This window comes from Schistocerca serialis, chromosome 1 (genome assembly GCF_023864345.2).
Source record: "Schistocerca serialis cubense isolate TAMUIC-IGC-003099 chromosome 1, iqSchSeri2.2, whole genome shotgun sequence".
In the NCBI taxonomy this organism is placed as follows: Eukaryota; Metazoa; Arthropoda; class Insecta; order Orthoptera; family Acrididae; genus Schistocerca; species Schistocerca serialis.
The window spans coordinates 581,322,836-581,611,193 of record NC_064638.1 but is presented as its reverse complement, the minus strand read 5'-3'; the positions used below and the strand labels follow the sequence as shown (position 1 = coordinate 581,611,193).

Genomic DNA, 288,358 nt, shown 5'->3' with positions numbered 1-288,358 from the left:
AGCAGACATTTAGTTATCTGTGTACTTCTAATCTATTTTAACTCTGACAAATATGAACACTTAAGGCATTTTTAAAAAAACTAATTTACAATGGTGAATTTAAAGAAATATGGTCAAACAAAGGCTTAAGCTTTAATTAAATACCAACTTCCTCTAATTTTAACAGTTACCAGTCAAGAAAAGCAACATGAAATTTGATAAGTCCCATTCTTAATATTTTAGGATGTCTCACCACACCTATTTTACCAAATTTTCTAATACCACACAAGGCTTCATTGTCTGGCCATTTAAAATCTGTTCTCTGTCAACTTGTGAGCCAGACACATTTATTAAGCCTCTACTAACTTAGCAAAATAGCTTCCTACATTTTCCTGAGAGACAGCATCCTGAGTTCACTTGATGTTCTGGCACATTCGTCGCAATGAGTCACTTCTGTGACATTTGAAAAAGCCTAGGGCAAATTCATATTGTCTTTGAATTTCTTGATAGTGATACCTTTGCTGTCCAGATAAGATTCAATAACGCACTTAAGATGGTAAGTATCTAAGGGATAACCCCAAGCAGAGCATGTTTTAAGGCTGTCCACTAAATACTTTTCTACCTTGGCGCTCAAAATAGTTTGTCCACCTTTAGAAGCCATTTTTTTTAGCAGGACTTTGTGTGCTAGTACATTTAAAGTGCCTCTATGGCACAGTTGTTGGTGTATATTTCTTTGAGCATCTTTCTTTACGATAAACGATTCCCAGTTTCATTTATGACCTTGGAAATAAGATCCCCAGGATATTTTCTATGGATTTTCCCCATCCCATCAGGTTGGTAGATTCTTGGCATGGTATGAATCTGAGGAAAAAATTTAAACGAATATGAACAACTTTAAAATTTACATAAAATAAATTTTTAACCTGCTTTTGTATGTTTCTGTGCCTTCTTAAGTATATTTTTTGAGTATTCTTGTTCGCCCTATTTATTTCATTTTCTGCAAACTACAAAGTTTATGTTGACCACTGTTTTTGACATCACATTTACATAATGTTTTGGTAAGCATTATAAATGTTTTCTCAAACGCATTTATTCACTTATCTTCAAACTTCCAGGATCTGAAAGAAGTTTTGCTTATTTGTTTTCTGCTTAAAACAGCATAATTTTTCAACAATTCAGTACTTCAACATTCAAACAATCTCTGTAACCTCAGAAAACAATGATTTTGGCAGCATATCAGGTCAGGAAACAGTACAGGACACTTTCAAATTAAAAAGGCCCTAAAAAAATTTAAAACTTTTCCTTATAAAATGTTCCTATTCGTCCCGTGTTACTATACACCCCATTTCACTGTATTTTTAATTTTAATCAACATAATAGACATGTATTTTGACTTGCTTACTTTCAAGAAACTTCTTAACAAAAATATTTATGAAGCTTGTGGTTATTCAGTCCATTCCAGCCTGATTGAAGCATGTAATGAATTCTCTGTTGGACGTATTACTGCTTCAGAAATTTTCTACTGATCGTATTTCTTTTACTTCAGCATCTGTGTGGTGGATCTCTTCGATCCATGTTCTCACCAGGCCATTCCATCACTCATGCAATTCATGTCAACAACAACAAAAGCAGACAAAGTAGCAGACGAAAACTTTGTGTACTGCTAGCTCGAAGTGGACAGGATGTGAACTATATTTATTGGTTCGCTGAGGAACCTACAACCAATGGGTCACAAGCAAACACCTACCAATTCGACCCCCAGTCGACCGAATACCATTTGCACATATGCACCCAGCATTTTAGCAGAGAGAATTCTCGTTCACTGTTGCACGTTCACTTAGGTGTGAAGGAGGCCTTTGCAGGCATTAGTAGATTAGTATGAAGTGTTTCTCAGGTTGATAGACCCCAAGTTCCTGTAACCACTATGAGAGTGGAAATGTGGGGGGAACAAGCTGCGCTTTCCTCACACAGTTGTGGCGCTACACATGTGCATATTGGTTTGGTATGGCACAACATGGCAATCGCCTTATAAGGGCTACAGCACATGCTAATACTTTATTGTTAGATCGCCAATGTTGGTAGTGGCAGAACATAAAACCCCCACGGCCCAAAGTGGCCCAGCTTGACAACTCATAACTATGGAGCTCTTGTTCAGCACATTGTAATCAGACTATAGTGTGAACACTCAACCATTTGATGTCACCTGGCATTCCGTTCCATACTGTTGGTGCTTACTGTGAGTCGACTATAAGTCGCCACAGCATGGATAAAAATTTTTAAGATGCAGAAAAAAGCGTCAGGGCGATTTGCGACTTAAAGAAAGTGGAAACATGTTGTCCACACTTCATTCAGCTAAAAAATAGGGAGCCTGCCAAGCCATTACTTATATGAGTGATATAAGTGTATCCTGTTTGCAAATGAAAATCATTTAAACCAAACAAGGGATCTAGGACAAAATAAATATGTCCATAGCCACAGTATCAGAAATGTCGCTAATATTCTCATCTCTCACTCTAGAAATTATATTACAAAAGTGTTTCACAGATAACAGTTAAAAACATTCAAAATCCCCCTAGTGGTTTAAAACAGCAGCGACATAAAAATACCTCTAAATATAATGTTAATCAATTGTTGATGGAACAGTGCTTTTATTCAGTAGGTATTGAATCATATTATTTTTCTTTCTTTTCTTATATTTAGGCTATATGTAAAGTGAATGAGCTATAAACCACAGACACCGCCAAAGGTAAATTAACGATTTGTTTTGTGGCAAGGATAATGTTTCTATACATCGTTAAATATCTGTATGAAACAAAGTAAGATATATGCTCTTAAATTTATTAATTTATCCGTTTTCACCCTTTTGTTTCAGGAAGTCGTGGCGTATGGCTTACACTTGGATTCGTCATACCATCATTGTTAAAAATGTGTATTTCAACTGTTCATTAAAAGTATTATAAAAAATTACTAGAAAAGGAATATTTATTCGCATGGTTACAAGTTCAAATCCTATCTGTTTAATATTTCACTCGCCACCGAGACCCTGCTTCAAGATGTTCAGTGCAAACAAGAATAGTTCACACCGTATCTGGAGGAGTGTTCCTGCATCGACATTGTTACACTTAAGACTAAACACAATAGAATTAATGTAAAAGTTATGACTCAGACATGATAGGCACCTATTGAACTTAGTTTACCTATACTAAAAATATTGTGCTTCATTTAACAGATCGAGAGTTTCAATGGATGTGGTTATTTATTTGGTACCAAACACTGCTGGAAGCAGCAGTATGTAAGGTAAATTAGTTTTATTGACCTAGAATGTAATGATATTAAAGGTCTGTTGATACTGGTATCAGTTAAAGTTCACCCAAGGTCATGCACAGATTCATAAATTACCTTCAAACTTTTTTCGACTGTTCTTTTCAATCAGTTTTTCCAATTATTAAAGCAATTATTAATCCATTTCCACATCCCTATTCAATGGCGACACTTTAAAGGACGGCCCCGAGCGAAAAATTAACATATCTTTCTCTTGTTGAGATAAAAAATTTTGAGATAAATGATTCACATTATTGTTACAAGGAACTAATGAAACTTTCATTGTATTTGTTACATGTCTAAAGAGATTGGGAATGGTAAAAGCATTGAAGGCACAAATTAAATTTAAATTCTGCCTACAAACAAGACGAGTCAGGAATGCTGATTTCAACGGTATAAGTAGGAAGCTGCTACGCTGTATGCTTATTTGGTCGTGCTTGGCGCCTTCTCTCTTTTCGTTCCAATTAATATCCTTTACAGAACGTGCATTTCTACAAAAAAGACGAAAATTTGTAAAAAGTCATCATTAAAGTGCAAGGTAAGTCACTTAAATTCTATAAGACTGTGTAAAATAATAATCAGGATCATTAGTGAATACACAGCTAAACCTGCCTTAATTGAAAAGTATCGATACAGACAAAACTTCGGTTTTGAAATATTTTATTCATAATTTTGTTGAAAACTACTCACAATGGAGTGAAAGGAAATGGCCATTGCTAAGGATTCATTACAAAATGTAATATGTCAAGATGTCGGAAATCTAAGCTTGGCAACAGTTGAAGGTAACGCACCAACTCGTTAACTGGCCGATGGCAACCTAAATAACGAGGTTGGCGTCCCAATATCTATAAATGATGACACTGGTAATATAACTAATCATGATTTCACTTTAATGAAGCTCTATGAGACAATTTCTCAGTTCTCATGGGGAAATTTTTTTTTCAAATAATGAAACTGAAGGGCGCGACAGCGAAAATTTCTTTGATTGGCTGCTCACGACGTCGCGAACGCAAGAAAAGGACACAGTTCATAAAAACAATGTAAATGCTAGCGAGACACATAATTTGACACAACTTGTGCAACAAATAACACAACAGTTTCCAAAACAACAGGAATTTCAGGAAAGTGTAACACAAATGGTTCAAATGGCTCTGAGCGCTATGGGACTTAACATCTGTGGTCATCAGTCCCCTAGAACTTAGAAATACTTAAACCTAACTAACCTAAGGACATCACACACATCCATGCCCGAGGCAGGATTCGAACCTGCGACCGTAGCGGTCACGCGGTTCCAGACTGAAGCGCCTATAACCGCACGGCCACACCGGCCGGCAAAAAGTGTAACACAACTTAAAGGGTGTGACACAGTAGTTCACAAAACATCAGGAAAATATAGAACAACAATTTACACAGCAAAATCAGGTACTTAACGATTTCAAAACTGGCGTTAGTCAACAGTTCAGTGAGGTGAGCAAAACTATGCCCATTGAATTATCTGACGAACTATCTGAGAAGCCGACAGAGCTAGGTAAACAACTAAAACAAGAAATAATTACCGACATATCCCATATATAAATACGTTAAGGGAAAGTAAGGGAAAGAGTATCATCCGTAGACGATAAACAGGAACAACTTGCAGGTGAGCTACAAAACCTTAGTGAAACATATTCTCAAATTCAGGAGACGCAATCCCAAGGGAACGCGAGGTAAAAAAAAAAAAAAAAAAAAAAAAAAAGAGTGACAGAAAAAAATGACAGACGCAGTCGGCGAGCTGCAAGACGTGCGCAAAAACGTAACCTACTGAAGTACAGAAGTTAGGTCTAAGAGCGGACCAGTTGAGTTTAGAGTCAAAACTTTCCAAAAACAGAGAGAACGTGCGGATGTAAAGGAAATAACTGAAAAAGCTGAATCTGGAATGCTGGATAAGGGTAGCACCCTTGCTGAAATCGTAGTGTCAGAGCGCAATATTTATGTAGATACAGTAGAAGAAGCTCTAAAAGAGAAAGAAAGTCAGTTTCTAGCTAAAATAGATTCAAGTTTAAAGGAAGCAGAGGAAAGGTTATGAGGCAACATTGCTAAAACTACTGATATTCCAAAACATTCGACAGAAAACAAACCCATGCTTTTAGAGAAGTTAGATACTTTCACTGGTTACCCACAATACGTGGCTAGCCCGTTGAAAGAAAATAGCAAAGGTTGCAGAATGCAACAACACTTGCCGGCAACTATACCTGTCAAGCAAGCGCTATGCCATGCGCTATGCCACAAGCAAACATGAACACGTCTGTCACTGAGAGCGTGGCATATTTGTCAACATTACTTTCAGGTGAAGGATTACTTAGGCATCGATAACTGCCGGTATTTACCTCTGAAGGAAAAAAAAACCCTTGGTCTTTATCGAGCATGTCGAAATGTTTTACCTCGTACCTGGACCGAAGCTCAGAAAATTAGATTTGTTGTTGGATACACATAGGGCGACCTTCTGCTATGGGCTACGGACATGGCGGAACGTTGCCTACTATGAACAGTTTGAGAGAGCCTCTCTGGATAAACGTTGGTCTGGGCCTTACAAGAGATGCTCAGACGTGAAGCATTCAACCTAGTTCCATTCAATAGCAAACATGGAAGCTTAAGGGGTATTCTGGAAAATATTTGACTAAAAGCAGATACTGGACGAACTCGGTATTTCAAGTAGACGTGCTGAAAATTTTAAAGATTTGTCTACATTCCCCGATTAGGGAAAAACTCATTACCATTCTGGAACACAACAATGAATACTTTTTGTCTGTACTGGAGTCAATAGATTTGATATACAAAGAGAGACCAGTACAACCCAAGCCTGTTAATACACAAATAGCGCCACAGAGATTTATGAACCAACAAGTGAGCAACGGATTCGTAGTACAACATTGATGGCAACCTTACCCACACAGACCTATGGTAACCATAACGGAAATCACAGCGGCAAAGCAAAAGCTGTAAATTCAAGGTCAGATATAGAACAAATGGGCAAAAATTTAACAAAAACAACTGCAACGGGCAAGTAGCGAACGGCCAGGCTGTACAGTATGTACAAACACAAGTTATCAGCAATAATCAGATGATCGCTTGGTAAACACAAACCAATACCAGACAACCGAATAATCCACAGACAGCGGGATTCGGGGAGCAAAGTAAAGCACATATGCCGAATAACACGCAAAGGCAAAGAGAATTTCAGTCGAGACCTCATAGGATACTAACTGGCGTAATCAAACGCCAACAGTCCCTAAAGTAGAAGTTATGCCTAACCCAGAGACAGATGCCACGACGACGCTGGAAAACTTGAACCGGTCATCGTTCTGTGATATGGGAGGAGAGAGGGGGGACGAGCTTGAACGGCACTTGATTCATCAGATACGATGAAAAATGATCTGTATTGTAATAGGATGACCGGAACGGGTGACGTGGTCGGGGTTGTAGGGCGTGGCTGGGTGGAAGAAGGTGGCTGTTTTTAGCAATCTTCCTCTTTATTGTTGGTTCTTCCAATACATTTTCCGGTAGCTCAGCCCCACCGCTCGTGTCGTGGTGGAGACTTGCTGATGCACACAGCCCGGGGAACGCGACGTCGTGCTCAGTCAGCGGCTGCGCAGACGGTAGGAGGTTAGCAGCACGAGAACCAGCCTAGCTCGCCTCCTGCAGACGCTGCAGCTTAAGTCTCCGGTGCTGCAGCGGGCAACGCCCCACGTCGACCGCTCTTCGGAGACAGCGTCACTGATGACGACTACGTGACAACGACCGAACGCCCAGTCGGTCGAACCGAATGCCGACGCCCACCTCTGATGCCTTTAAATAGTGCAGGCCGCTGCTGACTCCGCCGGTTACGCGGCGCCGTGTTTATTATATATGAGCTGTTAACGCAATCGCGCCACACGCGGCCCGTGCCTGCGTAGTTCTGCTAGTGCTACGTTCTGATGGCTGCCGCGCACGTACACACATACCGATGCTCGTTGCACAACTGTCTCACCTGCATAACGCGTCGGCCGGCCTTCGTCCGCCGTTTGCCATGAGGCTGACGCATCGCGCACTGAAACAAACTAAATCACAATTTCGCATCATATTTCCGAAAAATAACCCCTTGTTCTCTACAATTCCTCCCGCGTACGAAAAGTATTCGTCCCCAAATTCAACCAAAAAGTCAAAACAACTACAGTTCACTTCACAAACACCACAAAATGCGATTGATTCACTATTTACACTGCGTTTAGTCACTTCTATCCTCAGTCTAATCTTTGTCCATAAACATTACTCAGTGTTCTGCTGCAGTGCCTCACAACTGTTCAGTGATTTTGCCTGGACCCTTAGGTTAAAGGTTGGAAGGGGCGGGATTTGGGCTACCTTCCTCTTCAGCCGATAGTACACTAATCCTATGACAAAGATAAAAATACAGGTGGCGGTGGTTGATGATCCAATAACTAGTAAGCATTGCTTATGCTCATTACGGTACTCATGCACTCGTTGAAAAAGATTTTCCATAGTTATACGTCCATCCTGAGCTGCTAGCATCCGGTCCAAAGAGGCGAGCAAAGTCGGGTCTAATGTGCTATTCAAAAGAGTGAGATTTTCTTTCGTGACGATTTGTACCGGTTGGTCGGGTACATAGATCAATGTGCGAGTTATGCTCATGATTGTAGCTCCAGTAATCACGGCTGGTAAGCGGAAAGTTAGCCCTGAAATGTCACACTGTGTGCCGTTAATTAACAGTCCCTGACCATGCAATTCTATTCTTTGCGTACTCCCTTGCTTACCCTGCTCGTAACAAACGCAAATAACGATTGTGTTTTCCATTACTGAAAATACCCAGCGTCGACCCACTTGCTGAAAGAACTGCACCGTGCCTTCTATAATGTCCTTAGGGCACTCCGCGACTGGTTCTTGAGAGCGGAATAGAGAATACTCACAAGATTTGGGAACAGTGTGTAACAATTTCGCAGGGCAGATGGTAACTGGACCTGTTCGACAACGCAGCAAGTCTTGTGCAGTGAGGAACACATGAGCTTGTCTGTTACGTGCCACTAACAGTATTTCCCGTATGGTTAATTGTACGAATTTCTGCAAAACTTCCCACTTCACTGGATACGTATGCAAGGCGTAACATTCAAATTTACAATCCTTACATGTTAATGGTATTATGATATGAATCCACAGCGGGGTACCCATCTGCATACTGGTAACAGTGGCCATTTTGTAGTACAGAGATAAGTGTTCGTCTGTTAATGTCGTCAGTAGCTCCAGGTATGTGGGCAATTCCGATTGAACTTTCTGTAATCCTTCCCAAAGTTGTTTCAAAGGCAACAGTGCCGGGGTTAGGTGCCCGCGCATTGTGTGCAAAAGCTGATTGTAGTAGCTGTTATTCCCCCTGTGTGTCATTAAACCTTGACTGATTAGCCACCATGGAATGTACTGCATTAAATGTATCCTCTAATTTACAGATTTCGTCGTCAACCGCCCAAATATTATAGTCAATCCTTAAGGTCCATTGATGTCCGGACATAATTATGTCCCCTTGTCGCGAGAACAAAACACCACTTGATATAGGACGTATCTTCAAGGCTTCAGCTAAGTTGCAACAGCAGAACAGAATAACTATGCTGAGAGATAGTGCACACCTTCCCTCTTCCCTCTTCAGCGCAACCCATGACGCTGGAACTGCTGTTCTTAACAGAACGTCACGCCTCCTGAGAAACAAACGAAAAACAAATCACATTAGCACTTCCTTTTTACGCGTGGCATAATAGCATCTCTGATCACTTCCACAATTAACTTGGTTCTCCTGTTTATCTACTCCTTTCTTATTCTTTTTCTTAGATTCATCTTTCTCTCCACTAGAAGTTACTGCAGACAATGAAGGAAGTTACTCAAAATTCCCCTTGAAAGCTCTAATTCGGCTCACATGCGCAATAGTAAGGCGAGTTGAAAGCTGTAATTTTACATTCACCGGCGATGTCATCTCGATCACCTGGAAAGGACTTTGACAATGGGATACAAATTTTTTCGTTTTGACTTTTGGCACATGCGGATTAGACAGCATCACCCATTGTCCTACATGATATTTGGGTATTGCCGCCTTCCTATTGTGAACTTTGTCCTGTCTCTCTAACGCTTTAGTGTTTATTTTTTTCACCTGCCGCCAGATTGTTTTCAACTTTGTGGATAAATCCTTAACAGCCGAAATATCGGTTTCTGGTGGGGTCTTGAGCAATTCAAACGGAGATGGCATCTTCCGACCGAATAGTTCTTCATACGGAGACAATCCTGTACTTTCATGCATTTTTGAGTTATACACCGCAGTTACAAACGCCAATAGCGTATCCCAATTGTTGTGTTGAGAATTTACATAATAACTTAACATCTTAGCTATTGTACAATGAACTCTCTTGATCCGACCATTAGCCTGCGGGTGTAACGCGCTCGTCCTCAATTTCTTTACATGCAACAACTTGCATAACTGTTTCATCAAATCAGACATAAAGTTTGTCCCTTGATCTGTAACTATAGTTTCAGGTGTTCCGAATTTCAATATCCACTGATGTACCATGGCGTGAACCACTGTTTCGCCTCGCTGGTCCTGAATAGCTGTCATAGACACATAGCGCGAAAATTGATCTATTATTGTTAAAACATAGCGATTACCCACTGGTGTTTGCACAAATGGTCCTAAGACATCTACGTCCAGTAATTGAAAAGATCTATCCATTTCTGGTAGTCGTTGCATCACAATTTTCTGATGACTCAGTTCCACCCGTTGAGCACACTGAATGCAATTCTTTACATACTGATCGACATCTTGCCTACGTGTTGACTTCCAATAACTCTGTGCTACCCTCCTTTCCCTTGCTCTTCGACTCGAATGACCAGAAACATAGAATCATGTGCTTGCCTTAAAATTTCACTTCGCAGTTTTTCTGGTACGACTATGCGTGGACCGTTCCTAGTTTTACGGCACAATATCCCGTCTTCCACGATGAACTGTCACTGCGAGGTAAATCGTTGACAATCTGTGTCGGCGGTTTGTGCCTCCACCCATTTGTTCTCATTTATTCCTGTACATTCCATGGCGCACACTTTACGACGCAGACCATCCGCGTTTCCGTGCGATTTACCCGGTCGTTGAATCATTTCAAAATCTTACTCACTAAGACGCAAAGCCCAATTAGTTAATCTACTCGTTGGGTCTTTAAGCCCTAACAACCACTTAAGTGTTGCATGGTCAGTAATCACCTTGGAACGTCGTCCATACAAATAACACTGGAAATAGGTTATCCCGAAAATTAATGCCAATAACTCCTTCTCGGTTGTTGAGTAATTTTTTTCTGCATTGTTTAGCTGTCTGGAAGCATATGCTATCGGGTGTTCCTGCCCATCTATTTCCTGAGTTAATACAATACTCAAACCAAAATTGCTAGAGTCACAAGATAATGTAAACTGTTTACTAAAATCTGGAAAAGCCAAAACCGGACTAGATGTTAACAATTTTTTTAACTTTTGAAAAGCCTCTTCGCATTCTGCTCACCAGTGAAATTTTGCTCCCTTCTTCAACAACTGCGTGAGGGACCTTGCAATTTCCGCAGATTTTGGAATATACCTCCTGTAAAAATTGGCGAGACCTAAATAGATTGCAACTCTTTTACTTTTGTAGGTCTCGGAAAATTCATTACCGCCTCTACAAGTTTTGAATCCGTGCGGACACCCTCCTGCCCTATAATACGACCTTCTTGCAACAAAAAATGTCATTTTCCGTATGAAGAGTTAATCACGCTGCTTTCAGACGATCGAAAACTTCGCGCAAACGGCGCACATATTCTTACACGTCCTTTGAGAAAACGAATATGTCGTCTAAATATACCATACACTGATTAGGTTTCAGCCCTCGTAACACGTTATCTAGTAACCGTTGGAAGGTTGACGGAGCATTTTTTAGTCCAAAAGGCATTCGCCGATACTAAAAATTACCTGTAGGTGTTGAAAAAGCTGTCTATGGTCGGTCTTCCGTGGCGACCTCCAATTGGTGGTACCCGCTTCGAAGATCCGAGGTCGTGAAGTACCGACACTGACTCAAATTATCCAGAGTTTCAGTGATATTAGGCATTGGGTATGCATCCAATACAGTTTTTTGATTCAGGAAACGATAATCACAAAAAAAAAAAACCATATGCCTTGCCCCCATCAGGTGATTTTTTACCCACTATTACGACAGGAACTGACCAGGGACTACTACTGGTTTCTATTATCCCATCACTAAGCTGTTGATTAATAAATTCTTCCATGACAGACTGTAAACGTTTTGGAACACGATACGGACGTTTATACACCGGTGCTTCATTCCCAGTGAGGATGTAATGCTGAACTTACGGTGTGGCAGGCAGTGGACCATGAGTATTAAATAACTCTTTAAATTCCGTCAAAAGGTTCTCCATGACTTCTCTGTCTTGTCCTAAATGTGCTACTTTACCCCTCAGTGCAGTCCAGCTGACAGACTCTCCTGGCATTGTGTAATCTGCTGCGAAATTTTTATCCAGTTCAACTTCCCCTATTATCTCCACATTCGCTATTACGGTACCCCGTGCTAACTGCACCTCTTCAAGGCCAAAATTATCAATACTGACAGGCACAATCTTTTTTCCTGCTATCTCCCGCATGTCGGACACGCTACGGCGCGTAAAACACCTCATTTTATCCAGCGGCTCATTCTCAGACAAAGGTTCAACGACACACAACGAATTTACCGGCACGCTAGCTCCAACATCTGCCCAGATTATTTTCCCTGTACGCTTCGGTATAGTACACCGTGAGTTAACCCTAAGGGACCTTGTACGCAGTTTAGGTGGCCCACCCGACGTCTGGGCGGCTCCTTGCGACAGTAATGGTTTCCCGCCCGCGGAGCTTAGGCGAAATTCTATTCTGTCCAGTTCTACTGTACGCCATTCCAGGTTAACTTTTGCGTGATGCGCAGCCAGGAAATCCAATCCGAGTATGACATCATAGCTGCTGCCAACAACTGGAAGAACTTCTACCTTCACCTGGAAGTTCCTCATTTACACTCGGAAGTTTAACACCGCTGATCCGAGTGACTTCACCTGTCCCCCACCCACGCCACTTAACGCCCAGCGTGGTGGTTTTAATTCTACTTTACCGAGTACACTTCTACTCGCCACGGATCCCTGAGACCCGGTGTCCGGTACAAACTTGCAAGGTCTGCCCCTCACGAAGCCGGTCAGAAAAAAGTCTGTCATTGATTCTGCTCTAGCATTAATCCTTACCGGGGGTGTTGCACAGTGGACACATCTCCCCCTGCCCCGTTTAGCTGAGGGGAGTGAGGCCCACCTTGCGGTTTCCTATCATGTTTCTGCCAGGACCCATTGCAATTACGCTCCATATGACTCCAACGTCTGCATTTCCTGCACTGCACTTCCTTGGAATCCCATCTAATGTGTCCCATCTGACCATATCTGAAACTTTTTATTTCTGCATTAAACACTGCTTTCCTGTCCCGCGTTTTTGTCACTGCTTCAACTTTCTCTAACGCCACAGTGATTCCAAATGCCTCATTGAGAGTCTTAGAGAATTCTATCCTAATCTTGTGGGTGGTTTCGGGTTGCATTCCCCGCAAAAATGCGTCTAGTGCCATCTCCTCAGCTTCCTGCAGAATGGCTTCATTAACCCTATCAGAATCCGTTAGCTCATAGGTATTAACATTAATTTTTCGAATTCGATCCACAAAAGCTTCTATTGATTCCCCATTCCTTTGATACATTCTATTCAATTGTTCCCGATAATATCTAGACGTATTTTTCCTCCGATATCTTTCCAGCAACCCTTTTTTGAATACTTCAAATGTCCGAGCATCCCATAATTCTTCATGGCATGTAACGTACGCTCTAGCATCCCCAGTTACTTTCAACTTAGCCACATGCAAAAGTGTTTCTGCACCCCAATTTCCCAATTTAGCACCCGTGCTGAGGTTCTCAAAAAAAAAAAAAAAAATTAAAAAAAAAATCATAACATCCTCCCCAGCTTTTCCCGAGAAAGGGGTGACCAAAGACGCAGCATTAGTGTCAAGAATTACTGCATTAACAGGAAACCGTTCTTTGCTCGCTTCTTTAGACCGAGCAAGCTCTGTCTCTAATTCCGGCACTCGCTCAAGTAGCTGCTGAATAGCCACCTCGGATGACACAGACTGCTCCATCACTACCAGCTATCGAATCAAGACTACAGTAAGCCCAGAAAGAAGAACAGGATGGGATGACGGACTAAGCTTCAGTTTCAGACAAACCTCCAAACGAAAAATTGGCACTTACTTGTCATGTTGCAAGAGTTGTTGATCCATTGTTGCCCTTCTCAGGTGCCACATATTCTCATCAATTACCAGCCACAATTTCCTCCAAATCCAGGGAGAAGACCACTAATGTCACCAATTGTAACAGGAGTAGGTGATACGCAGGTTGCCCAATGGACACCACTTGTAACAGGATGACCGGAGTGGGTGATGTGGTCGGGCTTGTAGGGCGTGGCTGGGTAGAAGAAAGTGGCTGTTTTTAGCAATCTTCCTCTTTATTGTTGGTTCTCCCAATACATTTTCCGGTAGCTCAGCGCCACCACCCCATTCGTGTCGTGGTGGAGACGAGCTGACGTACCCGGTCCAGGGAACGCAGCGCAGGCGGTAGGAGGTTAGCGGCACGAGGCGCGGCCCAGCTCGCAGACGCCGCGCCTCGCGACGACGCCGGGAGTCTCCAATGCAGCAACGGGCAACGCCCCCCGCCGACCGGTCCTCAGGGACAGCGTCACTGATGACGACGACATGACAGCGACCGAACGCCCAGTCGGTCGATGCCCTTAAATAGTGCAGGCCGCTGCTGAATCCGCCGGTTACGAGGCGCTGTGTTTATTAGAAGATTCTCGATGAGTTGATTAACGTAACCGCGCCACACGCGGCCCGGGCCTGTGTAACTCTGCTAATGCTGCGTTCTGATGGCTGCCGCGCACGTACACACATACCGATTCTCGTTGCAAAACTGTGTCTTCTCCATAACGCTCTGGCCGGCCTTCGTTCGCCGTTTGCCGTGAGGCTGGCGCATCGCGCTCTGAAACACACTAAATCACTATTTCGCAGCATATTTCCTAAAAATAACCCATTGTCCTCTACAGTATCAAAGCAATGAGGATACATAGGAAAATTTGTCAGAGGGCAAAGTACAAGCTACTATTACAGCCAAAATAATTCACCTTGATGTACCCATTGTGGTTGTCACAGGTCCTACGACTAATTTCATGTCAAAGGGATTCTTTCAAGAACTGAAGAAACGTGGGCGTACACCCACACTTTTGTGGTCCTATTTAATCTGTGAGTAAGCCAGATGGCAAAGTGCGCTTGGTCCTCGACGCTCTTAATATTAATAAGATCATTGTACCAGTACAAACATGTCCAGGCAATTTAGAGGAACAGCTTATGAAATTCCATGATGCTAAATTTCTTACTATAATCGATATGTGGGACTCTTGTTGGCAAATAAAACTACATGAAGAAAGTCGGAAGCACACCGCCTTCATATGTGAGGGCAGGAGCTTCAAATCTGAAGTATTGCCATTTGAATTGAACAGTAAGTGCAGGTGTATTTATCTGTGCTCTGGACAAAGTGCTTGGACTCAGACTTTTGAGTAAGGTAACAGTATATGTTGACAACCTTTTAATCGCCACACTCACTTGGGTAGAACACTAAAGATTAATTGTACACATATTGAACCACTTTCCCGAACATGGAGTAAGAGCAAATCTCAAGAAATCTAATTTTGAACAAGAAAAGGTAAAATTTTTAGGTCACTTTATCTCTTCAGAAGGCTTACTGCCAGATTCCAAGAAACTTGATGCCATCAGGAACTGTCCAGTTCTTCAAAACAAGAGGCAGTTAAATGCATACTTAGGCTTAGTCTCATTTTTCAGGAAATTCATCCCTAACCAACTTATGATGGCTCTGCGCACTATGGGACTTAACATCTATGGTCATCAGTCCCCTAGAACTTAGAACTACTTAAACCTAACTAACCTAAGGACAGCACACAGCACCCAGCCATCACGAGGCAGAGAAAATCCCTGACCCCGCCGGGAATCGAACCCGGGAACCCGGGCGTGGGAAGCGAGAGCCTTATTAAATGCTAGTATTCTATCTCAACCAGACGTGAAGAACGACTTTTACTTATGCACTACCTCGGATTTCCAAGGTCTGGTGCATGCCTTTTTCAAATGGTAGGAGAAGAGGGAAAACTCATTCCTAAAGAAATAAACTTCGCAAGCTGCACCTTATCCGAAGCTGAATGTTCATTTCAGTTATAGAGTTGAAGGGTTTGGCTGTAATTTGGTCCTTCAAAAGGTTTTGATGTTTCAAAAATGGTTCAAATGGCTCTGAGCACTATGGGACTTAACTGCTGTGGTCATCAGTCCCCTCGAACTTAGAGCTACTTAACTAACCTAAGGACATCACACACATCAATGCCCGAGGCAGGATTCGAACCTGCGATCGTAGCAGTCATGCGGCTCCAGACTGTAGCGTCTAGAACCGCACGGCCACTCTGGCCGGCTTTTGATATTTCCTTTGGGGTAAACACACAAAAGTATACTGTGACCATCAGTCCCTATCGTTTTTGTTTACTTGTAAATTGCTACATCAACGAATAGCCAGGTGAACTATGCATCTTCTAGAATTCGGTTTTGAAATAGTGTTCATAAAAGAAAACCAGAACATAATAACTGATGTTCTTTCTCCATTACCACAAGTCTTAGAGGAATTTAAAGATCTTTTAGAGCAGGAATGTGAAATGAGAGCTATGTTGATGGAAGCCAAAACATTCCGACCATACTATGTGCACATGTGTAAACACATGCAGCAATTACAGCAGGAAGACACATGCTGCAGTAAGGTAAGAACTTATGCAAAACGGTGATGAAGAGTTAAAAAGGTTTTTCACTGTTCACAAAGGTGTTCTGTTCCATAGGGATCATCTCGAACAAGAAAAATGGCATGTGTGTTTGCCAGAGAAATATGTGGATGATTTTTATCTTGCACACACACAATCCTTGGGGTCATTATGCCACTGCAAAGTACACTGACATTACAGGTAAATATTGTTATTGCTCCAAACTTAGGCGAAGAGCACTACAGGTGGTAAGAAAGTGCATTGTCTGCCAGAAAACAAAACATTCTAACATCTCCAATAGACTGAACTACATCCCATTGTGGCTAAAAACTCCTTTAGAAAAGGTATCTTTGGATGTGGCTGGACCCTATACCAGGGGTAAGGTTGGCATTTACTATATAGTAGGTCTGTATGATATTTTCACCAAACATATAAAATTGTATGCTGTCCAGAACACTGCAGCCAGTTCAGTTATAAGACGAATCAAAGAGGATCATTTTGCAAGAGCAGACATGTTAACAGATAATACCTCATATTTTATTGGATGTAAATGGAAAGACTTTGTAGATTCCAACCAAATCAAACACATTTTAGCATCCAAATTTCATCCTAAAGCATCCCTCATAGAAAGGATGTTTAAGGAATTCAACAGATTTGTGAGGACCTATATACCTCGTAAACATTCCAAGTGGATTGAATATGTCACTCCCTTCTTAACAGTTGTTAACAGCCTTCTCCATACATCAACTGGATTTGCACGAAATGAGCTGGTGTTCAATTGCAAACAAGTAGACGAGTGGGAGAGACCTTTGCCCAAGATATTGATACAGAAATTATGCCCTGAAGATAAAATACGAGAAGCAGTAATCAACCTTGCAACCTGGGATAAATACAGGAAAGGAATTTATGACAGAAAGTTGAAGCGTACAATACAATTTTATATAGGACAAAAGGTGTTACTTAGAACACATCCCAAATCGACAAAAATTGGAAAACTTAGCTGTAAGTGATAACTATTGTACCACAGACCATAAATAATTACTAAAATTCCCTACCCAGGAGCAAACAGATTAGTACACACAAACACAGGTTAAGACAAGGGCCTTTACCCAAACAAAGACTTGAAAACTTTTATATATCGAAAGAAAGGCAGTATACCCTCTAAGCTGTATATATGTAAAATGATATTACATTTAGGCTGCTGAGAAGTCACATTCCAGAATGTATGTTGTTAGCTAAGGAAATTTTTTGTTTGTGTGTTTTTTTTTCTTATATATCAAATCCTCCCCCCATGAACCATGGACCTTGCCGTTGGTGGGGAGGCTTGCGTGCGTCAGCGATACAGATAGCTGTACCGTAGGTACAACCACAACGGAGGGGTATCTGTTGAGAGGCCAGACAAACGTGTGGTTCCTGAAGAGGGGCAGCAGCCTTTTCAGTAGTTGCAAGGGCAACAGTCTGGATGATTGACTGATCTGGCCTTGTAACAATAACCAAAACGGCCTTGCTGTGCTGGTACTGCGAACGGCTGAAAGCAAGGGGAAACTATGCCCGTAATTTTTCCCGAGGGCATGCAGCTTTTACTGTATGATTAAATGATGATGGCGTCCTCTTGGGTAAAATATTCCGGAGGTAAAATAGTCCCCCATTCGGATCTCCGGGCGGGGACTACTCAAGAGGATGTCGTTATCAGGAGAAAGAAAACTGGCGTTCTACGGATCGGAGCATGGAATGTCAGATCCCTTAATCGGGCAGGTAGGTTAGAAAATTTAAAAAGGGAAATGGATAGGTTAAAGTTAGATATAGTGGGAATTAGTGAAGTTCGGTGGCGGGAGGAACAAGACTTCTGGTCAGGTGACTACAGGGTTATAAACACAAAGTCGAATAGGGGTAATGCAGGAGTAGGTTTACTAATGAAAGGAAAATAGGAATGCGGGTAAGCTACTACAAACAGCATAGTGAACGCATTATTGTGGCCAAGATAGACACGAAGCCCATGCCTACTGCAGTAGTATAAGTTTATATGCCAACTAGCACTGCAGATGACGAAGAAATTGAAGAAATGTATGATGAAATAAAAGAAATTATTCAGATAGTGAAGGGACATGAAAATTTAATAGTCATGGGTGACTGGAATTCGACGGTAGGAAAAGGGAGAGAAGGAAACGTAGTAGGTGAATATGGATTGGGGCTAAGAAATGAAAGAGGAAGCCGCCTGATAGAATTTTGCACAGAGCACAACTTAATCATAGCTAACACTTGGTTCAAGAATCATAAAAGAAGGTTGTATGCACGGAAGAACCCTGGAGATACTGACAGGTTTCAGATAGATTACATAATGGTAAGACAGAGATGTAGGAACCAGGTTTTAAATTGTAAGACATTTCCAGGGGCAGATGTGGACTCTGACCACAATCTATTGGTTATGACCTGTAGATTAAAACTGAAGAAACTGCAAAAAGGTGGGAATTTAAGGAGATGGGATCTGGATAAACTGAAAGAACCAGAGGTTGTACAGAGTTTCAGGGAGAGCATAAGGGAACAATTGACAGGAATGGGGGAAAGAAATACAGTAGAAGAAGAATGGGTAGCTTTGAGGGATGAAGTAGCGAAGGCAGCAGAGGATCAAGTAGGTAAAAAGACGAGGGCTAGTAGAAATCCTTGGGTAACAGAAGAAATATTGAATTTAATTGATGAAAGGAGAAAATATAAAAATGCAGTAAATGAAGCAGGCAAAAAGGAGTACAAACGTCTCAAAAATGAGATCAACAGGAAGTGCAAAATGGCTAAGCAGCGATGGCTAGAGGACAAATGTAAGGATGTAGAGGCTTATCTCACTAGGGGTAAGATAGATACTGCCTACAGGAAAATTAAAGAGACCTTTGGAGATAAGGGAACCACTTGTATGAACATCAAGAGCTCAGATGGAAACCCAGTTCTAAGCAAAGAAGGGAAAGCAGAAAGGTGGAAGGAGTATATAGAGGGTCTATACAAGGGCGATGCACTTGAGGACAATATTATGGAAATGGAAGAGGATGTAGATGAAGATGAAATGGGAGATACGATACTGCGTGAAGAGTTTGACAGAGCACTGAAATACCTGAGTCGAAACAAGGCCCCCGGAGTAGACAACATTCCATTGGAACTACTGAAGGCCTTGGGAGAGCCAGTCCTGACAAAACTCCACCATCTGGTGAGCAAGATGTATGAAACAGGCGAAATACCTTCAGACTTCAAGAAGAATATAATAATTCCAATCCCAAAGAAAGCAGGTGTTGACAGATGTGAAAATTATCGAACAATCAGTTTAATAAGTCACAGCTGCAAAATACTAACTCGAATTCTTTACAGACGAATGGAAAAACTAGTAGAAGCCGACCTTGGGGAAGATCAGTTTGGATTCCGTAGAAATACAGGAACACGTGAGGCAATACTAACCTTACGACTTATCTTAGAAGAAAGATTAAGGAAAGGCAAACCTACGTTTCTAGCATTTGTAGACTTAGAGAAAGCTTTTGACAATGTTGACTGGAATAGTCTCTTTCAAATTCTAAAGGTGGCAGGGGTAAAATACAGGGAGCGAAAGGCTATTTACAATTTGTACAGAAACCAGATGGCAGTTATAAGAGTCGAGGGACAAGAAAGGGAAGCAGTGGTTGGGAAGGGAGTAAGACAGGGTTGTAGCCTCTCCCCGATGTTATTCAATCTGTATATTGAGCAAGCAGTAAAGGAAACAAAAGAAAAATTCGGAGTAGGTATTAAAATCCATGGAGAAGAAATAAAAATGTTGAGGTTCGCCGATGACATTGTAATTCTGTCAGAGACAGCAAAGGATTTGGAAGAGGAGTTGAACGGAATGGGTGGTGTCTTGAAGGGAGGATATAAGATGAACATCAACAAAAGCAAATCGAGGATAATGGAATGTAGTCGAATTAAGTCGGGTGATGTTGAGGGTATTACATTAGAAAAAGAGACACTTAAAGTAGTAAAGGAGTTTTGCTATTTGGGGAGCAAAATAACTGATGATGGTCGAAGTAGAGAGGATATCAAATGTAGACTGGCAATGGCAAGGAAAGCGTTTCTGAAGAAGAAAAATTTGTTAACATCGAGTATAGATTTAAGTGTCAGGAAGTCATTTCTGAAAGTATTTGTATGGAGTGTAGCCATGTATGGAAGTGAAACATGGACGGTAAATAGTTTGGACAAGAAGAGAATAGAAGCTTTCGAAATGTGGTGCTACAGAAGAATGCTGAAGATTAATGGGTAGATCACATAACTAATGAGGAAGTCTTGAATAGGATTGGGGAGAAGAGAAGTTTGTGGCACAACTTGACCAGAAGAAGGGATCGGTTGGTAGGACATGTTCTGAGACATCAAGGGATCACCAATTTAGTATTGGAGGGCAGCGTGGAGGGTAAAAATCGTAGGGGCAGACCAAGAGATGAATAGACTAAGCAGATTCAGAAGGATGTAGGTTGCAGTAGGTACTGGGAGATGAAGAAGCTTGCACAGGATAGAGTAGCATGGAGAGCTGCATCAAACCAGTCTCAGGACTGAAGACCACAACAGCAACAACAATATATCAAATATGTAAACGATGAGTGGTTGTAACAAGGAAGAATTTTAATTTTATGTGTCTATAGACGACGATACTCTAAATACAATGCTTCGTCTTGCAGGTAGCCCAGTTCTAAACAAATAAATGAGCCTGTAAAATGCATGATAGCACGCAATGCAATCCACAACTCGTCGCGACACAAGTGGTATCAGAGCAACGCAGCACATGCACGTTGGGAAGCAAGCTGGCCAACAAACCACAAGCATGTGCACGCCAGACAGGCACAGCTGGAAATGTTGGAGTGCTCAAAACAAACCAACCTGATGAGCTACAGCCCGCACTAGCATTTGTAAAGTTTATTGAATAAACAGACTTAGAAAATTAATTGAGAGTTTGTACTAGAACTGTGACTATCTACACAATACACACATACAAAGATCAGCTAAGAGATCATATACGCAAGGAAAGGGAATTTAAACTAGTAGATACTTACTTAAGCTACGCTACTATCTACAGTTTATCTATATATGGACAATATTTACAAATTTAAGTACTGAAAGTGCACACACTAGTCATACTTGGTAGACGAGAAACGTCTTGCTGGAAGTAAATAACCGAGTACAGTATATGTGGCAAACTGAATAAGAAGTCGCACCATACTTCTAACGAACTTCATCTGCAAAGTGAAGTGTATGAATACATGGTTGAATATATGAATAAAATGTGAGTAGCCGTCTGCAGCTCGTGGTCCTGCTTAGCGTTGCTGCCTCTGGATCACAGAGTCCCAGGTTCGATTCCTGGCCCAGTTGGGGATTTTATCTGCCTGGGGACTGGGTGTTTGTGTTGTCCTCATCATTTCATCATCATCATCAACATTTGTGAAAGAGCCTAGATTGGACTGTCAAAAAAATGGACTGTGTAAAAATTGGGACTTCGTACGGGCACTGATGACCACCCACTTGAGCGCCCCCCAATCATCATCATCATGAGCAGCAATCGAGAAACCATACACTTATCTATGAAGATTTAGTTTTAAGTTAGTATTAAGTGTTTTCTTTTATGTGTAGTGGCACCACCATTTACGATAGGAAAAATTAAATTCGGTGCAATATTTCTGAGTGCACATGTTACAGCCAGGTGTAGGCCTGTTGACAGTAACTTAGGCTTACCAGTGGTTGTGAAGTAGAATGGAGGCCACAGGGCCATAGAACAGCTGAAATGAGTAAACACAGCAGTTTGCATGGAGCAAGTTACAGGCAGAAGGGGCCCACTGGCCCAACCTAGGTGTTATGAGTTCATAACTCAGAGCGTTGCATTTGCAAAACAGAGGCACACAGCGGCATATAAATAGGTGCCGGCTTTCTAGCGAGGGGGATGTCCGCCCCTGGTAGCTGAGTGGTCAGCGTGACGGAATGTTACACCTAACGGCTCGGGTTCGATTCCCGGCTGGATTGGAGATTTTCTCCGCTCAGGGACTGGGTGTTGTGTTGTCCTTATCATCATCATTCCATCCCCATCAATACGCAAGTCGCCGAAATGGCGTCAACTCCAAAGACTTGCACCCGTCAGGAGACCCTAGCCACATGACATTTACATTTATTGAGAGGGGTTCAAGTGTGTCAGCTCTCCTGGACGGCAGGGCGTGTCACATCACAGGCTACATGCAGCATTCCAGTCCACAGCGGGTCGTTGGTTCGACCCTCTGAGCCCAACGCGGGGTCCGTAGCCAGCCAGCGCGTGGCGTAGTGGCGGGGGGGGGGGGGGGGGGGGGCACTCGATGGCTCGCTACCACGGGCAGTCTCGTCGGCTCCCAACACACGCCAGAGGCATCTCGAAGTGAGGGCCGCAGATTTGGCTGTTGGATCACAGGCACTTGTTGTCGCCGTGATCTTAACCACGACGGCGAAGGAGCACGCAGCGGGCGGCCCTGCAGCTCCCAGCGAGCGGCGCTGACGCAACGGTGATGAAGGCCGCTGAGTCGGTTGCCAGCGCATCCTGACATTGTGAAAACACCGTGGTTGTACATGGCCAGCTTGCAGCAGTACATTGCATGGGTCGCTGAGGTAGCCTTCTTCGCCAAGTTGTTTTGCAGACAGCAAAGTGGTGTCCTTGGCATCACGGGACCCTGTGACACAGAGGGGAATGCGGCCTTGTAGCTGGGAATAATAAAATACTTGAAGATGACAGCTGAGTTTTAATACAGCGCATCCTGACAGTTTCCATCCATGTCCACCATTCCTCCCCCACATGCCTACATCTACATTTGGCAGTGATGCCTATATTTGGTGTCAGAACAGCGGGCGTCATCTGTACAGTACAACATTCGAGCCCACCGCCTGCATTACAGTCACAAAATGTGGTGAGTTTTGTACAATTTTTCTTTTTTAGTGTTGGACATTTCCTTTATTTGCGTTGTCAGAGTTAGTGTGTTTAGGGCAGTCACATTTTTTTGTGGCGTTTAATTACTTTTGTATTGGGTTGAGTATGATGTTTTATTTATCTCCTCCTATTACATCATCGCATAAAATGTAAGGCGAGATACTGAGCTGCAGGAAGTCAGTTTATTTTTGTAGTTAAATGTTTTGTTTCTGTGGGACTAACTGGGAATGAAAGCAACACAATGCAAAGTCAGGTCAGGGACGCAAGGTGTGTCGGAACCAGAAGTGGTACGGATTTTGTTGAAAAAGGTAGCACAATTGACAGTATACAATGCGCAGTTGAGAAGTGAATTAACATCTAGGAGTGAATGGGAAATCACATCTGATCAGTCGTTGTTGCCTAGGGTGCCGCAGCAGGAGATTGATCCAGCGACCACGCGTTTGATTATTCTGTTTTCTGGCAAGGCATCTGAGGATGTGCGTTCATTTGTGGAGGACTTGGAAACTTCAGCTGTGATGAATGGTTGGTCTCATGAACAGTTGTTCCATGTAGCCAAGATTAGATTAACAGGTGAAGCGAAGACATATTGTAAGAGGTCCGAGCAGATGTAATTTCGATGTATTGCTCATGCGCTGCCTGCGATATGCAAGGTATAAGAAAATCTCTGACCACAGAGCAGTGTTGACTGCAGTAGGAACTGTGTAGCTGTAGCAGTAAGTTGTTGCTAGTCTGGAGTCTGCTCTGGTCTGGTATGGTGTATCGTGTTGGCTGGCCCGGTCGCGGTGCAGCGATGCCGGAGCCTGAGTATTATTGTACAAGGTAAAAAGCAGCCTCGCGCATATGTAGTAATGTTATATCAAGTCCCATGTAAATGTTTTAAAACTCTCTTAATAATAATCTTCCTCATAAAAAGTAACTTTTAACAACCATTCATTTCAATTTAAAGAATTTACTAATTTCTCTCATCCATGATCATCCCGATTATTGCAATAGAAAAATCAGTTGCTCCCTTTCATATATGAAAGATAGGTCGGCCAGCATTGCACAGAGCTGTGCCGGAAAAATTTATTGTAAGAGCAGATATATCCGGCGACTTCATTGAGGTAAGAATTTTTCCTTTTTTTATTCAGAATGATCTTTCAGGGCCATGACGCAGCACTGCTATCGTCAAAAATTTACCAGGTTAAATTCACAGTGAATTATTGAAAAGTCATAAGTGAGCGACAATTTAATTGAGAGGTTAGTTACATTGTTTTATTACCAGGTTACTGATTTTTTTTTATTGGGATGTTACACTGAATGTGAACGACATAATTATAATTTTTACAGTTGAGAGGTTTAGGAATTTTTCTGTTGTGAGGTTACCCTAAATGTGAATGAATTTTGAGCTTGGGTTAAATCAGAAAGAATTTTGTGTGGAGGTTAATGTGAAAAGAATTTTGTAGGAAGGTTGTAAATGTAAATGAATTTTGTGGGGAGGTTATCATATTCATATTATTTATTTATTTTATTTTATGGGGAGGTTACACTTGGCGACAACCGGCCAGGATCGTATTTCTTTGTGAATCTCTGAGAAGTAGTCATATATCTGCTCTTATTTACTTAAATGTAGTTAGCATCTGGCGCAACGCAATTACTAATTTGTTACTCTTTCTTTCACAGATCATCGGCAATTTATTGCTCTTTGTTGTAATTGTGTTTGTTCTATTTTTGCTTCGTCTTTGTTTCATTTTGTGCTTAATTTTGATTTGTGAAAAATGCCGCGAAAAACTGTTAATAGTACATCGCGATGTGCAGTGAGTGAAAAAGCTGACTCGAATAATTTGGCTGATAATACTACCAACACTCAGTGTCTTAATGATAGTCCTCCATTTACAGACAATCAGTGTGTACCGATCACTAGTAATGATTTTAATTCTAATGATGAGCAAACAAATTCAATTATGTCCACAGTAAATGTAACAATTGATGACGAGGCACGTTCTGATACAATGAACGCTGCCAAGTTTGACATACCCGATTTGCAAAATTTACGTAACGAACAGATACTTGTTTCTAACGAAGGTGAACAATATAGTCAGAATACGTCAGATTTATTTGATTCTGATGTAGTGACCAACAGTGCACGTCCGATTGGCAAACCTATTCGCGAGTCAGACAATGACCAAATGGTTACACAAAACGTGACACATGCAGATACACCCTCACACAGCACAGAGAATACAGCAACTTATTTTGGCTGGGATCAAGTTGTAGCATTATTACAACATCTCAAGAAAGAACAAGACGACCATTTCAAACAACTTAATGAATCGTACAAACAACGTAATGAAAATCTCAAACAACAAATTAATGAAAGTTTCAAACAGCGGAATGAAATACTAGATAACCATTTCAAACAACTTAATGAAAAATACGACAACCATTTCAAACAACTTCATGCATCGTACAAAAAATGTAATGAGAGTTTCAAACAGTCGAATGAAAAACACGACAACCTTAACAAACAGAACAAACAACTTAGTGAACAGATTACAGCCGTTACCGTGCAACGTCATGATACTAAAGAACAATTACGTGAGAAAATTAAGGATTGTGCTAGGAATAGTAGCGAAGAGTTACGTGATACACGTGTAGACACAACGAAATTACTTAGAGATGAAAGTAGTTCAGTCACTAAACAATGTTCTGAAAATGCAGCACAGTTACGCGACGAGATTAAATTAATATCAGCAGAAATTTCAAGCACTTCGGATGCGAAAGTCGATAAGAAATTTGAACAACAGAACAGCCAAATTGACGAACGTTTTAAAGTGACAGAAATGAAAAACGTTTCAGTCACTAACACGTCACAGCATACACCACTCTCCGAACATTTGTCACACTCACACAACCAGTGTAACTTAGGTAATTTACAGAGTGTACGTGACTTAGATTCCGAACAGTCACAGATAAACAGATTATCATACAACCCTGAACCAGTTCACACATTCAGAGACGATAACGTTGATTATAAGCAATTTTTATCCGTGAGAAAATTTAAGGTTTTTAATAATGACAGAACATCGATTCAACCTTTGGACTGGATACGACAATTTGCTTTCGTATTTTTACTAGCTTGGCCTGTAATGCAGAAACTAGAATTGATCTGGATACGACAATTTGCTTTTAAATTTTCACCGGCATTGCCTGTAACACAGAAACCAAATTTTATTTGCAGCGCGTAATGGACCTCAGGGGACTGATTACACTTCGATGAATATGTGCCGCAGCGTGCACAGGGCCCCGAGCCGTAGTAGTGCTATTTCATCTTTAGTTTTCTGCACTGCTGCCTTCTCTTTTACTATCCTTTATATCTATCAAAACAACTCTTCAACTATCGATCTATCTAGAATTAGGAATGAGTAAAGAAAACCTGATATGACAAGTTTTACCGAAAATGACAGTTTTTATTAGACACTCCCGAAATGACAAGAACTACCAGCGTAATTTTAATAACAGACAAAATTTTAATTATCAGTATCGTCAAAATTATCAGCAACAGGAACCACATTTTGGTAACAATAGAGGTTTTCCCAACAACAGCAACAAAACCAGCCGGGTAGCATACCTAACCAACAATGTAATGTGCATGGTCAACCAAGCTTTAATGTTTCGCTGTCTGCACGTATAGCGTCGGCTCCGCCAAATAGTAACGCACAGCAACAAGGAAATCAATACGTACAGAAAACACACCATTTCAACTCCTATCGCAATGCACCGTATAGCAATGACTATCATGACAGACGTAAAAGTAATGAGCCCAATTTTCAGCGTAACAGTCGGTCTTACCAGCAACAGAATCATCCGCAACAACAGATTATCATGAATGAACCAGACAGTTGATATCATCCCGAACGTAATACGTTAGGAAGAAATAACAGAACAGTACAAATAGTTGAAATGCCACAGCATCCTCCGACAAATGATAGCACGTCAGATAGAATTTGACTAGATACAGTACAGGTTGCATCTTCCAGCAACGCAAGCAATACTTTTGACACACAGAATCTTGTTCACGAAAATGTTATTACTTTTGACAACATTCGAGACACTCTTTTGCAGGAAAAACCAGTTATTCAAAAAACCATTTCACACCCTGTCATTGAAGTAAAGATTGGATCATCCAAATTTTCAGCAGTAATCGACTCTGAATCACCTACGTCAGTCATAAATGAAGAAACTTTCAACGAATGTAACAAAGAGAATGCCTATCCTACGTTACCATTAGGCAAAATTAAAGTAAAAGGAGCAATATCTGGTAAAGGTGTAGATGTAAAGTTACAGACACACTTATCATTTTGTATTGCAGGTCATGCGTTTCGCTCAAATATTTGGATTGTTCCCTTATTGACAACAGACGTTATTTTAGGTACGAATTTTCTGGTACAAGATGACGCAATTATTGACTTTCAAAATTCGTATTTAATGTTAAAGGATGAAAATGTACAACTGGCATTAGAATTTCAGCACTCTTTATCTGCAGAAGAACAAATAATTAATCGGACAGAGGTCATTTCTGCATCACGTAACATAGACTGTCGTTCCACATTGTTCACAGATACGTACGTACACAACTATAATTCTCCAGACGAAGGCGACTATGACGTTATACATATGATTTCTGATAAAATTAAACAGAGCAGTGCAAATACAGACGACGAACGTTCAGAGCCACGCAAAATTCTTTTACAGCAAGCTCCAGTTTTTGACAACGTCCCTGGTACTATGTCCAATTTTATGTACGAATTTCAAGTTAAACAGCACGATACATTTAAAGCCAAACATTATCCCATTCCGTATATTCACAGAGAACAAGTTAAGAATGAATTGGAAGCTATGCTTGACCAAGGAATTATTGAACCGGCAGTTAGTCCGTACATACACCCGCTGCATATTGTTAAGAAAAAGAATGGTTCACTTCGCCTCGTACTTGATTCGCGTCACATCAATGACATTATTATTAATGAAACAGATCGCCCACAGACACTAGAAGAACTTCTACAGAAATTTCATGGTACTGCTATTTATTCCACTTTAGATTTGAAATCGGGATTTTGGCAAATTCAGCTCCATCCGAACTGCAGAAAGTACACAGCTTTTCTCTGTTTTGGTGACTGTTATCAATTTTGTAAATTACCGTTCGGTTTAACTATTTCTTCAGCAGCAGTTATTCGCGGGTTGAATACTATACTTCCGACAGAATTAAAAGACAGAATCACAACGTATGTAGACGACATTCTTATTGCAGAAGCTAACTGGTGTGAACACAATTTGATTCTTGAACAACTGTTACAAACCTTTCGTGCACAAGGACTCACAGTTAATCTCACTAAATCGCACATTGGCAAAACTTCTATAAAATTTCTTGGACATGTAATTTCAGCAGAAGGCATTGCGCCTGACCTGGAAAAACTTCAAGCTTTACGTGACATTACTGTTCCTACGACGAAGAAACAACTACGCAGCTTTTTGGGTTTAATTAACTTTTTTCGTAAATTTATTCATTACTCTGCTTTAGACACCCCTAAATTATGTCAATTGACGGGTAAAAACACTATTTGGTCCTGGGATAGCCAAGCACATTCTGAATTTGTCAATCTGAAACAAGCTTTGTTGAATGCACCACTTTTATCACATCCAGGTCTTAATAGAAAATTTTCCATTGCCACCGACAGCTCTAACACCGCTTTAATCGTACACATTTTTCAGGAAATTGAAGAAGATGGTTCAATAGTAATTAAAAACATCGCCTTTGCGAGTCGCATTCTGTCACCTGCTGAACGCAGTTATTCTGTTACAGAACTTGAAACATTATGTGTTGTATGGGCATTTGCGAGATTTCGACATTTTCTTTATGGAAGACACACGACCGTTTACACAGATCATAGAGCGATACAGTTTTTACTTTCCGCTAAATTTACACATGACAGATTAAGCAGATGGAAATTTTATTTACAGGAATTTAATTTTACAATTGTTCACATTTCCGGTGCACAAAATGTTGTAGCAGACGCACTATCCCGTTCTCTCAGCAACAATCAGCAAGACATCGCAAATTTTAGCGTCATGTATATTCAACAATAGTCCGCCATTCGGATCACCGGGGGGGGGGGGGGGGGGGACAACTTGGAAGGAGGCAAAAAATCAAAACGAGAATTGGTACCTGGAATGTCAGAACTCTGCTATAAGCGGGAAAACTAGAAAACCTTAAAAGAGATATGGAAAAGAATCATATGGACCTCGTAGGAGTTGCTGAGGTAAGATGGAATGGACACGGAGAGTTGCAGTCACATGAATATGTATTCTACTACTCAGGAGGAGAAGTAAAAGGAATTAATGGAGTAGGAATGATTATGACAAAGGAACTGGCTAAATGTGTGGAATATGTAGATTATGCAAATGACTGGGTTATTGGTGTAAGGCTGAAAGGAACACAAAAAGATTTACTGATTGTCCAGGTGTGTATGCCAACTTCAGAACATGATGACCAAATTGTAGAGGAAACTTACAATGTAATAGAGAGAATAATGGACGAAAATAAAAAATGCTGCAAAATAGTAATGGGAGACTGGAACGCCATTGTGGGGGAAGGGAAAGAGGGAAACATAGTAGGCAGTCATGGTCTTGGAAAGAGAAATGACAGAGGTGAATGGTTAATTGACTTCTGCAGGGAAAGGCAGCTGATAACGGCAAACACATGGTTCAAGAACCATAAGAGGAGGCCCTACACTTGGAAATCACCAGGGGATAAATATAGAAACCAAATCTATTTTATACTGGTAGAAGAAAGATACAGGAATGGAATCAAGAAGGTGCACACATTACCAGGTGCAGATATTAATAGTGACCACAACGTACTTATGGCAGAAATAGAAATAAGAATGAAAAAACTGAAAAAGGCGACAATGGTGAAGAAGTGGGATCTAGAGAAGATAAGGTCCAACAAAGAACAAATTACAGAAATGCTGTCTCGGGACTTTCTAAACACATTACGAGACAAAGAAGCACCTGATAATGCCAACGTGTACTGGAATATACTGAAAGAAGGAATCATTAAAGCAGGACAGCAAAATATAGGATATGCAAAAGGGAAGAGGTCAAAAAAACCATGGGTCACACAAGAAATGATTTCCAAGATGGAGGAGAGAAGAAAATTGAAAAACAAGAACACTGAAGATGCAAGAAAGATATACCGAAGGTTAAATAACGAACTGCGAAGAGAAACAGAGCAGGCTAGGAAAAAATGGCTAAAAGAGGAATGTGATAAAATTGAAGAACTGGACAGGAAGGGAAGAAACGACTTACCATACAACAGAGTAAAGACTATGACATGGGAACAAAACAGAGCAAGAAGTGCTACTATGGAAATTTTGAGTAAAGACGAAGAGGTAGTGTACAAAGATCGTGACGATGTCCTCCAGAAATGGGAAGAATATATAAAAGAGCTATATGATACAAATAGCAAACCAGAAACTCTGGAACTTGAATCACACAACAGTGTAAGTGATGAAGAGAAAGGACCAACCATCATAATGGAAGAAGTAAAGTCTGCCATTGCTGCAACGAAAAATGGCAAAGCAGTAGGTACAGATACAATACCGGGAGAAATACTAAAATGCTTGAACCACAATGGAATAAGAGAAATATTGAGGTTATGTAATAAAATATATGACAGTGGTGAATGGCCTGAGGACTTTTTTGACAACAGTAATGATTCCATTACCGAAAAAACAAGGAACCAAGAAATGAAGCGAGCACAGGACAATCACCCTCATTTCACATGCAGCCAAAGTGATGTTAAAAATAATTAATAAAAGACTTGAAAAAGTAATAGAGGAGAATCTCGGCGAGGAGCAGTTCGGCTTTAGACGGAATACGGGCACCAGAGATTCAATAGGGCTCCTACAAACCTTGGGAGAAAGGTTTATTGAAAAAGGAAGAGACTTATATATGTGCTTCATCGATTTAGAAAAGGCATTTGACAATCTGGTTTGGGACAAGCTGGCGACTATTATGAGGGAAAAGAGAGTGGACTGGAAAACCAGAAGACTTATAAACTCATTGTACCTTAATCCAAAAGTTTCAGTTATAGTGAGAGGAGAAAGTACAAACTGGATCAGACTAGGGAAAGGAGTAAGACAAGTATGCTGTTTATCACCTACTCTTTTCAACCTGTACTTGGAAAATATGATTGACCAATGCTCATTAGATGACAAAGGAGTAGAAATTAGAGGAAGAAGAGTAGGGTGCTTGAGATTTGCTGATGACATGGTCCTTCTAGCCACAGGGGAAAAAGAATTACAGGATATGGTGGACACCATTGCAACTAACGGAAAAAAATATTGAATGAAAATTAACACAAATAAAACAAAAGTATTGGCAATAGGAGGAAATAAGGAAATAAAAATTGTGTTGAATGGAGAAACACTAGAACAGGTGCAAAATTTTAAGTATCTTGGAAGCCGGATAGACACCGACTGGAAGTGCACCACAGAAATTAAAACAAGGATAGCAATGGCAAAAGAGGCGTTTTATAAGAAAAGGAGAATCTTCTGCAGCGGTCTGGACAGAGAACTCAGAAAGAGACTCATAAAATGTCTTGTATGGAGTGTTCTTCTATATGGCGCAGAAACATGGACTATGAGGAAAAAAGACAGAGAAAGGCTGGAGGCTTTTGAGATCTGGACATGACGGAAGATGGAAAGAATAAGTTGGATGGACAGAGTAAAAAATGAAGAGGTACTGAGAAGAGTGGGAGAGAAAAGGCAGTTACTAGATGTAATAAAGAGAAGAAAAAGAAATTGAATTGGGCATATATTAAGAAAGAATGACAGACTGATAAAAACAGTTTTAGAAGGTTATGTAGAAGGGAAAAGGAAGCGAGGAAAGAAGAGATTCCAGATACTGGATGACATGATGGACGGTACAACATACAGCAGCCTTAAGAAGGAAGCAATGGATCGCAGAAAATGGAGAGGCAAAGGACCTGCTAATATAGCAGATAACTGATGATGATGATGATGATGATGATATTCAACAAGTTGCATTTGAACATTTCATTTCGGCATCATTACAAGACATAGCACAAGAGCAGAGTAAAGACAACGTATGGAAAGAAATTAAACACCTTTGGCAAGATAGGAATAATATTACCATAAAAAACCATTACACTGTACGCAATAATATTCTGTTTCGCCGCTCTCACCCTGACAGCAACAATTGGTTACTATGTATTCCTGACGAGCTTGTTAACAAATTAATTTGGTATACTCATTTAAGTTACGCACATTATGGAGCCAGAAAATGTTTTCTTATACTGAGACAGAACTGTTATTTTGCCAACATGGAGAAACGTATTCGACGAGTTTTAGCGTCATGTAAAATCTGCCAGAAACCTAAGTCAGACACGACTTCACATATTCCTCCGTTACATCCCATTGCACATGTTAAATTGAGACACATGGCCGCTGTAGACATTTTTGGTCCGATTCCCGGATCTAATAGAGGTTTTTGTTACATCTTTGTCGCTGTTGAACTCACTTCGAAATTTGTTACCTTCACTCCGTTACGCAAAGCTACTGCTAAATCTGTTTTGAATGCATTTGTAAAACATTTTCTATTTCATGTAGGGCATGTATTGAAAGTAATTTCCGACAATGGACCACAATTTCGATCTGCTATATTGACACATATGTTACGAGCAAGAAACATTTCTCCGATCTATATGTCCAGGTATCACGCCTCTTCGAAAAGGAAGCGAGGAAGGAAGAGATTCCAGATACTGGATGACATGATGGACGGTACAACATACAGCAGCCTTAAGAAGGAAGCAATGGATCGCAGAAAATGGATAGGCAAAGGACCTGCTAATATAGCAGGTATCACGCTTCTTCGAACCCTTGTGAACGACTAATGAAAGAAATTGGTAAACTATGTGGAATATGCTGCCATAAAAAACATATTGATTGGGATACACACATACTGTCATTCCAGGATGTAATTAACTCGATACCAAATGAATCTACTATGCTATCTCCGACTGTTATACTGAAAAATGTTGAACCACCTAACAAAATTAAAGAATTAGTATCCTTTCCTACATCTCGTCGACTACGACACCATGAAATAATTGACATTGCGCTGAACAACATCAAACGTGCCGCAGAGCGCCGGAGATGACAGCAAAAACAGGTTTGTACACGCTGTGACTTTCACATTGGACAGAAGATATTAGTACGTACACACTATTTATCCAACAGAGGAAAGAGTAGATGCAGTAAATTTGAGCTTCTATACGCAGGTCCATATCGAATTCGCAGCATTCCTCACCTCAATGTAGTACACGTCGAAACTCTGAGAACCAGAAAAAGTAAAGGCAATCACCATGTCTCCAATATTAAACCCTTTATCGAATGAATATACTTTATGATTTATCACACTGTAATACAATTTGCAGATATTTATATGAACACTTACTGATGATTATCATATTTTTTCTTGGCAAGTGCCCGGCAAGGTAAGGTTAGCAGGTCGCTTTTCTTGTTGTTACACATCAGACCGTGCACATTTTTCCAGATAAACTTACATAATTTATGACCAATTATGCAATTCTATCTATGTGACTACTTACTGATGATTATCAAATTTTTTCTTGGCAAGTGCCCGGCAAGGTAAGGTTAGCAGGTCGCTTTTCTTGTCGTTATATATCAGACCGTGCACATTTTCCATTTTTCATGTATGTATGATTGTTTTCCCGTTTTGTTTGTATGCACTACGAAATCTTTAAGATATAACAAACACCAGTTGACTTTAACATTTTTCCTTATGATATCTCAATATATTGACTGTTCTACACTTTTGGCTACTGCATTATGAGAGTGTGTGTACATTTTTGCACTTGAACACTCTTTATGTTTTTGACATAATACATTTTCTGTCATGCTATGCTGTATGCTTAATTATATCACTAGAAACCAGTTTTTATTTAATGGGTATATGATTTAAATGCAAGATATTAATCCTCATTCATCATTTTCAGAAAGCAATAACGTGTAAAAGAAATAAATTAATCAAACCACAGTGGATTACTATGAAATGGGAATTTGACCTTCGGAATGAACGAATGAAAATGGAATACCTTGTGATGAAGAGTAAATGGATCAGAATTAACAAGCATTAACAAGAATATACTATACACATCGTATGATAGCAGTCTTAACTAATTTTTTCTTTCAGAATACGGGGCGATTGATACAGGCTGTCAGACAGAACTACACATCTTAGTTTTAATGATGAAATATGCTAGAAATAAGAAACTCTATACTATAAATAGTTGTGTGAAGTAAATGGTAATACGAATAGTGAAGCTTTTCTTTCCAGATGAGGATATTGATGAAGTTTATATATTTACTGTTAGTTAAGAAATGCTATATAGTTATTTAAGTATTTGTTGCAGTTCGTTTTGACAGTATGTCTTATGTCACATGGTATAATGACTGAATGTTTTGGAAAGGACAGCTAGAGTACATACATATTGAGTACACGTTTCACTACCTGTTAATTCGAAGTTCACTGCTTTTCAGCATAATATGTGTTTCTTCTTTCAGGTCAATAATCCATTTTGTATTTTTTCCAGGAGAAGCTATTCATGAAATTAATGTGCTATAAGCAGTTAGTTATTAAACCTGTTCTAGTACCTGCATTTTTTTTACTCATTTGTGTGTGTCATTCATGAATGTGATCACATATACTCTAATTGTTTCATAACCTTGCTACAGCCGACTGATGACAAATGACATTACTAATCCTTATTTGCAGCAATAAGTCAAAAGCAAATATCTTCATGCCCCAGCAATTAATTATCGATCCCAACACAATGCATTGCTAGCACAAAAAAAATGTATTACCAGTCCCAAATAATGCTACTAGTTTAAGAGATATTTATAGTACTAAATATAATGCAGATTTGTCAGATGTATTGAATCCATGTATTATTGGACCATGGACCTTGAGTAATAGTTGCAGTGTGTTGCATTTTGGATGTGTCCTATGTCACTTGAATGATGAGTTCTGAGTAGTGCTGAATGATGTTTTGTAATAATGCGTAAATGCTATGCCAATAATTTCTGTAAATAATATTTTTGTTATACTCTATAAATGCTATGCCAATAATTAACTCTCATTTTAAATGATGACTTCTGATTAATCCTGAATAATGTTTTATAAAACTATATGAATACTTTGTAACTGGCCAATGAATGCCACTGTTTCTTATATTTTAAATTTGTCTTACGTTACTTACATGATATTATATATAAATACCAGTAGCTTGATGCTACACTCATTAGCTCTTGTTTTGAATGATGACTCTTGAATAATGCATAAAAATGGTTTGTAACTGGCCAATGAGTGCCAACGATTACTATAACTAGATGAATTATGCTAATGCTATGCCATTAATTAACTCTTTCTTTGAATGATGACTTCTGAACAATGCATAAATATGGTTTGTAACTGGCCAATGAGTGCCAATATTTAGTGTAATCAGATGACTTATGAATAATGTTCTGTAATACTCCATACATAGTACAGAAATATTTAGTAACTAGGCAATGAGTGCCAACAATTACTCAAATTGGTTGATAGACTAATGTAATTCTCAATGATGACTATCATAAGACTTAATGTCCTTCACCTTCTGACCTAATTACCAGATATTACTGCAATATCCGTTTGTCCTGTCCATCCTCAGGATCATGGAGCACTATATTTGGATTTTGCACTAATTCTATGTTGGTGAGTATCAATTCTGCAGGAGTGTGGTGTTGACACATCATGCTGTGCACCACCTTGAACGATGGAGATGTTATTATGGTCCCACTGTTTGGTGTACCTAATGTACTACCAAAATGATAACATTGAATATTAATACGACATTTCAGTGTCTTGGCTACACTGATTAATACTTCAGGGAAGAGAACTTCAGATTGTCTCACTTGGTGTTGTGCTTCTGTAGAAAGATATGGACTTTCAGTGCAGCTACGTGCAACCTACTGTGCTACAACCATGATGCAATCCTTCCCTTTCCTTTCCTAGTTCTTATAAAAGGGTATATATATATATATATATATATATATATATATATATATATATATATATATATATATACACAGTGCATGTGCACTTTATGTCATTTATTAATATGTTTTGTACTCATTGCGTATCCTAGTTATTGTAAAATGGTAAAAAATATATATAGTGCGTGTGCACTTTATGTCATTTGTTAATGTGTTTGTACTCATTGCATATACATTTTGTCATTGCTTGATATGTTCTGTACTCAGTGCATGTCCATTCTATTTCATTTTGTGTTCTGCACTTATATATATGTATATACTCTGTGTCTGTAAACTTAGTTAATCAAGTAGATTTTAGAAAAATTTTTTGCTCTTGGCAAGTCCAATTGACTCACCATCGCTGCCAAATTTTTGCCCCCCCCCCAGTGGAGGGTTATGTAAGAGGTCCGAGCAGATGTAATTTTGATGTATTGCTCATGCGCTGCCTGCGATATGCAAGGTATAAGAAAATCTCTGACCAGAGAGCAGTGTTGACTGCAGTAGGAACTGTGTAGCTGTAGCAGTAAGTTGTTGCTAGTCTGGGGTCTGCTCTGGTCTAGTATGGTGTATAGTGTTGGCTGGCCCGGTCGCGGTGCAGCGATGCCGGAGCCTGAGTATTATTGTACAAGGTAAAAAGCAGCCTCGCGCATATGTAGTAATGTTATATCAAGTCCCATGTAAATGTTTTAAAACTCTCTTAATAATAATCTTCCTCATAAAAAGTAACTTTTAACAACCATTCATTTCAATTTAAAGAATTTACTAATTTCACCCATCCATGATCATCCCAATTACTGCAATAGAGAAATCAGTAGCTCCCTTTCATAAATGACAGATAGGTTGGCCAGCATTGCACAGAGCTGTGCCGGAAAAATTTATTGTAAGAGCAGATATATCCGGCGACTTCATTGAGGTAAGAATTTTTCCTTTTTTTATTCAGAATGATCTTTCAGGGCCATGATGCAGCACTGCTGTCGTCAAAAATTTACCAGGTTAAATTCACAGTGAATTATTGAAAAGTCATAAGTGAGCGACAATTTAATTGAGAGGTTAGTTACATTGTTTTATTACCAGGTTACTGAATTTTTTTTTATTGGGATGTTACACTGAATGTGAACGACATAATTATAATTTTTACAGTTGAGAGGTTTAGGAATTTTTCTGTTGTGAGGCTACGCTAAATGTGAATGAATTTTGAGCTTAGATTAAATCAGAAAGAATTTTGTGTGGAGGTTAATGTGAAAAGAATTTTGTAGGGAGGTTATAAATGTAAATGAATTTTGTGGGGAGGCTACACTGCGAAAGAATTTTGTTTTGAGGTTACACTAAATTAGAATCATTGTCATATTATTTGATTATATTTTGTGGGGAGGTTACAATATGTGAGGTGTTCTCAGGCCTTAAGGAAGGCAAGGCAGTTTAAGCAGTTGGAGGAGGGGCTTTTACAGAGGTACAAGAAACAGAATAGCTCTCGGTACTTCAGGAAGAGGTTGAGTGAAATGACGAAGAGGCAGGGGGAGACGGCAGAGAAATTTGCAGACAGAAGAGTACACTTACGTGTTGGGTCAGAGCGATGAAGCGAATGGTGTTCTGTTGCAGGACGCCGAGCAAAGGGTTCTTGATGTATTTTTGAGGGGGTTGCCAGCGCATATGGGACGGAAAGTGCATGAAGGGACTCCGAAAGATTTGTATTCGGCCATTCGTTAAACGGAAGAGGGAGCCCAAGACACACTTAACGGAGTACCCATTTAATTTCAATGCTTCAAATACGTATGCAGAGGTGGAATGTTCAGTGGTAGGATCCATAGGAACCAAAAAGTTTAAGATTTTGTTGGACACAGGGACGCAAGTGTCAGTGGCTACTAAGAGTTTAATGGGACAAAGAAGTTAGACCTACCACGTTATAGGTTGCGTGGAGTGAGGGATAAGGAGGTCACACCTTTGGGGCCAATGACAGTTGACTTTCGCATAGGGAAAGTCCGATTTGATGCATGCGTGGAGATAGTACCATGGGTAAGTGAGGGCTAAGACATGATCCTGGGAGTAGATTTCTTACTTCAACATCAGGCCAAAACTGACCTTGGACAATGAACTGTGGAACTTGGTGGAATGTTATTTCAGCCAGGGGAAACAGTTGTCGATGTAGAGCTGTCGCAAGGGGCGTTCAAAGAATGAACAAACCAGTTGAAGCGCGTACATTAGCATTAAGGCTTAATTCGCATGAGTGTGGCGCTGGGAAGTCGCTTTGGGTAAGTGTAAAGTCAGATGTACCTGTGGGTATGGTATGTTGTACTGAACCATTGGAGGATAATGAATTTTGGGATCCATTAGGCTGCTTTGTGAAACGCAGTATTGTACGCGTCCAAGAGGGGAACGACGGGCGATTAGTCCCGGTGAAATTGGGTAATTTTAGCGCTGTAGACGTGAATTTGGGAAAAGGGGTTTTAGTAGCGATCAGCCACTAACTGCTGATAGAACTGCATTGCGTAACAAAGTTAAGCATTTGAAAGGAGGAGAAAGAGGGCATATGGAGAAATTGTTGTGGGAATTTAAGGAATTGTTTTTTTCGCGAGGGCCATTAACAGCAACTCCATTACTTCAACAAAGCATACCAACAGGGAATGAAGCACCTGTTTACCGTAAATCATACAGAATACTGAGGTATTTGCAGCCGACTGTGGAGGATTTCATAGATCAACAGCTTGCGGACAGTGTTATAGAGAATAGTAATAGTTGCATTGTCGTTGTACCTAAAAATCTATGGATGGAACTAAGAAATACAGGTTCTGTTGTGACTACCGATACCTCAAAAATAAGACAGTAACGGACGCATACCCCATTTCAAACATATTGGAGACTTTGGATCACTTATGACAGTGCCAGTACTTTTCTACGATTACTTTTTGTATACAATTCAGATGAAAAATCTCAATGTTTAATATGTCAAAAATTACAGGCGCTACTCTCACGATGAACTATGCTCTTTTGTCGATAAAGAAAAAAGGTACAAGTGTTGCTTGAACCGCCGAGTTTAAAAAATAGATTTTCACAGCATCCTATAGTGTACGGTTAAAATTAGATAAAGTTCAGAAATGCGCCAGCGACGACTTACTCGTAAAATAATCTGCAATAGAAATGGCAATAGCCGTACATTTTAATACAGCTGCTTTGTCACGTAATACTGTTAATTCATGATATTGTACATAACATGAAAAAGAAACAACAATTTAATTCCAAGTTGTATGTACTATTTTTGTGTGTGTGGAAGAGAGTACTAGTAGAACAGATCTTCGTCAATTATTAATCTTTCTCGCGTGATAAAGGACGACTTTTCCGTACGTGAAGAGTTACTCGCTTTAGTTTCAATGCTCAAGATAAGAGATTTGTATAGTTTAATGCAATTTAAAAGTGCGTTCACAAAATTGGTGGTTTTAAAAAATGCTCTAAAATTTTTACCGATAGTGCACAAGCTGTGGTCGGTAGCGAAAAAAATTTCGTTAGTCAGTTAAGAAGACGGGATAGTTTAATTTTTCACTACATTATTCACCAAAAAGCACCATGTGGGAAAAGTCAGATTGCTGTCCGCAACGAAAGACGTAACGAAAATTGCGAATATAATACGCTGAGGATACTCTCTCTCTCATCGGAAATTTAAATAATATTTGGAAGAAATTAATGCGGTTTGTGGCGACATACTTCTTCATTCCGAAATTCGTCGCCTGTGCGGGAAAATGTTTCACTAGCTTTTTCGCACTAAGAATGTAACTTTTAAAGTTTTTGAATAGAGAAGTAAAATAGGATAGTACGAACTTTGAAGATGAACTGATGATTCACCTTTTTCATCAGAATCAGCATTTCTAACAGACTTTACAAATTATTTACATAATACGAATTTCTGTTCTCAAGGAAAGGAACACACTGTTTGTGATTTGTTTACGGCTTCTGGTGTAAACTTAAGTTGTTCAAATTACAACTAAACAAGGGAAATATGTGTTATTTCCCCAAGTTTCAGTGAACTGTCACAAGAATATTCGAAATTAAAATTTTCGAGATTTACTTCCATTATTGGTGCAGTCTCAATGAGTTTCATAGCTGTTTTTTGTTTTATAGAACTGGATATCATTTTGTTTCATAATTCAATGACAATTAATCTTTATCAAGAATAAGTTTGCAGGTTACAAAATTATGCATTCATGCTATCCAAAACAGAAACGGCATTCGAGTGGGAGGATTCGTGGTGGTCGGACGCTGTGCTGCCTGTCGCTATTCGAGTGCGCTACACTTGCCGTAGCGAAGTAAAAGTCATCCTGTGCGTTGAGTGTACGCAACGCAGCAGAACTTTCTTGTGTGGTAAGACCTAGGCATGGTCCCTCTGTGACGCAGCTGCTGTCGGTCTACTGGCAGCGCGGAGGCTGCTGGGGTCGTGCTGTTTTCGTTTTGAGCATTCGGCCCCTAGCCAGCTCGCTTCGGTGTGTTCCACTACCGGAGATGACATAGAGCTAGTGAGGACACTGTAGTCACCAACATCCCCACCTCCAACAGCTTTTCCCCAGTTCCATCCCCAAAAGCAAATGAAACTGTTGCGAAGAAGGATCAACCCTCCACACTGGGGACCCAGCCTAAACAGTAGAGGGAAAAAATACCCCCCATCATTGCCACAATTCAAAATGGTACTATGAAAATAATCAAAGAGATTGTGCTGATGTTAAAAGGTGGCCTCAACGCCTCATGTAAGGGCTCATTGGTAAAATTTCAGGCGTCTTCACCTCCGGATTACAGGACAATAAAAGATTACTTCCAGAGGAACAACATTCCTCATCACACTTATCCAACATCAGAGCGAGACACATTCAGTGGTGATAAAAGGTTGTAACCTTCCTGTATAAATAAAAAATATAAAATAATGATGTGCAACCTTCCTGAACAGAAAATAAAAATAATTAAATTTGGATAATTAAATTCTGATGTATGAAAACATAAATCTTAACTCGTGAAAAACTGATAAATTTTGATCTAAGCAGCGCTACGCCATGGCCCTGTGAAATCAATCTGAATCTGTCCATGAGAAATATAATGAAGAATTCTCACCTCAAGATGGTGTCACCGGATAACGCTGTCTGTATATCTGCTCGTAAATGGTACAGCTTAGTACAATGCTGGACTGTCTACTAATACTGGATAACATTTGTCTGAGATATGAATTACTAAAAAAACTGACTTTACTTACTTACACAGCTGCACATCTGGTCATCTGATTACTAAAGAGCACATTACTATGATGTGACAAAAATTCTGGAATATTTTAATTTAGATAAATGACTGCAACAGGATGCAATAACTTAAGGGGAAATTATACTTTTATAGTTGACTGGTAAAAAGAATTATTTTCTTAAACTTTTTTACATTATTGATAAAGATCTGCAATCCATTACATGGGAAAATTGAATATATTACGAATCTGAGTCAACTGGTGCTGACGAATCGCAAAAGTAAGATTGAAACAAATTAACATTAACATCAGAGACAAGTGACTTAACTGTGTGTATGCCGATAAAAATAATAAAATTTACCTTACGATAGATGGTTGACTTAATTAGACTGTTGTTTTTTCATTATATTAACAATTATTCATTTGTTCCTCATCATCTCATTCCATGGTATCATTTAGCTCTGTGGCTGAACACAAATTTTATTCAGTTCCATATAATAAAATTTTACAATTTGTTCTGTACTGTGACTTTGAGAACTACTAACTATAAACAGTACTGTACCAGCGACAGACTACAACTACCCTGTAGCAGCGAGCAACTGCAACTGCGACAGAGACTGCTGTGACTTGCAACTCTATTGCAGCTCTATTTTGACACCGGCAAAGATATTTTATGTCTCAAGCAGCGCCTGTGAATTGTCGTTCTAGAAAGTGAGCAATACATCAAGATTACATTTGCTACAGCAGAGTGGTGAACCCCTTACATAACCCTCCACTGGGGGATAAAAATTTGGCATCGATAGTGAGTCAATTGGACTTACCATGAGCAACAAATTTTTCTATTGCAAATTGATATGAAATATTTAGTTTATTAAGTCTACAAAATGAGTTTTGCTAATTAATATACATTTGTTTTACATAATTACATAGTATATATGAAATCATTGACAAATTATATAAGTACTGAACATACAAAGGAAGTTATAAATAATAAGAATCATATAAAATGCACAAGCACTGTCAATTCAAATTATTGTTTAGTATAAGCCTTTAATATCTTTTATACGAAGAAGATGAGGAATGGAAAGAATAGCATCATGGTTGTAGCACAGTGGGTTGCACATGTTGTTGTAGTGGTCTTCAGTCCTGAGACTGGTTTGATGCAGCTCTCCATGCTACTCTATCCTGTGCAAGCTTCTTCATCTCCCAGTACCTACTGCAGCCTACATCCTTCTGAGTCTGCTTAGTGTATTCATCTCTTGGTCTCCCTCTACGATTTTTACCCTCCACACTGCCCTCCAATACTAAACTGGTGATCCCTCGATGTCTCAGAACATGTCCTACCAACCGATCCCTTTTTCTAGTTAAGTTGTACCACAAGCTCCTCTTCTCCCCAGTTCTATTCAATACCTTCTCATTAGATATGTGATCTACCCATCTAATCTTCAGCATTCTTCTGTAGCACCACATTTCGAAAGCTTCTATTCTCTTCTTGTCTAAACTATTTATCATCCACGTTTCACTTCCATACATGGCTACACTCCATACAAATACTTTCAGAAACGACTTCCTGACATTTAAAAAACGATTACCTTGCCATAGCCAGTCCACATTTTATATCCTCTCTACTTCGACCATCATCAGTTATTTTGCTCCCCATATAGTAAAACTCCTTTACTACTTTAAGTGTCTCATTTCCTAATCTAATACCCTCAGCATCACCCGACTTAATTCGATTACATTCCATTATCCTCGTTTTGCGTTTGGTGATGTTCATCTTATACCCTCCTTTCAAGACACTGTCCATTCCGTTCAATTGCTCTTCCAAGTCCTTCGCTGTCTCTGACAGAATTACAATATCATCGCCAAACCTCAAAGTCTTTATTTCTTCTCCATGGATTTTAATAGCTACTCCGAACTTTTCTTTTGTTTCCTTTACTGCTTGCTCAATATACCGATTGAATAACAGTGGGGATGGGCTACAACCCTGTCTCACTCCCTTCCCACCCACTGCTTCTCTGTCATGTCCCTCAACTCTTATAACTGCCATCTACAATTTGTAAATAGCCTTTCGCTCCCTGTATTTTACCCCTGCCACCTTCAGAATTTGAAAGAGAGTATTCCAATCAACATTGTCAAAAGCTTTCTGTAAGTCTACAAATGCTAGAAACGTAGGTTTGCCTTTCCTTAATCTTTATTCTAAGGTAAGTTGTAGGGTTAGTATTGCCTCACGTGTTCCAACATTTCTACGAAATCCATACTGATCTTCCCCGAGTTCGGCCTCTATCAGTTTTTCCATTTGTCTGTAAGGAATTCGAGTTAGTATTTTGCAGCTGTGACTTATTAAACTGATAGTTCGGTAATTTTCACATCTGTCAACACCTGCTTTCTTTGGGATTGGAATTATTGTATTCTTCTTAAAGTCTGAGGGTATTTCGCCTGCCTCATACCTCTTGCTCATCAGATGGTAGAGTTTTGTCAGGACTGGCTCTCCCAAGGCTGTCAGTAGTTATAATGGAATGTTGTCCACTCCAGGGGCCTTGTTTCGACTCAGGACTTTCAGTGCTCTGTCAAACTCTTCACGCAGTATCAAACCTCCCATTTCATCTTCATCTACATCCTCTTCCATCCCCATAATATTGTCCTCAAGTACATCGCCCTTGTATAGACTCTCTACATACTCCTTCCACCTTTCTGCTTTCCCTTTTTTGCATAGAACTGGGTTTCCATTTGCGCTCTTGATATTCATGCAAGTGGTTCTCTTTTCTCCAAAGGTCTCTTTAATTTTCCTGTAGGCAGAATCTATCTTCCCCCTTGTGAGATAAGCCTCTACATCCTTACATTTGTCCTGTAGCCATCCCTGCACTTCCTGTCGATATCATTTTTGAGACTTCTGTATTCCTTTTTACCTGCTTCATTTACTGCATTTTTATATTTTCTCCTTTCATCAGTTGAATTCAATATTTCTTCTGTTATCCAAGGGTTTCTACTAGCCCTCGTCTTTTTAGCTATTTGATCCTCTGCTGCCTTCACTATTACATACCTCAAAGCTACTCATTCTTCTTCTGCTGTATTTCTTTCCCCCATTCCTGTCAATTATTCCCTTATGCTCTCTCTGAAACTCTGTACAACCTCTGCTTCTTTCAGTTTATCCAGGTCCCATCTCCTTGAATTCCCACCTTTTTGCAGTTTCTTCAGTTGTAATCTACAGTTCATAACCAATAGATTGTGGTCAGAGTCCATGTCTGCCCCTGGAAATGTCTTACAATTTAAAACCAGGTTCCTATATCTTTTAGTATCTCCAGGGTTCTTCCATGTATACAAGCTTCTTTCATGATTCTTAAACCAAGTGTTAGCTATGATTAAGTTATACTCTCCACAAAATTCTACCAGGCGACTTCCTCTTTCATTTCTTAGCCCCAATCCATATTCACCTACTACGTTTCCTTCTCTCCGTTTTCCTACTCCTGAATTCCAGTCACCCATGACTATTAAATTTTCGTCTCCCTTCACTACCTGAATAATTTATTTTATCTCATCATACATTTCCTCAATTTGTTCGTCATCTGCAGAGCTAGTTGGCATATAAACTTGTACTATTGTAGTAGGCGTGGGCTTCATGTCTATCTTGGCCAAAATAATACGTTCACTATGTTGTTTGTTGTAGCTTACCCGCACTCCTATTTTTTTATTCATTATTAAACCTACTCCTGCATTACCACTATTTGATTTTGTATTTATAACCTTGTATTCACCTGACCAAAAGTCTTGTTCCTCCTGCCACCAAACTTCACTAATTCTCACTATATCTAACTTTAACCTATCCATTTCCCTTTTTAAATTTTCTAACCTACCTGCCCAATTAAGGGGTCTGCATTCGACGCTCCGATCCGTAGAAAGCCATAGCACATAGCTGCATTGAAAAGTCTGCATCTTTTTACAGAAGCACAACACCAGGTGCGACAATCTGAAGTTCTCTTTTCTGAAGTATTAATCAGTGTAGCCAAGACACTGAAATGTAGTATTAATATTGTATATTGCCCTTTTGGTAGAACATTACGTACACCAAGCAGTAGGTTCATAACAATATCTCCGTTGGTCAGTGTGGTGGACAGCTTGATATGTCAACACCACATTCTTGTAGAATTGTGCATCAACGCAGAATCAGTGCAAAAAATCCAAATAGAGTGCTCCATGACCATGAGGATGGGCAGGATATAGGAAAGTCTCATTAATTGGTGATAATTGGGTTAAAGGTTGAAGGATACATGTAGTCTTATAACATTTTGTGAAAATTACATTATTGACATCAAACCATAGTTATCAAATATAATCTGAGTTTCTGCCCCATAGCATATGTAAGTTAAGCACACATGAGCGTTTCATTGTCGGGTTGACATAGATATATACTCAATTTGACGTAATTAGTAGATGAAGAAAAAATTTTTATGTTACTCATTTATGTAGCTTCTAGGAAGCTTTACATGACAATTTTACAAAATGTTGCAGCGTTCAAAGGCCAAACAGTAAAATTAAAATATTAAATAAGTGTAACATATAAATCATCAGCAGAAATCTTATATATTCTTAGCTGGAGAAGTGTTGGCACTCATTGGCCATTCAAAATTTCATTAACTGATACAAATGATATACAAATTATTATCCAGAAATAGTTGTTATTACATGTAGCATTTAGCTGCTAGTAATTACATATAATATTGTGTAAGTGACGTGAGAGATACCTAAAATGTATGACATTTAATCTAGTGATCAAGATGACTAGCCTAATGATACCTACAGGTAATGGAATATTTACATAATATAAGAACAGAATTTTGGAATATATAGTATGTATATCTTTGTTTTATGGACTAGCTATGTATTCCTTTGTGATTAATGGTTAGTTTCTGGCATGTGAGAATATTTGCTTTTGATTTGTTGCTGGAAATAAAATGATTAATGTGATTTGTCACTCGTCATGAGTTAGTTGCAGCAAGGTTATCAAATAAGTAAAGTATATGTGATCACATTCATGAATGATAGAAAGAAGTTGATAAAATGCAAGTACTGGAACAAGCTTAATAACTAAGTGTCTGTAACATATAACACAAAAAACCATATTTCAAAAATGATTCTGATGACATGAAATGTTATTCCTGGAAAAAATACAAAGTGGGTTATTAAGCTGAAAGAAGAAATGTATGCATATTATGCAGAAAAAGTAATAAACGCCAAATTAACAGGTAATGAAAAATTGTGTCTAATATGAATGTATTCTAGCTGTCCCTCCCAATAATATTCATTCATTATACTATGCAATATATGACATACTGTCAAAAAATTTCAACAGATACTTAAACAACTACATAGCATCTCATAACTAAAGGGAAAACTTCATCATTATCATCATATGCAAAAATAAAGACTTCAGTATTCATAATCATCATTTGTTTGTGTCATCTCAAGGCATGACTTCTCTAATATCATTCTCCTTCATATAAAATTGTTACCTTTATCATTCTCTTTCATATTACATCCTACACTGCACCATTCTCTTTCATATTATTTCATTCTCATCATCATTTCACGAATTATAGAGTTTCTTACATCTAAAATACCTCATCACTAAAATTAACGTATATAGTTTTACTTGATAGCCTGCCATAGTCGTGTCATACTCTGAAAGAAAGATAATTAGTTAAGACTGCTATCAAATGGTGTGTATACTGTAGTCTTGTTAATGTCGGTCCATTTACGTTTCATGGCAAAGTGTTGCATATTCTCTCTTTAGTTCTGATGGTAAAATATCCAAGTCAATTTACAGTAAACACTGTGATTATTTAACTCATCTCTTTTACAGGGTATTTCTTTCTGAAAATGATGAATATGGGTCAATATCTAGCATTTACATTACATACACATTTTGAAAAACTTATTTCTAAAGATATGATCAAATATAACATAGCAATTTTTTTTGTTTTATAACATACATCAAAGTATGTGCATATAGCATACATAATAGACAAATGTAGTAGGTACCAACCCATATACAAGAATATATTTAAGCGCAGAAATGCATACTCAATATCACAATGTAGTGGCCTAAAGAAATATGTAATAAACAAGATAGTGGAATATCATAAGGCAATATGTCAAAGTGAACTGGTGTTTGTTATATCTTAAAAATATACAGTATATACAGGGAATATTCTACTTTCTATAGGAAAACCATCATATATACATTATAAAGTGGAAAATGTGCTAGGTCTGTAATTACAGTAAGTGAACTGACCTGCTAAGTTCAAGTTATTGGGAATTTGCCAAGACAAATTATATTATTTAGAAAACGTGCACAGTCTGATATTACGACAAGAAAAGCGATCTGCTAAGCTCACTTTGCTGGGCATTTGCCAAGAAAAATACAATCATAATCAGTATGTATCGACAAAGATGTAAATGAAACTGGAAATGGCATTATAGTGTGATAAATCATAAAACAAGTTCCTTCTATAAAGGGTTTGACGCTTGAAATGTGGTGGTTACCTTTTGACTTTCTGGTTCGTAAAGTTTTGATACATACTACACTGGAGTGAGGAATGCTGCGGATTCTATACGGACCAGCGTATAGAAGTTCAAATATACTGCAATTATTCTTTCCTCTGTTGGATAGATAATGTGTGCGTACAAATACCATCTGTCCTATCCGAAATTCACGGACTTTACAAAACTGTTTTTGCTGTCTTTTGCGGCGCTGTGCGGCACGCTTGAGATTTTTGAGGGCAATGTCAATTATTTCATGGTGACGTAGTCGATGTGATGTAGGAAAAGTTACCAGTTCATTAATTTTTTTGGGTGGTTCAACGTTCTTTAAAATAACAGTAGGAGATAACATAGTGGATTCATTTGGTATAGAATTAATTACACCTTGGGACGAAAAAATGTGTTTGCCCCAATCAATATATTTCTTATGGCAGTATATTCTACATAATTTACCAGTTTCCTTCGTCCAAGGTTCAGAAAGGTAGGACGAAGCATGATATTTGGATATATAAATTGGAGAAATGTTTCTAGCTTGTAACATACGTGTCCATGTTGCAGATTGAAATTGTGGTCCATTGTTGGAAATTACTTTCAGTACATGACCTACATGAGATAGAAAATGTTTTACGAATGCATTTGGAACAGATTTAGCAGTATCTTTGCGTAGCTGAGTAAAAGTAACAAATGTCGAAGTGAGTTCAACGGCGACAAAGATAAAACAAAAACCTTTATTTGATCTAGGAATCGGTCCAAAGGTTTTTACAGCGGCCATATGCCTTAATTCAATGGGTACAATAGGATATAACGGTGGAATATGTGAAGTAGTGGATGATTTAGCTTTCTGGTAGAGTTTACATTACGCTAAAACTCGTCGAATACGTCTTTCCACGTTGGCAAATTAACAATTCTGTCTTAGAATGAGAAAACATTTTCTGCCTCCATAATGGGCGTAGCATAAATGAGTATTCCAGATTAATTTGTTAACAGGCTCTTCAGGAATGCAGAGTAACCAATTGCTGTAGTCAGGGCGAGAACGGCGAAACCGAATGTTGTTGCATACGGCATAATAGTGAGGACGAAATGAAATTTTCAAACGTAACTTTTTGAATATACATGAGGCTGAAATTTGTTTGGCAGAAGTTGGCTGCGACGTCTTGCTGATTATTGCTGAGAGAACGGGATAGTATGTCTACTACAAGATTTTTCGCGCCGGAAATGTGAACAATTGTAAAATCAAATTTCTGCAAATAAAGTTTCCATCTATTTAATCTCCCATGTGTGAATTTGGCGGAAAGTAAAAACTGTATGGCTCTATAGTCTGTGCAAACGGTAGTATGTCTTCCATAAAGATAATGCCTAAATCTGGTAAATGCCCATACAACACATAATGTTTCAAGGTGTATAACTGAATAATTCCGTTTAGCAGGGGATAGAATGCGACTAGCAAATGCGAAGTTTTTTATTACTGTAGTACCATCTTCTTCGATTTCCTGAGAAATGTGTACGCCTAGAGCGGTGTTAGAACCATCTGTAGCAATGGAAATTTTTTTGGTGGGATATGTGTGTGATAAAAGTGGTTCATTCAACAAGGCATGTTTCAGATTAATAAATTCAGATTGCGCTTGGTTATCCCAGGACCAAATAGTGTTTTTGCCTGTCAACTGGCATAATATAGGGGTGTCCAAAGCAAAGTAATGAATAAATTTACGAAAAAAATTAATTAACCCTAGAAAACTATTGAGTTGTTTCTTAGTCGTTGGAACAGTGATGTCACGTAAAGCTGAAGTTTTTCTGGGTCAAGCGCAATCCCTTGTGCTGAGATTACATGTCCAAGAAATTTTATGGAGGTTTTGCCAAAGTGCGATTTGCTAAAATTAACTGTGAGTCCTTGTGCACGAAAAGTTCGTAACAGTTGTTCAAGAATGAAATTATGTTGAGAGCAGTTAGCTTCTGCTATAAGGATGTCGTCTACTTACGTTGTAATTCTATCTTTAGGTTCTTTCGGAAGTATTGTGTTCATACCACGAATATATGCTACTGAAGAAATTGTTAAACCAAACGGTATTTGCATAATTGATAACAATCACCAAAACAGAGAAAAGCTGTGTACTTTTGCAGTTCGAATGGAGTAGAATCTGCCAAAACCCGGATTTTAAGTCTAAGGTGAAATAGATAGAAGTACCATGATGTTTCTGAAGAAGTTCTTCTAGTGTCTGTGGGCGATCGGTTTCAGTAATGATAACCTCATTAACATGACGAGAATCAAGTACAAAGCGAAGTGAGCCATCTTTCTTCTTAACAATGTGAAGCGGGTTTATACACTCCTGGAAATGGAAAAAAAAAACACATTGACACCGGTGTGTCAGACCCACCATACTTGCTCCGGACACTGCAAGAGGGCTGTACAAGCAATGATCACACGCACGGCACAGCGGACACACCAGGAACCGCGGTGTTGGCCGTCGAATGGCGCTAGCTGCGCAGCATTTGTGCACCGCCGCCGTCAGTGTCAGCCAGTTTGCCGTGGCATACGGAGCTCCATCGCAGTCTTTAACACTGGTAGCATGCCGCGACAGCGTGGACGTGAACCGTATGTGCAGTTGACGGACTTTGAGCGAGGGCGTATAGTGGGCATGCGGGAGGCCGGGTGGACGTACCGCCGAATTGCTCAACACGTGGGGCGTGAGGTCTCCACAGTACATCGATGTTGTCGCCAGTGGTCGGCGGAAGGTGCACGTGCCCATCGACCTGGGACCGGACCGCAGCGACGCACGGATGCACACCAAGACCGTAGGATCCTACGCAGTGCCGTAGGGGACCGCACCGCCACTTCCCAGCAAATTAGGGACACTGTTGCTCCTGGGGTATCGGCGAGGACCATTCGCAACCGTCTCCATGAAGCTGGGCTACGGTCCCGCACACCGTTAGGCCGTCTTCCGCTCACGCCCCAACATCATGCAGCCCGCCTCCAGTGGTGTCGCGACAGGCGTGAATGGAGGGACGAATGGAGACGTGTCGTCTTCAGCGATGAGAGTCGCTTCTGCCTTGGTGCCAATGATGGTCGTATGCGTGTTTGGCGCCGTGCAGGTGAGCGCCACAATCAGGACTGCATACGACCGAGGCACACAGGGCCAACACCGGCATCATGGTGTGGGGAGCGATCTCCTACACTGGCCGTACACCACTGGTGATCGTCGAGGGGACACTGAATAGTGCACGGTACATCCAAACCGTCATCGAACCCATCGTTCTACCATTCCTAGACGGGCAAGGGAACGTGCTGTTCCAACAGGACAATGCACGTCCGCATGTATCCCGTGCCACCCAACGTGCTCTAGAAGGTGTAAGTCAACTACCCTGGCCAGCAAGATCTCCGGATCTGTCCCCCATTGAGCATGTTTGGGACTGGATGAATCGTCGTCTCACGCGGTCTGCACGTCCAGCACGAACGCTGGTCCAACTGAGGTGCCAGGTGGAAATGGCATGGCAAGCCGTTCCACAGGACTACATCCAGCATCTCTATGATCGTCCCCATGGGAGAATAGCAGCCTGCATTGCTGCGAAAGGTGGATATACACTGTACTAGTGCCGACATTGTGCATGCTCTGTTGCCTGTGTCTATGTGCCTGTGGTTCTGTCAGTGTGATAATGTGATGTATCTGACCCCAGGAATGTGTCAATAAAGTTTCCCCTTCCTGGGACAATGAATTCACGGTGTTCTTATTTCAATTTCCAGGAGTGTATATGGACTAACTGCCGATTCGATAATGTCTTGGTCTAGCATAGCTTGTAGTTCTTTCTAGACTTGTTCTCTATGGATATAAGGAATAGGATAACATTTTGGTTTTAAATGTATCGTGCTGTTTAACTTGAAATTCGTACATAAAACCGGACATAGTACAAGGGATGTTGTCAAAAACTGTGGTTTGATGTAAAATAATATTGCATAGGTGACTGCGTTCGTCATCTGTATTTGCGTTGCTGTGTTTTACTTTCTCAGAAATCGTTTGTATCACGTCGTAATTAAATTCGTCTGGTTTATTGTAGTCGTGTCCATATGTATCTGTGAAAAATGTGAAATGCCAGTCTATGTTATGGAATGTACAGATGACTTCTATTCGATTAAGTGCCTGTTCTTCTGCTGATAATATGTGCTGAAATTTCAATGCAAGCTGTTCTTTTCCATTCTTTAACATCAAATAAGTCTTTTTGAAATCGATAATTGCGTTGTGTTGTACCAAAAAATTCGTGCCTAAAATAACGTGTTGTCAATAAAGGTACAATCCTGTAGAGGACAAGGGGTTATTTTTAGGAAATATGGTGCGAAATTGTGATTTAGTGTGTTTCAGGGCGCGATGCGCCAACCTCATAGCAGACGGCGGACGAAGGCTGGCCGGCGCGTTATGCAGGTGACACAGTTTTGCAATGAGCGTCGGTATGTGTGTACATGCGCAGTAGCCATCAACAGCCAGAATGCAGCATTACGAGAAATACGCAGGCGCGGGACATGTGTGGCGCAGTTGCGTTAGCCAACTCATCAAGAACATTCTAATAAACACGGTGCCGCGTAACCAGCGGATTCAGCAGCGATCTGCACTACTTAAGGGCATCAAAGGTGGGCGTCAACATCGGTTCGACGGATTTGGCGTTCGGTCGCTGTTACGTCGTCATCAGTGACGCTGTCCCCAAGGACTGGCCGGCGGAGGGCATTGCCCGCTGCTGCACCGGAGACTCCCGGCGTCCTCACGAGCCACAGCATCTGTTGGAGGCAAGCTCGGCTGGTTCTCGTGCTGCTAACCTCCTACCATCTGCGCAGCCACTGACTGAGCATGGCATCGCGTTCCCCGTGCTGCGTGCATCAGCACATCTCCACCACGACACGAGCGGTGGGGCTGAGCTACCGGAAAATGAATTGGAAGAACAATAAAGAGGAAGATTGCTAAAAACAGCCACCTTCTTCTACCCAGCCACGCCCTACAACCCCGACCACGTAACCTGCTCCGGTCATCCTATTACAATCCAAAAGTTTGTGTGAAACGTATGACCTTTATTAAAAAATGATAAGTGTGTCCGTAATTTTACGTCTACTCCATCACTGGATACTGCACCTTTTACTGTAGTTTTGCCTAGTGGTAGTGTAGGATAATTGTTTTCGTTGTTACATTTGTTGAAAGTCTCTTCATTTACTACCGAAATAGGTGATCCAGAATCGATTACAGCTGAAAATGTGAATGATCCAATTTTTGCTTAAATAACAGGGTGGGAAATAGTTTTTTGTACAACTGGTTTTTCATGTAAAAGGGTATCTCGAATATCGTCAAAAGTAATGACATTTTCGCGAACAAAATCTTGTGTATCGAAAGTGTTGCTCGCGTTGCTGGAAGATGCAACTGGTGCTGTATCTAGTCAAATTCTTTCTGGCGTGCTGTTATTTGCGTGAGGATGCCGTGGCATTTCAAATATATATACAAAAACAAAAGCAAAACGAGGATAATGGAATGTAGTCGAATTAAGTTGGGTGATGCTGAGGGAATTAGATTAGGAAATGGGACACTTAAAGTAGTAAAGGAGTTTTGCTATTTGGGGAGCAAAATAACTGATGATGGTCGTAGTAGAGAGGATATAAAATGTGTACTGCCAATGGCAAGGAAAGCGTTTCTGAAGAAGAAAAATTTGTTAACATCGAGTATAGAATTAAATGTCAGGAAGTCGTTTCTGAAAGTATTTGTATGGAGTGTAGCCATGTATGGAAGTAAAACGTGGATGATAAATAGTTTAGACAAGAAGAGAATAGAAGCTTTCGAAATGTGGTGCTACAGAAGAATGCCGAAGATTAGATGGGTAAATCACATAACTAATGAGGAGGTATTGAATAGAATTGGGGAGAAGAGAAGTTTGTGGCACAACTTGACAAGAAGAAGGGACCGGTTGGTAGGACATGTCCTAAGGAATCAAGGGATCACAAATTTAGCATTGGAGGGCAGTGTGGAGAGTAAACATCGTAGAGGGAGACCAAGAGATGAATACACTAAGCAGATTCAGAAGGATGTAGGCTGCAGTAGATACTGGAAGATGAAGGAGCTTGCACAGGATTGAGTAACATGGAGAGCTGCATCAAACCAGTCTCAGGACTGAAGACCACAACAACAAACTTTATTGTTTTCAAATACAACCTTAATCTTCTTCGAATTACTCTCCATTAGCATTAATACACTTGTCCAAACGTTCATTCCAGTGTTCGAAGCACCTTTTAAATTCGTCCTCTTTGATACCTGCTAGCACTTTGACGACATTGCGTTTTACGTCTTCCACATTCGCAAAACGCTTCACTCTCAAGTCTCTTTTCATTCTTGGGAATAGGAAGAAGTCCGAGGGTGCTAAATCCGGCGAATAGGGCGCGTGGGTCAAGGTAGTCATCTTCGTTGACGCCAAAAACTGGCGAACGCTGAGAGCCGTGTGCGCGGGAGCATTGTCGTAATGCAGAAACCACACTCCAGAATCCCACAAAGCCGGACGTTTTCGTGACAAACTTCAGTGAAGCCGTTTCACAACCTCCAAATAGAATTGTTCGTTTACTGTCTGGTTTTCAGGGACAAATTGAGAGTGTACGATCCCTTTGTTGTTAAAAAAAAAAAAAAAACAGATCAACATCGTTTTCACATTCGGTTTCACTTGTTGAGCTTTTTTTTGGTCGAGGTGAGCCAGGTGGCTTCCATTGTGATGACTGTTCTTTACTTTCTGGATCGTACCCATAGCACCATGACTCATCACCTGTAATGATTTCTTTGAAAAAATGTGGATCATCTTTGAACGCGTCCTTCATTTCGAGAGAGGCTTGAACACGATGATCCCTTCGATCCCCGGTAAGAAACTTCGGCACGAATTTTGCTGCCACTCTTAGCATCCCCAAATCGATGGTCAAGATGCGCTGAATTGAGCTCCAGGACAACCTGGACAAGCTCTCGAGTTGGTCAATTGTCCTGCATTGATCTTCACTGATGATATCACGGATTTTGTCGATGTTGTCTTCACTGCGAGCAGTTGAAGGTCGACTATTTTTTTTTTTCTTTATTGAATTTCGATTCCCCCCCAAGGGGATGGGCTGGCAGCAGCTTAGTATGCCACTCTTCAGCCTAAGAACAGGCGATAAAATCGGAGACTTAAATAGTAACATGGCGAAAAAAATCGTGGAACTTAAAACATAGAACAAAGGGATGATGATGCTAATAAAATACATACGAAGCAGACGGGCAAAATAATATACAGACAATCAAAAAACACAGCGACAGTCTGGTTTCTGTTCACAACACTACAAAGATGAACAACACTGAACAATCACTGGAACACTGCACTAAAAAGTTGGTAAATGTGACATACCACAGCCGAGAGCAGGTGGGCGGGAAACTGTGCAGATGATGGGAAAATAAAAAATGGTGGAAGGAGAGAAAAAGCGAAGGGGGGGGGGGGGGAGAGGTGAAAGAAGCCGACGGAGGATGAGGACCCATAAGGTCGACTGGAAAGGGGGTTGATCTTCAACCACCATTTCTCCCTTTTTAAACCAAGAAAACCATTTGTACACTTGCGTTTTACTAAGAGCATGGTCTTTGTAGGCTGTCTGAATCATAGCAACAGTTTCTGCTGCGTTCTTGCCAAGAAAGAAACAAAACTTCACTGCCACACGTTGTTCGTAAGAACTAGCCATTTACTCGTGTCACGTCTGCACTGTACGCACATTCAAAGAACTGCCACAGAAACCACACTTCTCACTGTTGGGTGACGCCGCGTGGCAGAATGGCTCAGCAGAGCCCCTACTACAACCCTCTGGCGGCGCAACCTGTTACTACAAGTACATGATGTGCAGCATTACGATTCTGGTTACTTTTGGGTCCCCCCTAGTACGTGCAGGCGGCGTAGCATCAAAGTTTGGCTGAACTTAATCAAATAAAATTGTTGGTTAGGTATGCTAACCGGCTGGTTCTATTGCTGTTGTGGGGAAGAGCCTCGATTGTTGCCAGAATATGTCTGCGGCTGCTGATAATTCTGTGGGTCTGATGATTAAAATTCTGTCTGTTATTAAAGTCGTGAGGTAGTTCTTGTCATTTCGGGAACGTCTATCTCCTTTGCTATTAAAATAGCGTGGCTGATCCTAGTTGCCGTATACCTGTTGCCCTTGCTTACGTTGTGTAAAATTTTTATTTATGAATGAACACTCTGACTGCTGGACTTACAAAAGCTGTAATAAATCTCTAATTGCCGAAATGTTTTCTTTCTGTTGTGCTACTATGAGTGATACTCTTATCAATCGTGGTAATTTCGAAGTACATAGCTGGATTAGTGCTGATTCGCTGTATGGTTCGTTTAAAAATTGGTTTTGCTGTACCATATGTTCGAAGAATTGCGTGATAGTGGGGAAACTTGAATTTTTAAAATTCGGTAGGCTGATTAACTGATCCTTGATACCGCGTTGTGTCGTTTTCGACCAATATGCTGAGAGAAAAGCATTTTGCAGTTCTTCGACTGAGTAATATTGTCTTGCGATTGGTCTCATTCGAGTTGCCGGTTTGCCTTCTAAAAAGCTGCATATAAGTTCTAGTGTGTGCGTTACAGGCCAGGTTGGTGGAAATGCAAAAGTAAATTGTTGTGTCCAGTCCAAGGTGTGAATCTGTGTTGTGTCATTCTTAAGTATCTTAAATTTCCTAACAGATAAAAAGTGCTTGTAGTCAAAGTTATCGTCTCAAAAATGTTTGAGCAAGATCAGGGTTGTCTGTTCGGAATCTAAGTCACGTTCTCTCTGTAATCTACCTAAGTTGTGTTGGCTGTGGTAGTGTGACAAATGTTCAGAATGTGGCGTATGCTGGGTGGGGTTAGAAACTGGAACGTTTTTCATTTCTGTGACTTCATGCTGTAAAGATGACATTTTGCGACGCAACATATTTCTGGATGCACCTAGCTGACTGATTGTTTACTACTTATTTTGAAATTCGGGTGTCTGATTGAAGAAAACTGGTGACATATCGTCTGATTTAGTGTCATTATAGTCTCGATAATGTCCACTCTGCTGGCTAATTCATCGAATTTTTCGGTTAGTGCTTTTACCTGATTGTCATTTTTGGGGTCACAAACATCAATCTGTTTTTACATTTTACACGTGGTTTTTGTTAATTTGTTAAAGTCTGCTTTAATGGCATCGGGATCCTGTTCTGTTTCCAGTTTTTCAAGTCTGCTAGTAACTATCTGAAAGTCTTCTGTGTATTTGCTTTCTAAGGTCTGAATACTAGTGTCTGTTTTTGTTTCCAGATCGGTAAGGTCATCCTCTAGTTCTGTGTTTGTACAGAAAGCAGATGTCAGTTATAAGAGTCGAGGGGTATGAAAGGGAAACAGTGGTTGGGAAGGGAGTTCGGAGTAGCTATTAAAATCCATGGAGAAGAAATAAAAGCTTGAGGTTCGCCGATTACATTGTAATTCTGTCAGAGACAGCAGAGGACTTGTAAGAGCAGTTGAACGGAATGGGCAGTGTATTAAAAGGAGGGTATAAGATGAACATCAACAAAAGCAAAACGAGGATAATGGAATGTAGTCGAATTAAGTCAGGTGATGCTGAGGGAATTGGATTAGGAAATGAGACACTTAAAGTAGTAAAGGAGTTTTGCTATTTGGGGAGCAAAATAACTGATGATGGTCAAAGTAGAGAGGATATAAAATGTAGACTGCCAATGGCAAGGAAAGCGTTTCTGAAGAAGAGAAATTTGTTAACGTCGAGTATTGATTTAAGTGTCAGGAAGTCGTTTCTCAAAGTATTTGTATGGAGTGTAGCCATGTATGGAAGTGAAACGTGGACGATAAATAGCTTAGACAAGAAGAGAATAGAAGCTTTCGAAATGTGGTGCTACAGAAGAATGCTGAAGATTAGATGGGTTGATCACATAACTGATGAGGAGGTGTTGAATAGAATTGGGGAGAAGAGGAGCTTGTGGCACAACTTGACTAGAAGAAGGGATTGGTTGGTAGGACATGTTCTGAGACATCGAGGGATCACCAATTTAGTATTGGAGGGCAGCGTGGAGGGTAAAAATCGTAGAGGGAGACCAAGAGATGAATACACTGAGCAGATTCAGGAGGATGTAGGTTGCAGTAGGTACTGGAACATGAAGAAGCTTGCACAGTATAGAATAGCATGGAGAACTGCATCAAACCAGTCTCAGGACTGAAGACCACAACAACAACAACGTTCAAATTTTTCGCATGCAAAGCCCACGAAAGTTCTGCTGATAATGCTTTAATCTCGTCGTGTAAGTGTTGTGCTTTCTGAACATTCTTTGGCGAGTACATTGTTTTCATAAGTATTTTTGTTGTATCTTCGTGTGTGCTGCGTATCTCTTGTGCAACGGATCTGATTTCTTCACTACTATTCCTGGCACAGGCCTCAATTTCCTCATGTAATTGTTTTTTAGTTTCATTGCATTGCTCGGCAAAGGCTGTAATCTGTCCAGTAAGCTGTTCAATAGAGGTGTCAAATTTTTCGTTAATCTGTTTGAAATTTTCATCGGTTTGTTTGATTGACCTGTCGTGTTTTTCATCCGACTCATCAAGGTGTTTGTTAAGTTGTTTATAATTGTTGTCTTGTTTTTCATTTGACTGTTTCAAATTTTCGTTAACTTGTTTGTTCTATTCATTCAGTTGTAGCAATATTGCCATAACATGATTGACATCGACTCTGTTTATTGTGCTGTGTGATGTGTATCTGCATTTGATATGTGTTCTGTAACCATTTGGTCACTGTCTGATTCATGAAAAGGTCTGCTGATTGATTGTGCGCTGTTGGTCACTACATCGGAACCAAATAAATCTGACGTATTTTGAGTAAATTGCACGTTTTCACTAGTAACCTGTAGCTGCTCACTGTGTAAATTCTGCACGTCCGATGTGTGAAACTGGGCAGCGTTCGTTGTAGTGGAATGCGTCAAGTTACATTTGTTGTTACATTTACTGTGGACATAATCAAATCTGTTTGCTCATCGTTTAAATTTGAATTGTTACTGGTGGTTGACACACACTGATTGTCTAAGATTGAAGGATTAGAGCTGTGAGACTGAATGTCTCTAGTATTGTCAGTTAAACTACTGAAATCGGCGTTTTCAATCATTGCACTTTGCGATATACTGTTTGCAGTTTTTCGCGGCATTTTCATAAGTCAAAGGTGGACACAAAATCAAATAAAGACAAATCGGACACAAAGTGGAGCAACTACAATAACAACAAAGATCAATAAATTGCCGATGATCTGTGAAAAAAATATGATAAATTAGAAAATGTGTTGCGCCAAATTCAAACTACACTTAACACCATATAAGTAAAAGCAGATATTTAGCTGACTACTTCTCAGAAAATTCTCAAAAATTACGATCTGCCCGGATATCGCCAAGTGTAACCATCCTGCATAAATAAATTTAAAAAAATGATGTGTAACCTTCCTGAACAGGAAATAAAAATAATTAAATTTGGATAATTAAATTCTGATATATGGAAACTGATAAATCTTAACTCATGAAAAACTGATAAATTTTGACATAAGCAGCACTATGCCATGGCCCTGTGAAATTAATCTGAGTCTGCCCGTGAGAAATAAACTGAAAAATTCTTACCTCGTGATGGTGTCTCCTGATAATGCTGTCTATATATCTGCTTGTAAATGGCACAGCTTAGTGCAATGCTGGACTATCTACTAATACTGGATAACATTTGTCTGAGATATGAATTACTAAAAAAACTGACTTTACTTAGTGACACAGCTCGTTGTCTGATTATTAAAGAGCAGGTGACTATGATCTGACAAAAATTCTGGAATATTTTAATTTAGATGAATGACTGGATCGGGACTGGCAATGACTTAAGGGGAAATTATACTTATATAGTTGACTGGTAAAAACAATTACATTCTGAAAATTTTTTACGTTATTGACAAAGATCTACAATCCATTACACGGGAAAATGGAATATATTACGAATCTGAGTCAACTGGAGGTGACAAATCACAAAAAAAGATTGAAACAAATTAACATTAACATCTCAGACAAGTGTATTAACTATGTGCATGCCGATAAAAATAATAAAATTTAGCTTAGAATAGATGGTTGACTTAATTACACTGTTGTTTATTCATTATATTAACAATTATTCATTTGTTCATCATCATCTCATTCCATAGTATCATTTAGCTCTGTAGCTGGTCACAATTATTCTTCTGTTCCATGTAATAAAATTTTACAATTTATTTTGCACTGTGACTTTAACAACTACTAATTATAAACTGGGATGTAGCAGTGACAGACTACAACTACCCTGTAGCAGCGAGCGAATGCAGCTGCGGCAGAGACTGCTATGACCTGCAACTCTTTTGCACCTCTCTTTTGACAGGGGTAAAGATATTTTATGTCTCAGGCAGCGCCTGTGAATTGTCGTTCTAGCAAGTGAGCAAAACATCGAGATTACATTTACCCCAGCAGGGTGGTGAACCCCTTACAGATCTCCCCCGTGACACTGACCCAGCAAAAATCAAGGCAAACCTCATCTTCCCCAAGTTCGAGATCACAGAGGTCAAACAAGAAACACGCGCCTCTGGCCCGGCAAAACCAGGTAAAGGTCGCAAAAAGCGCGCGTCCTTCAAAGTCATACTTCATCCTGACCAGAAGGACCGCGAACTATACGCGATCAAACACATGTTACATTGCAGCGTAACCATTGAAAAATATCGGCAGCCTGAATGTCCTATACAGTGCCAGCAGCTCTTTCGCAGGGGCGAGAACTGAAACCAACATCCGAAGTGCATGAAATGCGCCGGCCCCCATCTCAGTAACACTTTACCAACAAACGGGACACGCTGGCAAAATGCGCTCTCTGCTGCTACAGCCATCCAGCAAACTACAGCCGCTGCCCTACAAGACTTAAGCTGATGGCGATCCGACTCCACGATCGTCCCCGCGGGCTGCTACTGCAGCCACAGCAACGGCCGCGAGCTCTGCTCTCTCAGCCACAGTCACAGACTAATTCTGCTACCGTCAAAAGCCGCAGAGCGAACGTGCCAGGGCTAGGACCCTATGGAATCGTTAGCAGCAGGATTTCACTGGGAACAGATCCCGCCCAGACAGGCCCCTACATAGCAGGAAACAAGTCCCGTCCTTTCACCATCTCTGCAGCGATTATGTATATTCTTTGGGATCTTCCCACAGAGTGCATAGACTTCAGTCTTCGTAGCGTGTTTTCAGTTGACCCATATGGTTTACTGCATTTGTTTGCACATTACGGTAGCGAACAATGTTTTACCGCTTTGTAGTATTTGTGTCTTTGCAGTATTTGTATTTTTCAATGCATTTCCTTTGACGTCTTAGCAGAGTGCTTGTGCATTGTAGCAGCATTTGCGTTTTTTTCTGCATTTCATTTGTGACTCGTACGGCGTTTGCCTCGCTGTTGTAACACTATTTTGTAACAGTGGTTTGAAATGAGTGCTTTTAAATGTGACATTTGAGGAAACGAGGTGCAATTACCGTATGCCTCTGAAGCAGCATATTTCCTCAGCAAACCCACAGAAGTTGAGCGAAATAATGCCTCCTGTTGAAAATAATGAACGTTCGTCTATCTATCGGTGCTACTTATACGATAAGGATTTTAGGGTCTAGTGAAGCAGGGGATACAACCCGTCGACTTTGACCAATGATGTCAGAATTGGCCAGAGAGCATTTATTACACAGACGAAAGAGCTGACAAGACTGTTCAGAAACTAAGGAATACGAGAGACGAAAAATATAGTTGACATATATCAATGCAAGTAGTATTTTCACGTTAAGGATATCGCGTGATTGTATCGTATTATTTCTGTGGAAAATGAAGGGGAAAAATGGATGAAAATATTGGTAGCATAGAATACCTCACGTCACATATATATGGGTTGTATCTCGAACCTCATTCGAACTGAATTGTTTAACTGAGTACGGGATACAATTTTAACGTATGTCGATTTCTTCGTTTTCGTTAGCATTAATATCCTGTTGTTCAGTTGAACTATATAGGTCAACTGAAGCATGTGTTGTTTCTTTCGTTTCCGCTACCACTAATAATCTGTTCTTACGTAGATAGTAGTACTACCTATGGCAGAAGGAGCTACGTGTGTAATATTTGTATCCCATATTTCAGTTGACCTATGTATATGTACACTGTTAACGAAAACGTGGAAATGGACATACATTACATTTGCAACCTGTACCTCAGTTGAACTACGCGAAAAGGCAATAAGACGACACATATACAATTTGTATCTCGTACTTCACTATGAGGTACAGTTTTTTTTCCGCCTGCGAAGCTAATAGTATCGACTGAAAGTTATAGTTTTCATCACAGCATTGACTATAGTATCCCATTCTTTAGTTGAGCTATAAGGATATCTCAAACACCAACAGTACGTGATTTTCATAACGACTCTCAAGGCGAGCTTAGATTTTTCGAACCACGTCCCTCGTCTAATGGATTGCCACAACCGATCTTTGATGCAGCGCCATATAAGTTAAGTCCTGAGTATGGCGCATGTACACTCGTGAGGCGCATATATTCGCCGCACTCACGACATCGAACATACTCGGCAACGAGACCACACATTTGTAAAAAACAAATTGTGCTCAACATGTCTACGCCCATAGCCTCTTTGAAATCATCTAGGTTCATCGGGACAGATAAAGCCATATCTACAAACGAAAATGAGATACTAAAAATTGTCCTAAAATAGGAAACTAATAGTCCAAATCACCTCAATGTCACTAAGAATGAAATTAAGTACTGAATTAATTGCATATAACCTAACTAATGAGGAAGTATTGAATAGGATTGGGGAGAAGTTTGTGGCACAACTTGACCAGAAGAAGGGATCGGATGGTAGGACATGTTCTGAGGCATCAAGGGATCACCAATTTAGTATTGGAGGGCAGCGTGGAGGGTAAAAATCGTAGAGGGAGACCAAGAGATGAATACACTAAGCAGATTCAAAAGGATGTAAGTTACAGTAGGTACTGGGAGATGAAAAAGCTTGCACAGGATAGAGTAGCATGGAGAGCTACATCAAACCAGTCTCAGGACTGAAGACCACAACAACAACAACAACCAATTATTTAAATAAACGCAGACGAAGAATATTTTGAGCAATTTGTAGCGATCTCTTCTAAAATCACATTCAGTTATTTTAATGTACAATAATAGCGCTTGTCCGGAACCCAGAACTGTTTTATCATCTATGGCTGAAAGTGAAGACTTTATTATCTATGAGTAATGTATGACGTCATTGGTCAAAGTCATAGAGTAAATATCTCTGGAGTGAGCATTCACACGCGCAGAACAGATTTTGTGTTGTCAACATACATTGCCGGCCTGGTCATGTGATCTCGGGACGTCGTGTGTTTGTCCGTATAGCGCCCTATATACACTCCTGGAAATTGAAATAAGAACACCGTTAATTCATTGTCCCAGGAAGGGGAAACTTTATTGACACATTCCTGGGGTCAGATACATCACATGATCACCCTGACAGAACCACAGACACATAGACTCAGGCAACAGAGCATGCACAATGTCGGCACTAGTACAGTGTATATCCACCTTTCGCAGCAATGCAGGCTGCTATTCTCCCATGGGGACGATCGTAGAGATGCTGGATGTAGTCCTGTGGAACGGCTTGCCATGCCATTTCCACCTGGCGCCTCAGTTGGACCACTGTGGAGACCTCACGCCCCACGTGTTGAGCAATTCGGCGGTACGTCCACCCGGCCTCCCGCATGCCCACTATATGCCCTCGCTCAAAGTCCGTCAACTGCACATACGGTTCACGTCCACGATGTCGCGGCATGCTACCAGTGTTAAAGACTGCGATGGAGCTCCGTATGCCACGGCAAACTGGCTGACACTGACGGCGGCGGTGCACAAATGCTGCGCAGCTAGCGCCATTCGACGGCCAACACCGCGGTTCCTGGTGTGTCCGCTGTGCCGTGTGTGTGATCATTGCTTGTACAGCCCTCTCGCAGTGTCCGGAGCAAGTATGGTGGGTCTGACACACCGGTGTCAATGTGTTCTTTTTTCCATTTCCAGGAGTGTATTTAGAATGTCACTACATCCCTTTACAGACGGATTCTTTTCGTACGTGTCGTGGATTATTTATATATGTTGCGCAGACATTTTAACAGTATCCATTTGATACCGGGAATAAACCAGCTACGTAACTTTTAAGGGCAAGATCTTACATTCTGCTTCTTTGCGATAGGTGTCACAGTTCAGATGCACTCGATTTTTGGTAGTTTACGGTATGATACCGCACTTTATAGTATTACAGAGCCTGACGTACATTTTTGCAGTGATAGTCTTGCAAAACGACTTGACAGTACGCTAGTACTTTTGCAAGTGTCCGAAAAACACGGAATTTGCCACACATTAGCGATCATACCCTGCTAATTCGTCTTTTTTTCTTGTATTTCTGCGTATTTATTTTCTCGTTTTTGCGACCTAAAGCACAATTTTTCTTACTGGTGGCACTTTGAGGCATTTATTTAACGCATTTTAAGTACTTGCTCCCAGCTTATTAAATAAGTAGTAGACTGAGTAATGTATATACATAATCGACATGTCACTGATAAATGCATGGAGGATAGTATTTACTGAATCAACTAACCATTCAATTTCCTATTCCACCAGCAAATTTACGAGAAGAAGCGACTGTTTGTAAGCTTTTGTACGAGCCGTAATATCTATTATATAGTCATAAAATCGTAGAAAAATAGGTCTACAGAATCAAGCCTTAATTATAAGGCGTATCGAAATTTTTTGCATATACAGTGTCTCTTGCTAATATGATAACTATAATTAAAGTTACATGGTATGTACCCATGAAAAGTTACTATCCCTCCTTTCACATATTTTTCTTTGCATCCGTAGCAACAAAGTAATTCACCCTCGCTATTACACTATCAGCAAACGGTGAAACACAACAAAAACTCTTGATATTATAAACTTCAAACGCTGCAGAAAGCACACACGCACAGCGAAGTCCCGAAAACACGTGACAATCCTGGTTTAATGTTGACAACATGCGCAGAACGCAATGCTCACTCCAGAGATATTTGCTCTATGGTCAAAGCCGAACGGTTGTATCCCCTGCTTCACTAGACCCCAGCATTTGCGTTTTTTCCATATTTCCTTTGTGACTTTTGCGGCGTTTGCTTCGCTGTTGTAACACTATTTTGTAACAGTGATTTGAAATGAGTGCTTTTAAATGTGACATTTGAGGAAACGAGGTACAATTACCGTAGGCCTCTGAAGCAGCATATTTCCTCAGCAAACCCACAGAAGTTGAGCGAAATAATGCCTCCTGTTGAAAATAACGAACGTTCGTCTACCTATCGGTGCTACTTATGCGATAAGGACTTTACTTAAAGTAGTTTGCAACACCACCAATAAAATATTCGTGGGGAAGGGCAACAGAAACGTTGAAGTGTGCGATGTGTGCACTTGAAACTGATTCTAAAAAGTGCTGGATGGATCCTTTCCAGTCTGAACATGACTTTTGTGTAAAGAATCATTCCATTCATTGCTAAAACCACACTAGTATTTTTCGAAAGTGCACCAATAATGATATTTTACAACAGTAATCATGTATTTGGGGTTTTAACTTATTTAAAACCTTCGAGAAATCGATATTTGGTTAATTCTGTTAGTGATGTGATGAACATACATATTAATGGTTCATTCTATACAAACAACACAAAAGGTATACATTTTAACTGAAACAACTAATTTCTTTTACATTTTCTACATTCAGTGACTGTGGTTTAGAGATGAAAAACTAAAAGTCTGTAGAGGTATGACAACTCTATAGAAAGTTAAAAGTCTGCAAAGTTTGGAAACAAAATAACACATCTCAGGATAATTGACTATCAAATCCATGCACGGCAATGGAACTTCTATTACAGAAAAATAAATTTGCAGGGCCATTTACATGGCCTCACTTCCCCCAGTTTCCCCACATTCTTTTCCCCCCTACTCCAGACCATTACCAGCCAACATCCAAGACGGCCAGGGGTGCAGTGGAACCTCTGTTAATTTCGGTTTGTTGTGCCCTCATTTCCTTTGATATAATAACATGTAAGAGTGTATGACATTTTTTATTTCCATTTTCATCAGTACAGTAAATAATTTCTTTTTCTTCAATTCATTTTCTTAAATACATAAAGGATATATTTACCCATTTGTGTGGTTTCAGTGTTAATTTACAAATGCAATTTAGTACAAAATCTTACTTTGCTATTTTATTGTTTCAGTAAATCATTTAGAGACCTCCAAAGAAATTCAGACTATATTTGGAAAACGCCTCTTTACATTTTAGAAAAAGGAATAAAATAGCTCATTTAACTCATTTACTCCCATAATTTTATATTTAACATAGTGACTGCCAAAGGCCACAGCAGAGCCTGATGCTGTTTGTCCACCAGTGTGGTGTGAAAACCCATCAATGGCTTGCTGCATTCAGTGTTTTGTGAAGGAAACACTATAGTGCTCTCCAGATTAATTCCAGTGAGATTTTTGTTGTTCATCAAGATGAAGTGAGCAGTGTACACTGAAGTAAAGAAAAAATCACTATTTACACAGCAATGGACTACACAGTTACCAGGCCAGTTTCAGTACCCTAGTATCTGATTATCTGCAAGACAAGAAGCTAGGTGTTAGCGCTTTTAATCAGAAAAAATACTCCAGGGAAAAAATTTCGAAGTTGTGGAAGTATTCTGTGTGGAATCAAAGCAACATGTTTGGCAGTGTGTGAGAGTTAATAATGAGAGTTTGTCTGATTGCACATCTTTTGTAAAATGTACAAAATCCCTAACTGAATGTTATTACAACAGAAGTTCTAATGGAGGAGATGACAATGTCATGCTGACAAGGTAAAGATTTATTGTAATAATACCAGATCCCTTCAAACACTCAAGTTCACACTCTCTGCACCATCAGGAAATATACAGTTTAAATAAGATTGTGGTATGGAAATGGCACATTCTACCAGTTCATACCTAATGCGAGCCAGAGCGGTCAGGAGGAAATGCTCAAATTCTTTCATTGCCTGTGGTAGGAGTGAAAATTTTCATTTTTTAATGAACAGTGGGTTATTATTAGACTTTTCTTGGACAAGCTGCCAGGAAACAACGTGAAAAAAATGAGTTGCCAGACAGAGAGGGGAATAAATTTGTATGTGCAGAAAAGGATGATGCAAGTAAATTTGGCAAGAGTCTATCACAGAAACTTGGGAAAGCCTAACTTTTTCTATACGGAACTGAAATGTTTCACACTTAATCTGTTATCTTACTGCTCTTCATTTATTAATAAATGTGACCCTGCACAATGTTTTTAACATTTTTAAGTACATAATTCCAATCCTTCATTGTATGTTAAGTGGAATAGTTATGTCTATGACATTATAATTTACATCTGTAACATCTAACACATTGACTGCCACAAAGCCACCACAGAGCCAGCAGTATGAGTTAATTGCCTTATTTTATATTAACACTTACTTTTAATTTTTTTTAATGGAAAATGAACACAGACAACATCATGAAATTCTGATTGTATGCTGTTCATATTAATGTCCATCTATAGAAAAATTAGTGGCTTTCTGATTTTATTTTTATGTTAATTCCTCACTTTCAGTTTTACAAATGTTATGTCCATATGGATAGAAATTTAAAAATTTTCCACCGAAATCTCCCTCACATCCTGTTGTCAGCACTTGGTCAGTGAAACTAATTTAATATTTAAGTTCTGAAAAATCGAGTGGCAGAACAAACAGCAGCAATGGCTAACATTTTACAACAAAAAAGGAAAATGCTTCTTTTGGTACACTGCAGTGAAATACACATGTACAGTTCAGTAATCTCTTCAATTTGAAAAAAACTGATTTTGGGTCATAATTATGAAATTACAATACGTTTAAAAGTTATGCAAGTGTACAGAGGAATTTTAATACTTTCTGGAGTGAATGTTAAATAAGTATCTCGTTAGCTGGTAAATTTTGCTACAAAATCACAAGACACATTAGTAGGCATCTGCTGAATTAGCCTCAGCTGTACTTGTGCAGGAAATGTAGGTGAATACAGCTTAGCACTGAACTCTTTACTCAGTATCTGGGCAAATATCATATGAAGAAACAAACTCCTCTGTGAGAAAAGTCACCCAAAGCTAAAACCAAAAAACGTACTCACGAAGAATAATTTGAACTTAGAGAAAGTGGAACCACAGCATAGTTAAAACTTATGTTCAAAATTCAGACAGTATGAGTGAAACAAACAACAATTTTGACTGTAATCCCTAAATGCAGCCAAATTGCTTTGTTCTTGTTAGATCGATGCAAGCTGTTTCTGTGTATTATCCACTGAGCAGTTCCACTGAAAAGTTTTAAGTTTGGAAGAAGAACTAATATAGTTTGAAGAACATACATTACAGCCATGAAACGCTGCAGCATTTATTTCCTGCAAGCCCACACTGGGCAAACGTACACATCACCATTATCAAAGAAGAAGCGAAAAAAAAGAACTGGTTTGAATGACACAAAATTACATAAAGCTCTAGGCTGATGACAGACACTACAAATAATAGCAAGAGACTATTTTCTTGAGATGTTTGCAATAGCACGTAGGACACTAACTTATCGCACAGCAACAGCCACAATTTTTTATAGTCCTTAAATTAATTTCATTTATAATGCACAAAGATGGCACTGGAAGAATTAACAAGCTAAATTTCACCCATTACACAAGCAAATAGTAATGAAGTAACTCATATGAGCAAAAATCTTACTGCTTTCATTAGGCACTTCTACTTTATATCATTCTTATATCCTTTAATTTTCATAAGTTAATTTTAGATAGATAAGCTAAACTTCTTTGACTTGTTTGTGTGTAATGTTGATTTTAGACAATCGAATCAATCATCTGCATCCTTTACTTACTACCAATGTAACAGGATCAAGAAGATTCTTTTTTCACATTGTATCACAACATTTACATGCAACACATCTTCCGAAAAACGAATTTCGGAAACCTTTTTTCGCTGTCACGTTTACATGTTAAGATCGAAGCGGACTTGCTAGCCCAGTTAAATATGACACCTGGAAAATAGCTGTTATAGTTTCTGATTTATTCAGCACAATCTGTTTCTCTTCAATTAGACGAGGTGTAAAAAGCTTAAATCCAATATTTCTAATAACCGTTCAGTGTACGAAATGCCACTCTGTCCAGATTAGCCAAAAATTTTTAACAAGACAAAATCTGACAGCCTGAGCACGGTTGCGTTTACATGAGATCGAAAATCGATAGCGTAATTGGAAAACCGCCAACTAGAAATGGATTTCCGGAATCGATTTTGAAGTGTTTACATTACCAACCAAAAGCGGTATTGGGAAAGACGTTTATATAATCCTGTTTTGGGAGACTGCCACAGTCTTCCCCCAGTGCTCAACCGGCAACGTTTCTCGATGGAGAAAGCAACAACAACTACTTTAGGATTCAGCCTCATAACCCTGTTCAACACATTTAAGGATATCTTTTCAAAGCTCTGAGATGCGACTGATGCCCTAACAAAAATTATGATTATTGCTGAAGGAGCAATGACATGCTTTGATGGATCCCCCTAGGTCCAAAAGAATAAAAATAGCAACATGGAACGCCAACAGGGTTAAAACCAAGAAAATCGTTTTGGAAGACTATATAGAACAGCATGCCATCGATATTATGCGTCTAACAGAAACACATCTGAAGCCCGACGACCGATTCGCCGTCAGAAATTCAACGGGACGACCACGTCGACCGCCCAGGTGGAGGGACAGCGGTTTTGTTTAAGGGCAGAAGGTGCTTCCACTCCTTGGAACTTCCGCAGACTCAGACTATCAAGGCTTTGGGTGTAGAAATTAGAATTGGCCAAAACCTTTGGTAAATTATTTCAGCCTACCATCCCCCATCCCGCTTGACGTATCACTACACAAGACCTACAGGCACCCCGCTTGACGTATCACTACACAAGACCTACAGGCACTGTTTAGGGTTGGCAGTGGTGTATTGGTGGGAGGAGACCTAAATTCGAAACATAGAGCCTCTGCCTGCTGTCCCAAGAACGCAAATGGCAGGAATTTGTGGGGGTTCATCTAGGGGCGCGCCACCATTAGTGTCATTGCGCCAGATGAGCCCAAGCACATTTCTGGAAAAGCGGACAGAAATTCATAAATTTTAGATACATTTGTAGTGAAAAACTTGGATCTCGATGCGGCAGCCACAGTGCTCTACGAGCTGGACTCTGACCACAGTCCTGTTGTGCTGTATGTCGCCAGTGTCGAAGACGATGCCGGGAGGATGGCAAATACACATGTATTCACAAACTGGGACAGATATACCTACCTGGTGGGAAAGCAAATGGAGGAAATTCCCCCACTTCAGACGGAAGGAGACGTGGACGAAGCCATTGAGAAATTCACTGGATTCCTCCACGCATGTACTCGTGCTACTAGCGTCAAGATAACCACTGAACCTGACGCCAGGGACCTGCCCCCTGACATCTGGGACCTCCTAGTCGCCAAACACAGGAGGCGTAGGCTGAGGCAACGCCACCGCCTGCTGCAGAGTCTAGAGGACCAGGTGAGACAAGGATTACAAGAGCACAGCAGCCGCTGCTGGGAGGAGAAACTAAGACCCCGCCGAAGTAGACATATCTGGAAAATAACCTGGAAAATAACCTGGCTGTGGAAAGGTCCCACCAGAGAAAACAAGCCACTCCACAGAGAGAACGGTCTTGCAAATGACGAGCAAGAAATCGTGGTATAATGGCAGAATCATTGGAGTCACAATTCCAAACTCATGTCATCCACGATGCCGTTAACGATAGGAAGGAGAGAATAGTTATTGGATGAGTGACTCAGGTAATAAATAAGTGGCAAATGACAGAATTCATGCCCGTTAACGAGCTGACAATATGTGCACTCATCAAGTGGCAGGGTAATCACGAAGGTCCTGGCCCAGACTGCGTCCACTCCCCACTTCTAAAACTCCTTCCCCCTCCCGCCATATCCTACCTAGCAAGCGTTTACAACGCCTGCTTGAAACTACTTACTTTCCCTCAGCGTGAAAACTGCAAGGCCATCACCCTACCCAAACCTAATAAAAACCTGATCCTTCCCAAAAGCTACAGACCTATTTTTCTCCTAACTGGCCTGAGTAAAATCCTCGAATTAATAATCCTTTCACTCCTATGTGTAATGACACATTACAATGCAGAGAGATACAATACTTTAAATTCTGCGCCAAAGATTATATTGAGAGGAATGTAGAAAATAATCTCTGTAATGTCCATATTTGATTCACTTTTGGTTTGTACTCCAAGAAGGAGTAAAACTCTCACTTGTTACCTTGTATGGAATGGACGTAAATTTTGGTGTGTGCTGAAAGGCAGCCATCTTGTTAGTATTTATGATTTGTGCGATGAACATAGCAAATCTTATTGTCTTGTGAATAAAAAGAAACTGAAAAGTATCCAACTTTCATGAGATTTATTTAAAGTGACGTAGCATTGTATTCCTTTGTCTCCACCATCTTCGTGAAGGAAACCGATGCCGACTTAGGAAAATACACAAGGTCAACAAAGAGAAGAACATCGATGGCGACTAATGAATTAGTATCGTGGGAGAAGGACTAATTCTACGTTTACGCTGAGAACCCTGAATAAATCAACAATGATGCAGAATTCAAAAATATTCTTAATCGGAATTGTAAATTATATTAACGGCGAATTTCACGCAACACTGAGTTTGTCTGCATTCAAGCCAGTCAATACAGTCCATAAAAAAGTCTTTAAAAAATTCTAAAGTTAAAGTTCCATATCCCTATTTTTTCCTTTCAAAAACTCAATAAATTAATTTTTTTTGCTTATTTCGCCACATTTATCAGTTCCTGACTGAAAACAATATCCGTATGCTTCAACAGTTTGAATTCGGTGCTGAGCATTCCACTATCCAACAATCCCTACACTTGGTGAAACACATTTGTCTGGTGAGGGCAAGGAGAGAAGCAACAGGAACAGTGTTCCTGGACATAGAAAAAGCATTTGACCACGCTTGGCATGATGGCCTCAGGGCCGGCCTTAGCCATCAAGGTGCCCCGGGCGAGTCGTCCAGTTGGCGCCCTTTATTGTATAAATAGCGAACCTGGCAGTGCTTTGCAACACGGTATTTGACTGTTTTCTAGAAATCGTCTTAAGTGGTTAATGGCGTCATCTTGTGATCATAACATGGTTTTTTCCATCGTAAATTTGAGTATTTTATTTTTTTAAATGGAAATGAAATCCAAATAATCTGAAAGCCCGCTGAGACGCTCCATGTGAGTCTTGTGTAGCCTGTGACATCAGTCCAGCATGCTGCTGTCGCTGCCATAACAGTCAGTATAGCAGTGATATATTGTTTGGGCATTCACGTTTTGGGAAATTGTCTAAAAATATTGCGTAGTACTGCACTGTACATCTACAACAACTCCAGAAAATTGTTTTTGCGTGTTCCAAACAAAGAAAAGATGCGTAAAATGTGGTTGAAACAGGCTCGTATATCCCAAATATTTCTTTTCTTTTCTGAAGTACCCCTGTACTAAAGCGAACAAAACAAAACAAAAATTATTCAAATTGGTCAAGCCATTTCTTTGTTTTGGTGAGACTAACACACAACAATTGATTTTTATATATAGGAGGTAATATGTATAACGAAAAAACACTAATTTTGAATTGGGTACCATATTTTTATTGAATTTAATATAACTGTAAGCCATAAACCTATATTTCCTTCAGTCATCTGAACACAAAACATATTACGCCTAATGAAAAACAATTATAAACGACTAAAATTTTACTTTTCTCGCTTTTCTGTCGGCAAAGTCTCTGATCAGATTAGCAAAGTCCAGGTTTTCTGCAACTTCATTTTCAATGGACAGTGAGGCCAATCTGGTTAGTCTTGTTTGAGACATTGTAGACCGCAAGTACGTTTTTATCAACTTCAGTTTGGAAAAACTGTGTTCGCCGCTTGCGACAGTCACTGGTATTGTTAGCAAAATACGTAACATTATTCAGATGTTGGGATATAACTCTTGAAGATTATGCTTTTTTATGAAGTTTAAGGCTTCAATAGGCATTGCCTGGCTGTCTTCGAGATAGTGTTGCAGGCCTAAAATTTCGTCGCACAGCAAATTTCCATCAATATCTGACTTCATGTTGACAGTTAACTTTTCTTGTAATTTAGAACAGCATTGTGTTAGTTCTTCTTTATTTTGATTTTTTTTAATGTCAAACAAGAAACTCCACGTCGCAGAAAATTCTTGCATCTGTTCAAATCTTTCTTTCATGGATATGTGCACGGTGTCCAACAGTGCATTGAAAAACTCTACTTTAAACTTCTTTTTTGGGTCAGTTATTTGATCATCAACAGCCTCTTCACCCGGCCTGCGTTTAATACGTCTTAATCGCATTTGTGGTTTAAATAATGGCTGCGTATCAAGATCCGAAGCCAGTTCAGTTACTGTTACAATAGCTTGTTCAAAACCTGTTTGTCTATATGTTTCCAAATAAGAGCAACATTTGTCAAGGATTCCCATAAACTCGACAAAGTTGATTGTGGGTGACTGATTTGCTTTACTCACAACGTTAATTTGAAACAGAACATCATACCATGTCACGAGAGAAACAATGAAGCTGAAGTATTTTAATTGTCCTCCTAGTGTTGTCGCTTCGTGTGACACCGCAGCATCGCTTTGTTCAGTAGCATCGGCCAAGGAAGCCAAAGCGTCATGCATTTCGCATAATTGATAACGAACCGCTTTGACGCTATCAATTCGAGCTTCCCAGCGTGTGTCACTTACATTTTTCAGGGTGTATATCTTCAAATGGTCGGTCAAAATTTTCCATCTATTTACCGATCCAGCAAATAGATTAAACATTTTTTGTAACATTCCGAACAGTGTCACGGATTTTACTGATGATTTTGCCGCATCACACAATACCAAATTATAACTATGGCATCCACATGGCACAAAAAAAGCTAGTGGATTTAACTTCTTAATTCTGTTCTGGACGCCTTTATTTTTCCCCTTCATGTTCGCGCCGTTATCGTAGCCCTGTCCTCTGCAGTCATTAATGTTAAGGTCAAGATCACTCAATGTTTTTAAAATGCTTTCTGTGAGGCCTTCACCGGTTGTATCATCTATTTGCAGAAATGAGATGAAATGTTCTTTTACACTTACGCCATCCTCTGTTATGTCGGCGCATCTTAAAGTTATCGAAAGTTGTTCTTTGTGGCTTATATCTGGAGTACAGTCAGCTATGATTGCATAATACTTTGAACCCTTTATGCGGGATACGACCGTAGACATAACGTGTGATGCCATGAGTTCTATTAATTCATTTTGTATATTTTTGCCACAATAATGGTCAGCCAAATCACCATTCAATGCCTGTCTGACGTGCTCTTCCATGATTGGATGAACCTTTGCCAATAACTGTACAAGACCTAAGAATTTTCCATTATTTGGGGTAAATAATTTATCTGATAACCCTCTGAATGCCATATTATTTTCAGCCAAATACAAAGTAATGTACATCAGTCTTTGAAGCACATTGCTCCATCATAAACTTTCTTTAGAAATTAGCTTTTGTTCTTCCTTGTCAATAGTTAATCCAGCTTTAAACCTGATTTCAGCTTCAGTCCATTGAGTAAATGCTTTTTTGTGGTTAGGACTATTTTCATGCAGTTTCAGAGCTTCACTTAAATGTTTCCAATTTCTGAAACCCACAGTGGCAGTCAAATTAGTAGTTGACTTTAAATCAAACAGTCGACAACAAAAGCAAAAGACACTGTCGTTTGATACAGAATAAACTAGCCACCGTCGTCTGATAGTTTCCTCGTTTGATAGTTTTCTTGTGTAATGAGTTGAAGAGAAATGACGCCCATTTTCATCTTTTGGAAAGTTATTTAGACGTACTTGTGAGGGTCCACATATTATAATGCGATCTATATCTCTAGCATTAAGTACTTTTGACCACGTACCTACATCAGAAACATTGTATTCTTTTATTTCAAGAACGTTGATACTTTCATCGACCACAGATGTCATGTGTTGATTTTGACTTGGAGAAATATCAGAGGATTCATGCAAAGATGTACTGCGCTGGTCAATTTGATCACCTTCAATAGGTGATTGTATATTTTTTGTGTATAATTGTTCACAGTCTGAAGAAATATTTGCTGATACATGGACTTTTGATTCAATATCTGAAGTATTTGCCTTAGAATTTCCATTAAGGTACTTATAAATATTCATGTGCTTTTTAGTTTCTTCAAGAACTTTTTCTTTTTCAGCTTTTCTTTTCCGATTTTCTGAACCAGAAAGCTTTTTTTTAATCATTTCCTTCTCTTCTGGCATGATTTAATAATTTGACAAATTATTGCTTGGACACTGCTCTATTTCGCGACCACAATATTCGATCTATAACAAATAAAGAAATTCACCTATCAGTAGACGTAACTAGAAAAAACCCTGAACTGAAAGATAAAAATGTTTCTCGCACCTACCAGAAAATTAAAATGTTGACACAGTCACGACACTCGTTTCACTCACAATTATTCAGCCACGAAAACATGACCGCTGCCTCCGACTCTTACTGACAATTACTGACATGCGGGTGCAAATCGTAGCGCTGCCAACATGTGCAGTCTAACAAACATTGTGTGGCGCTGTATTATTTCAGTAAGTTAGGGGAGAATTCTCTATGAATGCAGTGCACGCATTGCGTGATCTATTAAGTAATGTACATGAGTCATTAAGTCACAAATATTCGATATAAATACATTCATATTAATTAAATCACAATGTAATGTATATTTCACAGTCTGTATTTTCTTTTATTTGGAGCGATCGGTAGTTTCTGTTGTAAACGAGAGATGGTGCGGCTGCATGGGCTCTTCCTTGTTGCAGTTCTTGATACAAATAAGAGAGGCGCTTTGGTAGAGCCCGTGCTAGCCCGCGTCAAACATGGATGGTTGCAGACAATACGAAGATTGCATTCAGCACGATTTCTCTTCTGCTACCCCGAATTCATCGCGCATTCGTGAGATTAGCGACGTATGTTGAATGAGACTGAATAATATTTTAGTTTCGCGAAATGGGTGATTGTAAATTGTAATTTTTTTTTTACATGCGTTTAGTACGTGGCGCCCCCTGGGCCCCGGCGCCCTGGGCGACCGCCCGAGTCGCCCCACCCTAAAGCCGGCGCTGAACACAGCAAAAAAAATTTAGCCGAACTGGTCCAGGCGTTCTCGAGTTTTACGCTTATCAACACATTTGGCAATTAATTTTTATTTATATAGATAAGAAGCCCGAAATATACGCGTAAAGGAAGAATATACAAATAAAACCAATATTTTTTTTACCTGAAATTAATACACATGTATATAATGTTGGGGTTTGTCTTTTGGTGCTCAGGTAAAATAAAAACTTTTGATTAACGTTCATAATACGACAATGACGCGCGCAGACTAAACGGCTGCGTAGCGCAGCTCAGCAGTAATATGGGCAGGCAAGCAAGTTTCCCGCAGCCTGCCCGGGTTGAGTTCTGCTTGGCTTGGCTGGGAGTGAAGCAGCCTGCCCGTTCTGTTGACAACGAGCGGCGGCCTGCCCGCCTGGCCACCGGGCAAGCATGAGCGGGTTAAAAGCGGGACATGTACACCTCTAATTGTAGCCTATCGCGATTGCGGTTTATCGTATCGCGACATTCCTGCTCGCGTTGCTCGAGATCCAATGACTGTTAGCAGAATATGGAATCGGTGGGTTCAGGAGGTAATACGGAACGCCGTGCTGGATCCCAACGGCCTCGTATCACTAGCAGTAGAGATGACAGGCATCTTATCCGCATTGCTGTAACGGATCGTGCAGCCACGTGTCGATCCCTGAGTCAACATATGGGGACGTTTGGAAGACAACAACCATCTGCACGAACAGTTCGACGACGTTTGCAGCAGCATGGGCTATCAGCTCGGAGACCATGGCTGCGGTTAACCTTGATGCTGCATCACAGACAGGAGCTCCTGCGATGGTTCCTACATTTCAGCAGGATAATGCACGACCGCATGTTGCAGGTCCTGTACTGGCCTTTCTGGATACAGAAAATGTTCCACTGCTGCCCTGGGCAGCACATTCTCCAGATCTCTCACTAATTGAAAACGTCTGGTCAATGGTGGTCGAGCAACTGGCTCATGACGATACGTCAGTCACTACTCTTGATGAACTGTGGTATCGTGTTGAAGCTGCATGGGCAGCTGTACCTGTACACACCATCCAAGCTCTGTTTGACTCAATGCCCAGGCGTATCAAGGCCGTTATTACAGCCAGAGGTGGTTGTTCTGGGTACTGATTTCTCAGGATCTATGCACCCAAATTGCGTGAAAATGTAATCACATGTCAGTTCTAGTATAATATATTTGTCCAATGAATACCCGTTTATCATCTGCATTTCTTCTTGGTGTAGCAATTTTAAGGGCCGGTGGTGTATTAGCGGAATACAGTTCACGTCCACTTAAGTTGGCAAAAACTGAAGAGCACTCGTGCGATTTTCGTGTACGTCATTTCACATTTATTTAGTTGTCGTCTGCAAGAAACAGCGTGTCAAACATGAGTGATAAGCGTTCCATATCGCAAAACTTTTCGCTTGAGGACACTTTGAGGCTGTTAGGTACTGTAATTGAGCTCAAGAGTATAGTAAAAAACACGAAAACTGCTGCTGTCTCATTCAATGAAAATATTAATGCAAAACATTTAACTAATTTGATAGGGTGCTTATATGTGTAACGATTTATTTTTAAATTAGTTAATTGATCTGGTATTTGATATTTGACTGTAAGAGATTTTACTAGATTTCCGAATAATGTGAAGGAAAAAAAGATGCAACAGTTTCCATTCACAAACAACTCCACATAAATCGACTGAGCAGCTACAATAGATGTACGATTATTATTTTTCTTAAAGAAACATGAAAATTTAAGCACAGAAAAGGCAGCAGTAGCTACAGATTTGTAGCGCACATGTGGAATGAAGTTCCAAATTGCGTACAATAAAATACGCGATTGACGAAGTTGTCGGCAGGAGGACGCCACAGTCAGTTTGATCCAGATCCAACATTTCTACACTCTAATATTCCATCAAATGTAGCTGCATGGTAGGTGGCGGATTGTAACTAGACACGTAAATAGAAGCAACTATGAAATGCGGTCTGCTTTATGAAATAGTTGGTCTTTTCAGTCTCTCCAAAAAACTGGGAAATTGATTTGACTTAAAATTCTGAGAGGTGTTACTGGCTAATTTGACTTGTCAAATCATCTTTAGCAGCTGTATGTAATCCGGGAGGGGAAGGGGATGGAACTGGAGGTGTGATACCTTCCCTGTGTTCCTCTTCCTCTTCTTGTCATCTCAGCTTAGAAGTGTCAGTTTTGTTTTCAGTATAAAAACAGTTGTTCTCAAATGTGAAAGAATTAGTAGAATTGCAGATTGTGCTTCTTCAAAAGTCCCTTGACAAGAACCAGAGAAGGAAGAAAAAACTGTATTGGTTAAAAAAGATCATAAAGCTCAAAATTGTTTTCAGAATAAATAGAAATTAATCCATACACATGTGGTTCTTTTCTTTTAATTACATCAGCGAACTGAAATAATGAAAAACGTCTCTTGTGCATGTTGTCCAGAGTCATACACATCCTTCTAATAGTCGTGCTGGTTGTCTCCTTGCCAACACCAATTAAGTCTCCAATGGACAGAAAAAAATCGCCAGAAGCAAAATACACTGAAGAGTCAAAGAAACTGGTACACCTGCCTGAAATTGTGTAGGATCCCCGTGAGCATGCAGAAGTGACACAACACGACGTGGCATGCACTCGACTAATGTCTGAAGTAGTGCTGGAGGGAATTGACACCATGAATCCTGCAGGGCTGTTCATGAATCCGTAAGAGTACGAAGGGGTGGAGATCTCGTCTGGAGCTTGGTGGCCAGCGGAAGTGTTTAAGCACAGAAAAGTGTTCCTGGAGCCACTCTGTAGCAATTCTGGATGTATGGGGTGTAGCATTGTCCTGCTGGAATTGCCCAAGTCCGTTGGAATGCACATGGACACGAATGAATACAGGTGATCAGACAGGATGCTTGCATACATTTCACCTGTCAGAATCGTATCTAGATGTATCAGCGGTCCCATATCATTCAAACTGGAGACGCCCCACACCATTACAGAGCCTCCACCAGCTTGAACAGCCCCTTGTTGACATGCAGGGTCCATGGATTCATGATGTCTCCATACCTGTACATGTCCATCTGCTCGACACAATCTGAAATGAGACTCGTCTGACCAGCCAACACTTTTCCAGTCACCAACAGTTCAATGTTGGTGTTGACAGGTCCAGACGAGGCGTAAAGTTTTGTGTCGTGCAGTCACATGAGTGGCTCCGAAAGGCCGTATCAATGATAATTCGTTGAATGATTCACACTCTGACACTTGGCCCAGAATTGAAATCTGCAGCAATTTGCGGAAGAGTTGCACCTCTGTCACACTGAACGATTCTCTTCAATCGCCTTTGGTCTCGTTCTTGCAGGATCTTTTTTCTGGCCGCAGCGATGTCGGAGTTTTGATGTTTTACCAGATCCCTGATATTAATGGTACACTCGTGAAATAGTCGTATGGGAAAATCCCCATTTCATCGCTATCCCAGAGATGCTTTTTCCCACCGCTTGTGCGCCGACTTTAAAAAACACCTCGTTCAAACTCACTTAAATCTTGATAACCTGCCATTAGAGCAGGAGTAACCGATCTAACAACTGCTCCAGACACTTGTTGTCTTATATAGGCGTCGCCGACCACAGTGCCGTATTCCGCCTATCTGCATATCTCTGTATTTGAATACGCGTGCCTATACCAGTTTCTTTCGCACTTCGGTGTATTAGAGTGTCTGTAGTAGCTGGATCATCGCTGGCACAGAGTCGTTTCTGAAAGAAAGAAAAGAATGACATGAAACAATACAAGAAAAATTTAAAAACATCATTTGCCAGCCACTCCTACCACTGTTATGGTTATGTAGATTCAATAACTAAATATTCCTAATAGCTGGATAAAACGTACCAATGTTCTTCTAATACAGAGATAATTACTTTATGATAAATATGGTTGTGGTTACGTGGATAATACTAGTAACTGAAAATACAACAGCTATCTGCTAAGCTTTCTTAAAAAGAATTGTTTTCCTGTTAATTTTACTGTGTTAAGCGTAACATGAGTTAACGCAAATAATTTACATGTTTATTGGAATAATGCTAGATGATGGACAATTTTGTTGCTCTGAAGCATTCACTAAAATATGGAAAGTTATTGTCCCAATAGGAGATAAGAGTGAAAAATATTTTCTGCTACAGATTTGGCTGAGTTAATTTACATTACCTCCAATTGGGTACACTTTGACATAAAGGAGAACCCTGAAACTATCGTGATATTCAAGGAAGTTAAAGACGTCCAGGCACTCCTTCCAGATGCTACAATATACACATTTAATAACTAGATTCCGGTTCTGCTCTTGTAACATAAAAATATAACTATTATTTTATGATAAATATGGGCTAACTTATATGGCTAATACTAATAACTGATAAACTCAGCCTGAGTAAGAACAAGTAGTTCACTGGTTTCAGTGAATAATGTTAGGTGGGAGTCAACGTTCTTGCCTTGAACCATGAATGCACCAATAATTCTAATATTTTCACTAAAAGGCGAAAAGTTGTTCTGATTCTGCTGTGGTATTTACAAAACGGGGCATTCCCAATACAAAACAGAGTGGAACAATATTTTCTGCTATTGATGAAATTGGGACACTACTGTTTCGCAACACGAAAAACCGATTTTTCGTCAAAAACAGAAAAGGTTCTTATTACAAATAGTACACATAACTGATGTTTTCCGATTTGGTTAAGTCTGTTGTGGCAATGTCTGCTAAATAAAACGGAACAGTCCTTTTCGCTACTGCTGCAGTTGTAACAAACGCCAATAAACAAGACTATTTTTGCACGAATCGTGATGTTAATGTGACCGACTTACATAAATAACACGCCTGAGTACTGAAGTCAAATGCATATTTCTACAAATAAACAGTATCATTTAAGGAGGCACAGAAATAGCCTCACCTTTGCGTCATATGTTCCAGATTCTCATGTACAATGTACACAAAATCTGGATATAAATTTGGAATTGGCGTCGTCTCTATTTCTTCTTCTTCATCATTCTCATGGACAGTGCAGGCAAAATTTCGTCTACACTACCTGTTCTGCCACTATTCCTGCCATCTTGAAAAATTATTCCCCGGTTATGTTCGCTAACAGGCCACAAATCGGCGATAAAGTTGTCTCGAATTTTTTCTCTGGTTAGACGTTATTTGGGGGTGCCTACAACGCGTTTCTCGCACTATTCCGAGAATAGAGCTTAACTGGCTGCTTACCCGAGATTGTACAACTGGCCCTTAATTTGATTAAAAATGTCTTGCACTCTACAGTTTTACCTCCGAGATAGTTTTTTTTCACTGTTACAAAGACAGATAGCGCCAGTCGACGAAATTAAACTCTTTGTAAAAATTATCGTTACAACTGCTTCCCTGCACACGGCTGGTAGCTCCGTTGGTAGAGCGGTGGATGATCGAATATTGAAAGACGAAATCCATAGGTCACTTGTTCGAATCTACTCTGCAACAATACTTTAACTTATTTACAAAACAAATCGACAGTCCTTTCAATATGAAAACCAAATCGCAATTACAAAACTTCACCACACCGATTAGTAACAGACTATTATTTTGTTTTCCTTGGCATTTACATGCGCTTGCCCTTGCAATAGCTGTTCACACATGTCATCTTCAAGGAGGTATTTTCTAGTTAATGAAACCACACACTTTTCACTTTATTACAAACAATGGTTTTTTTTTTTATCGGCATGCAAAACTTCATCGTCTTTGTGATAAACCTTTTGTATTTCTTTTATGTTTTCATCTTCTTTAAAGGCAAAGAGAAAAGATGAAGCGTTAGCCCATCATAGAGCCTATGCCTACCGTCAGGTATTTTTGATTTTCAGTTGTTAAAAAACAGAGGAGATTTTCTTGTACCAGTATGAGGAAGGGAGGATTCGCGTTCAGCTAGTGAACGAGTGAGAAGCACGCCATTTTTAGCGAGTAATTGTAGACCGCCATTTTGGGGTCGCTATGAATAAGTGAGGAGTATGTATTTCATATGTGCACCGTTTAGAAAAATACAGTATTGTTTCATTTACAGAAAGGTCGTGTGAGTTGTTATTTCAAATAGTACGATGATTACAAAAACTGAAGCCCACCTGTGTACTTTGGAAAATTACGAAGATCCGATAAGCTTAATGGGAACACGGTCAAGACTTCAAAGGTGAACACGGCGACCAAACGTAGCATTATAAAGAATGATAAGCACAAATCTACAGTGGAGAAAGAAACTACTGCGGCCTGCAAAGTAATATGAACTAATACAAACTTATTTCCAGGGATAGCTCAGCTTATTGTGCTTGTCATTCATGCCGAAAAATTATTCTCATTAATTCAATACATTTTAAAAAGCCACGCATTTCAACATTTTATTATCATCTATTCCATTATTTTATTATATTATAAAGTGGCGACCGTGACAGGACGATACGTAGTGGGCAAAGCTGTGAGTACTAGTATTGTTAGGAAAATGAATATACATGTATGTTAAGAATTTCTTTGTGTTCCATGTACGCTGATGATGTGACGGAGACGGTGATGTGATACTGAAGAAATACTATCAAAAGGAAATAAATAAATTAGAAGGAAGAAGACGACAATACCAAGAGCGCACAACAAAGCACAATAGAGGAAATACCATTTACAAGACAACAATCAGGTAGGACCGCGCAATGCATGTAGAGAATGCGATCCAGTAGATCTATTAGAAAATCCAACTACCTACTTACTAAAATGCAGAACCTAAAGCTTCAGAGATTAACGCTATTGTAGTCAAGTAGAGAAAATGACATTTCTTTATTAGTACGGAAAATATATTGATTGAACAACAATTGAGGCTACAATTGCATACAGCTGTATATGCATTTTTTCGCGTGAGAAGTAGCGCGGAAGTAAAATCTAAAGAGAGAAAATTTTGATTTTTATAACTGCAGTGCCATAAGGATTTCTATAGTGGAGGATCAAAACAATAAGGAAATGTCTTTCGAAAATCAAAATGCCAGTGTAGTGGATGTTGTTTTGCAAAATGCAACAATGAGTGGTTTGGAACCGTCAATCGGTGATTATTTGGATGCTGGGCGCGACATCCCATTGTTGCATTCGACGCCCGTGAATATGGAACATTTAATTACAAGCAATACGTTGATTACAATAGACGTAACTAATGGCACCTCGAGACAAGAGAATATTTTAAGTGAGGTAGTACGCGTAGTACGGACGCAGATGCTGACAGGCGTAGGCCGGAAGTGAATACGGAAGGTATGCAAGCCTTATTTCGAGCCTTAACAGAAACCATACAAACAGACATGAATGTAATGAAGGCAGACATAAATTCAAAAATGTCGGGTTTAGAGACTAAAATGTCAAGTTTAGAAACGATACAAGCAGACATGATCAAAGTAAAGTCCGAGATCGGGAAGGTTTATACAAACATGACACACATTTCAGACGAGGTAAAAAATTTGCGCACAGAACTCAATAGTCTGAATACGAAGTTCACACAGCAGATTTCGCAAATCTCCAAGGAGGTGGATAGGAAAATTAATGAACAAGTACAAATTTCGGTTCACGATATGGGTGAGAAATTAAAAGGTATAATGGGAGAAAAATTTGAAACACTAACACACACATATGGACAGGAGCTATCCGGAATTAGAGAAACCCAAGAGAATTTACAGGCAATGCAAAGGAATACGCAGGTCAACTTAGACAATGTACAATCAGAAGTAGAGAAGCTACATTCTTTCTGTGACGACTTGCCAGAAAATGTAGAAAAAATCACATTGGAGATAGGATTACTCAAGTTAGAACACAAGAGAATCAACTCAGACATTGTGCAGCTTTATGAATCGGTAAAGAGCAATGCAAAGGACGAAAATACAACATCCGCAGAAAAATGCGTACGTGAACAGCGTACTTATGTGGAAGCGGTAAAGGAAATAATGGGGGACAAGGAAGACGGTAATATCATGTCCTCTGGTTTGTGCTTCATTTAAAAAGTGCTTAAGCATATTGTACACATCATGTTTGTGCTTAAGAAAGAAAATTCGACGAAATTTACTGAAATCGTCTTTATGTCTTTATATACATAATATCGAGCACCTCCAAACGACACTGTACTCATTGGTCCATTGACATCTGCGTGAATTAATTTGCCAGTAATTGTGGAGCGGTTTGTTCGTTGTTGGAATGGTATTCTATGCATCTTTCCTAATGCGCAACCGTCACAAAATTCATCATTAGAACCTTCTACACTGATGTTAAGTTTCTTCAGAATGTTCTTGATGTGTTGCTTATTTTGATGACCGCATCCTACAGTCATAACTCTTTTATAATCGAATGTTATACTGTAGCCGTTACCTGCAACTGCTCTGGCAGAGAACAAATGAGCGCTTGCATCGGGCACATACAAAATATTTTCCAACCTGGCCCTATACCATTCATTGTTTCGTCTTATTTCGATGTAAACTGTGCCTTTACCAAGTGCATGCATGTTAGTACCTTGTCTTCCTAATGAAACCACTTCAGGAATATCAAATTCGCTGTGCAAGGCGAAGTATTTTATATTCGGGGTGATATGCTTCGTAGCACCACTATCACAATACCATTTATTTACGTCAATATAATTTATAGTAGCCGAACCCATGGCACGCGAAGTAAACACAGCGTTTTCACTCACCTTCCCTTCTTGCCTCTCGTTATTGCAGCCACGCGGGTTCTGTAGACACTCCGCTGCCCAGTGTCCTAGTTGTTTACATTTGTAACACGGAAATTTTTGTTTTGCTCGCTCTTTTGACACCTTCTTTTTTCGTGAGTTATACGCAACCAATGCAGTTACATCCATTGTACTTTGTTCACGCAGTTCAATAGTACAAAGTTTTTCAATAAGTAAGTTCAAATGCTGGTTTTCAGCCGGTATTGTGTGCCAGGGTAGATAAAATTCGACCATTTAATATTCTTTCAGACAACGTATTCTCTTCATGTTTCGTTAATTCATCGTTTAAATCTACAATTAACTTTTGTAGCATAGCAACATGTGAGCTAATATCTTCTGCTTTGTCACGTTTGACACGGAAGAATTTCTTTAGGATACAGATTTGGCACTTAACTGATAAAACGAACTTCAAGGAAATCCTATATACACAAAATATACTTCATTGAAATACCAAGGAATACTACATTGAACGTTAAAAACATTTTTACGTTTTTACAACAATATATTTATATTTCCCATATATATTTCAAAAATATGTAGCCTTTGTCTGTGTGAAAGTATACTAGGGTACTGTGTAAAAATAGGAAATAAATTGGTCAAGAAAGTCTCAAGATTTACAATGTTTTCCTTTTATGTCCTGTACATGTATTAATGTATCACACATATTTAAACTATATACAGCCATGTCCACCTGAATGTTTATTAGGGTAAGTTATCATTTAAAATTCGAAGTAAATAAGTTAAGAACTTTTTGCTAACAATTTTTCCTCTTTATGTACTACATATGAATTTATATACCACATATATTAATGAAATATGTAGACTATTTCCATCTGAATGTATAATAGAGCATTTGAATTAAACTGGTCAAGAACTGTTCAAGATTTTTGCTGTCTAACGTTTCCCCTTTATGTATTACATATATATTTATATACCGTATACATTTAAAAAGTGTGTAGTGTATGTCGATACAAAGATTATTGGAATTTGCGTAAAAATAGAAAAAAATTTCGTCAAGAACTTTCGAGATATTTATTAACAATGTTTCCACTTTGTGTATTACATAAATATTTATGTACCATATATATTAAAAATATATAGCTTAATTCCACCTCAAATGTATCGGTTGTTGTCGCAATTGGCTCCTTTGAAAGATCCTGCATCTTTGTCCCTTGCTGAAATGTGCTCACTTCTGTCCGTCTATTTTCAAAAGCAAATGCATGTGGTAGCGTCTCGTGTTGCATATTATCGTTGTCAAAAACAACTGAATCAGTCCTATCGTGCTTGGGCTGCTGAACTTCATGGCCTCAGTAGAAAGTGTCAATTTGTTACTGAAGTTCACAAAGAATCCTACGCCGATTCCATGGTACGGGGTGCTATTATCCGATCGGCGCCCGACAAAGAAGTTAGGCAATGTGCCCTTCAGTTGGCAAATCCGACTCTAGATGAAGTCCTATCCATCGCTCAGTCTTTTGAAATTTCTCGCGCCGCTGGAGCGCAAATAGAGGCATGGGGCGACGTCGGGGAAATACAACCTCTGTGCGATGTTGCGATGTTGACGAAGCGTATGGCATGTCCCCGCCGGCCGACATGGCCGCAGTACGCTCCCAAGTGCTGCCGCAGCCTAACCTTAAACAAACCTCTAAGAAACTGCAGCAAAACCCACGCCAACTTCCTTCATGTCCGCGGTGTTTTACAAAACATTCACGAGAAGATTGTCCACAATGTTGGGCCGTGTGTCACAAATGCGAAAAAAAAAGATCATGTGTCATCCGTTTGCAAATCCGACCGCATACATGATGTTCATGAACATGACACTGATTCTGATTCTGTGTTGTCTATCAATTGTACTTCTTCCCTTTCAGGGAAGTTATTCCTCACTGTCCAAATACTTGGTCGAGATGTTCGCATGCAGGTGGATACTGGTTCTGTTGCCACTATCATCAATTCTCAGACGTATCTTCAGTTGGATTCTCCAATCCTGTCACCTGTCACTAGGCAATTACGGACTTACAATAAACAGAAGATTTCTCTCTTGGGACAATTTGATGCTGAGGTATCTTACAAATCTGTCGTTCGCACTGTTCCTATATTTGTGGTCGACCATAATAACGTGGAGAATCTTTTTGGTTTCGATGCCGTTCGTGTTGTTGCCTTCTCCATAGATGACTCCATCAATATCGTGTCTGATGCTATTTCTTATGCTCAATTGGATTTCTTGTCGACGACATTTTTGTCCCTTTTTTCTCCTGGGTTAGGCCGTGCAAACGACTTTGAAACTCATAGCACACTCAAACCCACTGCTCGGCCTAAGTTTTTTCGGGCTCGGCCCATTCCTGTGGCCCTTCGTGATCAGGTCAAATGGGAGATGGATCGTCTCACTGCTTCAGGGGTCTTGCTTCCTGTCACTTCCGATGAGTGGTCCTCTCCTGTCGTTGTCGTTGCTAAGCCAAATGGTCATATTCGTCTCTGTGGTGATTTCAAAGCCATTGTAAATGCTCAATGCCTTATCGACACTTACTCTATGCCTCGACCTGAAGAATTGTTCACCAAACTTGCTGGAGGGCAGTATTTTTCTAAACTTGACCTGTCAGAAGCTTATCATCAACTTCCTCTCGACGCTGCTTCCCAGCAGTTTCTGGTCCTTAACACACCTTTCGGCCTATATCAATACCAAGGATTGACATTCGGGGTTGCCAGCGCCCCTGCTCTCTTTCAGCGATTCTTGGAACAATTATTGCTCACTGTCCCTGGATGTATAAATTACCAGGACGACATTGTTGTCACTGGCTCCACCACTGAAGAACATCTTCAAAATCTCTGCATACTTTTTCATGTCTTACAGACTGCTGGTCTTAGGTGTAATCTTCAGAAATCAAAATTTTTTCAGGCTATCATGTACTTGGGGTTTCTTCTCTCTCTCGGGATGGTATTCGTCCACTTCAGCAAACCGTCGCTGCGATCCATGCCCTTCCTTGTCCTACATCTGTTAAGGTACTGCAGGCCTTCTTGGGGAAAATAGCATACTATCACAAGTTTTTACCATCTGCTGCTTCAGTGGCTCAGCCTTTGCACCGCCTGTTGCATAAAAATGTGACTTTCCACTGGTACACATCATGCAATGCGGCTTTCCAGAAATTGAAGACTATGCTAAAACAGGCCCCGTGCCTGGCTACTTATCGAACTGGCCAACATCTTGTTCTTGCCACGGACGCCTCTCAGTTGCGGGTTGGTGCAGTCCTTGCGCACCGTTTTTCTGACGGTTTTGAACAACCCATTGCTTATGCCTCCAAAACGCTCATGGATGCCCAACGAAAGTATTCTCAAATTGAAAAAGAAGCTTTGGCCATTATTTATGCTCTTCATAAGTTTGGTGTTTTTCTCTACAGATCCAAATTTCATCGTATTGCGGATCACAAACCACTTGTTTCCTTGTTTCATCCATCTGCTTCACTTCCCGACAAGGCTGCACACCACCTCCAGCTTTGGGGTCTTTACTTGTCTCATTTCAATTATGAGATTCATTTCCGGCCAATGGCTCAACATGTGAATGCTGATGCACTGTCTCGCCTTCCCATGGGTCCTAATCTGGCATTCGATAGGGATGAACTTTTGTGTTTCCACCTGGATGTTGCCGAGCAGCGGGTTGTGGACAGGTTCCCCATCATCGGGGACCGGCTGGTGGCTGTTACGGGTTCTGACCCTACCCTCTCCCGGGTTTTACCCTGTATTCAGAAGGGTTGGTCAGATCGTCTGTCTGCTAATACTTCTGATCCATTGTGGAACTACTACGCTTTGTGTTACCACCTGAAGGCTAGGGATGGTGTTATCCTCCTTTCCACCGAAAATACTTTGCCGTGTGTTGTGGTACCTGCATCTTTGCGTGCTTCGGTCTTGCGACTCCTTCACCAAGGGCACTGGGCTGTCTCTCACACAAAATCTCTGGCGTGCTGTCATGTGTACTGGCCTGCGGCCCTTGTACATCACAGGTCGCCGCCCAGAAGTCACCTTTGTCACCATGGCCTTCGCCCGAGAAGCCCTGCGAGCATATTCACGCTGACTTCGTGGAACCTTTTTTAGGTACTTATTGGCTTCTCGTTATTGATGCCTACTCTAACTTTCCTTTCATTGTCCGTTGCACATCGCCTATCTCTGCGGCAACCACAAATGCTGTAACTCGCATTTTCTCTTTGGAAGGGCTTCCCTCTACTCTTGTTACTGATAATGGTGTGCAATTTGCCTCTTCCGATTTTGCGGATTTTTGTGCCCGTCACGGCGTCATGCACGTCACGGCCCCTCCGTTCCATCCACAGTCAAACGGTGAGGCTGAATGACTGGTCCGCACATTTAAGGCTCAGATGAGGAAACTCCTGACTTCTTCTGCTGCTGATGATGTGCTTCCCCAATTTCTGGCTTCTTACCGTTTCATCCCCATGGGCGACCACAGCCCGGCTGAGCTCTTACATGGCCGACAGCCCCGCACACTACTTCATCATCTGTCGCCTTCCACCTCATGGCCGCGGGTGCCTTCGCTTGGCCGGTTCACCGCCGACGACCTTGTATGGGTACGGGTCTGTGGCAGGCGGCCAAAATGGAGTCCTGGCCGCATCTGACGACACCGTGGCCGACGCCTGTATGAAATCAAGACGGACACGGGTGTTGCAGTGCGTGTGCCGGCAACGCCTGTTCCGGATGCCGCTACACCATCTTCGGCTCTACCTGATGCTCGGGATCCTGGAATCTCTCATTACTCACAACACAGTCCTCTCACCATCATATTGGTGCCAGCACAAGAACTGGCGCCACCAGGAGACGTGCCCATGCGGGAACCAGATGACCATCATCTGTCAGAGCAACTCTACTCGCCTCCTTATCCTACGGATGCGGACACATTGCCCATGTCTCCTGTTATAACAACCGGACTTGCCGAAATGGGCAGATTGGTGCACGGGACCCCAGCAGATTCAATCCTCACGTCTCCTGTCATCTCGACCTGTTATCATCGGGGACACTTCTGTCTGTACGGGAAGCCTCCTCCTCAAGACTTTACAGCCAGTCAAACAACACCTATGGACGTAAGCGATCTACAGACCACCTCCATCAAGACATGTGCAAAAATTTCAAAGGGGGTAAAAGTGTTGTGACTCACCGATCTTTTAAAGTGCCGCCGCGCAGTTACGCGCGTCCTCTACATGTGGTGCTGTCTGCCAGCCATGCAGCAGCAGTGCCACCTAAGCGGCCAACCAGCCAGTGGCCGCTAGACTTGGACTCAGTTATGATTTGACTGTTAAAGTGTACACAAGTCTTACTCTGTTTACTTGATCTGTGACTTACATGTATTGCGTCTTCCTTGAAATATATTTGTTCAACTTGAAGTTATTACAGAACCTCCTTGTTATTTGCATTTAATCTTGTAACAAAGACTCATTTATTTTCAATTACGTTGTTTATTTTGGTTTTGTAAACTAGTTTCTATGTTTATTTTTTTCAGAGCAATCAGTTCTTCCTCCATTCTTTAGAATTTTCTGACTGCAATACTTCTTTATAGTTCCTTGGCATCTCGCAAAGAAGCATCATTCTTGGCTGATGTCACATGATGGTTTATTCAGATTTTGTTGTTCACATAAATTGTGGCTTCTTTTATCTTCATTTCTTGCTTTCTAGTTGCTCTCAACTTTTTCTTCAGTATAATACAAATGGTTGGTAACCCTTTCATCACTTACTACAGCACCTTAGATCATACAATGCCATTGACTATCCTGTTCAAAATCAACATTTTCACATTCATTTTCTGTAACATTTTCATTTTTAACTACATCTGATATATCAACAATCCTTTGCATACACACACTTTTTTTTCCTTTACGGAAAATAAACACAGTATCCACAGTTATAACTAGCCACGTATCATCAAATTTCTTCTGTTTTTGTGTAGGAATCCAAGCATAGCATTCCATTCCAAATATCATCAAATTATTAAAATAACGTTTTGTCAAAAATATATCAGTTGGAGTTTTACCTTTAATTTTTGTGACATCAATTTGATTCAAAGTGCATGTTGCAGCCATGACAGCCTCACCTCATAATGCCTTTGGCAGGTATTCAGCAGAGCAGAGCCAATAACATGCCATTCTATTTTCTCGCTTAGCAATTACATTCTGCTGAGGAGTAAATGGCGCAGTAATTGAATGTTTCATTCCAACTGAGTCAGAAAACTTACGTAAATATTTATTACAGAACTCCTTGCCACTGTCTGTATATATTTCTTTCACAGTAGGATAAGCTTAAGTCTTAATCATTTTAATGAAAATGGGTAGTTTTTCTTTAACTTCATTTTTGTGTCCACACAAAAGTGGAAAATCATCCTTAAAAACAGCAAAGTATCGATGACCCTGCAAACTATTTCCTTCCATTCGTTCACAAATATCTGCATAAACTAATAGTGGCTTTCTGTGCTCTTTCATTAAATGCCAGCCAGTGATGTTTACCATAGATGCAGTCCTCACAAAAGCTACTATACCATGAGTCTTCAAAAACTGATGCACATTCTGTTTATTTTTACAGCCCATTTTTCATGGTATCTCTCTAAATTATGATCAGTTCCAGCAACAACACAACTTTTCTTAATTAACAACCTTTACAGCTAAACTATAAAGCTCATTTTCACCATTGGATGTAGCAACAGCAATTGGAATATTGCTTTTGAAAAATATCCATGATTTGACATCATTTTTGATTATTTGAGTGATTCCTTTTTGTGTAGCATTCTTAACAGAAAATAAGTTACTGGATCCATCAGTGCAAAACCAAAAAGCTTCAAAATATCATTCTCTCCATTTCTGTTTACTAAATGCTTCAATTTTCACACCATTCTTGGCACTATCTATCTTCCTTAGAGTATATTGTAGAACCACTGAAGCATATTATTCATCACTCCTTCTTCATATGTACAAGGGACATTCAAATGAAACTCTGTCACTAGTGTAAAGTAATGGTAATGATTTTATTAACTCAAAAATGTAGTTATACACAGTACACATATTTAAAAATAGTTTCCAAAACTGTTGGCACATTTATCTCATTGCAGCACTAGCCAGTTGATTCCATTCTTGAAGAAGCTAGTAGGCTGCTATCAGATCCAGGCCTGGACCCAGTCACACACTTTGTCATCCGTTGCAGATCGATGTCCATGATTAGATTGTTTTAGAGATCCAAACAAATGAAAGTCACACTGTGAGAGGTTGGGACTGTACGGAGGATGTTCCAGCATTTTCCACCGAAACTGCTGCAATGTCGTCTTCAATACATTGGCGGGCATTGTCATGGAAGACATGGAAGCCATTCCCAGCTTCTGTGAAGTGGCTTGATAATGCTGGGCATTGATGGTGGTTCCCTGTTCCAGGAACTCGGCAAGCAGTGGGCCCTTGTGCTCAAAAAAGAAAGACATCATGGCATTACCAGAACTGGTGTGCACAGCCTTTGATTTCTTTGGAGGTGGTGAAGTCACATGTTTTCACTGTTTGCTCTGACATTTGCTTTCTGGTTCAAAATGGTGACACCATGTTTTGTCACCTATGATAACTCGACAGAAAGCCATATTCTTCCTCATGATAATGTTGCAGATGACTCAAAGACAGCACCATTTGAGTATTGCATTGATCAGCGGTCAGTTGGTGGGGAACCCACTGCGCACAGATTTTTCGAAAGTTCAAGTGTTGATGCATTATGGTGAGGTGATGACATGATGAGCTAGTCCAGGATGAGCATCGTCTTCCAGTGACTCTTGCCCCTCTAGGAATCGTTTGCACCATTCCACAACACTTGAACAACTCAGACTATACTCACCACACACAGCGTATATATACAGTATATACCACTTTACAATGGTTGGTAGTTTACATTCATTTTGTTACAAATAACATTTTCCTTTTTTTTTCAAGGTATTAACTATTTCTACTATGGGCATTTCTCTATCTTCCGCCATTACACCACGCGATGAGTGAGAAAAGCTTGGTAAGATTGAATAATCCTGGTAGACAATAGCTTTACTCCTCTATTTAGGTTATGGGCGATGGGAAAAAACCAGATTAAAAAAAAACCACCCAGAGTCTTCAAACAGTTCACACTCCCGCTACTATCAAGTATTGATTGTAAATGATGTTATCATTTGATTACCTTGGTCTGCAGATGATTATTTTTACAATAAACAGTTTTACACAATATTTACAAGTTACATATTTAAATCATTTTATCAGGCATACAATATGAAAATATGCAACTGATGGTTAATTTCACTAAGTTCGTTCACTTTTCTAGTGCATCATCTTTCAATGTACATCCACTTTACATATGTAACATAGTTTTTATGAGATACATGTAGCACAAAAACTTCTTCATTCATGTCTCTCACAGTCAATACTGCAGAATATATCAATAATTTGTGGTTACGGATTTTTACATAATTTTTATAACAAATTATTATGATGCTCATCATCAGCTGACTTTGTTGTTTGATGCCGCTGGAATGATGGGCAGATGATCAGGAACTCCCCTCCCGCCACCGGTCATTGAATGATGGACAGCTGCGCATCGTTGTCATAGGAGTAGGTCCCACCCACCGCAAACCGATCAGTTGTTAGACGGCAGGCTGGCTCCATCGTTCGCCCCACCCCATAGCAAGCATGAAACAAGTCCACCGTGCATCAGCTTTCTTATCATGAAGATATATACACATATAACCTGAAAAGATGTTTCGGTTAGTTCACATTTACTCTTCAGCCACATGTGTCACATTCTTGTTGTTTGTGTATGTACTTTGTTTTAGATGTCACAAGTCCAGCACTTTACAACATTTATGATTAGGCTTCTACTATCTCACTGTTTAATAAATTGCACAGCTCATAGCTTGTCAACACCTCCCGTCACACACGCACTGTATTTCCACTTCCTGGAGCTTCCATACTGTTGTCTTGTTCCGGTAGGATTTTCTGTTGTATGTTTGTCCACCTGTCACTTTTAAGCATTCAGAGGTTCCCTGTTTTCATATTACTCACTGTCGTATGTGGACTCTGCAGTTTGACAGTACATCTAACACTTTTATGCATGTAATATTTTAACAGTTTTGTACACTGCATATAACTACAGGGTTATTACAAATGATTGAAGCGATTTCACAGCTCTACAATAACTTTATTATTTGAGATATTTCCACAATGCTTTGCACACACATACAAAAACTCAAAAAAATTTTTTAGGCATTCACAAATGTTCGATATGTGCCCCTTTAGTGATTCGGCAGACATCAAGCCGATAATCAAGTTCCTCCCACACTCGGCGCAGCATGTCCCCATCAATGAGTTCGAAAGCATCGTTGATGCGAGCTCGCAGCTCTGGCACGTTTCTTGGTAGAGGAGGTTTAAACACTGAATCTTTCACATAACCCCACAGAAAGAAATCGCATGGGGCTAAGTCGGGAGAGCATGGAGGCCATGACATGAATTGCTGATCACGATCTCCACCACGACCGATCCATCGGTTTTCCAATCTCCTGTTTAAGAAATGCCGAACATCATGATGGAAGTGCGGTGGAGCACCATCCTGTTGAAAGATGAAGTCGGCGCTGTCGGTTTCCAGTTGTGGCATGAGCCAATTTTCCAGCATGTCCAGATACACGTGTCCTGCAACGTTTTTTTCGCAGAAGAAAAAGGGGCCGTAAACTTTAAACTGTGAGATTGCACAAAACACGTTAACTTTTGGTGAATTGCGAATTTGCTGCACGAATGCGTGAGGATTCCCTACCTCCCAGATTCACACATTGTGTCTGTTCACTTCACCATTAAGAAAAAATGTTGCTTCATCACTGAAAACAAGTTTCGCACTGAACGCATCCTCTTCCACGAGCTGTTGCAACCGCTCCGAAAATTCAAAGCGTTTGACTTTGTCATCGGGTGTCAGGGCTTGTAGCAATTGTAAATGGTAAGGCTTCTGCTTTAGCCTTTTCCGTAAGATTTTCCAAACCGTCGGCTGTGGTACGTTTAGCTCCCTGCTTGCTTTATTCGTCGACTTCTGCGGGCTACGCGTGAAACTTGCCCGCACGCGTTCAACCATTTCTTCGCTCACTGCAGGCCGACCCGTTGATTTCCTCTTACAGAGGCATCCAGAAGCTTTAAACTGTGCATACCATCGCCGAATGGAGTTAGCAGTTGGTGGATCTTTGTTGAACTTCGTCCTGAAGTGTCGTTGCACTGTTATGACTGACTGATGTGAGTGCATTTCAAGCACGACAAACGCTTTCTCGGCTCCTGTTGCCATTTTGTCTCACTGCGCTCTCGAACGCTCTGGCGGCAGAAACCTGAAGTGCGGCTTCAGCCGAACAATACTTTATGAGTTTTTCTACGTACCTGTAGTGTGTCGTGACCACATGTCAATGAATGGAGCTACAGTGAATTTATGAAATCGCTTCAATCATTTGTAATAGCCCTGTATTTTGTATGTGATTCTTCACATTAATGCTTAAGCATTTCCACATGCTACGGACTTTGGGCATAAATTTACAGATCCACAGTCTTTACTGTGTTTCACAGTTACTCCTTACTATGGTTGTGCCCACAGCTTTTTCCACCTACATAGTTCGTGGATTTGTTTTTTGTTTGTTAAAAGATTTTGACCTTCTACTGTCGCTCCTTCAGTGTCCAGATTATTCGACACTTAAAATGCACTTTTTGCACACAGTTTGTATATTGTCCATGGGAAGAGTCCATTATAAGCACTTTTACTTTTACATTACATAGCACACATTGTACATCCCTTACAATAAAAGTCTTTATGTTTCAGTACAATTTACGTAGCCAGTGTCCCCTCATGCAGAAAGTTCGACCAATTGGTCACCTGGACTATTCAGTTCAGTGTATTTAACCATCATAGTTGCTCTCAACACTGATTCAGTCCCTAATGTTTACTATGCTTTCTGATAACAGGATCTGAGAGCACATTACTACCAAGTATCTAAAGTGTGAAGGATTTATACATTCCACCATGATAGAAATCAAATTTCAATACTTATATTTGACAATTCTGTCATTATGTTTATTCTAAAATCATTTGATATTGATTTATGATTTGCAGGCGCCCATTAATCACCTAGGGACCATGCAAACTGCTGGTATTTCCTTACTCACATTGTGATTTTATGGAATTTACACCAAGTTCACTGTCCTCATTAGTAATTCACTTTTTGTTGCCATTGTTCACAAGCCCTCTCATGTATTCATGCAAACATCCTGCTTTCAACCACAGACACATAAATGTACATATACATAAACATTTAGTCACATATTTGCAATACACACATGAAAAATAAAAGAATGAACGTAAAACTAATGAAATAACCTTACACTATTGTATCTACTTTTGCTTTGTGATCTTCATTTTACGACGAATAATCTTATTCATTCCTTTGACACAAAGGGTTTCAAGTCTTTGTGCAGGTAGAGACCGCGCACCTTTTGTGTCTCAGGATTTTCCAAAACATAACATTCCTCATGTGGTATATTAATAATCCGATGTGGACCTGTATATAACAGTTGCCACTTCTTGTTAACCTTAGGTTGGGTTCTTACAGGCATAACTAATTTGTTAATGTCTCAGGCATCCAGCTCTAACCACGTACTTCCACCTGTTTTCACAACTGTGAGCAGAGGGCTGCTATATGGCAATAATGAATGTGCTATTATCTGCCACTTAAGCATTTGTTGAAACTCTTTAGATACAGTTTGCTTTTTAGCCCATGGCATGGAATACATGGCGTGGCAAAACGTATCATGCGGTTTAATTTGCATATCATAAGTGTATCCACTTATTACACTGGGTTTCTCGGAGAATACCTGACTATACTTGTTTAGCAGGTGAGCCCATTCATTCTTTTGTTTATGGTTGAGGTAACTCGGTTCCGATCCCTTACTTCAATATCTTGTCTTATTTCTTTTGTTTCAGATTCAGATCTTGGACTGCCTTATTGTTGGACTGACCCCAAGTTTAAAGAATATGTAACAAATTACAAAAAAATATATAGAAAAGTAATTACAAAAGCAAAATTACTAAGTAATGATAAATTAATAAGAAAATTGGGCAATAAATCAAAAACTATTTGGGAAATTGTGAAAAGGGAAACAGGTAAGGGACTCAAGGATCAGGAAATAGTACTCAAAAATAGTGAAAATATTGAGTTAAAAGATGAAACTCTGGCAAAATACATTAACAATTACTTTTTAAGTGTACCAGTGTCATTAAGTAAAAACTTTACTAAACATGAGAAATTAACACCCCCAAAAGTAGACAGTAGTATGTTGTTAACTCCCACAAATGATAATGAAATATTAAAGGTGATAAAGAGTCTAAAATCAAAAATGTCTGCAGGTGTGGATAAAGTGCCTGTGTCAATAATAAAAAAAAGTTGCCCAAGAAATTATAAAGCCCCTGGTACATATTGCCAATTTGTCTTTCAGCGAAGGTGTGTTTCCTGAGAGGTTGAAAATCTCTAAAGTTAGACCTCTGTTTAAAAAAGGAGATCCATACAAGATAGAAAATTATAGACCTATATCCCTTCTCCAATCATTTTCAAAAATTCTAGAGAAATTAATGAAAACCAGACTCATAAATTACTTAGATGCTCACAAACTTCTAAACTGCAATCAACATGGCTTTCGCTCGGGCCACAGCACAGAATCAGCTATCCATGCCTATACCAAAGAGATTGTCAGGAGTCTCGACGCTAAAAAATGGGTAGTGGGAATTAACTTAGATTTATCTAAAGCTTTTGATACAGCAAATCACAAAATTCTGTTAAACAAGATGGAGGCAATAGGTGTAAGGGTAGTTGTGAAGCAGTGGTTTGAATCTTACCTTCAAGATAGAACTCAGGTGGTAGAAATCATCGCAGAACATAAAAATCAGAAAATCAAGTGGGTCTCAGACGCAAAGAAATTGGAAATAGGTGTCCCACAGGGCAGTGTTCTTGATCCCTTATTATTCTTGCTTTATATAAATGACATAAAAAATCCTAATATTTCTACCAAAATAATGTTGTTCGCAGATGATACTAGCATAATTATAAGTGATGATAAAAAATTCAACATTGGTTTAATGCTAATTAGTTAACACTTAATCTAAGTGAAACAAATTATATACAGTATGGCAAAGCAACTCAAGATATGGACCTCCAGTTAAAACTAATGAAAAAGAAGATAGAGAGTGTACAATCCACAAAGTTTTTGGGCATGCACATTGATCAAAACTTAAGCTGGAAAGACCATCTCAAGTACTTATCCCACAGGCTCAATTCGGCATGTTTTGCATTGAGGATATTATCTAGAGTATGCAACACAGACTGTACTAGGCTAGTGTATTTTACTTACTTTCAGTCCATCGTGTCTTACGGCATAGTGTTCTGGGGTAAAACTAAATCAAGCTTAACAGATATCTTCAAATTTCAGAAAAGAGCTATACGAATCATAACACATAACTCTCCAAGAACTCATTGTAGGCCCCTTTTCAAAGAACTGCAAATACTCACAATACCATCACTGTATATTTTTAAAAGCATTCTGTGTACAAGAGCACATATGAAAAATCTACGTACAAATGAGGACTGCCATAATTATAATACTAGAACTCGTAAGAATTTGTATGTAGAAAGGACAACACAAACCCAAAATCATGTAAGTTATTTTGGAATAAAACTCTACAATGCTCTGCTAGTGTACATGAAGGCAATAATAGATGAAGTAAAATTTAAGACTGAGCTTAAAAATTACCTTTTAAGCAAAACTTTCTATGACGTAGATGAGTAGATGAGTACTTTGATTGTGTGTAAATTTATTGCCAAAAGTTTTAATTTATATGTCTAAATTTGTACTTTTAAAAAATGCCTTGAAAGTGATATTCCATTATTATGTCTGCAGAACTTGTACTAGTATGATAACTTTGTTGTGACAATTCCTACATCATGTAAATGATATACAGGAAGATAATAAAATGAAATGAATGAAATGAAATGTAAGTCCCCCAGTAGAAGTCATTTTGAACAGAGATATAAACCTGAACCTGCCTACAGTAATTATTGTATGTGGCAGTAGTCTTTATCAGTGCCAGTTCAATAACCATATTGTGGTTTTTCAAGGTGCATGTTGCACGAGAGAGGTCTATCTTTGCATTCCTCTCATGCAGCATATTCAAAACCAGGATACAGGATACCGCTAAGTTCTTAATGACCAAGAATGAATGTTTCACTGCTTCTTTTTCCATGTCTAGGAAGGCCTGTACCTGCCCCCTTACAGTTTTGCGCTAGTAAAATTGGCAGTTTCTTAACCTGGTCTATGCATTTATAATATTTATGATCCATAACTGAAGCACTTGCTCCTGTATCAATAGTGAGAGTTACAGGTCTTTCGTTTATCTGAGCCTTAAAAGCAGCTTGTACTAACTCAACCTTTTGCTGTTGTGTCTGTCTCAGTTCAGCAATTAATTCCTCCCTGAGTTTTACGCCTTCATTATATCTCAGCATGAATGCTTGCACACTTTGCCTGCCTTTGCCCTGTGCCAAACCGACTCTACGTGGAAGGCCTACATAGGTCGGTTGGAGCTTCCCACCCAAAAACATCCGGGTTGCAGCTCTTCAACCTATTCCACAACACATACTGTTTCATTTTGTTTCTGTTGTTGCTGTTTTGGCACATATTATGGTAGTGGTGTCCAATGCTGCTGCAAATGTGGTGGCGGCTTTACTATAACTTTTATGTTATACCAATGGCACATTCTGGTCAGTGGAAGTGTGCTGTGTCTACCAATTTGGAGGGCCAAATTTGTGCCACTGCTCATTTGCCGTTCACATATTTTTGTTAGCAAAGGAGGTGTTAAAACTTCCTTTGTTCCTCCATTTCATATTAAAATTTACGTTTCCGGTTTATTCGGGAATGGTTGTTACTTCCATTGTATTGGTCGCCAGCCAAACCACTGTGACTATTCTGTTTGTTGCTACTGTGGTCGACGTGGTAATCACTTTCTCTATTCTGTTCACCTTTTCTGGGACTGTTTCCATTTGGATTTCTTTGCTTATTGTTACTATTGATCGACCCTTGCCCACCATTGCCAAATTCATTTTGCCTGGCATCTTCTTGTATTAAATCCAATTAATCTACAGTGGCCATAAATTGTTCGAGGTCTGTATCAGGCACATGAACAAGCTTATAAAATGCCTTCTCTGAAAACTAATTAGAACAGATACTTAAGAACCCCACTCATGATGAAAATATATTGGATCTAATGGCAACAAATAGAGCAGATGTCTTTGAGGATGTCCACATCAAAACTGGTATCAGTGACCACGACATGGTTATGGCAACAGTGATTACCAAAATACAAAGGACAACTAAAACAAGCAGAAATATATATATAAAAACAAAGATACTGTAACTTACCAAATGAGAAAGCGCTGGTTGATAGACACAATAAAAAACACACACACAAATTTCAAGCTTTCACAACCCAAGGTTGCTTCATCAGGAAAGAGGGAAGGAGAGGGAAAGACGAAAGGATGTGGATTTTAAGGGAGAGGGTAAGGAGTCATTCCAATCCCGGGAGCGGAAAGACTTACCTTAGGGGGAAAAAAGGGCAGGCATACACTCACGCGCGCGCGCGCGCACACACGCACACGCACACACACACACACACACACACACACACACACACACACATACACACACAGGTTTCCCTCTATTTTTATATATATATAAATCATTACTGTCGTATCTAAGTGAGGAATTTGAAACTTTCAGACAGGGCATGAGCATGTAGAGGAACTAAGGGTCAAGTTTAAAACAATAGTTGACCATGAAGTTCACACATATGTACCCAGTACAACAGTTCGTAATGGTAGGGAACCTCCACGGTATACGGTCACTATGAGGAAACTTCTAAAGAAACAGAGATTGCTACAGAATAAGTGTAAAACAAAGTGTAAGGCTATAGATAGAGAGATGCTGATTGAAATGCGTTTGGCAGTCAAGAGAGCAATGAGTGATGCCTTCAGTAACTCCCACAGCAGAATATTGTCAAATGATCTCTCACAAAACCCAAAGAAATTCTGGTCATATGCAAAGGCTGTTAGTGGCACCAAAGTTAAGTTCCAGTCCCTAGCAAATGAGACAGCAACTGAAACTGGGTGTAGCAAAAACTGAAATGCTTAACTCCATTTCCTTTACAAAGGAAAACCCACGAGAATTGCACATATTTAATCATCATACCACTGAAAATGTAGCAGTAGGTTTAATAATGAATAAAAAAATAGGAATGCGGGTAACCTACTACAAATAGCACAGTGAATGCATTATTGTGGCCAAGATAGATACGAAGCCCACACCTACCACAGTAGTACAAGTTTATATGCTGACTAGATCCACAGATGATGAAGAGATTGATGAAATGTATGATGAGATAAAAGAAATTATTCTGATAGTGAAGGGAGACGAAAATTTAGTAGTTATGGGTGACTCGAATTCAATAGTAGGAAAAGGAAGAGAAGGAAACATAGTAGGTGAATATGGAATGGGGGTAAAGAATGAAAGTGGATGCTGCCTGGTAGAATTTTGCACAGAGCATAACTTAATCATAGCTAACACTTGATTCAAGAATCATAAAAAAAGGTTGTATACATCGAAGAAGCCTGGAGTTACTGACAGGTTTCAGACAGATTATATAATGGTAAGACAGAGATTTAGGAATCAAGTTTTAAATTGTAAGACATTTCCAGGGGCAGATGTGGACTCAATTGATTATGAACTGCAGATTAAAACTAAAGAAATTGCAAAAATGTAGGAATTTAAGGAGATGGGACCTGGATAAACCGACAGAACCAGAGGTAATAGAGAGTTTCAGGAGGAGCATTAGGGAACAATTGACAAGAATGGGGGAAAGAAATACAGTAGAATAAGAATGGGTAGATTTGAGACATGAAATAGTGAAGGCAGCAGAGGATCAAGTAGGTAAAGAGACGAGGGCTAATAGAAATCCTTGGGTAACAGAAGAGATACTGAATCTAATTGATGAAAGGAGAAAATACAAAAATGCAGTAAATGAAGCAGGCAAAAAGGAATACGAACGTCTCAAAAATGAGATCGACAGGAAGTGCAAAATGGCTAAGCAGGGATGGCTAGAGGACAAATGTAAGGATGTAGAGGTGCATATCCTTATGGGTAAGATAGATACTGCCTACAGGAAAATTAAAGAGATCTTTGGAGAAAAGAGAACCAGTTGCTTGAATACCAAGAGCTCAAATGGAAACCCAGTTCTAAGCAATGAAGGGAAAGCAGAAAGGTGGAAGGAGTATATAGAGGGTCTATACAAGGGCGATGTTCTTGAGGACTATATTATGGAAATGGAAGAGGATGTAGATGAAGATGAAATGGGAGATATGATACTGCATGAAGAGTTTGACAGGGCACTGAAAGACCTAAGTCGAAACAAGGCCCCGGGAGTAGACAACATTCCATTAGAATTACTGACAGTCTTGAGAGAGCCAGTCCTGACTAAACTCTACCATCTGGTGAGCAAGATGTATGAGACAGCCGAAATGCCCTCAGGCTTCAAGAAGAATATAATAATTCCAATCCCAAAGAAAGCAGGTGTTGACAGATGTGAAAATTACCGAACTATCAGTTTAATAAGTCACCGCTGCAAAATACTAACGTGAATTCTTTACAGACGAATGGAAAATCTGGTAGAAGCTGACCTTGGAGAAGATCAGTTTCAATTCCATAGAAATATTGGAACACATGAGGCAATACTGACCCTACGACTTATCTTAGAAAATAGATTAAGGAAAGGCAAACCTACGTTTCTAAAATTTTAGACCTAGAGAAAGCTTTTGATAATGTTGACTGGAATACTCTCTTTCAAATTCTGAAGGTGGCAGAGGTAAAATACAGGGAGTGAAATGCTATTTACAATTTGTACAGAAACCAGACGACAGTTATAAGAGTCGAGGGACATGAAAGGGAAGCAGTGGTTGGGAAGGGAGTGAGACAGGGTTCGCCGATGACATTGTAATTCTGTCAGAGACAGTAAAGGCCTTGAGAGCAGTTGAACGAAATGGACAATGTCTTGAAAGGAGGATATAAGATGCACTTCAACAAAAGCCAAACGAGGATAATGAAATGTAGTCGAATTAAGTTGGGTGATGCTGAGGAAATCAGATTAGGAAATGAGATTCTTAAAGCAGTAATGGAGTTTAGCTATTTGGGGAGCAAAATAACTGACGATGGTTGAAATAGAGAGGATATGAAATGTAGACTGGCAATGGCAAGGAAAGCGTTTCTGAAGAAGAGAAATTTGTTAACATCAAATATAGATTTAAGTGTCAGGAAGTCATTTCTGAAAGTATTTGTATGGAGTGTAGCCATGTATGGAAGTGAAACATGGACGATAAATAGTTTGGACAAGAAGAGAATAGAAGCTTCCCAAATGTGGTGCTACAGAAGATCACATATCTAATGAGGAGGTATTGAATAGAATTTGGGAGAAGAGGAGTTTGTGGCCAAACTTGACTAGAAGAAGGTATCGGTTGGTAGGACATGTTCTGAGGCATCAAGGGATCTCCAATTTAGTATTGGAAGGCAGCATGGAGGATAAAACTTTCCCCCATGAACCATGGACCGTGTCGTTGGTCGGGAGGCTTGCGTGCCTCAGCGACACAGACAGCCATACCATAGGTGCAAACATGACAGAGGGGTATCTGATGAGAGGCCAGACAAATGTGTGGTTCCTGAAGAGGGGCAGTAGCCTTTTAAGTAGTTGCAGCGGCAACAGTCTGGATGACTGACTGATCTGGCCTTGTAACATAGTGAACAGTGAAAGCAAGGGGAAACTACAGCCGTAATTTTTCCTGTTGGCATGTATAGTTAAATGATTATGGTGTTCTCTTGGGTGAAATATTCTGGCCAGGTAAAATAGTTCCCCGTTCAGATCTCTGGGTGGGGACTACTCAGGAGGATGTCGTTATCAGGAGAAAGAAAACTGGTGTTCTACGGATCGGAGCATGGAATGTCAGATCCCTTAATCAGGCAGGTAGGTTAAAAAATTTAAAAAGGGAAATGGACAGATTAAAGTCAGATATAGTGGGAATTAGTGAAGTTCAGTGGCAGGAGGAACAAGACTTCTGGTCAGGTGAATACAGGGTTATAAATACGAAATCAAATAGGGGTAGTGCTGGAGTAGGTTTAATCATAAATAAAAAGATAGGACCACAGGTAAGCTACTGTGTGCAGCACAAATCCCACACCTAACACGGTAGTGCCAGTTTATATATCAACTAGCTCCTCAGATGATGAAGAGATTGAAGAAATGCATGATGCGATAAAAGAAATTGTTCAGATAGTGAAGGCAGACAAAAATTTAATAGTCTTAGGGGACTGGAATTCGATAGTAGGAAAAGGAAGAGAAGAAAACATAGTAGGTGAACATGGAATGGGGATACAGGATGACAGAGGAAGCCACCTGGTAAAATTTTGCACAAAGCATAACTTACCATAGCTAACACTTCATTTATGAACCATGAAAGAAGGTTATATACGTGGAAGAGGCCTGGAGACACTGGAAGGTTTCAGGTAGATTATATAATGGTAATACAGATATTTAGGAACCAGGTTTTAAATTGTAAGACATTTCCAGGGGCAGATGTGGACTCTGACCACACTTTATTGATTATGAACTGTAGACTAAAGCTGATGAAACTGCAAAAAGGTGGAAATTTAAGGAGATGGGACCTGGATAAACTGAAAGAACCAGAAGTTGCAAAGAGTTTCAGAGAGAGCATTAGGGAACGATTGACAAGAACAAGGGAAAGAAATACAGTAGAAGAAGAATGGGTAGCTTTGACATATGAAATGGTGAAGGCAGCAGAGAATGATCATGGCTAGTAGAATTCCTTGGGTAACAGAAGAGATATTGAATTTAATTGATGAAAGGAGAAAATATAAAAATGCAGTAAATAAAGCAGGTGAAAAGGAATAAAAACGTCTCAAAACTGAGATCGAAAAGAAGTGCAAAATGGCTAAGCAGGGATGGCTAGAGGACAAATGTAAGGATGTAGAGGCATATATCACTAGAGATAAGATGGATACCACCTACTGGAAACTTAAAGAGACCTTTGGAGAAAAGAGAACCACCTGTATGAATATCAAGAGCTCAAATGAAAAACCAGTTCTAGGCAAAGAAGGAAAAGGAGAAAGGTGGAAGGAGTGTATACAGGGGAGATATATTTGAGGGCAATATTTGAAAATGGTAGAGGACGTTGATGAAGATTAAATGGGAGATATGATAGTGCATGAAGAATTTGAACACTGAAAGACCTAACACGAAACAAGGCCCCAAGAGTAGACAACGTTCCATTAGAACTACTGATAGCCTTGGGAGAGCCGTCGTGAGAAAACTCGACCATCTGGTGAGCAATATGTAAATACCCTCAGACTTAATGAAGAATATAATAATTCCAATCGCAAAGAAAGCAGGTGTTCACAGATGTGAAAACTACCAAACTATCTTTTTAATAAGTCATGGCTGCAAAATACTAACACAAATTCTTTGCAGACGAATGGAAAAACTGGTGGAACCTGATCTTGGGGAAGATCAGTTTGGGTTCTGTAGAAATGTTGGAGCATGCAAGGCTACACTGATGCTACGACTTATCTTAGAAGAAGATTAAGGAAAGGCAAACCTACATTTCTAGCATTTGTAGACTTAGAGAAAGCTTTTGACAATGTTGACTGGAATACTCTCTTTCAAATTCTAAAGGTGGCAGGGGTAAAATACAGGGAGCGAAATGCTATTTACAATTTGTACAGAAACCAGATAGCAGTTATAAAGAGTCGAGAGGAATGAAAGGGAAGCAGCAGTTGGGAAGGGAGTGAGACAGGGTTGTAGCCTCTCCCCGATGTTATTCAATCTGTATATTGAGCAAGCAGTAAAGGAAACAAAAGAAAAATGTGGAGTAGGTATTAAAATCCATGCAGAAGAAATAAAAATGTTGAGGTTCGCCGATGACATTGTAATTCTGTCAGAGACAGCAAAGGACTTGGAAGAGCAGTTGAACGGAATGGACAGTGTCTTGAAAGGAGGATATAAGATGAACATCAACAAAAGCAAAACGAGGATAATGAAATGTAGTCGAATTAAGTTGGGTGATGCTGAGGGAATTAGATTAGAAAATGAGACACTTAAAGTAGTAAATGAGTTTTGCTATTTGGGGAGCAAATTAACTGTGATGGTCAAAGTAGAGAGGATATAAAAGGTAGACTGGCAATGGCAAGGAAAGCGTTTCTGAAGATGAGAAATTTGTTAACATCGAGAATAGATTTAAATGTTAGGAAATCTTTTCTGAAAGTATTTTTATGGAGTGTAGCCATGCATAGAAGTGAAATATGGATGAGAAATAGTTTAGACAAGAAGAGTATGGAAGCTTTTGAAGTGTGGTGCTACAGAAGAATGTTTAAGATTAGATAGGTTGATCACCTAAGTAATGAGGAGGTACTGAATAGAATTGGGGAGAAGAGCAGTTTGTGGCACAACTCGACTAGAAGAAGGCATCGTTTGGTAGGACACATTCTGAGGCATAAAGGGATCACCAATTTAGTACTGGAGGGAAGCGCAAAGGGAAAAAAACCATAGAGGGAGACCAAGGGATGAATGCACTAAGCAGTTCAGAAGGATGTAGGTTGCAGTAGTTACTTGGAGATGAAAAAGCTTGCACAGGATGGAGTAGCATGGAGAGTTGCATCAAACCGGTCTCTGGACTGAAGGTCACAACAACAACAAACAACCACTGAAAAAAGTCAATGAAATAAGTGTTAGTGTCAGTGGGGTTGAGAAACAGCTGAAATAATTAAAATTGAACAAAACTGCAGGACTTGATGGATTGCCTGTTAGATTCTGTATCGAATTTGTGCCAGAGTTAGCCTCTCTTCTAATTGTAATCTGTCATAGATGCCGCAAACAAAAATCTGTGCTCAGTTGTTGGAAAAAAAGCACAGGGCAGACCCGTCTACAAAAGGAGTAGTAGAAGTGATCCACTAAACTACCGTCCAATATCCTTGATATTGTTTTGTTGTAGAACCTTAGAACGTATTCTAAGCTCAAATACAATGAGATATAGCAAACAGTTGACCTCCTCCATGCCAAGCAACATGAATTCCAAAAACATCGATCATGTGAAACGTAACTCACACTTTTCTCACATGACATACTCAAAGCTTTGAATTAAGGCAATCAGGTAGATTATTTATTTCTTGATTTCTGGAAAGCATTTGACTCAGTGCCACATTATTGTCAAAAGTATGATCAAATGGGTCATCAAGTGAAATTTGTGGCTGGATAGAGGGCTTTTTGGCAGGGAGGATGCAGCATGTAATTTAAATCAAGAGTCATCGTCAGATGTAGAAGTAACTTCAGGTGTGTCCCAGGGAAGTGTATTGGAACCCTTGCTGTTCATGTTGCAGAGTATTAATAGTAATCTCAGACCTTTTGTCGGTGATTCAGTTATCTATAATAAAGTACTGACTGGAAGAAGCTGCATAAATATTCAGTCAGATTTTGATAAGATTTCAAAGTGGTGAAATACTGGCAACTTACTTTAAATGTTCAGAAATGTAAAATTATGCACTTCACAAAACGAAAAAATGTAGTATCCTATGACTACAACATCAATGAGTCACTCTTAGAATTGGCCAACTCAAACAAACATATCTGAGTGTAACACTTTGTAGAAATATGAAAGGGAATGATCATACAGGCTCAGTCATGGGTAAAGCAGGTGATAGATTTGGTATTTTGGTAAAATAGTGGGGAAGTGCAATCAGTGCATAAAGGAGATTGCTTACATATCACTCATTTATTTATTTATTTAGCACCTGTATTATCACATTCATGATATTGGACTTGTCAAAGTAAAGAACAGTAAAAACATTACATATTTACATCATGTACAAAATCTTATCATTGGTATCAACACATCTTTATATCAAAAACATTATTTTGCTTACATACATACAGATAGAATAAAAGCTTGCAAAACCCCTTGGTTGATTTTACTAAAACTATTAAATACCAGTACTTTAGTTAACTAGACACAGTAACATATGGCACAAAAGCTAGGTGCATAATTACATACATTCATGGATAAAAGAAGTTGTTTTTATCTAGGAATGGTTGATGATTATGAATTTTTATTTAGATAGTTATGAAGCAGACCTACAAATTTGAGCAAAATTCCAGGTACTCATTAATGCTGTAGAAGCTATTGTTTATTAGTAGATTTTTTAGTTCTTTTTTGAATGTATTACTGTTTGTTTTTTTATGCTATCTGGCAATGGTAAAGTCATGATTTTTAATTCCTTAAAGATACCTCTACGTGATGCTGTGTAAGCAACATCACTAATTAATCTTACAGTTGTCTTTTGGAGCTTAGAAGACTGCTTTGCAAAAGAGGTATTTCCCCAGAACATTGTACCATACTTCAGTAGACTGTGCATGCATGCATAATAAGCACTTAACACTGTTTCAGTATTGCAGCAATCTATAAGCACTCTTAATATGTAACAATACTTGCTTGATTTTTTGTTAAGTGTTTCTACCTGTTTTTCCCATCTTAGATGCTCATCCACCCACAATCCTAAAAGTTTTATGTGATTCTTTTGCTGAATTTCGCTATTCGATAACGTGAATTTTACATTGGTCCTATTTTTGTTCCTTATATGGTTGCAGTTCATCCATACAGTTTTCTTGTCCTTGACAACTAGACAGTTATCTGTAAACCACTTTTCTGCCATTTCTGCTGTTTTGTCGATTTTTTTGCTGCATCTCATAATCATTCTTCAGTTTCATAATGAAGCTGGTATCATCAGCAAATAATATGGTATCAGCTGTTGAAAACTGTTGTGGTAGATCATTAATAAAAATCAAGAATAACAATGGTCCCAATACCAAGCTCTGGGGCACCCCATAATTAACTTTTTTATATTCATAATGGTACACATTTCCATCCTGGGAAATTTGTACTCTTTGTTTCCTATCAGTTAAATATGACTTGAACCGCTCGTAGGAAATACCACAGACACCACTGCAAAAGTGGACTCATCTGTGAAAGAAAATAATGAATTTATAACATGCTGGAACTGTAGTCAGTGCTGCGTTCAGAACTCAGATAACTATCATAAAGCAAAAATTTGTGACTATAGGTGTGAATTATCTGTACTGGTCGGCGATATGGTAAGTGAAATCCAGAGCCTAAAGGTTGAAGTTACTCTCTTAAATAAGAAGGTGTGTGAATTTGAACAACAGCGCCTGATGAACGACTGTAGGCCTAAACTAAAAACCAGGAAAGCTTTCCTGCTGTCATTACTCAAAACAGGTTTCAAATTCTCAACGAAATAGTGGAACAAGAACAAATTCAGTCCGTGAAAACTAGAAGTAATCCTTCAAGCAGCAAAAAAACTGTCAGTGATAAGTTTATAAAACACCAAGTCCCAAACTCATGTGCAAAACGTGAAACTGAACGTAAACAAACCGTCCAAGGAAATGGAATCTGTGAAATTACCTGCAAGAAATCATCCCTAGAGAAAAACAGAAGAAACGAAGACAATCAGGAACACAAGCAGGGCCAGATTCTATTATATGGAGACAGCCATGGATGTGAAATAGCACAAAACATCGCAAATATGCAAGACAACTTTGCAGCTGTAGGCCACATCCAGCCTGGAGCCCTTCTTTCTGCTGTGGTGAAGCCATGCATGCAGGATTGTGACTCCTTCTCATCCAAGGACTGTGTCGTTATTATGGGGGGTTCATATGATGTAGCAAGAAATCAAGCAAATGATGCAATTAGACATATGAAAATGGTACTGGGTAAGTTAAATGACACTAAAACAATTGTTGTCAACATTCTACAGAGGCATGATCTTATGAAACAGTCTATTGTGAACTGGGAAGTTCATAAAACAAATGGCAGGATTAAAGCTCTATGTAGTAAATTTCAGAATGTGTCTCTAGTAGACGTCAGCTATCTAGAAAGGGAGCTGCACACATCTCATGGTCTGCACATGAACAAAAGAGGCAAAAAGATTGTTAGTAGCAAAATTATTGCGAAAGTCAGGCGAAGTTGTTCACAAAGTGATGCAAAGAAGTCCATTGCCATGGGGTGGTACAACTCACCTCAACAAAATCTGCCACAACACCAGCCACCGCTGGCAAGCCAGGGAAACTTGTAAAGCCTGCTGGCCTCATTGCTAGTCCAAAATTATCCTCTAAAGTCCAGCAGGTAAAACTCAGCCTTAAAATCATACACCAGAATCTTGGAAGTCTTAGAAATAAGCATAATGATCTAGATGTAATTTCACGGATTGACAAACCCGATATATTAGTTGTAACTGAACATTGGTACAATGAAGCTCTGATTAGCATTAGTCAACCACTGTGTATGAAATTCTGCACAGCCTTTAGCAGAAAAGACAAGACTGGGGGAGGTGTAGCAATTTTCACTGTAAATGAAAGTAATTGTAATGTTATTGATGTGAGTGCCTTCTGCTTGGAAGGAGTCTCAGAATTTGCTGCAATAAACCTAAAATGGGGTAGAGATAACATAACAGTTATCGGTGTTTACAGGCCACCTGCAGCAAATACAGATACCTTTTTTGTAAATCTTTCTGACTTGCTTGTATATATAGACACAACATTTTCTGGGCCAAATGGTCATGTAAATATTATAGTTACAGGGAATATAAATATAGATTTATTAACAAATGATGTCAGCACCAATAAGTTACATTGTCTGTGTGATGAATTTACCCTGACCCCACTCATTCGGGAACCCACTAGAGAAATTGGCAATAGTAAAACATGTTTTGACAACATAATAATAAACATGACCCACCTATCCCACAGTGCATCAGTTTTAAAACTAGCCATCTCAGATCACCATGCAGTACAGCTTAAATTAGAGCTCCATGAGGCCTCCACTCTCACCACAAAGCAACAGTTTGTAACTAAAAGAATAATGTATAATGACAACATAAATAGACTAAACTGCATGCTAGCACAAATAAAATGGTTTGAAAATAATAGCTTTTCATATGTAGCTTTGCTGCTGACTTCTATTACTACTTTGATACCACATGCCCAGTTGTAATCACAAAAATGAAACAAACAAAAAATATAAACAAAAATATTTGTGTAAATAGTAATGTCACTGAAGTGAGGGAAAAATTAAAACTGCTCCACAGTGCAATGCTGAATAATAGAGAGATTCCTGAGCCAAAGGAAGCCTTCAAAATATATCAAGCACACTATAAGGACTTACTCACACAGACCAGGAGCAACTATGTTGCAAATAAGCTTCAAAACTCACACAACGTAACTGGGCAGTCATAAACAGTTTTAGAACCTGCAATGACAAATCCTGTATGGACTTTACTATTAACCACAATGGCATGCTCATAAAAGACCAACTGGAAATTGCAAATATTTTTAGTGAATATTTTTCTTCTGTAGGGGAAGCCATAAATGACACACATAAAAACATGCACTACAGTTTTAAAGGTAATACATGTGACCATAGTATATATCTAGCCCCCACAAACTGTGCAGAAATAATGGGCATCATTAGCTCTCTAAAACCCTCTAATTCAGCTGGGCATGATGGCCTAAATACCAATGTTTTAAAAGCCTGTAGCCAAAATGTCTCTGTACCTCTGTCTGTAGCAGTCAACAATATAATAGAATCAGGCAGCCTTCCATACAGACTAAAAATAGCACAGGTAACACCCATTTTTAAGAAAGGTGACAACAACAAAATAGAAAACTACAGACCAGTCTCAATCCTTCCTGTCTTTTCCAAAATAGTTAAGTTATATACAACAGGATTATAAACTTTCTTAACAAACACAACCTGATGTTCGAAAATCAAAATGGATTCCTAAAAGGTAAATCAACTAGCACTGCAGCTGCTCAACTAATTGAAGAGGTGTTAGGGGGTATCGAAAGCAAGGAACATGTGGCAGATGTATACCTAGACCTGGAAAAAGCCTTTGATTGTGTGGACGTTGACATCCTATTAGACAAGCTATGGAACATGGGCATTAGAGGCGCTGCTTATGACCTAATAAAGTGTTATATGAGCAATAGAAAACAGTTTGTTCTACTTAAAACAGAAAGTGATGTCTATAAATCAGAGATCACTTGCATAAAATATGGCGTGCCCCAGGGCTCGGTGTTGGGCCCCCTTCTGTTCATGATCTATGTAAATGATATTAAATACTGTAACTGTAAATTGCAAAATTGTTCTGTATGCCGATGACACGTCCATTGTATGTAAAAAGGAATCATGTAATGAACTAGAGGCTGAGTGTAATAATGTGACAAAAGAAATTGTTCAGTTTTTTAATGAAAGCCACTTTGAATAATGAAATTAAATTATACATGGGCAATGAATTGGTAAAGAAAGAGTCTAGTGTAAAATTCCTTGGCTTAACAATCCAAAGCAACCTGAAATGCGACACACACATTGACTCACTAGCAACTAAGTTGTCAAAAAATATATTTGCAATAAGTACTATTAGCAAGTTCTGTAGAGACACCGTAGTCCTAAAGACTGCATACCATGCTCTTTTCTCCTCTCACTCAAACTATGGTATTGAAATTTGGGGGGCAACAACCAAAGCTAATCTAGATAAGCTACTCATTCTTCAAAAAAGGGGTGTGAGAATAACCTGTGGAGCAAAATATAGGGAATCTTGTCGCAACTTGTTTCCAAAAACAGAGGTGTTAACTGTTATAAACACATACATTCTAAAAGCCATATTGCTTGTGAAAAGACTGCACCCAAACACTTATTCAGATTTCTGCCAGTACAATACTAGAAATAAAGAAAGATTTTACATTGGCAGCCACAGAACAGCACTTTACGAAAAGCGGCCTCAGTACACAGGTATAAATTAGCTAATGCACTGCCTAGTGCAGTCATGGCTCTTCCTATAATTAAACTGAAACATCAGCTTAAGAAAGTTTTAGTAAAACACCCTTTCTACACATTAGAAGAGTACCATACTTATATGAAGAACAACAAATGCTTTGTGAAATTAAGTGAATAGAAATCAGTTAACATCTTATTGTAATATTGTTGTAAATTAATGACGTATTCAGAAGAATGTGTCTTGTACAAATAACTTTAATCATTACTGTTTCTTTGTACATGTGCAGTGTATCATTCGATGTTGAGTAAAGCTATTATTATTATTATTATTATTATTATATAACATCAGTAAATTATGGTTTCTAAAATCAAATGCTGTGGGAAGGTCCAAAAACAACCCACAGATCAGTTCCTTGTCATCAATAGCTTTGTAAACAAGTTTTGGAGAAACTTGAGAGTCGTTTGTGTAGATTTGCCTTTTCTGAAATCATTCTGTGCATTTACAAGAATTTTATTTTTGTTTAGGAAGTCTAGCAATCTGTCATACATTATTCTTTCAATTATTTTCGAAAATACAGATAATAATGACAGTGGGCCGAAATTTTTAATGTCAAACTTGTCGCACTTTTATAAACTGGTATTACTGTTGACTGCTTAAGTTTACTTGGAAACTCACCAGTTTCAAAGGAGTCATTGATTATGTCCACAAGTTGAGATAACATCAAATCCGCATGTCATTTTACTCTTTAGTTTGCTGGTAGCCATTTGTACTTCTTTGGGTGTTATTGGAGTTGTTACCTTTGTCTTTAGATTATATTTAGTGGTGATCAGTTTTTGGGCTACATTAATGTAATGACCATTAAATATATTAGAAGTGGATCATCATCAATTTCATTTCTGTGTTTTATGGTGATTAGATTACTTGCATTTCCATGTTTGCCTGTATGATTATTAATAACTTTCCACATAGATTTCATTTTGTTGTTACCCTTTTTCATTCATGAATCATTTTTGCAACAACTATAGCTTTTCTGTGCTTTTTCCAATAACACTTTACATATAGTTTCAAGATAGTATTTTGCTTTGCACACTTATATAGCATTCTAAGACTTTCTAATGACTCTTTGATTTCACTTGTTATCCATGAATTTGATTTTTTGTTTATTTTCATTCTCTTCAGAGGGAATGAAATATAGCAGAATTTATAACTTGACAAGAACTTGTTGAGTTTTATATCTATAGAATTATTGCTTTCCATGTCCCAGTTTACATTTTTTAACATTAGATTAAAGACCTTATACTGTCATCATTAATTAATCTTCTCTCAATATATCTCCTGTTGTAACTTTTCTCATGAGATTTCTCTAAAGTCAATGCTACCCATTCTAGAATATTACTCAAGTGTGTAGGACTCATACCAGATAGACATAATGGGAGATATGGAATGAATACAGAAGAGGGTACCACAAATGGTCACAGGTTTTTTTAATCTGTGGGAGAGTGTCACAGAGATACTGATGGATCTGAATTGGAGATAGACATAAACTATCATGACAAAGTATATTAAGAAGAATACAGAAGAGGGTAGCACAAATGGTCACAGGTTTTTTTAATCTGTGGGAGAGTGTCACAGAGATACTGATGGATCTGAATTGGAGATAGACATAAACTATCATGACAAAGTATATTAAGAAGAATTTGCGTAATGATGGTAAGGAGAGATTGAGGTTAAGAAATTCTGGAACATTAACAGGAAGTGATTTACGGGCAGTGTCGATGAATCATGGTTGAATGGAGGAATGAACTGAGTCAGGCAGGGTTCAGCATGGGTTTTGGGTTGACACTGATGGTAGGGTTGGTGGCGAAAAAGTGTTTCCACTGTAGGACTGGGAGAAATAGAGATGATCTTTGACTAGTCCAGCATGACTGAATTTAGGAGTGAGGCAAAAAGTATGGCCTTTGGAAACAGTTCATACATATGTGGAACTAAGGCTTTTGGAGGAAAGGTTCATGACTGTGTCTGCGAAGCCGGTGAGTTGCATGCAGGGAGCACGCAGCGCTGCTGGGCGGGGCCGCGTTGGCATGGCATGCCGATATTTTTTAGGCCTTCTTTGGCAGCAGGACGGCCTGGATGTTGGGCAGGACACCGCCCTGTGCGATGGTGTTGCCCGACTAGAGCTTGTTAAGCTCCTCGTTGTTGCGGATGGCGAGCTGCAGGTGGCGCGGGATGATGCGCGTCTTCTTGTTTTCACGGGCCGCGTTTCCGGCCAGTTCGAGCACCTCAGCCACGAGGTACTCCATGATGGTGGCGATGAAGGCGGGCGCCCCAGCGCCGACGCGCTCGGCGTAGTTTCCCTTGCGTCCATGTCAAACCTACCAACCACCAGCAACACCTCCACTTTGACAGCTCCACCCATTCCATACCAAGAACACCCTTTCATACAGTCTAGTCACCTGAGGCCATTACATACATGGTAATGAATAGTCCCTCTCCAAATATACCAAGGGTCTCACTGAGGCCTTCACAGAACGAAATTCCACTCCCAGCATTGTACAGAAACAGATCTTCTGTGCCTCATCTCTCGTCACACAACACATCACAAAGTCCCATCATCTCGTCACAAAGGAACATTCCTCTCATGACTCAGTACAACCCAGGATTGGAGCAAGCCTGTCACATTCTCCTTCAGGGTTTCAAGTACCTCTCATCGTCCCTGAAATGAGGAATATCCTACCTCTATCCTTCCCACCCCCTCCACAGTGGTATTTCACTGCACACAGAACCTTATCTATCCCTACTCTACCATTGCTCCCTATCCCTTGGCTCAGAGCTCATGTCCATGTAATAGACCTAGATGCAAAACCTGTTCCATACATCCTCCCACCACCACCACCACCACCTACTCCACTCCAGGCACAAACATTACCCATCCCATCCCTGTGAAAGCAATGATGTGATCTACAAGCTAAGCCACAACCACTGTGCTGCATTTTACATGGGTATGACAGTCAATAACCTGAATGGCCACTGACAAACTGTGGCCAAGAGACAGCTGGATCACCTAGTTGCTGAGCATGCTGCCCAGCACAACATTCTTCACTTCAGTGGCTGCTTCACAGTCTGTGCCATCTGTATCCTTCCTACCAACACCATCTTTTCTGAATTGTGCAGGTGGGAACTCTCCCTGCAATATATTCTACATACCTGCAACCCCCATGTCCTCAACCTTCACCCCTGTCCTTCAACGACCTATCCCATCCCCTATTCTCACCCCAGCATTACACAGACTTCTATTCAGCCAAAGCACCCGCGTCTTTTTTCCCCTCATCTACTTCTCTCCTCTCCCACTCATCCCCTCTCCCTACCACCTAATCTCCCAACTGCAACCTAGCGCCCCTACCATGTCCCCACTACATCCCTGCATGCTCCCACAAGCGGTACTTGATCCCCCACTTCTACCCTGCTATCTGTCTCCCCCCCACCCCAGCATCCTCCTTACCCCCATCACCCAGATTGTTTCCCACATCACGCGAAGCTCGGTGTCCAGAGATAGTCGTCATGTGTTTGTGAGTTATACTTGTGTGTGTGTGTGTTTTGTCTACTTCAGAAGAAGGCCTTTTGGCTGAAAGCTCACACGATTAGCTTCTTTTTGTTATAGTTGTCTGCAAGTCAACATCTCCTCTGTATGGTGAGTGATTAGTGTCACTTACTCAGACCAGTGCCCTGTACACAACGATGTGCTATGGGGCAGGTTTCTGAGTGTTACTGTTGCTTACTGGCACAATATAATTTAATCCTCAGTGTTATCCATGCTTTGACTTTATTTTCATTTAATTTGACTCTTAATTATGTTTCTTCAAAAATGTCCTCCAGGTGTTCTTCTTGTAAGTTGTCTCTTAACAAAGCGACAAAGTCATTGGTTATATTGTGTCTAGAAATCCTGCATACTCGGTTTGCTAGACAAACAATCAAACAACTTGTATTATGAGTTTTATTACAACAAGACAAGCAAAAATACTTAACTCTGATCTGGGAATTCTTGTAGTTCTTTATACATGATCACAACAAGTGCAATTACACAGATGTGTTGCAAGCAAAGGGCGACATACAAAATAATCTGTCTTCTTCAGAACAGACAAGCACAAGTAACACTTCTGGTCCTAGTGACCACTTCTAACAAAAGTCTGTCATGTAAAGGCTACGATGTATCGGCTAACGAAGTGGTTAATGTTGAAGCTGCTATCGAAGTGGGCTGCCACCAGTCGGAAGCTTATGCCGTCTTCACTTAGGGGCCGCTGCTGTCGCGTTGTCATCCTGGAGGGAGGTTGGTCAGCATGTGGTTGGCTGATATCTTCTCACGGCCTTCTCTTCTCTGTTGTTCCCAACTGGAGCGCTGACACTCGCTTTATGCCATAACATCCCCCCCCCCCCCCCCAAAGCAATGGGCCATCATTGTATATGGAGCATGACAATGGGGGGGGGGGGGGGGGGGGAGAAGTGTGGATGCTCTGTTGGACCGGAAGCTGTGGCTACAGGGGACATCAGACTACCGGGCGTACCCCGCCATCCAGCCTTTGCTGTGGTGGAAATGTCCATGCAAAACACCCAGAAGGGTACGCATTGACTTCCTGAGGCCTATACCAAGATGTAGAAGGTGTCGGCTGCTACAGTGTGGGTGGGTTCAGCTCCATCGGTAGGATGATGGGTCCAGCTCCATCGCTAGGATGAGAGGAGGCAGAGGAGGTGAAGGCTCCATCTCCATGTGGTCATCCTGCTGTGTCATGACGACACCCTCTGGTGGCTGCTGTGGCTGCGCTGTCCTCAGGATCCATGAATCCGGGGGAAGAGATGCAGAAGGATCACCATGGACATGACAGTGGCGGATTTGATGGTGATGTCCATGCAACAATCCATCTGGGCCTGAAATAAGATACAGGCATACACCAAGTCAACGAAGCATCTCACCTCACACCCACCGTCTGCTGCTGCTAAAAGCCCAGAAAAACACAATATCATGCAGCGCGAAGTGATACTTGAGGCCTTCCTTCAGCGCCAGATGCTGAGGAGGTTGAAGCAGGTGGAACAATGTCCAATGGTGGCAGCCGTGAAGCAATTCTGCCAGTGATGGTCCATCTTGTGGATGAAAACGATAGGAGGTGAGAAGCAGTTGCAATGCTTGATCCCTGGTGGGTGTGATGCGACATTTGGCCATCTGCTGCTTGAAGGTTCTGACAAAACGTTCCACTTTGCCATTTGACTGGGAATGGAATGGTGCACTAGTTAGATGCCATATGCCATTGCATTCACAGAATGTTTCAGATTTATTTGACGTGAATTGAGGGCCATTGTCCGACACTATGGCTTCAGGCAAATCTTCGAGACAAAAAATAGAGAACAATGCCTGAACTGTGCTACGTGACATTGCCGAGTTCATTGGCACAGCAATAGGAAACTTGCTATAAGAGTCTACCACAATCAACCAACGAATGTTCCACAAAGGACCCGCAAAGTCTGTGTGCACATGTTGCCATGATGATAGTGACTTAGGCCAAGCAGAGAATTTTTTGGTGGAGTGGACTGATTTCCTGCACATGTATGACACTGTGATGTCATATATTCTATTTGTGTGACCGTATCCTGCCAAGTACAGTGTCCCCCTTTCCGGGGGGTACCACCTTGAAGTAGCATTGTCCGTGCGGGTGGTGATGCTTGTGTTCGCATGCAGCAGAGGGCTATACCGGCTGTGGGAACCTATGGTGAGTAAGGTCTTGGCCAACGGAACAGACTAAGTGTGCCCCACAATGACCTGTCATTCCACATCCACTCCTTATCCTTTCCCAACTCCTCAATACCCTGCACAAGGTGTGATGCGATCTGTGCCGAGGGTTGTGTGGCATGTGGGAAGATGTGTCATGAATGGAGCCTCAGGAATACTGGGTGACCTCCCTGAGTAATTAGCCTTGCACCGTGTGGGGTTCTGTGGTGTGGACCGATTAGATCCCCAACATTCATAGGACCAAACTGCACATGAAAGAAAATAGAAGCACTGAGTGGCAAGTTGAGAGCTCAGACACCCAAACATTGGGACTGGAACTAATAGAAAACATCCCCTCAGCTGAACAGGGGTACATATCTGTTCAAGAAGTGGGAATGGTTACTAAGAAGTTGGACCAGATTAAGATCAAAGACTTGTCTGGGGCTCAGAGAATGAAACTTCCTAGAGAACAAAAGCTAAAGGAAGGAAAAGTGTGGCTTCCTAAACAAAAGTGGAGGGAACTAAAAGGGCCTGGGCCCAAGACCTCCAAGAAAAGACTGTCCTAGGGCAAATGGGGCATACAAACCTCTTCTACATTGAGGGCAGGCATTAAGAGAACTAGGGAGGAATCTAAGACTCCCACTTCTCAGGATAAGCATATCCAGAAAAAGCCAAGGCAAGAAATAGGGAAACAGACCTATAGCACTGCAGTCTTGGTTTTTCACCTCGCAGCAGGAGGAGCTAGTGCAGATGGCTCTCTTTGAGAAGACAGAGGGGGGGATGCTGGTTCAGGACCCAAATTCAGGAGTGTCTATCTGGATCATGGTGCTTTTATCTCTTGTCTGCAAGGGTGTAGCTACAGTGGACTGGCTTAAGGAAAAGATGACCCTAATATCATCCTGGGAGGATGCTGAGCTGCTGGTAAAGACAGTGGCTGAGCTCTTCAAGACTGCAAAGATATTAATCTGGGTGCCAAAACTCTTTAAGGATACCTCTCTAGAGACTCTGATTGAGAAAATAGGATCCCAAAACTCAAAAGTCTTGACAGAGGATTGGAAGGTAATCAACTGGAAGGTTGCACCAAACAACCAAACCCTTGTACGAGGTGCATTCAAGTTCTAAGGCCTCCGATTTTTTTTCTAATTAACTACTCACCCGAAATCGATGAAACTGGCGTTACTTCTCGACGTAATCGCCCTGCAGACGTACAAAATTTTTCACAACGCTGCCGCCATGATTCCACGGCAGCGGTGAAGGCTTCTTTAGGAGTCTGTTTTGACCACTGGAAAATCACTGAGGCAATAGCAGCACGGCTGGTGAACGTGCGGCCACGGAGAGTCTCTTTCATTGTTGGAAAAAGCCAAAAGTCACTAGGAGCCAGGTCAGGTGAGTAGGGAGCATGAGGAATCACTTCAAAGTTGTTATCATGAAGAAACTGTTGCGTAACGTTAGCTCGATGTGCGGGTGCGTTGTCTTGGTGAAACAGCACATGCGCAGCCCTTCCCGGACGTTTTTGTTGCAGTGCAGGAAGGAATTTGTTCTTCAAAACATTTTCATAGGATGCACCTGTTACCGTAGTGCCCTTTGGAACGCAATGGGTAAGGATTACGCCCTTGCTGTCCCAGGACATGGACACCATCATTTTTTCAGCACTGGCGGTTACCCGAAATTTTTTTGGTGGCGGTGAATCTGTGTGCTTCCATTGAGCTGACTGGCGCTTTGTTTCTGGATTGAAAAATGGCATCCACGTCTCATCCATTGTAACAACCGATGAAAAGAAAGTCCCATTTATGCTGTCGTTGCGCGTCAACATTGCTTGGCAACATGCCACACGGGCAGCCGTGTGGTCGTCCGTCAGCATTCGCGGCACCCACCTGCGTCAGCATTCGCGGCACCCACCTGGATGACACTTTTCGCATTTTCAGGTCGTCATGCAGGATTGTGTGCACAGAACCCATAGAAATGCCAACTCTGGAGGCGATCTGTTCAACAGTCATTCGGCGATCCCCCAAAACAATTCTCTCCACTTTCTCGATCATGTCGTCAGACCGGCTTGTGCAAGCCCGAGGTTGTTTCGGTTTGTTGTCACACGATATTCTGCCTTCATTAAACTGTCGCACCCACGAACGCACTTTGGACACATCCATAACTCCATCACCACATGTCTCCTTCAACTGTCGATGAATTTCAATTGGTTTCACACCACGCAAATTCAGAAAACGAATGATTGCATGCTGTTCAAGTAAGGAAAACGTCACCATTTTAAGTATTTAAAACAGTTCTCATTCTCGCTGCTGGCGGTAAAATTCCATCTGCCATACGGTGCTGCCATCTCTGGGTCGTATTGACAATGAACACAGCCTCATTTTAAAACAATGCACATGTTTCTATCTCTTTCCAGTCTGGAGAAAAAAAATCAGAGGTCTTAGAACTTGAATGCACCTCGTAGTGGAAGTCAGATAGAAGTCCCTGAAGGCAATATAGAAACAGAACCTGAGACTATTCTTGGGGTTCTCACAGGTTGCCATCAGGATAATCAAAGACATCAGAAGTGACAATGGTGGCAAGATTGGAGACTGAATGTGCTGCAGATAAATCTGCAACACAGTAAAGAATGCTGCCCTGAGTCGTCTTCTGGGAAGACAAGAAGTGGTTGTGGCTCTGATTCAACCCTATTTGTATAAAAAGGGTGTATCGGGCCTCGGTGGCACTGGAGATAAGCTGGTTTATGCTAGAAATATAAGAAACTGCAGAAGGTGCATGTATGTAAAAAATTGAATCCCCTTCATGCTGGTGGTGGACTTTTGTTATAGGGACTTAGTGACCATCAGGATGCGGCAGTATGAGGAAGGTATCATGAGGGAGTTTGTAATGGCCTCGGCATACCTTCCTTACAAGGACAGTGCTCCTCCTCCTCAGGAGGTTCGGAGACTGATGGAAGCCTGTGCACAACAGGGCGACCAACTATTGGTTGGATGCGATGCTAATGCTCATAACTTTGTGTGGGGCAGCACCGACACCAACAGGAGGTGAGTACCTTCTACAATTTCTTTTAGCTAAAAACTTAGAGATCCTCAATAGGGGCAAGGAACCTTCATTTAGGAATATAAGGGAAGAGGTAATTGATATAATCTTCGGTTCCACTTTGATGTGTAGTTATGTCAAACAATGGCATGTGGCTTTAGAGCCATCCTCATCAAACAAAATGTATATTAAGTCTGAGGTTGAAATGGGCATTAAACAGATCATGTCCTACAGGAATCCCAGGAAAATGGACTCGGAGGCACATAGGAGGGACCTCGACTCAAGCCTATCGGAAGTCAGTACTTTGATAAGGAATCCAGTAGCATTTGGGGAGGTGGCAGAGGCAGTGACCTCTGCCATCATGACCTCATACCATGACAACTGCTCAATCACCAAGAAGTGCACAAATACAAATGTATCTTGGTTGAACAACAACCTGGAATCACAGAGGAAACAGGTACAAAGACTGTTTAACCTTGCGAGAAGGAAAAGACAATGGGCAGAATATCAGGGGGCCCTTGTCTAATACAATCTTACAATTAAGCAAGCAAAATAGGCGTCCTGGGAGGTGTTCTGTGAGGAGATAGAGGTTATGGTTGTTCAGGCCAGACTTCACAAAATCCTCACTAGGATACCAACTAACCCAGGAGGAACTTCAAGGAAAGAGAATGGGGAGTATACTACGACAACACATGAAACACTGGAACTACTCCTCAAGACTTGTTTTCCTCAATGTACTCTGACAGGCAACATAGACCAGGACGAGATCTCTGTGAGATATTGGTTTTCAGGTATTCAAAGGGAGAACTGGGAATCGCCCAGGGAATGTGTTGACCATAGTAAAATGCAATGGGTAGTGGGAACATTCCAACCGTTCCAAGACACCTGCTCCAGATGGAATTTTTACAGTGCTCTTGCAACAAGCAGGAGGGAACTTAATAAGATTCCTACGCAGGTTATGTAGGTTAGCCTAGCATTAGGAATCATTTCCAACCTCTGGAGGGCAGTGAAGGTTGTCTTCATTCCAAAGCCAGGGAGAATTCATTATACCAAGACCAAGGATATGAGACCAATCAGTCTGTCCTCCTGTCTTCTTAAAACATTAGAAAAACTGGTCAACGTGCATGTTAGGGAGAGGACGTTAACCAGGGCCCCTCCACAAATAAACCAACATGCATACCAACCAGGAAAATTGTGTGAAACTGCACTGCATCAACTTGTTGGGAAGGCGGAGCAAGCACTACACTTTCAGGAAATAGCCCTCTGCATCTTCTTGGACAACGAAGGGGCTTTTAGCAACGCGACTTTCGAATCCATGGTTAAGGCAGCAGAGGTGCATGGCTTGGAGACCACCATTTTCAGGTGGATTAGAGCCATGCTTAGTGGTAGAAAGGTAGACATGACTATGATGCAAGAAAAAATGGTAATCAATACCACCAGAGGCTTTCCACAAAGAGGGGTCCTGTCCCTTCTACTGTGGAACCTTGTGGTAAATGAACTCATTGCAGAATTAAATTCTAGACAATACTTTTGCCGAGGATATGCAGATGATCTTGTCATAGTAATACTAGGCAAATTTTCAAGTACAGTCAGAGGTATGGCACAAGGAGTATTGAACATTGTGCAAAACTTGTGCAGGAAACAGGATCTAAGGCTCAGACCTAAGAAGACTGTTGTAGTACAATTTACGAGGAAGCAGATCCAGCACATATATTGGAATCTCAAGCTCTTCGATGAAACTCTACCAGTGAAGGGAATAGTGAAATATCCATGGGTAACCCCGAATGAGAAACTATTGTGGACCCTTCACGTAAGGAGCACTTTTCCAAGGTAAAAGTTCCTCTAATAAGTACCAGGAGAGCTTGTGGTAAAAAATGGGGCCTAAACCCCAAGAATATGTACTGGATATCCACCACAGTAGTAAGACCTATAATCATTTATGGGGCTATAGTGTGGTGGAAAAAGGTAGAACAGCGGGTAACTGCTAAGGAGCTTGCTAAGGTGCAGAGATTGACCTGCTTTGCCATTAAAGGCGGAATTAATAGCACACCCCCTCCTGGGATGGAAACCATGCTGAACATGCCCCCATTACACCTATGGATAAAGAAAGAGGCAGCAGCTGGAGCACACAGGTTAAAGACTGGCAAAAACTGGAACTCGCTGGGGTATCCAGGATCTCACACTAAAATACTGAGTGAGGTAGACATAGATATGGTTGGGGAAATGCCAGAGAACTATATAATAACTACCAGCTGCTTCAACAAGTCTTTCAATGTAGTAACTGGGAGAACAAATTTTGACACTATACTGGGGACATAGTCTGGTTCACTGACATTCAAAAACAGACCAAGGTGTTGGGGCCAGGGTATGCAGGGTGCAGCCAAGGTTGGAGAGTGCAATCTCCCTAGGGAAGATGGCCACTGTGTTTCAAGCAGAAATATCTCCTATCAGGTTGTGTGTGGAGGAGAATTTGCAGAGCTGCTACAGAGGTCGTAGCATTTTCCTTTATTTAGACAGCCAAGCAGCCCTGAAAGCACTGGCAGCCTCTGCAACAAGATCAAACATTGTGGCAGAATGCCACAAAGTCCTTGTGGAGCTAGGGGAAAGCAATAGGGTAAACCTACTGTGGGTCCTTGGTCACTCAGGAATTAGTGGTAATGAGTAAGCTGATAGGTTGGCCAGGACAGGGACGATGACACCATTTACTGGACTGGAACCTGTCCTGACAATTATCAAGGCGATGATCAAAATAAAACTACAAGACTGGACTAGGAGACAGCATGCAGAATATTGGGCTAAGGTCCAAAAACAAAAACATGGCAAAGTATTGATGCCGAAGCCATGTTCTAAGAGAAGTCTCTCCATCCTGGGCTTGAACAGGAAAGAAATGAAAGTCAGGGTTGGACTATTAACAGGCCATGGGAATTTCAAAAAACATCTACATACAATGGGGATAATAGAAGAAGACCCCAAATGTAGGATGTGTGGTATGAGCGAGGAAACTGCATCACACTTGATCTTCGAATGCAAGGCATTGGAGATTAAAAGACACAGAATATTCAGGCACTGTTCAAGGGCATTGGTTGGCTTCACTGGAGACACAGGGAATGATACTGGACAATAAACCCTGTCTTGGCACAGCATGCAGAATATTGGGCTAAGGTCCAAAAACAAAAACATGGCAAAGTATTGATGTATCACGACACTGCACTGAGCAGATATTTGAATGTTGTGCAGCGGTAGTTGAATTTAGTGAAACTAAACTTCTAATTGTTGTTGTTTATAGGTCCCCTAACTCTGACTTCAGAGCATTTCTGCTCAAGCTAGAGAGGGTTCTTGATTCACTTTGTAGGAAGTACCAGAAACTAGTTATAAGTGGTGACTTCAATATAAATTTTGTATATGATGGTGCAAGAAAAAGGATGTTGGTAGATCTCCTAAATTCATATGATCTGATGCAAACTGTGTTTTTTCTAACTAGGGTGCAGGGGAACAGTAACACAGCCATACACAATATTTTTATTCATTCTTCATTACTAGATGGGCATTCTGTTAGTAAAAGCGTGAATGGCCTTTCAGACCTTGATGCACAAATTTTAACACCAAAAGGCTTTTGTACTCAAACCAAGGTCATATTTAATTGCAAACTATGTAGGAAAGTTAATCCAACAGCAATAGAGAGTTTTTTAAACCTTGTCAAGGAACAAGAGTGGCAGGATGTTTATAGTACTGATAACATCAATGATAAATACAATGCTTTCATTAACACATTTCTCATGCTCTTTGAGAATTGCTTTCCATTAGAACATTCTAAATGGGGTACTAGTAGTAATGGGCAGCCCGGGTGGCTGACTAGTGGGATAAGGATATCATGTAGAACAAAGTGGGAATTACCGTATATCAAAATGTTAGAAGTAGTCACAATCAAGCTAAAGTAGCCCATTACAAACAGTATTGTAAGGTGCTTAAAACTGTTATCAGGAAGGCAAAGAGTATGTGGTATGCAAATAGAATAGCTAATTCACAGGATAAAATTAAAACCATATGGTATGTTGTGAAGCAAGTGTCTGGTGAGCAGCACAAGGTCGACGATATAAAGTCAGTTCGCAGTAAAAATATTTCTGTTACTGATAAATCAGATATATGTACAGTATTTAACAATCATTTTCTGAGCATTGCTGGTGAATTAAATAAAAATTTAGTTTCTACAGGAAATCATATAACTTTCTTGGCAAATGCCTTTCCGAGATTTATGTCTGAAATACTCCTCTGTGATACAGACAAGAGGGAGATTGAGTCAATAATTAAATCGCTGAAGACCAAGGACTCTCTTGGTTATGATGGAGTGTCTAGCAGAATAATAAACTACTGTGCTGCACATATTAGCCCTGTATTTAGCCATATTTGTAATTTTTCCTTTAGGAATGGTCAGTTTCCTGAGCGATTAAAGTACTCAGTAGTAAATGCTGCAGGTGTTGAAAAAGTCTTCAGAATACAAAAACGAGCAGTGAGGCTAATATGTAGGGTCCCTAATGGGACATCTTGCAGAGGTCTCTTCAAATCTCTCAGGATACTTACCATCACAGGTCAGTATATATACTCACTGATGTTATTTGTAGCCAATAACAGGGAACTGTTTCAGAAAAATTGTGACATCCACAACTATAACACAAGACAGGTGAAAAATTTTCATCAAGGCTCTGCATCTCTCACTAAAGTACATAGGGGAGTTACTGAGTCAGGTATAAAGGTCTTCAATAAGCTCTCCATCAATATAAAAAAGGAAATAAATAATGTACAGGTTTTCAAAAGGAAACTAAAATTATTTCTCATTGAACAAACTTTCTATAAAATGAATGAATACTTAGAGTTATGATGTACAAGAGTGGGGGAAACTGCCTATGAAAAGCACTCCCTTAAAGATAAAGTGTGATGTTGTTACTTGTAGTTTAACTGAAATTGTGGTGATAAAATGTAAATTTATCTGTTTCATTATGAGAAAATGTGAACTCCGATGTATCCCACTCTCTTGACCATTCACTTAAACCTCTTCTTAAGGAATGCAGTTAAAACTTGTATTCATTCAAACCATGACCATGAAGAAAATTTACTTCCATATTTTTGTGGCGGTGTTCGTAGCGACAAGCAATTCGCTGTAGAAACGGCTTACGAAGTCACCGCCACACTTTTAATAGCGGGCCGACCGGTCCGCTGGAACAGTGAACAGAAAGATGAAAACCCAAACACTCTGATTAAATAAAAGTCGGTACTTATCTTTATTAACGAAGATACAGAAACACAGTAGTGAACTCGGTGTCTACAGAAATCTCTCTAGTTCGAGTCGGAGCGGCTAGGTCAGCGTCGGCTGACGACAAACAACAACTCTGCTGCGATGAACACACAACTGACTAGCAAGTACACAATTCGGTGGCGAGTATACAACTGAGCGGCGAATACAGAACTGTCCTAGCGCTCGCGACTCCAGCGCTCGCGACTCCAGCGCTTAAGAAACCAGAAGCCAGCGGTGGCGCGCGCAGACTTGCGGCGATTTCCTGTCTCGCTGGCGCTGCTTATGCGGACGGCGTCCGGACTTTGATGCTGCCAACCTTTTGGCAGCGGGCTCGGGTGGCATTACTGGCTAGGATATAACACTTATATATGTCAGTAGCATAAAAATATGCACTGTCACTATTTTAAACAATCACTTAAACTGTTTTTGGCATAATGCAGACTTTAATACTGCATGCAAGTAATTGTTCTTGTAAAATAAACCAATGTCTGGGAAATGTGATGTATAAATGTTAATGTACTACTGTAATTGCATCAATTGTCTTGTCCTATATTACTTGTACACTGGCTGTATAATATGTAATCAACAGGACCAAATAAATAAATAAAATAAAATAAAAAAATAAAGCCAATTTATAAAAAGGGAGGAAGGGATAATGTAGATAATTTTAGACCTATTTCTATGCCATCAGTGTTTGCAAACGTTATTGAAAAGGCTATTAAGTAAGGATAATTGATCATTTTGTATCACACGATTTGCTATCAAATGTACAGTTCAGCTTTAGAAGTCATTTAACAACTGAAAATGCTATATTCTCTTTTCTCTGTGAGGTACTGGATGGGTTAAACAAAAGGTTTCAAATGCTTGGCATATTTTTTGATTTAACTAAGGCATTTGATTGTGTTGATCACAAAATATTGCTCCAGAAGTTGGGCCATTACGGAATACGGGGCGTAGCTCACAATTGGTTCACCTCTTACTTCAGCAACAGGCAGCAAAAGGTCACTATTCACAATGTTGATAGTGGCTGTGATGTGGGGTCTGAGTGGGGTACTGTCAAGTGGGAGGTGTCCCAGGGATCAGTGTTTGGGCCACTCCTGTTCCTTATTTATATAAATGATATGTCCTCTAGTATTACGGGTAACTCTGAAATATTTCTGTTTGCTGATGACACTAGCTTGGTAGTAAAGGATGTTGTGTGCAACATTGGCTCGGTTTCAAACAGTGCAGTACATGACCTCAGTTCATGGCTTGTAGAAAATAAACTAACACTAAATCACAGTAAGACTCAGTTTTTACAGTTTCTAACACACAATTCAACAAAACATGACATTTTAATTTCACAGAATGGGCATATGAATAGTGAAACTGAACAGTTCAAATTTCTAGATGTTCAGATAGATAGTAAGCTGCCATGGAAAGCCCACGTTCAGGTCTTGTTCAAAGACTTAATACTGGCATTTTTGCTATTCAAACTGTATTTGAAGTGAGTGATCGTTCGACATGAAAATTAATCTACTTTTGCTTATTTTCATTCGCTATTGTCATATGGTATTATATTTTGGGGTAACTCTTCCCATTCTAAAAGGATATTTTTGGCTCAGAAATGGGCGGTTCGTGCAAAGTGGTGTTAGTTCATGAACCTCTTGTCGACCTCTGTTCACGAGTTTGGGTATTTTGACACTGGCCTCTCAATACGTATATTCCTTATTGTCGTTTCTTGTTACTAATATTAGTTTATTCCCAAGAATAAGCAACTTTCACTCGGCAGAAATCAAACCTGCATTTGGATCGGACTTCCTTAACTCTTGTGCAAAAAAGTGTGCAGTTTACGGCTGCATCCATTTTCAATAAGCTGCCACTCGAATTCAAAAATCTTAGCAGTAATACATGCGCTTTCAAATCGAAACTGAAGAGTTTCCTCATGGGCCACTCCTTCTATTCTGTCGAGGAGTTCCTTGAAAAATTAAGCTGATTTTTAGTGTATTGCTGATAGCGTTTACTTAAACTTACGAACTGTCTTTTTTAACGTTCATGAAAATTTATTTTTAACTGTTATTATGTTTATGTTGTAATTTCATGTACTGACACGTTCCATGACCTTGGAGATTCGCTCCTCAATTTGGTCCTATGGAACTTGACAAGTAAATAAATAAATAAAAAAAAAATACACAATCTCATAATGGTATTAAGATAACAACAAAGCCCATCATTGCAATTTTTGGGCAGTTTGTACAGGAACCAGTTTCATCAGATGAAACAAGGACTGTGGCTTGTGATCCATTGCTAAGCAGAACTTTCTGTCATACAAATAGTGGTGGAATTTGGCGTCACCATACACAATAACCAATGCCTCTTTCTCTATTTGTGAATAGTTACACTGTGCTTTGGACAACACTTCTGATGTGAAAGCAGTAGGCCTGTCTTTATCACTAAATCTGTGCAAAAGCACTGCACCAATTTCGTAAGAGGAAGCATCAACTTGCAACACAACTGACTTGACAGGATCAAACGGAACCAAGCATCGATCACTGAGCAATGCATCTTTAAGTTTTGGAAAAGCTTCTTGGCACTCATCTGTCCAAAAAAAGGGGACGTTACTGTGACACAAGTGATGCAGTGGAGCTGCGATTTGTGAAGCATTTGGTATGAACCGAATATAATAGTTCATTTTCCCTAAGATTGACTGCAATTCTGTGACATTGTGAGGAACTAGCAGGTCATGTATGGCTAACAAATGTAACTGAAGAGGATGTACACCTTAATTGTTTATGACATGACCAAGATACTGCAACTCAGGTTTAAAAAAATTACACTTGTCCAGTCTACACTTTAGTCCTCCATCAGATAACACACGAAACAAAGCACACAAATTTGCAATGTGTTCTTCAGGTTTAAGACCTGCTATGACAATATCGTCAAAATACTTTGAACAATTTGGTACTTGAGCAGTGAGCTGTTCCAAATACCATTGGAAAATGGTGAGTGAGGAAGCACTGTCAAAAAGGCAAATGAAAATATTTAAACTCAAATGAGTATTCACACCACACACAGTTCATCTAGTGGTATTTGAAGATATGTGTCACGCAAATCAATTTTTGAAAAGTAGCGACCAGTGCCTAATTTATCCATGAGATCCTCTGGGTTTGGCAATTGATAAGTATCAATCACAGTTTGTGAGTTGATTGTAGACTTAAATTCAACACAGAGGCGAATGCAACCTGAAGATTTGGGGAGCAAAACCAGTGGACTTGCCCATTGACAAGCTTGTATGGGTGCAATGGCTCCACTATCTTGCAATTCTTAAAGTTCAGCAGCCAAATTGTGCTGTAATGCAATGGGAACAGTTCTGGCCCGGCAAAATTTCAGTTGAGCACTGTCTTTCATAGCAATATGTGCAACAAAATTGTTAGCCTTGCCTAAACCTTCGGAAAAGAGTTAAAGGAATTCTTTCAGCAAGTGAGCTACACTGTCTTTGGCATTGAATGCACTTCACTGACAACACATTGTCCTGAATTTGAAAGCCAAACAAATCAAATGAAGCAAGGCCGAATATGTTCTCACAGTTGCATGATTGTAGCACTGTGAAAGTCACAGTACGTGTCTGCAAGTGATATATGTCAGGCAAAGTACATTTTCTGAGAATGGGAATGTCTTGTTCATTATCAGATGTGTGCTAGTTTTAAGTAGGTGCAAGGAGCCTAACAGTTCATATCTGTTTGACAATGTAACTGAGGCACCCATGTCCAACTGAAATTTCACACCTTTTTCCACTAAGATGCAATTGAACAAAAAGTTTGTTGGACTGGTGTAGCACTGAAGAAACTGTTTGCTTGCTAGTTTTAGTAATGCCTGCAGCAGGCTTTGAATACACTGCATTGATAACATGGGCCTAGTGACTAGATTTTTGTTAGTGGGCAGAATTCTTATGTTTTTTCCATTGCATACATATGGATTGTATGTGACCTTTTTTGCCACAAGCGCAACACTGTGCTTGTCTGGATGGGCAATCTTGGCGTTTGTGCCATGAATAGCACTGAGGGCATGACTTAATTCTGTTCATTGATGTAGCTGCCTGTTTAGAGAACTGTTTACGTTGCTTGGCATGTGCATGCTGTTGCTACCTGCTGGGCTGATCGTGAGCAAGGGATGACTCAACCTGACAAATTGGTGGCTGTTCAAATTTATCGGTTGCTACAGCACATGGATCATACTGATCTAGAATTTGCACTATGTGATGAAATGATGGATCTGATTGTTTCAAAAGCTGTTCTCTAAGTTTGATATCAGTGACACTATACATGATCACATCATACAACATAACATCTGAGTATAAAGCACCACAAGCACATCTGAATTTGCATTTACTTGTCATACCCTGCAAACCTGTTACCCACTCACAATAAGTTTGTTCCGACCTTTTCTTGTGAAGAAAGAATTGGTACCTAGCTGCCACCACATTCACTTGTTGGTCATAATACACTCCTGGAAATTGAAATAAGAACACCGTGAATTCATTGTCCCAGGAAGGGGAAACTTTATTGACACATTCCTGGGGTCAGATACATCACATGATCACACTGACAGAACCACAGGCACATAGACACAGGCAACAGAGCATGCACAATGTCGGCACTAGTACAGTGTATATCCACCTTTCGCAGCAATGCAGGCTGCTATTCTCCCATGGAGACGATCGTAGAGATGCTGGATGTAGTCCTGTGGAACGGCTTGCCATGCCATTTCCACCTGGCACCTCAGTTGGACCAGCGTTCGTGCTGGACGTGCAGACCACGTGAGACGACGCTTCATCCAGTCCCAAACATGCTCAATGGGGGACAGATCCGGAGATCTTGCTGGCCAGGGTATTTGACTTACACCTTCTAGAGCACGTTGGGTGGCACGGGATACATGCGGATGTGCATTGTCCTGTTGGAACAGCAAGTTCCCTTGCCGGTCTAGGAATGGTAGAACGATGGGTTCGATGACGGTTTGGATGTACCGTGGACTATTCAGTGTCCCCTCGACGATCACCAGTGGTGTACGGCCAGTGTAGGAGATCGCTCCCCACACCATGATGCCGGGTGTTGGCCCTGTGTGCCTCGGTCGTATGCAGTCCTGATTGTGGCGCTCACCTGCACGGCGCCAAACATGCATACGACCATCATTGGCACCAAGGCAGAAGCGACTCTCATCGCTGAAGACGACACGTCTCCATTCGTCCCTCCATTCACGCCTGTTGCGACACCACTGGAGGCGGGCTGCACGATGTTGGGGCGCGAGCGGAAGACGGCCTAACGGTGTGCGGGACCGTAGCCCAGCTTCATGGAGACGGTTGCGAATGGTCCTCGCCGATACCCCAGGAGCAACAGTGTCCCTAATTTGCTGGGAAGTGGCTGTGCGGTCCCCTACAGCACTGCGTAGGATCCTACGGTCTTGGCGTGCATCCGTGCGTCGCTGCGGTCCGGTCCCTGGTCGACGGGCACGTGCACCTTCCGCCGACCACTGGCGACAACATCGATGTACTGTGGAGACCTCACGCCCCACGTGTTGAGCAATTCGGCGGTACGTCCACCCGGCCTCCCGCATGCCCACTATACGCCCTCGCTCAAAGTCCGTCAACTGCACATACGGTTCACGTCCACGCTGTCGCGGCATGCTACCAGTGTTAAACACTGCGATGGAGCTCCGTATGTCACGGCAAACTGGCTGACACTGACGGCGGCGGTGCACAAATGCTGCGCAGCTAGCGCCATTCGACGGCCAACACCGCGGTTCCTGGTGTGTCCGCTGTGCCGTGCGTGTGATCTTTGCTTGTACAGCCCTCTCGCAGTGTCCCGAGCAAGTATGGTGGGTCTGACACACCGGTGTCAATGTGTTCTTTTTTCCATTTCCAGGAGTGTAGTTAGTTAGAGAACCTACAATCTGATGACAGGAAAGACCACTTGGAGTGGCACTGGGAAACAATTCCTGAATGAGGCAAAAGACTGCACCTCCTATGTTGACAAAAAGTAATGTAGTTTCACAGTATCTGATACTTTGAAAGCAATGATATGGGCTTCATACTGTTGTACCCACTTGAGCCGTTCCTCTTCTTTTTCGTTAAATTAGTGAAAAGGCAATGTGGCACTTGGAGCTACAGTTGTTGCATGTTGGTCGGGTGGTGATGCTGCATTTGTTGCTTGCTGTACTGTGTTTAGAAGAGTTGCATTCAGCTGTGTCTGAAACTGAAACATCTATGTTAGATGTGTTGCATCTATCACTTGCAGCTGAGGTGCTGAGAAGGGGGTGGGAGAGCTGGGTTGCTCATTTTGGAACAGGCAAATGCAATAAACAGACAATGCAAGCAAGAAAAATTAGCACACCAGCAAAGAAAGTTTCTGCAATGCCCACCTGAAAACACTGAATAGAAAAAACACTATAAGAGACACTGGTAAAAAGTAAACACACCCCCGCAAAGAAAAGACAAGATAGAATTAAGGTGCCAGCAAAACACAAAAGCCTACAACAAAACAAAACAGAGACAAGCTGTGGAAGCTGGTGGCTCTGGGTTTGAATCATTAACAGGTTGTTACTATGTTATTGCTCCTATATCATCAGTACCATGTTATTCGTACATTTCATTGCCATGTTGTTGTGTCTACGAATTTTGCATACTTGGTTCGCTAGACAAACAATCAAACAACTCATATGATTGAGTTTTATTACAACAAGACAAGTACAAATACTTAACTTTGATCTGAGAATTTTTGTAGTTCTTTATATACGATCACCCAAAAGTGCAATTACACTGAAGTGTCGCAAGCAAATGGCGACCTACAAAATAATCAGTCTTCTTCAGAATAGACAAGCCCAAGTAACACTTCTGGTCCTAGTGACCACAACTGAACTGCAGTGACTGCTGGTCTCTAACTGAGCTGCAAAGAGATTGCTAATAAAGAGGCCATGATGCATCAGCTAATGAAGTGGCTAATGTTGAAGCTGCTATCGAAGTGGGCTGCCACCAGTTGGGAGCGGCACTTATGTCGTCTTCACCTAGGTGCTGATGCTGTTGTGTTGTCATCCTGGAGGGATGTCGGTCAGCGTGTGAGTGGCTGACCTCTTCTCACAGCCTTCTCTTCTCTGTTGTTCCCAACTGGCGTGTGGTTGCTGACTTTATTCCATAACACTTAGGATCCTGTAATACAATGTTTTACTTTTATAACCTAACTGATCTACACATTTTATTGTTAACATTTTCACACATATAAACTGCTTAATGCAGCTGGTGGTTGAAACAAGCTGAGGAGCCAGATGAAGTGTGTCCCACAACATAGGGCAGGGAGGGCTCTAGAGACAAAGTGAAGCCAGCTTCTCTAGAGGAGTAAACCTAGCACAAATCTTGGGCCTCCAGGTTGGAGGTTGGGAATGGGGCTAATAACAACACACTGTAAAAAAAAGAATGTTACGGAAATTCAGCAGAAGCCTCGGAAACTGGATGGAAAATAAGTATCATTACCCCAGCAAAGGAAAAGAATGAAGGATCTGACAGTAGCATGATGGAGTGTGAGGACATTGCTTCAGCCTGGAAAAATGAAAGAAATAGCCAATGAAATTTTGAAATTTAAATATGATGTCGTTCAGCTACAGGAAATATGACGGCAAGGGAATGGGCAGAGAATAAACTGGAGTAGTCATTGGTGTATAGTGAACCAGAAGAGCAAACAGGCCAACTTGGAACAGGATTTATAACAATTAGGGAAATTAGAAAAGCCTATTAGAATTTGAACCCATAAATGAAAGGATGTACAGACTCAGACTAAGAGGGAGATTTAAGAATATATCAATAGTGAATGCACACACACCAACAGAGGAAAAAGAGGATATAATTAAAGAACTGTTCTATGAAGACTTGAAAAAAGTATGCTGTGCAGTACCTAAATATGATCTGATGCTATTAATAGATTATAACACAAAAATAGGGAGGAATGAACATCCATATGGAGTTCCTGGAAAATATTCACTATATGAAGAAAACAACAAGAATGGAGACTTACTATGCCAGTTCACAGCAAGAAATAATATGATTATTAAAAGTACCTGATTCCCACACAAAAGAATCCATCTGGGTACTTGGAAGTCTGCAGTTAATGGAGTAGTCAATCAGACTGACCATATTTTAGTGATTGCACGTCACTCCATGTCAGTTATGGATGCACAGAGATGCAGAAGACCAAACTGTGACTAAGACCACTTTGTGATAAAATCAATCTTGAGAGAGAAACTGTGACAAATAGATGGCAACAGAATAGGACAGATGTTGAATTGGAACACTGACAAAATGAAATTCCCTGGTGAAGTAAAAAAATACCAAGTAACACTTAGCAGAAAGCTGAGCAATGAAGAGACCGCAGTAGGAGTAGACAAAAGGTGGAGCACGATTGAAAAAGCCATGAAAGATGCTGCAGAAGAAATAATGCTGTGAGAAGTGCCGCCGCGCAGTTACACACGTCCTCTACATGTGGTGCTGTCTGCCAGCCATGCAGCAGCAGCGCCACCTAAGCGGCCAGCCAGCCAGCCAGCCAGCGGCCGCTAGACTTGGACTCAGTTCTGATTTGACTGCTTAAGTGTACACACGTCTTACTTTGTTTACTTGATCTGTGACTTACGTGTATTGTGTCGTCCTTGAAATATATTAGTTCAACTTGAAGTTATAACAATTGGCGACGAGGTAGTGAATTTTTCTTTTTCATCGTTGACCCACAGGTTTCCATGGCTACTTTAGAGAAACTGTTGCAAGGTCTCATTGAACAGCAAACACTTCTCACAAATGCGATTTGTGATTTCGTCGCGGCATCCAACGCGGGGCATTTCTCGTCGTTGTCTCTCCCTCCTTTTCCTCCTTACGACGAGATGGCGGAAGACTGGTCTGATTACGAAAAACGTCTTCGACAGCACTTCTTGGCATTTCATGTCGCGGATGACCAAACATGTAAGTCTCTGTTCCTTTCATGGATTTCACCTCAAATGTATCGGTTGTTGTCGCAATTGGCTCCTTTGAAAGATCCTGTGTCTTTGTCCTTTGCTGAAATGTGCTCACTTCTGTCCGTATATTTTCAAAAGCATACGCATGTGGTAGCAAATGGAGGCATGGGGTGACGTCGGGCACGTACAACCTCTGTGCGCTGTTGATAAAGCGTGCGGCATGTCCCCGCCAGCCGACGTGGCCGCAGTATGCTCCCAAGCGCAGCCTCAGCCTAACCGTAAACAAACCCCTAAGAAACTGCAGCAAAACCCACGGCGACTTCCTTCATGTCCGTGGTGTTTTACGAAACATTCACGAAAGGATTGCCCCCAACATTGGGCCGTGTGTCACAAATGCAAAAAGAAGGGTCATGTGTAATCCGTTTGCAAATCCGACCGCATACCTGATGTTCATGAACATGATGCTGATTCTGCTTCTGTGTTGTCTGTCAATTGTACTTCTTCCCTTTCAGGGAAGTTATTCCTCACTGTCCAAATACTTGGTCGGGATGTTCGCATGCACGTGGATACTGGTTCCGCTGCCACTATTATCAATTCTCAGATGTATCTTCAGTTGGGTTCTCCAATCCTGTCACCTGTCACTAGGCAATTACGGACTTACAATAAACAGAAGATTTCTCTCTTGGGACAATTTGATGCTGAGGTATCTTACAAATCTGTTGTTCACACTGTTCCCATATTTGTGGTCGACCATAGTAACGCGGAGAATCTTTTTGGTTTCGATGCCTTTCGCGTTTTTAGGTTCTCCATAGATGACTCTGTCAATCTCGTCTCTGATGCTATTCCTTATGCTCAATTGGATTCCTTGTTGACATTTGCGTCCCTTTTTTCTCCTGGGTTAGGCCATGCAAATGACTTTGAAGCTCATATCATGCTCAAACCCACTGCTTGGGTTTCACTGCTTCAGGGGTCTTACACCCTGTCACTTCCAGTGAGTGGTCCTCTCCTGTCGTTGTTGCTAAGCCAAATGGTCATATTCGTCTCTGTGGCGATTTCAAAGCCACTGTAAATGCTCACTGCCTCATCGACACTTACCTTATGCCTCAACCTGAAGAATTGTTCACTAAACTTGCTGGAGGCCAGTATTTTTCTAAACTTGACCTGTCAGAAGCTTATCATCAACTTCCTCTCGGCGCTGCTTCCCAGCAGTTTCTGGTCCTTAACACACCTTTCGGCCTCTATCAATACCAAAGATTGCCATTCGGGGTTGCCATGCCCCTGCTCTCTTTCAGCGATTCTTGGAACAATTATTGCTCACTGTCCTTGAGTGTATAAATTACATGGACGACATTGTTGTCACTGGCTCCACCACTGAAGAACATCTTCAGAATCTCCGCACACTTTTTCATGTCTTAAGGTCGGGACACATATGTTCGGACCGTGTCCGTGCCGAGACACGTCCGAGTATCGGCTGTCACCCTAACAATGAAATACATCATTAAAACAAATGTAGTGGGCCCCACTTGACCGGGCCGTGCACGGGGAATGTCAATGGGCCGGGGCCGGGCCGGGTGGGATTCGCCGTGTTTAATTTTTCACGTGACAGACATGGCCTGACGGTAGAATTGTCTTGTGAGCTGTGCAATTGCGCAAGACTGTTCTGTGTACAAAGCATGGATGTGGAACGACTAATAGAAGAAGTTCGCAAGTTTCCTATTCTTTACGATCAGGGAAGTGAAAACTACAGGAATATCGAGTACGAAGACAGAGTTTGGAAGACAATTGCAACAGATCTACAAGCCAAAGGTAAGATAAAAACTATACGAGTTTTAATACCCGAAAGATATTTATTTACTTTTTATTTTACAAAGAGATGTTTGGTTTATGTCATCGTTATATCGCCAAGGCAACATGTTCTTGCCATTCCACAGTCCCTTGTGGAGAATTCAGGAATTTTTTGAGTTGTTCTCGTACAGCAAATGCAGCATCTGTTGATCTCCCACAAATTCGAGGTAGTTTTCGAAATTTGATGATCTTCCGGATCCCTGCTTTTGATCCATCCTCTGTTCGGGCACCCTATAACCTTCCATGTTTCGAATAAAGTTGTACAGTACACACGCGGCCGTCACAATCATTGTGAGGTTATTAGGATCTCCCTGAAGGATTCTTCTAAATATTCAAAATTTCTGTTGCAATATACCGAATGCATTTTCGGATATACTTCTTGCCCGACTCAAACGATAATTAAATATAGCCTTGTCATTTGTTGAGTTCTTGCCAGAATATGGTCGCATCAAGTATGTTTTGAGAGGAAAAGCTTCATCGCCTACAATTACCATTGGAAGTTCAACATCAGTTCCGGGTAAAGTTTTACTCTTTGGGACACTAAGCATATTGTTTTCCAAGGTTTGAATTTACTAGAATGCCTCCATCAGAGTTTTTTCCGTACGCTCCCACATCTATTGCAATAAAATTATAACATGGGTCAACCAGAGCAAGAAGCACAATGTAATATGTTTTTTTGTAATTCCAATAGAGACTTCCTGAGTTGTTTGGAGCCTGTATTGTTACGTGCTTTGCATCTAAAGATCCAATGCAGTTTGGAAACTGCCATTTTGTCCAAAACTCCTCAGATATAGCATTCCATTTTTCTTCATTCAGCACAGGCATCACCTCTTCTAACAATAAATCTATAACTGCTATAGAAGTGTCATGGACGATAGCTCCAACTGTGGATTTTCCCAACCTGTAGCTGAAGGAAATAGTTTTAAAGGAATCTCCTGTAGCAAGGAACCTGAAAAAAATTGAACTGTATGAGATGAGAAATACTGCATAATCTATAAAATATTTGCAGCATTTAAACCTTGTAATATAAATACGCGATTTAAATATTTTTGCTACAGGTGGAATAGGGGATCGCAAAAAAAAAAGGGCATTCGTGATCAACTAAGGAGGACCCTGCAGAAAAGGAAAACTGTTTCAGGACAAGCTGCTCATAAATATAAGTATGAAGATCTCTTAAAGTTCCTGCTACCTTACATGGTAGAACGAGAAACAGTTTCCAATGTTCCTTACATGCACAATAATGAGCATAAACAAGAATCAAATACAGATTCCCAAGAGGAACAGTCTATTGTTGAAAACGAAAAAGAGTCTACACAAGAAGACATTGCAGATGAAGAATCGATCATTAAAACCCAGGGTAGTGAAACAGAGAATTTGATAGAGCGCACTCAGCATTCCCAGACGTCCTCAGCTCATTTGTCCGTCACTTCCAATAAGAACACGTTTATGAAACCACCACTGAAATGGAAATTTCAGCGTGGGGTTAAACCACAAGAATCAGTATCAAGCCAGCTCATGGCTTACATTTTGGCAGAAAAAAAGCTGAAAAACAGAGAGAAATACAAAACCCAGTTGATGCTTTTTTGGCTGGTATAGCACCAGCCCTAAAATCGTTGCATTCACTACTTTTTCATCAAGCTAAAAGTAGGATTTTTTCAATTGTACAAGACTTTGAACTGAAGCACTCATGAATGATGTATCAGTCCATCAATTCACTCCATCATCCTCCAATTCCTCAGCAAAATCTGTTTCAACACCATATCCTTCACCTGTGGAAAACGTGTCAACCGAACCTACACAGCAGCTTTTGGATCTGCAAAGGAATTCCCACAATTCGTATATAAATAACCAAAGCCATCATCCTCCAAGTTCCCGTGCATCCTCATCAGCTTGAGAAACTAATTCACTGAATAGTCCTCATTTGTTTTTCTTAGGGTAGTAGAAATTTAACTGTATTATTTTCTAACTTATGTATTTATCTTTCAATTACTAAAGTAATAAAATAAAAATGCTGTCCTTAAAACTTCTTATTTATTTGTGTTCTGTGTACTTTTCTTTAACCTACCTTTAAAAAACAGCCAGTCGTTCTTTGGGTGAAACTGATACTCTCCAGAAAGTGTCGTTTTTTCTCAGTCTTGGTTCTAGTTTCTTTAAAAGTTCACAGAAGGTGTACTGCGTCATCCTAAAATATTCATAAAACTTAGTCTCATCATCTATGACAGGCTGTTTCAACCAAGCTCCAGGGAGCCGGAGCACTCACTGCGGCAGCTCGGAGCTCGCGTGGAGGGGGAAAGCGAACTCACTGCCCCCTGGCCGCATGCACCCGTAATAATCCGTGCTCAATGACAGCTATGACTAGCCGCGGGAGCTCTGTACCTCTATTGGAGGATACCTTTCTATTCATTGAGAGGGATGGTCGACCGCAGTGTTTTGTATGTCATAAAGTATTTAATTCTGCGAAGAGGTACAATATACAGAATTAAATACAGTCAGGTAGAAGGCGTTGCACGCAGAGAACTGGCAGCCAGGCTTAAGAACGACATACCAGTAGACATATGTTTAAAAACGGATTCGTAATACGGAGGGTATCAAAACGTGCAACATAGTTCGTGTTCTGTAATGCACCAAGAGGCACTGTGTGCTGAAACAGTAGAGCTAGGTGGCGTAATGAAAGATGTCGTGAAGTGTGTGAATTTTGTGCGTCTTCAAAGGATTCCTGAAAGATGTGGAAGCGGAGTATGGGGATATATCTTACCACAGTACAGTTCGTTGGCTGAGTCGGGGAAAAGTTCTTGATGTTTTCTTTGCCATTAGTGAGGAAATACCCATTTCGAAATGAAAGGGGGAGAAATGCGTTGTCTGAAAGATATAAAATGGATATCAGACCTGGCGTTCCTAGCTGACATAACTATGCATCTGAATAATTTAAATCTGTCATTGCAGGGCAAAGGGCAGCTAATTGTTGACATGCACGTGACCAGATCAAAGTGTTCATGGAAAAGTTACGTTTATTTGAGAGACAGATGAGTAATGGACATCTAACGTTCTTCAATCATCTTGCTTCTTTAAAACTACCTGAAGGTACTACTTTCAGCAATTACCAAGCAAACTTAAAGCAGCTCATCACGTCGTTTGAAACACGTTTCCGCGACCTCACTAGTTTGGAAATGGAACTTAAGGTGTTCAGCACTCCTTTTTCAGTTTCCACCAATGACTTGTCATCGTCACTTCAATTGGAGATTATTGATTTGCAGAATTCAACTTTGTTGAACGAGAGGTACTACAACACGTTGTATTTGTCACGATGGTAGTGTTCATTACAGAAAAAACATTTCCCAAACTTCACAACAATGCCGCTCAGATCATGTGCATGTTTGGATCTACGTTTTGATGTGAGCAGCTTTTCTGAGCAATGAAAACAGTTATAAAGTAAGGAACGATCGCTTCTGCAGGATGCAACAATGAAGGCCATCCTCCGCATTAACGCTGCGAACACTTTGACGCCTGATATTTCCGATCTTGCAATGAAAAGAAAATTTCAAACTACAGAGGCCCAATAAATTAAGTATGCAATTTCTTGTAAAACATTTGTTTCTTATTTATTTCCTGATGATCGTATTTCCTGGTGTAGCACGTCACCACGTCTTAGCAGCTAAGAGTGTGAGGTTGTCGATCTTGTAAGACGCAGCTGGCAGATCAAAACCCTTGCCTTGCCGCCTGCCTCAGCCAGCCGTGCCGACGTGCCGGCCCACTTGACTGGTCACAGCGAGCGACGTGGCTCCCTGGAGCAGGGAGCGCTCCGCGGCTCACAACGGAGCCCACGAGCTGGGACAGCCTGATCTATGAGATGAGAAAATAATGTTCGAAACTCTCCCTGTACTGGTCTTGTTTTCCAGGCACTGTGGATCCATAATTTTCTTCTTCTTGTTTGCCTTCGTTCTTTTTCCTCTTTGTCCAAAGCAAGTGCTACAAGTCCTAATTCACTATTACGAAAATTAGTGAACATGTTTTACAGCTTTCACAAACAGAAACACAGATCACCGCGTCCGAGTCACTACAAGGAACAACAAAGACACGGACGTGTCCCGGTCATGTGTGGCCCCTGCAGGAACGGACCAGAGCATGGCCGTCACTCGTCCGACGCTCGGCCCTGACATGGCCCGGACGTGTGTGTCCCGACCTTTACAGACTGCCGGTCTTAAGTGTAATCTTCAGAAATCAAAATTTTTTCAGGCATCTATCACGTACTTGGGGTTTCAACTCTCTCGGGATGATATTTGTCCGCTTTAGCAAACCATCGATGCCCTTCCTCGCGCTACCTCTGTTAAGGAACTGCAGGCCTTCTTGGGGAAAATAACCTACCACCACAGGTTTTTACTGTCTGCTGCTTCAGTGGCTCAGCCGTTGCATCGCCTGTTGCATAAAAACGTGCCTTTTCACTGGTTCGCGTCATGCGATGCGGCTTTCCAGAAATTTAAGACTATGCTAAAACAGGCCCCGTACCTGGCTACTTATCGACCTGGCCAACATCTTGTTCTTGCCGCGGACGCCTCTCAGTACGGGTTTGGTGCAGTCCTTGCGCACCGTTTTCTGATGGTTCTGAACAACCCATTGCTTATGCCTCCAAAACGCTCACGGATGCCCAACGAAAGTATTCTCAAATTGAAAAAGAAGCTTTGGCCATTACTTATGCTCTTCATAAGTTTGGTGTTTTTCTCTATGGATCCAAATTTCATCTTGTTACGGATCACAAACCACTTGTTTCCTTGTTTCATCCATCTACGTCACTTCCCGACAAGGCTGCACACCGCCTCCAGCGTTGGGCTCTTTACTTGTCTCGTTTCAATTATGAGACTCATTTCCGGCTGACAGCTCAACATGCAAATGCTGATGCACTGTCTCGCCTTCCCATGGGTCCTGATCTGGCATTCGATAGGGACGAACTTTTGTGTTTCCACCTGGATGTTGTCGAGCAGCGGGTTGTGGACGGGTTCCCCATCACCGGGGACTGGCCGGCGGCTGCTATGGGCTCTGGCCCTACCCTCTCCCGGATATTCAGAAGGATTGGCCAGATCGTCCGTCCGCTAGACATCTGATCCGTTGCGGAACTACTACACTTTGTGTTACCATCTCAAGGCTAGGGATGGTGTTATCCTCCTTTCCACCGAAAATACTTTGCCGCGTGTTGTGGTACCTGCATCTTTGCGTGGTTTGCTCTTGCGCCTCCTTCACCAAGGGAACTGGGGTGTCCCTCGCACAAAATCTCTGGCACGCCGTCATGTGTACTGGCCTGGCATCGACTCTGAAATCGCACACATGGTCACTGCCTGCGGCCCTTGTGCGTCACAGGCCGCTGCCCCACAGTCATCTTTGTCACCGTGGCCTTTGCCTGAGAAGCCCTGGGAGCGTATTCATGCTGACTTCGCGGGACCTTTTTTAGGCAATTATTGGATTCTCGTTATTGACGCCTACTCTAACTTTCCTTTCATTGTCCGCTGCACGTTGCCTACCACCATGGCAACCACAAATGCTCTAGCTCACATTTTCTCTTTGGAAGGGCTTCCCTCTACTCTTGTTACTGATAATGGTCCGCAATTTGCCTCTTCCGATTTTGTGGATTTTTGTGCCCATCACGGCGTCATGCATGTCACGGCCCCTCCGTTCCATCCACACTCAAACGGTGAGGCTGAACATCTGGTCCACACATTTAAGGCTCAGATGAGGAAACTCCTGACTTCTTCTGCTGCTGAGGATGCGCTTCTCCAATTTCTGGCTTCTTACCGTTTCACCCCCATGGGGGACCACAGCCCGGCTGAGCTCTTACATGGCTGACAGCCCCGCATGCTACTTCATCTTCTGGGGCCTTCTACCTCGCGGCCGCGGGTGCCTTCGCTTGGCCGGTTCACCGCCGGTGACCTCGTATGGGTACGGGGATATGGCAGGCAGCCAAAATGGAGTCCTGGCTGCATCTTACGACACTGTGGCCGATGCCTGTATGAAATCCAGACGGACACGGGTGTTGCAGAGTGTCATTCGGACCAGCTTCGGCCTCCTGTGCTGGCAAAGCCTGTTCCAGATGCCGCTATGCCACCTTCGGCTCTACCTGAAGCTCGGGATCCTGGAATCTCTCATTACTCACAACGCAGTTCTCTCACCATCATCTCGGTGCCAGCACAAGAACCAACGCCAACAGGAGACGTGCCCATGCAGGAACCAGATGACCACCATCTGTCGGAACAACTCTACTCGCCTCCTTCTCCTACGGACGTGGTCACATCGCCCATGTCTCCTGTTATAACACATTTTGACCCGTTATCATCGTGGACACTTCCGTCCGTACAGGAAGCCTCCTCCTCGAGACTTTATGGCCAGTCAAACAACACCTAAGGACGTTAGCCATCTACAGGCCACCTCCATCAAGACATGTGCAAAAACTTCAAAGGGGGGAAAAGTGTTGTGACTCGCCGATCTTTCAAAGTGCCGCTCGCGCAGTTACGAGCATCCTCTACATGCGGTGCTGTCTGCCAGCCATGCAGCAGCAGTGCCACCTAAGCGGCCAGCAAGCCAGCGGCCGCTAGACTTGGACTCAGTTCTGATTTTACTGTTTAAGTGTACACACACCTTACTTTGTTTACTTGATCTGTGACTTACATGTATCGTGTCATCCTTGAAATACATTATTTCAACTTGAAGTTATAACACAAATAAAATCAACAAAAGAGGCATCATATTTATGAAAACTAGCCAGATATGTGCATATGCTGATGACATTGCTAGAGTAGGAAGAAATATCACTACATTCCAAGAAACATACTGGGCAATGGAAACAGGAGCCTTAAAAATTGGCCTCATAGTAAATGAAAACAAAACAAAATATATGGTAATGTCACACTCTGAGGCCAGACGAACCCCTAAAGACCTAAACATCAATGGGAAATGCTTCAAAGGAGTGTCCTCTTTTAACTACTTGGGAGCCCTAATAACAAATGATAACAGTATTGGAAAGGCTATAACAGAAAGAATACAACTAGGAAACAGAGCTTACTTTGCAAATATGCAATTTTTCAGGAGTAGCCTTGAAACAAGAAACAGAAAACTGCTAATATGTAACTCCCTAGTCTGCCCAAGTTATCACATATGGGACAGAGATATGGATGTTGACAGAACATGACAAAAATGCACTAAGAACCTTTGAGCAGAAAATACTACACAAAATCTATGGTCCAATATGGGAGGAAGAAGGCTGGAGATTATGTTACAATGCCGAATTACAAATATTAATACAAGGTAGACACATAGTAAAATTTGTGAAATCACAGCAAATACAATGGCTAGGACACATGGAGGGAATGGCAGAGGATAGAATTCCAAAGAAAATCATGAAAGGTGTGATCCTTTCAGCTAGGCGAAAAGGGAGAGCCAGAAGAAAATGGATTGATGACATAATAGTGGATCTCACCAGTATGGGGGTCCACTGGTGTAAAAGAGCAGCAAACAACCGAGAAACGTGGAGGAAGATCATTAGACAAGCCAAGGCTCACCAAGGGCTGTACTGCTACTGAAGAAGAAGAAGAAGTGTTACCACTACGTCTAAATTGCTTAATGCCGTTGGCTGTTGAAACAAGGTGGCCACGGCTACTATGTTATGACCTTCTAACTGGGAACATGATTGTGAGAATGAAGAACGTATATTCTATTTAAGATAGTTCCTGCTGGTGACTTGTAAAAATTCAGTACTATAATCTTGTGTGTTTGTAAACCTGATGCTGTGGAGTAGCATGTAAAGAGTTGTTCAACACAATATTCCTGATCTGTAACTTCTGCGACTTAACTTCAGTTTTTTGTATATAAGTTAGTGTCTCTTTTTTTTCACTGATTCTATAATGGCATTCTATTAGGTCTTGTCCATCCATAAATAACTGTTCAATTTCAGTTATTTCCAAGTGATGTTCAGAGTATACAGTACCTGTTAATATCCTCTTTGCACTAATATTTCTTGTATTTGTATTAGAAGTTCATCCTTTTTGTTTAAGAATACTTCTTAAGTTTTGATGAAAAATACTAAATTAGATTCTTTCTGATCCACAATTTCATCTTACTGTAGGACAAGTGGCTGTTTTAACTCTGACTACATTTATTTTGCAGTTCGTCTGTCAGAAAAATTTATCTCAAAAACACAGAGTGAAAACAACTGAAATTTCTGGGATATGATGGCTAGCACTTTGATCAGACCAGACGCTTCTGGCAACTGGGCAACAAACAGACTCTTACAAGAATCATTCAGATACAGTCTATGCTACATGAGATGTGACCAAATGAGGGGAGAAGAATCAGTCTCCCTGTGTCCGAACACCCCTCCCTTACAAAGGCTTCACAAAAGGAATTGGAGGTTCCTGTTAGCTACATGGCAAGTAGCAAAGTTAAATGTAAATTGGCCTGTGTTGTTATAAGTGTAGCTAACTATTCTTCCATGGTAAACATAAGTGTGGTGGTGTAGACATTTACACCTATGGGGTGGGTGCAATGAAAGTATCTATTCTTAATACTTTTCTCCTTGTAAAATGGTGTAGGCATAAACTCAGTTTTTTGCACACATATAGTTTATTATATGTCATTATCATTCCAAAAGTTACAACTCAATATATGCTTCAGTATTTTCTAGACACTATCTTAAACGAACAGGTACATTTACTACTACCTTCCTAATTCCTCTTGCAGCTTGCCTTATTGATTTTGAAGAGTTTTGCTTGAACTTTCACCTCATTGTGGCCACCTTCTCCTCTGATACCAAAGTTGAGGACATCCCTAATCTTTTCATGTCCACAACACTTCTGGTAGTCATTAATTTTCTGTGGAAATTTTTAACTGAAATTTTGGCTCTCTCCTCAAGGCTTAATCATCCTGACATCTCTGAGGCTTCAAAAGAGCATCAAAAGCTTCACAGGATCTAAGAAAAATGCGAAAAAATGGCATATTTTAATCTCTAAAACAAGATAACTTTCATCACTATCTACAAATAGCTCATAAATGGAAATTCAAAATAGGGAACTACATTCTGTCAACTCTGTATATCTACATTCTATAAGCCACCTTATGCCATGTGGTGGAGGGTACTTTGTGTATCACTGTCACTTCCCCCTTTCCTGTACAAGTCGCAAAAAGTTTGTGAAAAACTTTGTTGGTAAACCTCCACAAGAACTTAAATTTCTCTAATTTTACATTCATGGCCTTTTCATGACATACATGTAGGAGGAACCAATATACTGATTGACTTTTCTAGTACCTAATTTATGGAAAAACTGCACCAGATGCTAAAAAGTTCTTTATTTTAGTTCACAGCTGAGTTTGACTTTTGTATTGAAGCTATTTTCTAGTGGATCTGAAAACTGTGCTATGGTAATGCAATAATAAATAATTCTCCAAACATGGAGAAATTAATAATCTTCTAGAAACATATGCTTTTGGAATTTTAATTGTAAACCACAACATGATGCAGAACACTTCTCTTTTAGTATCTGTGACTGGAGTTGGTTGACCATCTCCATAACACTTTTGCAGTTACTAAATGATCCTGCAATGAAAAATGCTGGTCTTCTTTGGATCTTCAGTCTCAGACTGATGAGCAGTGTCAAGTTTTGGTCTAATAAGCTTTTTTAACCTACCTCCTTTGGGGTACACTATCTGAGAACTCTTACATAAATCTGTCTGGCATCTGCCTTACCCACAATCCTTCCCACCCCTCCCACAGTGGTATTCTGCCATCCACCGAACCTACACAATATATTCATCCTTCCTTACACAATCCCTGCTCCCCATCCCTTACTTCATGGCTCATACCCTTGTAATCGACCTAGATGATACATCTTCCCACCCCCACCTACTCCAGTCCAGTCACTGACATCACCTATCTCATCAAAGGCAGGGCTACCTGTGAAACCAGTCATGTGGTCTACAAGCTAAGCTGCAACCAATGTGCTGCATTCTATGTAAGCATGACAACCAACAAGTTGTCTGTCCACATTCAATGTGCTGCGTTCTATGTAAGCATGACAACCAACAAGCTGTCTGTCCACATGAATGGCTACTGCCAAACTGTGGCCAAGAAACAAGTGGACCAGCCTGTTGCTAAACATGCTGCCAAACATGATAGCCTTCATTTCAATGACTGCTTCACAGCCCGTGCCATATGGATTCTTCCCACCAACATCAGCTTTTCTGAATTGCATAGGTGGGAACTTCTCCTGCAATACATCCTACATTCCCGTAACTTCCTGTCCTCTCCCATCCAGCCTGTTCCCTGCTCCCATTCCAGCACTACACAGCCATCATTCCACCACCACACCCAGTACTTTTTATTTCTTTCTTTCTATTGATCTCCTTTTCCACTACTTCCTCCCCCCCTCCCCTGCACACTGCCCAACCTGCAGCACTTCACTGTCTGCCAATCCCACCATACTCTCTCTCCCCTCCCCGCCCCAGCCTCCTCCTTTCCTTCACCCAGTCGCCATTCGCATCATGCACTGGTGCTGCTGCTCGCAGTGTGGTTTCAGTTGCCTGAGACTGCAGTTGTATGTGTGAGTTGCATTTGCACGAGTGTGTGTGTGTGTGTGTGTGTGTGTGTGTGTCTATTGTTGACAAAGGCCATTGGCCGAAAGCTTTAAGTGCGAAAATCTTTTTGTTGTGCCTATCTGCAACTCAGCATCTCTGCTATATGATAAGTAGCAATTTTCCTTCTCTAATATTGTTTCATTACATCCTGGATTTTCCATTGATTTATTTTTACCTGCAAATAGTTTCATGTGGTTGCTCCACTTTAAATTGCTTCATACATATAATCCTAGATATTTTGTAGATGTGATTATTCTGCTGCCATGTAATACAATAAAGGGTCTTTCTACCTATTTATGCACCATACATTAAATTTACTTACGTTGAGAGTCAACTCTCAGTCCCTACACCAAGTGCTGATCCTTTGCAGGTCTTTCTGGATTTCAGTACAATTTTGTAGTGATGACTTCTAAACAACAGCATCAGACATGCAACATCTCACAGAACTACCAATGTTATTCACTAGGTCATTTTTATATACTGTGACCAGTGCTGACTTACATCAGGTTAACCAGAAGTTACTTCTACGACTGGAACTTATTCTCTGTTAAGACTGACATGCTGTGTTATATTTACTATAAATTCTTCAATCCAGTCACATTCTGTCTATTCATATTTTGTTCCTTAGGTGGCAGTGTGGAACTGTATCAAAAGCCTTCTGGAAGGATAAGAACACTACATCTACCTGGGTTTTGCTATCTATTGCTTCCTGGATCTCTTGGATGAGCTGGGTTTCAAATGACCATTCCTTGTGAAATTCATGTTTATTTCTATATAGGAGATTTTTGGTTTCCAGAAATTTCATAATATTTGAGTATAAAACGTTCCAAAATTATATAGTACACTAACATCAATATTATAGGCATATCATTTTGTGCGTCTGACGACCCTTCTTGAAAAAGAGAATGACTTGCACTTTTTTCCAATCACTAGGAACAATTTGCCCTTCCAGCTACCTACAAAACACTGCTACCAAAAGAGGAGCAACTCCCTTTGCATACACTATGCAGAATCATACAAGTATCCCATCACCCACAGTCTTTTCTCCATTGAGTGAGGTCACTTCAATTTCTTTCCGTAGTCACTTAGTTAGATATATGTCATTTTGAGGTTTGTGCAATGATTTAGAGGAGGAAATGCAGTACAATGTTCTTCCTTGAAACAGTTTTGGGAAAAGGAGTTCAGTATTTTGGTCTTCTGTCAATCTTACACCATTTCAATGCCATTATGGCCACAGAGTGTCTGGATATGTGACTTTGATCTGTTTACTTATTTAACATAATATCAAAATGTCTTAGGTTTTTCTGTCAGTAGACAGAATTTTACTTTCAAATTCACTGAACACTTCATGCATGGCTCTCCTTATGTTAATTTTGGCTTCATTCAGTTTTTATTTGTTTATGGGGCTTTGGCTGTGTTTAAATCTCTTTGCTTTCGGAGCAGCTCTGTAATGCTGTCGAACCATTTTGGATGCCTCCCAAGCATAATTAGTAGGAGTAAGTGGTGTTGCAGGTAATTTGCCACAGTCATATCTCCAAGACAGAAAACAAAGAGTTGTCTTGAATAGCTCAGGTGGAGTATGTGATGTTTCTGCACTTTCTTACAGAGTTCCATTACATGTGGAGTACCTCAGGGCTCAATTCTTGGGCAGCTATTATTCTTGATTATTATAAATGATCTACCATCATGTACAAGCCTGCCATGTAAATTTATTTTATTTGCTTACAACACCACAATTTTTATGAGCAGTAGAACAAATAGTAATCTTGAGGGATCCATTACTCACATACTCTCGGATGTGGTTAATTGGTTCAAGGTGAACGGTCTCTCATTAAATTCCAATAAGGCCAATTTTATTCATTTCTGTACACGGTCTCTCATTAAATTCCAGTAAGACCAATTTTATTCATGTCTGTACGAACACAGAAAAAGATAGAAAACTAAGTGTAACCTGTGGTAATCAGCTAATAGAAAGAATGGAAACAACAAAATTTCTTGAAGCGCACATTGACAAGAAAATGAACTGGTCTTGCATATTATAGATCTCTGTAAGAGGCTTAGCTCTGCTACGTAGGCTTTATGGGTTGTCATTACATGTGTTGAACCTAACACTGCAAAGGTGGCATACTATGGCTACTTTTACTCACTCGTTGATAACAGCATTATTTTTGGGGGTAACCAGCAATTAGCAAGGAAAGTATTCATTTCTCAGAAGTGAGCTTTAAGAGTTATATGTGGACTGTGCTTAAGAGACTCATATAGAAATAGCTTCCGAAAACTTAAAACATGCACAACTACATGCCAAAATATTTTTTCTCTTATTTGTTTTATCTATAAAAATATAGATATGTTCCAACCAAACAGTAATTATCATGAAAAGAATGACATACACAGCGTGCCTAGAAATCTGAGCTTGGTGGAAAAGGGTGTCCACTACACTGGAACAAAACTCTTCAGTGCTCTTCCTCCTGAAATAAAGACAGAGATTTATAATAACAGTAAGTTTAAGAAAGCATTAAAAATATTTCTGCTAGAAAAAGCTTTTTACAGTATACATGAATTTTTAAATAAATTAATTGTAAGATTTTAATATTATATAATACAAGTTGAAATGATGCCACTAAGAATGTTATTTAACTTGAGCTCTATATCCGCTTGCGCCCTGTATCTGCTTTTCTGTTGTGCTTTAATGATTATACGAAAATATATATCTTCTTTTATCTGTATTGCTGCCCAAAGAAATTGCTGTGTAAATTTTTATATAATTAATATAATGGAAGGAAACATTCCACGTGGGAAAAATTATATATAAAAACAAAGATGAGGTGACTTACCGAACAAAAGCGCTGGCAGGTCGATAGATACACAAACAAACACAAACACACACACAAAATTCAAGCTTTCGCAACAAACTGTTGCCTCATCAGGAAAGAGGGAAGGAGAGGGGAAGACGAAAGGAAGTGGGTTTTAAGGGAGAGGGTAAGGAGTCATTCCAATCCCGGGAGCGGAAAGACTTACCTTAGGGGGAAAAAAGGACAGGTATACACTCGCACACACGCACATATCCATCCACACATACAGACACAAGCAGACATATTTAAAGACCAAATATGTCTGCTTGTGTCTGTATGTGTGGATGGATATGTGCGTGTGTGCGAGTGTATACCTGTCCTTTTTTCCCCCTAAGGTAAGTCTTTCCGCTCCCGGGATTGGAATGACTCCTTACCCTCTCCCTTAAAACCCACTTCCTTTCGTCTTCCCCTCTCCTTCCCTCTTTCCTGATGAGGCAACAGTTTGTTGCGAAAGCTTGAATTTTGTGTGTGTGTTTGTGTTTGTTTGTGTATCTATCGACCTGCCAGCGCTTTTGTTCGGTAAGTCACCTCATCTTTGTTTTTATATATAATTTTTATATAATTATGTACTCAAATGTCTGTATATGTTATAAGATCATAATTTTGTATATGTAAAAAACTGACTCAGTTGGACCTATGGAACACAAAATAAAATAAAATCAAAGTCAAATCAAATCATAACTTTGATCGGCACATTGTATAGCACTCATGAACTCTGCCAACTTATCGTATTTTCAGTGCCAGAGATGAATGTTTTCTGTTAACTATTCAGGTAATCTGTGTCTTTTTTTGTCACAATTGCTAAGCAAAAATATCTTCCTACCTTTCTTGACATTCTTATTTACAGTTGCATTCAGTGATACAGTAATGACTTTATAATCACTGGTTCTGTGTTCTACAATGAGTCAAAATGTTCAGGCCTACTGGTAAACAGAGATCTAAGAAGTCACTTACTTGAGTTGGTTCTCTGGTTAATTATTTAAGGTAATTTTCTGAAAGCAATTTCACATGATTCCCAGTACCTCCTACCTGCCAGATGACTCTACAAGTCTATACCTGATAAGTTGAACTCTCCCCTTAATACCATAACATGACCAGGATATTTATGTGCAACTTTCTTCAAGTTTCCTGTGAAATGTTTGCCATTTTTGATTCCCTTTAAGATTTACCTTTACCCGTACTACTTCACATTCAAAATCTGTACTACGTTCACTAGATATTTGCACACTATTTTCATGCTATATACACACCTCTGCAAATGGTGTCCAACCCATCTTTGCCTTACATGTTCCAACCAGAATTTAGAATTCCATTGCTATCAACTTCTGGTTTCAGCCAGGCCTTCCACCCTTGGTATTATGCAAGTATTATTACCATTTCCCAGTGTGATTAGTTCTGAGACATTTCATGGACACTCCTGCAGTTAGCTAATATAATATTAACACTTTCTTTCTCCAATCTGCCATGAAGAACGTTACTCTCTGCAGTTAATGAGGCTGATATTCTACCCTGTCTGAAAGGCAATGGAGGGATTTCTCTAACCTAAGAAAAACCACAAAGTCATGCCATGCATACTCCATTATCCTAGTAACTACTTCATGTGTGTTGTGCATGCCTGACCTATTAGGAGGGTTCTACAATTCTCTATCTGAGAGCAGAGGCCAAGAAATCCACAACCAAGATTGCCTCTGGTTTAAGCCTATCACTTAGCTCCAAACCAGGACCATGCTCAGTTCTAGGAATGACGTTGCAAAATACTAGTTCTGCTTCCATGCCACAGCCAATGTTAACTGTCTTCATCAATGCAACCAGCCATCTACACAAACAGTGTATAGGCTTTGAATCCTGGCAGCAGGTGCCATTCGTGCCAGCATTAGTCACGATTTACTGCTGGGTGCACTCAGCACGTATTACCAGCAGGGCCTCCTCCATGTCTTGAACAATACGGCTCCCCTCCCCCCCCCCCCCTCCAACACGGAAATGTAAACAGTGGCCTTCCTTCCCGACGTGTCCACTAATACCCTAAGGGGCTCAATCACCTGCCTCAAAAGACATGGTGTCCTGTGCTGGCTCAGATGTACTTCAAGCATTAGGCAATATCTCGAACTTGTTTTTAAGGCGGAAGGGGTCACCTGTGTAGCCAGTACTTATTTTGATCTTCTGCCCAAAGATTTGCAATCCCATCACTGTTTGCCATTCACAGTGACTGTGGATCTACCAGGATGAGTACATGGGAACGAAGACCAGTCTAAATGCTGAGTATAAACAGTAACTGTGGCTGCCGCTCGCATGTCCACTTGATTCCACAGCTCCATTACACAGACTGTAACAAATAAGCAACAGCTTTTTAAAGTAACTGAAAAAGCAGCAGCTTTTTTTTCAAAGTAACAGCTTTCCTGTTACTTTTGTCATGTTATGTTTAGTCTCCTTAAGTAGAAATAATTTACATCAGTTTAATGACAGTTGATCATTGTTACAGTTCCTCGCAATAGCTTTTTCTTATTAAGATACAACTTAACCCATTCCACATTTTTGGAGGCACTCCTTCAAAATCTAGATCTAGAGCAGACGATGAGTCAGTGACATTGTTAAACTTTTATGTAAACATAAAATGTAATTTATTTCATAAATTTTAACACTTGGCAACCATTTGAAGCAGAGAGATTTCCATTGCTACGCTTTGCACAGTGAAGATGAAAAAGCAACACATCAATTTGATTATATTACTCTTGCTACTTCAAAATGTATTCACTACCAATGTTTATGTTTCCCCCCATCCTCAAAAAAGAAGGGTCACTCTCATGTTGTGTAAAGAGCAGCCTTCCTTATTTTTAAAATTTTCCCCAGTCTATCACTCTTTGCTTCCTGAGGAAAGAGCTAATAGTTCCAAAGCACCGAGGATAAAATTACGTTTTTTCACTTGTAAATGTTCTAAGTAGACTACCTATTCTGTTTCTTTGTAAGTTTCTCGAGTATATTTTTCCTTTGATACAATGTGGTGTTGAGTATGTTATAAAACTGTTTGCAGAAGAGGGCAAAATTATGAGAACTACCATTTCATTTTAGACATGCTACACACCACTGACTGACTTAGGCCTTCAATTTGTGCATGTGACATGGTAGGGTAGCTTAATTGGTACCGCTCTTCCTCTGGGAGGCAGTTATCCACATCTATGAGTTTCAGGTTAGCACACAACATAAAAGTAGGCCCTCTCTCACTGTGAAAACAGTCTGAACACGTATTAATGATCTTCACAAGAGGTAATTTAAATAATGCATTTCCTGTTCAGAGAATGATTGATGAGGATGTCCACTGAACTGTTAACAACATAGTTATTCTTCTCACTCTGAATACATTAAAGGACTGGGAAGAAACTTTAATATGTGGTACACTGGCAAGTATCCGCTGTCATGCAATTCACTGTACCTTGCCAAAAATGGATTTAGCAGGGCCTACACATTCTAGAGCCACACTTTATTCCTCTACTTCCAAAGAAGACGGCTTCTTGTAATTTTGCAAGGCCAACGTGAAACAGTAGGAGTCCTTCCTGGAGTTCTTATCATGCCAGTCTTTTCAGCATTTGTTACAACCGACGTCCAACAAGTTGTGGTAATATTGTCTTACTGTCTCATCGACATTTGGATCGCAAACCGTCATACCTGAGCACTTTCTCATTTACCATCAGGTCATCGACGAAAATCTTCGGATTGCAAATAATTTCATGTGCCAAGTTCCGAAGTAATTGCTGTGCAGAAAAACGCCAAAAACATAATCGTTTCGCTGGTTCCTCCATCAGAATCCCCGCTCCTACCTTATGAAGAGGTCTTTCTCACACGACAATATTTCCTTTTTACTACATGGTGCTTTACTGCTCCTGTAATATAATTGACACCAGGCAGCCGCTCATAGTATTATTTCTCGAATCAATCAGCAATATATTGTTACTGGTGTTGTGATAAAAATTCGGGTACCTCTACTCCAAATCACCCTTTCTTAGTTTCTTTTAATCCAGCTTTGAGCTTAGCGTTTGGGAAGCAGACATCTTGTGAAGACAGAGACTTTAATTCCTACAAACGCATATTTACTTTATTTTGTTCTCAGGATATAATCATTCTAGAATTTATTCTAAAACAGAAAAATAATTATTTTCTTCCTAATATTTGTCTATTCTTTAATTTTAACTTTAGTAATCGATAATGTTATATTATGGCAATCGATACGAGATCTCGTTATTTGCCGGTTAACATTGACCCGCCCAAATTTTGAAACTGGCGCCCGTGTTTGTCAACGTAGACGCCATCTTGTTTAGTTTGTTTACGAATCAAGTGAGTGTGATACTGTGATGCAACGAGAATGATGCGAAGCAGCTGAAGTGCAAGTTTTCGGTATTTTTCTTGTAAGTTTGCTTTATCTCAAATGTAGTGAGGTGGCGTAATCACTGTTGTAAATCCATGTCTACTTCAATTACATAAACGATAACTGTATTTTGTGTAACAATTAGGCGCCAAATACGTGTTCACCAAAGTGTACGAAAGATTCCAGGTGTGTATTTAGGATAAAATTATGTCGTGGTTTTATCTGTATTCTGGAATTAGTATTGGCAGCTGAAGTGAATGTGTTAAGTGGTATGTACAAGTTTATAATGTGGCAGTTGTAAGTAGGAAAATGATGTTACATTTTTGATCACCCTGATCAGCGTTACATTTTAATAAAGTATTATTTTAGTATATATCTCTTTACTAGATCGTGTAATATTCGCAGGAAGATAAATTTACAGCCCTATTAAAAATTTCGACGGTTAACATGTTCAGTTTTGATAGGACATTGTATATTCTGTTAGTGTTGGAACGAGGAAGTGCCCGCAAGCTATGAAATAATTCTTGTTTACTTGCTGTAGCTACGATCAGTGAATAATTTGAGCGCCCTACAGGAAACATAAGTGATGAATTTCAGTGTCAAGCCAGGTGTGTTGCTTCTATGGCAATTGTTCAGTCAAGTCGTGGTTTTCCAGCAAAACGTTATAAATCTTTTGTAGCTCATTTAGAATTATTTACAAATAAAAAACGTTGTCGCTATTTGTTTCTGGTTATTATAAATTTTAGTTGTTGGTTGTTAACTATAATTGTTCCAAAATACTTAATGTGTTGACAAAGCTCTTAGTTCCATGCTTCTCCCCAGTAATCCCCCTTCTACAGATTTGATTTAACAGCATGGTGCATGTAATTAATGTACATGTAGCTTAACTGCATGTAATGCGTGTGATGAGTTACCAGTGTAAACTGTACACAGGTAATTGCTATCCGTGATAGATTCCTCAAATATTTTCTTCAAATAGGCCTTATTATGTTATTTTTTATGCCGAGGGAGAGCATTTATGCAGAACATTTACATAAATGTGTTGCTAATTTTTATTGTGTTTTGTTTCAGTGTGAGAGACTTAAGTGGCAGCCAGATATTTTGTTGTCATGTTTTACGCTCATTTTGTTTTGGCCAAGAAGGGCCCATTGGCCCGCATATGGCTGGCAGCGCACTGGGACAAAAAGTTGACAAAAGCTCATGTATTTGAAACTAATATTGAGAAATCAGTTGATGGAATTCTACAGCCAAAGGTATGCTATTTGATAGGGGAACGGAATGTAGTGTTGTTTATCTGTGTTTATTTTCTGAATTAATGCCAGTGTTACAAACTTCAGCAGAGTCCCCCTAATCCGAATCCCGGCAATCTGAACATGAAAATTGCTACTCTGGTTATGGAAAACTGTGATGTAAACTGTTTTAATTTGAAGTGTACAGTGAACATGTATTAGAAAAATTGGTAAGAAAACATTACGTTCCAACAATGCAAGAAAAGCTGTCAAACTAAAATACAGTGGGCATTTTATCCCTACTTTTTAGATGACAAAAGCTTATTGTTTTTTTGCGTAATGAAGACAGTCTGTTGTATGACACATAGTTGTGCCATCATCTCATAAACATCAAATCAGCAGGTGTTGCAATGCGCTGTCGCTCCAAATAACGTAGCGTAAGGTCAAGGGCTTCTGCTGTGTCACTGTATGGCACCAGCTCTCCTGTGTCACTTTCAGCCTCATTGTCACTTCCGTCACAGCAGTCCACTTCTTCCTGGTCTTGAACCACAGCAGCAACTATATCAGCATCATTAAGATTCTCCACACATGCCCCATCCACTCATGTACGTCTCCTTCACTAGCTTCTTCACATCCAGGGATTATCTGTATCATATTCAAGAGATGTCCACAGTTTCCTCCACGATTTTCTCGAGTGTTTTCTGAAATATTCAGCCATGCTTCAGTGGCCCAATAAACAACATCTTTCACATTGGTCTTTTTTTATTTTGTCCACTAAAGGAATGCTGTCATCTTGGATCAGCATTCTTAAAAATTGTTTTCTGTAAATTAGTTTTAATGTTTGCAGTACACCCTGGTCCATCGGCTGTAGAAGTAGTGTAACATTTGGTGGCAAAAACATCGGCACAATTTCTCATCACATAATTTGTCAGTGCTGGGGTGAGATGGCACGTTATCAGTCAAAAGGATTGCACGGGGAGACAAATGATTTTCCTTAGAAAACCATCAAACAGAGAGAACAAACTGGCCGTGAAACCATTCTTTGAACAGCTTACAATCCCTCCATGTTCTTTTCTGGTTGCAATAATGTACAGGCATGGACTTCCATGTTGCAGTTTTTAAAAGCAGATTTGCCAATCAGCACGCTAATAAAGTCACACAATCTTTGCACATTTTAAAACCAGGAGCATGGTCTACTGCTTTTGGTGCCAGGCTTTTTGTTGGCAATGCCCTAAAATTAAGGCCAGTCTTGTCAGCGTTACAAATTTGTTGGGGGAATACTTTCCCTCTCTTATCATTTTTTCAAACTCACCCAAGTATTCCTTCGCTGCATCACGGACAGAAGAAAGCGTCTCTCCAGTAATTGTTAGCTGATGGATTCCGTGACGTTTTTTGAATCTGTCCAACCAACTTGTACTCTCACTAAAAGACTCGTCACCATTCATTAACTTATTCAGGTAAACAGTCTTCTCCTGAACCAGTGCTCCATTCAAAGGAGGTCCCCTTTCCCTTTCCTGCGTAAACCACAGGAAAAGAGCTTCATCCACTTTATCGTACTGGGACTGTTTCAGAGTCTGCCGAATTTCGAGTGTTTTTCCCGGAGACATTGTACAAGACTGTTAAAGCTTCACTCGGTTCTTCTTCCAATCACAAATGGTTGCACTACCAGCTCCCAGTTCCTCAAAGCAATCAGTTTTTCTTTGCAAGTTAACGTTGTATGTTTCCGTTTACTCATGATGAAAATATGTACACCACTACACCTGAACGAATACAATACAACTGTTATATGCCAGCGATTGATAAGTAACATAACCAAGCACTTTGCGAGCCAACTGGCAGTCCAGTGACCTCAGACACTACAAAGGTCTCAACAATGCACAACATCAAGGGCAGGGAGTGAGAGGGAGCCATTGTTCCTACACTTGTTCCCATTTGTTACCATGGTGTACCTACTTATCTGCTTGGTATATTTGATTCTAGAAACTTGTCACCGTAATTCCGGCTAATCCGAACACGGTCCGGTCCCAATTAGTTCAGATTAATGGGATTGTACTGTACAGATCAAATTATAATTTCATATCTTATTCTTCTTTTGTGATTATGATCTGCATTGGTAAGAAAAGAGTAATTGAATTTTATTTGTGGTATGTTTTGCTGTTTTGTGTCATGGATTTACAAGGAACACACATTATTGTATTTTGTTTGAGCAGTGTGCTTTTCCAATGTGTATCTGGTTGAGACTGTTTTTTAGTTCCAACTGCTCTCAGTCAGTTGTACACAGTCAGTTCTCTGTTTACATCCTTAGTCTGCAAGTGACTAATGCACATTTCAGAGAAATTAATTTGTTTTTGGGTAGGTTTCACCTTGAGGAAATACAATTTTTTCTTCTTTTCACCCTGACCATGTTTCACAGAGGTTGCAGAATCTTAAGTTCTCGTAACCACATGTCTGAGAGTAGTGCCATTACATTCTCAGTTAATACTGTACCAGTACCAGCAAAACATTGCACTTGAAAGTTCGCATTATGTCACTTTAGGTTGGCTGTACTGCAATATCAATGTTGCAACAGGAGCCTCTGTATACATAGCAGACAATATGATTTTATGTTCCATCTCCTAAATGTAAGCTATTGAGCAATGACGGTATATGTAAGATTTATTTTTTGACTTGCTACGATAATGACAGCAAATAAATAATGGAATAATTAGTAGATACAATAATAGTGAAACACATGCTTTTGATAATGGAGGAAAGAAATACAGAAAATAAACATTTGATAATGACCGATATATTGAAAACAATACGGTAAATAGTTTGCAAAATAAACACTAACTGAGATTGTAACTTCTCGCTCTATGTTTTATAGTGACAATGCCACAATAAATAACTGATATTCATAGGTTTCCACTCACCACTATATGACGACGATGGTGCAATCCCATCTAACTCCTCATTGTCATTGTAATAGGAATCAGTGCCAAAACCGCCTTTATAGTCGTTATCACAAACACAAATCGAATTGATGTGTTTGGGAGCAATTTTGTGCAAGAATTTGCTTTGAGCCTTAACAATATTAGACATATCCAACAGGACTTTGAATTTCTCTAGCACTTTGTAATATAGATCTGTACTTCTCACCATACTGTTTGGTGATGTTTTCCTGCCCCTGAAAAGTTCGTTACCATAGGTACTCTTTCCTGCTGTAGTAAGCATAAATATGCCTGCAAACTGCACCAGTCTTAAAAGAATCTTAAGTGGGTGACAGTATCATATCCACCCGGCTCAGAATCTCAACGGTTCACATCCACATCTTTCAACTTTTGAAATAACACTCCATTGCTTACTACTGTTTTTGTTCCAATTTCAAGAGCCTTTGATGTTCGTTCCACAACATTATCGGCAGGAACTGATGGCTGTCCATGAATACTTGCGTAATCTTTCTCCTTCTCTGAAAACTCGCGAGTTCTCTGTGGTAACTTCAATGCATCGCTTTCTAGCGGCATACCTTGACGCAAAAGATTGTCAGGTATGCAAACGAAGTTTTTCTTGAGTATCAGAATTTCTAAACCACAGCGAAACATATCGCAGTCAACACAAGCACACAGTAGACGCCATGCTTAATGCATGTTGTTTTTGTTCACATAAAACAAAGCCGGCAACATGGGAGCTTTGACATTACGACTGGCAGCGATTACCACACTGGGATTGGTGCATGCCCCACACCCAGTGCCTCGTTCATCACTTGTTTAGCTGTTAAGCTGCCAACTTGAAACGCATATGTCAATTGCAAAGTTTCAGTGGCCTGGGTATGGTTCTTGAATTTCCTTGACACAATCCCTGAGTCAAACAAACCAGGGACAAATGTGCTGCCCTTTGTATAGGTTCAGTGTCTCGTGTTGATATTATTTGGTATGGGTCCCAACGCTTCAGCAATATTCTAGGATGAGTTGCACAAGTGTTTTGCAAGTAATTGCCTTTGTAGGCTGACTGCATCGTCCTAGTAGAAGTCTGCCACTTGCTTTACCTAAGTTTAGCCTATGTGATCATTCAATTTGTTATACCCAAAAAAGTTATAGCCAGATATGTCTCTGATTTAATGCGTTTCCAGTTTCAGTCATTGGTACTATAGTCACAGGGTACTAGTATTCTGCAACTGGGTAAGTGCACAGTGGTAGGTTTCTGTGCTTATAAAGCAAGTTGCCAGTTTTCATACAACTTTGAAATCGTTGCTAGATCTAGCTAAATATTTCTAGAGCCTAATTCAAATAGTACTTAATTTTAGATAACTGCATCATCTCCATAAAGTTCGAGGTTACTGTTAGTGTAACCTGCGAGGTCATTAATGTACAACGGGGACAGCAAGGGCAGCAATACACTTCCCTGTGAGACACTTGTTACTTTTACATCTGTTCATTACTCTCCATCGAAAGTTACTTGCTGTTTTCTCAGTGTCAGGAAATCTTCAATCCAGTTACAAACTTTGTTTCATACTCCATTGATTGCACTTTCTTTCTGAGTGATGTACTTTTTTTGAAGCCAAGTAATACTGCATTTCCTTGATCCTCATGTTCTGTAAGACAGTGCACACTCATGATTGTTAATGAGCACCCATACAGTTTTCTTATTATTGCCATGTTAGTTGTAGAGGAAGCATCAGTCATCATTATGACTGCTAAAATTACTAGTTTTTTCTGGGTTTGCTAAGTTAATTTTGTTTTCAAATATTGAGTACTTAGAACATGAATTTTTTTCTAGATTAAAACAGTTTTCTTTGTGTATTTACTGTTATCTGTTACTTTCATTTATTTCTTAATTTTGTCATTTACATCTTAGATCTATGGACTGGTTTTCTTTTGTAGAGGATGTGATTCATTACTATAACTCTCTCCCCTGTTTCGTTGTGTGTGGTATCTTGTGTGGCTACTATTGTCACTTTTTTTGTTGCAACTTTATCCCCTTTCCTTTTTTTTTACAATATTTGTTAGTAAAGAAGTGAGAGAGCCACAAGACAATGCATTTAGTTTACATCTAACAACTTTCTTGGCTTATGCTGCTGACAAAACTTTCTGAGGCTTCCATCCAAGTGACTGTGTTGAAATTCTGCAGCATTTTAATGAGCGTGACTTGCGACATCTCGCAGCATTTTGATGAGTGCCATAAAATCAGATTAACAGTAAAATATACAAAATGCGACAATAACATAAAGAAATCAATGCAACAGTTTCAAAAAACACACAGTAAGAGGAAAACACTGTAACTGGTATCGTAACATTGGTTGAGCTATACTGTTCAACTTGAAAGACCAATACTAGTGGAAAAACTCTTAAAACAGATTGCACTACAAAGTGCCATGTGACAAACATGGAGGGAAAAAAAAGATGTGCCTACATATTCAGTTGACCCAAATAGCTCAATTTAAAAATAGTGTTACCCGTACAGGAACCCTAAAATATGTAGCACAGCAACAAGCCAAAAGGTGAGGCCAATACACATAATGAGCCAAACGGTGAGAGCAATACACATAATGAAAGCACGAAAATTAACAGAAAGCAGTATCAAAAACATCAGTTAACTTGTCTACAATACCATGGAACCAAAACTTGCTCATATAACTAATATCGAAAAGCTAACTTTGCTGTTGTGGGTAAAGCAACTCCTTGATACCTAACAATCACAATCCAAAGTAATTATCAGAAATGTAACCCAAAATTTCATTTAAAAAATTAAATGAACACTTGTTTCAGTACACAAGAAACACAAAGTTAGGCGTATAAAGATACATACCATACATACACAGTAAGAAATTACAACCACAAATATATACTTACTAACCAGTGCCAGCCAACACATCAATCTAATGATAGCAAAAATAATGTGTCATCAACACAGTCTCTCAAATAGCAAGCCTAGACTTCTCAAAACAGGAATTCCTCCAGATAGAACTCCACACATTCTCTTACCAGCAACACCACACACTCTGGCCCAAGGTCTGTGGTGCAACTTTGGTCAATCCCATACCTTCTCCTCAAAAGTACCACTTCACGAACTTGGCAATTAAATTCCGTATAGCTATAGGAATTTAATTGTCCTCAATATCTCATCCCCATATGTGGCATGCAGCAACATACTCGTGAACTTCGTTGTGATATCCTTGATTAAGAAAAAATGATATGTGAAATTAAATATCCGACCATAAGCAATTCACCACACTAATATTCCAAATGGTAAAATGAGTCTAATGTCCACAACTGTCAACATCAAAGTAACTCACTAAAAATCTGCCACAAACACTTCCACTATAATTATCACAAAGAGGATTCAAGGCGTCTGGTATCACTAAAAACACACTCAAACAGTTTAGAAAGACAAATGTCGTACACTAGAGAGTGCTGCTGCATACATGAGCCATTTCAAATACATATGCCACTTCGATGTCACACAATGTAGTTACACTATGGGTCAAAGCAAATGAGTGTTATTGATCAATCGAGTTGACACTATTGTTTCTCCTGTGAATGAAGAGTAACTTCTGTGTCGATGATTAATGTTACATGTTGTCTGCTAACAATGGGGAAACAAGCCAAAATTTCCTGTGGTGCAAAGATGTACAAGCAGTTCAAACTGCTGTGCATTCGCACCAGAACTAAATTACAGATTATCACATTCTGTGAAATGTCCGCAAATTTTTTTAACTCTACAGGTACCTTTTCCTAAAGTGATTGGCTGTTATTTCTCTTACATTGGCTGTTGCCTTATAACTGTATGATTTGTTTCATTTTTCTATTTAACTGTAGGCCTGTTTGGTTTGTCAACTGATCATTTTTGTGCAGAAAGTGGAAGCTTTGGTCTCAAACACTCAAAATATTACTGTTTTTATCAGTTGTACTTAATCTTTTTTGCTCATATGTGATACAAGCATAAAAGCTTTCACAGAATGAAAAACTCTATCAGAGGAGTTAGCTGTGGGGATTAAGGATTTAATGTTGTAATGCGAGATATTGTTTGTAATTATTATGCTGTGTGTTATGCATGCTGAGAGTTTCAGTGCAAGTACCTTATTTTAAAATAATGAAACCATTGTTTTACACCATCAGTGCTGTGTATGTCGGTGCCTTCAATATTTCAACTGTTATTTAATTTTCTTGTTCCCTTCATCAGTATTATTTCATTGAGCTAATCCAGATGTAAATCATTGGTTGTATTTGTATGAATGTCACCCCCCCCCCCCCCCCACACACACACACACAAATTTAAAAAAAAAATTTAAAAATCAGAAATTACACTGTAAAAGTTAAAACTCTGTTTCACAGGTAAAAATGGCGTTGCGAACTTCTGGTCACTTGCTTCTTGGAGTAGTTCGAATTTATTCACGCAAGGCAAAATATTTGCTTGCTGACTGCAATGAAGCTTTTGTGAAAATAAAGATGGCATTCCGCCCTGGGATGGTGGATCTACCTGAAGAACATCGCGAGGCTGCTGTGAATGCCATTACATTACCTGAAGTTTTCCATGACTTTGACACTGCAATGCCTGAGTTGAAGTAAGTTTTGTATTGCATAATTCTCTTTACAATTTCTTGTTATTTTTTCCTTTTTTAATGTTATTTACTTATTTTAAGTTAGTGGTGCCATATCTAGATATTACTGACTGAGAATTATTTATAATTTGAGTTCGTCCTTTTAGATGGTATAGCTTTCATTTTTGTGTATGTTGGTGAGTTGTGATATTTCTTCTCTACTGTCATAATGATATTAGACAGCAACATGAGGCAAGCACAGTTGTACATAGGTGTGTAGCTGTCTAGATAGCATTTGAAAATTGGTCAGTACTTCCAGCTGCTGAAAGTCTTTTGAATACTTATGACCGGGAGCCTCTGTATAAACCAAGGAGGTTAAAATAAAGGGAGATGGTGTTACCTATGTTTTTAAGACCAAGACAAGAGTTCCTTCATTGAAACCCTATGTGAAACTTGCCCTCTCTACTTAGAGCCTAGTTCTTCTTATGCAGGGTCATTATCACGATTCAAATGAATATTTTGCTGATTGAGGCGAGTTTGGCTGCTTAAGAAGCTTGATTTTTTCCCCCTTTATTGCATGTGTGCTTCACACACGCTATACAACTTTTTCTTGATATGAATACCATGCCCGCGAAGTGGTGTCTCTCGATTGAGGCAAACATCTTTTGGCAATGATAGAAAATAAACAGATGTATAAAATAACAAAATTAGCAGTTTATATCAAGTTTGTGATACACAGAAATTACTACTACTTTCTGGAACAGCAGTTCCCAAAAGTAAAGAAAAGTCTTCCAACATAATTAGCACAGAACAGGATAATCATGTATGAATGAAAAAGAGCTGTAAACATTAAAATCAAATATACAAGATGTGGACAGCTGCTGTGACACCAGCTGCCAACAGCAAAGGAAAATAAGTTCAACATCAAATTCTGCCAAATAAATAGGTATCATACACTGAAACATTAAAATCATTTATTATAAATCAAAGTGCAAATAGCATTCTGTATGTACGAGACAAACAGTGAAAAAATGCAAGTTTCTGATGCGAACACATGATATGAAAGTTCAATCAAATTGAGCTTCACAGGAATGCTCTCAGCATATTGCTACATTTGATGGGTGTGCTGTATTTCATCACAATGCTTTTATGCACCAGCTTTTCCTTGCACAGTCCTTCGTGAACCTACATATTATATGGAACCGGGGACCTAAAAACGACGGAGAGGCTTCGTCCCTGCTGTAGCCTCAGTGGTTCACAACCCCGCAACAGGCTACAGCAGTCCACTCACCCAACCACTGTCCCACACTAATCCCAGGTTTATTGTGCAGTTCGGCCCCCAGTGGAGCCCCCCCTCCACCTCCCACAGGAACATCTCACACCATACGAGTGTAACCCCAATGTTTGCGTGGTAGAGTAATTACGGTGTATGCATACGTCAAGAAAGTGTTTGCGCAGCAATCACTGACATAGTGTAAATGTGGCAGAATAAGGGGAACCAGACCACATTCGCCGAGACAGATGGAAACTCTTAAAACCAACCAAAGACTGGCCGGCACACTGGACCTCTACACTAATCCGCCAGGTGGCTTCGTGCCGGGGACTGGCACGCCTTCCTGCCCAGAAAGCAGTGTGTTAAACCGCACGGCTAACCGGGCGGACAACCTACACATCTTTAAGCATCAAAGTTTTTGAAGTCAGTTGTTGAAAACATTGAAGTGAGTAGTCCATATTTGAACCGAAAGTATTATTTTAGCTAAAGCATTTACTGGTAGAAAGTAACAGCAGGCATTTCGCTTCCGTTTGTGCATCCTTAGATAAAGCAAGTAATCATTTCTACACAGATTTACATTTTTATTTCAGTGAATGACACTATACAATATGTGTGTGCTACTCACAGTGTTTTGGTCTCCACAGTATGATGGAGTGCAGGGCTTTATGTTAATGGGACTAGAACAGCCCGTATATTCTAACCTTCTTGGTGTAAACTTAAAAGTTGATGGGTGTCTCTTTGCTGGGACACTGAGAGCAACTTGCTAAAATACATTTTGACCATAAACTGATGATTTGCCACCAGCAGAAAGTATGTTTGTTGTGTTGCAGTGTTTTACCTGAGTTTCTAGTACACTGTACGCCTCCGTAGCGTTTCCGCCTATCACGCAGGGGGCCCGGGTTTGATTCCCGGCAGGAGACTGGGTGTTGTGTGTGTGTCATTTTCATCATCATTGACCCGCAAGTCGCCAAAGTGGCGTCAGCTAAAAAGGACTTGTGACATGGCTGCCGAACTCCTCCGCATGAGGCCTCCCGGTCAACAATGCCATACGCTCATTATTTCAGTACACTGAAATAATCTATATCTACATAATACCCCACCAGCCAATGTATGGTGTATTTTGGAGGGTATCTCATATCATTGCTTGTGATTTCCTTTCCTCTTCCACTTGCAAAATGAGCAAGGGAAAGGCAACTGTTTATACGCATCTGAAGGAGCCCTAATTTCTCTTATCTTCGTGGACCTTTTGTGAAATGTTTCTCGACAGCAGGAGAATCATTCGCAGTGTTTCAAATGCCACTTCTCTGAATTTTCTCAGTAACATTTCATGAAAAAAATATTGTATTCACTTCAGGGATTACCATTTGAGTTCACAAAGCGTATCCACGATACATGCATGTTGACTGAACCTACCTGTAACAAATCTTCCAACACACCTCTGAAACTGAAACTATACTCAAGAATGGGTTGCACTAGTGTCCTATAAACAGGCTCTGAATTGCTTTGAGAGTTTCCTTTAATCTGACCTGGTGGGAATCCCAGGCACTCAAACTAACTCAAGAATGGGTTGCACTAGTGTCCTATAAACAGTTTCTATTGTAGATGAGCTGCACTTCCGTAAAATTCACCCTATAAATTGAAGCCGACCAAGTGCCTTCCATGCTACCATCCTCAAAGTGCTCATCCCATTCACATTGCTTCACAAAGTTACACCTAGGTATGTGACTGAGTTGACTGTGTCAAGCAGCACCCTAGTAATGCTGTATTTGGACATTATGGGATTGTTCTTCCTACCCATAAGCCTTAATTAAATTTTTCTGCATTTAGAGTGAGCTGTTATTCATAACGCCAACTAGAAGTCATTTCATATTCTTCTCCTGTCATTTTAAATGATAACACTTTCCCTAGCACCATAGTGTCATCAGAAAATAGCCACAGATTGCTGCTCACCCTCTTTCAAGTCATTTACGTGTCTAGAGAATGAAAGCGGTCCTACCACGTGTCCCTGGGTCACTACTGATGATATACATATCTCTGGGCACTTGCTGCTGAGGAAAACATACTGAATTTTGTTACTTAAGAAGTCTTCAAGCTACCCCCATTTCTGGGAACCTAATCCATATGCTCTGAGACCTTCGCTAACAGCCTGCAGTATGGCACCGTGTCAAACACTTTCCAGAAATCTAGGAATATCAAATCTGCCTCCTGCCCTTCACCCATAGTTTGCAGTACGTCATGTGAGAAGGGGCAAGCTGAGTTTCACACTGGTGGTGCTTTCCAAAGCCATTCTTATTTTGTGGACAGAAGCTTTTCCATCTCAATGTAATTTATTATATGCAAACTCAGATATGTTCAACAATTCTACAGCAAACCGATGTTAAGGATTTTGGTATGTAATTTTTTGGGTCCATTCTTTTACCCTTCCTATATAAGTACACTTTTTCCACTCCCTTGGAACTTTGCACTGGGTGAGGGATTCGCGATAAATGCAAGCTAAGTAAGGGGCCAATGACGTAGAATACTCTTTTGTAAAACTGAATTGGGATTCTATCTGGACCTGCCAACTTCGCTGTTTTCAACTTTTACAGTTGGTTCTCAAATCTGGGGCACCTATTATTATGCCCACCATATTATGCTTGTGTGGGGGTCAAGCAACAGTATGTTGTATGATCCTCCTTGGTGAATGATTTCTTAAATGTGACATTTAAAACTTGTAACCACCTCCCCCCAGTCTTCTGTTGCTACACCACACTGGTCAATGGGTGACTGTATAGCAGCCTAAGACCCACTTAGCAATTTTGCATAGAAACAAAATTTTCTGTGGTTCTAGGCAAGATCTTTTGCTAAGGTATGATTGTGGAAGATGTTGTATGCATCACACATTGATCTTTTAATCTGCTTCTCCTCAATACTTCTCCGGAGTGTGAGTTACAGTCAATTTAAACTTTGCCTATAATTCCTCTACGCCCCTTATGTAGGACTAACTGTTGTACATTAACCCAGATAGTCCTGAATTATTATTTTTTTTTTCTTTTCAAAATTGATTTGTATCTTATCTACATTCATTCACAAGTTTGTAAGGAAGAAGTAAAAACAATTTTGAGTATTTATTTTTATTTAGTATTTCCAAAAATGAGCATCCTTCCGGAAGGACGTCAGGACAATAAGGGAACATGTTTTTAAAGCATATGACATTGCACAATCAACTTGTTTCGGTTTTCATACTTTCAAATAAACATAAATAAATTTGAATTATAGGCTAAAACAGCTAATAAATACAAAAAACAAAGAAAATAACCTATACACATATTTTATGCACTAGTATGATAAGACAAAAAGCAACAAACATGAAGTGGTTCGTCACATTTTATGCGCATAGTAGTAGTTTTTTTGTGGCAACTTTGACATTTCAGCTGCTTCTTTTTTTTTTGTTACCTCATCCGTTGGTAATACAGCAACATAATGTTCTCTTCCATCAAATCTAGGATCTAGTTTTGCCCTCTTATTAGGATGTCCTCTGCTGGTAGTGACTCTTTTGTGACTTTCAAGAATTGCAGTGCCAATTCGACGACGAAATGTCAGATGATCTATGGGTTCTTCGTTGTGCTTGTAAAGATCCCAGGCACTTTGCTCTGCAATGTCTATAAAATGTTCAATGATCGGGAAATACCACTTTTTCCCTCTTATAGAGCATCTATATAGGGATACATTTTGGTCAGCTCGATCTATGCCTCCCATATGAGTATTGTAGGAGTGTAATAAGTTAGGTTGAGGCACGCTAATCCTTTTCTTTTGTTCCCTGGAAAGTCTTGCTACAGAGCGTAGTGGTTGCACTCTGTCAAAGTTGGTGGCTACAGTAACAAAATTGTTATCATTCCAACGTACAATGGAAATCCCGCATGCTGAGTCAGAACAAACTTCATATGATCCTCTATTTTCTTTTATCATTTTTTCTACAGGTGATAGAGTACAATTCTTAACTCTGTTTCCTCTTATTGTTCCTGTTGCTTCCACGCCCCCCTCTTTTAGGTCATGTAGTAGTTCAATGCTGGTGAAGAGGTTATCAAAGTGTATTCGATATGGAACATGTGGAAGTAACTGGTCAACATAAGTCATTACCACACCGTGCCCCATACCTTTCATTTCATAATCCTTACTACACGTGCCAGCTCCTTGGTAGGGTTCGAGCCAAATAATATATCCAGCACTTGTGCCTCCACACCAAAATTTGAACCCGTATCGGATTGGTTTCCCTTTTATGAATTGTTTGCACCCGTGACTTCCGAAGTATGGGACCATCGATTCATCGACAGAATGATGCCGCACGTGAGGTGCAGATTGTTTGAATCTATCATTCAGCATACACAGTAATGGGCGGATTTTCCCAAAACAGTCTGATTTATCTAAATTGTCATTGTTGCATACATGCAAGTTGGAAAAGATGAAGTCAAATCGCTCTCTGGACATGGCATTTGTTACGAGGTCGTTGTGACTGCCTTTATCTGATTGCCAGTACATCTTTCTGCGTGACACTGTTACATATCCACTTAGCAGAAGTATTGCAATAAACACCAACATCTCATCTTCTGAACAATCACCTAGTCTATTTCTCTTGGCTGTGTACTGATTTGTGTAAGTGACCATCATGAGAAGCACTTCGTTATCAAAAAACTTGGAAATATTCAAGTGGTGTTTGCCCTTTCTTCATTCCAACTGTGAACATTAGAGGCCATACAGGTGTTGGATTAACTATTTCACCACTTTTCCAGTCATATTTCTTGAGGTTTAGAACTTTATTCTTCAATAGCCTTGCTGGTTTGTTTGTGGTTGTTGTTGTTACTGTTGCTGTTTTTGTACTGCTCGAGGGTCATGGAACAACATCAGAGGTGAAGGATTGTTTCCTTGTTGCATTCACAGCATTACCATTGGTAAAAATGGCCATATCACAAAGCACAGTAGCATTGAGCTGACTTGCTGGTAATTTATCTACACTTGTGTTTTCTTCAGCACCCGAATCTTCATCTGTTATGTCATCAGTTGAATTTAGAGGAGGGTGTAATGTTACATTCACATCAGTGTTAGGTATTTCCTCATCTTTTGTTTCTAACATGTCCAAAAGTTCCATCAGTGTACATCGTTTTCTGTGAATACAAAATGACGACATATTACCCTGACGTCCTTCTGGAAGGACAGTTGAAAACATTATTGAATTACAACTGACGAAAACTTTCAATCGTAATATGAACCCATAAATAATATAGGTTAATTCTTTAAGATATTATATGACAAGTTTCAGAATTATTGACGCAATATGAAAGAAAATATACATACCCATCGATGACAAGGTCAGTCAGTTCGTCCATGGTAAAATCAGCCTTATTTTCAAGACACAGTTTCTCACTTACTATGAATGACACCATCAAACTGACTGTCGCAGCGTGCAACTGACTCTGCCTACTTCATATAACAATGCGTCACAGTCTGTTGCAACAGTGCGTTATTCGCAAAAATAAATAATTTCAACAGTGAGTGACATCGTCCTTCCAGAAGGACGTCAGGGTTATCTGGGTTAATTGTCTTAAATGGGATGCTAACAACTGCTTATCTGCTCTAACAAATATACCCTTCTAGCCTTGTTGGTGTTTTTTTAAGTGACCATCGTTGCTGTCTCGTAATCATCACTAATCTGTTTCTCAGTATTGACATAGTCTATAAGATGAGGCCTGCTTGTAACTAAAATGTCTGAAATATTTCCTTGCATATGGGCATATTGTGCTAGCTCCTCAAGACTGTTTTTGGAAAACATGTTCAAAGCTACTTCACAAGACTGTATGTGCCACAAGCATTGAACTTGTACTTGTCCCAATCTCGAATCGCTAGGTTAAAGTCACCACCATCTAATATTGCATGATCTGTATATTTCCATGTTACTGAGTGTAGGCTCACTTTGAATTATTCTAAAACCGTCACTGTGAAATTGGCTGGCCCATAGAAATATCCGCTTGGTCACTTGTGTTCAAGGAATATTCTTCACTGCCATATATGCACTGCAAATCAGAAAAAGTTCTCTTAATCACCTTAAGCTGGCCTCTCCACAAATCAGACTTGTGTGAGCTGGCTTGTACTCATGTGTCAGCAGTTAGCAACCAGCACCTGCTCGCAATAACTAATGGTGGAGGGAGGGATTGAAGCGTGGTAGTTCAGCAAGAGAAACTGTTTCCAATGTGAGCCCAATTCTACAGTCACTAATGGAATTCTCTGGGGAGATGTATGACTCCACAGTGGCTCATTAATGCATTTCATGGCAAATTTATTTTCCAATGACGTGAAACTTACATCTCTCTTAATATTCCTATGAAGTGAAGAACTTTGGGCAGCTAAGTACAAAATATGATATTGCCTACAACCGATGCCGTCTGATGTTGATTGCCTTTTTCGAAAGAAATTTAAATTGACAACTAGTATTTCATTACAAATATTATTCAAACATAAAAACACAGGAAACCAATGAATACTGCTTATTTGTATTTTTGCTAAAACATCAATGTCTGTTGCCACTTTCTGAGCACTGCTAATTCAAAGATAGTCTTAAAGTTGATTTATGTCAGTGAACTTCTGTGGCAGATTCCTTTCTCTTCAGTTTGGAAAAAGGTGGTCACACAAGTATGTAGATCCCAACATTACATAATCATAGCTGCAAAAAGTCATGGAAATTTGTGTTGAGGAAAAGTCTTATAAAATTCTAACAGATTTCGTTGTTGTGAAACTTACCATGCTGCTGCTTGTCGCATTATAAGCTCCAAGTGTCACTTAAGTTTCCACATTCTCAACATCAACTGAAAAGGGAAATGAAAATACATGAAAGTTGTCATTTAACTTCTAAAAATCCTAGAAACAGAATTCATATTTGTGGAAAAGATCGATGAGCATATTTTAATTCTGCTCCCGTTGTTAAAGATGACATCTTAGAGAAATGATTAGTCCCATTTCCTAGCTGCCCATTCCACAAAGAAAGTTGCGTCTTGAATCCTTGGATGCAATCATACTCCTGTCTTTTAATGTGTTTTTACTATGCAATGATAAATTCAAGACATTCATGCAATTCGTGTTGTCATGGGGGAAGAGTAAATCTGCTATCCAAAGTTCATTTTTCAGGTCTGTGACAGGCTTACCAAGTCATACCCATAATTTTACCTATTTCGCCCCAAAGCTCAAAAAATCTCTCATACTTTGAATCAACCAGTGTATTTCACTGTGATGTGGCACATCACCACAACTACTTTCTATATCTTCCAATAGGGCTTTGAGCTGCCGATGTACGAGTCACCACAAATGTCAGTTCTCTTTTGTTCATACTCTTACTGCATAAATTCTTTATATATTTCAAAAATCCCTTGTGGAATGGGTAACTATTTTAGTGTTTCCCGTAAATGTGTCAAGAATCAGTCCTTAAGCAAAATGGTGCTATGCTTTGATAGTCTGAAAAGCAAGTTGCTCGAATTGGACATACATTTGTTGAATGTTCATCCTAGGTGGAGGAAATAATTTCATAGTGAAAATATTGTGGAAAATTATTCAGACATATTTGTCTCTCTCACATGATTATGAATACTTTGGTCGCATCGTCTATGTTTTCTTTAGTTTTTGCACCTCTGATGCTTGCTCTTTGCCTTCCAGATGTTGATAATGTTGTACATGGATGGTATTGTAATGTTGTTTTAAACTGACTTTTTTTTGTTGTATTTAGAACCTTGAAGCACTGGCATTCCAAGACATCATTTCATACCATAAACATATAGGCATCCTGCTCCGCCACATTGTAAAATGCTGTTGGCATGTCTGACGTTCACTTTGAAGTTCCTAATCTGCTCATCCTCCTACTTTTCACCAATTTAAAAACAATTATTCTCTGCTTCAGGCATTACACCTTACACATTTGCATCTAAGGCTATGCGAAATGTAACAATGGTGAATCCTCAGAAAACAACACTTTGTTTGCACTTAACACCTTATCATGGTGTCTGACCACCCTATTTCATTATGAGTGTTCAATTCCCAGGCGACGAGCAAAGTACAGCCCTCTTGCTTGCCTAGCCATTCCGTAAACAAGTCTGACATACACGTTCATGGATGTACGTTGATGTTGGAGAATTATATATTCACTTAAATGTTAATAATTTTGTAGCATATTACCTACAAGTGTACATTTTTACAGACTGAAATAAAGGTCTTCATGTTTCACTACAGCTGTGTTGTGCATCACCAAGAGGGTTTTAGTTGTAATAACTCTTAAAGCTCAATGTATTCTCATATGGTGTGAACAAACTGAGTGTATTTTATTAACTCACATACAGAATTGTTTAAGCTTTTATATAGTAACTACAGGTACCACAGGAAAACAAATAATGAACTAAAGTCACGTAATGAGGTTTCCTCAGTGGTGAAATAGTTTCACACATAGGAATTTGTAGATTCGAATCTCGCCAGGCGCAGCGATGTTTTTTGTTTTTGAATCTTTATTTTTATTCAGTTAATTGATTTAAATGTATTTTTTTATTTCAATTCCTTTGGCACATAATTTTAATCATAATATCAACTTCTTCATTTACTCTCATTTTTGTTCCTATCATCTTTTTTTCCATCTTTATTCATATATTTTTAATTAATTTTATGCATTAATTTAACTTCTTCCTCGTCTCTCTCTCTCTCTCTCTCCCTCCTCCTCCTCCCCCTCCCCCCCCCCCCCCCCCCCACACACACATTATTATTATTATTGTGCTCATTATATCTATTTTTCATTTTGTTTGAATTTTGTTTTACGCAAAAACCCTTCTTTCATTTAAATCATCATCTGCATTATTTTGTCCATAATTCAGTAGGCATTTGGGTTATGTTTTAAATGTTTATGTGATCATTACCATGAAAAAAAAAATTGCACAAATGTAAAATACAGTTTTCATACCACTGCACAGTCAGTATAAATAGATTATGTGGTCTTTTGTTTTTTAACTGATAGGTAGGAATTTTCAAATAATTGAATATTATAATAGGTAAATGTAATTAAATTCCAATTGGAAAAAGAATGGTATGGACAAAAAATGGAAAAAGTTTGTATGATGATTAAAATAATGTGACAAAGGAATAGAAAGAAATGAAACGTTATATTAAAACCAATTAACTGAATAAAGATGATCAGTCATTTCGATAAAGATTTAAAAATAAAAAGAATTACTGCACCTGATAAAGTTCGAACCCCACAATCTCTTACATGTGAAGCTACTGTCCTATCCATTAAACCACACAACCAGACTATTTGATGAAACTTTTATAACACTATTGACTGCCACACAAATCCATTCCCCTCTCCTGTCGGTAACTTGCAAATGTGGGCCAACCAGAGTGACTGGCAGCAGTGTGTGATACCTGGGATCTTAACCTACATAACCGTGTAAATGGTATCGAAAAGTTGATCCATCTGCTTCTTAGATGAGGTGTTGTAATAGTGGGCTGCCTCACAGATATAGCTTGAAAGAAAGAAATCAGTTAAGCAACAACATGAGACAGTTGGAAACAAAGATGATTTTATGTTTTGGAATTGAATGATGTGTAAAAGGAAGAAAGAAAGTAATACAACTTGTAAAAAGACAAAATATTCATAATCTGCTAGCCGGTACTTTTATTGAGTACTTGCTTTCCTACTACTGTAGGCACTCTTTCATATGATAGTTTCTGATTTACATGTCATGGTTGTTGCATATGTATTAATTTCTTTAACTTCTGTTTCTTACATTGTTAATTTAAATATATTAAAAAATTTTTATGTACTATACAGCTTTAGCCAGTATGTGCAGAGCAAAGTTGTGTTGATGAGAAAGACTCGTGTTGGAAAGTTGCTCCTAAAGGACAGATAATTTGAGGTCGGTACCAAAGGCGGCCAAGTCCGATCAACCCCCTCCCAACCTGACAGCGATATGTTCTTATAGCATTTTTTGCGCTGAGTCAGACAGTAGCCTCACAGAGTGTCAAAAATTCAAAAAATTGCTTTAGAAAGCTGTTAGAAAGCGCAGCTTTGCTTCAAAAGTGGCCAATTCCTAGCAAGTATTTGAAAAGTGGCCCATTTCATCAGTAGCAAATCATAACTTAAGACTTTGTATGTGGCACCCATCTTGTTCTCTTTGCTTGCATACTGTGTGTGTGCTTTTGTTAAATCTTGAATTGGTTTTTTCTTCCGAAAATGGAAATTAATGCATCAGATGTTCTTCCAAACAAGACACACGAAAGAAATGTAAATGTATGCAACTTATTAAGTATGTCTTTTTCATTCAAGTGCAACCAGTAGTAAGATTCATGTTAATGCAATGTTTTTCCTTCCTGTATTTTGTTTTTATTTTATATTGACTGTCAATAGGGTCATTCTTAAAACAAAAGCACATGAGACATAAATTGTTAACTATTTACTTAAAAATTATAGCAAAAACTAATGTAAGAAGTATGTGGATACAGTCTGGTTTAGATTCAGAAGGGGTCAGATCCAGTAGTTAGGTTCAAAACTGGGCAAGTCCAGCTTTTAACCCATTTTCATAAGGCAACTATTGATTTTTGCCCCGTTTTCGAATGGGCCTATTTTGGACCACGCTTGTCCGAAGGAACAGACACCATATCCATTTAAGTACATAGTTCTGGCAATACCGCCCATGACCTTCCTCTTCTGTGTGGATGCACACGTATTACCCGAAGTCTTACAGGACTTGGTAAGAATGTCTTCCACGAGTAATGAGTGTGTTGGGTAGGGACACTACGAATGTAGTGTGTGGACATATAAGGTGAGAATATGGGTCTCACGGGAGGCGGGTGCAAGGTAGTCCCTGCAGTCGCACTGCCCTCGGTGGCTGAGATGGATAGAGCGTTTGCCATGTAAGCAGGAGATCTTGGGTTCGAGTCCCTGTCGGGGCACACATTTTCACTCGTCCCCATTGATATGTATCAACACCTGTCAGCAGCTGAAGTTGTTAATATATAATTCTAATTTAGTTCTAGACAGCTGCAGGTCATCAATGGTGTCTGTTCTTTTAGACATGTCCGAAAGGACGGACACTATATCTATATAAGTATATAATTATGAAGGTGGTTGGCTGATATTTATAGAGTATTGCTCCTAGGGTGCAGATGATAGAGAAAAATATAGAAGAGTCAAAGGTCAGCACATTTTATCCAGGGGTCATTTAAGTAAGTGTGAAAAGTTGATGGAAATGCTCATCAAATTCCAGTGGAATATGCTACACAGAAAAATGTTGTTCATTATCATGTGGTTTACTTTTAAGATTGAAAGAAAAAGTGTTTGTAGAAAAATTATCCAGCATATTTATTCCTCCAATATATATCTCGTGGAAAAACCATGAAGGTAAAGGTAGTGAAAATACTCTAAAAGGATTTTTGTACACATTCTGCTGCGACAAATTTATGTTCTGATCAAGTTGTTTCCATTTGTTAGTAAGGTGGATATGTACTAGATTTATGTACAGTTGTGTATGTAGGTGTTAATTCATAGCCTTTACTGTTATATCAGTGTTCCATTAGAAGCAGTAATTTATTTATTTATTGCAGTGATGTTGACATAGAGGCTCAGTTTAGTTTGAATCAGTCACGAGCTGAGGAGATCACCATGCGAGAAGATTATGGGAGTATTACCTTGGTGGCCAGTGATGAAGGATTTGGTGACATGGGATTTGACGCTGAACCACCAGAGTTAATGAGAAACGTTCCTAGTCTCGAACCATCTCTGGATCAGGTCTGTGGCAATGGAAGAAACAGCCATTTACATAAAATAATAGCATTATTTTTGAGATTTTAAATTGCCCATTCATTTGTTAATCAGTAAATTCAGAATGATAAGTCCACTCAGCCATTAACTTCTGCTTTTATGCGTAATTGTTCAACAAAATGCAAAATGTTTTGTTATACTACCTACATTTAGTTTAGTGAAGATACCATGAAATGAATTTTTTTGTGTCATCCACCTTCTCACAGGAACCACATTAGACAGTTAATTGAATGGGCTTTCTCACAAAGTAAAGTAAAACTGCAACAACTTTATGGTTGATTTAATCACCACTGGCCTGGTCCTGTTGTAGATGATATGCCCTTGCCTTCCTCCAACCTTTGTGCTGTCGTACCCAGCCACTTATAGTAGGAGCCATGGTTTATTGCAGACTCCAAAACACAATGCAGTTTACTGTTTTTCACATTTTCAAATGTTGCCAAAGGCAAAAGATGTAATAAGCGACAAATAAAGAAATCCCAGAAGTGACCAGGGATTGAACCAATGAGCTTTGGATCCATAGTCTGGCACTTTACCACTGATTGAGCCACCAAGACAAAAATAAAAAGAATTTTGTAGACTGAGTAAAATGTTCATATAATACACCATGTCTAAGGGATCAATTCAGAATGAAGTGCAATTTTGGCAAATGGTGAAACACTTAACTTTACCCCCCCCCCCCCCCCCCCTCACCCTGCCTTTTCCCATGTGAGGTGGAGTTAGCTTTGATAGTATCAACATCATTAGCCAAAACTAATAGAGATAATGACGAAATATAATCTCATAGAAGGCACACAGACTGGGGGAAATCCATTGTCCATTTGAGGATTATCTTTACGACCTCAGATAATTTCAGAGAAAATGTAAACACATTGGAGAAAATACAAGTCACTTACCTTAATTCTTTAACTATATTGCATTCTTAATGTCAGCAGAGAAGTAATGGATACTTGTCTTAAACTTTAAAGCCTTTAATCTGGCGGTTCACTCGTCAAGCTGTTAGTAAGCATTATATTTAGCAGTGTGTTATTTTTGAAACTTGTTTCTTATTTAATATGCTGACGCTGGCAATTACAATTAGTGTAAATACTTTTAAAAGAATTTACTGCTTGAGTCTATTTTTATTGATAAGTTGTTATACTTTTTGCAGTTTGACAGCTTTTGTTGTCAGGGTAATTGTTGACATGGAGATATTTACTGTAGTAGTATTTTTAGCTAAACATTTAAATCACAGCTTTTGTGATCTGTCTTTATTGAACAGAAATAGTTTTCATAATATATAAGCATCTCTTGGTAGATCAAGCACAAGGGGCATAAATGAAAAGGCTGGGGATTTCTTTCTGTGTCACAAAGTAATAGTGTAGGAATCTTTGTTTGTTCAAGCTCACGGTGATCAATAATGTTTTGATGTAAGCTTATGTGTTACATCTGTACAACAATGTTACAGTCTGTGATAATTTCCCAATGCTTGTGTATCATCTTTTGTACATTGCCCATAACAGTTGCGATTATATTTTCAGGCAAATTTGTTGTTCAGTGATGGTCCTCCAGTGGAACATTTACCAATGGAAAAAGAAAAAGAACCACAACCTTCAACATCAGCTGGCCAGATTGAAGCCCCAATTAGAGATGACGGTTTTGGCAGAGATCTTGGGCAAGATATAATTGGTATAGTTTCATTTATTTTTACCATGTGTATTAGTTATGTAATTTGCTTAATGTTTGTGAGAAGTGAATGCTGAAAATGAAGATATTGAAATTTTGGTTTTCTGTTGTAAACAATTTAGCTGATTAGTTACGAAAAAAGTATGTTTAATCTTAGGAAAAGAGAGAATCTTTGATTCATCACATCTTATTGAGACTACAGATTCTTCAGAATTATTCAAAATTTTTGTGTTTCAGATCATAAACCATTTTTAGGCACAAGTTATTTTGTGTTATTCAGTAGTATTAGTATCACTCAAGTTCATCAGTGTTGCACGTTGTTGTGCATTGAATTGTGTTGGCTCTTCCAAGCATTAAGTTCACGATGCAATCATTCAATCAATCTTAATCCATATACAAGAAGCAATGGGTGACTGATAAACATACATACAAGATGCTAATGATTAGAGCTTAGTGCTTGATCTTGGGATTGTCTGAGCAATTACTTCTGAAGAAAAATAACAGCTGCAATCATGTCTTGTATATGTGTACAGTGACTGATTGTTAAGTCATATCACATATTGTATTTTATCCAGGCTTTTACATTATTGCATTACCACAGTTAAATGCAAGCCAGAACAAAAACCAATATATTATCACAGTTATACTTTCCAAGGTAGCACAGGAGCCATTCAGTATCAGTACTATCCACTAGTTTGTAAGATGCATTTGTTCATTACAGTTTTCAGAAAATGTTTGTCTGTAATGAGTGGTAAGACCCCTTAGTCACATTTGTGAGGACAGTGGTTCGAATCACTGTTTGACCTTCCATATTTCTGTATTCTTTGATTCCCCTAAATTGGTTTGCCAAATAGTGGGATGGTTCCAAGGAAAGTGACAAGCCAATTTCTGTCCCCAGTCTGAGTGCGCTCTTATCTAAGGCTTTAGCCTACAACTGGGTATTATCCGCTATTATTTATGACACGACTTTAAACTTTTTAGTGAAATGAAGCATGTGATTTGTTTTTTTGCTTTGCTGCAGCTGGTGGGCTTTTTGAAGGAGGCCTGTTTGATGAGGCACCCATGCCTGCAGAAGTCCCTGCAGTTGAGACAAGTTCATTGCAGCCACCGGAAGAGCCTCCGAAGCCACCAGAGGTTGCTGCGCCTCAAGATAGTGATGACGACATGGGTGACCACTTTGGAGGACCCCCTTCAGTGGGTGGCCGCAGGTAAGACCTTAATTATATCCTGAAGTTCTCTTATTGAACATTCTTGTTATTTTGGTGTAAAATCATTGTACCACAAGCTGAAAGTAATTATTGCAGTCTTGGAAACTCTGTGCACACACGGCAGCATCATAGTGATAATCACGAAGCAGTACTTGATTGGAAGCCATCCAGTATGCACGTAGACAGAAGAAAGCAGGCATTGTTTGCTTATTTTTTTTATGAACACATTAAGAAGTGCAACAGGAAGTTTTGGATTCACCCAATGTTAAGTTCACAGCTGATGAAAAGAACATTTGTGACACTGTCTATAGATTTAATAGAAGATTACACTACAGTCCTTATTTTGAGCCAGCCGGAGTGGCCGTGCGGTTCTGGGCGCTACAGTCTGGAGCCGAGCGACCGCTACGGTCGCAGGTTCGAATCCTGCCTCGGGCATGGATGTGTGTGATGTCCTTAGGTTAGTTAGGTTTAATTAGTTCTAAGTTCTAGGTGACTAATGACCTCAGAAGTTGAGTCACATAGTGCTCAGAGCCATTTGAACCTTATTTTGAAATAATGTACAATCTTTTATGAATTAACAGTAAAGCAACAGCAGTAATGCTGACAGTTCTTCTTTCCTAATTATCTGAGTAGTGGCTGTACACAGATTGATCTGTATTAACCCTCCGGGGGGGGGGGGGGCCACAGGTCTTTTTGTGGGTATGTGTGTCGCACACACGGGGCCCTGCGTTATTGCCACCGCTCTTCCTTTCCAGGCTGTTTTCTCATCCTCATATCCCCCCCTTCCCATCCTAGCTGCTCCCACTCTGCCTCCTCTTTCTCCCTTGGTCTCTCCCTTTATGACAAGCCTGGCTATTCCCTCAGTACTGCTGTGTATGATCTTATCTTGCTTTTTCCATTCTCCCTGTTTTTTAAAAAATCTTTTTCTGATCACCCTTGGGAGTTTGGCCTCCCTTTCAAAATTGTTTCCATAGTGTGAGCCATTTGGGGAAGAACTCCCAGCCTAGCATCTTTGGCATAGGTTCCTCTCCTGTCCCCTTCTTCCTCACCTTAGCTCCGACCCCCCCCCCCCTCCCCCCCCTTTTCCCCTGCCCCGGCCACCTGCTAGGTCACCAGCATGGTACACAATAGCTAGCCCATGTGGTGGGGCTGTTATGTAGCCTTCTGACAACACAGGGATCACACTTCTTGTACCTGAGCTGTCACTGTCCCGTGTATGCCTAGAAGTCTTTTTTTGTAGAAGACATTGAAGATAAGTTTGGGGAAGTAGCCTCCCTTAGTAAGAAGTGATCTGGTTCCCGGCTGATCAGAACCTCTTCTGCCAGTCAGTAAGCTTCTTTGTGGTTGTGAGCACTTAGGAGACATCAAGGTGAGCATTATTCCTCACGATTCCTTAAATATGACACAGGCCTTTGTTTTCCAGAAGGACCTCCTCTTCCAATCTGATGCGGAATTTCGAACTAATCAGGCACGGTGCAGCATTTATTTCGTCCAGTGAATCCAGATAGGTCCTAAAGACAATTGTATTGGTACCGGTACTTTCATCCTAGCTTTTGAGGGGGGTACCCTTCCGGAAAAAGTCAACGTTTTGGTTTACTATTGCGATATGAATCCCTATATCCCACCTCCCATGTGCTGTTGCTGGTGTCTCTGTTTTAGTCTCATATCTTCATGAATGAGGTGACTCCTATTTGCGGCAGCTGCAGCCACTCTCATTGTGGGGAGTCCTTGCACACCACCGCCCAAGTGTGTGAACTGTTGCAGTCCATATTCTCCTCGCCCACCAGATTGCCCAATCTATAAAAAGGAAAAGAAGATTGAGGAGGCCTGACAGAGGTTTGACCATCTCCACCTGGTATCTTCGAATGTCTGCCTTTGCTTCTGTTGCACACTTTCCTCCTCCTTCTTCAACTTACCTCCATCCTGTCTCCCTTCCTTTACTCCTCCCTGGTAGTTCCTGCACCCTTTCACGGAACTGTTCCTTGCTCTTGGCTGGAGAAGAAAGCTTCTTCTTTGCCGGGGACAAGAAGCTTGTTACTTTAAGTCGGATGCAGGACTCATGCTCTGTGGGCTTCACAGCCACTTATTCCCTTTCAGATCCCAATATTGCTGTGAACACACTCTCTCTCTTCCCAACCACACCTCCTCACACCCTCCAAAGGAGAAGAAGATGATGCATACGCCTCGGGATAAGCCACCCCTACCCTCCTCTCCTCCTAACATCTTAGTGGGTGTCGACCCCTCCATATCAATGAGAGTCTGGTCTCTTCCATTCGTGCATGTCACTACACCCTTACCGGTGATGGATACTGACTTAGCACAGTAATTGATTCTGGCCTGTTCAATGTCAATTTTTACTCTAGTACTGCTCTCCTTCAAAGGAACTGTAATCGTTACTATTGTCATCTTCCAAAATTGCAATCCCTTCTTTCTGTCTACTTTGTGCCTTGTGTTGTATTCCAGCAATCTTATTTCATGGATACCCATTTGCGAATCTTCGTGTTTTCCAAGTCTCTTGCCATAACCGGGTCGGCCCTTTGTGAGCCTCCAGTGGTTTCTATATGTTGGTCTGCAGGGAAATTGTTAGTTTGTGGGTTCGTTTTCAAACCACACTGGAACTGGTGGCCGTTGAGATCTGTTTAGACTCTGAGGTAACAGATGCAATCTTTATCTGCCTCCAGATTGGCCTCCTGTGCTTCATGCTCTTCTTGCCCTCCTTACACAGCTGCCACGTCCCTTCCTTCTCCTTGGAGATTTTAATGCCCATAATCGTATGTGGGCTGGTACTGTGATCACTGACTGGGGTTGGATCGTTGAATACCTGCTGGCAAGGTTTGATCTCTGCCTCCACAACACTGGACCTCCCACACACTGTAGTGTGAGAATACATTGTTGAAGACCTGCTGGCAGGGCTTGATCTCTTCCTCCACAACACTGGACCTCCCACACACTTTAGTGTGGGACACAGCACTTTCTCAACCATTTATATTTCCATCTGTAGCCCTAGATTCCTCTGAATGGGGAGTTCAGAATTCAACAGCTGCTTCAGTGATTCCCACTTCCTTAGGTTCTCCCAGACTGAAGACTGTCCCTCGTGGATCCCAGAAATTTCTGTGGCTATTAAAGACTGCTGTTGTGCCCTCTAACTCCCTCCTTGCCTTTTAACGTCTTTGTGCCTGGGCCCGTTATCTTATTAAATGCCAAAAACAGAATTATTGGAAACAATATGTCACTGCCATCGGGCCGCATACTTCCTCTTTGCAGGTATGAGAAAAGATCAGACACATTTTTGGGTGCTATCCTCCTACAAGTATCTTGGGAATTTCCCTGAATAGTGTTATCCTCACCCACCCAGACTCGTATCGCTGAGCATTTTGCTCAGGCCTCAGCTTTGGTCCAATATCTGCCTGCGCTCAGTCTTCACAAACACTGTCTGGAACAACTCCCTTTATCTTTCATTTCTCACTGCCCAGAGTCTTATAACACCCTGTTTAGAGAGTGTGAATTCACCAATACTCTTGCTCTTTGTCCTGAAACAGGCCGGGTGCTCAACCAAATGCTTCAACACTTTTCAGTGGCTAGCCAATGGCATATACTTGCCTTTTTTAACTGTTCCTAGAGCAAGGGGCACTTCCCTTCCCACTGGTGGGAAAGAAATGTTATTTCATTTTTGAAATAGGGTCAACATTCTCTTCAGGCAGACAGCTTTGTCCAATCAGTTAACCAGTGCCTTCTGCAAATTACTTGAATGTGTGGTGAGTCAAAGGCTATATTGGTCCTTAAATCCCAGGACATTTTGGATTCGACCCAGGGTGGTTTTTTGCTCAGACCTTTCTACTGCAGATAATTTAATACACTTGAAATCTGCAATCCAAACAGTGTTTGCCTGTTGTCAATGCCTTATTGCAGTCTTTTTTTTGATCTGCATAAAGCTTAAAATACTACATGGCACCACAACATGTTGACAACATGAGTGGAACCTTGGTGGCGTGCTCCCTGTTTTTATCCAGAACTTTTTCTCGTGTTGCACTTATCAGCTACAGGCTGATGCCTATCCAGAACTTTCTTCATGTTGCACTTTTCAGGTACAGGTTGGTGCCTCCTGTAGCACTTCCCATCTGCAAGAGAATGGCATTCCTCAAGGGTCTGTTTTAAGTGTCATTCAAATTTAGTTGCTATGAGTCGTCTGGTGGCAGCAGTGGAACCTATGTTCTCTCTCCTTGTTGTATACTGATGACTTTTTTTTTTTTCATTACCGATGGGTGTTGCTGAACACAAGCTGCAGGAAGCCATACAATGAGCACAAGCTCTCACTCATGGTTTTCAGTTTTCGGCTGCCAAGACCTGTGTTATGTATTTCTGTCACTGTCATATAGGGCATCCCCATGCGGGTCTGTGCCTTGATGACCAGATCCTGAATGTGGTGGACTCTCATTGTTTTTTAGGGGTGGTCTTGGTGCCCAGTTGACATAGCTTTCCCATCTTCGTCAACTAAAGCAAACATGTTGGTAGTGAAGCACACATGTTGGTCACACCTCAACACTCATCAGTGCCTCAGCAATACCAGCTGAGGTGTGGGCCACCCTACTCTAATCTACTTTGCTCTGACTGTACAAAACATTGGTCCAGTCATGTCCAGATTATGAGAGTCTTGCATATGACTCAGCATCACCTTCAACGTTATATGTACTGGACCCAATACACCATTGTGGAGGACGACTAGCAACTGACGTGTTTCGGACTAGCCCCGTAATCAGCTTGCTAGCAGAGGTTGGGGTTCCACAGTTGTGGATTCTACACCAATAACAGTTGATCACTTACGTGTTACACACCAGCTGCTCCCTGGAGCACCCAAACTACCGTATCCTGTTCTCAGATACAGAGGCCTGCTTCCCGCAATGACAGACCAGGTCTGGGGTTACAGTCGCAGACGCCGTCTTCATCCAGTCCCTTTTTTCAGATCTCCTGGTTTCCCCCACTACCATCTCTTCTTCTCTCGTACACCACCCTGATACATCCCCTGTCCACAACTCTGTCTTGATCTCTTACAAGGTCCGAAAGACCTCCGCTGCCAATTCTTCTCCATTCTCTGCGCATTTTGGGGTTCAGAAGTAGTGTACAATTATAGTTCAGTGGTTGCCAGTCATAGTTCAGTGGTTGCCAGTCACATTGGCTTCGCTTGCGTTCATGCAGGATGTAATAAACTCCACTCCTTGGCAGATGGCTGCAGTTTTTTCATTGTGGAGTTGGTAGTGATCTCTCGTGCTTTTGACCTTATCCGTTGCTGTACAGATGAGTCCTTCCTTATCAGTAACGACTTCTTGAGTAGTTTACAAGGTCTTGACCAGTGTTACCCTCATGATCCCTTGCTTCTGACTATCTAGGATTTCCTTTTTTGCCCTCAAAACAGTGTGGCTGCTCGGTGGTCTATGTCTGGAGGGGTCACATTGGGATCCCAGAGAATTAACTCGCTCACAGGCTGCCCAAATTGGCTACTGGCAAGCCACTTCTTGAGATGAGTATTCCAGAACTTGACCTTCAGTTTGTTATATCATGAAGTTATAAGGATTTGGAGTATGAAATGGCATGTTCTGATTTCGCCGAACAAACTATGGGCGATAAACAAGATCACGTAATTGTGTAGGTGCTTCATGCAGGCCTCTCGCAAGGACTTCATCGTCCTTTGCTAGTTTGGCATTGGCCATACTAGGCTGACTCATGGTCATTTCCTCTGTCGCAATTATCCGCCTCACTATCAGTGTAGTGCACGTTTGATAGTAGCCCACACTTTTCAAGCCGCTCTGCAGCGCATTCGTAATATTCCTGATTCGATACCACTGGTGTTAGTGAGTGATGGCTCAGCGGCTGACTTGGTTTTATGGTTTATTCCTGTAGAGTGTTTTTACCACTGTGTAAGGGAATGTGCCTCAGCCTTGTCAGCCCATTGAGGGGCTTGCAGGATGTTCTGTTGCCTCCTGTGTCCCAACCAGGTAATGGCTGGCTGGGCTTGGTGGTGTGCTCCAGCCTTGCCCTACCCTTTATTTTGCTCTTCTTCGCCCTTCTTGCATGTTGTGTTTTTACTTGTTCTTTCTGTGTTTTCCGGTGCTTCTCTCACCCTGTCCATGTCGCTAGTCTTTTCTGTGTATCGTTGGATGGTACCTCTTTTAAGTGGTTGGCGATGAGTCTCCCCATTACATTTTCTGCCTTTGAGGGCCTCCGGTAGACATCAGGGTTTTCTTTCCCTAGATTTCGCACACCTTTTCTGTGTAGTTTTGGTGACTTCCCTGCTCAGATAGGAGGATATGATGACCTCATAGTTTGGTCCTTTAAATTGTTGAACCAGGCAATCATCTGATTTAACACTACAGAATCAGCCACACCACAGTTTATAAAACAGTAAGGGAAGTTGGTAAAGCTGTGTAGAAAGTTTTGCACTAAGAGTCCATACTGAAATTCACAGAGGAAAGGTGGTTGAAAAATGCCAAGGGATTTGAGAAGCACACTGTGTAATCTGAACAATGAAATCCCATCAACCCAAGAGGGGAGTTCTCTTAAAAGTAGAGTAAATGTACTGATTACTTTATAGACATAGCTGACAAATTACCATTGCAAGACAAATGTATCTAAATCTGTTTCATAACAATCTTAGTGAATACTAGATCGATTTATCCCCAAACATGGAAGATGTGTTTTGTGGTTGTAGTACAGTAAAGCATTGATTACATTGAATGAGCCACGGTAAAATAATTTACTTTACACTGTAATTGTTAATTGAATATTTGTTCACCAAGCTGAAGGTTTGTTCACCTGAGAGCAAAACATTTGCTGCTTAGTGCTGTTTTAAGTTTTAAATAGCCACATTCAATAAAAAAACACCACCACTAGAACACAGACACAAAATAGTTTACCTACAGTATATCGTTTCTCTCCTGATTTGGTTTCACAACAAAGCCTTCACAAAACTTGCATCTCTATTCTTAACCTTATCCTGATACTCCTCACGAGCTGTGTCCCATGTTGTAGGGTATGTTTTCACCCCTTCAGTGAAAAATTTAATATCCGAACCAGTTGTATCCATGGCAGGTTGCTATCACACATGCACTGCCACATTCACCAACAACAGATGATTCATGGCAGTCGGCGAGATCGCTGCAATGCAGCGATGGCTGGTGAGCACAATCCTCTCACTGAGTTACTGCCGTGGTATGTGTGGCTCCATTGTTGCGCCAACACTGCTGTAACTTGAGAAAATGACATGAGCTCTCAGTAACATATTGTTTGTGTGGATGGAGCTTATGATGACTATGCACATAGTTGTAAAGTACCCACTGAAATGTAACTTGCTGTTGAATCGCCCATACAGCGTCGGATCACGTTATGATTACCACCTAAATAATCTTGCAACTAAAGTATGTCATTTGCTGCACTGGTGAATTAATAGTAAACAGTGTGTACATATTGCTCACAGCTGTCTTTAAATAATAACCTCTTTGTCAGAAAAGTTCCTGGACAGGTTTTCCTTATTTCTGAGTTTGCAGTACTAAGAAGGAATAAATGTTTTCATGTTACATGGTATATGTGCATCCTTGAAATTACCTTGGCCATGTTTCCACACACACACACACACACACACACACACACACACACACACGGAAGGTGACAGGGGTGTGCTTATCAACACACCGTTTGGGTTCGTGACACATTAGTTACGGTGACACAGTGGATGCTAATTGTGAGCAATGAGTGAGCATTAAGCTCAGGAAAACCCCTAGCGAAACATGGACAATGATTAAGCAAGCATGTGCTGGTGTGGAAGTTTGAATAAGTTGTATTTTTGAATGGCCCAAAAGGTTTTGTGAATTCAGAGATTCAGTGCAAGACAATCCCAGAGCTGGTCACCTGTTTACATTACACACCGATGCAAAAGTGGTGCATGTAAGGCAGTTATTGCAAAAGAACCATCCTGTAACTGTCCATGCAATATCAGAAGAAATTAATTTGAACCACGATGTATGTCATAAAATTTTACACAAAGATTTAAGGAAGCAGAAATTTAATGCAAAACTTGTTCCTCAAAGACGAACAGAAGAGGAAAGGCGAAGAAGTTCTGCTGGACTACTGGATAGAGCCAGGTGTGATCCCACATTTCTGTTGAAGATTATTGCTTGGTATGAAAGTTAGTGCTACCACTATGACCCTCAAACGAAGCTGCAGAGTGGTGAATGACGGAATTCGTGGATCACCAGCCTCAAAAAAAAAAAGGTCAAACGACAACCTTCAAGAACAGAGAATACATTGATAGCATTCTTTGATGGGAGAGGGTTAGTATGTTCCTCTAGGTCAGACAGCGAACTGAACTCTTTACATTGAAGTCTTGTGACAAGGAGTTTGTTGTCTCCACCATGGTTTGTGCCACACTCAGGACTGGTTCTTACTGCATTACAATGCAAGGCGTCATACTGCTTTATCTGTTACCAAGTATCTGGCCAGACATTCTGTTATTGCCATCCCGTATTCACCCAACCCCTCGCCCTGCAAGTTTTTTATGTTTCCGGGAGTGAAAAGTAGAGTGAGAGGAAAGCTTCATCAGGATATCACAGATATACAATGGCCTGTGACAAATGAGCTTACAAGTTTTGCAGTTGAAAATTTCACTGCTTGCTTCCAAGACCTAGAAATGTTGTCAAGTGTGTATAGATAGCCAAGGGGACTACTTTGATAGAAGCTAGGATCATTATTTGATAAATGCAATTTTTTTAACTCACCTGGAACTCTTCGGACAACGGGAATATGATCATTGGCATGTGGGCCATAAGCTTATATATGTATCGGAGCCAGATGAAAATAACTGTAGGAGTTTGAAATCAGCAATAATCAATAAAATTTACTATCATATCAGTTTTTTGTGTGGCAGCTGTTCCAAAAACTTGATCGTAGCAGGCTACCATGGTCTCCATGTGTGCAGTTTACGGAACAGCTTTGGACTACCATGTACTTCATTGCACTGGTCTCCAAATTTCATACATCTTTATCCAGCTTGACATTTGTAGAATATCCTTGATCAATGTTTTTTTTTCCTGTGTGAATCCTTCATCACATAACCTTCAACAGCCGTGGGAAGCACTACAGACGGCTTGACTCCAGATAGATGTGGACACATATGAAAACATGATTGTGAATTGCAGCGTATCAAGTGGTTCAAGCTGTTATTACTTTGGATAGTAACTGGCAACCCTAAAATGTGACTCAAGAGTATACAGTTAATGCAGCATCATTGTAGATTGAAAATATGGCTTTTATTATTTAGATACTCATTGAATGGTTTCGCTGTAGCTCTGTATTTATGTCCCTGCAAAAGCTAAACAAGTAGTTTTTTTACTGCAACATTTTGTGATTTTATAAATGCATATTACGTGTATTTTGATAACCTACACTACCGACACTTGAGGTACACTTAATGAAAAGTAAATTGACAGTATTTTTATTATTTTTAATTCATTTTCTATGGTGGTGTTTGATTCTTATGTGTGTACATTTACTTTCGTTATTGCTATTGTAGTAGTATTGGTGGGGAATCAAGGCCAGCAACACCTGTCCCTGGCCAAGTCCCAGAAAGGCCTGCATCTGCGGAGCCTATGATGCAGCCACCACCTGTACCTGAACCATCAGTTTTCCAGCAGGAAGCTGGATTGGAAGACGTTGCTGGTCAGCAGCAAGATCAAACAACTCTCCTGCATAACGAAGAAGAGAGCTTTGCATTAGCACCTGTTGATGCTTCTGCATTAAAAGGCAAGACTTTTGTGTAATTGCAGAATAATTAGTAGTTGTGGAATTTTGTGTGATTGGGGAGGGGGGGTTGAGCTCAAACTATTCCTTATCCATGGTGTTTTGTATGGCCAACATACTGAAATGTGGACATTCTTGATTCATTACAGGTTTTACTAAGACAAAGCGGAAACGGAAGCTGATTGTGGATGAAATTAAGAATATTTCTGGAGAAGAAATGAAAGCTCAGCTTTCAGATACAAGTGACATAGTCACTACATTAGATCTTGCCCCACCAACTAAGAGATTGATGCACTGGAAGGAAACTGGTGGAGTGGAGAAGTTGTTTGCCTTACCAGGGCGCCCCATTCCAGCACGTGTTTTGTTTAAGGTAGTGTTTGAATGTTGTATGTTATTAATTGTTTCCAGGTTTGACTTCTGTTAAAGTTCATTTACTTTGTGTTCACAGATGTTGTTTTAGAGTATATGTATCTCTTTTGTGGTACATAACTTATTTTCTGGACTTGAGAGTACATAGATGCATTTTCCCACAAGTCTCATCAAATTTATGTACTTCTAGAGATCAAGTACGTGTTGTGGAGGGCAGAATTCTAATACTTCATGTGAATGCAGGCTTTCGTGGCGAATTGTGCTGATGAATTCGTTTAGGGAAGTAAGTCAAGTAATATGTTTGTTTTAGATGTACAGATATGTCAAAATGTCCCTCCCAAACTGAAGGTATTACTTGGCTTATTTTCTAGGAATTCATCAGTTGAATACTTCAGCTTCATATGTTTGCCAAGATTACTACTTTTAGATGATACAGGCCTTATTTAAGTTGTTGTTGTTGTTGTGGTCTTCAGTCCTGAGACTGGTTTGATGCAGCTCTCCATGCTACTCTATCCTGTGCAAGCTTCTTCATCTCCCAGTACCTACTGCAACCTACATCCTTCTGAATCTGCTTAGTGTATTGATCTCTTGGTCTCCCTCTACGATTTTTACCCTCCACGCTGCCCTCCAATGCTAAATTTGTGATCCCTTGATGCCTCAAAACATGTCCTACCAACCGATCCCTTCTTCTAGTCAAGTTGTGCCACAAACTTCTCTTCTCCCCAATCCTATTCAATACCTCCTCATTAGTTACGTGATCTACCCACCTTATCTTCAGCATTCTTCTGTAGCACCACATTTCGAAAGCTTCTATTCTCTTCTTGTCCAAACTGGTTATCGTCCATGTTTCACTTCCATACATGGCTACACTCCATACAAATACTTTCAGAAACGACTTCCTGACACTTAAATCTATACTCGATGTTAACAAATTTCTCTTCTTCAGAAACGATTTCCTTGCCATTGCCAGTCTACATTTTATATCCTCTCTACTTCGACCATCATCAGTTATTTTACTCCCTAAATAGCAAAACTCCTTTACTACTTTAAGTGTCTCATTTCCTAATCTAATCCCCTCAGCATCACCCGATTTAATTTGACTACATTCCATTATCCTCGTTTTGCTTTTGTTGATGTTCATCTTATATCCTCCTTTCAAGACACTGTCCATTCCGTTCAACTGCTCTTCCAAGCCTTTGCTGTCTCTGACAGAATTACAATGTCATAGGCAAACCTCAAAGTTTTTACTTCTTCTCCATGAATTTTAATACCTACTCCGAATTTTTCTTTTGTTTCCTTTACTGCTTGCTCAATATACAGATTGAAGAACATCGGGGAGAGGCTATAACCCTGTCTCACTCCTTTCCCAACCACTGCTTCCCTTTCATGCCCCTCGACTCTTATAACTGCCATCTGGTTTCTGTACAAATTGTAAATAGCCTTTTGCTCCCTGTATTTTATCCCTGCCACCTTCATTCCAACCTTTCTACGGAATCTAAACTGATCCTCCCCGAGGTCCGCTTCTACCAGTTTTTCCATTCGTCTGTAAAGGATTCGCGTTAGTATTTTGCAGCTGTGACTTATTAAACTGATAGTTCTGTAACTTTCACATCTGTCAACACCTGCTTTCTTTGGGATTGGAATTATTATATTCTTCTTGAAGTCTGTGGGTATTTCGCCTGTCTCATACATCTTGCTCACCAGATGGTAGAGTTTTGTCATGACTGGCTCTCCCAAGGCCATCAGTAGTTCTAATGGAATGTTGTCTACTCCCGGGGCCTTGTTTCGACTCAGGTCTTTCAGTGCTCTGTCAAACTCTTCACGCAGTATCTTATCTCCCATTTCATCTTCATCTACATCCTCTTCCATTTCCATAATATTGTCTTCAAGTACATCGCCCTTGTATAAACCCTCTATATACTCCTTCCACCTTTCTGCCTTCCTTTCTTTGCTTAGAACTGGGTTGCCATCTGAGCTCTTGATATTCATACAAGTGGTTCTCTTCTCTCCAAAGGCCTCTTTAATTTTCCTGTAGGCAGTATCTATCTTACCCCTAGTGAGACAAGCCTCTACATCCTTACATTTGTACTCTAGCCATCCCTGCTTAGCCATTTTGCACTTCCTGTCAATCTCATTTTTGAGTCGTTTGTATTCCTGTTTGCCTGCTTCATTTACTGCATTTTTATATTTTCTCCTTTCATCAATTAAATTCAATATTTCTTCTGTTACCTAAGGATTCCTATTAGCCCTCGTCTTTTTACCTACTTGATCCTCTGCTGCCTTCACTACTTCATCCCTCAGAGCTACCCATTCTTCTTCTACTGTATTTCTTTCCCCCATTCCTGTCAATTGTTCCCTTATGCTCTCCCTGAAACTCTCTACGACCTCTGGTTCTTTCAGTTTATCCAAGTCCCATCTCCTTAAATTCCCGCCTTTTTGCAGTTTCAATCTGCAGTTCATAACCAATAGATTGTGGTCAGAATCCACATCTGCCCCTGGAAATGTCTTGCAGTTTAAAACCTCGTTCCTAAATCTCTGTCTTATTTAAGTTATGTGGACATAAATGAAGAATTTATTTATCAGTAGATAAACAATTGTCTAATGACGTGCAATTTGGCAGTAAATAGGTAAACGCTACATTGTTGATAGGTTGATTTTCGTGTGTGTGTGTGTGTGTGTGTGTGTGTGTGTGTGTGTGTGGAGGGGGGGGGGGGGGGAGCTGTGTCTAGAATTTTTCAGTGAGTTAATCCAGCTGGTTTCATTTCTGCACAGTTTAATGTTATTGTATGAATTATTCTGTACACTTAAAAAGTTTCTACTTTTGACACAAATTTTGCAACTTTCTGCTCTTCATATACCTTTAAATACCATGAGCTTCGAAACTTTAAAAACAAATTGCTTGTCATTACAGAAATACATACACCGAAACACATCGGCAGCTGTATCTATTCACCTTCTACATTGCCATACCTTATTCATTCACCAGCTGCATCCCCTTATCCCTTCCTCACCCATCCTTCTGGTTCCCCTGGAGCCACTCCTACAACCCAGTATAAGAAGATGCTGTAGAAGTACCCACATCAGAACCATTGTTGATATGTCTTGTAAGAATTTATGTTCTGTTGATATGTCTTACTATTCAGTCTCACATCAAGACCAAGTCAAGCTTGTTGCTTGTCACTTCTGATCACTATATTTAAGGAATTAGTATGTTCATTTCACATGTACCATATAAATTACTTTGGTTGCAGAAAAAAATATGTTGTTGTTGTTGTTGTTGTTGTTGTGGTGGTCTTCAGTCCAGAGACTGGTTTGATGCAGCTCTTCATGCTGCTCTATTCTGTGCAAGCTTCTGCATCTCCTGATACCTACTGCAACCTACATCCTTCTGAATCTGTTTAGTGTAGTCATCTCTTGGTCTCCCTCTACGATTTTTACCCTCCGCGCTGCCCTCCAATACTAAACTGGTGATCCCTTGATGCCTCAGAATATGTCCTACCAACCGATCCCTTCTTCTAGTCAGGTTGTGCCACAAATTCCTCTTCTCCCCAATGCTATTCAATACCTCCTCATTAGTTATATGATCTACCCATCTAATTTCCAGCATTCTTCTGTAGCACCACATTTCGAAAGCTTCTATTCTCTTCTTGTCTAAACTATTTATCATCCACGTTTCACTTCCATACAAGGCAACACTCCAGACAAATACTTTCAGAAAAGATTTCCTGACACTTAAATCAATACTCGATGTTAACAAATTTCTCTTCTTCAGAAACAGTTTCCTTGCCATTGCCAGTCTACATTTGATATCCTCTCTACTTCGACCATCATCAGTTATTTTACTCCCCAGATAGCAAAACTCATTTACTACTTTAAGCATCTCATTTCCTAATCTAATACCCTCAGCATCACCCGATTTAATTTGACTACACTCCATTATCCTCATTTTGCTTTTGTTGATGTTCATCTTATATCCTCCTTTCAATACACTGTCCATTCCGTTCAGCTGCTCTTCCAGGTCCTTTGCTGCTTCTGACAGAATTACAATGTCATCGACGAACCTTAAAGTTTTTATTTCTTCTCCATTAATTTTAATACCTACTCCGAATTTTTCTTTTGTTTCCTTTACTGCTTGCTCAATATACAGATTGAGTAACATCGGGGACAGGCTACAACCCTGTCTCACTCCCTTCCCAACCACTGCTTCCCTTTCAAGTCCCTCAACTCTTATAACTGCCATCTGGTTTCTGCACAAAATGTAAATAGCCTTTCGCTACCTGTATTTTACCCCTGCCACCTTCAGAATTTGAAAGAGAGTATTCCAGTCAACATTGCCAAAGCTTTCTCTGAGTCTACAAATGCTAGAAACGTAGGTTTGCCTTTCCTTAATCTATTTTCAAGTCGTAGGGTCAGTATTGCCTCACATGTTCCAACATTTCTACGGAATCCACACTTGTTTCCCCAAGGTTGGCTTCTACCAGTTTTTCCATTCGTGTTGCCGGCCGGTGTGGCCATGCGGTTCTAAGCGTGTCAGTTTGGAACCGCGTGACCGCTACGGTCGCAGGTTCGAATCCTGCCTCGGGCATGGATGTGTGTGATGTCCTTAGGTTAGTTAGGTTTAAGTAATTCTAAGTTATAGGGGACTGATGACCTCAGTAGTTAAGTCCCATAGTGCTCAGAGCCATTTGAACCATTTTTCCATTCGTGTTAGTATCTTGCAGCTGTGGCTTATTAAACTGATAGTTCGGTAATTTTCACATCTGTCAACACCTGCTTTCTTTGGGATTGGGATTATTATATTCTTCTTGAAGTCTGGGGGTATTTCACCTGTCTCATACATCTTGCTCACCAGATGGTAGAGTTTTGTCAGGACTGGCTCTCCCAAGGCTATCAGTAATTCTAATGGAATGTTGTCTACTCCCAGGGCCTTGTTTCCACTTATGTCTTTCAGTGCTCTGTCAAACTCTTCACGCAGTATCATATCTCCCATTTCATCTTCATCTACATCCTCTTCCATTTCCATAATATTGTCTACAAGTACATCGCCCTTGTACAGACCTTCTATACACTCCTTCCACCTTTCTACTTTCCCTTCTTTGCTTAGAACTGGGTTTCCATCTGAGCTCTTGATATTCATGCAAGTGGTTCTCTTATGTCCAAAGGTCTGTTTAATTTTCCTGTAGGCAGTATCTATCTTACCGCTAGTGAGATAAGCCTCTACATCCTTAAATTTGTCCTGTAGCCATCCCTGCTTAGCCATTTTGCACTTCCTGTCGATCTCATTTTTGAGAAGTTTGTATTCCTTTATGCCTGCTTCATTTACTCCTTTTTTGTATTTTCTCCTTTCATCAATTAAATTCAATATCTCTTCTGTTACCCAAGGATTTCTGTTAGCCCTCGTCTTTTTACCTACTTGATCCTTTGCTGCCTTCACTATTTCATTTTTCAATCTACCCATTCTTCTTCTACTGTATTTCTTTCCCCCATTCTTGTCAATTGTTCCCTAATGCTCCTCCTGAAACTCTGTACAACCTCTGGTTTAGTCAGTTTATCCAGGTCCCATCTCCTTAAATTCCCACCTTTTTGCAATTTCTTTAGTTTTAATCTACAGTTCATAACCAATAGATTGTGGTCAGAGTCCACATCTGCCCCTGGGAATGTCTTACTATTGAAAACCTGGTTCCTTAGTGTCTGTCTTACCATTGTATAATCTATCTGAAACCTTCTAGTATCTCCAGGGTTCTTCCATGTATACGACCTTATTTTATGATTCTTGAACCAAGTGTTAGCTATGATTAAGTTATGCTCTGTGCAAAATTCTACCAGGCGGCTTCCTCTTTCATTTCTTAGCCCCAATGCATATTCACCTACTACGTTTCCAGCTCTTCCTTTTCCTACTATCGAATTCCAGTCACTCATGACTATTAAATTTTCGTCTCTCTTCACTATCAGAACAATTTCTTTTATCTCATCATACATTTCATCAATCTCTTCGTCATCTGCGGAGGTAGTCGGCTTATAAACTTGTACTACTGTGGTAGGTGTGGGCTTCGTATCTATCTTGGCAACAATAATATTTTCTTTAAATTTAACTGCTAGTCAAATGCATCTTGTATGGAGCAGGATCTCAAAGAACTTTTGTCATAAATTTAAGCTTGTATTTGTCAGCTTTATGGTGAGGTAACTTTTCGAATATTCATACTTCAATGTCACACTGTTACTTGATTTAGTGTCATCCTTTCTTCATTTGTTTTATAAATGGCAAAGATAGGGTCTGATGTCACATAAATGTGCAAACAAATAACACATTCTTGAAACTACTTTTGCTTACATTAAATATAGGTATGTCTGATTCTTCTTGTAATGTTGCCATTCAGAACTACCAAAGACACCTCACAAGTCGCCCAGCTGAGAATTATGACTTCGGCTTGGGCGTTGATGAAGGGGAAGAAGATATGGCTCTTGAACAGGTCCGTGAAGGGGAAGCAGAGCTTGTCCAACAAGATCCCCGTCGGTCAACTCGCAAAAGAAAACTGGTTGAACCTGAAGAGTATCAGGTAAATAGAACAGAACATCTTGTTCAGGGTAAGGGTAACATGCAATATTATTTCTGACTAGTTGCTGTGATGTAATGTTTTGTGTGTGTGTGTGCGCGCGCGCGCGCTCATTTTCTCTGTATCATGAAACAGTCCACTGTTACAACGTTTGATTGCTAAGTGGCGATGTATCCAGATCATATATTTTCTTAATTATTATTTGATTCTATGGAAGAAACTTTTTACAGTTGGTGTACTTATGAGTTAGGTGTTATCATTACATATACATGATCAAACTTATTACACGTACAGTGAAACCTCTGTGTAATGTTTCTCCATATAATGTTTTCCTCCATGTTATGTCCATCTTCTCGGTTCCGACCAGAAGCCCATACACACAATGCTAAAGTTATCTCTTTAGTGCGTTTCCTTTACACAATGATTTCCTCAGTGCAGTGCAATTTTTGGAAACTTAATCAATTATTTCCCTCTTTATAGTGTTTAAGCCACTGGTGTAGATGCTTGGTTTTCCTTTCTGTGGATTTGCGCAGGCTCCAAAAAGCCGTGCTCAGCTTGAGTCAACATCAGCTTCAGTGCCCAAGTAACGTGAGATGTGACGCCCATCATGCTCGTCATTTGTCTCGTTGGCACTATTCTTTTGTATCTCGTGTGCGCAAATGGTGAACATCCGAACAGTGTTTTTAACACTGTGCCCCTATTACACAATACACCTAAGGGGTGCCCCAGGTGTACATGCTTGGAACTGGAGACTGGTTCACATCGACCGATTACACGATACACGCAGGATATTCCTAGTGCAAATCTGCACTAGCGCATTAGACAGAATAACGCTTGAAAATGGGAGGGAAATGAGTGATTTTTTGTAAAGTCATTCGTTTGAATTAAAAATTTCTGAAAGTGAGAGCTCAAGGCTCCTATTTTATTAGGTGATTGTTGTTCTCTTATGTAGCTGTCACAGAATTATGTTGCTACTGTTCCGAATTATGGCTCAACTGTTTGTTTTGTACAATGACACTTGGTTGCTCAAGGATATTGCATGTAAATTTGTAACAATAATGAAAATTCTGGGATGGAGCAATTCATAAAATAAGGGAAAGGCAACTACTCACCTACTGTAAAACGGATCGGTGTGGAGAGCATAGAAAAACTTAAAAGAAACAGCAGTAGTGTACACAGACCCTAAATTTACATTTATACAGCAGTTTGCATATGGTGGACCTAAACCCCCCCCCCACCCCTCCCCCCCCTGGCAGTGTCGGTAACCATTAGGATTAGGGCAGGATGAAGATGACAACAAAAAGACATGTTTTTGCGTTCAGCCCTGGCTGAGAAAAATGGATGAAGGAATTCGAGTCCCGAAGATCAAAAATTCCTGGGTATGTGATGTTAAAGTTGTGCCAATCCAAAAAATTTTGTGGAAATTTGACTGAGGTTGTATTTTACTAATTCATTATTAAAATAATTATTTCTAGCTAATTCTTTTTTAATTTTTACCATTTACAGTATTTTTCTATATATTCTCAGTAAAATTTAACTACTTTTGTGATTACCAATATAGAGGTTTCACTGTATGTGATCAAACTTATATGATCAAACTTATATTTTTTCATACATATGCCTTGATAAAAAAAAAAAACATCAGTGGATCAATTTTGTTGTAGTTAATTTTTATTTTTAAGTTTTTCTCGTTCTTATTACACTGTTGGCAAAACTGATTGTTTAAAAATTTGTGTTACATTCAGTTGGTTGTTAACAAGCTTCACACATCAGCAGACATGTACTTAGTGAAAATGGCTTCCTATGAAAAAAAAGTATGAAAGCCATAAATAAAATGTTACAAGAAGTACTAAATGCAAATTTAGATGATGACTATGGTACGGATATCTTTGCAGTGATAATGATAATAACAACAATCTACTGAGTGAACATTCAGATGTAGCAGAAGTGAATCCTGTATCTGACAATGAAGACAATTCTGATGAAAATGGTGAATCTGGTGACAAAGAAATGGGAAAAAATTACATAGGAAAAAATGGTAATTTATGGAAAAGTTACCTCCTCCTTAAAGTCACAGCAGACAGCATAACATTGTTATAGGTAAGCCTGAGTTGTCGGCTTACTGTGAAAACTTTTCAAAATTATGTGAAATTATCAAACTTGTTTTACTGATTGAGTTGTTGAATGAAATTTGCCTTCACACTAATTTGAGGGTGTTTCTAAAATTCTGTATTGATGGAACAATGTTATTGCAGAAGAAATGCTAGCATTTATTGGACGGTGTATTCTTGCATGTGTTATGAGTTTGAAGAAAGAATTGGTTGTAAATTTATGGTCCAAAACCCTGCATTTTCTGGGATAGAATTTACTGCAACAATGGGAAGAGACGGATTTGTTCAAATTTTGCTTGTCCATAGTTTTGGCGATAAAGTGATAAGATGTGAATCTATAATGTCAGACAAATTAGCACCAATCAGAAGAATTTTAGACGGTGTAATCAGCAGATATCAAATGGCTTATACACCAAATCATTACGCTACAGTAGACGAACAGTTGACTGGATTTAGGGGAAGATGGTCGTTTCTTGTGTTCATGAATCTGGAATGAAAGTTTGGGTTGCAGCAGACGGCCAAACTTTCTGCACAAAAGTTTGTGCAAGCATATACTGAAAGAGAAACGAAGCAGGGTCTCCATTTAGTCGAGGATCTGGTCAATAATTTGTGTGGAACAGCCAGGAGCGCCACTATTGACAACTATCTTTATTTGTTTTTTTACTAGCTGTAAGCTAGCAGAGTTCCTTTTAACAAAGAATACAACATTGGTAGGCACAATGTGACATAATATGAGAGCGCATCCAGAATTATTTTTGAAAAATAAACAAAGAACGATACACTCTTCCTCTTCGGTTTTACCAGTGAACCAATGTTGGCGTCTTATGAGCCAGCAAAGAAGCTAGCAGAGTTCCTTTTAACAAAGAATACGACATTGGTAGGCACGATGTGACATAATATGAGAGCGCTACCAGAATTATTTTTGAAAAATAAACAAAGAACGATACACTCTTCCTCTTCGGTTTTACCAGTGAACCAATGTTGGCATCTTATGAGCCAGCAAAGAACAGAGCGCTAATACTACTCTCATCCCAACATCATGGTGATCCATAAACTAGCAAAGTAAATGGCTTCAAGCTGGAAATTATCATGTGTTACAATGCTACCAGCAGTGGTGTTGAACGAATTAGTGAGGGAATATACATGCTCAAGACCTGGACAATGGCCTATGAAACTCTCCTTCAATTTGATTGGTGTTGCCTGTGTGAAGGCTTTCGTTCTCTGGATGACAAAAAATCCAACTGGGCAGCAAAAGAAGAAATATCACCGGCATCTGTTCATGTTTGCTTTGGGAGGAGAAATTGTGAGACCTCACATTGAACAAAAAGCAAAAAATGAAAATAAATTGATCAGACATGTCCTCAGTGTAAGAAATTTGATGGGTGTATCTACAAACACCCAACATTCCCAAACAGTAGAAACAACTCAAGGTGGCCAACATGGTAGATGTGTCTTACGTGAATTAAGAGAAGGCAGGAAGACAGTCTGGAAATGTGAAGAATGTAATGAATGGTTTTGAAAGGATCACTGTGATACAGTAATCTGTGTAGCTTGCAAAATTGTTTCAACTCGTGTCACTGTTCTCGATTAAAATTCCTCTTTGGTAACAAAAGAAGTAGACTAATGTCACATTTTAATATTTAAATCAAATTTTATTTTTAAAATACTATAATGAGAATAAATCTGAATAAAAATTGAACTTAATGTCTCTTTAAGTGCTTTTCTCAGTAACCCACATCTGATCTACAACAGAATGTATCTTGTAATGATAATAAAGTTTAGGTAATAATTTACAGTATAAAATATGGCTCAAACTTTGAAACAAAGTACCTACTCAATAACAGCTGAAAATGTTTTAACTCAGTGGCTCAAAGATTAATTATAAATGTTTGGTGATTTTAGCCATCAAAAAAAGTTGACCTGGCACAAGAAGAGGAGGTACCTGATGTTGGTCAGTACTTACCACAACCTTCAGTGGCCCCTACTGTCACTGATGCACTGACTGCGACAAGTACAGCTGCAGAAATTGCTGTGGGTGTTGTTCCTATGGACACAGTTGCCCATATGCCACCTCATACTCCTGCCCCAGAGGTTTCAGATGTTCAGCAGCTACCTGTTGTGCCTCAGCCACCTGCAACACCACTACAAGTTCCTGTTGACTCAGATATGCCTCATCTACCACCAGAGCAGGTATATGTAATTGATTACTTGTTCTCACATACATTATTTAACTTGTGTAGCTTCATAACAACAGGATTGCCAACTTTGCAATACAGTCTCCATTCAAATCCCCCCTGTCCTCATTTAAACGTATTTGATCGGATCATTTGTGAACTAGAGTAAATATTAAATATACTCATGCTCTGTAACAAAAAATTGACCATGTGCAGAGTGAAACTTGCATGAAATGCCATTCTCAAGCAGAATAACAGCTATATTGTGTTTTAATAACTCAAGTCGTTTCAACCCCATCGGATGATTACTGCACTAAATCTGTTATGGGATAATTTCATGTTATCAAACTTTGTAAATTGTTTTGGGGTGTTGGGCATCTCTGGCACTCTATCAACAGAATACACTCATTTTTGTTATTTCAAGGAATTCAAATTTGTTTGAGAATTTGGGCATGAAGTTTCCACAAGCCTCCATTTCTTACATATTATGTAAAGAGGTTTCTGAGTATCATGATTCTTAGAGCAGTTACTGGTGTACCTTGTAGCTATGATATGTTGTGATTTAGTGTGTAAATAAATAAAGAAAATTAGAGGGGATAAGTTATCATGCAGAATGTGATGTGAGTTGCAATATTAAAACTGATTTTGTTCCATCCATATTTGTGAGATACGGAGCTCTTACACACCATCTTACATCAACATTTTCTTTATTATTCTGTGTAGATCAAAGAAAGCTTTTTAGAACATATTTAGGGTATTTTACATGTGAGGAAAAGATACTCTGAATTATCTATAGTAGAAAAATAGCTAATTAAAAGCCAAATTGTGTACCTAAGAGCAAAATGAAAAGTTTTCAACCTAGTAGCTAATGGACAAAAGTCACGATCACTTCGTTCACGTTGTGTAAACGTAACTTCTACAAGCAAACTCTAGAGAGAGGGAAAAAAATCAGTTTCAGCAGTAAAAGCAAACTAGTTTCTTGCTATCATTGGTTACATGAAACTAACCTCACACAGGCTACACGATTTACTGCATAACCAACCAATTAGCTGCCCTGGTTGGCAATTGGTTGCAGATTACAGGCGACACAGGCAGATTTCCAACAAAATAAGAATGATGGAAAAAAATAAGATCAAATAAAGAGAGTCATTACAATTATGAAAATGACACGGCAAACTATTGGAAGTAAGAAATTATATTTAAGCCAGTTAATTGAATGAAAATAATAATCAAACTCTTTTGGTAAGATTTAGAAATATAAAAAAAAATTCGCTACGTGTGGTGAGATTTGAACCTTTGACCATCACGTCAGGTGTGCTATGCCAGACTGCTGAGTTAAACAGACATAACCATGGTGCCCAATCAGAACAATGAATTGCAGGTTTTAAATATTTGGCTTCATGCAATGTTGTGTGAAGCTTATGTAATGTAAGCTGATCTGTGATTAAACTGTATATGTGATGCTGAATCACGTCTTATGTGGAACTATCCAATAATGCATGGTTCGTAACGCATATGAAAAGTGTGTATTTCAGTACCATCAGTTTGTGTGTGTGTGTGTGTGTGTGTGTGTGTGTGTGTGAGAGAGAGAGAGAGAGAGAGAGAGAGAGAGATAAAATACGAAATAATAATGCCAGACCTAGGATTTGGGATCCAAGAAAGCAATCTGGACAAGGAACTATTACAAGACATTTGGCCAACTGTTGTGGCAGTTTGGCAGCAGCGAATGGTTAGGGGGTGACATTGAGTACTCTGAGTGGAAAAAATAACTATAATTTTAATCAGACTATAATACTGCATTTGTTTCATGGTATGCATTAACAAGGACAGTAAAATATGAAGAATAACCAGTACTCCAGCAGTGACAACGCTGCCCAGGCCTACTCAGACTGCTGCAACGGTGCAGCAACTCTGCTCAGTCACTGCTGTAGTACTGGTTATTTGCATTTCACTATCTATTTTAATATGTATCAATAAAATGAATATCACACTAGACTAATTTGAGACCACTCTGTTGAATGACCACACTAAATTCTGCTTTAAAAATAACTTTGTTTGTAGTGGGAAATGGATCTTAATTTATCTGCTGAAATACCAGAGACAGCTCTTATTAGAGACATCTTGTGTGTGTGTGTGTGTGTGTGTGTGTGTGTGTGTGTGTGTGTTTTTGCTGACTCAAAATTGACTTCTGTTTCATCAATTTTTTGTTGAATTGTGGTTCAGAAGAAATTTCTGTGCTTGGCACTACACCAGTTTCAAAATTTGTTGAAGATGAGTAAACATTGTCAGTAGTCTGCTTGGTTGTGAAACCGTTTGTGTAAAAATAACAATATTATGATAAGGATAGATTGCTGATCACTGTATAGTGGAGATGTTGAGTTCCAAACAGGTACAACAGAAGATATCTAAACAAGAAAACTTTTGACCAGAAGGCCTTCTTGTCAATTAGACAACAAACACACACATTCACATAGATGCAACTCTCTCGCGTGCGCGCGCGCGCACACACACACACACACACACACACACACACACACACACACATACTGTCTCTTTGAGTCCGGCCTCAGCAGCCAGAGACAGTGGTCTTTGTGTGTGTGTGTGTGTGTGTGTGTGTGTGTGTGTGTGTGTTTTCTAATTGATAAGGAGGCCTTTTGGCCAAAAGCTTACTTGTTTAGCAGTCTTTTGTTGTGCCTGTCTATAACTCAGCATCACCACTTTATGGTGAGTAGCAATCTATACTTTCAATAATATTGTCATTTTCCAACCTGGATTTTCCATTGTTTCCTTTGTGTAAAAAGGTATTTCTATTACAAAAAAAATGCCACACTGAGGCTTTCGGCATATGTAAAGGTATATCGCATTGTTTTAAATGCTGAGCTTGAACCTGTTGTCTTCTGTATGTGTCAGTTTGGAGTAAGTTCTGTGCCTTCACTGAAAATAGTGTACATATTTAAAAGCACTTTTAATTTAAGATTATCAGTACAACAGCCTTATAAAATGTGTAATTTGTTCCCGAGCACTGTGCTTGCTTGTTGACTAGCAGTGTAAAAGTGTGAATGTGAATGATTAACCAAAATTATTAGTAGACCTATGTTGGATTCAGTTGTCCCCTAAATTATTGTGTTTTCACTATAAACTTGATGTATGAACATTTTTCTTATCGGTAACAATGATACCCGTTCATGGATGCAAGTGATTAAACTGGGGTGGTGAGAGTTATTGCTTACATAATTTTGCCTTAAATAAATTAATTTTTGTTCATTTAATTAGTGTTATGCCTGATTAATAACTGTGTGTATTTAATAAAATAGAGTGTCATAATTGTCTACACTTTCAGGTGCATTCTTTATTGGTGCAGCATGAGCATAACCTGGTTAACCCATTAACACCCGGAGTTCCATCAGTAGCAGCTCCCATGACCCCGGGGCCACCACCAATGACGCCAGGACCACCACCGATGACACCTGGACCACCACCGATGACGCCAGTGCCAGCACCGATGACACCAGTGCCAGCACCGATGACGCCAGTGCCACCTGCAATGATGCCAGTGCCACCTGCAATGATGCCAGTGCAACCTCCAATGACGCCAGTGCAACCTCCAATGACGCCAGTGCCGCCTCCGATGACGCCAGTGCCCCCTCCGATGACACCAGTGCCGCCTTCAATGACACCAGTGCCTCCTCCCATGACACCTGGTGCTCCACCAATGACTCCAGTGCCTCCCCCAATGACCCCAGGGCCCCCACCTATGACACCAGTACCTCCGCCGATGACACCCATGATACCACCATTGACACCGGCCCCTCAGGTTCCCATGGAACAGGAGGAAGCAGTCACAGCTCATATATCTGCTGCTGTTTCTGTACCTACACCAGCTCCAGTCCCTGAACATTTGTCAACAGAAGCACCAGGGGAAGTGTTACAGCCGACTGAACAGCATTTGCCAACAATGGAAAACATGGGTTATGACCATGTAAGTAAATTCTGTGCTTACAAGATAATTGTTACATTTGTATTAATATCAAAATGAATGTGTACATGTAAAGTTTGAGCCACATTCATTTAACTATTAATTATTACTTTTATATTTCATGAGACTTGTCATAAAAGTATTAACTGGAGCATTGTTATGGAAGTGTTAATTATAAGAAAAAGAAAATTCAAAAGATAAAAATGTAAAATTAGGATTATGAATATAATAGAGGGAAACATTCCATATGGGAAAAATATATCTAAAAACAAAGATGATGAGACTTACCAAACAAAAGCGCTGGCGGGTCGATAGAAACACAAACACACACACACACACAAAATTCTAGCTTTCGCAACCAACAGTTGCTTCATCAGGAAAGAGGGAAGGAGAGGGAAAGACGAAAGGATGTGGGTTTGTGCGGCTATGTGAGTGTGTGCGAGTGTATACCTGTCCTTTTTTTCCCCCTAAGGTAAGTCTTTCCGCTCCCGGGATTGTAATGACTCCTTACCCTCTCCCTTAAAACCCACATCCTTTCGTCTTTCCCTCTCCTTCCCTCTTTCCTGATGAAGCAACTGTTGGTCGCGAAAGCTAGAATTTTGTGTGTGTGTTTGTGTTTGTTTGTGTGTCTATCGACCCGCCAGTGCTTTTGTTTGGTAGGTCTCATCATCTTTGTTTTTAGATATAAAATTAGAATTAGACAGATAGGATAGACAGTACTTACCCTAAGGACATGCAATTTCTTATACTGTCAGTAGACAGATCAAAAGTAGAAAAAAGGAACAGTACTAGAGATTTTGAAAGTGAAAGTTCCTTCATTATGGAGGAAAGGGTGGAAATTTGGGTAGGAGGGATAGGTCACCCCAGCCCTATTTAAGAAGGAACCTCCATTGAGAAAGTGAGGAGAGAAAATGATCAAAATTCAGCTTTTTTCTGCAGTGGACCTCTGACTTGATACCAGATATTTCTACCTTATTCCTAATAAGTTAGTTTAATATTATTTTGCATTGATGTTCCTTACTCCATTGTTAAATGCAAACAACATTCATCAGTTCTCTATAATGTGATAGAAGGGAATCGTAGGTAGAATAGAGCTAATGGAGGGAGTGAAAATCCCTCAGAACAATTGCCAACATAAACACCAGAGAAACAAAATCGTGCGTAGTGGAAAGGCATGTGAATAGGAAATTTAATTTGTAACTTATTTAAGTGGGCTTGACAGGACATATTGGAAGAATTTAGAGGCACACTATGGATTGTAACAACTCAGTGTAATGCATATGCAGAGATTCTCATATGACACAAGCAGGTGCCATTTAATGAGAAAGGTGACATTGTCATGAAACTTATTTGGATGAGCTTAGAGAAATGGTCTGACAGAGAATTAGAAAACCGTTCTACAGCCACTGTCAGAAATCTTATATAGGTCTCTGGATAATAGAGCAGGGTTGTTCCAACACTACTGGAGAAGGGAGCTTTTGGGTGCACTTTCTCACCCACACAGGCAGGTGCAAGCAATATAGGCTACCTGCAAGATGGCCCGATTGCATGCATTCTGCACATACTTGAGCTGCTTGTCCACATCTGCCCCTGTGCTCTCGGTGTGACCTGGCTGCAACACTGCCCAGGTTTCTACTGTATGCCCATCTATGTCCGTGCCCACCCAGCTGCCTCGGATGAGCACAAGAGCTGGAACGGCCTATAATAGAGGTTAGGAAGCAAGTGTAGGCATCCATGTGGCCATTTTTCATTTCAATCCATATGCAAATTATGTATGACAGCAAGAAGCTAATATTTACAGAAACTACACTACCATGCATTGTCCAATAACTTGTGGAGTATGTATGTAAGATGTAGAAGGAAATGTGGAAGTATTGAGGCATAGGTCTGAGTGATGGCCAAGGAAAGGAAGCGGAAGTGGAGAGAAGAGATTAGACGCAAGTCAGCGAAGCTCAGTATAGCATATTAATAGTGGACTGGAGGGTTAGGATAAGAGTAGAGGCAAGTGCAGGATGGACACTGGTGAAGGTTGAGTTTAGGAGTATTGCGGTACAAAAGAATATTGGAAAGACAGTTTGAGAATATTCTGCTGGAAGGGTGATACAGATACAGTGGATTGTCGATGTCATTCACATGCAGCTGCCTTCTAAGACCTTTGTGATTTCTGGACAATGGAAATTAATATTGCATCTGATCATTCACCCAGTCAGGTCCACGTAGGCCTAAATTAGTTTTTCCACTCTCCATTTACAAATAAAATAAATGATAAATAATTACACAGAAACACTTCACCATGTACTGTTCTATGCAGTGTTACGAAGAAAAGTAACTCACCAGTTTTGGAGTTAGGAAGCCTCCAATGGGCAGAGGAATTCCTTTTACACATGAAGGCTGCTTATCCATTAAATTGGCAGAATTAACACTCTGCAAGTATACGTCCGCTCTCGTTGAAGGTCAGCAGCTCGTGGCCTAGTGGTTAGCGTTGCTGCCTCTGGATCACAGGGTACCGGGGTTCGATTCCTGGCTGGGTTGGGGATTTTCTCTGCCCCGGGACTGGGTGTTTGTGTTGTCCTTCTCTTTTCATCATCATTCGTGACAGTGGCTAAATTGGATTGAGTAAAAAATTGGGACTTTGTACGGGCGCTGATGACCTCACAGTTGAGTGCCCCACAAACCAATCATCATCTTATTGAAGGGTAGTCGGGGTGATATTTAAGACTGAGAACGTACATCTGCATTTCCCTGACACTTCCTATTTGAATAGCAAAGCGTAAGATGGAAATTATTGTTGGTAGTGTGATGATAGTAACTGGTTTTGAGCCTGTACCTTGATCGGCTCATTGTTAGATTTTGTTTCACGTAATGCATTTCTATTTATTATGTTTTAAAACTAGGCGCATAATTTATATCAGCTATTTCAGAACTTAGATAAAAAAATGCCATTCTTCCAGTCCTTGTAACTAAGTGTGAGCAGCTTAGTCTCTTGTATGCAGTATAACAGAATTTTAGTGGCAGTTTGAAAATCTGTTTTACATATGTGTGTAATTTTGGATTGTGAAGTAAAACCGTTTATGTTGTTGTGGTCTTCAGTCCAAAAACTGGTTTGGTGTAGCTCTGCATGCTTGTGTATACTGTGCAAGCCTCTTCATCTCTCCAATAACTAATGCAACCTGATTACTGTATTCAAACCTTGGTATCCCTCAACAATCCCCCCTCCCCGGCCTTCTTCCATTACCAAAATGGCAATACCTTGATGTGCCTCAGGATTTATCCTGTCAACTGATCCCTTCTTTTAGTCAGTTGTAGAATAATTATTTTATTTTATTTTATTTATATATATATATTTTTTATTTATTTATTTATTTATTTTTTTTCCCCCCCAGTTCAGCACTTTTCATTTGTTATTTGATTACCCAGAACTGCTTATCATCCGTGGTTCACTTCCACACAAGGCTACACTCTATACAAATACCTTCATAAAAAAAACTTTGTAAATTTGTATTAGATGCCAACAAATGCCTCTTTTTGAGAAATGCTTTTCTTGGTATTGCCAGTCTGCATTTTACATTCTCTATTCTAGGGCTGTCACCAGTTACTTTACTGCCTAAATAGCAAAACTCATCTACTACCTTTAGTTTCTCATTTCCTAAGCTAATTCCCTCAGCATCACCTGATTTAATTCAATTACACTTCATTACCCTTATTTTACTTTGATGATGTCCATCTTATAATCTCTGTGGTCTGTGACACAATTGTGGTGTCATTCGCAAAACACAAATTTCCCCCCACCCCCACCCTTCCTGAACTTTAACTTGCTTTACAAATTTCTGTGTGGTTTTATTTGCTGCTTGCTCAGTGTACAGATTAAGTAACATTTGTGTGTGTGTGCGTGCGTGCATGCGTGTTCTATCTCTGATAGAGGCCTTGTTGGCCGAAAGCTAATTTTCTGACAGTCTTTTTGTTGTGCCTATCTGTGACTCATCATCTTTGCCATATGATAACAACTATCCTTTTCATAATATTGGTATTAAACTAATGGCTTAATAGTGTTCGTACCTGTCAGCACCTGACTTTTTGGGAGTTGGAACTATTACGTTCTTCTTGGAGTCTTAAGGTTAATTCACCTGCCTCATATGTCTTGCACCTAGGTGGAATGGTTTTGTCATGGCTGGCTCTTCAAAGGATCTCTGTAATTTTCTGAGGATGTCATCCACTCTGGGTTCCTTGCTTCCACTTAGGTCTTTCAGTGCTCTGTCGATACTTCTCGCCGTATTGTATTTCCCATTTCATCTTCAATTCTTCTCTTTCCAAAAAATAGTTCTCAAGTGCCACATTGCCTGATTCTCTTTCTAGAACTCTCAACAATCTCTAGTTCCTTCAATTTATCCAGGCCTCATCTGCTTTGTTTCCTATCTTTTTGCAGCTTTGTTCAGTCTGAAGTTCGTAGCCGATAAATTGTGGTTAGAGTCCACATCTGCCCCTGGAGATTTTATAGTTCAAAATCTGGTTTCAAATTCTCTTATCTTACTGTTATGTAATCATTCTGAAACCTCCCAATGTTTCCAGGTCTGTTCTGTGTATACAGCCTTCCTTCATCATTCTTAAACCAACTGTAATTGATCATTAAATTATGCTCTGTGCAAAAATCTACCAGGTGGTGTCCTCTGTTATCCCTTTCCCCAGTCATCCTCCTATTTTTTCTTCTATCAAATTCCAGGCAGCCATCACAATTTAATTTTTATCTCCTTTAACTGTCTGAATAATTTCCTTTATTTCAGCATACATTCTTTCAATTTCATTACCATTTGTGCAGCTTGTTGGCCTATGAACTTGTACTACTATGGTTAGTGTTGGCATTCTGTCTTTCTTGCCTATGGTAATGCATTCAGTATTAGGCCTGCTTCTGCATTATCCGTATGTGTAGGTAACCCTGTACTCACCGAACCAGAAGTCCTGTTATACTTACCATCAAACTTCAGTTATTCCTACTGTATCTGATTTCAAACTATCTATTTAACTTTTTTAATTTTCTAATGTACCTACTCAATAATAATCCATACTCTGACCCATAGAATGCCAGTCTTATTTTTTCTGAGTATACATCCTCCTGAATAGTCCCATCTTTGGAGCCATATGGGGGGACTATTTTGCATCCGAAATATTTTATAGAAGAGAATGCCGTCATTAAGCCATGCAGTTGACCTGCCTGCCCTCAGGGGAAATGATGGACGGGGGAGGGGGGGGGGGGATTTACAGCTGTAGTTTCCCCTAGCTTTCAACCAGAGTACCAGAACAGTAACGCCTTGTTAACCAGTGTTACAGGGCCAGATCAGTCAATCATCCAGAATATTTCCCCTGTAACTACCCAAAAGGCTGCTGCCTCTTTAAGGGGAAGTGGAAGTGATGCCTTCACAATGTAAAATTGTATGTAGTATAAGATATATTTTTTTCAGGCTCAGGCTTAATTAGATTGCTAATTTTTTACAGGATATGCTCACATGTATTGTCAGCATTGAAACAGCAATATTGCAATGTCTTGTTTGTTCATTTCACCTGTTTTGGGGAAACCTGCTTTGTACTGTGTCAAGAGGAGGCAAACTTGAAAGTATAGATGTCTATCAATCTTTGAAAATTCAAATGTACGGTGATTAATGATAACCTTCAGGTAAATGGCGATAAGGGACAGGAAGGAACACTGAGTGCATTCATTGCATATGCCCGGGGGCCTCATTCAATGTGTTTAAGAAGCTATTCCAGTGGCCATGAGGGAACAGGCTGCAGCCAGTGGATTTAACAATAGTACAAAAAGTGGTTTAGGAATTCAATATATTATGAAACAATTTCCACTAGCAGTGACTTGATAGTTCTAGTGAGTGTTCTACCTGTGTGTTATAGCTATGAAATGCAATTTGAAAAATGCAAAATGTTTATTACTTACCGCTTTATCGGGGAAACCATAAAAATCAACTTAGTTTCAAGGTTAAATTTTAATTGTTTATTAAGACATTTGAAGAGTAGTATTTAGTCAAGAATCTGTCTTTCTAATTGTGTGTATGCATAGTTTTTTACAAAAAAAAAAAAAAAAAAAAAAAAAAAAAAAAAAAAAAAAAAAGCAGGTAATTATATCTTACATTTTTTTGAGGAACAAAACTTAGAATGAACCTTAATTTTACTGTGTGATAACTGTATCTACCTCCTTAAGGAACCATGGATTAGTCTGGCCCCTCCACAGATATGCCTCAATTTTGGTTGCATCTAAAGTATTGAATCTGTATCACTAACCGTCTCACATCAGCGAGATCCTTGGTTCGTGGGGGAAGGAACAATGTTTGTATGTACATAAATTGTAGCAGATAAATATCTTTACATATGTATCTATTTTCGTTCCAGAATATTCCTCAGATGGCAAATATGGGCTATGATGAGCAACACCCACCAGCGCAAACTCCAGGAGCCCATTCTGAGAGAGGTGTCTTAACGCCTTGGAATGGTGAAGAATATGAGTTTCCTCAATCTGTTGGACCAGTAAGAAATATTTCATCACTTTGTAGTTCAGTATTACACACAATATTTTACTGGTGTCCCCTTTTTGTGCAGAATGCATTAAATACATGATGTAACTATTTTCTAAATGGAAGCACTCGATATAAAAAATTATAATGTGTGAGAAGTTACTCATTAAGCTTAAACTAATGATTTCAGTTTTCTGAGTACTGTGTTGAACTTGAGTGTACTTGTTATGGAATGGACATCCATGAACAGACAGGTTTAGGTTTTCATAAATTACTTGGTAGAGAAATGCTGGGATGAGTGCTCAAAAAGGTCAAGTTTGTGCACATCTCTTGTGGTCTGTGGGAGAGTCCTTTTTGAGTTACAGGAATGAATATGTTTTGAAATGAAGGTGACTAAAATGGAGAAATTTGAGCTCATAGAAAGGCCTGTAGTCAGATTTACAAATGAGGGCAGTCCGCCAAGATTGAGGCACAGATAAGAATTCTAGCGTTGCAGGTTCCAAGCAGCAGTTAGTGTAGGCGCATGTGAGTGCTCTGCACTTGAAGAAAGCTTGAATCATATAAATTGTCTTTCTTGTTTATGTAGAATTTGTCACCATCTTAAGCCATGTCTTCTTGCAATAAATCGAATAAAAATTCATTGAATAACTCATTACGATCATGTTTAATGCTTGCAGTGGCTATGATATTCAAAGCAGATGACTTGGAGCACTCAGTGCTCATTGGCTGACAGATAAGTGTGATACCAGATGTGCAGAAAGAATGCAGACTTATCAATCCATTCCAGCCATAGGAACAATCACACATCATTCATATGTGGAACAGAAAAGACTGAAATGATGATGATACACCAAGTGTGCACCACCACCTGCTGTAGATTATAAATATAAAATGCGGGTTAAAGAATTTATTTAGAAAGATTGTTTTGACTTCTGACATGAGATTTAGCTTATATGCACCATGCAAAAAATAATTAAAGGAAATGTCTTTATTAAGGCCCAGTGGATATGTATGATCGATTCACAGACATTGTGATTTTGTTTCTGTTCATAATGATCCAGAAAGATGTGTTGATTAACTCAGCTGTACACAGCCTACCATAAGGCACTTATTTTTCTCTCCATGTCCATCTAAGAACAGCATTTTGACAATGTTTTACACTTGTCATCACTTCTTTTTTTTTTTTTTAACAGCAAGAAGAACAGCAGGTTGATGAGACATATGAGCAATTTGAGGAACGAGTGCTGAATAAACGTGCTGCTCATATGTACCACATTGTGAGGAGTAAACTGGAACGATGTGACAAGCTTTATTTTTCAGATATGGTGCATCGAAATAACAGAAAACAGGTAAATGTGTTTTTTATCGAATTTGCTTTAGCTTGTATGTGGAAAATTGTTGTAGCCAAGAGTTTATATGTGCCAAAGTAGTAACACAAGTGCCTCAATATTGCATTATATCTTTTAGGCTTGCCTACAAAAAGGTCAAACATGTGTGTACAACATATCATGGAGCAGTTGTCAAGCTGTTGGGCTTTCATACAAATCAGCTGCACAATGATTGGGATTCGCGATATCCAGTTTTATGGCACTATACGATTAGCTCTTTGATTCGAAAAAGCATATGGGGCCTGAAGACGGCAAAATGAATTGCCGAAACTGGTTGCTTTCGAAATAAAATAAAATATCTTAAAGTGTACGGCTCTTGGTAAAGTTTATTGAAGGGCATTCAAATAATGAATCTAAACTATTTTCGTGCTTTCTGTTGACTTTACTAAACAGCAAATGACGATGTCATGTGTAAACAATAGAAGAGAGCCACTCAGATTATCTACTGAATCATTTTTATTGATTGAGAATAGAAAATGGGTCTATAACAGTTTCTTTGGGAAAACACATGTAATATCAGCTTCACTTGATTTTCCACCAATTACTACATACATTTCTGACAGACATGATAGTTTAGACCAGTAGTGTTTCAAGATTGCTGCAAGGGGACAGGTGCCTATCAAGTAGTCTGCAGGTAGTATTGGCTGCCCAGTTGCATTGTATTCACACCTTAGTCTGTTGCTTGAGTGAATCATTTGCCCGTTCTTGCCTGTAGGTGCTCGCCCGAGCTGTATAGTTGTGTAAGCTATGGCCCAACTGTCTGCAAATGGATGCTTGAACTGGAACAGCCTGGCTTAGAGGGTTGGGTTGTTTAGGGGAGGAGACCAAACAGCGAGGTCATTGGTCTCCAGCCTGGCCTAGCCTGCATATCATAGGCATGCCAGAGGATTAGAAGCTGCTTGTAAGGGACACTGTCCAAACCCTAATGGAAATTTAGAAATGTGGAATCAATTTGACAGCTCGTGTCGATATCTCATTATTTCGTGCAAATAGAGAGCCAGTTGGGTTTCACAAGAACAGTATTTTTTCTGAATCTCTTACGTGCCAGTAGACCATTTTCCTCAAGCTATCTGGCAATGAAGAGTGGTATGCCGACCACTTGCCCATCCATATATGCATCCAGTGACATTTATTGGCTGAAGATGACACTGTGGTCAGTCAGTACCATTGGGCCTTCGAAGGCATGGTTAGGTGTGTGTGTGTGTGTGTGTGTGTGTGTGTGTGTGTGTGTGTGTTTTCAGTATTTCTGCTATAAATTTATGTATGCAACATGGATATATATTGCATCATCGTTGGTGATAGATGTTTGGAACGCCTTATTCAGGAACCCAGCTTCAGTGATGCTGTAATCTGTAACACTGCCATATAGTAATCCTACTTCAGTGATGCTGTAGTCTATTGTTATCATTCAGTGAAGTTACTGATACACTCATACAGTTAATCTACAACAAGAATTGCTTTCCTGCTATATTTCGAAACAGGGTTTTATTTTGAAAACTCTTAAAGGCCTGAGACTGTAATTCCATAAACTGGTTAAGAGAACTGCTCACAAAGAGTAGGAAATCTGTTTTTTTAGAGTTTGTCTGGCACAAATTATCATTGTTGTTGTTCTTGTTCATTTTCAACTTTTTGTGGCATAATGAATAGTCCAATAAATTTCGGGGATGCAGCCGCGCAAATAAAATTTCTTCCACTTATTTTTTGGTTGGGTATCTTCCGAAATTTAATGGGCTATAGTTGTTGTGTTTTGATGCAGCTCTTCATGCTACTCTATCTTGTGCAAGCCTCTTCCTCTCTGAGTAACTACTGCAACCTACATTTGTCTGAATCTGCTGAGCGTATTCATCTCTTGGCATCCATCTACAATTTTTACCATCCACACTTCTTCCAGTATTAAATTGGCATTGACTTGATGCCTCAGATTGTGTCCTACCAATCTATGCTCCATACAGATACTTTCAGAAAAGACTTCCTGACACTTAAATCTATACTCAATGTTAACAAATTTCTCATCTTCAGAAACGCTTTCCTTGCCATCACTAGCCTACATTTTATATCCTATCTGCTTTGACCATCATCAGTTATTTTGCTGCTCAAGTAGCAAAACTCTTCTACTAATTAAAGTGTCATTTCCTAATCAAATTATCTCAGAATCACGTGATTTAATTCGACTACAGTACATTCCATGATCCTCATTTTGATCTTATATCCTCCTTTCTAGACGCTTCCATTTCATTCAGCTGTTCTTCCAAGTCCTTTGCTGACTGACAAAATTACAATGTCTTCCGCAAACCTCAAGGTTTTTATTTCTTGTCTCTGGACTCCAAATTTTTCTTTATGTTTCCTTTGCTGTTTGTTCAGTATACAGTTTGAATAACATCGGGGGTAGGCTACAACCCTGTCTCACTCCCTTCTCAACCAGTGCTTCCCTTTCTTGCCCCTCGACTCTTGTAACTGCCATGTGGTTTCTGTACAAATTGTAAATAACCTTTTGCTCCCTCTATTTTATCCCTGCCACGTTCCGAATTTGAAAGAGAGTGTTCCAGTCAACATAGTCAAAAGCTTTTTCTAAGTCTACAAATGATATAAATGTAGGTTTGCCTTTCCATAGCCTATCTTCTAACTAATTATCTTTAGTCACAATGTATTCAAAGAGAAGTAAGAATAAAACCAAGCCCACCTGTGTAACCAGACATACTGCAATTGTAAATTGTTCACCAGTTTAAAAAAAGAAATGTTTTTATCTTCTTCGTAGAATTATAATTACTGCAATAGGAGAGATGTGGCAGTGTAAACAAACCAAGTAAAATCTTCTTTAGTGGAAAGTTTATTTATTATATGAAGTTTTTTGTATGAATAATCTGGCAAAGCGAGAAATGAAATTGATCAATGTTAGATAAAGTGCTGTCATATAATTTTGAAGATTTCTTGGATGGCTCAGTAACTAATATGTGATGCTGGAAAGAGTCAGTGAAAAACTATGCCTTAAGAAAGGTGTAGCTACATGTAAAAGATATTAAGAGGTCTTGTATTACTATCTACCATTTTAGAAGACGGAAATGCTAAGGAACAACTAATGCAGGAATGTGTCAACAATTTGTAGAAGGTTTAGGGTTTTCACTGAAAAACGTCTTCATATGAAGAACTGTTGAAAACCAATTTCTGGATTGATTACTAAGAAGAAGGACCAAATCGGTTTTTTTGGGGGGGGGGGGGGGGGGGGGGGAACTGATAGAACTCTTCATTATGTTGAGGTAAGTACATAGTAGGCTTCAAAAAATAAAAAAAAGTGAGTTAATCTTGGACTCCTTTGAATCTGTTATTTGTGCAAATACTGGTGTACAGGTGTCATTTAGGATCACTTGAAGGGGCCAACCTGTTGTGTCTACAAGGTGAGACATACTTGATAATCTGTGATGTCACTGCATAGATGCAATGAACAGTGTGAAGTGGGAACCAGCAGGAGGTAATTGAAGTGACTTTTGAGTGCAGGAAGGCTGGCAGTCACCCACAAAGTGCAGTGTTATTGTACAAGAGCTTCATCCAAAAGGTATTGGATGCTACACTGTAAGGAAAGTGCGTGCACAGAACTTGTGCGAATGGGTAATTGTTGTAGTGACTTACAAGCCCCAACAGGGCGCTTAAAGCAGGATAGGCAGTGATCTATGGTAGATGTGACAATAGATTGCAATGCTGGTGCAGGCACAAGTATTTTGAAGCACACCGTTCAGCTCATATTGTGGAACTCAATGCTTGCCAGGCGATGCCCTATATGTTCCCACATTGTCTCACTGACATCATCAGTTAGGATTGCAGTGGGCACTACCATTGACTTTGGACCATAGACCAATGGAAATTGTCAGCAGTTGGATGAATTACATTGCTTGTTGTACTGAGTTGATGGTTGTTTTCAGATATGCCATCATCCAGTCGAACAGCTCTTCGAAACCACATCATGGCCGAAGGTTTTTGGGGAGGGGGTTGGGCAGTATCATGCTATGGGGACATTCACCTGTGCTTCAGTGGGACCAGTTGTAATAATTAAACTCACTATGACAGCTGTAGACTATGTGAATATTACTGCAGACTGCCTGCATCTATTCATGCTTGATTCCTACCCCAGCAGCAATGGCATCTTCCAGTGGAACAACTGTTTTTGTCACAAGGTCAGAATTGTGCTACAATGGTTTTTAGGAGTATGATATTGAACTCGTGTTGATGCCTTTGCCACAAAATTCGCCTGATCTGGACCCAATGGAGAACACTTGGAATGCTATTAGGCACCACCTCCACGCCCATAAACCACCAGCTTGTAATTTACAAGAATAATGTGACCTGTGCATAGATACATGGTGCCACACACCCATACCAAGAACTTGTCACAGACATGCACACAGAATCACTGGGGTACTGCATTCTAGAGGTGGACCAACACGCTGTTAAGCAGATCATCTGAATGTTTTGTGTATGATGGTGTATATTGAAGTAAATATAAACAGTTTGGGTGATGAACTGAGAATACTGTGTGGTATTCCCACTCTGCTAGTGGTGTACATTTAAATGTGACTCTTTTTCATTCCATTCTAGTTGACTATGTTTGCAATTGTAGGTTTTGTTATAAATGAGAGTTTTGAATTTGGACATCATAGTTTTACCATGATTTTCTGGTGTCCAACTTTGTGAAGCAGTCCAAATTACCATGAAGAACTCACAAGGTAATTGAAGTACTTTTAAACATCCTGGCACATTTTAATGTTTTTTTCCTTTTCTACTTTGTATTGTTTTATTTGAGATTATTGTGCTTTATCTCATTGAATTGTGCTCTGTCAAAACAGCAAGGAAACATTGTACATACATAAAACTACTATATTATACTTTAATATAATTATCTGTCACAGACGAACACAAGCATTATTTTATTGAACACAGAATGAAAGGAGCATATCATGCTGCTCATTGAGAAAAGACTGATGTGAAAAAAAAGTCAGTAGAGATCTTGTGAACATGTAACTTGTTCTGGTTTCCTGTTCAATCATTTGCATGCTATAGAGTATGTACTGTATGTAACTCTGTGGACATAGTCTCCTGCTTATAAATGGTTTGGTGTGGTCTTATTGACGGATTTCAAGTTCTAATTCCATAGCCTCCTTTTTTAAAAATAATAATAATAATAATGCTCTTGTGATAACTGAGAGCTGAATATACTACTTGTAGTAGTTTGTGGGTAATCCTCTTTTCATGCTGTTGAGGTGCTTGTCTTGTGTATTTCATTTATTATTTTTAAAAAGAAAAAAAAAAAATTCATGTGTATTGACCAAGAAAAATGTTACATAATCAATTACGATCTTACATAATTGTGACTTACATTGGCACTTGTTTTGGACCAGTAGTCTCAGTGCATTAATTGTGTAATTGCTTGCTCTTTTTACTTATTATCCATAATAATTAATTCTGTCCTGTTTCCCTATTCTAGGTGGCACAAAAGTTTTACACCCTTCTTGTTTTAAAGAAGCATACCGTGTTGGAACTGACGCAGGAGTCATCATATGAGAACATACACATTACGAGAGGCAACAAATTTGAAAATCCATCCTTATGAGCTGAAGAGTGACTTGAAGTCAAGTGTTGTGTCAAAGACAGAAAAGCAAAAACTGTGTCGTGTATATAGACCTATTGTTGAGCACCAAACATTTTATACTGTGAATTTGCCGTGTTCTTTTCAACTTAATATTTTTCGAAAAGGCAATGTTTTGCTGTAGTTATATCACAGGCATTGTATATATACACATTGGAGAAAGGCAGAGTAAAGGTGTGCATCATAAATTACATTATCTCATTTTGCAGGTACTAATTTGTAAAGTTGACTGATGAGAGGCAGTGCAAATATAAATTTTAAGAACAAGTTGAGGCTGTGCAGTATCACAAAATAGTGAAATTTTTAAAAATTTTATCAACATATAAAGTTTACTGCTATAAGTTGAAAAGAAAGCATTTTATCATTAAAATAGTGTTTTTATGAGTGTAAATGCAGAAATGAATTTTGTATATATTGTTAGTAAGTTATTCATTTGAAATGGTGAATGTAATTTATAAGTATGAGGTCAGCTTGTTAGCAAATTGTTGGTTTATTAGACACAATCACAGATCGTTGTTCTTGTTAAGTGCATATGCTGCAACAGTCTGTTGACATTCTAGTTATTTGGTGATATATTTTGTGCTCATTTTTTATTGGACCAATGCTCCACTTACATGACCTGTCAAAAATAAGGATATGCAGATACGTTTGTGAAGTGGGCCATTTTACTCCATAATGAAGTGGGAAAAAACCAACTTGTCTGGTATAGAATTTTTACACATTTTCAGTCTGTAGTTAAGTGATTCTGTGTCTCTCAAGTTAATATTCAGTTTTTTATTGCACCCATTTTTTTCCAAGAAAATTTGGAAGATCATGCTTCATTGCATTTTTAATACCTTTTTATGTGCCCATGGCAGATTATAATATAATCATTGGAATTTTTTCTTGATATTTCCTCCCTTGTATTTTTACTTTCTTTTATCTGTATTTGAAGGTTTTTACTTGTCTTTTAGCATTATTATTTAGAGATTTACAGCAAAATTCTAAATAAAAGCATAATGGGTAGAGCAACATGCCAACCTGTTTACTACAGCATGACCACTTGAGATTTTTGTTGCTGCCAGATGGACCAAGTAAAAATGAGCCCTTTTGATCCAAAGATATATATACACACCAACATTTGCTTATATTGTGACTTTCCATGTATGTTGTCTGTTACAAGGAAAAGTGCTATATCAAACTGACTTTTTTAGTCATGCTGTTCAGACAGCTTTTTCAGTCTCATTATTTTATTGACTAGATTTGACATGTCTTGGCACAAAATATTTCTCTAATTTTCACTTTTTGTATATTTTACACGTCACATCATGTAAAGGGCATGTCACAAATAAGCTCATTACTTATACAATTGTATTTGATTTTTTATTGCTGTATAACTGATTTTCTTTTTGTGGAGCTTTGTTCACATATTTGCATGTATAATAATTTGGATTAAAATATAAAGGGTGTTATAAAACATTTTAATTTCATATCTGTGTTTGTAACCAGTCAGTGCCAGTAGTTGTATGCTTTACATCCTTTGTACTATGTTGTATTACATCTTGAGAAGGAGAGATTCAGGACAATAACAATACTTACATTCCAGTCACTTAATTTCTTTTTCTTGTACTCACCAACCACCAGTTTTAGCATTTGCTGCATACAGAAGTGTAATTTCTTACAAATCCTTGGAAACAGATTTTCACACTATTGTAAGTTTCCTCATTCATGTTGTGCAATGTAAGTGAAAACTATTGAAAGTACATCTTTTGGAGTCATATAACACAACATTGGGCAGCATTGACAAACCTGATCAATCTGTGATTGTGAAATGAACAAGGTAATAAGTCATTTGTGAAATCACAAAGTATTTTATTGTCTTGGCGGACACAGACTTTTGTCGCCATTGTCATTTGTTGTTTCCAAAACAAGTCAAATGGTTGATAAGAGTGTTTTGTGAATAACATTGATGAGATTTTCTGTGGCATAGCTCATAAATTCTGTAGAAGATAGCATAAATTTTTGTTTATTTTGTCCTTATTAGAAGTCATTAATGGCTAGTATACTGCTGTGAAAATGTTCACAACTCTTGTACCTGGTCTAAAACGAATGTTTATGGTTGCAGCTCTAAATAAAGTAGTAGGTTCCATTCCTCTTCGCCCCTACCCTTACCTACCCATTCTTACTTTGCCTGTGCTTCATGTGTTTATGACCAGGTAAATCGCATAGACACGGGTTTAAGTTGCTGACATCTATTTGGATATGTGAGTAATGTAATCTTTGTGGTGTGGATTGAGTCTTGTATGTGATAATTTATTTATTAGTTAAATTGCTATCACATGGACTTTTCTTATTGTGTTGATAAAGAGTATGTTGCACTAGGGATACATGGATATGGCCAATAACACTTGACAAGGCATATTCAGTAACACATTACATACATAATTTGTGTATTTAATCCTTGAGAAATGATGTACATATCTGCTGTCCAAAACAAGTTTAGTTCCTTTTATTCATCTAAGTTTAACATACTGTAATTGTTTTGATTTTATCTGTCTGTTCTTCTGTGATCTACTGTCTGAGATTCTTCCATTGTCGTTTTGATGCATGACTAATTGAGTCAGTTTTCTCTCTCTCTCTCTCTCTCTCTCTCTCTCTCTCTCTCTCTCTCTCTCTCTCTTAGTCTATTTACATATTTTGATCTTTGTTTCTTAGTGGTGTTGTCTCTTTTTGCTGTTTTATTTGTGTACTTCTTTATCAGCTTATTGTCTTCATTTGTGTATATTATTTAGTATGTACTCTATCAGTATTTACAACATAATTGTTTTCTTACTAGAGCAAGATTGGCAAATGCAAACAGAAAATGTAGATGTATAATTTTTAAAGACATTGTGTCACATCAAAATGATGTTATGACATTTCCGCAACTAAAGGTATTCCAAACCCTATGTTCAAAATTATACAAATGGTAGTGGTTCCTACATTAAGTAATTTGAACTCTTAGAGCTAATGGTTGGAAATGGATATTTGGTTTTTATTGGTACAAACAACTCGCACGTATTGACAACAACTTGAACTTGTAGCACCTGTTACAAGTGACAGTCAAGTTTGTCAATTTGTGCATTACAGTAGTGTATAAGATTTACTGCAGTCTCTGAAACATCCCTCTTGCACAATGAGGACAGCCAGGGAGAACCCTAACAGTTAGTTCATCAGTTTTTACTGGGGTTTCATTTACCAACTGTTCCATGTAACACCATTGCAGTGTGATTCAGTGATTGTGCTGGATATGATGTTGGACCTCGTCTTCGAATCCAATGATAATGATATCTCTTGGTAAGGTGCTCATGGACATTAATATCAAAGCGGAATGTTACACTATCTTGTTGAAAGCATCCTCTTGGAGACAAGAAGAAGAACCACCTTCAAATGTGATAGCATGTCTTTAATGAACATCAGGAATCTGCATCATTCAAAGTGGGTTACAACAGATAAGGTCTACAATAGATCTTTTTTTCAGTTCCAGTGTATTTCTTTTGAAGGGATTATTCTTGATAATGGTAGCAGATGTTGAACTTCCTCATTCAACTTTCCAGTTTTCTTATATTTGTCTACATTTATTTTCAGTCATACGATGTAAATAATTCTACTTTTACTACTACTGATGCAATGTAAATAACCAGTGTGACCTCAAGAACTGAAAATGGAAAATACCTTGTCTGTGATGCTGCCAGCAGATCAGAATTGAAATCTGGACACTGTAATTTTGTGGTCATGCTCTGCCTTAATTATCCAGCCACGCCTTATTGTTTAATTCACCAGTACTTTCCAGAGCAACAAAGTTCTGTAACAGTGTGTATTTCACTATAGTGTAAAATATTCCTCTGTGATACTCTTTAAGACATCGTTGCCTTTGTGTAAACTAATTATTATTCTTTCTTTCAGACACGATCCACTTAACTAACTCTATTACATCATTTTCTGCAAATTACACATATCGTTGGCTGCTAATGCAGCAAACAGTGATCCATGCAGTGGACTGTAAAAACAAATGTCAATGTGTAACTATTTCTTCAATTTAATATGTATGAAAAGTTGGCAAAGCACAACTGTTTGTGCGGAAAATGGCTAATTCTCACATGGTCATTCTCGGCATGTACAGCCACACCACAATTTGTGGCAACACTTTCGCTCCATTAATGGCCATGTTGCGTTATAGCAGCAATGTATCATACCATTGAGATGTAGTGTACACCACACTGGAAATTAATGCCTGTTAAACATTGTGCACAGAAGTGTAGGATATCGACAGCAGTCACAAAATGTTTAGCAATTTGAATGAGAGCACTAGATGTGATCTGAAGGAGGTCTTAGTGTTGCCAGCAGTTGTTGAATCAGAGTTCAATTCCACCATCTGGTCAATATATTTTTTTAGTTCTGTTGTGGTAGGTGACAGCCTCTCTGTGTTTGCTTCTCTTCTCTTAATGAGTACCACATGCACAAATAATCAAAACACAAAATTTAAGTAAATTCAACCCAGTTATTTTAAAGACATTCATTATGTAGGAATGAGAGAATATTATTATGCTGAGGAGTACGTGATTTTTAGATCAATCAGACTTCTACCAAAGTTTTGTCTTGTACGAAGCTCTTATTTCAGATGTAGGAGAGAGTAAGTAATCAAATAACTATTCAGTTCTATGGCGCAAATGAAACTGGTAATTCCCTTTTATTCAGGAACACTAAAATTCACTATCGCTATCAATTTTGAAAACAGTGAGGTCCAAATTAAGTTGGCAAACAGAAAGCTTTGTCTGTATGCATAAAACTCCTCATGGAAGTAGCAGATAAGATGAAATTGAGTAAGAGAGAATGAATGTTTAACGATGAGTCCATAAACTGCTAAATTACAACTATGCTGGGATAAATAAGTTCACCTATTCAACGTAATGGATCTGAATAAGATGTTTAAATTCTGTCTGACAATATCTGTTAAAATCTGGTTGGATGTGTACAATAATCCGAAAGTGACAAGCAGGTACAAAATTTAATGACCTTCCAATTGAAAGGAGAAGCGTAAAATTTGGTTTTTCGATGAAAAATAAAGCACTGATAATGTCAGTGGCCTATGGGTATGAAACTGCAGACACCGCATTATGGGATGCACATCTCTGCCTTATTGCAATGAGAATTTAACTGGAGAGAACGACTGTTCTGATTTGACACTGGTTGTAATTCACCCAAGAGATACTGGCATTACCTAAAATGATTTTGAATGTTAAAAGTGTCACACTGTATGTTGTTTTGAGTGTATGTGCTTGTAGGGCGGCTTCAGTATCTGAGCTTGAGTAGCTGTTTCAACAGTATTCATATGATTATATTCTTCACAACATACTCTTTAATTCACTATAATGAACTGTCCATCAAACTGATAAGCATAACTACGAGGTTAGGTTTCCAGTTAAGATTGATATACCTAATACACAGTATCCCAATATCATATATTAGGACACAGTATCTCATATTAGGCTAACTTCATCATGCCACACAAGTAGCTGGATTCAGACTCGTATTTTTATGAAGTACTTTGACGATTTTGTGGAGCTGTTTGTTGATCCTGTTGTGCTAATACTAAATGGACATCATGTGACATTTGCATGATAGACAAAGCAAGAGAAGACAATGTCCACATCATCTGTTTATCACCCCATTCCACATATAAAATACAGCCTCTTGTGTGGACTTCATGGACCCATTTAAAACGTATTATCCCAAAAAAATAGAGACCTGGTGCAAAAATAATCCAGATCAAGTAGTAACCTCATTTTGGATTATGAGGCTATCTGCTGCGGTTTACTTGAGAGCAGTAAGAATGTGACACTATAAAACAGCCACTGGAAAATGGGACACTTTGTACGTAACAGGCATATACTTAGAGGCAATTACTTTTACAACACACCAGCAGTTTGACATACAAGATGCAAACAACAGAGAAAATAGGAGTCCAACTGATATCTGGACAGCTGTCAAAATCAAAAGCCACCGGGTCTAGTAAGTCCTGAATCTGTTAAGTAGCTAACATCGTTTTCATACAGGTGAGAGGGCATATGCTCTCCCTCCCCGCCCCCAGACAGTTCAAGAAACAGTCAATCTTGGCATAACCACAAGTTTTACTTTCGGGTAGCATGTAACGGAAAGTTCAAAAATGCCGAAAGCCTGGAATTAATGGTATGTAAGTGTGAGTTGTGTTATGCATATTTGTTCCTTTTTTTGTCAGAATTTACTATAAATGTACAATAAAACATGGTGTCACTTATTGTTTCGTGATTGCATGGCAGATAAACGAGCTATTGTGTATGTTTTACTTGCTGTGCAAGTAAAGTTAAACCTTATACTTTGTGAAAAATTTGTCAATTTGTAGGGCTGCGTTCGAGCTCACACTTTCAGATATTTTCAGGAAATATTTGTTTTCTCTGGACTCTTTTTCCCAGTTAGTAAGAAACAGTATATCCACATTTCGATTTTGCATCATTGTCAGGTTTCTTACAGTCAGTACATTTGTTGTTCTATGTGCCTTGATATTTTGCCAAAGTCCTCTTGTTGGCAAATAGTACCATGTGTCCTGTTTGGCATTTTTATCAGGAACCAGCATATTTCAGTCATGATATAGCATTCCATTTCTTGCTGAAAGGTACAGTGAGTAATCCATAAGGTACCAATATTGTAAATGTGAAAGTAACAGTGATTGTCACCTTTTCACAGCAGAACCACCAAATCAAATTTGATGAAGTTTGGTGTGGAGAACCCTGAGGAAAAACATGGCTACTTTAAAAAAAGTAGATCAGTTGGCAGGTGTGATAATAGTGAATCAAGGGAGCAAAAGTCTTTGTTGGCAATGTACTCTTTTATGATATGTTGCACAGGTAATAAAGAGTTATGTCAAATTGGAAGGTACAAACCTATAGATCCCAAAAGATCTACATGAAAATCCACAAGAGCATTTGCTTAGCATTTATGGTTCATCCACAATAATTTTTGTCTTTTAATTGCATCTGGTGCAACAAATCTGAAAGACACAAAAATGGTGATTGTGGGTGGACCATAAAAGTTAACATATGTTCTTGTGGAATTTTGTGGACAGCTTGTTGTCAAATTATGTATCATATACTGATTAGGCAGTACGTTGCTGCCGGAAAACTATTTACTTTATATAGCAGATTACCTTCAAGCAGCTGAAAAACACAGAAAGGCTGTCACATACCACAACAGAACTAAAAAAATATATTGACCAGATGGTGGAATTGAACAGACCCAATTTTCAAACAGTCTGTAGACAAGTATAACCATCTGTTGGTGTTCATACCCATCCTCAGTCACTTGTTAAATGAAATGTCATTAAGACAATCCACAAATCAGCTACAGGGACTCGGACTGCTATCCCAAAACTTTACGTGATAAAGATATAGTGCCTGTTTTGCAAAGTGTTAAACCACACGAAGACGATCTGCTTTGTTGTTTAGCGTTGAAGGGGGAGTCACAATTTGGCAACAAATGGAGAAAAATATCAAAGTCTTCAGTAGGGACCTATAAAAATACTAGAGCTGTGGCAACAAATGGAGATAAATATCAAAGTCTTCAGTAGGGACCTATAAAAATACTAGAGCTGTGGGACTCTGATACGTAGTGATAGCAAATGGTAGGTGACACAGTGGTTCAGAGTACACAACACACTTTATTTCATAGATAATTGATACATATAAGGATACATGACATAAGACACCTGATTCACAGAGCGAACTAAACTGCTACTGTCAACCATCAGAGATAAGACTACAAGTCGTATTCTGTAGCCAGCGATGCTAACATTCCAACAGAGTTCCCTCAACTCCCATCTCTGTTGGTGGCTGAAGTGCTGGTGGTGACAGTGGTCTGCTGCAGAGTGTAGGGATAATAGTCACAGAAATGGACTGCTGCATGCATGGCATGGCCCGCGTGAGAGCATGGGAGGGGGAAGTGTGTGAACTTCGGTTGAGTCTGTGAGGAGCTCACTGTCCAGTGTGGGGGGGGGGGGGGGGGCAAATTGTGGGGATGGGCAGGCACCCATGATTGGTGAAATGTGTGGGCTGTTGCAGTTGTTCAGGAGGGAATGGATGTTGTGCAGATGGCTTGTATGTAACAAGTTGCCCACTAGACGGTGGTGGAACTGTGGTATGCTGCTGGAACATTTTGTTCAGTGCAGTAACATTGTCCCGCAGGCGGAGCAAATGCTGCAATATGACATCGTTGAATGTGTTGTGTCAATAGGTGGTTGCCTTGGGTAGCATCTGCAACTCGGTGTGCACAGTGCGGATTGCACGACGCGGTGGCAAATTGTGCACGGCTATCAGCACTTGCATGTTGAAGAGCCGAAACAACATTGGAATCAGCATAGATGTGTGGCACCTAGTGAGAGATTGGTGTCCACTGCACAAGTTGTTTTGCTGTCCGGCAGTTGCTGTAGGGAAGTGTCATCCCCTCGTGAGGCAGTGAATGGACCTGCTGTTTGTCTTACCAAAACCTACCTTGGCCAGCGAGGTGGCCAGATGCCTCCCCAATTAACCCTCCTCTTACCAAGCTTTTACACACTTCTATTTTATCAAGCGGGGTATTTGGACTACCCCAACAGAGTTTTGTGTTTTATTGTAATATTTGTTCTCAGATTTCGTTATTTCCATCGAATGGGTTTATTTAGTACTGAAAACAGGTCTTCAGGTTATTAGAAGTACAAAAAAATTTTATATCTTTCACTATATTCAGTACTCAACGAACAGAAAATTAATAATCTATGTACCTCAACAGTCACTGCAGTAAAAATAACAAGACTTTTTTCAACTTTTCAGTCAAGTACATTTTTGAACTGCATGCACTTCACAGTAACAGTTTCTTCTCTGTGTATATTACAAACAGGTTTCTTGCACGTTACACAACAGAATCTTGTTTTCCAATCTTCGTTTCTCTTGCAATCTTGACATCGTTGTGGCTTTGGTAACTTGGAACACTGGGTCTGGACCACTGCTGTAGGAATTGCAACACCACAGGCTTTCAATGCATCTTGTACATCTTTATGAAGACCGTTGATATTTTTGGCTCTTTCTTCCATGTTGCCCCTGCTGAGTCCAAATGCCAGTTCAGTTGTGAAGAATTTACGTCAGCTTCGATTATTCTTCTGCCATTCAGGAAATCTTTGAGTGTAAGGAATATATGCATTCAGTGCTGCAATATCTATCATTTCCATGAAGATCCTTAGTGATCACTGCCTCGTTCCTCTAATACACTGTATTCTCTTGTCATTTTGTCCCCATTATCTACAGCATCTTTGGTTTTGTTGTAGTGCAGAATGATTTCTGGTTTGTGTTCACTTTCTTCACCACTCAGTTGTCTCTCATTATGCTGAGTAGAGAGTAGTATTACTGCCTTTTCCTTCTTTGGAACGTAGGAAACTAGGGTCAAGTCATTTGTGAAACCAAACATTGAAGAGTGAACTTCTCTCTTTCTGTTTGGCAAGAATTCCTATGGAATCTTTCATATTGGAATGCAAGATACCAACCTATGTCATGTTTCATTTTAGTAGTCCAGCAGCCAATGGAAAACTGGTGAAAAAATTATCAGTTGTTACACCATGACCATTATTCAGAAATCGTTCCATCAGATCCAAAACAACTCTCTGTCCTTGATTCACTTCATGGGTATTGTCCACCATTCCTGTTTAAATTTGGACCCGTAATAAGTAAGATGTGTTCACATCAGCACAAACCCAAATTTTAATGCCGTACTTGCCAGGCTTGCTCTTCATATAAACCCCAAAAAGGCAGTTTCCTCGGTATGTTGCTAATCCTTCATCAATAGTCACGTATTCATAAGGATAGAAGTTCTTGCACAAGTTAGATTAAAATTTGTCGAACACTACCCTGATGGTTTGTAGCTTGTCCTTAGTTTCTTCAAGTCTCTGTGCTCTTGTGTCTCTGTTGTCAAATAGCAAGAATTTCAGTATAGACAAAAATCGGTTTCTTGACATGGCAGCTGAAAAGAATGGTTGCCAAAAGGCAACATTACCTCCCCACAGATCGGAAGCACTTGTGCGATGTCCATCAGTTCAACCAGCTCCTATTAGAACTGCTAATGCAGCGTACACTTCAGTTGCATTTATATCTCTCCATGTCGTTTTGTTCGAAGAATGAGCTGCTTTCCACGAAGAAATTACTCGTTTGGCTTCCCTGTTCATTTCTTCTACATTGATGCACATGATTTCCGGTGAGATAAATAATAAAAATGACTCTGTTATTGTTTTGATCGTTTTTCCATCATTCACTGGGCCAGGTGTTACGTTCAAAATGTTGCGACGTCGACACCGCCCACCTTTTGGTGGTTCACTAGAAAATTGTAGTCTACTTCTAGAAACAAACAAATCTCCAGCGTCTTAGTCTTTTTCTTCTTCATCTTCATCCTCTTCTTCTTCTACTACTTGTTCACGTGAATGTGTAGTATCTTCTGATATTTCACCATCAGCTTCATCTGATGCTATGATATGGTCTTTGTCAAGAGGTTCCATATATTCATTCAGTTCATTATCAATGTCCCACCCATTTTCATCATCACTGACATCAGAATTGTATAGAATTTCTATGATCTCTTTGCTAGACATCCTTACTTGCAGATGAAATACTGACTCGTGTAATGTCAGCTCAACAGTGAATGTTAAATTCAACTCAACAATAGTAACCAGAAACAATAACAAACACTGGATATATGGCAAAATTCAACAAAGAAGATGATTGACAAATATATTTCCCAAAATCTTGTTGTTCTACAAATAAGAAAATAAAACATTTCATACCAAGCGGGGTAGTCTCACAATCCCACCAATAAGTAACTTGACTAACAGTGATGAAGCGAAAAAAATTAGACAGTCACGAGTGTGAATTCAACGTCAATCATTTTAGTACAAAGTCATGAAACCACAGGCATGTGGCCCTTCAGATAACATTATTATAGGGAAAAAATCAACCTGTGGTAGTCAGAATACTCTGCTTGGTAATCCGAGGGTTAAGAATGTTTGGAGCATTATGGGCAGGGCCTTCCAACCAGCTTGGGATTTTGAGGATCTAACTTGTCAATTGCGCAGGATTTGGCATGATATTTCTCAGGAAGACATCCAATAACTCCATCAATCAGTGGCAAGCCGAACAACTGCTTGCAAAAGGGCCAGAGATGGACCGATATGTTATTGACTTGCTCAATTTCTGAAGCTCTTTCTCTTGAATAAATCATCCAGTTTTTCTGAAATTTTAATCATTTGTTTGTCTGCACATGTACATTACATCTACAAATTTCTGTCCCATATGGGTTATTACTTTGTGGTGTAGTTTTTTGTCATAGAGTGTATTTCTTACACTGAACAGTGAAAAGTTTTCTATCTCATTAGTCTGACTGGTTATCACCTCTTTTAATTCTGTAAGATCCTCCCAGTTGTAAACAGTTTTGCTTAGGGCTATACATGACTTTGGTTTTTTACTTTCCCCACAAATTCTATAAGCGAAAAAAATTAGACAGTCACGAGTGTGAATTCAACGTCAATCATGTTAGTACAAAGTCATGAAACCACAGGCATGTGGCCCTTCAGATAACATTATTATAGGGAAAAAATCAACCTGTGGTAGTCAGAATACTCTGCTTGGTAATCCGAGGGTTAAGAATGTTTGGAGCATTATGGGCAGGGCCTTCCAACCAGCTTGGGATTTTGAGGATCTAACTTGTCAATTGCGCAGGATTTGGCATGATATTTCTCAGGAAGACATCCAATAACTCCATCAATCAGTGGCAAGCCGAACAACTGCTTGCAAAAGGGCCAGAGATGGACCGATATGTTATTGACTTGCTCAATTTCTGAAGCTCTTTCTCTTGAATAAATCATCCAGTTTTTCTGAAATTTTAATCATTTGTTTGTCTGCACATGTACATTACATCTACAAATTTCTGTCCCATATGGGTTATTACTTTGTGGTGTAGTTTTTTGTCATAGAGTGTATTTCTTACACTGAACAGTGAAAAGTTTTCTATCTCATTAGTCTGACTGGTTATCACCTCTTTTAATTCTGTAAGATCCTCCCAGTTGTAAACAGTTTTGCTTAGGGCTATACATGACTTTGGTTTTTTACTTTCCCCACAAATTCTATCTAGATTAGCATTATTTGTGGCTTGTTTACTTTTATTTACAAGTGGCTCTTTTTTTATGTCTTGCCCAAATGCTACCCCCAGCCGGAACAATCCTCAGTTTCCATGGTTGGGTCTGTGATCATTACTTCCCATACTCAATGGAATTTGTACAATAATTTCTGTTTCCAGTGGACCAATCAATACCCAACTATCCCTGGGACATACATTGTATCTCCCAGAATCTGTCCTCCTCACACTATTCATCTGGTAATCTTTTTTTGGTTGATTTCTAGCATCAAAATTCCTCACATGTCTTCTACTGTGGGTCTGGCTCTTTCCACTTTTCCCACATTGTTCAAAAAATCGACAACATTACTCCTGAGGCAATCTAAAACAATTCTCTAACTTTCTGTGAAAATGTGTTTTCCAGCCCCCTGATTCACTGCCCAGCTCCCTGTGCAACTACTATTGATAAAAACCTTTAACACTACCCCTTCTTGAGTCATATCTGTCACCATCCCAAAATTGACTCATAATTCTTTGCTTCTACTCTTTAGTCCAATACTTCTTCATAAATGATTTCTTAAATTATTTCTGTGAATTATAAGATTCCACCTCTTCTGCTGCCCACCCTTAATTTTATTTATTTCATGCCACAGTGATCTATGTTGTAGATATATCACAAGATATAGAATGTGTCAGTTTTACAAATTTGTTTCAGTATAATGCAAATAGTACTAATCACTTTAATATATTAAAGTATCTGCAGCTTAGGTTGTATTACAGAAAAATAAATTTTGCAGTTAAATAAGTATCACAGAAAATATATCATTGACAAAGAAATATTTTAGACTAATTATTTAATTGTATGGATAAAAAATTACTCACAAGCGGTGGCAGAACACACACATAAAGGACTGTTGTGATTGGCAAGATTTCGGAGCCAGTGGCTCCTTCTTAGGCAGAATGGTTGAAGGGGAAGAAAGAAGGTTGAAGGAAAAGGACTGTAGAGATCTAGGAAAAGGGGTAGATTTCAGGAAAGTCACCTAGAACAGCAGGTCGGGGGAAACTTACTAATTGGGATGAGAAGGAAAGACTTATTCAGTATTTCCTTCTCATCCCGTACCTAAAGACTGATTTAGTCTTCCCTTCTCATCCCATATGGTAAGTCACCCGCAGTTTTGGGTGACTGCTGAAATATATTCCTTTTCCTAGACCTCTCCAGTCCTCTTCCTTCACCCTTCTTCCCCTTCAACCCTTCTGCGTGAAGAAGGAGCCTTTGGCTCCGAAAGCTTGCCATTGACAAGTCTTTTATGTGTGTATTCTGCCGCCTCTTGGTGAGTAGATTTTCTATCTATCTAATTAAATAATTTATCTAGAAACAAAGATGATGTGACTTACCAAACGAAAGCGCTGGCAGGTCGATAGACACACAAACATACACACAAAATTCAAGCTTTCGCAACCACGGTTGCTTCGTCAGAAAAGAGGGAAGGAGAGGGAAAGACGAAAGGATGTGGGTTTTAAGGGAGAGGGTAAGGAGTCATTTTAATCCTGGGAGCTGAAAGACTTACCTTAGGGGAAAAAAAGGACATGGGTTTACACTCGCACACACACACATATACAGACACAAGAGTGTCTGTATATGTATGGATGGATATGTGTGTGTGTGCGAGTGTATAGCCGTCCTTTTTTTCCCCTAAGGTAAGTCTTTCCGCTCCTGGGATTGGAATGACTCCTTACCCTCTCCCTTAAAACCCACATCCTTTCGTCTTTCCCTCTCCTTCCCTCTTTCCTGACGAAGCAACCGTTGGTTGCGAAAGCTTGAATTTTGTGTGTATGTTTGTATTTTTTGTGTGTCTATCGACCTGCCAGCGCTTTCGTTTGGAAGTCACATCATCTTTGTTTCTAGATATATTTTTCCCACGTGGAATGTTTCCTTATATTGATATAATTAAATAATTTTATCAATGATTGATTGTTTTTGTTGTTATATTGTAGAGTAATGAACAGATAGGTTCACAAATAAAAATCTAGTTGTGTGGCTGAGGGCTAAGGTACACAGATACTATTCATTGTGGTTCAGGAACTTTTTTATAGTGTAAAATGATCTTTACAATAGGAACTGCCTTAAATTTTTTAAACTAATTTATTAATTTATTTTATTTTTTATATGTGCTCATAATCCACTAAACACTTAATTTGTGAATGGGGCATTAAAAATCTTACAGCCACTAAAGCCCTTCTGCACCATACTCAGTATCATGACTTGTAGTATCATGACTACGATACCCATTATCAGGTTTGAAAAGCAGCTTTCTTTTCCTTATGAAACACATCAGGAAGAGTATCTATCATGCAGTGGATGAGAAGGTTTCAAGTTCCGTAAAAAGATTTCTGTATGTGGCTCTAGGGTGGACCTCCACTCATCCTTCTTATGACTCTTTTTGATGCACGTGGTGCTTTTCTATCTAGTGGCTGATTTCCCCAAAATGTAATTCCATATACCATAATGGCATGAAAATAACTATAATAAGCTGATTTATCTATAAGAGTATAAGATGCAGAATTCAGTCTATTGCACAGATCCAGGATGTGGTTTGACCAATTTAGTTTGCTTCCAAAAAGTAAGACAAAGTATTTTGAAATATCCACCTCAGCTATCTTCTGTTTGTTCATCTTTAGAGGTTGTGTGAAAATGGATATAGTTTGATTTACTGTAATTAACAGAAACACCATTTATATTAAAGCAGTTCACAGTATCCCTAAAAACCTTGTTAACTGACATCTCAAGCTTGTCTACTGAATTATAAATAACCAGTGTAGTGTCATCAGCAGAGATAGCAAATTTAAAATATTCTGTACAGAGAGGTAGATCATTAATAAAAATAGCAAAAAGTAGGGGGCCCAGAATGGAACCTGAGGCACTCCACATGCGATAGTACCCCATCCTGATAGTGTTGAGATGCCTACTCAACTATCCACTGCAACTTTCTGTTTTCTGTTTAGAACATACCAATCTAGCCACTTCCATGCTGCATTACTTATACCTACATACGTACCTTTGTGTAAAGGTATTAGGTGAATGACATTCAACTGCTTTTGATGGAATCCTAAACATTGGCAGCCAATGAAAATATTATGGTATATCTTATGTTGATAACCCTTCTGAAATCCAAACTTACTTTTGCTGATTATATTACACTCGCTGAGGTGCTTGACAATTGTGGCATGCACTAGTTTCTCAAACCTCGAAAAAACTTGTCAATAGTGAGACTGGCTGATAGTTTGCAGTATTTGTGTTGTCTCTCTTCTCATACAGAGGTTTCACAACTGCACACACAAGCTTTTCAGGAACCATTCCTTACTTAAGTGATGCATCAAAAATGTGGCAAACACATTTTAATTATATGGTTGCAGCAGTATTTTAAAAGTTTGCTAGATATATCTTCAACTCCATTAGAGTTTTTGCTTTTCAGAGATTTAATGACTCTTTCAATTTCTGCATTAGTGACTGTTGTCACTACAATCTGTGATACTGTGTTAGGTCAAGTTGTGTGCAGAAAATTCATGGCTTCATTTATGGAGCTTTGTGATCCCATTTGTTCTGTTACTGTTAAAAAACGTTTTTTGAATGTATCAGTAACTGTTTTTGGATCACTAACAAGACGATGCTCATTTTTTATTTGGACAGATAAAAATCTGCTCACCAAATTGCTGGCACGGGAACACACATACAAAATAAGATTTAAGTTTCACAAGCTTTTGGAGCCAGTGGCTCCTTCTTCTGGTGGAAGAGTGGAAGGGACTGGAAGAGGGGTGAAAGAGAAGGACTGGAGAGGTTTAGGGAAAGGGGTACACTTTAGAAAAGTCACCCAGAATCCCAGGTCAGGGGAGACTTACCAAATGGGATGAGAAGGAAAGAGGGGTGAAGGAAAAGGACTGGAGAGGTTTAGGGAAAGGGGTACAGTTTAGAAAATTCACCCAGAACCCCTGGTCATGGGAGACTTACCAGACGGAATGAGAAGGAAAGATCTCTTTTCTAAACTGTACCTCTTTTCCTAAACCTCTCCAGTCCTTTTCCTTCACCCCTTTTCCTTTCCCTTCAACTCTTCCACCAGAAGAAGGAGCCATTGGCTCCTAAAGCTTATGAAAGTTGAATGCTTTTGTGTGTGTGTTCCCCTGCCACTGCCTGATGAGTAGATTTTTTTCTCTATTCATTTACATTATTGTATAAATAATTGATTATTTTTGTTATTATTTTTTATTTGGTTATTTTCACTGTGAACCATACTTTCCCCTGTTTTCTTCTGTATAAAATTTCACATAGTTTTTACATTAGTGCTTGACACATAAATTTCTGTGTTCAAGAACATGTTCTTTGATGCCTGTATGGTCTTGTTAAGAATTTTGTTGTTTGCAATGCTTGATTGTAACATTATCCTTTTTACCTGTGCCAGTATGTCATCAGGAGTTGCGCATACATTGATTCTGTCTGAAAGTGATGAAAAGGGCCACACAAAATTTACAGTTCAAATAATGTAACAGCACTTTCTTTGTTGAATCACCTATGGTTTATAACCCGATCAAGTCTCAAATATTGTAGTTTATGCAGAGATAAATGGTTAGTCACATTCTACACTCGGTTGATGTCCTATAACAATGATGCTTGTTCGAGTGCAGTAACTTAACACAGACGTACTGATTCACAATAATTAATGAGTGACAAGTAAATCATTAATGTAATCATATCAAAACAAACATACTATGCACAGTAATTATAATTTGGAAATAATACTGTTTACAGTTGAGTACTATTGTCAGAGTTTGTAGAATGCGTTATTGCAGATTAACAGTTCCCGAGATTAACTGCAAGTTCACAGTCAGTCATTAAAAACAGTCATTACAAAACAATCTCCTGGATACAAAATTTAGATAAAACTTGCACATTGTATGAGTTATAATTTGTGCCTCTCTTTTACAAGATTGCAATAATAAAAACTACATTTTTCGATTGTTGTTTGCTGGTATTTTAAGAGCTGCAATTAAAAATTTACACACCTGATTAACTGAATAGTGGAGAGAGATTCTTCTGAATGCAAACTTTTAAATTCAACAACTGTTGCTACTGAATTATGCTGCCTAGTTTCCCAAAATATGGGATACAACTTCAGTAACAATAAGACTTATTTACATATATTTTTAATTATCTGAAAGCTAGTAATGGGATATATGTTCACATAAGGTAATGAAATCTAAAATTGCTGGTGTTGGTAATTAGCACAGCTTTAAGTATACTAGTCATGCCAGCAGATTCTAATTAATTAAATGAATGTACAAGTTAGCTAAGCCCTAAGTTAATATTCAAGATTTTGCTTACCATGCACATGCCATATAAATAACACTAGTGTCAAGGCCTGTGACCTGATTTAAACAGGTTTCCCCTCACAAAAGATTTAGGAAATATTTCTTCAAACAGAATTGTAACCTCATTGATAAAAATATAAAATTTGGATTTTACGTCAACAGCATCTGTAGTTGATGTTAAAAGTTTCTCATGGCATGTCTGTTTAAAATTCTATTTTTTTTCCCAAATGAAATTTACTTTTCTTTGTACATTTATTTGGTTTATGGTGAGGAACTGCCATCATGATCAGAGAGGCCATTTATAATATTTTTCCCAGTTAAATCATTATATGCATCTTCATCGATAAATATGTTACCTACTGAAGTACTAGAACTTGCTGTTACTCTAACTGGGCTATCACTGGTTCTAAGTTGTAAGAGCACATCAGGTGTTGTAGATCTGTTTTTTTTTTTTCCTCCTATTTTCTGTTAAAAAGTCACCCTTGCCGTACTAGATCTACAATAATGAGCAGCTAAACAAAAGTTTTCAGTCTGTAACATGTGGATTCTGGTCATGAAAAGATGTTCAGAGAAAAACATTATGTGAAGTTCACTTTCATATTCTTCATCTGTTATGTATATTAGTAGTTGGTCTATATTATTCTTCAGACCTATTGGGAACAGGGCAAACAGTTGTGGTATTAATAACCCGATCACCACTTTATACGAAACTCAGTATTTATCACGAACACAGTATACAATACATCATCATATGCCAAGTGCCAGAATAAGATTATGGAACAAACTGCAATGACGGTGCAAGTTTGAAAAGCCAAAGATATTGGTTAGTTCAAAGGTAGCATGTTTTGTGGACACTTGATGACTGCCACAGAGCCCATGCCCCTGTTCCCTCCCTAGTGCAGAGCATGGGAGAGGTGGTTGTGTAGGTTGGCATGGTGCTCGGTCAGATATTGTTACTAAAGATGTCTCTGTGCGGGAAGAGTACCCACGGGTGTAGATTCCGTTAATGACGAAGGTTCATTGCCATATCATTGGACGGAGCAGGTGGCTGAAATGGGAAACCGGCATCAAGCAGCCTGGTGATTTGGGGGTGTGGTGTCCAGTGAGTGGCATGTGAATAGAGAGACAGCGATGGTCATCAATTGAACCAATGATGGCTCACATGGAGAAGAGTGACCTTGGCGACTGAATTGTCCAGTGTGCGTGGAGGGGCATATGAAGGACAAACAGTGTGCTGTTGCATAGCTGCAGAGAGAGAGGCCCTCGATGGGAAAGGATGACATGTTGACATGGAAGACAGCAATGCAGGCGGCTGGTCATGGAATCACTAGGTTGGGGGAAGGCGAGTGGAATCCTTCACACACAACCTTTGAGCTGAATGGAGGACATGAATCACTTGCACCACATGCACTATCAGAGCCGGAAGGAGAGATTAGGAGCAATGGGAGTGAGGGGTCACACGGAAGCAGGATCAGGGGGGGAGGAGTCACCCTCTGAATCTGCATCTTCATCGAGCCACCAAGCTGGCTTGAGATGTGAGAAGGACACTGTTTGTCTTATACTGGGGAGCAGAAAGTCAGAGGTCTGTGGTGAGTGGCATAATACTTTATGTGGGCCCAGGTAGGATGTGTGCAATGCAGGTCGCACCATGTCGTTGTGCAACATTGTGTAGTCACAAACATGTAGGTCTTTGTGCATGAAGGCGCGAGGGACTGTATGTGCCCTTGGTGGCAGTGGGCATAAATGTGCGGTGAAGTGTTGGACTTGCTCAACTAACACCAGAAGTTTGCACTGCACAGAGAGGGGGGTGGGGCGGGGGTCCACCAGAAGGACGAGAGGTTCCCCGTACAATAAGTCAACTAGGGAGGCTTGTAGATCCTCTTTGTAGACCTTACAGATACCAAGCAGGGCCCAGGGGAGATCCGCTGACCAAGATGGATCGTGGCACATCAGCACGGCTTTTAAAATGCGTTGCCAGTACTCAACCAACCTGTTGCTCTACAAGCGGTAGGCTATTGTATGTGATTTGTTTGCACCGCACAGGTCACACAGCTTGGAGTAAAGAACAGCCTCAAATTGTTGTCCCTGGGCTGTCATGACCCAAGTTGGGCAGCCAAACTGTGCAATTCAGGAGGTGATAAAGGCCCATGTGACAAGAGTTGGCTGTTATATCCGTGATCGGAATGGCCTCAACCCACCAACTAAAATGGTCAGTGATAGACAAGTTGTATTGAAAACCCTCTGAAGGAGGGAGTGGGCCAACAAGATCGAGATGTACATGACGGAACCTGCCTTTGAGTGGGCCTATGTCAAATGAGCCCAACGATGGGTATGCATGGTGGCCAACCTTGGAGCATTGGCAGGGTATGCACACACGGGTCCAGTTTCTGCAGTCTGCCCTAACCCTTGTCCATACGAATTGCTCTGTTATTAGATGTATGGTGGTCTGAATACTAGGATACAAGAGGTCATGGCTAGCAGCAAATATCATACAGTGCAAGCTGGCTGGAACTAGGGGGTGGGTTGTGCGTGTGGAAATGTTGCAGAGGACCGGTAGAAAAGAACCCATAATTTGATGAGGCTCAATTGAGAGGGGGAGAGACTCACTGTGTAGTAACTGCTGTATGTCTTAATCTGTCTAATGCTGGACAGCTAGAGAATGAGATCATACCAACTTGTGACGTATAGTCAGCGATGATGTTGTCTGCATCCTTGATGTAACGGACAACGGTTGTGAATTGACATATTAAATTTATGTGTTGGAAGCTTCGGGGAGGGAAGCCGACTGTGGGGTTACACACTGCATTGGCCAGCAGCTTATGGTTCCTATATATAGTCACTGACCTTACCTCGATGTCCCCGCAGAAATGTTGAACTGCTTTGTAAATAGCAAAAAGTTCTCAGTTGAAAGTGGACCGTTTACGCCGGGAGGTGGATAACTTTTGTGGGAAGAAATGAAGTAGTTGCACACAATCCTCGATCTGCTGAAGAAGCATGGCACCAATAGCTGTGTCACTCACGTCCACCGTAATCGATATTGGAGCATCAGAGACCGGGTATGTGAGAGTGACATGTTCGTGACTGCAATTTATTGTTGTTGATCATGACCCCATTCTCGGCAAGTACACTATGTGTTCAAAAGTATCTGGACACCCCCAAAAACATTTGTTTCTCATATTAAGTGCATTGCACTGCCACCTACTGCCAGGAACTCCATATCAGCGACCTCAGAGAGCAGAACAGGGCACTCTGCGGAACTCACGGAGTTGCAATGTGGTCAGGTGATTGGGTGAAGTGGGAACGTGAAGGGACACGTACAGCACAAAAGCATACAGGCCCACCTTGTCTGTTGACTGATAGAGACTGCTGACACTTGAAGAGGGTCGTAATGTGTAACAGGCAGACATCTATCCAGACCATCACACAGGAATTCCAAACTGCATCAGGATCAGCTGAAAGTGCTATGACAGTTTGGCAGGAGGTGAGAAAACTTGAATTTCATGAACGAGTGGCTGCTCATAACCCACACATCACACCAGTAAATGCCAAACGACACCTTGCTTGGTGTAAAGAGTGTAAACATTGGACGATTGAACAGTGGAAAACACTGTGTGGAGTGACAAATCATGCTACACAATGTGAAGATCCGATGGCAGAGTGTAGGTATGGCGAACACCTGGTGAATGTCATCTGCCAGCGTGTGTAGTGCCAACAGTAAATTTCGAAGGCGGTGGTGTTATGGTGTGATCATGTTTTTCATGGAGGGGGCTAGCACTATTTGTTGTTTTGCATGGCACTATCACAGCACAGGCCTACAGTGATGTTTTAAGCACCTTCTTGCTTCCCACTGTTGAAGAACAATTCAGGGATGGCAGTTGCGTCTTTCAACATGATCGAGCACCTGTTCATAATGCACAGCCTCTGGCGGAGTGGTTACACAACAATAACACCCATGTAATGGACTGGCCTGCACAGAGTCATGACCTGAATCCTATAGAACACCTTTGGGATGTTTTGGAATGCCGGCTTCATGCCAGGCCTCACCGACCAACATCGATATCTCTCTTCAGTGCAGCACTCTGTGAAGAATGGGCTGCCATTCCCCAAGAAACCTTCCAGCAACTGATTGAATGTATGCCTGCGAGATTGGAAGCTGTCATCAAAGCTAAGGGTGGCCAAACAGCATTACCAATGGAGGGTGCCATGAACTTGTAAGTCATTTTCAGCCAAATGTTCAGATACTTTTGATTACATAGTGCATATTAAGGACTCTTAACAGATGTTGTTCATGCTCCTTGGAGGCAGTTCAAGAAATAAAAATACCATCTAGATACGCATAACAGTATGAAAGTGAGAACAGTATGGAATCAATAAAATGTTATCAGGTCTGTGCAGCACGTATAAGGCTGTACAGCACGTAGCAGTACTCACTGAGTCTGAAAGGGGTGACTATTGCAGTCTTGGAGATGTCGTCTCAATGCATTGGAATCTGATGGTACACTTTCTTACAATCTATCACACTGAAAACCTGTGTGCCATGGAGTTGTTGGGAAAAAACCTATATGGGGGGTATGGGATAGTTATCTAAGATTTTCCAGGCATTCGCTTGTCGGCAGTCACCACACAGATGAAAAGAACTATCCTTCTTGGAAACTAAGTGGATTGGTGAGGATCAATTACTGTTGGATGGACAGACAATACCAGAGTCTAGCAGTTATTGTACTGCGGCTTTTGCATGTTGCAATTCAGTGGCATTAAGGTGTCAAGCCTTGTGGCATACATGGGGGTCTGGGGGTTCTTCCATGGTGTTCAGTCAGTGACAAAAACCATTAGTAATCACACTTACCACCAACAGGATTTACTGAGCAACAATATTGGGGGTAGATGTAAGAACGTAAGAACACTCGCAACACCAGAAGCTGGAATGTCAATGACATGTGGGAATAGGCATTGCTGTGAGGGTGTCTGTGCCATGATGGTATTTTGGTGGACATGTCCGTGCAGTGCAGCCGTGTCCTGTGCTGCCTTGAGTGTGTTTGTCAGGTCAGCTTGAGTGCTTTTGTCAGGTCAGCTGAAGTGGCAGCGATAAGCTGTCATAGGTGCTTGTTCTTGGCACAAAGGTCGGTGGTCTCATGGCGCTAAATTTTTAGGCAGGCCAGGGTAGCAGTGAGCTCTGCAGTGAAATGAGCACATTCAGTTGTAGCAGCAGACAAGGCATCACAATGTGTGGCAGGAGGCCGTGGGGTGGTAGCAAAGACCCCTGGTATCTGGTTGTTGGTAGTGTGGTACAGAAGGACTGCTGCTTTGAGGCCTGGTGAGAAATGAAGTTGCATAAGAAATCCGTGCTGATAATGGGTCAGTCAACATCTGCAATGCAACATGTCCATGTGCAGCATAAGGCAGATGAGAGATACAGCTGAAGTTCAGCTGAACCATGGACACGAGTTGCGCAGTTGTTGGCTGCCCGGTGTGGTGTAGAAAACGGCAAGAGCACAGTTGGAGCACTCAACTTAGGAATGACGCTAGCAACAGTGCCTGTGTCTATGAGGAAATAGACCACGCTGATTCCGTTGTACATGTAGAGTCTCCCAGTGTGATGAGCGACAGGATTGGTCAACTGAGGGTGTCATCGGTGCCCTGATGTGTGCGAGCCGTGGCACCTATTGGGACTCGCGCTTCACTTTTGGGTAGTTGTAGGGCACACGGCAAGAATTTGTAGCATCCTCAAACGTACCATGGTATCAACATAGTGGGTATGCTGTATGCGGCATCTGGGCCAGCGAGCTGGCAGAATGGGATGGGGTATTTTGCTGCAGCATTGAGGTGGGCAGTACAGCCGGGCTGCAGGTATGGTGGTCTGGCCACCAGGTGACACCATCGGCTGGTGTTGCATGCTGCATGTCTGACTTCTGCCAGCCAGCCAATGAAATGCAGGAGATGGGGGAGAGTGCAGTGCTACCAACTTCTGGCATACTAGAAAAACATGAGGACGTGAGCTGGTGGTGCTTGATGATTCTGTATGCCTGGTCCACAAGGTGCAGCTTTTCTTCCAGGGCACTGCTTTTGTGAGCCAACAGATGTAGCTGAAGATTTGATGGCAATTCCACAAGCTGCAACGACCAGAGTACGAGGTCAGAAAGTTCTTCTGTGCTGACCTGATCTCGTAAGTGGCACCAAAGTTGACAAGGCATATGGTTCCATAAAGACACTTCATGAGCAATAGAGTGGATGCTTCTGCAGGAAGACACATTAAGCTCTTGGTGATGTCGGCTCTTGCGGTTGTATATTTGTGATGGCTTGGTGGCGTGAGCAATAGACTGCTGATCAGGTCTGGCTTTTCATGTAGATGGCTCTTCAAACAGGTGAAGCATGCCCAACGCGCCATGGATGTCCAGGATATTATCCACTAGTATGAACCATGTTGTAGGGTTGTTCTTCTGCAGTTGGGGAAGCTTTGGACAGGTGGCTGTGTACACGGTCATAGGTTGTTGATGCAAGAACATAATGATTATAATAGAGGAAAACATTCCTGTGTTTGTTTGTGTGTCTGTCGACCTGCCAGCACTTTCATTTGGTAAGTCAAGAACATAATGACACACAAGTCGGGTGGAAGTACATGCTTCTGTGTCAGGCTTGCAGGAAATGTGTTCACTTCAAATGTTGTGGAGCACTGCAGTAAAGGTAGTTCTTGTTTCAGCTGCAGTCCAAAGTTGAGGAACTACCGCACATGTGGACACGGTGCAGTCCATGTGCACCATGGCTCGTGAACAGTACTGCTTATGTTGTGCTGTGCCAGCTTTGGAATACATGGGCTTGAAAATACACTCAGAACCATTAGTTTCTGAATTGCCAGCAGCTCTTCAGTGAAAGATTTTTTTTTTTAGAGGTGGAGCCCCTCCATACCCACACCAGCAGAGCGGCCGGCTCAGAAGGTCTACTTCCATCTCTGCATAAGGGTTAGTTTTCACGAAAGTGCGGTGTCACAGGATGTGGGTACCACAATGTCTGTGTACATCTGGTTAAGGTTAACCATTAATATGCGCTCATCTGGAGAAGATAGATTGGGTCAAAAGTCGAACAAAAGGGTAGCGGTTTGAAGATCAGAGGGAAAAAAAGTAAGTGTCAATGCAAGAACCAAGAGGAAAAAACCTTTGTGATAGTTAGGTCAGACAGCAAGAGTAGTAGCAGATGTCTTGCTGCCTGAGACAGGTCATGCAAAGGTAGACTTTGTTAGTAGTGGGTATCATGCATGTCAGTACCTTTGACATTGTGTGGTGCTGTTACTCGGCAGCTGCCGCTGGGTGCCAGCATTGATCTCACAGTCAGCATCAGCATACCTGTAACATGTTCATAATCGTTTTGTGTCCAATAGGACATATATCAGATGCACAGTGTAGGGTGATGTTGGCGATTTGTTTGTGCATCAGTGGGCGAGCTTGTCAGTTTACCTGCTGTATCCTGTTGGTCGGCTTTAATAGCAGCTGGCATATCCAGTCAACATTGCTGATATGCAAGGGCTTGCCGACGTTTGTCACTTGTTGGTGTATGCTAGCTTGCCATAGGTGGTTATGCACTAGCTAGTAGTGAAAGAGACCGAAGGCAAACTTATTGCCACTTCTGAATCACACAGCATGTGGTAGTTCATTAGTATATTATGTCACTGGAATAATGCGAAATGAGTGTAGTGAAAACAGGTGTGGGTTTATATGGAAGTCCAGGGTCATCACTATGGGGAACAGGTCATGCAATCAATGTATTAATAACATAGAAATCACTTTATATGAAACTCGATATTTATTACAAACACAGTACACAATACATTATCACATGTCAACAGCCGGAATAAGACTCCGGAACAAACCAGAATGGTGACGCAAGTTTGGAAAATCAATGATTTTGGGTAGTACAAAGATAGCACACTGTGTCGACCCTCAGTTCTTGTTTTTGATGACCATCACACCCTTATATTTTGATGAAATTGAATAAAGTTTGAGACTTTTTCTCCCCCTGAAAAAACATATCACAGAAAACATTTTATCTTTATCACTTCAGCTTGCAGCAAATTATTAAGGTCTCTAATAGAATTGAGAGGATGTGCATTACCGTATACCTGTAGTTAAAAATCATTAAACTTTTTATATCTAACAAAAGAAAATCCATTAGATACAGTACAAACACTGTGCCTGACACTCTGAAATTAACTGACTTTGTTTTCAGTCTCAACAAACTTAGATCCTTTATTTTCATTGGCCTTTTCACTTTTCTTTTCAATAGTAGCCAAACACCTGTTTACTACTTCCTTTTCTACTGTTTCTATTTTATTGTTTGTATCTAGATTACTTTGCTCAGTTTCACTGAGAATGTCACTGATCTGAAAGCACGTGGGCTCCAGGAATTGAAAGATGGGTCATGGCCCATTAGGAAATGAGAGAGTGTGTCTGTGTTTGTATGTTGAAATATTGTATGGCAATCAATGTCAAAGTGGTATTTGATTAAAAAGAGTACCCATCACTGAAGCTGTTAAGCTATTTAGCCAGGCAGCTTGGATTTATATTTTGAAAGAGCAAGGAATGGTTTGTGGTCAGTGATTAAGTGAACTTTGGTTCCTACATGAAATTGTGGAATTTTTTAATTCCAGACCAATGGCAACAGATTCTTTCTTAATTTTTCTGGAGTTATTTGTAGGACAAAGCTGCACTGATACAATGATGTGGTTAAGATGTTGAATTGAATTGAATTTTATTTGATCCTGTAATATTACATTGTGTACAGTAAATGTACATGTAATATAGGACATGTCAAAGTAGTAACATTCATTATCACTTATTTTTCTACCCCTTTAGCTTACATTTTTACATCACTGATAATGAATAACAATATATACAAATTTAATGGCATAAGTATTCTGCAACACAGTAAAACTCTTTTTCAATGAGATAGTCTATAGGTTTCTTTGGAAAGACATTGTCAAGTACACTATTTTGCAGGTTTTTTGGCAGACTTCTTAGTAGTCTGACACCAGAGTACTGGGGCCCTTTTTCTAGCATTGGCAGTCGGTGGGGTATGCTCCGTACTTCATTCTTCCTTCTTGTATTGTGGGTGTGTACACTAGCATTTGTAATCCAGTCCTCACTACCTTTTGTGATGTACATTATTGTTTTGTATGTATACAACGATGAAAAAGTTAAGATACCTAACTTCTTGAAACAGTTTCTGCACGTTTTAGAGGTCTTTCTTCTTGAAATGGTCCTAATTGCTTTTTTTGTAATGTGAACACTCGTTTTGTCTCTTGTTTGTTTGGATTTCCCCACACAGTCACTCGATACTGTAAGTATGGTTCGAAAAGTCCATAATACACTGTACACAGAAGGTTCTTGTCTGAATACTGTGATAGCTGCATCAATAAGAATATAACAGAGCTTAGCTTCTTACAGACATTATTAATATGTTTTTTCCGTTTCAGTTCATTATCCACAAGAATACCTAAGAATCTAGCAGATTCTACTTCTTCCAGCCTTGTTCCATCAACCTTTAAATCCATGTCTACAGACTTCTCCTTGTTTTTAAACATTGCATACATAATTTTTTTTTAGATTTATAACCAGTCCATTTTCCAACAGCCATTGAGCACTGACATTTGCAGATATGTATGCTCTTCTCTCAAGCTGTTCCATATTTTGGTCACTACTTAGTATTGTCATGTCATCAGCAAACATCTATATCATTAACAAACACATTAAATAACAATGGCCCCGTTACCGAACCCTGCGGCACTCCATATTTGAAGGGTTTGGTTTCTGATTGGTATGAGTTTCCTAATGATACATACTGCTTACGGTTGCACAAGTATGATTTCATACATTCACCTAGTTGTCCTCGAATGCCATAATTGCCTAATTTTTGTATCAGCATTTCATGGTCAATGGTGTCAAATGCTTTTGAAAGATCCAAAAACATTGCAGAGACAACCTTTCTTTCATCTAAGGACTGTAAAATGTATTCTGTTAGACTGGCAATTGCTAATTCTGTAGATTTACTTTTTCTGAAACCATGTTCTGAGGGTATGAGAAAGTTATGTTTGTCCAAATAATTAACTAATCTATATATAAAAACAGAGATGAAGTGACTTACCAAACGAAAGCGCTGGCAGGTCGATAGACATATTTGCTTGTGTCTGTATGTGTGGATGGATATGTGCGTGTGTGCGAGTGTATACCTGTCCTTTTTTCCCACTAAGGTAAGTCTTTCCGCTCCCGAGATTGGAATGACTCCTTACCCTCTCCCTTAAAACCCACATCCTTTCGTCTTTCCCTCTCCTTCCCTCTTTCCTGATGAGGCAACAGTTTGTTGCGAAAGCTTGAATTTTGTGTGTATGTTTGTGTTTGTTTGTGTGTCTATCGACCTGCCAGCACTTTCGTTCGGTAAGTCACCTCATCTCTGTTTTTATATATAATTTTTCCCACGTGGAATGTTTCCTTCTATTATATTAATTAACTAATCTGGTATACATAAGTATTTCTAGGATTTTTCAGAAACCTGATATAAGTGAAACTGGTCTGTAGTTGTTGGGGTCATCCTTATCCCCTTTCTTGTACACTGGCACCACCTCCGTTATCTTCAGTTTTTCTGGAAAAATTCCATCTCTGAATGAACAGTTTGCTATGTTCAGCAGTGGTGTCATTATCTGCTCACTTACCAGCTTTATTATATGATTTGATATTTCATCATCACCAGCTGATTTCTTGGACTTCAGTTTCTGTATAGTTTTTCGTAGTTTATCTTCTGTGACTGGTCTTAAGAGCATAGTACTGTATGATCTTTTTGGAACCTTAATGCTCTTCTGTTTTTGACTATTTCTTTCCAATTTTAAGTTTTCTACTACACTGATATAGTTATTATTCAGCATGTTTGCTATTTCCATACCATCTGTGACCACTGTGTTGTCTATTTTAATTGACCTAATGCCTTCTTCTTCGTTTGATCCATCTTTTTCCTTTCTTTCATCACTGATTGCATTCCAAGCTGCCTTTGCCTTGTTTTTTGAGTTTGTTATGGTGGCGTCAATTGCTCTTGCTTTTGCTTCTCTTATTGTTTTTCTATATTTCTTTTTTAATATCTTATAGTTGTCAGCTTCGCCCATCCATCTCAGATCGTGCAGCTTCCTTCACTGTTCTAGTATTTCGCTGGTAATCCACTGTGTTTGATCTTGCAGCCTTTCTTGTCTCTTTACTTTGGGAAATACTACATTAAAATGGTATTTAATTGTTGAAATAAATGCATCATATTTTTCATTTACACTCTGGGCCTGTAGAGTTTCATTCCAGGTTTCGTTACTTAACATTGTTCTAAAGATGTTGATATTTTGTTCACTGATGATCCTAATTACTTTGGTTGTTCGTTTTGGTTCTGATACTGTGTCATTACTTCTGCAAAAGCTGATTAGTTGTCCATGATGATCAGATATTTCTGTCTGAACTACATGTGACTCATAGTTACACATATTAGTAATTATGTCGTCAATAACTGTCTCACTTTGTGAAGTCACTCTTGTTGGTGCAGTTATTGTTACTTTCATGTTATGCTGTATTAACAATTCTTCAAAATTCTGTCTTATTTTTTTGTCTTTTCCCATGTCAATGTTGAAGTCTTCACATAAAATAAGGTTTCTCTTCATATTCATTCTCAATAAGCTAGCAATTTTTTTCAGAAAGATGCTAATATTGCCACATGGTGATCTGTAAACACAAAACACTCTAAAATCCTCTGTCACTATACCAGTAACTTCAAAGTTTTTTTCTCTAGCTACGGGCAATGTAGCAGCTTCACTGTTTACATTCTTTCGGAGAGTACCTGTTTTAATATATATATACAACCCTTATATTTAGATCTTCAGAAGTAACTAGCAAGTTTGCATTCCTTTATTGCAACATTGCCTGTTTTACTTTCAGTTAGTCCATGTTCACTGATGCATAATATGTCTGGTCTTACTTCACTCAGAAGTACTTCTGCTTCTAATTTTTTGTTACCAAAGTATTGAATATTTTGATGAAGTACTTTTATGTAATTTTTCTTTTGTTGCTTTACATGTTGTGAGGCAAATTCTTTAGCATTGTCTCTTTTTGTATGGTGCTTATATTTTTCTTTTCCAGCTAGAGTGTATGATTTTTCACCCCCTTCAGGCCATATTAGTTTCCCTTGCTTCTAATGATTTAGCAGACATTTGCAAACATTCTACTGAATGTTACAGACCCCAGTCTATTTAAATGCAAACCATCTTTTGCTAGTGAGTTTTCACATAGGTATTTGTTTGGGTCCATAAAAACTGCCCCAAGACGATCACATTGTTCTTTAAGAGCAGAGTTTATTTTGGCGATATATTTTTCACTCACTGACCTTCTGTTTATGATTCTGTTAAGCATCAGCCGAGATCCTGCATACATATTTCTTGCAGAACGAATCATGTTTCTTGTTTAGTTTGCCATTTATTCCTTACTGCTGTTCCTTAACGAATTCGTTCCAACATGTATAAATACCCCTTTACAATTATGCCTGGTTTCAGAATCTGGTTCTGTAGTAGCTTGTCTTGCATTCACCATATTTTTAAAATGTTTACCGAGTTGCTGCGTTCTAATTCCAGGTCGTACGTCGATCTTGCAATTAGAGACAGCTATATTCCTCAGCAGCGAATCGCCAATTATTAAAAAGTCATTTTCCTTTTGTTGCATATCTGTCGCCATGTTTTGCCTTTTGGTGTGTGTGACCACCTTCCATTTATATTTATCTTCCGGTTTTTGGCTTATTGAGCTTACCGAGACATCAACGGGAACACTTGAAATGTTGTTTTTTTAAAGTCCGATCGTTCACTCGTATTTTCGCGATCTTCTAGCTTTCCCGTTTGATAGTTTTTACACACACAGGACTTCTTTTCTTGTATTAATATATCGTTTTCTTTCTTGATGGTTGAAAGTTCGGTTTTTAATGCCTCAATGTCACTTTGTAGTAACTTTATAATTTCGTGTTTTGTATCAACTGCACTTGTCATGTAAACAACCGTGACAAGTCCACGGAAAATCTTCGCTGACGAATTTTAGATTTACTCTCGCGCACTTCTCGTGTAACAAGTAGTTGCATTTGATACACAGAATACCCTTCATCACACCCTTTTCACATTCTCTACATGAAGAACCGTTCATTTTTTGTCTTTTTAACGAGAGAGAAGCATCACTACACTTTCTTATAGGCATCATCTTTGTGCAATCAAATGTGGGTAGGCAGTGATCCTTCTTAAGAAAGCTTTAAATACTGTCTGACAGGCAGCTACCAAAATGTATCCAGCATCTTTTTTGCACAAATTGTTTAAAGATATAGCAATCTCAGATGCCTGTAGTATGTTTGGACTAATAATTTACTTTTCATAAGAACACTTGTCCCTTTATATCTTTGATGTGGGTAAATGAGTAATTGTTGCAATTGTATCTAGTCAATGCGGTGGCCATCATTTGAATTCAGTGTCATTTCCAGTGCACTCAGAAACCAAGGGATTTCCAGCATTTGTTTCTCTTTTCTGTGCATGCTTTACGGGGCAACTGGGTAGTTCACGCCAAAACATCTCGATGTAAAGACAATAGTGTGACAGTAGTGCCATTCTGTACATTGTACATACATTTGTGTGTGTGCGTGTGTTTATCTGCAATACTTTATTAACAGCAATGATGTCTGTGTTATAATTCAACAACCTATCTTCATCCACATCTCAATACATGTCAAGCACTTCAAAATTACCACAGGTTATGGGCCCAGTGTATGATTGTGGTGAGTGTGCTGCAGTTCGATGAGAAAAGGATCACTAAATGCAAGAACTAATGAAGACAACATATTGATGGAACCACCTGCAAAGATTGATCATCCATGCAGCAATAACTATTTTTTGTAGTCAGTCTGTGTTCATTCACTGATAAAACATGATGAGGCAAGTGATGCCGTAGATCCTGGCTTTAGAATGGGTTATGATTTATTGGGTACAGAGGAAAAGAAGAAAAATGAAGGGGGCCATGTCCATAATTCTAATGCTGGTCAAAGGCCACTACGTAGAGACGACTGGTATTCTTAAACTAGTAAAGGAGGCAGGGGAGAAGATCAAGAAAAGACGCTGCAACAATGGCCTGCTCAACATTGTATCCAATATGAGAGACTTAGTAAATATGAAGAAAGAGGATTACATGACTATAGAGAACTATATAATGAAGATTCAGACTGCCAATAGATTAGTGAAGCAAGGAAGCTTCAACTTTGAGGACAAAACAGTTGCAACCTTCGTGCTTCTCGAGTTGCCTTTGGATAAGTATGAAGGCCTCATTAGAAGTTTCCAACAAGATGAAGCCATTGACAACAGTCATTGGTATCCATCAAGAGCTTAGAAGAAGCCAAAGCATATGAAGCACTAGGTGGAGGTCAGAAACAAAACAAGAGTGCCCAGAGACACTACAAACATCATAAATGAAACCAAGAGAGTGGAAAATACACATCCAGCAGAAACAGACTCTGTTTCTCCTGCAGTTAAGCAGACTATATTGCTAGGGAATTCCCACATTTCCATGGAAAACAAGGAGGGGCTGCACCAAATGGACTGAATATTCACGAGGTATCAGGATATGGAGCAAGTTGGAGCAAATTCAACAGTGCTAAAAATTGTACAAGCAGTGAAGGCTCAGGAGGTGCAAGTGCAAAGGAAGATGATGAGATAGTGACTTTAACAGGCGCTGATGGAAGGGCACAAGTTCTGTATTCAGGAGCATCCCATTATATGACTAGTCACCAAGAGATTCTACAAGACTTAGAACTAGGTAAATTTGGAGAAACGAAATTGTCTGAAGGGACATTACTAAAGTGACTGGTAAGGGAAGTGTTGGCATGAAAGCAGTAAAATCATGTGAATCTGGTTAACAGAGTGCTTTTGGTGAAAGAACTGGCCAGGAACTTCTTGTCTGTTGAACAAATGGGCAAGAAAGTAGTTGTGCATTAGATTAAAAAATGATGATGTTGCAGTGTGTCTGTTGGTGAGAAGGAAGTGTTCAGAGGATGATCATCAAGCAGTGATGTCTATTTAGTGCACTGCTATTATTACGAAATGAATAACAGTACAGTGATGCCCCACAGAAACAAAATGCATCAACAAGTGGAAAAAGAAGCAACAACCAGACAGGCAGAAGACTTTTAAAATGTGTGAAATGTATGTGCAAGGAAAAATGAAACAATATCCTTTCAAACCTAGCCAAACTACTACCGTAAATGTTCTAGAACTGGTACATAGTGATGCAGGCTATGCTAAAGAGTCCTCCCTGGGTGGAGCACAGTACTATGCTACTTACTGGATGATCACTCAAGATACTCGGTAGTGAAAGTGTTGAACCATAAGAATGGCGTGTGTGAGTTTCTTGTGGAGTTTAAGGAACATGCAGAGTGTGAGACAGGGAGGAAAGTGCGAAGTCTCCAATTGGGCAATGAGACCAAATACATCAACAGCAAATTTGAAGAACTGTTCAATGAAGGAGGCTCATCAAATCAGAAAAGCACAGTTTACTCCACTCCATCTGACAGAATAGCCAGACACTTGAATTAAGCACTTATATCCATCCTGAGGTGCCTACTGCTCAAAGGTGATTTACCCAACAACATTTTGAGGAGAAGATCTAATGTTGGCCTGCTACATCCGAAATTAATGCCCAACAGGATCCCTTGGTGGAAAAATCCCATATGAAGTCTGAAATCAGGAAGAACTTGTTAAGCAATATTTTGTAAGCTCAAACCATTTGGCTGGAAAGCCTGGACAAGCACACTGACATCTAACAAAATTGGGGAACAACAAGAAGAATGTGTTTATCTTTGAGTAGGAGCAGGATCAAAAGGTCATCCATCATCTGTGGAGCCTTGTATAGACAAAAATCCTTTTAGAAAAGGTATCATCTTTGATGAGTGAGCATTCTCTCTGATAGACAAGGAACTGTGTCTTCCAGCAGAAGTAAACATGAAGCAGATGACAAAAGTCAATCCACACAGCAATGAGGTGACAGCAGACAGTGCCAAAACAGTGTGATTGAGCTTTCCAGGCCTATCAACAGATGGTGACAACACATCTGTGGGGAATGCAGAACCAATAGCAGATGATGAAATTGAGTAAACAGCTGTTCGAGGAGTAGGGGGCAAATTTGGGATTGGAGAAGAAGGTAGATATGATGCAGAACATGGTGTAATTACCAGTACTGAAGATAGTGATGTATGTGAGAAGTGTGATACAGTGCTGGAAAATGAAATTTCCAGTGCAAATAGTGAAGTGTGTTTATAACAGTCTTCACATCTGGCAAAAATGAAAAAGACTGGTTTGTGTCTTTTTGCATGTTATTTAGCTACCACGTGTTGAATGAATCTGATCCAACATCAGTTCACAGGGATGAATGGTATAAAGCCAGGGAGTCAGAAGCGAGTAGCCTAAAATGCTATACAATACAAGGGAACTTGTTGACAGATCAAAAGCTGATCATGTTCTAGGACATAAGTGATTATTTATAACAAAGTGAAACAGAGAAATTGGTATCAGTAAATTTAAAATGAGGTTAATAGCTCTGAGTTAGAGCCAGATATCTGGAGTAGATTATATGGAAAGCTACAGCCTACGGATGAGATGAAGTAGCTTGAGAATTCTGAGAGCATTTGCAGTACTTAGGTTGTTGTGTTGGCAGAAGAGCCAACACCGTGTTACTATTGGGGGCCGAAACGCAGGCATTTTAGCTCACGCAGGCTGGCATGAGGAGGGAAGGACTCTACTGACGTGAGGTCTGGAACCCGACAAGGAATTAGAATTCAGAAAGCGGACGTAATTAGTCTGATACTTAACTTTAATCCATTAATGATCAACGTCGCTCTTGACGGTACATGAGTCACAATATTATCTGTTCAGAAGACATAGTAACTGAATATGGCGCCTCGCTAGGTCGTAGCAAATGACGTAGCTGAAGGCTATGCTAAACTGTCGTCTCTGCAAATGAGAGCGTCTGTAGTCAGTGAACCATCGCTAGCAAAGTCGGCTGTACAACTGGGGCGAGTGCTAGGGAGTCTCTCTAGACTAGACCTGCCGTGTGGCGGCGCTCGGTCTGCAGTCACTGATAGTGGCGACGCGCAGGTCCGACATATACTAAAGGACCGCGGCCGATTTAAAGGCTACCTCCTAGCAAGTGTGGTGACTGGCAGTGACACCACATAGGTACTTACAGGATGGTAAGCCAAACACATTGATATAGAAACTGCTTATCTGAACAGCCCCAAAAATGGCACCATTTTCATGTGTAGAGTGCAGCGAATAAAGTTTGTTTATTCAATAACTGTATGGGCTTCAACAGGCAGGTAAAGTTTGGAATGATTTTTTCTGTTCTGTGATGATAAAGTTAGGTTCAAAACAATGTACAAAGGATCCTTATGTATTCTTCTCTAATAATTTTATCACTGGGGTTCATATTGATGGCCGTTGTAATAGGTCAGGAAGAAAGGGTCATAACATTCAAGCATGTTCTGAAAGTTCTCAGTAACATAAAGAAATTAATGACATATTGTTTGTTTTAAGACTTGAGATTAAACAGTCTCAAGAGCTGGTGAAATTAAACCAAACTAGCTACATTCACCAGGCATTAAGGGAATTTAAAAAGCATGTCTCCAAGGGCATAGCTACACCATGTAATGATAACCATTTTGGTGAAGATGAGAATGATAAACCATTTGACCAAAAACTGTATCAAATGGTGGTGGCTTCTTTGCTATATATTCCACATGTACTGGGCCTAGTATTATCTTTATTGTGGGAAGATTGAGTCTATTCAATTCTAAGTCATGTGTTTCACACTGGGCAGGACTACATAGAATGTTTCACCTCCTGCAGCAAACTTAAGATTTTAGTTCATGTTTTAGAGTCAATTTTTCTGACAATAGTGTATTCAGTGGTGCTGACTGGCCAAATGACCCAGCTAATAGTAAATCTGAACATGGTACGTGATTGGTTAGCTGGAGCAGAAATTAGCTGGAACCAAACAATCAATCCATTGTAGTGACCTCCACAGTATAAGTTGAATATATTGCTATTTTTGGGACTTGTATGGAGGTGAAGTGGTTTGTAGATCTTCTTAATGAGATTAAGTGTTCTGAATTTGTTAGCTATCCCTACGGGTCAATGCTGACAACATAGTTTCCATTGAGATTACCAAGAGACAGGGTTATAAGAAAGAACCAAACATTTCAGGGTACACTATCATAAAATCAAGCTGACTGTCGTGGATTGTTTAAGTATGTGTCAACTGATGACAAATGCAGTAGACATTTTAACTAAAGATTATTATGTATTAAAACTGAGAGATTCAGAGACATGTTAGGATTAAAATAAGTGTTATTTCCTGTTGGACTAACTGCCAGTTAAGTTACATCTCATTTGGATTATTATTTTTAATACTGGAATTTAGTAGTGTGAGGCTATTAAGTTATCCTTTTATGATGTCCACAGAGGGGAAGCATTGAAATTCTGTCTATTGAATGCAGTGACCATTATTTGAATTCAACACCATTCCCAGTGCACTCAGAAACCAGGGGGTTTCCAGCTTATGTTTCTCTTTCCTGTGTGTGCTCTTTGGGTCAGCATCTGATCTATGCCTCTACTGCTGAGTATGTAGCCTAGGTATTCCACTCAAAGTCTAAAAAATCACTTCTTTAAATTACACTCTAAACCATTCTGATGGAGTTTGGTGAAGAGCAGGAACAGCAGGTGTTCAGCTTCCATATGGCCTGTGGCAATTATATCACTCAGATAACTGCCACAACTGGGGATATTGCAGATAAGTTGTTCAAAATAGTGCTGCACAATGATTGGAACACTAACAATGCTGAATGGCAAGTGAATGAGCAGTACACACCAAATGTGTGATAATGACCATGAATGAAGAGGACTTTTTGTCAAATGAAAGCTGGAGATATGCACATTGGCAGATCAATTTTGCTAAAGAGGCAGCTACCTGTGAGTTCAGTCAGGAGGTATTCCGAGTGAAGGACTGGATATGAATCCAACACATGTAGGGTTCTGATAGTGGATTTGAAATCACCATAGAGACAAAGTTTGTCAGTAGGTTTCCTTATTATGATTAGAGATGTAGCCCATTCACTGGATAAGACCAGCATCAAAATCTGTTGCTGCTTAATACAGAAAAGGTTTTTCGAGGGGGCTGTGGAGAGTGATAGGAATGGTGTGAGCACAGTAGAATTAAGGTGTCCCCATGAATTTGAGTGTGATATGTGAAGTACAGTCTTTGGCACAACCGAGACTGGCTTCATAGAGAGAAGAAGATTTGTCACATAACACCTCTAAGGTGTTGAAGAGAATGCATTGCAAATATTATGCTCCTCATGTACACCATGAGGTATGCTTGCTTGTGGGTATGAATGGTGTGTGTCTCTCTTTAACTGATGCAGGCAGTGGCTGGAAGTTTCTTGTAATTACCTGCAACTTAATGTGTATTCTTTACAGCAAGTAGCAATCTAGCTAAAGCATTCTTTGATAAACATCAACTATATGTCTAATTTTGCTACAGTGATCACATTCCTTGTCCTGGAAATGATACAAGGCACAAGAATGCTTAATAAAACAAACCAGAAAAACTTGTGCAGCTTCTGTGCAGGAATTTAATCACACAATGAAGTATTTACTCTACTTGCATTAACAGAACACTAAGCTATGTCACTATCTGTTGACTAACTGTCTGAATCATGGTCACGTGAGTACCCGCATGGGCTGGAATCATCGTCTGAAGACTGGCCTGTTGACTTACAGTGCTGATCAATTTTCAGTGGGCTTTATGACACACAATTCAAGAAGCTTTGTGAATCAGGACTCTAGTACATGAGAGAGAGAGCTTAATATCAGTATGGAACCTACCAAGATCTTCTGTGACAACATGGAAGTTATAATTTTAGCCACAAATTACGTTACTAGTGGCAGAGTCAAACACATCAGTATAAAGCACTATTTCATAAAGGATCACATAGAGCAAAGGAATAATGAGAGAGACTTCTTATCCATAGATGAGGTGTTGACTGATCTACTAACCAAAGCATTGAACAAAAACAGGTTTCAGAAGATAGTGAAAAAATACGGATTTGTTTTGTGAAAGTGATATCCAAAATATATTTTCAAAGGGTGATGTGAGGGATATATGAGCAATAAGTTTATGAACAATGAGTTTAATAGGCCTTTCTGCAGTGTGCTGTGTACTCTGTGATGTCATCTTGCTAACACAGTCTTATGCGTAAGTCCTTTGTATTCTTGAATGTTAAAATATAATTTTTCTTATTCCTATAAATCAGTATTCAAAGTTACTTATTTCACTGTGCTAAATCAAAAAATGTTGTTTTTCAGCAGAGTTGACTTTTAGCAAAAAATTCGTACTTGCTCTCTATCCTTTGTAAATAGGCTTCTAGAGCCTGAGATACTAGTTTTTGCAGACATTTGTTGTCTGTGGTCTTCCTACCACGACAAAAAGCATCAAGTTGTTACTTCTAGGTTCTAATTTTTTCACTCCCACAAGAAATCTTTATAATCTAATGCAGCTTGGGTGGCATATGCAAAAGATCTCTTCAAAAGTTTCACATTACATATGAAGACGAGGGCTAGTAGAAATCCTTGGGTAACAGAAGAAATATTGAATTTAATTGATGAAAGGAGAAAATATAAAAATGCAGTAAGTGAAACAGGCAAAAAGGAATACAAACGTCTCAAAAATGAGATCGACAGGAAGTGCAAAATGGCTAAGCAGGGATGGCTAGAGGACAAATGTAAGGATGTAGAGGCCTATCTCACTAGGGGTAAGATAGATACCGCCTACAGGAAAATTAAACAGACCTTTGGAGATAAGAGAACGACTTGTATGAATATCAAGAGCTCAGATGGAAACCCAGTTCTAAGCAAAGAAGGGAAAGCAGAAAGGTGGAAGGAGTATATAGAGGGTCTATACAAGGGCAATGTACTTGAGGACAATATTATGGAAATGGAAGAGGATGTAGGTGAAGATGAAATGGGAGATATGATACTGCGTGAAGAGTTTGACAGAGTACTGAAAGACCTGAGTCGAAACAAGGCCCCCGGAGTAGACAATATTCCATTGGAACTACTGACGGCCGTGGGAGAGCCAGTCCTGACAAAACTCTACCCTCTGGTGAGCAAGATGTATGAAACAGGCGAAATACCCTCAGACTTCAAGAAGAATAATAATTCCAATCCCAAAGAAAGCAGGTGTTGACAGATGTGAAAATTACCGAACTATCAGCTTAATAAGTCACAGCTGCAAAATACTAACACGAATTCTTTACAGACGAATGGAAAAACTAGTAGAAGCCAACCTCGGGGAAGATCAGTTTGGATTCCGTAGAAACACTGGAACACGTGAGGCAATACTGACCTTACGACTTATCTTAGAAGAAAGATTAAGGAAAGGCAAACCTACGTTTCTAGCATTTGTAGACTTAGAGAAAGCTTTTGACAATGTTGACTGGAATACTCTCTTTCAAATTCTAAAGGTGGCAGGGGTAAAATACAGGGTGCGAAAGGCTATTTACAATTTGTACAGAAACCAGATGGCAGTTATAAGAGTCGAGGGACATGAAAGGGAAGCAGTGGTTGGGAAGGGAGTAAGACAGGGTTGTAGCCTCTCCCCGATGTTGTTCAATCTGTATATTGAGCAAGCAGTAAAGGAAACAAAAGAAAAATTCGGAGTAGGTATTAAAATTCATGGAGAAGAAATAAAAACTTTGAGGTTCGCCGATGACATTGTAATTCTGTCAGAGACAGCAAAGGACTTGGAAGAGCAGTTGAATGGAATGGACAGTGTCTTGAAAGGAGGATATAAGATGAACATCAACAAAAGCAAAACAAGGATAATGGAATGTAGTCTAATTAAGTCGGGTGATGCTGAGGGAATTAGATTAGGAAATGAGGCACTTAAAGTAGTAAAGGAGTTTTGCTATTTGGGGAGCAAAATAACTGATGATGGTCGAAGTAGAGAGGATATAAAATGTAGGCTGGCAATGGCAAGGAAAGCGTTTCTGAAGAAGAGAAATTTTTTAACATCCAGTATTGATTTAAGTGTCAGGAAGTCATTTCTGAAAGTATTCGTATGGAGTGTAGCCATGTATGGAAGTGAAACATGGACGATAAATAGTTTGGACAAGAAGGGAATAGAAGCTTTCGAAATGTGGTGCTACAGAAGAATGCTGAAGATTAGATGGGTAGATCACATAACTAATGAAGAAGTATTGAATAGGATTGGGGAGAAGAGAAGTTTGTGGCACAACTTGACCAGAAGAAGGGATCGGTTGGTAGGACATGTTCTGAGGCATCAAGGGATCACCAATTTAGTATTGGAGGGCAGCGTGGAGGGTAAAAATCGTAGAGGGAGACCAAGAGATCAATACACTAAGCAGATTCAGAAGGATGTAGGTTGCAGTAGGTACTGGGAGATGAAAAAGATTGCACAGGATAGAGTAGCATGGAGAGCTGCATCAAACCAGTCTCAGGACTGAAGACCACAACAACAACAACGACAACAACATGAAGACTTTGTCTGTAAGCAATTGTAAGCAGAATCTTTAGAGCACATCATAATTTGTTATGCTTTTGATCAGAAAGTGGCATTACAAACCTAAAAATTAAACAAGCCCTTGCTAGTCAAAGTTCTTGCAGCAAACAGTAAAGCTTACAATACTTTCATGTCAGTGCACCATTAATTTAACGACTTGTATCAGACATATTTCAGTACATTGGTAAACCTTGATAAAGAGAACTGATTATGTACTAGTGACTGCAGCTTGATCATATTGTTTCTCAAGTGAAGAATGACATCAGAAGTAGAACTGAAAATCTTCTAACAAAGTTCTTCCAACATCAAAAGCTGTATATATTCCATGGTTGTACCTGTATTGTCAAGCCCTTTGGGATCATCAGATGGCCAAGTTTCTTGACCTTGGGTGCAACACTCAAAGCAATTTTTTCACACAGACCACCCACCTTTTCATAGTTTTAAAAGAAAATAATCGTGAGTTTGGACTGAGATCTCGAGAATCTCTTTTTGAAGTGCCAAATGTCCTTGTAACAGCATTGAAATCTGATAAACAAACACCTAGGCAGGTTAACATATATTTGGAAGATCTCAGTGGTAAAGGTACAGCCATGGGATGTATATGGCTTTCAATATTGGAAGAACTTTATGAGGAGATTTTCAGTTCTAGTTCTGTTGAATTATTATGATGTCAGCCTCCACTTGAGAAACAATATAATCAAACTGCATTCACTAGCACAAAATCAATTCTCTTCGCCAAGATTTACCAATGTATTGAAATATGCCTGATACAAATCAGGATATTTAGAGGATCATCTATGACAATTTGAAATCCTACTGAATTTTGTTTTATTCTCCATTGTGTATATTAGGTGAAATAATTTCACTCATTTTATGAGCATGGTATAAAAAAAAGTTATGTTTTAAGCACTACTTTACAGATATTATTATTGTAGTGATTTTCTATCATAATAATGAGTTACTTATTATTTTCAATAGCAAAATACATGTATGTGAAACAGTAAACAAGGAACAAAAAAAGTGAATGTAAACATAAAACAACAATTTACTGTGTAAAACAAATATAAGTAAAACAAATAATTAGGATGATAATAAATGTTTAAAAATTGTAATTAGGTATGTTACAAATACTATAACAGCAAATTATGTACATTTTATTTTCCAAAAATGGTATTTCAGAAAGCACTTTTATTAGACATAGATATAAGTGGCTTGAAAGCTTCTTTAATTTATGTTGTAACATAAATTAATTAATGTTGCTGTGATATTTTGCAAAATTTCAGATCTTACGAAAATCGATTATACAGTTTTCAAGAACGTTAATTGCATATCAACTTTTGTATGAAAAACGTTTTTCTCATTTTGAAGGTATTCCCTCTAAACCTAATAGTCCAAATTACCTATTGGGGTGTGTTTTATCCCTTAGAAGTGAAACTGGTGACAAACAAAAAATTATCTATTGTTTTATTTTGTCCCCTCCACACATGCCCCACATTTCATCAAAATTGGTTATTGACATTTGAGAATGTTCCCTTGTAATTGGCAATGCCTCAGCTATATAAATGTAAGCAATATATATGATAGATAAAAAAATATACTCACCAAGCGGCAGTAGGAGAAAACATACACACAAAGAGGGTTAACTTATGCAAGCTTTTGGAATCAGTGGCTCCTTCTTCCAGTCTTCCAGCACAAGAGTCAAAGGGGCAGGAAGAGGTGTAAGGGAAAAGGACTGGAGAGGCTTAGGAAAAGGGGTACAGTCCAGAAAAGTCACCCAGAATCCTGTGTCAGGGGAGGCTCACCGGTTGGGACAAGAAGAGAAGACTGATTGTTGGGGACTGCACCAGATGAGTTTGAAAACCTGAGAGCTTAACGGTCTCTGCAAGACAGAGATTAAGCTAAAAAATCGTGCATGAGTTAATGAGAGTGAAAACTAAGTACACTGTATGTGACAGGGTGGGGGGGGAAAAAAAAAGGGTCAGAAAATGAAATAAGTAGAAAACTAAAGTTTTACCCACCACACTTACAATAGCTTTTTGTTGCCGTCCCAATCTCCACAGTATCCTTGTTGGACGATATGCTCCTTCTGCATCCATCTCCCTCCCCTATGGCTCCTACCCCTACGATCGTCGCTGCTACAAGATTTGGCTTATCCACCCATCTCCCTATCCTATGGCTCCTACCCCATGATCATCCCTGCTGCAAGACTTGCCCTATGCCCTCTCCTGCCACTACCTATGCCAGCCCTGTAACTGGAAAAATATATACTACCAAAGGGCGAGCCACCTGTACCAGCTGTTATGTAAACAATGTTCGGCCTTTTATTATCAGCATGATCACCACCCAGTTATCAGTTAGGATGAATAGACTTAGGCAGAGAGTAGATACTGGTGACACACAATATCCTGTCACAGAGCCTGCTCTACTGCATGACGGTCATGACTTCAGTGTCAGTTACACTATGCTCACCTTCTGGATTCTTGCCCTACTCACCAGTTTCTCAGAACTCCACCCACCTGGCCTTAATTTATGTCAGTTCCTTCTGTCTCAGCATTTCTTCACAGTAACTACTCCTTTCTTCACTCGTTTTTAGTTTCCAACATCTTTCATTTTTCTGACCAGTATACTACTTGCCATTCCTTCTCCCACCTCTGTTACATACAATGCACTTAGATTTCAACTCTTATTAACTTGTGGATGATGTTTTAGCAGTAATCTCTGTCTTGCATTTTACCCTCCCTTCCACCTTTCAGCACTCAGGTTTTCAAATCTCCTCTAGCGCAGTCCCCAACAATCAGTCTTTCCTTCTTGTCCTGTCTGGTAAGTCTCCACTGACCCGGGGTTCTTGATGACTTTTCCAAACTACTGTACCCCTCTTCCTAGACCACTCTAGGCTTTTTCCTAGTGTGTGTGTGTGTGTGTGTGTGTGTGTGTGTGTGTGTGTGTGTGTGTGTTTTCCTAGACCACTCTAGGCTTTTTCCTAGTGTGTGTGTGTGTGTGTGTGTGTGTGTGTGTGTGTGTGTGTGTGTGTGTGTGTGTGTGCGTGTGTGCGATTTCTTGACTGTATTGGACCAACTGCCATACCATGTTTTGGGTAGTTATCTATGTAGTTGTTTCCCTTTCCGTCGTCCATGTTAGCAAGTCTTGTGGGATCTATCCTATCCACAAGGTCCTTCCAGTTATTTCCTTGACTTAATACATTGATTTATATATTGTATTCCACACTGTTGCCTTATAACACATTTGTTATTTTGTCCATGTGGTTACTCCTTGGATCTGTCTTAGTACCTTCATTTGCACTGCCGTTTATTTTATCATTTTCATTTCTGCTCTAGTTTCTGCTGCACATGTCAAAACAGGCCACACCATTGTTTTATACTTTTAGTTTCCCCTCTGTTGACATAAACTTGTTTCTCCATACAGTATTTGCAGGCATCTGGCGGCTCTTACTACCTTTGTAACTTGATTTTTCACTTCCATGGTTAAATCTTCATACCTAGTGATAACAGTCTGTAGATAATTAAAGCTCATCACCTGTTCAACTGATACACCATCTATTTCTAATTTACATCATACATGTGCTTTTGATATTATCATACTTTTAGTTTTTTATGAGATTTCCTTGTTATATTGCTTAGCTGTTTTATTAAATTGGTGAAGTCACTTTGTAAATTATCCTCATTATTTTCTATCAGTACAGCATCCTCAGTATAACATATAATATTTACCACTTTATTTTCTATTTTATAGCCTGGTTTCTTTTTTATGCCATCGATCACGTGGTCCTTTATTAAGCTGCACAGGAGTGGGCTTAGTGAGTCTCCTTGTCTAATTCCTTCATGTACTGTAATTTCATCTGTGAATCCTTCATATGTTTTAAATCTTGTTTTATTACCTATATAGGCTATAAATCTTCCATGATTTTCACTAAACCCATAGGTACTCTCTTGTCAAACTTTGTGGTTGGTTGGTTGCTTTGGGGAAGGAGACCAGACAGCGAGGTCATTGGTCTCATCGGATTAGGGAAGGACGGGGAAGGAAGTCGGCCATGCCCTTTTAAAGGAACCATCCCGGCATTTGCCTGGATCGATTTAGGGAAAGCACGGAAAACCTAAATCAGGATGGCCGGACGCGGGATTGAACCGTCGTCCTTCCGAATGCGAGTCCAGTGTCTAACCACTGCGCCACCTCGCTCGGTCAAACTTTGTGTATATGTGCTACAGTTATTTGATAAAATTGTTTTTAATGTATTTTGTGTTGGTGGTTGTTATTTCTTCTCCATACAAGTAAAGGAAGAGAATTACCACAGTTGGTGACCCCAAACTCGTTTTTGCCTTTTCAGCCTTTATTTCAGTGACTGTGTTGTGTGCACTCTACAAACAATGAGCCATATGCCATAGGACATAACAAACCCTGTGTTCTCTCATCTCATTTCATCTGCGGATTGTGAATCTCAAGTGCAGCACCTACCTCATGTCACCATTACATAGGAACAGGGACATTTCCTCCCTCTAATATATCCAGGTTCATAATAAAGTGAACCAAGTGTCACTGCATCAAGGTCATGTCGACTTCAGTGCTCCACAAACTGTTGAATGTGTTTTTCAACCCAGATATCAATACCCATTGCATGGATAATATGCTACATACATCACTGTCAGAATCCAGCAGCCGTCAGACTGTAAATTTTTACACACAACATGTTGCTGAAGGTACTGTTCGTTTGCTACTCTTGTGTACTATGCATCACCCATTATCACCTATCACAGCCACAGCTGTACCACCCGTGATAGCCTATCATGCATCTGTGACTTCTGTGCCATGTGATCTTGGCCCCCCTCCCCCTCATGTGGGCCTCATACGATGCATCACATCGCACTCTCACAATGCACGAAAGTACTCTATCAATGCATCTGATGACCATAATCATACCTGCCACGTTGGTCAATCATGCTTTCATGCCTACCACATCTTGCACTGTGTGTGGTTACCATCTTTACCCCTCCATGAAGAAATCAGTTGATGCTGCTCTTGGAAACCAATAATCGCTCAGTCAAGATTTTGCTGTCGGTGTCACAGTGACATATTACCCTCAAAGCCTCAGGATGCACTGATTCAATTTTCTCTGACGTAAAGTGTTCTTACTGCCAAGTACCCTAAATAGCCCCCTGCTGAAAGACAACCCGAGGACCTAGTCTGACCTGGCTAGCAACCTTTTTGACCTGCGCAGCATTGCAGATGAACACACATGCTTTATCTGCCTGGTGAGCCATCTAAATGACTACATGGACCTTATTGGTGACCTCATTCTCTGCCTGTCTACTGTCTGGATATATTCAGTTGCCAAAATACTGATAATCACGCATCTATCGCACCCTCTATTCAGAGTTATTCACTACATTATCCATGAAGAAAGCTTGGTTTCATTGACTCCATCCCAACTCTGCCATCAGCTATGGGCATTGGTTGTTGTGCAGTTCATGCCTGACTTCGCATTATGGACCTTGTGGGTCACCAAGCTACTTTATGAGCTGCAACTTCAGCTCCTTTCAGCTCCTTCAGGCTCATTGGAGTCTAAACTATACCCTGTAGACCAGGCATATAGCATCTTTCATTGCGGGCACCTGCTCGCTAACCTGATGAGCACACAGAGACCAGTGTTGGTACCACCGATGACCCTCCCCTTCCATCTCACCCACCTGACAGAGGACGTGCGAGAGCACACACAGCAATTCAACAGGACACACAGCCACCTGGCAGCAGCCTTTGTGCACTGCCTGCTCCTACCAACTGACTCTTACTGAGCACTGCTGAGCCCTCTTCCAAGAACTCGGCTGACTCATCGTGGAAGCCAACAGATATTGTGCATGCAGCACTGAGTACCCGCCAACCTGTGTACCCCATCTGTTGGTTCCACACTACCTTTGGGAACATTGAACAGAATTCCTGTGCTCCCTATGCATTCCCAAACTCTGCTCCCCGACCAGTCTACGCACCCCAGTCCATGCCGCATCCAAAGTGCACCTTATGAAACAACAGTTGGCAAACACCATCTCCTTTTCTGGTGGCCATCTCTATGTGGTGGACCAAACATTGGCCATAAGATTTCTTATCGATAAAGGCATGGAGGCTAGCGTCATTCACATCAGATAAGTCCCTGTTTGCATATCAACCAACCTAATAATTTTCTATGGACTTTCCATGGCGCAGATGTGGGAAAGTCTGTACTGGGTATAGACTTCCTTAAACATTTTTGGTTATCACCTAATATCCAGTCAGCAACATTGCTTCACCAAGCCTCTGGCTCTCTACTCCGGAGCTCATTCGGCTCTGCCCCCTTTTCCCCCCTTCTGTGGCTCTCTTTGAGTGTTCCAGTCTAGCACCTAAACTTACTGCATCATTGGCTGAGCTTATGCTCGAGTGTTCTGGTTCAGATGCTCTACAAGCACACAATGCCATGTTTCCCCAGCTGATCAAAGCAGCATCTGCAAAACTGGTGCAAGTTCATCAGACACCACATCAGCTCTTTCCCTGAGTATTCATCATGCCCTGACAACACTTCAGCAACTGTGGCTTCCTCTGTCACCACCTCCTGCACAGGTCTCCATGATCAATGACACTTTGTTCCCTGGTGATTTCTCTTGGTACTCCCTCCCCCCTTGAACCAACAATGACGTTACCCCTACAGGTTCATGCAATGTATGCATACGTACAATTACTAATGGTATTTGTAACAGAATCTATATGACTGGGAGATCCCTTGGATGACATAAGGCTAGGTGTCTGTCCCAAAAAGCTGTGCCATGCTAAATCAGCTATGGTGAACTATTTAATGCGTATTTATATTTAATGCCCAACAGATAGCAAATAGCAATTGGTCTTCCCCCATACACCTTGTCCATAAGAAAGAGGGTTCATTTTGTCTGTGCGGGGACTACAGGGTTCTGAACTCTTGCACCATTACAGACAGTTATCCAATCCTACACATTCAGGACTTCACCCAACTGCTCAATGGCATGTGTGCGTTCATTGTACATGATTGGCGCAAAACTTACCATCAAATTCCAATGTTCAAATATGACAGTCCCAAGACTGCTCTGTTGGTCTATTTGAGTACTGTTTCATGTCACATTATCTCAGAAATGTGACCTAGACTTGGAAGGGGTTTATTGATTCTTAATTGTGCAATCTCCCATTTGCATATACCTGTTTGAATGGTATCTTGATTTTGTCCTCCTTCCAGAGAAACTTGAATGGCATTTGCCACAAGTCCAGGATATGCTCCAGAACAATGGTGTCAAAATTAACCATGAGAAGTCTCAATTGTCTCATGAGATTGTAACTTTTCTTGGCTATACAGTATCAGCTGAGGGCATCCGTCTGACCTCCGACTGTGTAGGGTTAATCAAGTAACCTCCCTCTGCCAACGGATTACTGTGAGTTGTGAAGATTCCTAGGTATTATAAACTTCTGCCATCATCATTTACTGCATGCTGCCTCCTTCGAGGCACCATTCACTGATGCCCTAATCAGTGAAAACACCTTGGGGATGAGGAAAGTCCCATATTCTGATGACATGATCTAAGCATTTGAGACCCTCAAGTCTGCCCTCACCCACCCTGCCACACTGGCAGACCCAATACCTGATGCTCACATGTCCATTGCTGTCAACAAGAGTGATATGTCAAACAAAAGGTATGGTTTTGCAACAGCATTTTGGCAATACTAATAACCGTCTCCAATTTTTCTCTAAAAACTTTCTCCTCACAATGCAAGTGGTCTATGTTCAACTGCAAACTCCTCGTGGTCTGTGACGTGATCAGACATTTTTGCAACACTATTGAAGGCCATGAGTTTACTATCTTTACCAACCATTGGCCACTTGCAGATGCCATCTGCAGCCTGGGGAAAGACATTCCTCCCCAGTCCTCGTGGCATTTGCACCTAATCAGCCAGTATTCAACAAATGTACACTGTATATGCAGTTCTAACAATGTTGTCACAGATGACCTCCTGAGTGAACATTATCATGTTCCCAATGAACTGGAAGAGTTGACTTACCTGCAAACTGATGACACCAAGTTGCAAAACATGCTAAAAGACACAGAACATGCACTGACTCTTCAGCCATACACAGTACCTGGCTCAGCCATCCCCATCGTGTGGGACACTGTCGGATACTCTCAAACCAAAGGTACCTCCCCTCTCCAATGAGCAGTTTTCCACAACCTACACTGTCTTGCTCACCCAGGTTTCAAAGCTACTACTAAGATGCTAACTGAACGATTAGTCTGGCTGGCTTTAGGAATGATTGTTGTGGGCCTGTGTACCTTCCCAGGAAAGTAAAGTTGGACAACATGCACAGCCCTCTCTAGGACAGTTTGGCATCCCCAAAGGATGCCTACATCATGTACAATCTGACATCATAAGCCCCCTCCCTCCCTCCCAGGGCTTTTGATATATACTTGTAATCATCGACCAGGACACGAGGTGGGTCGACAACATTTCTCTGTTTGATATTACAGCTGATTCAGTCACCCATGCCTTCGTCACTCCTGTGCTTGTCATTTTGGTTGTCCTTCATCCATAAACAGTGACCAGGGTCACCAACTCGAACACTCACTGTTCTCCAAACTTTGTGAGCTGTGCAGTGTTGAAAACTTCCACCCAGGGCCTACCAACTGCTGAGCAATGGTCTCATGAATCTTAGACACCACACACTTAAGATGGCACTCATGTAACGTTAAAGTTCTTGGTTAGAAGCACTACCATGGATCCTCCTGGGAATATGTACGACCCACTCAGAGGACTTACAAGCATCACTTGCCAACATCCTCTATGGTGAATGACTCATCCTCCTGACCAAGTTCATCGAACACTCCCACCTCCTGAATGAGGACGAATCGATCAAGTACCTGAACATATTTTGCACATCCATACTCCTTCTCTGAAACTGCATTCCCCGCCACAAGTCTTTGTCAACTGATATTTCTTTTTTAGGGATAAATATATAAGTGGTTCTGGTAGGGTGCCACGTCTATCAAGTGTTCAACAATCCAAACTCACTTTCAAACTAATTCAGCAGAACTTTCAAAGTCTTGGCAATAAGCACAACGAGTTGGATACCATTGCAGCGATTGATAACCCTGATGTTTTAGTTATAAGTGAACACTGGTACACAGATGAGCTAATTAGTGTATGTAAGCCACTTTCCATGAACTTTTGCTCTGCCTTCAGTAGAAAAGAGAAACGTGGTGGTGGGGTAGCTATCTTTGCAGACAGTGGTAGTAATTATAGTGTAATAGATGTAAGTGCTTCCAGCATTGAGGGTGCAATAGAACTAGCAGCAATTAATTATAAGTGGGGGAAAGAGAACTTAATTATTATAGGCCTATACAGACCTCCATCTGGTAGCCTAGATAGTTTCTTTGATGTTCTTAATGACCTGCTTGTTGACATTGACAGTAAACACTGCAATAAAAATGGCTGGGTTAACATGATACTAACTGGAGATATAAACATTGATTTGCTGTCCAATGACTTTGTATCTAAAAAACTAATGCTAATACTAGCTCAGTTTAACTTAACATTTCTGATAAATGAGCCCACTAGAGAGGTCAATGGTGTAAAATCATGCATTGACAACATTATAACTAACATGTCCCACTTTACATGCAGTGCATCAGTTTTGAAGCTTGCCATTTCTGACCACCATGCAGTACAGGTATTGATAGAAGCTGAAAATCTTCATGTCAATAGAAAAGAGAAACAATATGTGACAAAAAGAATGACCAATGACGACAATGTTAAAGATTTCAACAGTTTGCTAAAAAGCTTACAATGGGGTGAAAAAAACAGCATTACTTTCAGTGAGTTTTCATCAGATTTTTATTATTGCTTCAATGTCTCATGTCCAGAAATGACCTTTACAGTAAATGACAGAAAAAAGATACAAAAAAATAACTGGATAAATCATGAAGTAAAAACAGCAAGAGAGAAACTTAGACTTTTCCAATATGCAGTGATAAATAATAACAATAATAATAGACTAAAGGTAGAATTTAAGAACTATCAGATTTACTATAAAGATCTTCTGCTAGAAACTGAAGTAAATATGTAGCCACAATGTTAAGAAACTCTACTAACACAGGTTTAGCTGTTTGGAAAGTAATAAATAGCTTTAGGGATTGTAAGGACAGATCAACAAGTGATTTTACTCTAAACCATAAAGGGCATATCATGAAATGTCAATGTCAGACTGCAGATGTTTTTAATGAGTACTTTTCTTCTGTTGGAAAATCTGTCAATGACAATTTTAAGAATCTTCAGCATAGATATAGGGGCATTCCAATCAAACAAAGCATATACTTGGCCCTAACCAATAACAAGGAAGTCAAAAACATAGTAATGTCATTAAAAAATACAAAATCAGCAGGCTATGATGGATTGTCTATCAGTACACTGAAAAGGTGCATAGACAACATATCGGATGCCGTGGCCACAGCAGTAAATGATGTAATTGCATCAGGTTGTTTCCCAGATAGTCTGAAGACAGCACAAGTAACCCCAATTCACAAGAAAGGTGATAAATCTAAAATGGAAAACTACCGCCCCATCTCAATCTTACCTGCATTTTCTAAGGTAGTTGAGAAAGTTATTTATACTAGACCAATGACATTCCTGAGTCAACACAATTTAATATTTGAAAATCAGAATGGCTTTATGGAAAACAAGTCAACATCAGTAGCAGAAGCACGATTAATAGACAAAATAATAACGGCCATAGAGAACAAGGAGTATGTAACTGGAGTGTTCCTTGATCTAGAAAAAGCTTTTGATTGTGTCAACATCACCATATTACTTGACAAGCTGTGGAACCTGTGTATTAGAGGAACTGGCTATGAGCTAATAAAATCATATATGAGCAATAGAAAACAATTTGTCTTGCTTAAAACAAACAGTGGGTCTTACAAATCTAAAATTACTGATATCAAATATGGAGTGCCTCAACGTTCTGTCTTGGGACCCCTTCTTTTCTTGATTTATGTTAATGATACACAGTATTGTTCTCCTAACTGTACAAAAATACTGTATACAGATGACACATCAATAGTGTGTAAACACAAAGACTATGAGAGCCTGGGGGTACAGTGCAACAGTGTATCTAATGAAATAGTCGTATGAATATAATACAGGGAAACATTCCACGTGGGAAAAATATATCTAAAAACAAAGATGATGTGACTTACCAAACGAAAGTGCTGGCAGGTCGATAGACACACAAACAAACACAAACAGACACACAAAATTCAAGCTTTCGCAACAAATGGTTGCTTCATCAGGAAAGAGGGAAGGAGAGGGAAAGACGAAAGGATTTGGGTTTTAAGGGAGAGGGTAAGGAGTCGTTCCAGTCCCGGGAGCGGAAAGACTTACCTTAGGGGGAAAAAAGGACAGGTATACACTCGCGCACACACACACATATCCATCCACACATACACAGACACAAGCAACGTCTGCTTGTGTCTGTGTATGTGTGGATGGATATGTGTGTGTGTGCGAGTGTATACCTGTCCCTTTTCCCCCCTAAGGTAAGTCTTTCTGCTCCCGGGATTGGAATGACTCCTTACCCTCTCCCTTAAGACCCACATCCTTTCGTCTTTCCCTCTCCTTCCCTCTTTCCTGATGAAGCAACCGTTTGTTGCGAAAGCTTGAATTTTGTGTGTATGTTTGTGTTTGTTTGTGTGTCTATCGACCTGCCAGCACTTTCGTTTGGTAAGTCACATCATCTGTGTTTTTAGATATAATGAAATAGTCAAGTATTTTAATGAAAGCCATCTAAATGTAAGTGCTTCAAAGATTGCAATGATGGAATTTAAGACAAGGAAACAAATAGAATCTGACATGAAATTATTCATAGGAAATGACATTGTAAAAAAGGAAAAATGGACAAAGTTCTTGGGAATTACAATCCAGGACAGCCTCAAATGGGACATGCATATTGATACCTTAGCATGTAAGCTGTAGAAGAATGTGTTTGCTATAAATATGATTAGCAAATATTGTAAGGACATGTGTGTACTAAAAACTGCTTATCATGCCCTATTCTCATCAAACTTAAACTATGCTGTAGAAATATGGGGTGCAACAACTCAAGCCAACCTAAGTACATTATTAATATAATAGAGGGAAACATTCCACATGGGAAAAATATATTTAAATACAAAGATGATGTGACTTACCATACGAAAGCGCTGGCAGGTCGATAGAAACACAAACAGACACATACATACACACAAAATTCAAGTTTTCGCAACAAATTGTTGTCTCATCAGGAAAGAGGGAAGGAGAGGGAAAGACGAAAGGAAGTGGGCTTTAAGGGAGAGGGTAAGGAGTCATTCCAATCCCGGGAGCAGAAAGACTTACCTTAGGAGGAAAAAAGGACGGGTATACACTCGTGCACACACACACACACATATCCATCCACACATATACAGACACAAGCAGACATATTTAAAGACAAAGAGTTTGGGCAGAGATGTCAGTCGAGGCGGAAGTACAGAGGCAAAGATGATGTTGAATGACAGGTAAGGTGTGAGTGGCGGCAACTTGAAATTAGCGGAGATTGAGGCCTGGTGGGTAACGGGAAGAGAGGATATATTGAAGAGCAAGTTCCCATCTCCGGAGTTCGGATAGGTTGGTGTTGGTGGGAAGTATCCAGATAACCCGGACAGTGTAACACTGTGCCAAGATGTGCTGGCCGTGCACCAAGGCATGTTTAGCCACAGGGTGATCCTCATTACCAACAAACACTGTCTGCCTGTGTCCTTTTGAATTTCCAAGCTTACCCTATTATGAATGATCTTATACTCCATATAACTGTCTTGACTTCGATTGGCTTTACATTTTAGAAATGCTTTCTTCTTCTCAGTAGCTAATTCTTTAACATATTGGTTAAACCATGGTGTCATCTTCATAGTACTACTTCCTATCACATCGACCCTTTTCATACCTAAAGCTTTTTGTGCTGCCTCTTGTATATTCAATCTGAGAGTAAACCACCTAGCTTCTGCATCTTGTTTGTCTAGATATAGGTTATCAAGGATTTTCACCTTTAATTGATTTCGTTACATAATCCTAGTACTGTCATCCTCTATGACTTCAATTTTAATTCTTTCTTCAGTAAGCCTCCCATATTTTTTTTTTTTTAAGTTTCTTGTTCAGTTTACACATGATGTTAACGTTCTCGCATTTAATATTTGATTTGGATGAATGGCTCTATTGGTTATGATGTACTCAATAACTGAGCACTGGTCTTTTATATTACTCCAGCTATATTCATGTCGCAGCTTATTGTCAAAGTATGTGTTATTAATACCTAATTTGTTGAATGCACAAAAATGGATGAGGTCTTCTTCACTTTTATTTATTTATGTTTCATTAAATCTTTGTTTAATGCTTGGAATAATCAAATTGGCAACACATCCTTTGAGACCTCTCATGAGTAAGATTTTTCCTGTTTTGGGAATAGCATCCGTTAAAGTTTGAAGATTATTATAATACATTTCTCTTTCTTGTTTAAGTCTTCCCACATCAGGTGAGTATACAGAAATAATGTTAAATATAGATTCATATTCCTCTATTATCATCTTGATTATCCTTTCCTTGACACAGCAAACATTAGTAACGTTCTTGTCAAATTTCTTGTGAATTAGGATCCCCACTCCTGCATGTGTTCACAGATGTTTATCAACACCACAGTAGAACAGTGTGTACCTTCATCTTATGATTGAGGCTTCCCCTTTTTCTTTACCTCAGTCATTGCAAATGTGCTTATTTTATGCTCTTCAATTTCCATAACAAATTCCTGCTCTTTAGTATCTCATGTGCCAACTCTTAAAAGTACATTATTTTTCAGTTCTTTGTCCTTTTCTGGGGCATGGTCATCATGATTTTATCCATCTTGTTCTGAGGCTCATTATTATTTCTGTGAGCAGCCTTAGAATTTATTTCCCACAGACAGGATGTTAACCTCAATCAGGAACCTCTATCGTGGAGGACCATGGTTTTGTTCTTCAGGGTCTCCTTTCCCTAGTTACGCTGCTTTCACTGTGGCTCTCAGAGCCCCACCACCCCAGAAGGTGAAGAGTGAAGAGGAAAATGAAAGGCACCCTAAGGCCTCAAAACCTGAAAAAACAAAGAGTTGTCCAAGGGAGACCTATAGGAAAGAAATGAGAAGAAGCCTGACACAAATAATGATGATGATGATGAAGTCCCATACTCCTTGACATAGCTTAGGGGAACGATGCGGGAGACCCGCACCGCCATACTAGGCAACATCCTAGTGGAGGTGGTTTGCCACTGCCTTCCTCCGACCGAATGAGGAGGAATGATGATGATGAAGATGACACAATACCCAGTCATCTCGAGGCAGGTGAAAATCCCTGACCCCGCCGGGAATCGAAGCTGGGACCCCGTGCTCGGGAAGCGTGAACGCTACAAATAAGTTGAAGTAATATCAGACATAGCTAAGGGACCATGTGGCTGCCATCCACATAGTTCCAATAAGGAAGTTCTTTAGAGGGGCTACACTTCATCTGAAATCTTAAACCAATTCACCAGTCTGGCATGGGTGGCCCTACCAGGCGCATAACTCCCTCCAGCATAGCTCAGTGGATCATTGACACACTCAAACCTCCCCAGCAGCGTTAAGATGGTAGTCTATGAGGGGATTTACATCACTTCCACTACTTAGTACTACATAAATTAACTAAAGTGCTGGGCTCCCAGTAGGTCAGCACAGACCACACTCATACAACTGCACAGTGTCAGCAGGGCAGTATGACTACAAGTTGTTCTCCAATGCTTACTATATGTTGTCTTTACAACATGGCAATTTTTGTATTTTTCATAAACTAATAGTTTTACTCCTCTAACATTTGCTATCCATAAAACTTACCTTTTTCGAAATTCCCCCAGTAATTTACGCTGTGAGAGGCTCATAAATTAGGCAATAAAAATAATAAGTTTTGACAATATAATGTGATTGGACAGAAAAAAAACTGTACCCCTTTTCCTAAAACTCTCCAGTCCTTTTCCTTCACCCTTCTTTAACTCTCCTGCTGGAAGAAGGAGCCACTAGCTCCAAAAGCTTGTGTAAGATAATCTTTTTTGTGTGTGTGTTCTCCTGCTGCCACTTCATAAACCAGACAGAGTGACATGGCATATCTTATTTGTGATTTCATTTCCTTTTCTCATCTGGAGTATTTTCCCAATGCTTTCAGCTCAGGTTTTCTAATTGTAAATAATGTATAGACAGTAAGATAGGCATTTTGTAGATATCAGTGTGTATATTTTTATTACAGGATAGATAGTATTTCTTATTATCTGGGTTTAAAATTAATTTATTTTGTTATGTGTATGTCTTTTGGTATGGTTTCTCTTCATAGACTCTTTACAGTACATACTGCTAGAAAAGAAATTTCTCTCAACTGCTTGCTTGTATGTCAGCTGTTAATGTTACTATATGCAGTGTCTAAATTGTATGTGTTCATAATATTTTTCATATAAATTTCAACTAAAATAATGTTTAAGGTCCATCGGTGCTCAGTGTACAAATTTCTGTACATCTTTTGCAGGAATAAATCTCGTATCTTCCCCAAATTTAAAAGTGCTAATACATAACATCCTGGGTGTGGAATATCAGCGGCCACATACTGACCTAAATACAGTAACTGCCATATACGGCTTAACTTCTTCAATTTACTTGTCACTGGATGTGTTCTAAGGAGCCGGCCGGAGTGGCCGAGCGGTTAAAGGCGCTACAGTCTGGAACCGCACGACCGCTATGGTCGCAGGTTCGAATCCTGCCTCGGGCATGGATGTGTGTGATGTCCTTAGGTTAGTTAGGTTTAAGTAGTTCTAAGTTCTAGGGGACTTATGACCACAGCAGTTGAGTCCCATAGTGCTCAGAGCCATTTGCCATTTCTAAGGAGCACTTCTTCTCCAGTCTGATATCCACATATGTGTTTTAGCCTTTTGCCAAAGAGTTCTTTACTCTGTTCTGCATTTTCACTTGAAGTTGTTAGGACTTGATGGAACCTTTTGCTCTGGAGGAACTTTATCAGGTGGTATTTGAGGTAGTGGTTTAACCACCTTGTCCACTTCTGACTAACATAACATCAATTCTGTTGGAGCAAATCCTGTAGAAAATGGAAGATCATTTACAATTTGCTGAAATGGAGTTAAGTATTCTACCCACTTAGTCTGTTTTGTAGGAACATATGTCCCAATAAACCTGTTGAAATTTTTGAAAACCCTTTCCATGGGATTTGCTTCCAGATGGAAATGAGAAACTAAAATGTGTTTTATTTGTTTGTTACCCATAAAATTCGAGGCACTGTCTGTTAAAAAAATGGTGGGTTTGCGAATCTAAGCAAGCAGTCTTCAGAGATCCTTCTGATGACAGTGGTTGACGTTATGTTCTTGGTAGGATACAGCCCAAAATTTTGTGAAGACTTCATATAAAGCAGACACATAGTTCACACTTCCTCTAGCCTGGGGAAAGGCCCCCTTGCTTACTAATAACAAATTCTAGGTTAAAGACTTCTCTACAAAGACACTTTTGGAGAGAACTAGATCAGAATTTGTCCAAGAAAGCTTGTTCAAATTTTATGTAAGTGTGACAATGTTCAGCTATGCCTGCCACCCCAAGTAAAGGTTTACCTTGTCTAAAGCTTAATATGTAATGCGTCTTCTGTGCTTCTGCCCAGTTATCTGGTAGAACATCATGAAAATAGCTTATACAAATCATAGGACGTACTTTCTTTGTTGCAGATGGAAATACCTGGAATTTTCGATGGTTCAGCAGACTAACTGACTGCTTAGGTAAATGATTCAACTCACCATAATTTCCTTGGTGTATTGCTGATGATGAATGAGGACTTTCCTACATATGAGAGAAATCTTTGTGGATATTCCCAAAATCAATTGCAGATGATTTGGGTGGACTGATTTTCCAAAAGTCTGTCTCAGTACATGCCTGTTGAACCGAAATCTTAATATTATCAATTTTGATAATAATTTTACTTTCTCTGTCAGATATCAAATTTTCAAAAGCTTTCATTCAAATTTGGTGATGGTGTACTATCTTCCCAGTGAGAGTAGTACTGCCATCAAAAGCTCCTACCTCAGCGCGATTGTTGTGGTTCTTTAATTTTTTTTATCATGACCTATATGTTTCTGTTCAAACTTGATAAAACCTACTTCTTCTGACAATGTCTTTACTTGATCAGGAAATCTGCTACAGACAGATTGCAGTCTGGACATTCTGTTTCAATTGCAGATATATCTTTTGCCAATTCATCACGTGCAACCTGTAAACTATTTTGTTGTTTTATTAAGATTGTCTAACCTGTTCAAAACCTTTGGCTGTTCATCAGGCACATGTTTAAATTGCTGGAAAACTTATTATCCACATGTTCAAATGCTCACCTATTAATTGTTGTTGACTTAGCATTGTTTGCATATATTTAAGTAGCAAATTTACGTAACTTGATTCATTTAGGAGTATATATTTATATTTGATGTTGCTTGGTTTCCAGTCATCAAACTAACAGGAATATGTGACCCTGGAACTGCCTCTTTGTCTATGTCTATATTTACATCTATACTCTGCAAACCACTATTAGGTGGATGGCAGAGGGTAGGTTCCATTGTTCCAGTCATTAGGGTTTCCTCCTGTTCCATTGTACAATGAGTGCGGGAAGAATGATTGTCTGAATGAATCTGTGCATTCAATAATTATCCTAATCTTATCTTCATGATCCTTGTGTGAGCGATATGTAGGGGACAGTAATATTCGTGCAAACAAAGATGACACTTGGCGTGGTGGTTGATGGGAGCGACTGTAAATGCATTTGTGCATATAATAGTATATTCCTAGAGTAATCATTTAAAGCTGGTTTTTGAGACTATGTTAATAGACTTTCTTGGGATAGTTTACGTCTATCTCCAAGAGACTTCCTTCCAGTTCAGTTCCTTCAGTACCTCTGTGACACTCTGCCACAGATTAAAAAAAAAACCTATGACCATTCATGCTACCCTCCTCTGTATTCATTCCATATCCCATGTTATGTCTATCTGGTATGAGTCCCACACACTTGAGTAATACTCTAGAATGGGTTGCATGAGTGATTTGTAAGTAATCTCCTTTGTAGATTGATTGCACTTCCTGGTATTATACCAATAAATCACCCATGACCGAATCTATAAGATCATTCCATTTCATATTCCTACAAAGTGTTACACTCAGGTATTTGTATGACTTGGCCCATTCCAATAGTGACTCATTGATATTATAGTCGTGGGATACTGCATTTTTTTCATTTTTTGAAGTGCAAAATTTTATGTTTCTAAACTTTTAAAGCAAATTGTCAATCTCTACACCACACTGAAATCTTATCAAGATCTGAGAGAAAATGTATGCAGCTTCTCTCCTATAGTACTTCATTATAGGCAACTGCATCATCTGCAAAAAGCCTGGTTTTACAATTAGTATTGTCTGCAAGATCATTAATATACAACATGAACAGCGAGGATGCCAACACTCTTCCATGGAGCACACCTGAAATTACTTCAACATCTGACAATGACTCCACATCCAAGATAACATGTTGCATGCTCCCTACCAAAAAGTTCTTAATCCAGTCACAAATTTTACTTGATACCCCATATGATAATACTTTTGACAATAAGTGTAGGCTTGGTATTGAGTCAAATGCTTTTCAGAAATCAAGAAATACAGCATCTACCTTATTGATTAGATCCAAAGCTTTCAGCATATCTTGTGAGAAAAGTGGGAGGTGGGTTTCACATGATTGATGTTTCCGAAATCCATGCTGGGTGGCACTGAGGAGGTCATTCTGTTCAAGATACCTCATGATGTTTGAGTCAGAATATGTTCTAAGATTCTACAACAAATTGATGTCAAGGTTATTGGATGGTAGTTTTGTGGATCACTTCTACTACCCTTCTTGTAGACAGGTGTGGTCTGTGCCTTTTTCCAAGAACAGGGCATGGTGTTTTGTTCAAGGGAGCTATGACAGACTACAGTTAGAAGAGGGGCTAACTCAGCCACAAATGCAATAAAGAATCTGACAGATATTCTACTGGACCCTGATACTTTGTTCAGTTTTAACGATTTCAGCTGTTTCTCAATACCACTGATGCTAATACTTATTTCATTCATCTTTTCAGTGGTACGAGAATTAAATTGGGGCAATTTTACTGGGTCTCCCTTCTAAAGGAAAATTAGAAAACAGAGTTAAGCATTTCAGCTTTTGCTACCCTCAATTTCAGTTCCTGTCTCATCACTAGGGATTGGACACTAAATTTGGTGCCACTGACTGCTTTTACATATGACCAGAATATCTTTGGGTTCTGTGAAAAATCACTTGACAGTATTCTGCTATGGTAGTCATTCAAGGCATCACGCATTGCTCTCCTGACAGCCAAATGGTAATTCATTCAGCATCTCCCTATCAACCCCATTTGGAAGAAAAAAAGAAAATTTCACTCGGCAATTATAATGATTTGTCATCCTTGATGACTAGGAATTTCTCCTGAAATGTGCACTTCAAGAGAATTTTGAGTCAAATTTGGCTCGTCACTTCCCTGTGAAATATTATCTAACTGCTGAAATGTGGATTCCCTTTGGCTACCCTTGACTTTACCCTGATTAATCATTTTGTTCATGCCAGCAGATTCACTTATTGTTTGGTATACATCATATATGTTAATGTTAGCCATTTTTATAAAATACAGCAATAAATTTATCACTCAAGAGTTTACAAAAATTGAAAGGAAAATGGCGAATACAACAAGATAATTGTTACGCAACAAGCTCTTGATAGTGTAAGTGCATGCCCTAGAACATTCTAGCAACTGATCGTATGGCCATCACTGAATGATACGCAAATGTGAGAAAATTTTTTACTGTTGTTAACCACACAGGAAAAGATGTCTACAGCCATTAGAATGACATTTCTTCAATAACATGAGAGAAGCAGGATAATTAAAAGTCCACATTACATCAATTTGTGTGTCTGTGTGGGATTGGGGGGCTACTTTCATGTTTCTGACCTTTCCATCAGTATTCATAGTTCAGCATGTTTTTCTTATGCCCATTTTGTTATATAATGTCATATATCATTGTAGCTTTTTAAGTTATAGGTGAAAAGATAATCATCATACATGAAATTGGATTCTGACAAATTTAAATATCACACAACACAATTAATCCAAGTATCACAGTCACAATTGTTCATGTCAATGGTTGGCATTTGTAGTGTTACACAGGTTATGAGTAGAAAAGGATAAGTGCAAACTTATTTCTGGAATGTTCCAGTCCAGAACACCACCACGAGTGATGGCTCCTGGAAAAGGTCCCTAGATGTTTATGACAAGTAGTTGTTTCATGCAAAGTATAAACACACTTTGATGTTCAGCAGGCCATCATGTTTAACATATAATTTCCATTAATTACTGTTTCTGTTGTTGCATTGGACATTGTCTCCAAGTAATATATTTCACAGAATTGGAAAATGTATTAAAATAAATATCCTTCTGAACCACAATTAATGTATTTCACAAATTATTTGGGTTGGGTTTGGGTTGTTTTGGGGAAGGAGACCAGACAGCGAGGTCATCGGTCTCAACAAGTTATTTCCTACCCTGAAGGCTTACATGTTACTTCAATGACACAAAGGTAAGGAAAACGCCCACATAAAAATTAAAAACATCCAGTTCAAAAATTTCTACAGATAGAGCCCCCTATGCACTGTGAAGTATTTGAAGAAAAAGACAAATATATTCCTTAACGCTGAATATACGAATAAGAATTTTAAATTATTATTTGCCTATTGAGCAAGATACAGCACATTTGTCCCCATTGACTGCTGACGTCATGAATTTACATATGAATTATTACAGCAGTCAGTTGTATCATAATCAGCTGTTTTATAGTGTGATGGGTGTCAAACGTTCAATCCACAATCCAAAAAAATTGCAAATGCTTAGTGGTTCGACATTTCTTCAGAACAGCATCATGGCAGAATATATTGCATAGAATAGCCTACATAGTGTTCTGCAGTTGTACGGTATGTTCTTAAGAATTGTACATGCATGAACTGAATTTAGGTAAAAAATTGATAATAGGATTTATGTATAAACTACACTCTTCATAGACTCAGGACATGAATTTATTTTATTTGTGGATCAGAAAATGAGGATAGGGATTTCAGTCCTTCATATTACTTTATAGTTCACAATAAAAACATTTAACTTCAACAGAATAGGTGAACCACAGGCTGGCATCCCTCAAGTGGACCCTGGAGATGGAAAAAGCTTTCCATGATCTTCAGTTGAGCATATCTACTGCAGTGCTCCTCGCTCACCCAGGGCCATTTGCACCCATGGCAACAGTCATATAAGAGCAGCCCTCCACCAACAAATCAACCCTCATTGGAAATCATCAAAATTATATATATATATATATATATATATATATATATATATATATATTTCTTTCCTTCTCCTTCCCTCTTTCCTGACGAGGCAACCATTGGTTGCGAAAGCTAGAATTTTGTGTGTATGTTTGTGTTTGTTTGTGTGTCTATCGACCTGCCAGCGCTTTTGTTTGGTAAGTTTCATCATCTTTCTTTTTAGATATATTTTTCCCACGTGGAATGTTTCCCTCTATTTTTTATATATATATATATATATATATATATATATATATATATATATATATATATATATATATATATATATATATATATATATATATATATATATATATATATATATATATATATATATATATATATATATATCACAAACTGATAAATCTCCACTTTCCAGAACACCAATGACAAGTGCTCCCCAGGCTGTTCAGAAATTAAGAGTTCATCAGTCAGCTTACAATGGATGTGTGCCACATAAAATGAGCAGAAAACATTGTGCCAAATTGCTTTTCATGTCTCCATGGTTCGGCAAATACCATGGACTAAAAAGGACTCACCATTGCTCAGATTGCTGCTCCACAACTACAACTTTTATTGGCCGAGCCTTCCAAACAACTGTAACTCACCCAAAACCTGGTGTCAGGCACCAAGCTAACATCATAGTGTGACATCTCTCAGGAAAAGCCAAGGCTCTACATTTCTCCAAAACTACACAAAGCTACTTTTGACAGTGTTCACAATCAGTCTCACCCAGGACCAAATATGACCATCAAGTTACTGACTGACCTTTTTGTGTATCCACTGATTAAATATGGCATTCACACATGGTACACATTGTGTATTCAATGCCAGCAGTGGAAAATCAGATAAGAAGTACACTATGTGATCAAAAGTATCCAGCCACCTGACTAAAAATGACTTACAAGTTTGAGGCGCCCTCCATCGGTAATGCTGGAATTCAATATGGTGTTGGCCCACCCTTAGCCTTGATGACAGCTCCCACTCTCGTAGGCACACGTTCAATCAGGTGCTCGAAGGTTTCTTGGGGAATGGCAGCCCATTCTTCACAGAGTGCTGCACTGAGTAGAGGTATCTATGTCGGTCGGTGAGACTTGGCACGAAGTTGGTGTTCCAAAACATCCCAAAGGTGTTCTATAGGATACAGGTCAGGACTCTGTGGAGGCCAGTCCATTACAGGGATGTTGTAGTGTAACCAATCCACCACAGGCCATGCGTTATGAACAGGTGCTCGATTGTGTTGAAAGATGCAATCACCATCCCCAAATTGCTCTTCAACAGTGGGGTGATAGTGCCATGCAAAACAACAAGGAAAACATGACCACACCATAACACCACCACCTCCAAATTTTACTGTACGCACTACACATGCTGGCAGATGGTATTCGCCATACCCACACCCTGCCATTGAATCGCCACATTGTGTACCATGATTCATAACTTCACACAATGTTTTTCCACTGTTCAATTGTCCACTGTTTATGCTCCTTACACCAAACAAGGCATTGTTTGGCATTTACCAGCATGGTGTGGCTTATGAGCAGCTGCTCAGCCATGAAATCCAAGTTTTCTCACCTCCCACATAACTGTCACAGTGCTTGCAGTGGATCCTGATGCAGTTTGGAATTCCTGTGTGATGGTCTGGATAGATGTCTGCCTATTACACATTACGACTCTCTTCAAAAGTTGGTGGCCTCTGTTAGTTAACAGACGAGTTCGTCCTGTACGCTTTTATGCTGTACATGTCCCTTCACATTTCCACTTCACTATCACATTGGAAACAGTGGACCTAGAGATGTTTAGGAGTGTGGAAATCTCATGTACAGACATGTGACACAAGTGATACCCAATCTCTTGATCATATTCGAAGTCCGTGAGTTTCGCAGAGCGCCACATCCTGCTCTCTCACACTGTCTAATGACTAATATGGAGCACCTAGCAGTAGGTGGCAGCACAATGCACCTAATATGAAAAACAAATGTTTTTGGAGGTGTCCGGGCTGACATCAGGCATTTCCAGGTTCATCAGCAAGATTCTCACATCCACATCGATCTCATAGACCCCCTGGAGACGGCTAGATATATTCTCACAATGGTGAACAGATGTACTTGATGGGCAGAAACTACTTGTAGAGGACAAGGGGTTATTTTTAGGAAATATGGTGTGAAATTGTGATTTAGTGTGTTTCAGAGCGCGATGCGCCAGCCTCACGGCAGGCGGCGGACGAAGGCTGGCCAGCACGTTATCCAGGTGACACAGTTTTGCAACAAGTGTCGGTATTTGTGTACATGCCCGGCATCCATCAACAGCCAGAATGCAGCATTAGAAGAATTTCGCAGCGGGCCTTGTGTGGCTTGGTTGTGTTAGCCAACTCATCGAGAACATTCTAATAAACACGTCACTGCATAAATGGCAGATTCAGCAGCGGTCTGCACTATTTAAGGGCATCAGAGGTGGGCGTCGGCTCGGTTCAACCGATTGCACGTTCGGTCGTTGTTACATCATCGTCATCAGTAACGCTGTCCCCGAGGACCGGCTGGTGAAGGGCGTTGCCCGCTGCTGCACTGGCAACTCCTGGCATCGTCACGAGCCGAAGCGTCTGCAGGAGACGGGCTAGACTGGGCCTTGTGCTGCTAACTTCCTACCACCTGCGCAGCTGCTGACCGAGCATGGCATTGCGTTCCCCAGGCAACGTGCATCAGCACGTCTCCACCACGACATGAGCGGTGGGGCTAAGCTACCGGAAAATGTATTGGAAGAACCAACAATAAAGAGGAAGATTGCTAAAAACAGCCACCTTCTTCTACCCAGCCATGCCCTACAATCCCGACCACGTCACCCACTCTGCTCATCCTATCACAAGTGGTGTCAGTCGGGCAACCTGCGCATCACACACTCCTGTTACAATTGGTGACAGTAGTGGTCTTCTCCCTGGATTTGGAGGAAATTGTGGCTGGTAATTGATGAGGATATGTGGCACCTGAGAAGGGCAACAATGGATCAACAACTCCTGCAACATGAAAAGTAAGTGCCAATTTTTCGTTTGGTGGTTTGTCTCAACCTGTAGCATGGTCCATCTTCATTTCCTGTTCTTCTTTCTGGGCTTACTGTAGTCTTGATTCGATAGCTGGTAGTGATGGAGCAGTCTGTGTCAGCTGAAGCGGCTATCCAGCAGCTACTTGAGCGAGTGTCGGAATTAGAGATAGAGCATGCTGGGTCTAAAGAAGCGACCAAGGAACGGTTTCCTGTTAATGCAGTAATTCCTGTCTTTGATCACCCCTTTCTCAGGAAAAGCTGGGGAGGATGTTATGTTTTTTTTTTTTTTTTTTGAGAACCTTAGCACAGCTGCTAAATTGGGAAATTGGGGTGCAGAAACACTTTTGCATGTGGCTAAGTTGAAAGTAACTGGGGATGCCAGAGCGTATGTTACATGCCATGAAGAATTAAGGGATGCTCGGACATTTGAAGTATTCAAAAAAGGGTTGCTGGAAAGATATCGGAGGAAAATATGTCTAGATATTGTTGGGAACAATTGAACAGAATGTATCAAAGGAATGGGGAAGCAATAGAAGCTTTTGTAGATTGAATTCGAAAAATTAATGTTAATACCTAAGAGCTAATGGATTCCAATAGGGTTAATGAAGCCATTCTGCAGGAAGCTGAGAAGAGGGCACTAAATGCATTTTTGTGGGGAATACAACCTGAAATCTCCCACAAGATTAGGATGGAATTCTCTAAGACTCTCAATGAGGCAGTCGGAATCGCTGTGGCATTAGAGGAAGTTGAAACAGTAACAAAGTCGCGGGACAGGAAAGCAGTGTTTAATGCAGAAATAAAATGTTTCAGATGTGGTTGGATGGGACACATTAGATGCGATTGCAAGGAAGTGCAGTGTAGGAAATGCAGATGTTGGGGTCATCGGGAGCGTAATTGCAATGGGTCCTGGCAGAAACATGATAGGAAACCGCAAGGTGGGCCTCACCCCCCTCAGTTAAACAGGGCAAGGGGTGGTGTGTCCACTGTGCAACACCCCCGGTAAGGGTTAATGCTAGTGCAGAATCAGTGGCAGACTTTTTCTGACTGGCTTGGTGAGGGGCAGACTGTGCAAATTTTTATTGGATACCGGGCCACAGGTATCCGTGGCGAGTAGAAGTGCACTCAGTAAAGTAGAATTAAAGCCACCACGCTGGGCGTTAAGTGGCGTGGGTGGGGGACAGGTGAAGTCACTCGGATCAGCTGTGTTAAACTTCCGAGTTTAAATAAGGAACTTCTAGGTGAAGGTACAAGTTCTTCCAGTTGTTGGCAGCAGCTATGTTGTCATACTCAGATTGGATTTCCTGGTTGCACATCACGAAAAAGTTAACCTGAAATGGCGTACAGTAGACTGGACAGAATACAATTTCGCCTAGGTTCTGCGGCCGAAAAACCATTACTGTCGCAAGGAACCGCCCAGACGTTGGGTGGGCCACCTAAACTGCATACATGGTGCCTTGTGGTTAACTCGCGGGATACTATACCGAAGGATACAGGGAAAATAATCTGGGCAGATGTTGGAGCTAGCATGCTGGTAAATTCATTGTGTGTCGTTGAACCTTTGTCTGACTGCTGGTTAAAATGAAGTGTTTTATGCGCCATAGTGTGTCCTATGTGTGAGAGATAGAAGGAAAAAAGGTTGTGCCTGTCAGTATTGATAATTTTGGCCTTGAAGAGGTGCAGTTAGCATGGGGTACCATAATAGCAAATCTGGAGGTAATAGGGGAGGATGAACTGGATAAGGATTTCGCAGCAGATTACACAATGCCAGGAGAGTCTGTCAGCTGGTCTGCACTGAGGGGTAAAGTAGGACATTTAGAAGGGCAAGACAGAGAAGTCATGGAGAACCTTTTGACGGAATATAAAGAGTTATTTAATTCTCATGGTCCACTGCCCGCCACACCGTTAGTTCAACATTAAATCCCCACAGGGAATGAAGCACCAGTGTATAAACGTCCATATCATGTTCCAAAAAGTTTACAGCCTGTCATGGAAGAATTTATTAATCAACAGCTTAGGGATGAGATAATAGAAACCAGTGGTAGTCCCTGGTCCGCTTCTGTCGTAATAGTGGGTAAAAAATCACCTGATGGGGACAAGGCATATCGTTTTTGTAGTGATTATCGTTTCTTGAATCAAAAAACTGTATTGGATGCATACCCAATACCTAATATTACTGAAACTCTGTATAATTTGGGTCAGTGTCAGTACTTCACGACCTCGGATCTTCGAAGCAGGTACCACCAGTTGGAGGTCGCCCCGGAAGACCGACCGAAGACAGCTTTTTCAAAACCTACAGGCCATTTTCAGTATCAGTGAATGCCTTTCGGACTCAAAAATGCTCCGGCTACCTTCCAACGGTTACTAGATAGCGTGTTATGAGAGCTGAAACCTAATCACTGTATGGTATATTTGGATGACATAATTGTTTTCTCAAAGGACGCGCAAGAACATGTGCGCCTTTTGCACAAAGTTTTCGATCATCTGAAAAAAATGAAATGTCGTGTGGCTAGGGCCTCCCGTCGGGTAGACCGTTCGCCTGGTGCAGGTCTTTCGAGTTGACGCCACTTCGGCAACCTGCGTGTCGATGGGGATGAAATGATGATGATTAGGACAACACAACATCCAGTCCCTGAGCGGAGAAAATCTCCGACCCAGCCGGGAATCGAACCCGGGACCTTAGGATTGACAGTCTGTCACGCTGACCACTCAGCTACCGGGGCTGGACGATCATCTGAAAGCAGCGCAGTTAAATCTTCATATGGAAAAATGTCATTTTTTGTCGCAAGACGTCCGTTATTTAGGTCATATTACAGGACAGGAGGGTGTCCGGTCAGATCCAAAAGTTGTAGCGGCAGTAATGAATTTTCCGACACCTACAAAAGTAAAAGAGTTGCAGTCTTATTTAGGTCTTACCAATTTTTACAGGAGGTATATTCCAAAATTTTCGGAAATTGCAAGGCCCCTCATGCAGTTGTTGAAGAAGGGAACAAAATTTCACTGGTCAGCAGAATGTGAAGAGGCTTTTCAAAAGTTAAAAAATTTGTTAACATCTAGTCCGGTTTTGGCTTTTCAAGATTTTAGTAAACAGTATATATTATCTTGTGACTCTAGCAATGTTGCTTTGGGTATTGTATTATCTCAGGAAATAGATGGGCGGGAACACCCGATAGCAGATGCTTCCAGACAGCTAAACAATGCAGAAAAAAAATTACTCAACAACTGAGAAGGAGTTATTGGCATTAATTTTTGGAATAACCTATTTCCGGTGTTATTTGTATGGATGATGTTTCAAGGTGATTACTGACCATGCAGCACTTAAGTGGTTGTTAGGGCTTAAGACCCAATGAGTAGATTAACTAAGTGGGCTTTGCGTCTTAGTGAGTATGATTTTGAAGTGATTCATCGACCGGGTAAATCGCACGGAAACGCAGGTGGTCTGAGTCGTAAAATATGCGCCATGGAATGTACAGGAATAAATGAGAACGAATTGGAGGAGGCACAAACCGCTGGCACAGATTGTCAACAATTTATCTCGCAGCAACAGTTCGTCGTGGAAGATGGGATATTGTACCGTAAAACTAGGAACGGTCCACGCATAGTCGTACCAGAAAAATTGTGAAGCGAAATTTTAAAGCAAGCACATGATTCCATGTTTCTGGTAATTCGGGTCAAAGAGCAAGGGAAAGGAGGGTAGCACAGAGTTATTGGCAGTCAACACGTAGGCAAGATGTCAATCAGTATGTAAAGAATTGCATTCAGTGTGCTGAACAGGTGGAACTGAGTCATCAGAAAATCGTGTTGCAACGACTACCAGAAGTGGATAGACCTTTTCAATTACTTGGCTTAGATGTCTTGGGACTGTTTGTGCAAACACCAGCGGGTAATTGCTATGTTTTAACAATAATAGATCATTTTTTGCACTACGTGTCTATGACAGCTATTCCGGACCAGCGAGCCGAAACAGTGGTTCACGTCATGGTACATCAATGCATATTGAAATTCGGAACACCTGAAATTATAATTACAGATCAAGGGACAAAGTTTATGTCTGATTTGATGAAATAGTTATGCAAGTTGTTGCATGTAAAGAAACTGAGAACGAGCGCGTTACATCCGCAGGCTAATGGTCGGACCGCGAGAGTTCATTGTACAATAAAAAATGGCTCTGAGCACTATGGGACTTAACATCTCAGGTCATCAGTCTCATTGTACAATAGCTAAGATGTTAAGTTATTATGTAAATTCATAACACAACAATTGGGATACCCTATTGGCTTTTGTAACTATGGCGTATAACTCAAAAGTGCATGAAAGTACAGGATTGTCTCCGTATGAAGAACTGTTCGGTCGGAAGATGCCATCTCCATTTGAATTGCTCAAGACCCCACCAGGAACTGATATTTCGGCTGTTAAGGATTTATTCACAAAGTTGAAAACAATCTGGCGGCAGGTGAAAAAAATGAACACTAAAGTGTT

At 40.0% G+C, this 288,358-nt stretch overlaps 2 protein-coding genes across 8 annotated transcripts; one reads left to right on the top strand and one right to left on the bottom strand.

The window, feature by feature from the left end:
- Nucleotides 1-117,238: 117,238 nt before the first annotated feature.
- LOC126476887 (uncharacterized) lies at nucleotides 117,239-155,579 on the bottom strand. Of its 6 annotated transcripts, XR_007587333.1 has the most exons (4): nucleotides 155,513-155,536; nucleotides 154,968-155,415; nucleotides 151,079-151,156; nucleotides 146,710-147,027 (listed from the first exon to the last, which is right to left on the bottom strand). XR_007587333.1 is itself a non-coding variant. In XM_050103577.1 (3 exons), exons 1-3 carry the CDS (start codon nucleotides 154,737-154,739, stop codon nucleotides 138,621-138,623), a joined length of 633 nt encoding a protein of 210 aa, XP_049959534.1. In that variant the 5' UTR covers nucleotides 154,740-154,942; the 3' UTR covers nucleotides 138,195-138,620. The 6 variants fall into 6 exon arrangements, 1 of the variants encoding a protein (XP_049959534.1); XR_007587355.1 differs by lacking the exons at nucleotides 146,710-147,027; nucleotides 154,968-155,415 and adding an exon at nucleotides 117,239-118,122 and having other exon boundaries at nucleotides 155,513-155,579; XR_007587344.1 differs by lacking the exons at nucleotides 146,710-147,027; nucleotides 155,513-155,536 and adding an exon at nucleotides 117,239-118,122 and having other exon boundaries at nucleotides 154,968-155,479.
- A 239-nt stretch (nucleotides 155,580-155,818) lies between these two features.
- LOC126476861 (double-strand-break repair protein rad21 homolog) lies at nucleotides 155,819-220,575 on the top strand. Of its 2 annotated transcripts, none has more exons than XM_050103576.1 (14): nucleotides 155,819-155,937; nucleotides 156,969-157,150; nucleotides 164,437-164,666; nucleotides 177,520-177,703; nucleotides 179,254-179,401; nucleotides 180,420-180,606; nucleotides 190,166-190,395; nucleotides 190,542-190,762; nucleotides 197,139-197,318; nucleotides 201,329-201,616; nucleotides 204,941-205,579; nucleotides 211,967-212,101; nucleotides 213,282-213,437; nucleotides 218,950-220,575. In XM_050103576.1, the coding sequence occupies exons 2-14, from the start codon at nucleotides 157,007-157,009 to the stop codon at nucleotides 219,073-219,075; spliced, it is 2,868 nt and encodes a 955-aa protein (XP_049959533.1). In that variant the 5' UTR covers nucleotides 155,819-155,937; nucleotides 156,969-157,006; the 3' UTR covers nucleotides 219,076-220,575. The 2 variants fall into 2 exon arrangements, with proteins under 2 accessions (XP_049959533.1, XP_049959532.1); XM_050103575.1 differs by lacking the exon at nucleotides 155,819-155,937 and adding an exon at nucleotides 156,151-156,166.
- The last annotated feature ends 67,783 nt before the right edge of the window (nucleotides 220,576-288,358 follow it).

Bases quoted from the DNA above. Each gene is read 5' to 3' on its own strand.
- LOC126476861 (XM_050103576.1), top strand. From the start codon at position 157,007: ATGTTTTACGCTCATTTTGTTTTGGCCAAGAAGGGCCCATTGGCCCGC. The intron at 179,402-180,419 runs GTATAGTTTCAT...GCTTTGCTGCAG, and splicing joins TCTTGGGCAAGATATAATTG to CTGGTGGGCTTTTTGAAGGA. The intron at 213,438-218,949 runs GTAAATGTGTTT...TCCCTATTCTAG, and splicing joins ATCGAAATAACAGAAAACAG to GTGGCACAAAAGTTTTACAC.
- LOC126476887 (XM_050103577.1), bottom strand. From the start codon at position 154,739: ATGTTGTGTGCTAACCTGAAACTCATAGATGTGGATAACTGCCTCCCA. The intron at 151,157-154,593 runs GTAGTTCTCATA...TCTTTATTTCAG, and splicing joins AGCATGTCTAAAATGAAATG to GAGGAAGAGCACTGAAGAGT. The intron at 139,030-151,078 runs GTATGTCATTCT...AATTTTTTTCAG, and splicing joins CAGATTTCTAGGCACGCTGT to GTTCCTTGCTACAGGAGATT.